This window comes from Cnephaeus nilssonii (genome assembly GCF_951640355.1).
Source record: "Cnephaeus nilssonii genome assembly, chromosome: 7".
Taxonomy (NCBI): Eukaryota; Metazoa; Chordata; class Mammalia; order Chiroptera; family Vespertilionidae; genus Cnephaeus; species Cnephaeus nilssonii.
This window is the reverse complement of record NC_137078.1, coordinates 80,153,500-80,362,884: the sequence shown is the minus strand read 5'-3', so window position 1 is coordinate 80,362,884 and position 209,385 is coordinate 80,153,500. Positions and strand designations below refer to the sequence as shown.

At 49.0% G+C, this 209,385-nt stretch overlaps 8 protein-coding genes and 1 pseudogene across 17 annotated transcripts; 2 read left to right on the top strand and 7 right to left on the bottom strand.

The window, feature by feature from the left end:
• The first annotated feature begins 2,060 nt into the window (after positions 1–2,060).
• On the top strand, positions 2,061–52,599 carry THRAP3 (thyroid hormone receptor associated protein 3). Of its 3 annotated transcripts, none has more exons than XM_079778114.1 (12): positions 2,062–2,193; positions 10,631–10,689; positions 32,418–32,589; positions 36,681–37,580; positions 39,036–39,743; positions 41,594–41,766; positions 42,514–42,625; positions 43,679–43,763; positions 45,750–45,937; positions 48,291–48,486; positions 49,142–49,285; positions 51,074–52,599. In XM_079778114.1, the coding sequence occupies exons 3-12, from the start codon at positions 32,453–32,455 to the stop codon at positions 51,293–51,295; spliced, it is 2,865 nt and encodes a 954-aa protein (XP_079634240.1). In that variant the 5' UTR covers positions 2,062–2,193; positions 10,631–10,689; positions 32,418–32,452; the 3' UTR covers positions 51,296–52,599. The 3 variants fall into 3 exon arrangements, with proteins under 3 accessions (XP_079634241.1, XP_079634240.1, XP_079634239.1); XM_079778113.1 differs by having other exon boundaries at positions 10,631–10,738; XM_079778115.1 differs by lacking the exon at positions 10,631–10,689 and having other exon boundaries at positions 2,061–2,193.
• On the bottom strand, positions 39,750–41,587 carry LOC307103662 (large ribosomal subunit protein uL22-like; annotated as a pseudogene). Its single transcript has one exon. The product of its transcript is annotated as a large ribosomal subunit protein uL22-like (transcript).
• A 218-nt stretch (positions 52,600–52,817) lies between the features above and the next one.
• Positions 52,818–62,934, top strand: SH3D21 (SH3 domain containing 21). 4 transcript variants are annotated; one of them, XM_079777504.1, is made up of 17 exons: positions 52,818–53,896; positions 54,056–54,213; positions 54,298–54,361; positions 54,548–54,666; positions 54,878–54,968; positions 55,148–55,203; positions 55,318–55,363; positions 55,512–55,612; positions 55,731–55,817; positions 56,007–56,043; positions 59,761–59,811; positions 61,033–61,126; positions 61,218–61,261; positions 61,365–61,459; positions 61,587–62,290; positions 62,373–62,436; positions 62,521–62,934. In XM_079777504.1, the coding sequence occupies exons 1-17, from the start codon at positions 53,893–53,895 to the stop codon at positions 62,584–62,586; spliced, it is 1,881 nt and encodes a 626-aa protein (XP_079633630.1). In that variant the 5' UTR covers positions 52,818–53,892; the 3' UTR covers positions 62,587–62,934. The 4 variants fall into 4 exon arrangements, with proteins under 4 accessions (XP_079633630.1, XP_079633629.1, XP_079633628.1 ...); XM_079777503.1 differs by having other exon boundaries at positions 59,764–59,811; positions 62,373–62,934; XM_079777502.1 differs by having other exon boundaries at positions 62,373–62,934.
• Positions 62,935–63,134: 200 nt separating this feature from the next.
• Positions 63,135–65,048, bottom strand: EVA1B (eva-1 homolog B). 2 transcript variants are annotated; one of them, XM_079777506.1, is made up of 3 exons: positions 64,857–65,048; positions 64,363–64,458; positions 63,376–64,093 (listed from the first exon to the last, which is right to left on the bottom strand). In XM_079777506.1, the coding sequence occupies exons 2-3, from the start codon at positions 64,427–64,429 to the stop codon at positions 63,666–63,668; spliced, it is 495 nt and encodes a 164-aa protein (XP_079633632.1). In that variant the 5' UTR covers positions 64,430–64,458; positions 64,857–65,048; the 3' UTR covers positions 63,376–63,665. The 2 variants fall into 2 exon arrangements, with proteins under 2 accessions (XP_079633633.1, XP_079633632.1); XM_079777507.1 differs by lacking the exon at positions 64,857–65,048 and having other exon boundaries at positions 63,135–64,093; positions 64,363–64,453.
• A 5,324-nt stretch (positions 65,049–70,372) lies between these two features.
• STK40 (serine/threonine kinase 40) lies at positions 70,373–109,807 on the bottom strand. Its single transcript, XM_079776881.1, has 11 exons — positions 109,619–109,807; positions 89,499–89,618; positions 87,757–87,842; positions 87,245–87,388; positions 84,668–84,895; positions 83,774–83,826; positions 79,939–80,054; positions 76,049–76,193; positions 75,783–75,902; positions 75,269–75,353; positions 70,373–73,711 (listed from the first exon to the last, which is right to left on the bottom strand). The coding sequence occupies exons 2-11, from the start codon at positions 89,608–89,610 to the stop codon at positions 73,493–73,495; spliced, it is 1,308 nt and encodes a 435-aa protein (XP_079633007.1). The 5' UTR covers positions 89,611–89,618; positions 109,619–109,807; the 3' UTR covers positions 70,373–73,492.
• A 6,220-nt stretch (positions 109,808–116,027) lies between these two features.
• On the bottom strand, positions 116,028–118,652 carry LSM10 (LSM10, U7 small nuclear RNA associated). 3 transcript variants are annotated; one of them, XM_079776151.1, is made up of 2 exons: positions 118,531–118,652; positions 116,028–116,761 (listed from the first exon to the last, which is right to left on the bottom strand). In XM_079776151.1, the coding sequence occupies exon 2, from the start codon at positions 116,743–116,745 to the stop codon at positions 116,374–116,376; it is 372 nt and encodes a 123-aa protein (XP_079632277.1). In that variant the 5' UTR covers positions 116,746–116,761; positions 118,531–118,652; the 3' UTR covers positions 116,028–116,373. The 3 variants fall into 3 exon arrangements, with proteins under 3 accessions (XP_079632277.1, XP_079632276.1, XP_079632275.1); XM_079776150.1 differs by lacking the exon at positions 118,531–118,652 and adding an exon at positions 118,387–118,474; XM_079776149.1 differs by lacking the exon at positions 118,531–118,652 and adding an exon at positions 118,387–118,473 and having other exon boundaries at positions 116,028–116,764.
• A 9,516-nt stretch (positions 118,653–128,168) lies between these two features.
• Positions 128,169–152,217, bottom strand: OSCP1 (organic solute carrier partner 1). The gene is made up of 10 exons (XM_079776331.1): positions 152,006–152,217; positions 142,634–142,788; positions 140,637–140,804; positions 140,035–140,115; positions 134,095–134,198; positions 133,519–133,647; positions 132,545–132,614; positions 130,868–131,007; positions 129,900–129,963; positions 128,169–129,734 (listed from the first exon to the last, which is right to left on the bottom strand). Exons 1-10 carry the CDS (start codon positions 152,115–152,117, stop codon positions 129,618–129,620), a joined length of 1,140 nt encoding a protein of 379 aa, XP_079632457.1. The 5' UTR covers positions 152,118–152,217; the 3' UTR covers positions 128,169–129,617.
• Positions 152,218–153,510: 1,293 nt separating this feature from the next.
• On the bottom strand, positions 153,511–159,697 carry MRPS15 (mitochondrial ribosomal protein S15). Its single transcript, XM_079778219.1, has 8 exons — positions 159,489–159,697; positions 159,193–159,234; positions 158,053–158,128; positions 157,182–157,230; positions 156,611–156,695; positions 155,511–155,569; positions 153,887–154,078; positions 153,511–153,661 (listed from the first exon to the last, which is right to left on the bottom strand). Exons 1-8 carry the CDS (start codon positions 159,610–159,612, stop codon positions 153,527–153,529), a joined length of 762 nt encoding a protein of 253 aa, XP_079634345.1. The 5' UTR covers positions 159,613–159,697; the 3' UTR covers positions 153,511–153,526.
• Positions 159,698–161,521: 1,824 nt separating this feature from the next.
• Positions 161,522–169,608, bottom strand: CSF3R (colony stimulating factor 3 receptor). The gene is made up of 14 exons (XM_079778030.1): positions 169,556–169,608; positions 168,524–168,647; positions 167,904–168,091; positions 166,961–167,130; positions 166,716–166,869; positions 166,538–166,617; positions 165,870–166,083; positions 164,824–165,012; positions 164,358–164,459; positions 163,588–163,734; positions 163,350–163,490; positions 163,044–163,137; positions 162,741–162,822; positions 161,522–162,314 (listed from the first exon to the last, which is right to left on the bottom strand). The coding sequence occupies exons 2-14, from the start codon at positions 168,610–168,612 to the stop codon at positions 161,835–161,837; spliced, it is 2,130 nt and encodes a 709-aa protein (XP_079634156.1). The 5' UTR covers positions 168,613–168,647; positions 169,556–169,608; the 3' UTR covers positions 161,522–161,834.
• Positions 169,609–209,385: the final 39,777 nt, after the last annotated feature.

Sequence of the window (209,385 nt, the reverse complement as noted above, 5' to 3'; positions counted from 1 at the left end):
TGAGAGGAGCTCAAAGGTTAGTGGAGAAGACAGACATGCAAACAACTCCACAGTGAACTCGGTAATGCTGTATTGGAGGAAGAAGAGTTTTGGGCAGGTTTAGTTTTGAGATACCAGTGGGAACTCAGGGTATGGTGATTCCCAAACACCTGGAACTGAGTGGAAGCTGAGATGTAGAGGGGGAGTAAAATGTATAGGAGAGGTGTAAAAACTACCTGAGTATGCCATATAATTCAGGGAGAAAGGCTGAATGAGGAGAGGAGAGGGAGGAAGCTGGAACTGTGGGGTAAGTTTCTGGGCCAGGGAAGGGGCAGAGGTGGGAGGTGTCAACGTAAGAAACATCCAAACCTGTAAGATTTTTTTTTTTTATTTGAGCCAAACTGATGACAATTGCTGGGAAGCAAAAATCTCAAGGGATTGAGAAAATGCTCTGGAGAATGATAGTTATACATCTTATTTTATACATTACAATCAAAAGAGGAGGCCTAAGGGGGTTACGAGAAATCCACTGCTGGGTACAGGATAGTTAACAATTACACAATAACAATAACAATAACAATGAGGGGATTTGTGGTCTCCTGCTCTCCTGCTCTGATGTGGTTGTGCTTTCAGGGGTCCTGCCTGGCTTTCCTTGAGCTTGTCAGGTTTAATATGCGGTCCCTTTTTCATCCACAGAGGTAAGAAGAGATCAAGCACAGAGTGTTTTAGAAACCAAGTGGAATGACTATGTATTTTTGTATCCATCTGGTTTACCTCTGTTGTTCCTAGTATTTTGTACTGGGGATGGCATATACTAGACACTCAGAAAAATCTGTGAATTTAAAATTAAATTCAATCAGAACCTTTCAAGAAGCACCACACAGAAAGCAGTCCACGGGAAGTGCTCAAAGAAGGAAGAGTAAGCAGCGTGGAAGGAATGTTGCTGAGGCCAGAAGGGCGAGGAGGATGTCGCAGGGTCTTGAGTCTTGAGTTGAGACTGGTGAGCTTTCCCCCCAAAAGAACAGTAGTTTCCTTCAATGTTTATTCATATTTACTTTGTTTACTCTGCCTTGGGGATGCAGAAATCTATCAAAACTGATCTCTGCTCTCAAAGAGCTCAGATCTGGTGGGGAAGACAAACACATGTGATAATATAGAATAATATAGGACCCCTAAAAGCACAGCCACACCAGAGCAGTGCAAAGGTACTGCAGGAGGACAGAGACGGGAAGGAGCTCGTAAACTTCTAAGGCTTCACAGAAGCGGTGACATCTGAGCTCAGTCTTTAACAGTTCGAGTTCACTAGGACAGGAATTCCAGCGCACATCAGCCTGTGCAAAACCCTGTTATTTCCGGAGAAGCCTCTTTATAATGTAGATTCCAAGGCTACACTCCCCGGGAAACTTCTGGCACCCATTTTGAGAAGCTTCACAGGACCCCACTTTATCGGAAAACCTCCTTCAGGGCTCCCATTGTTATTGGAGGCGGAGGTGGGGGAGGGCGCGGTGGCGGGAGATGAAGCCCATCCCAGCTCCCGGATCTCGGAAGGTCACTATCATAATAAAAACAACTCCATTTTGAATCGCGCTTTCAGGGTACTGGGCTGCTCTCACGTGCCTTACTTTGTGAGAGCCTCACAACAAGTCTGTGGGGTCGAAATTACGAGTCTGGTTTCCTGGGGAGGGACCTGAGGCTCAGAGCAGGCGGACTATTTGCTCAAGGTCACAAAGCGATAAGGAGCCCGTATGGAATGAAAGCTAGGAGACCGGATTCTCAGCTCTGAGACTTTCAACAGTGAAAGCAGGCCGCGGGTGGGTGGGGTCCGGCCCTCCCTCCAAGCTGCTTCCAAAATGGTGCGGGCTGTAGCGTCAGCAACACCTCCGCCCCTTCCGTCCACCTCCGCCCTTCTTCCCCAGGCCACCCAGGCGGGGGGAGGGGATGGAACGGGGCGACCCACGTGACCGACGACGACCTGGCGCGTGACGCAAACGGCGGGCCCAACGCTTGATCTGCCTTGTGGGAAACGTAGTTCAGCGCACCGTCAAGTGGGCGAGGAAAGGCGGGTCTACGACTACATTTCCCAGGAGGGAGCGAGGCGACGCTGCCGCTGCCGCCGTCGAGAGCGGGGACGCGGGCGCGCTGTCGGGCGGGGGCGAGGTTTGGGCCGGTTGTGCCGTTGCGAGGCTGCAGCTGCGATCGCTGCGGTGGGCCCAGGTGAGTGAGGGTCCCGGGTGGGATGTAGGGCCGTCTGACCGGTTCCAGTCATTTAATCTTTTATATTTTCACTGCGGTGGCTGGGTCATGGTCCCCAGGCTCGCCTGGCTCGGAGCCGCTCCCCCGCGCCTACCCCCTGGCCTCCGAGCGGGCCCTCGTCCTCCGGCTCCTCCCCCTCCCCGCCCTACTGGGCTCCCCTGCGCTCCGGCCTAGTTCCCGACGCTCAGGGCTGCCTTTTCTCCGGAGCAGTTTCTACCCTTCTTTCTCCTCCTCGCAAGCTGTGTGGGAGCGGCCTCCCCGCCTCCCCCCCAGTCGCATGAACCAGATTATTTGGGTTCCTTTTCCCGGAACTCTTGAGTGCCCTTCTCCCCCCCCCCCCCCAATCTCCATTGGCCTGGTTCTGTCTTCCCCTAGGGCGCATGTGGCTGGCACTCAGTAAATGTTAGTACCTTTTCCGTCCTTGTTGCCGCGTGGCCAGAGGAGGCATGGTCCAAATTTATCTGCCTCGGGAACATTGGTACGCCCACGTTTGTTTCAATCTCTTGAGCTGGAGATGAGGCCGACTTGACTTGCATTCCAGTGATAATCTGCGTGTGTTCTGCTTACATGAGGCAATTTTTTTTTTTTTTGGCCTTCCTTAGCATCTAACCAACTTTTATCAGCTGTTCTATTTGCCTTTGTGAATCTTAGGGGAGGAGCATGGCGGCAGAAGCTGGCGAGTAGCGCTGGCGCCCCGAAGTTGGAAGCCATGAGTGGTAGTACCGTGTTGACGGGGAGGTGGTTAATTGGGTAGAAAGGAAAGCCTCAGAGTGTGGAAAGCCTGGCGGGAGAGAGCCAGTGAAGCTTCTTGTGGCAGCATTAACAGAAATATCTTAGATTCAGCGTGCCTGCATTCAAAATTTGGCCCTGCTAGCTCTCGATTTTAGGTCAGGGGGCTTCACTTCCAAGCGCCCCAGTTTCCTTATCTGCAAAATAGCTGTGAGTAAGTAACGGTGGCCACTTTATAGGATTATTATGAAGGTTAAATAGATTAAATTGAAAACCGCTTAGCTCATTACCTAATATGTATTAAACCCTATTATTATTGTCACCATCATTTATAGGATTTCTAGATTGTGGGTCCAGAGTGGAAAGGCATGTATCACACCGTCATTTTCCTTCCCTTTCAGGTGGTCCTCTCTTTGTTTGTGAAAATACTGTCTGTAGTAAAAATACTGCCTGTAGTAGTCTGTCCTGTTATCTAGATTCTAGACAGCCTTATAAAGATTCAAAAACGGCTGCTGCCTTGAACAACTTGTGGAGCAAATTGGGCTTTTAGTTTGTTCTTCACTGGGAAATGTTTCATGACCTAGTGTACACACTATAGCAATATCAGAAACATTTTCGGCAGCTATTTAGGCTTGCTTGTATTTTGTACAAGAGGTGAGTTGGAGTTCCTATAAGAAACTAACAAAAAACCTTTATGTCCAGTACAATTCCATCTTTTTTTTTTAAAAAAAAAAACTTTCACAAGAGTGAAAGCTCTTCAGTTTTGGAGACTACAGTTCAATTTTAAAAAATATATTTCTGTTGATTTCAGGGAGGGAAGGAGAGAGAGAGAGAGAGAGAGAAATATCAGTGTTGAGAGGGAATCATTGATTGGCTGCCTCCTGCACGTCCTCCACTGGGTATCCAGCCTGAAACATGGGCATGTGCCCTGAGGAGGAATCGAACCTATCACCTCCTGGTTCATAGGTGCACACTCAACCACTGAGCCAGATGGGTGGGAGACTACAGTCCATTTAAAAAAAAAAATCTTTATTGATTTCAGAGAGGAAGGGAGAGGGAAAGAGATAGAAACATCCATGATGAGAGAGAATCATTGATTGGCTGCCTCCTGCACATCCCCTACTGGGGAGCAAGCCTGCAACCCAGATATGTGCCCTTGACCGGAATCAAGCCTGGGACCCTTCAGTTCGCAGGCTGGCGCTCTATCCACTGAGTCAAACCAGCTAGGGCTACAGCCCAATTTTTAAAACTTTATTTTAGCCCAGCCATCTTGCTCAGTGTTTGACCATCAACCCATGAACCAAGAGGCCTCTGGTTTGATTCCTAGTCAGGGCATATGCCCAGGTGGCAGCTGGATCTCCAGTAGGGGGCGTGCAGGAGGCAGCCAATTGATGTTCCTCTCATTGATGTTTCTATCTCTATTCCTCTCTCAAATAAATAAATAAATAAATAAATAAATAAATAAAACATTGTATTCACATATTTCTTTTAAAAAATGTATTTTAGAGAGGAAGGGAGAGAGAGAAACATCAATCAATTGCCTCCCACACGCACCCCAACTGGAGGATGGAACCCGAAACCTGGGTATGTGCTTTACCCAGAAGGAACTCACCACTGTTTGGTGTACAAGAGGATACTCCAACCAACTGAGCCACTGGGCCAGGACAGATTTATTCTTACTTAGCATTCCCTGTAGCTTGCAGTAGAGCACATTTTAGCCAAATAATAGATTACTTAGGAATGTTTATCACTGATTTCATAAGACATTAAAAACATTTTCCTTAGATTGTAACTGGCAAGAAAAGTCAGAAATCAGAGTTGACTGGATGGAGTTTGTGGCTTAAGGTTCTTTAACAGGTGAAAGGTAGCATGATGATGTGAAAGAACTGGGACACAGAGTCAGTACCTTTTTGGCAAATTCCTTTTTTTGTTCTAATGTTTTATTTTATTTAAAAATTTTGTTTATCAAACGTACTGATTTTTTAGAGAGAGTGGAAGGGAAAGAAACATTGATTTGTTGTTACACTTATTCTTCCCCCCCCCCCCCCCCCCGTCCTCCCCACCCACCCCCCTGTTCCACTTATTTATGCATTCATTGGTTGCTTCTTGTATGTGCCCTGACCAGGGATCCAACCTTGGTGTTTAGGCATGATGCTCTAACCAACTGAGCTACCCAGCCAGGAGCTCTCCCTTTTTTTTAAAAAAAAATATTTTGATTTCAGAGAGGAAGGGAGAGGGAGAGAGGGAGAGAAACATCAATGATGAGAGAGAATCACTGACCGGCTGCCTCCTGCATGTTCCCCACTGGGGATGGAGCCTGCAACCCAGGTCTGTGCCCATGACCGGAATCAAATCCGGGACCCTTCAGTCCGCAGGCTGACGCTCTATCCACTGAGCCAAACTGGCTAGGGCCCCCCCTTCCTTTTTGGGGGGCTGTTTTTCTCCTGCAAAACTAGGTTTGTGTGAAATATCCCTAGGAATGCTTTCATATAATTCTAGTCATATTTGTTCAAAACTTTGTTCTCCTGGTTCAGTGTGTTTGCATCTAGATTGGGTTGCATCATGGTCTCTCAATCACAGGGCTCTGGATCTTGGATTAAAGCCAGTTGTATACCCCTTAAAGCTATACACCCTATACATGATCTGAAGATAATGAACTTTCTCTTTATTCTTCTAGCACTTCAAGTCACAATTCTAATTTACAAATAACTATTTCAGTGAGATTAGAAATAGATTCATACAAGTTATAAGTGTAGACTAGAAGTTGTGTTAACCAGGTTCTCAGCAGAATATTACTGAGCAGAGATAAACTCCTCTGTTGCATTGTAAGTACCTGGGAGGTTTTCTGATTCATCTTTGTGCTTTCAACAGTGCCCAGTGAAGGAAATTAACAATTAGTTGTTATTATTTTAGTGCTTGCTATATTATTAGGAACTGTACTCAAATTTTGTTGTTCTCATTTAATCATTGCAACAGCTTGTGAGGTAGTGTTACTCCTTTTTTATAGATTGAAAAACATGCTTAAGAAAGTAAAAATGTGTTTTGTTTTTTAATATGTCTTTAAAAACTGATTTTAAAGAGAGGAAGGGAGAGAGAAACATCCATTGGCTGCCTCCTGCATGCTCCATACTGGGGAATGAGCCCGCAACTTGGGCATATGCCTGACTAGGAATCAAACTGATAATCTTTGGGTGCAGGGACAATACTCAACCAACTGAGCCACACTGCCAGGGCAAGAGTCAAAATGTTTTAAATTCGTTTTTCTGTGCCTCCACAGCCTGTAATCTTTCTTGCCTCGACATACTGTTTTACAAAGACATTTTTCAGAGTGCACTCAATGAATGTTAACTTAGTGAAATATTTGTAAGATGTTTAAAAATCTATGTATATTGTTTCAGGTTTTGATGTTAGCATTTTTAGAAGAGAGAATAGCCAGTCCTTACAGGCCAACTGAATATTAAGATGACATCTCAAGGCAACCAGTGGTTGGTAACTGTTCCAAAATAAAACATTAAAACCAGCGACAGGGACTAGAAATTGGGAATAGGGAGGGAAGAAAGAGATCTCTTTGTTATATGCTCTTGTACAGTTTGAAGTATTGGCTGTGTATATTTTTTTTCCTTTTTTAAAACTACATATGCAACAACATAGATGAGTCTTGACATTATTATGGTAGGTGACATAAGCTAGACATAAAAGGACAAATATTGTATGATATGATTAATATGAGGTAGTAGCGTAGTCACATAGAGAGAGACAGTAGAATGGTGGTTGTGGGCGATTACTGTTTAATGGGTATCTAGTTTCAGTTTGGGAATGTGAAAGTATTCTGGAGATGGATGATGGTGATGGCTGTGTAAGTGTGAATATACTTAATGCCACTGAACTAAACTATGCACTTAAAAATGGCTAAAATGGCCCTGGCCGGTGTGGCTCAGTTGGTTGAAGCATCGTCCCAGGCGCCCAAAGGTTTCCTGGTCAGGGCATATACCTAAGTTTCAGGTTCAGTCCCCATTTGGGGCACATGGGAGGCATCCAATTGATGTTTCTTTCCCTCTCTCCCTCCCCCTCTAAGCATGTCCTCGAGTGAGGGTTAAAATTATGTTTAAACTGGTAAATTTTGTGTTAGTTATACTTTATGATAGTAAAAAGAAACTAATTTATTTGTCATTCAATGAACATGTATCTAGACGCTGGGAATACAAAAAGGAATTTGATCTGGTAATTACTACCAATATTAGCATAGTAATATTGCAGGAACAATAGTTTTCTAGGAAGTAGAGGCTTAAGTTGTAGGGAAATGGCGGTAGCTTATAAAAGTTTTGTAATGTGATTAAAAATATAATACATTCTGGGAAGATAGCTGTTAGGGTTTCAGATAAGATAGTCTTATCCTCTTGTGGATGACTAGAAGGACTCAAATGAGTTGTTATTTGGTCCTGAGTGTCTCTGCATTGTGTGAGAGCATGATTTTAAAAGTCATCAGTCTAAGTAGAAACTGTCATATGCACAGATGGCATGTTGATCCTTCTCATGTAAACTGAGAACCTGTGGCACAGAATAATGGTATCTTTTAGGAGGCAGACTCATTCAGCCTGCAGTCAAGTATAGGCTTGTGTTTATTACCAGAGTGTATTGTTTAAGAGGTTTTGAAGATGTAATAAGCATCATATATTCTGATTCTGCCATAAAACCAAATTCTGAATTGTCAAGAGAAAGAAGGTAATTGTTTAAATGACCATATGACTGACTACCTTTACCAGCTGGTTGAAGTCTTTGTCCTTTTTTTTTTTTTTTTAATTGATTTCAGAGTGGAAGGGAAAGGGAGAGAGAGAAACATCAATGATGAGAGAGAATCACTGCTTCCTCCTGCAAGTCCCCCACTGGGGATGGAGCCCGCAACCAGGGCATGTGCCTTGACTGGGAATCGACCCATGACCTCCTGGTTCATAGGTCGATGCTCAAGCACTGAGCCATGCCAGCTGGGTGAAGTCTTTGTCTTTTAACTGTCATTTTGACATTGGCCTGATTGATAATATAATGTTTATGAAATACTTAATGTGCTAAGCTAGGTTTCAAGAACATTACATACATGTTAATTTATTCAATTTTCATAGCAATCCTGTGTAGTAGGAACCAGTTTTACATATGAGGAAACGGAGATAGTGAGATTTAATTAAGTACAGTCAAACCTGGGTTCTCAAACCTTTCCCATCTTTTTCTTTTTTTAAAAAGATATGTTTTTATTGATTTTTTTTTTTTACAGAGAGGAAGGGATAGGGATAGTTAGAAACATCTGATGAGAGAGAAACACCAATTAGCTGCCTCCTGCACACCCCCCACCGGGGGATGTGCCCACAACTTGACGAGAATCGAACCTGGTACCCTTCAGTCTGCAGGCCAACGCTCTATCCACTGAGCCAAACCGGTTAGGGCTCAATTTTTTAAAATATATGTATATTATTGATTTCAGAGAGGAAGGGGGAGAGAGAGAGATCAGTGGTGAGAATCTGCCTCCTGCACAGCCCTTACTGGGGATCGGGCCCACAACCCGGGCATATGCCATTGACCAGAATCAAACCCGGGACCTTTCAGTCCACAGGCTGATGCTCTATCCACTGAGCAAACCCGGCTAGGGCTCTCAACTTTGAAAAAATTCTTGCCTGTTGTTCCACACAGACTCTTCATAGAGGCTAATTATTCTGTCACCTCAAACTCAATATTAACGTCTCCAATAAATACCTGACCATTATAAAAAATGTCTTTCAAATCATCAAGAAGAGTCAGAACACCACTCAAAATCATTTGCCTTTTTTTCTTTTTAAGCAAATGTCTAATTTTGGAACAGTTTCAGATAATCAGAAAATAGTATATGTACACCACACGTGCATTTCCCCTGTTAACAGCAGGTAGAGGCCGCGAAGTATACTTATGACTGTCCAAATGACACAGGCAGGACAATTTGGGGTGGTGGTGAATAAACACTGTGGTGGCAGGGATGACTTGGGGCTTCAGGTGTCTCCTTTTACAGAATGAACTAAGGGCCAGAGCCTCATTTGTATCTCTACCCATTGGGACAATGGGAAATTGAAGACTTGTTGGGATGATAAAGTTCTTGCCAATGTCCAAAAAGAGGTTAATAAGAAACATGATGGGATACTAAAATGGAAGATTTGTGTGTGTTTGGTTAGAATTTTAAGGATGGGTGAATTGGAATAGTTCCTTAATTCAGTGAGTTGTAGAGTAAGCAGTTCTCAGTCCTATAATTGTCATCAGGCTTTCCCTCAAATTGATGTGAGTCCCTGTGCCTCTGCAGTTAGAAATAGGGAAAGAGGTTTTGGATGCTGTAACCTAGGATGAATTCTATGAATAAGCTGCAAGAATATATGCAAAAGAAAAAATATATATATGCTACAGTATTTTGAGTTTTTGAAAGTGCTATATTTTTACTGTTTATCAATTAAGTAAAATATATACCAACATTATCACTAATTTGGTAACAGGCTGACTGAGTAATAATTTCATCTGTATAGAACAGTTTTATCCTGTTAGTTTTAAGGGTAGGTTTTTGTTGCCTCTTTGTAATGTAAATGACCTGGTTACCTTTGGTATAGGTCAAGAGTTTATTGCTTGGGTTATCAGCAGATGTATCACTGTTAGGAAAATGGGCATATTAACAGATAGAATGAGATGAGTGTAAGGAGAGACATGTCTAGGATAACACAGAGAAGCAGTACCTAACCCAGCCTGGGTAAGCCAGGGACAGCTGGCTGGGGGAGGAGACCCTCATATGAATGGGTTTGGAAGAGGCTTTCTAAGCTGAGGGTTCCACATGTACCAAGAGACCATTCTTTAAGAAAATACATCACATTCTTCCTGGCTAAATAGGCAAGGATTCAGCTGTATGTAAGCTACAGGTTTCAGAAAAAGGCTAAGTTGGGTATCTGACTGAGTGAATACTAAGTGAAAAAAAAAAAAATTAATGTCAAGCCTGCATCTTTAGATGATTTGAATTGCGGTGCCTTCCTACTTTATAGTAACGTGAATGAATGATAAAGCTTTAATAAGCTAGGAGTGAGGACATTAACTACATACATGAGCTTGTTGATCTTGGATTTTTTGTTTTAGATAACTCCCTACATAGCTTTGATATGTATGTCCATGTTTGTAATGTTTAGGTCTGGGAATATTTAAACAACTGGATCAGAAGGGTCTTTTTTTGTGTTTGAGGGATGAGGATAGGGAGCTATTTTAATTTGAAATGTATTGATTAAATTTAGCATAACTCAGTTAAGTATTTTTGTTTCAAATATCTAATTATTCTGAAGTAATTTTCCAGGTTGAATTATGGAGTGTGTGAATTAATTAGTCTTGCATAATGCAAACTGTAACATCTGAAATGTTGCCAATGAAAATATCAAGTTATAGGAGGAAGGTTTTGGCTTTCCTTAGTGGAAGATGTTGAATATGTTAAAACCTGTATGAGAGACAGGCAGACAGAGACTCTCAGGCCAGTCAGTATACTTAGAGTGAGGTCCATGTTCACTTGGAGTGAAATTCAGGGCTACAGTAGAATTTTTGCTTATAGATTTCAAGTGTGTGAATTTCAAGATGCAATCTGCAAGGATTGTGTAGCTATTTTATCACTGCTTATTTCCTCTCATTCCAGAATTGTATCCTGACTTTGTACATTGGAGAAGCCAGCAGCATTGCCCGTGTTTGTTTGAGGTAGTGTCTGTGTGGGATCCATTGCAAGTCGAATTATTGTTCATATAAGGTAAATGCAAGGTGGTAAAAGGAGCTAATAACTTCACTGACTTCTAAAGCCGGTCTTACATTATTTAAGAGTTGTATGTTCGTAACAGTCCTTAATGGGACTTTATTAAGCAGTGTTTGTCAGTTTAACCAACTGAAGTAAGAGGGTAAAGTAGCCAGCTCTCTTTGATTCCTTTCTAAGTTGTAGAATCAGCATGTGCCCTGACAAGGGAATTGAATCTTGACTTTTCAGTGCATGGGAGGACGCTCAACCAGCAGCTTAGCAGTTACTTTTTTTTTTTAATATACATATATATTTTATTGATTTCAGAGAGGAAAAGAGAGGGAGAGAGAGACAGAAATATCAGTGATGAGAGAGAATCATCCATTGGCTGCCTCCTGCATGCCCCATACTGGGGATCTAGCCTGCAACCCCAGTATGTGCCCTGACTGGACAGTAGTTACTTTCTTTTTTTAAAAAAATTATTTATTGTTGAAAGTAATACACATGTCTCCTTTTTTCCCCCATTGACCTCTCCTAGCCCATGCAGTTACTTATTAATTTTAACTAACTTTTCAGTTCTTTACATATTTATTCATTTGGAAATATTGAAGAAAGGTCATCTATAAACTTGACATATGTAATTATGGTTAATGTTTTGGTGCATCCTCTCTTTTCATGCATATCGTATTTGGATATCTGTGTGTTTAATCAAGTTGGGATTGCACTGTCTAGGAATTGAACCTGCAACCTTTTTGGTGTATAAGATGATGCTCCAGCCACACAAGCAACCTGGCCAGGGCCAAGTTTTCATGTTTAAATGACTGATGGCATTTCATCATTGATGTGCTGTGTAATTTTAACTAGTTCTTGTTGGTAGACATTTAAGCTTCTCTCTCATTTTTCCCAGTCTTAGATAACTATGTGGTGGATATAAATAAATTCATGTATACAAGGAAGGCAAAAGTAGGTTTATAGTTTTGAGCAAGCATGTCAAACTCAAAGGTGAACACGGGCCAAATAAATAAGATTTAAGTTAATGTGGGCTGCAAAAAAACAAAAGCTTCAATTTTCATAGAAACGTAGGTTTATTTCAGTAGAGACATGCTGAATACAAAGGGCTGAAATAAAAGAGTAATCGTTAACATAAAATAATAGAACATTTTAATAAAAATATATTTAAAAATATATATATTTTATTGATCTTTTATAGAGAGTTAGAAACATCGATGAGAGAGAAACACCGATCAGCTGCCTCCCGCACCCCCCCCACTGGGGATGTGCCCACAACCAAGGCACATGCCCCTGATCGGAATCGAACCCGGGACCCTTCGGTCCGCAGGCCGACGCTCTATCCACTGAGCCAAACCAGTCAGGGCTAATATTCTTTTTTAAAAAAAATATATTTTATTGATATTTTTACAGAGAGGAAGGGAGAGGGATAGAGAGTTAGAAACATCAATGTGAGAGAAACATTGATCAGCTGCCTCCTCCACACCCCCTACTGGGGATGAGCCCGCAACCAAGGTACATGCCCTTGACCGGAGTTGAACCTGGGACCCTTCAGTCCGCAGGCCGACACTATTCACTGAGCCAAACCAGTTAGGGCTAATATTTTTTCTTGAACAATTTCTTACTGGACACTGACTAATACACAAATTAATATGCATAACGCAAATAAACCCATTTTTCTTGTTCTCTGAAAGCAAAATATTTCTTGTTGCCCACACCAAACAAGTCAGTCCAAGACTAATGATGTGGAAATCGGCTGCTAAAGTATTCGCTAGTAGTATTAGTGGAGAGAAATGATGTGCCTGCGCGTAAGGGAAATGAACGCAACACGATTATAGTACTCAGTCATTAGAAAACGTAGTTCGTTATTAATAACTAGAGGTCCGGTGCATGAATTTGTGCATGGGTGGGGTCCTGAAGGGGATGTGGGGGGTGGCCAGGATGTAATTGGCCCTCCAGGCAGGCAGTGGGATGCTGTTGCCGGCCTGGGATCTGGATCCATCCTACCGACATTTGCGCCAGTTGTCAGGAGCCACATGGTGGCCTCTTATTTATTGATTTATTTTTATTATTATTTTTAAAAATATATTTTTATTGATTTCAGATTGGAAGGGAGAGGGAGAGAGATAGAAACATCAATGATGAGAGAGAATCATTGATTGGCTGCCTCCTGCACATCCCCAACTGGGGATCAAGCTCGCAACCCAGTCATGTGCCCTTGACTGGAATTGAACCTGGGACCCTTCGGTTTGCAGTCGGATACTTTATCCACTGAGCCAAACCAGCTAGGGTTGGCGGCCACTTTTATATCCTTTCATCCTTGTAGAGCGTCTAGGGAGGGGAAGCCGTTGCGGTGCCCGAGGCCAGCGGTGCTGTCAGGGTGGTGCAGATGGGGTGGCGCTGGTCCATTGGTGCCTGGCTCGTTCTCCGGAGATTGGACCTGCAGGACTACTGAGGGACTGGCGGCCGCTGGGTCGGTGGGCCACCCGGACGGATCCTTAAGCTGAGTGGCACTCCCATTGTATGCCCCCTGGTGGTCAGTGTGCATCATAGTGACGGGTCATTGGGTTGCTGAGGCTTTTTAATATATATATAGACTAGAGGCCTGGTGCATGAAATTTGTGTACAGGGAGGGGGTGTGTCCCTCAGCCAAGCCTGCACCCTCTCCAATCTGGGACATCCCTTTTACAATCCAGGACTGCTGGCTCCCAACTGCTCGCCTGTCTGCTTGCCTGATTGCCCCTAACTGTTTCTGCCTGCCAGCCTGATCACCCCCTGACCATTCCCCTGTCAGCCTGATCGACATCTGACTGCTCCCCTGCCTGCTCGATTGCCCCCAACTGTTCTCCCCTGCAGGCCTGATTGCCCCCAACTGCCCTCCCTTGCTGGCTTGGTCACCCCCAACTGCCCTCCCCTGCAGGCCTAATTGCCCCCAACTGCCCTCGCTGCAGGCCTGGTCCCTCCCAACTGCCCTCCCTTGCTGGCCTGATTGCCCCCAACTGCCCTCCCCTGCCGGCCATCTTGTATCCACGTGGGGGCAGCCATCTTGTGTTGGAGTGATGGTCAATTTGCATATTACTCTTATTAGATAGGATTATATATATTATGTATAACAGGATATTGTAAAAATTAAGTTATGAATTTTGTTTAAAGCTTCAGTTTTCTTTTTTTATATATATTGATTTTTTTTTACAGAGAGGAAAGGAGAGTTAAAAACATCGATGAGAGAGAAACATCGATCAGCTGCCTCCTGTACACCCCCCACTGGGGGATGTGTCTGCAACCGAGGTACATGTGCCCTTGACTGGAATCGAATCAGATGCTTCTGTCTGCAGGCCGATGCTCTATCCACTGAGCCAAACCAGCCAGGGTTGTTCTTATATTTTTAATTTTAAGAGCTCCTTTTTGTTATCTGAACAAAGCAGAGAGGTGAAGTAGCATAGACTGTATGACTGTGGATAGTTTTATGTAAAATGGGGGTAATAGTAAGTAGTATCTACCTCAGGCGTCCTCAAACTATGGCCCTTGGGCCACATGCGGGTGTTTTTGCCGTTTTGTTTGTTTTTTTAAAAAAATATATTTTATTGATTTTTTTACAGAGAGGAAGGGAGAGGGATAGAGAGTTAGAAACATCGACGAGAGAGAAACATCGACCAGCTGCCTCCTGCACACCTCCTACTGGGGATGTGTCCGCAACCAAGGTACATGCCCTTGACCGGAATCGAACCTGGGACCTTTCAGTCCACAGGCGGACGCTCTATCCACTGAGCCAAACCAGTTAGGGCTCCGTTTTGTTTTTTTACTTCAAAATAAGATATGTGCAGTGTGCATAGAATTTGTTCATAGTTTTTTTTAAACTATAGTCCGGCCCTCCAGCGGTCTGAGGGACAGTGAACTGGCCCCCTGTTTAAAAAGTTTGAGGACCTCTGATCTACCTCATAGCAGCGTTGTAAGTTAAGTGAACATGAAAAGGACCTAGAGCCCTGGCCGATTTGGCTCGGTGGATGGAGTGTTGGCCTGTGGACTCAAGGGTCCCAGGTTTGATTCTGGTCAAGGGCATGTACCTTGGTTGCTGGCGCATCCCCAATAGGGAGGCGGCTGATTGATGTATCTCTGTTATCGATGTTTCTAACTCTCTGTTCTTCTCCCTTCCTCTCTGTAAAAAATCAATAAAATATATTTTAAAAAAAAGAAAAGGACCTAGAGAGGTGCCTGGCTGGTTAGTCTATTATTATTATTTTAATATGTAGTTTTTAATATAATAGACAGCATCAGATTGCTTTACTGAAATGATGAAATATTTTGGAGTTCTATTGGGCAAATGTCATCACTTTTTCACTTTTGCCATGACTATCATGAATTTGAGCATGTTTATCTATTTGCCTACCCGCTTGGTTTTATTTTTCTAGGAATTACCTGTTCATTTTTCCTATTGAGCGGTTTATATTGTGTTCCTGTTCTTTTGTGGTGGATACAATTACCTTTTATCGGTCAGGAAATTACTGATAAACTTTTTAATAGGCTTAGGCTCAACAAATAGACACTGATATTTTCCTTTTTTGAAGGCTTGCTTTTTTTACATTTCTTTACTATAACTGGTATTTTATTTTTGTTCATGGAAAGAAGACAATCTAACTTTTTGTATCATGTCGTTAATTAGTTATCCCAACTATTGATTTAATTTCTTTCCTAGTGGTTTGAAAACCACCTTTATAAGGGTATATTAGATAGTATATTTCTAAACTTTGTATTTTGTTTCACGTATTTGTCTAATCTTGTGCTAATACTTAATGTTTTTATTATTATAAACTTATTCATCTTTAAAGTGCTGCAAGCCTTTTTTTCCTCTTTAGCTAAGCAAACAAAATGTAATTTATTATTTTCATACTCATTTTTATCCATACAAAAATATAGCAGTTCTTCAAGAAACTTAAGTGTTGGAAATTTAAAAATAAAGATTAGGAAGACCATTACATAGGAAATCAGTTAGCATAATACTGGATTTTAACCACTTAAGGTTCTTATCTTTGTCTTTTAAGGCTGCTTTTGTTTTTTGATTCAATCAGTAGATACTTGAGCACTTGTTACTATGCTTGTTCTCTGTGCTAGGGATACCAGCAGTGAGCAAGACAGACAGTACCCCTGTTCTTAGGAGCTTGCTTTCTAGTTTGGGGAGGCAGGGAAGATACTTTCAGTTTTCCTAAATGCTAGGAAAGAAATAGGCCCACAAGATAACTTGGGGGTGGGGGAGCAGTGAGGTTTCACTAGATAACATATTAAAGGAAGACCTTTCAAGTAGGTGATGAGCTGAGATCTGAAGGCTGACAAAGGAGCCTCATGCTAGAGGCTTTAGAAAATGTTTATGTGGAGACAATGGTAAGTATAAAAGGTGCTGAGACTGTAAATGCCTAGCTCAGTGATGGGCAACCTTTTGAGCTTGGTGTGTCAAACTTCGCCAAAAAACTGAGCATAACTCGGGTAGTGTGTCACTTTGAGGAAAAAACATTATTTCACAAATGTTTCATCCTCAGGAGCAGCAAATGTTTCATCCCCAGCGGCCGCGTGTCATCAGAAATGGCTACGCGTGTCAGTGCTGACACGCGTGTCATAGGTTTGCCATCACTGGCCTAGCTTGTTGTAATTATAGGTAGAAAATTATCTTTTTTTAAAAAAAATATTTTATTGATTTTTACAGAGAGGAAGGGAGAGGGATAGAGAGCTCGAAACATCGATGAGAGAGAAACATCGATCAGCTGCCTCCTGCACACCCCCCACTGGGGATGTGCCTGCAACCAAGGTACATGCCCTTGACTGGAATCGAACCCGGGACCCTTGAGTCCGCAGGCCGACGCTCTATCCACTGAGCCAAACCGGCAAGGGCGAAAATTATTTATTTATTATCTCTTCAGGCTCATAATGTGACTTTGTAAGTTTTCTTTTGCTTTACAGAGAGTAAAGTCAGAAAGTAGTGAGAACCTTCTAAGTCACAGTCCCTCTTCGAACTGAAGTTTTCTTATGTGTTAAAAATAAGGTAATAATTTAGTTAATGATGTATTAATATTGAATCATTGTGTGCCATACAAATGTAAGATGTTAATAATAGGGGAAATCGGGCTAAGGAATATAGGAACTATTGTGGTTTAAACTGTGTTGCCCACTCCCAAAATTTATACGCTAAAGTCCTAACCCCAAGTACCTCAGACTGTGCTATCACTCGGAGATAGGGTCTTTTCACAGATAGGACTGATGCCCCTATAAAAAGGGAAATCTGGACATAGATATGTGGAGGGAAGACGATGTGAAGAGATGTAGGAAAAAGATGACTGTAAGCCAAAAAAGAAGCCTGGGACTCACAGGTCTCAGAAGGAACCAATTCTGACAACGCCTTGATTTTTTAAAATTTCTGTCCTCCAGATCAGTGGATCAATAGATTGCTATTGCCTAAGCCACCTAGTTTGTGGTACTTTGTTACAGCAGTTCTAGCAGACTAATATAGGAATTTTATACTACCCTTGCAATTTTTTGTAAATCTGACACTATTCTCACACAAAAAGTTCACTATTTGTTTTTTAAAATATATTTTTACTAATTTTATAGAGGGAGAGAGAGATAAACACATCAATGATGAGAGAGAATCATTGATCGGCTGCCTCCTGCATGTTCCCTACTAGGGATTGAGCCCAAAACCTGGGCATGTGCCCTGGCCGAGAATAGAACTGGTGACCTCCTGGTTCATAGGTCGACACTTAATCACGGAGCCACAGCACCAGGGCCAAAAAGTTTATTTTAAAAAAAGGAGTAATGGTGTCCATATCTTACAGATTTGAAGACCAAGGTAGACAGATAACTGGGAAATCCCTGCTTGCTGGAAGGGAACCCAAAATCCCAACACACAATAAGCAACCAAGCTAGGACTATAATTCAGTTTTCATTCAGAGTTTTCCATAGTATGTTACTTCAAGATGTGAGCATAAAAGTGAGTATAAGTGAAGGAGTATGCTGAAGCAAATACTCAACCTAAAATGCCTTGTTCCAAATAGACAGAACCCTTATTGAGTCACTTTATAATACTGGACCAGGTTCTGTAAGTAGTAGTGGCTTTGCCACCAAAAAAGAACTGGGTTCAAATCTTGGCTCTTCCATTCATTAACTGAATAAAATACTCTCCCAATCTTACAAAAAAGGGACCTTTACCTCACAAGACCAGCATGGGAATTAAATTAGTAAGTGTATGTAAACTGCCTGGCATACAGCAGGTGAGCTCCATAAGCTATGTTAGCTATAACAGCAGAGTGAGATTGAGCTCTGACAGCAAATAGATTTTACCACTGATTCCATTTTCCTAATATTAGTAATAAGTAATCAGATCTTCCTACACAGAATAAAGTGTTTTATACCTTTACTGGCTAAGTTGGCGTGTGCTACACTGAAGAGGTGTATAGAAGCAAGAGAAGGGCATATTCTGAGGTCATGACCTTTGGAGAACAAATCCCTTTGCTGCTGGATGTTAGCAGGGAAAATCAACAGCAACCTGAGGGGCCATTCATTTGGAAGTCATTCATCACAATATCCCCAGTGCAGGTAACTTGTATCTTCTGAGAATTTGCTCAATGGAGGTCTACTATGCTCAGGATCATCTATGCAATTAAACTCGCATCATTGGAGAAACAGAATGAACTGCATAGCATAGTCAGCAGTTTAAATCTAAGTTCATTCCAGACGCTTCTCTCCTGTATCTCTAGGGGAGGGTCTAATTATTTCCTAGGGTAACTTATGTGCATATATTTTTTAAAAGGAACAAAACTGAATCATTCATATACATTCCTACATGTTACATATTTAAAGCAAGTTCTACCAAATTCCATATAATTCAATATTTAATTATTTGTTATTATTTAAATTTTTTTTTTTTTTTTATTTTAGAGAGGAAGAGAGAAACATGGATTTGTTGTTCCACTTATTTATTCATTCATTTGTTGATTTTTGTATGTGCCCTTACTAGGGATCGAACCTGCTACCTTGGCATATCAGGATGACACTCTAACAAGCTGAACTACCTGACCAGGGCTAATTCAGTATTTAAAGTTTGAGGATTTTAGTACTAAGTTGCATAATTATTATTTTTTTTAATGCTAGAGATATGCACAGTTGTTGATTCTGTTTTCTCTTCCTCTTACACAGGACAGGGTAATCTGAGAAAAGCATAAAACAGTAAACATGTTTAATATTTCACCTGAGCTCCCCCCCCCACACCCCCCCCCTCCAACTACCCAGAGGCATACAGAGCACAAATGGGGCCCACAGCTTTGTCTATAATCCTTTATGAATAGTGAATTTCTTTCTTCGTTAATTTGTGCACCTAACTTTTTTAAATCTTAGTCATTTGTGTCTTCTTCACCAAAAGATTTCTAAGGGAACTAGGATAGCCAAAACTGTCTTGAAAAAGGAGGAAGTTGGAGAACCCACACTTTCTGGTTTAAAATGTATATAAACCTATAGTAATCAAGACTGTGCATGACAGATAGATCAATGGAATAAAATGAGAGTGCAGAAATACACCCTCACTTTTATAGTCAGCTGATTTTTGACAAAGATGTCAAGACATTTCAGTAGGGAAAGAGTAGTCTTTTCAACAAATGGTACTGGGACATATGGATATCCACATCCACATCCAAAACAATGAGGTTGACCCCGTACCTCACGTTATCATTATAACAAAATTTAAGTCAAAATGAATCATGGATCTAAATGTAAGAGCTAAAAGTGTAAAGCTCTTAGTTTTCAACTTAAGAGTAAATCCATGTGACTTTGTGCAAACCCTTCTTAGATATGACATCAAATACAAATGAAAAAATAAGATAAATTGGACTTCATAAAATGAAATTTAAAAACCCTTTTGTTTCAAAGGTCAACATCAAGAAAATGAAAAGACAGGCCTGGCTGGTTGTGCACTGAAAGGTTGCTGGTTCAGCTCTCTGTTAGGGCACACTTGCACTGGATCCCCAGTAGAGATGTGTGCAGGAGGCAGCCAATCAAATGTTTAACTCTCACATCGATGTTTTGCTTTCTCCCTCTCCCTTCCTCTCCTCTAAATAAATAAAAAATAAAGAAAATGATATCCTACAAGAATAGGAGAGACTTTGCAAAGCATGTATGTAATAAGGAACTTATGTCCGGAATTTATAAAGAACTTTATAGCTCAATAAAAGGACAAATAATCCAATAATTCAATTTAAAAATGAAGGATCCAAAAGTAGTTGCACAAATAACCAACACACATGAAAAGATGCTCAAAATCCCTAGTCATTAGAGAAGTAAAAATCAAAACATCAGTAAGATACCACTTTACACCTACTAAGATGGCTATAATAAAAAGACATAACAAGTGTTGGGAGATGTAGAGAATTGGGAACTTTCATACACTTCTGGTGGAAATGCAAAATTGTATAGCTGCTTGGAAATAATAGTCTGGCAGTTCCTCACAAAGTTAGGCATAGAGTTACCATATGACTGAGCAGTACCACACCCAGGTATGTACCCAAGAGAGAAAAACATCTCTGCACAAAAACATGTACATGAATGTTTATAGCAGCATTATGCATAATAGCAAAAAGTGGCAACAATCCCAGTGCCCATCAGCTGATGAATGAATAAATAAAGTGGGTTATATTGTGGTATGAAAATGGAATGTTCTAATAACATGGGTGATTCTTGAGAACATGCTAAATGAAAGAGGCCAGTCACAAAATCCCTGAAGTATCAGGCATAGGCAGATACGTAAAGACAACATGGATTAGTGGTTGCCTAGCACTGTTCGGGGAGGGGGTGTGCATGGAAACCAGGCTTACTATTTTAATTTTTCACACTATTTTTCTGCTCTTTTCTGATTTATCTTGAGAGCAATGCTGCACTGAAAAGTCTGGTGCCACAGGCAAGCAAGAACCATTTTATTACCCTTGGTTGTTAGGTTCATGTTTCTTGTTATTAGTCTTTTGTTACACAAAGCTTTGTTCTCTACAATTGGCTGTAGCATTCTTAGTTTAGGCTCTCTAAAATCTATAGCAGAAACATCCTTCTGTCTTTGGCAAGGAATGTGTTTTGCACTTAAAGTTCTCAAACATTTCAGGCAGAGCCTGTTTTCAATTTTTGCGTATGTTATGAGTTAAGAGTTAGGGGTTGGGGAAGAGAGCTGTTGGCTGCTTTAGTTAAGCCTCTGAACTCTCCTGGTTCAAGATAATTATGCTTCTGAGATTGATTGATTTTTATTTTTAACTGATCAAATTCACAGGAGATTGATGGGTGGGGTATACCATAGGGGTAGCCCATAAGGTAATGGCTACTCTGCCATAATGTCTATGTTTGAATTCTGAACTTAACCAGCTGTAGAACTTTGGGGCAAGTTACCAACTCTAAGTCCTCATTTCCTCTTTTGTAGAACAGGTACAGAACATAGTACTTAATGAAGTTTGTGTATATAAATGATATAATGCTGAAGGTTTGTAGCTCCTTGTCTGTCACATCTTAGTGTTAGCAATTGTTATTGATAAAGTGTCAGGGAATCAATTTCCAATGGATACAGATCTACCAGGAAAGCCAGTATTTGCCTAGGGTAGTCTTTTCTGGTAGACAGGTCCATCCAGAGTCCAGATTCCAAGCAAGAAGGTGTTTGAACATATTCAAGATACAGAGCAAGCGGAGCTAGATGTTCATTAGTAAGTCCATCAAATCAGGGTAGCTAAATTATCCTACTTGAGGAAATGATGTATCCTGGCTTTTCAGGAGAGTCCTAATTTAAAATCCTTTTCCCCATTGTCAGCATAAATGTTCTAAAAACTTTACGTTGGTAGATATTAATGTCACCCCCAGACCCCCGGCCTGTCTCAACCAGAAGCAGGTAAAAAATCTTGACTATGTTAGCATTTAGGTTGACGGTAGATATTTTTCTTTAGGTAATTATTATGGGTCATTAAACCATTGCATTCTTTTTCTCTGAATTGCAATTTCCCACTTTCAGTATTCAGTATTTTTTACTAAAACTGGTGTATTTATAAACTCATGTCATGGATGATAAACAGTTAGTGTATCTTATGGTATTGACATCATAATTAGAGACCCAAAAGGATTCTGTCTTATGTTGAGGTTTTTGTGTTTCTTTTTGTAGGGTTATTTCTTGGGAAGTTTTCCATAGGTGATTGTTCTTCTCCATTGTTTTGACCATTAGCTTCCCTTTTATTTATTATTTTAAAATATATTTTTATTGATTTCAGAGAGGAAGGGGGGTAGAGAGAGCGAGATAAAAACATCAGTGATAAGAGAATCATTCATCGGCTGCCTTCTGCACACCCCCACTGGGGATCAAACCCGCAACCCGGGCATGTGCCCTTGACCGGAATTGAACCAGGACCCTTCAGTCTGCAGGCCGATGCTCTAGCCACTGAACCAAACTGCCTAGGGTCATTACCTTCCTTTTAAAGGGTGATATTTATTTGTCCTGAAATTCTTTAGGCTTAGGTCTTATTTGGGTCTTGTAACTCAAATTAAATATTAAATATAACACTCCCGCTTCTTTGAATTAACATTTGGCTTTTCTGTCTTGATCCCTTGGAAGTTTCGTGATGTTATTGCAGTCTAATAACCTAAGACAATCAGATAACTTCTATGCTTCATTGCTACAGGGAATTAGATGTTGCTATAGAAAAAGAGGCTGGTGTTCATCAGAATACCTCGAACTTTGTTTGGTCTTAAATTGATTGTAATGTGGAGATTGAAATGAGAGTTAACACCGTGAGAAATGTTCTGAAAATGCCCTTTAAGGTACAGGAAATCTCTTGAAGAAATTGAATGTATCCTGTGAGATAATAAGTTTTGATATTAATGGGAATGAGAAAAGGAAATAAAGAGTGATTTGCCCAGCAAAGCCCTGTGCAGGCATTAACAGCAGTGAAGCTATTCAAAACATTTAGATGTAGGGAGGTGGGAGAGGGTAAGGAAAGGTAAATGGTGGAGATTTGGGTTGGTGAACACAATACAGGTGTGTTGTAGAACTGTGCACCTGAAACATAATTTTATTAACCAATGTTACCCCAATAATTCAGTCAAAACAAAACATTTAGGAGTTATCAAGATCTCAAAACTATACCATAGGCATTAGTTCCCTGGCCCAACTCAATTTTCCATGTCCTTCCATGGGCTGAGAGAGCTTTAAAAGACTTGGTTTTGTGTTTATTTTACATGTTAGGGTGGCTGTGGGTCTGTTTTATGTTATTTTATTTTCAGTTTATTTTTATTTGTCTTTATTTTTATTTTTGAGAGTACGTTCATTAAAGCTGGAGACAGTGAATAAGGAAGGGCTTAGGATAGAAGAAGCTACAGGAGAGAGATTAGGTGGGCTGCTTTGGCTTACTGAGAAGTTAAAGAAAAGGGGGCCTTGGAGAAAGGGTCAGGGGGTTGCTTCCCTGGTTACAAGTCTACTAGGGGACCCTTAGAGTTTAAGAGATGCAGGACTGTGAGGGAAGAGGAGGGGGAAGGGGGAAATGTGGGTGTGCTCCTGGGAGGCGGAGCCACCAAAGCATCCTATCTAATAAAGAGGGAATATGCTAATTGACCATTACTCCATCACAAAGATGGCTGCACCCACAACTGAGGCCAAGTTCCCATAAGGAGCCTTAACGAGCAATCAGCAGGAACCTGAGGTTACGCCCTCCCCCACCTGGCAGGGCTTGACAGGGGACCTCAAGGTGCACCCCCGGTGCTGGGTCGGGGGAACTCAGGTTGCGCCCCCCCTGCCGGTGGGACTTGACGGGGGACCTGAGGCTGCGCCCCCCTCCCGGTGCTGGGCCGGGGGACCTGAGGCTGCGCGCCCTCCCCCACCCCCGCCTGGCGGAGCTTGACAGGGGACCTCAGGCCATGCCCCCCACCCAGTGGGGCTTGACAGGGGATCTCAGGCCGTGTCCCCCACCTGGCGGGGCTTGATGGAGGACCTAAAGGCACGCCCCCCGCCCCGGTCTGGGCTGGGGGACCTCAGGCCACTCCCCCGTCCTGGCTCTGGGCTAGGGGACCTGAGGCTACGCCCCCTGCCTGGCAGGGCTTGACAAGGGTGAGACTGGCCGGGTCTGGATCTAGCCTAATGAGGGGGCACTGGCCAGGTCTGGGTCTCACATGATTTTGAGATGCATGTGGGTGGGCGGGGACTTGACTCTGGGTCCTGTGGTGAGCCCCAGACTCTTTAACAGGAGGAAGGTTTTCATATACATTTTACTAATTTTCTTTCATCTCTGACACTTCTATTCTAGAGAAAGGGCAAATAGCAATAGTAAATTATTTCCTTTAATCCCCATTTAAGGTGCACGAATTTCATGCACCGGGTCACTAGTCTATAGTAATAAAAGCATAGTATGCTAATTAGACCTGGCGTCCTTCTGGACGACTTTCCAGATGATGCCAGGGCTGCGAGGGAAGCCCAGGTCCCGGGTGCCAGAGGGAAGCCAGTGCCAGCAGCCGGGAGAAAGAAGGGCCTACTCTTGCATGAATTTCATGCATCGGGCCTCTAGTCTTTCTATAAAAATAAACAGGTAGCCCAGCCGGGTGTGGCTCAGCGGTTGAGCATCGACTCAGGAACCAAGAGGTCACCGGTTTGATTCCCGGTCAGGGCATATGCCTGGGTTGCAGGCTCGATCCCCAGTGTGGGGCATGCAGGAGGCAGCCAATCAATGATTCTCATCATTAATGTTTCTATCTCTCCCTCTCCCTTCCTCTCTGAAATCAATAAAAATATATTAAAAAAAAAATAAACAGGTAGGCCCGGCTGGTGGGGTTCAGTGGTTGAGCATTGACCCATGAACCAGGAGGTCACTGGTGTGATTCCTCGTCAGGGTACATGCCTGGGTGCGGGCTCAATCCCCTGTGGCATGCATGCATGCATGAGGCAGCCAATCAATGTTTTTCTCTCCTCAGTGTTTCTATCTCTATCCTTCCTCACTCTAGAGTCAATAAACACATTTTTAAAAAATACAGTTAAGTATTTTCTGAGAAGACCTTTTAGAATATGAGCCTAGTATTTAGGGATTGAAGGATACTTGTGTAGTTTCTATATAACCTGGCTATTTAGGCTGCCACAGTTGGAACCCCTGGGTGGTCAATTGAGAGGCTTTATTTGGCACTACTTAGTTTTACCCAATGTCCTACCAAGTATAACCCACAAGGTTCCAAACATGAGGCAAACTGTAGTAAATACTCCTAAAATGTTTGTTCTGGTGAATTCAACAGACCTCTACCATGTGCCAAGCACAATGCTGGCATAACACTAGGGACACTAAGAAGAAACTTAATCTGGAGTGAGAGGGGGAGAGGAGTAATTTAATTCTTTCTTATCTTTGAGGGTTTTGATTTAGAGAAACTTCTTTGGCTTTCTCTGCCAATATTTCTTTTTCTTGGAGTTGAAAAATAAGATCTGTGTTTTTAGTGATATTAAAGCCAAGTAATTATATATCTTAGTACCTTTGTTGTAAGTAAAATGCATCTGTTCTCCTAAGAGCTATGTTCTTTCAAGGACCGTTGATGTGCTTGGTAATTAGACAAGTGGTTTAGGTGGAGAGGGCTGGTCTTTGAAAGGGTGATGGGCTGGGAAACTCCTCTCAGGTGGCTCTGCAGAATGGTTTGAAAACGAGCCCTTGCTCCAAGTGACAAAATTGTATCTGAAATGATTTCAATAGCCTACACTTGGGTTTTAAATAAAGGTGAGGGATAAAACATCAATCCTACATAATAAAAGAGTAATATGCAAATTGACCCTAACTCCGCTACACTCACAAGCCATGCCCACCAGCCAATCAGGAACAAATATGCAAATAAACCCAACCAAGATGGCTATAGCCACAGAGAGCAGGAGGGAGGCTTGGGTTTCCCCGGTAACAAAGGAAGCCAAGCTTTCCGCCTGCCGTTGCCAGCCTAAGCCTTCACGCAAGGCTACAAAGTTTCGATTATAGAAGGTAAACAAATCCAAACAGAAATGGTGGCAGCCACTGAGCTGGAAAGAGCAGGAGGCAAGGGTTGCCCCTGGCAATGGAGGAAGCAAAGCAGATTGACCATCACTCCAACACACAAGATGGCTGCCCCATGTGGTCAAAGATCCTGCCCCCAGGTGGACACAAGATGGCCGACACAAGATGGCCAGCAGGGGATGGCAGTTGGGAGGGACCAGGCCTGCAAGGGAGGGCAGTTGGGGGCAATCAAGCCTGCAGGGGTGGGCAGTTAGGGATGACCAGGCCAGCAGAGGAGGGAAGTTGGGGGTGACCGGGCCTGCAGGGAAGGGCAGTTGGGTGGGACCCAGGCCTGCAGGGGAAAGCAGTTGCGGGGGACCAGGCCTAAAGGGGAGGGCAGTTAGGGGCAAACACGCTGGCAGGGGAGCAGTTAGGCATCAATCAGACTGGCAGGGGAGTGGTTAGGGGGTGATCAGGCTGGCAGGCAGAAGCGGTTAGGGTCAATCAGGAAGGCAGGCAGGTGATCAGTTGGGAGCCAGCAGTCCTGGATTGTGAGAGGGATGTCTGACTGCCCGTTTAGGCCTGATCCCACCAGGATTGGGCCTAAACGGGCAGTCAGACATCCCTTGAGGGGTTCCAGATTGGAGAGGGTGCAGGCTGGTCTGAGGGACAACTCCCCCCCCCCTGCACGAATTTTGTGCACCAGGCCTCTAGTTGTATAAATATAAGGTGGAGGAGGATATCTTGCAGCTGAAGAAGGGTTTATGAAAAAGGACTTCAGGGTTTAGTGCCTCAGCGCTCACTTTGAGTCAACATATAGTGTGGTTGCCAGAAAGAAAAATCATTTTTTAAAAAAAATATATTTTATTGATTTTTCACAGAGAGGAAGGGAGAGGGATAGAGAGCTAGAAACATCGATGAGAGAGAGACATCGACCAGCTGCCTCCTGCACCCCCCCCCCCCCCAAAGGGGGATGTGCCTGCAACCAATGTACATGCCCTTGACCGGAATCGAACCTGGGACGTTCCAGTCCACAGACCGACGCTCTATCCACTCAGCCAAACCGGTTTCGGCAGAAAGAAAAATCTTAAACACACTAATAGTGTCTACAGCCTATCTAATAAAGAGGGGAATATGTAAATTGACCATCACACTGTCACAAAGATGGTGGCACCCATAGCCACAAGATGGTGGCGCCCAGTCCTTTCAGCCCTGCCGCATGCGTGTGTGTGTGTGTGTGTGTGTGTGTGTGTGTGTGTGTGATGGGCAGGCGCACGGTGCGGCTGGACCCGCCCTCAGCCCCCCAGCTGCCCAGGTCCGGCCTGAGGCGCAGGTAACCAGGGCTGGCTGAGGCTTGCTCTGCTGGCAGTGGTAGCAGCAGAGGTGTGATGGGGGTGTTGCCTTCCCCTGATCACCGGATCGCCTCCCACCCCTGAGGGCTCCTGGACTGTGAGAGGGGGCAGGCTGGGCTGAGGGACACCCCCCCACCCCCGCATGAATTTTCATGCATCGGGTCTCTAGTAGTTCTATATTAGGCCACATTTTGAGAATCACATTAAGTGTATCCCAATGAAAGAGAACAAACAGAAATTGATTCCATGGCAAAGAGGGTAATAATGTGAGATATGAAACCATGACATTTGAAGAATGTTGGAAAGTTGAGGATATTTGGATCATACCAGGCTCTTAATTGTGAGTTCAGGAACTAGTTCTTAGTATATTTCTGCATTCTAACATAATAAATAGTAAGTATTGATTGTTACTATCAATAGATATTAAGTATTGATCATTCCTATCAAATAGATAGTATTGGTTACTAGGTGGATTCTTTCATAATGCTGATGTAGGAACATGCTATCTTACCTTAAGTGTGAGAATCTTTTTGTCCAAAATAGTGTTTGAGGAGACATGTTTTTACACCAGGCACATATCACAGCCATGAGCTGTCATATTATGCCATAGTTCTGTAGGGACTGCACTTTTTTATAATATTCGAAATGAAACAGCATGGTCAGTCAGGAAGAAGCAAACAGCATTGTTGAAGAAGCAAAACTTACTTTTAGGGAAATTACAGTTCGAACAGAAACTAAATAAATAACATGTACTTGTAACATGTAAGAGGTGCTAAATTGATTTCCAAGGTAGTATTTGTTTATCTCACTTCCCATTATATTTTTAGAGCACCAACAATGAAGAAATGTCAGAAATAGGAAAAGCTGTATGTATATGAAGTTTGTAGGTCTTCAAAATAGAATTGAGAGTTGTTTTGAATGAATTTTGGTAATTTGATCAGCTGGCTTTAGTTATGATCATCCCTACCTTATATATATTTGTTGAGAGAAGAAACTACATGTCTTGCCGAGACCGGTTTGGCTCAGTGGATAGAGCGTCAGCCTGCGGACTGAAAGGTCCCAGGTTCGATTCCGGTCAAGGGCATGTACCTTGGTTGTGGGCACATCCCCAGTAGGGGGTGTGCAGGAGGCAGCTGATCGATGTTTCTCTCTCATCGATGTTTCTAACTTTCTCTCCCTCTCCCTTCCTCTCTGTAAAAAATCAATAAAATATGTTTAAAAAAATAATAAATAAAAATAAAAAGTCTTCCACGCGTATTGTAAACATATTTAAAAAAAAAAAGAAAGAAACTACATGTCTTTTGGACACTTCTCTTTTCATGTGACTTGCTCTTCAGGTGACAGCTTAAATACCATCTCTTGACCATCCTATCTAAATAACTACCACGCTGCATATACACTGAGTGGCCAGATTATTATGATCTCTGAACGCATAATAAATCTGGCCACTCAGTGTAGACTGACCATATAGTTGGGATTTTAAAATAAGGTTTTTCCATGTATAAGAACTGCATTGTGGATAGTTAGAAAGAAGCAGAGGACTTACTAGCCAGAAGCTGGGGGCCACTATTTCCTGGTCCCTTGACATATCAAGATTTGCAAGCTTTCCCTTATACATAAGTACACTGAGTGGCCAGATTATTATGCGTTCAGAGATCATATGTATATGCCAACATAGTATTTTCTTTGTCTTCCTAGTACTTACCAGAATTTATAAGTATGATATTGCTTGCTTGCTTATTAGTCTTAAATGCGCCTAGATTATAAGCTCCATGAAGGCAAGGACCAAGTCTACTTTAGCTTACCTACTGTCTAGATAGAGTCCTCTTGAATGAGTTAAGTATTTCATTGATTTATTTCCAATTGTGGTTTGTATCATCCAAAGTTATTCCACGTAATTCTCAAGGTATAGTGATGTTTTTACTGTTAGTTTCAATTCACATTAAAGAAGTTCCAGGGGTAGGATTGGGGATGGTATCACAGTATTGCCACTCTTCAGTATACTTGTCAATTCTAGTAAGTTTAATATATGTAGACGTGTTAACTTTGGCTCTGTATGTATTTAATTGACAACTTTTTCTCTGAATGAAAATGAGCTTCTTAATTTTCCATTTTCTGGTGGTTGTAATGAGTGTTTTCCTTTTTCACTAACTGTTGTCTGTTCTTTTTCTTCTAAAGTCTGATATTGTCCACCTGTTGTGTAAATGATCTAAAAGGATTTTTATTTCTGGCCCAAGCTAAAATTGAAGATTGGACAGAGATGTTGCTAGGCAAGACTATCCCTAAACTTGTAACAGAAGAAAGCCATTCAGTAAGAGTGAACCCAGGGAGAAAAATCCCAAAATATGCTGAAGGCCAACTAGCAAAACAAAATGTATTTTCAATATTTAGTTTCTATAAATTGTTCATGTACATCTCCACTTCCTATCCCCGAGTAACTTATTCCTCTACCCTGGCTTTGTATAACGATACTGTTGCCAAAAGTCAGTTCCAAATAGAAGTATCTTTGACCTTGGTAGAGCACACAACAGTTTGATCCTTTGGCAGGATCTGGACTGTAGGTCTTTGGTGTCCTCATTACGCAATCTCTTACTCATCACCCTTTGTCTCTGGCTTCCTGGCACTTTGTCAGACCTCTAAATTATGTCTGTGAGATTATGGTTGTTTCCTATGAACTGGAGTTATAGTAGCTTCCTGGACTTTTGCCTTTCCAGAAGTAATTAAAATTATGAATGTAGTAATTAGAAACAAATATGATCTTTCAGTTTGCCTAACTCTTGCCCCTTTACCAGATCCTAAACTTGGTAAGAGTGGAGAAAAGACTTAGATCTATGAATGACTTCTGTGTGCAACATTGCTCTACAGAGGTGGAATAATAGTGGTTGAGAACACTGACTTTAAAACAAAAACAAAAAACCAACACTGGCTTGAAGCCTGGTTGGCTGGGTTTAAATCTGTAAAATGGGACATCATAATGCCCTCTTTGTCCCCTGGCTGGTGTTGTTCAATGGTTAGAGTGCCGGCCCATGAACCAAAGTATTCTCAGGTTCAATTCCCTGTCAAGGGCACCTGGTTTGCAGGGATGCAACTAGTCAATGTATCTCTTTCACATTGATGTTTTTCTCTCTCTCTCTTCCTCCCTTATACTCTCTCTAAAAATCAATGGGCCCTAGCTGGTTTGGCTTAGTGGATAGAGCATCAGCCTGTGGACTGAAGAGTCCTGGGTTCGATTCTGGTGAAGGGCACATGCCTGGATTGCAGGCTTGATCCCCAGTGGGGGGGCATGCAGGAGGCAGCCTATTCATGACTTTCATCATTGATGTTTCTCTCCCTCTCCCTGCCTCTCTGAAATCAATAACAATATAATAAATAAATAAATACATAATAAAAATCAATGGGAAAAATATCCTCTACTGAAGATAAAATAAGTACATAAAAACATTTTAAAGCATTTGTTAACAATCCTATATAATTCCTATATAATAAATAGCTAACATGCTAATTAGACCGAAGGGCAGAACAACCATCCGGACGACCTTCCAGACAAAGCCAGGGCTGCAAGGGCCTACACTTGCATGAATTTTGTGCATAGGGCCTCTAGTAGTTCATAAATAGCAGAAATAAAACCAATGAATTACCGAAGTAGTTATTAGTAAAAGTTTATTGTGCACACACCAAAAACACAGTTCATAAACTGGGAGAACTCAAACCAAAATATGGAAGGAGGCTCAGGTATATGTTGTTATAAAGCAGCTTATTATATAGTGAGAAAGCAGTGACTATGATTCACAGTGATTGATTATAATAGAATTTTCAGTGATTACTTCCTATTAACCTTGGGAAACAGTTCGTTTTGTTTATGATTTCCAGACTCATAAGCAAGAAATGCACCTGTCAAGATAGACTTGCAAAATAAGCTATATTAAGCTTCATTTGTTTGACTGAACTGGTTTTGTCTGCTTAGGGAAGTTTCAAAGCTGGTTTCCCCTTTGTTTTTTATTTTAACACTGTTCTGGGCATGAAGTAAATAAGAAAGATGAGATTTCTGCTGGTGGAAAGCTTACCTTCTAGTTGGGTAAAGATAGAAAGCAAAAAAGGAAGCAAGATATTTTTTAAGTACTGAATTGAGTTCTCAGAAGGAAAAAACAACAACAAGGTGTATGGGATTAAATCCTGTAGAATGACTGGTGGCTACTTTTGATTGGGTGGCCAGGGCAAACCTCTGAGCAGATAGCTTTTGAGCTGAGATCTGAATAACAAAACATGTGAGTAGGGGAGGGTGAAATATTTATTATTATTTTTCCCTTACACGCTGGGAGCAGCATCACTTAGAAGCTTTTGCTAAGCAGTGAGATGGCGAGGTGTGATGGAAAAAGCCCTGGCATTTTGGCCTGGTTTGGCTATTGACTAGCTTTGTGATCTTTGACAGATCCCTTATTCTTCCTGGTCTTTGGTAGACACATGCTTTAGCACTGCAATGTTTTGCTACTTGGAAGATGCCCAAAGTTCTAGTAGGATATAAAGAGAATAAGTGAGTTAGCTTGACAGTGCACCTTACTGATCAAACCCAGCAGTCAGGGCAACTTTGAGGTTCTCTATTCATTCCTGTAGAGGAGAAAGAAAAGGAAAAAGACAATTTTGGGGTGTGTGTGTGTGTTTTAATGGGAGAAAAATGACCCTAAAAGAAAGGTGATACTAACTAGAAGAAAGAATGGATCTTCACTTTATAAATTACTTTAGTCCCATGTTTATGGATTAATATCCTGTATTTTATAAGATATAGTACATATATGTTGTGGTATTAAAATATTTGAGAACACTCTTGCACTTTTAAAACCTTTTCCTTGGAAATAAATATTAAGGCTATGCCTCATGACTTCAAGGTCTGGGGATTAGAGAAATGGTCAGATGTGTACCATTTCCAAGATAGACCATAACCAAGATATCATTGCATATGGTTTCTTCTGTTAGAACTGGGAAGCCTGTCTCAGGTCATTTCAGGTTAGCTAACTTAGTTGGCAAAGCTTGTTTGCTTACTGCAAAAAGACTGTGCATTAAATATTGTTAGCTCTCCTCGTTTTTGCCAGTATTTTATAGTGTTACCCAGTTTGTATTATATGTCAGGTTTTCCATCTGCTGCTGTGGCTTGGGTCTGTTTGGATTGTTCTGCTTAGAACACAAATCTTGATGAAAGTGGGGGGGGGGGGGCAGGGGGAGAGAGAGAGAGAGAGAGAGAGATAGAGATAGATAGATATAACCAGTTATTTCATCTGCATTTAAAACAAACAAACCTGTTTCTAAGAGAAGTTCAGGTTTGCAAAGGGACTCATTTATTTGAATCTGTTTTTGTTACATTAGGTGTAATTGAAAAGTGACTGATCCTTTCTTCAGAGATGTCAAAAACAAACAAATCCAAGTCTGGATCTCGTTCTTCTCGCTCAAGATCTGCATCAAGATCTCGTTCTCGTTCATTTTCGAAGTCTCGATCCCGAAGTCGATCTGTCTCTCGTTCAAGGAAGCGAAGGCTGAGGTAAGCGGGTGTGTGATTGTCTATTGAGATAATCGTTGTATCGGGCCAGATGGGTTTTTGAAGATCTTTTGTTAGATTCTTTCTGTGAATGTCAGATGGTGGGGTCGGGGGGTCAGGGATTGGCTTGAGGTGGAGGGAGGTTGAGCTGTAAGTTATTCCAGGTTTCTTTAAATGCTACAAATCTAAATCGGCTCTTCTTGCCATATTGTTTGCCTAATTCCTTTTCTCCTCTGCCAGAGCACATTCTATTTCTCATCTACTTTGGAAGAAAGAACATTTTATATTTATTTGAGCTGCCTACTTTAAATCTCTACATCTGATGATTTTTCATTGAAGTGTTTTTGGAGTCTTGGACCAAAGTTTATTTTCATCAGGAAAGAAAAGATAGCTAAGAGGATTAATAGTATGATCAACTCTATGGTGGAAAGCTTGCCTTCTAGTTGGGTAAAGATAGAGGGAAAACCCACTAAAAGAAGCCTTAACTCACTAAATAAACCTTAAAAAACGTATCAGGAGTCATTTGTATACACCAGATGTGCCAATTACTAATAAACTGTATTTAGTAAACACATCTTAAAACTAATCTAAAAATAACTATGTAGACATCACCTGGTCGTCTTACTAAATGTGCAAGTAATTCTTTCGAATTTATTACCAGTGTTCTTTAATTCAGTCAGTTTCTACACCTTTGAGTGGGATTTCCCTATTTCTATTATGTCCTGAAATGGGATGCCAAACCTCCGGCATCTTTTCCTTTTAATGTGTTGTGAGTTGGGTTTTTCAGACTTTAAAACTGTTTTAGTTTTATTTTGTGAATAGATAAGAACCTTTCAGTAGATATTAGTTTCTGTATGTGCATTAGGAAAATACTGATGTATTTAAACCAAAAGGGGGATTTTTGCACAATTACATTTTTTTGTCAGAATTGCATTAGGCAAGGAGATAATTTCTCAATTTTTCCACTTGGGACCCTTGCTGTTTATTTCTGATAAGTCTTTATAATCCTTTTCTTTTAAATGAATTGATTATGAAATTTAAAATAAGCCTCAGGAAAAGGTGCTATTAAAAGCTTTAATTTTTGATGGTTTCATAGTACTTCTATAAGAGTCTTAAACAAATGGTTGGTGGGATTCCCCCCCACTCCCGCCCAAAGAACAAGTTAATTTCTTAAATGGAATCTGTGAGAAGCCTACCTAAAAATTAGTTTCAGACCAGAGGATGAACAAAAAGTAAGTGTGCGTAAGTATTGATGACTCCAATACAATATAGAACAGGAAGTTATAAAATCTGTAGTTTTTCCCTCAAACAAAATAAATACTAGATTTTTTTTTCTTCTTTTTAAAGATAACATTACACCTTGAGGGTAACAACTCTTAGCTTTTCTCCCTCTCATGTTTTTTGGGCATGCATTTCCCCCCCAAACTTTCTTCAAGCCCTAGACTAAATAGTGTCTATCTGTTGCCCAATCATGTCAGAGTCTATATGAATAAAATTCTATCCCACCTTCTCAACCCCTCCAAAAAAGAAGAGGGAAAACCCACTAAATAAATTTATATCTACCTTGGGAAGTTACCATCAAGGCCTTAGGACTGAGCAAAAGACTCTTTAGTAATTCCTACCTAGCACCCACAGTTTTTTATTTGGGCTGATTAAATCTGTTTTAGCCTATTTGGTTCTGAAAGGTAACATTTTAATTTAGAACTTTACTTAGTAAATAGAAACTAAGTAATTGGTTCAAAAATAAGAGGCTATACAACCAAAACTCAAAGACAAAATAGTACTTACACAAGTCAAATTGAAAAATGTTAACCACCTTTGTGATAAATAGAACTGAGAGGATCTGTCTGGATAGATCTCTTCTGCTTATTCTACAAATCATTGGCATGGTCATCACCTTGGCAAATGAGGAAAAAAATATAGGCAGGCAGTATGTGCTGGGGTAGGTCTAGAGCCCCTTCATGTGCTATCTTATACCTAGAAAATTGTTTTGGAGGGATTTCTCCACTAGAAAACAGGTTTTTAGACTTGATTCTAGTGTGACTTCTCTTTCAGAAACAGATAAATTTGCCATGGATATTCAGTTCTTCTGGCTTATCTGTTTCATGATTTTTTTTCCTTTTTGTTTTTCTTCTACAAGGAAATTATACTACCCATCCAGAGAGTTTGAGAAACCATGCCTTTAAATTAACTTAATTGCTGAGTTCTGTAGAATTGGAGAAAATTGTTTCCTTGTATTTCACAGACTGTATTCTTTTAAGTGACTTTTTGTAAATAACATTTGCAATCTGCAGAGACTCATGTTCCTGCATCTGTGCAGTGACTACGGGTTTTGGATGCAGTATGCCATAGGGCCCTCACTAGTAATTGGTGACCGAAGCAACAGTAGCCTCTGAGGATGGCAACATGAATTAAACCCTCCTTAGTTTGGTGGTACAGCACCTCCCTCAAGTGTAGCCACTTAATCCGATCACATTCAGTTGCATAGCCTGCATCTGCCTCTTCCTTCTTTTCTTATATTGTACTGTTTTCGAATGAAAAGTGTGGAAGGTAAGTTTGTTTTTTTTAAATTGTACTTAAATAGCAACCATTAATGACCAGCATTATCATGCATCTTGCCAGAAGCTCTTGTTCTTGGGGTAAAGAACCTGAGCACAGCAAGTAATAAGTAATAGAAAACCAAGCCCACTTTGTCTTTAGATTAAATTAAGTGTAAATTTCTTTTTTTTTTAAATGTCATTTTGTTGTTAAAACCTGTCACATTTGCTAAATGGAGTTATTTATAAAACAATCGGTTTCCAGTCAGACCTGCTATGAGGCCTGCTGAGTAACTGAAGGGTTTTTATTCTATATGTAAAGAAATATTTTTGGAAAGCATTTTTTAGCAATTTTACATATTTCTAGCTAACTACTTATGAGTAGTGGTTAATGATCTGTATTATAGTTGACAAGACAGGTGTTATCTAAGAACCCCAGTGGATTTTTACACCAACAAATACAGTTTTTAGCTTTTTGATCAATGACAGGGAGCTTTGTTTCAAAGCTCCCTGTCATTGATAAGCCTGGTATTCATGGATATAAAATTTTTACAAAGTTAGGTTACTATTGAATACCCATGATTCTAGAAGTGTACCTTTGCCAAGTTAGAGTTCTATATTTTTAAACAATAACACATCTTAGGCTTTAGGTTGACTTGAAAGATGTGCATGGTAAGGAAGGGTTGTTTTATAGTTTCTCTGCTAATCTCCGGTGCACTTGTGTGTCTTATAGTCAGTAGTGCCCTCTTGTGGCACACAGTTAATCTGTAGTTCAGCCACAGAAACTGACCTAAATAGTGAGACCATTTCCAGGTCCCCAGTAAAAAACTAATACTTGTATGCCTTGCTGATATAATTTCAGTAAAAAATCTTTTAAGCTTTGTGTTCAAAGCTTTTCTAAGTCCCTAGTTAAGTGGCTTTAATTTAGACCTGTTACTGTGTTTTTACAATTCCAGGTATTAGTGGAATCTAAGAAATTAGCCCTGCACAGACAGAGGTGAATAGGATGGGGAGTAGAGTGTTAAAACAGTATTGGGGCCAAAGGACCTGAACAGTTAACTGTCTGGATATCATAGCTTGTAGTTCTTCCTTGCTTCCAGTGATGTAGGCTCTTGTAAAATCCCCTGTGCTGTAGAACCCTAAGCAATTAGTACACTATATTAAAATAGCCTTTGTTTAGTTTACTGTATTAAGGACATTTTGCTATTCTTTCACTGCAGAAATATAGCTCTACTTAAATGTGCTATACCTGGAGTGAGGGCAGGGGCAGACTATAAGGGGTCAATGGGAGAAAAAAGGGGACGTATGTAATACTTTCAACAATAAAGATTTATAAAAATAAAATGTGCTATAATAAGCATTCTTGGCATCTCATTTGTTAAAATGATTCTTATTTGTCTTTTTGTACTTAATATGGTTCATAAGCAATGGGATTAAATATTTAAGTGTGCTCCCTATGAGCAGGAATTTCAAAATGTTACTTTTTTCTTGTCACGTTTTTCAAGAATAAATTTTGTCAAAATTCTAACATTTCTTCTCCCTTCATCCCCTTTTCAGTTCTAGGTCTCGTTCCAGATCATATTCTCCTGCTCATAACAGAGAGAGGAATCACCCAAGAGTATATCAGAATCGGGATTTCCGAGGTCACAACAGAGGCTATAGAAGGCCCTATTATTTCCGTGGGCGCAACAGAGGCTTTTATCCATGGGGCCAGTACAACCGAGGAGGCTATGGAAACTACCGCTCAAATTGGCAGAATTATCGGCAGGCATACAGTCCTCGACGGGGCCGGTCCCGATCCCGGTCCCCAAAGAGAAGGTCTCCTTCACCGAGATCCAGGAGCCATTCAAGAAACTCGGATAAGTCTTCCTCTGACAGGTCAAGGCGCTCCTCATCCTCTCGTTCTTCCTCCAACCACAGCCGAGTTGAATCTTCCAAGCGCAAGTCTGCAAAGGAGAAAAAGTCCTCTTCCAAGGATAGCCGTCCATCTCAGTCTGCTGGAGATAACCAAGAAGAGGCCAAGGAGCAGTCATTCTCTGGAGGCACCTCTCAAGATACAAAAGCATCTGAGAGCTCGAAGCCATGGGCAGATGCCAGCACATACAGTGCTGGTTCTGCATCACGGGCATCGGCAGTTTCTGAGCTAAGTCCCCGGGAGCGGAGCCCTGCTCTTAAAAGCCCCCTCCAGTCTGTGGTAGTGAGGCGGCGGTCTCCCCGTCCTAGCCCTGTGCCAAAGCCTAGTCCTCCACTTTCCAGCACATCCCAGATGGGCTCAGGTCTGCAGAGTGGTTCTGGGTACCAAGCTGGGACACACCAAGGTCAATTTGACCATGGCTCTGGGTCCTTGAGTCCATCCAAGAAGAGCCCTGTGGGTAAGAGTCCACCGGCCACTGGCTCCACATATGGCTCGTCTCAGAAGGAGGAGGCTGCTTCAGGAGGAGCAGCCTATACAAAGAGGCAAGTACCTTGTTTCCCTGGCCTGGTTGTGTTTTTATTTCACCAGCTGGCAGTTTGATTGTAATGTAATCTAAGTTAGAGCTGTGATTAATGGTAAAAAGATAATCCCCATTTCCTAAACTTTTCATTAGCAAAATTGAAAAGCATCACCTAAGGACATCTTAAGCTTAACTCTAGCTTTCCTACCTTCCTGAATTTGTATTGCAGCATAAAGTTTCTTTAAACTACTCTGAAATGATGTTTTCACATTTAAAAACTTGCCTTGGATTCTACCAATGTAAGCCAGAGAACAGTAGAGATTTGTGGGTCAGCTATCAAAAAAATATGATCTTTGCCAAAATGAATGGCCATTGGAGCTGTTAGACCCGCTAAGAACCACCATCTACTGTGATTGATCTACATCAGCCCATCATGGTGAAGAGCTGCACCCTCACACCCTCCAGTTGAGGAGACTGTGCAGAATGGGAAAGTCCAAGGCTTAGTCCAGGAAGGCCTGGTTTTAAAATCACAAGGTGGGTGTATTCCCAGTAGAAGCCAACTGGGCTGCATGTTAGGAGAGGATGGGACAATGCTTTCGTCTTTATACCCTGGGGGACATGGTGAGTTGGAACCTGAATCTTTGTGTGATTGGATGGATTGGGACAGCAGAGACATAACAGGGACGTTGGCTTGGGACCAGGTTGTCAAGAAGGATTTACCGAGCAAGGGGTAGTTCCCTTTTTCTTTTCTCTTACTATTCTTTGATATCCTGCTGTCCTTTGATTCTGTTTTACCATATTCTCCATTAATGGTACAAATGAGATGTTGAGAATCTACTTTCCAGCCTTAAGTAAGTCTACTTTAAAATGTAAGTTTGGTTCCTTGCCAGAACTGTGAATGTCTTTAGAAGACTTGGGTATGAGCACTGCTTTTCCATAAGAAAGAGTAGGATGATTCCCCCCACCCCCCTGCTCTCAATTAACACATGTTTTGTTTTTATTTGTGTTTGCAGTATATTTCATATTTAGATCTTCTAGGTGACTTGAAGCAAATTTGAGGTCTCTTTTGAGACTTGTATTTCCAAATGTGAGTTATATAAAAGCAAAACAGTCCAAGGTTGAACATTCTATGTTAATTTTGCTGAAAGCAGATTATAAGTGACTGAATGAAGGTTGGATAAGACCTTAATTTTTTTTTTCCTAGACCACTTACAGGTAAGTAGGTTTTTGTTTTTTAGTATCCTAAAAATTACCTTTGTTATTTTCTTTTTGGTTGCTTTTGTAAGACACAATTCCATGGACCATGTATTTTTCTCTGAAATTACTAGAAAGTAGCCAAGGAGAAAGTCCTTTGGTAACACTGGAATCCACGAGACATGTTTATTCAGAGATTCAAAAACCCAAGACCAGTGGTGCTGTTTTAGATCGGGTTGCTTAAGAAGCCTCTTGTGTGTCTCCCTTTTGTTTTTATAACCAGGTATCTAGATGAGCAGAAGACAGAGAATGGAAAAGATAAGGAACAGAAACAAACAAATACGGATAAAGAGAAAATGAAAGAGAAAGGGAGCTTCTCTGACACAGGATTGAGTGATTCGAAAATAAAATCTGATATGTTTGCTCCCAAAACTGATTCTGAGAAGCCTTTTCGGGGTAGCCAGTCTCCTAAAAGATATAAGCTCCGAGATGACTTTGAGAAGAAGATGGCTGATTTCCACAAGGAGGACATGGATGATCAAGATAAGGACAAAGCCAAAGGAAGGAAGGAATCTGAGTTTGATGATGAACCCAAATTTATGTCGAAAGTCATAGCTGGTGCAAACAAAAACCAGGAGGACGAGAAGTCAGGCAAATGGGAAGTGTATGCACCTCCAGGGAAGGAAAAGCAAAGGAAAACAGAGGAGCTGGAGGAGGAGTCTTTCTCGGAGAGATCCAAAAAGGAGGATCGGGGAGGACTCAAGAGAACCGAAAGTGGGCACAGGGGGTTTGTGCCTGAAAAGAATTTCCGAGTGACTGCTTACAAAGCGGTCCAGGAGAAAAGCTCATCACCTCCCCCAAGAAAGACCTCTGAGAGCCGGGAGAAGCTAGGAGCCAAAGGAGACTTTTCCACAGGGAAGTCTTCCTTCTCTATTACTCGAGAGGCCCAGGTCAATGTCCGGATGGACTCTTTTGATGAGGACCTTGCAAGGTGAGGTTTAGTCCTTGATCAGTGGCCTAAATGGTGCCTCCTAACCTCTCTTCCTGAGGACATAATGGAACCAAGACGGGCCCCTCTTGTATTTTCCATTGTCCAAGTTTCACAGCTGATACCCTCGGGTCCACACCTGTCAGTGGGGAGTGTGTGTCACTAAGCTATTATGTGTTGAAGTCAGTATCTCAGGGGTGGTGAAGGGTGTTTCTTCAGTGACTGGTTTTGGTGTTGGGTCCCCTCTGCTGTTTTCCGGCCCTCTATCCAGCCTCTAGCCCCTCCTCGCCTTCCCAGCCTTTATCCTGTTTTTGTTTTTTTGTTTTGTTTTGTGTCCCCCCCCCCCCCCCCCCCCGGAATTTGCTTAAGGTGCCTTTGGCCTATACAGCCATCCAGGATCCATTTTTCCATTTTTAGTAGGCTCCTAGAGCCTATTATTACAGACCTTCACCAAGAAATAATGTGGCAGTTTTTAGAGTTGGGGCTGTGGGTAAGAGGAGTACTTTAGAAATTCCTAAAATTTTTTTTTATTTGTGTTGGGTTTTTAGAGTGGTGATGGCAAGGCTGGTTTTGTTGTTTACTTTTATTAGTATTTATGTTGAATTTACTCCTGGGCCATAAGTTTTGTTTCTTCGGTTTCTTCTGGGATATCTTTTTCTTCTGTGCAACCTCCTCTTCTGGTTTAGAAACAATCTGCACATTTTCCCTAAGGATCCTCTCAATGAGGCAAGGAAGGCTCATGTATGGGTTAATATGCCCATGAGCTCTGTATGTTCCACAACACATCTTGGGAGCTTTGTTCACCTGGATGTGCTCAATGACCAGAGAATCTACATCTAAACCCTTAAACTCAGCATTAGAGGCTTTCTGCGTTTTTTAGCACATGCAGCAAAAATTCAGCACTCTTTGGGCCACCAACCTGAGTCCAGCCCCACTGTTTCACCTGGGCACACCTACCAACTCCACATTGTAACGACGGGATGACACACATTGCTTCTTTAAAGTGACGTCCTTCAGATACTTGGTGGCTTTTTGGACATGCATACTCTTGATGGCCTGGGCAGTTTCACAAGTGTTCTTAAAGTGAACACGAAGATTTGAACCTCTTGATTTGCATGATTTTGGCCGGGGGCGGGGGTTTCTGGGTCAAGTGAATAGCAACCATTTTCAGAGGTCACGTCTGGCTGCATTCTGGAGGAGGAAGAGGCCAGGTTATTTATTTTTTTAAATATATTTTTATTGATTTCAGAGAGGAAGGAAGAGGGAGAGAGAGATAGAAACATCCATGATGAGAGAGAATCATGCCCCATACTGGGGATTGAGCCCACAACCTGGGTATGTGCCCTTGACCGGAATTGAACCTGGGGCCTTACAGTTTGCAGGCCGACGTTGTACCCACTGAGCCAAACCAGCTAGGGCGAGGCCAGGCTATTTTTTATTTGGGGTAATGTAAAAACTCTGCAGCCTGTTGGAAGTCAGCGGGAGCCACATTTCACTCCTGCTTCATTGTGTTGACTCACTGAATGGCTCTGGCTCGCCAAGCTAGTTGATCTTTTAAATACGTTCTCATTTGTTGTGTGTGGTAAAGCCAGCAGTGACGCCAAAAACAGAACCACTGAGGTTTAACACTCGTCCTTTCTATTAAAGATTACCAGTGAAAAAAGGGAAGCGATAAATTTTGGATGCCTTTTTCCATAGTTGTGCATTGAGGTTACTTTGAATTTAAAAAAGAACTTTGTGGGTAAAATTAAAACTCTTTGAACAAATGCATTGCATTTTTAGGGTTTAAATGTTCTGACTTTCTGTATATCTTGTTAAATTGAGCCAGCCCCCTTGTGTTTTTTCCCCCCCAGACCCAGTGGATTACTGGCTCAGGAGCGCAAGCTTTGTCGGGATCTAGTTCATAGCAACAAAAAGGAGCAAGAATTTCGTTCCATTTTCCAGCACATACAGTCAGCTCAGTCTCAGCGGAGCCCCTCGGAACTGTTTGCCCAGCACATTGTGACCATTGTTCACCACGTTAAAGGTAAGTCCCAACCCCATTCTGCTCGGATCCCTTGCCACAGCTTAGCTTCCTTTATTACAAGCAGAAGGATGAACGGGTGAATAAGGGAGCCTTATCAGGCCCTTTATCTTATTGAAAGGGCCTTTGGAGCGAGGGACTGACTGGAAGGAAATCCATTTCAGCGATGAGTTTCCATTTTTTAATTACAGAGCTGAACATTTTGAATTATTAGTAGTGGTCTGTAATCATGAGAATAGGTAAAATCTTCCACATGAAGGCTTAAAATGCTTGAAAAAGGAAGTATGAAAAGTGGTTTTATCCACACCTCTGTCTTCTCTTGTTCAGTAAGTGGAAGCCTCTTGTTGACCTTACGCTGTGTGTGAATTTCTTCTCCACCATAAGGGCAGATGGGGGTGGGCGGGTTGGGGAATGGCAGAAAGGTGATGTAGAAGCTGGATTGTGCCAGTTATAGGTTCCATCTGAAATTTAAACTTAAGCAGGAGTTGGTGGTGTGATTCAAACGACAGTAAGCTCCAGGTTTCTTTGTATCCATGTCTTAAGGGAGCTACAGTGGTATTCTAGTGCCCAACATTGGATTGTGCAAATTCAGAATTTTACCTATTCTCATGATCACAGTATGTTTGTTATGTAGATTTGAGTATTTTTAGTCACATCTCTGTAGCTGCAGGTTCATATAAAAGAGTTGAATATTATGAATATTATGTCTGCCTTTGATGGCATAATGTGTTTTTCTTTGAATCCCCACAGAACATCACTTTGGGTCCTCAGGAATGACATTGCATGAACGCTTTACTAAATACCTAAAGAGAGGAACTGAGCAAGAGGCAGCTAAGAACAAGAAAAGCCCAGAGATACACAGGTGAGGACCTCAACCTTATATTGGAGGTGGTCATAAAAGACTGATCATCAGATATTAAACTATCTTTGCCACATTAGCAGTAGAATTTAAGGTAACACCCTGCAGATTCTAGGAAAGAAGTGGGTGTTTGTAGTTGTGAATGGAAAGGAATAGTCAACTCTTGAATGTGTTGTATAGTAGGTAGGACCACGTTTGTACAGTAGTCTTGCATTTAGGGTCATGCCGGGCAATTGTTTCTCCTCTAGACCTATCTCATTGGAGAATAATGGGCCAATACATTCTAATTTCCAAGGTGAAACTCGTTAGTAGAACATATAGATAGTCCTTCAAAAAAAACCCCAAAAAAACAACTTATTGATTGATTGACTGGTTTTAGAGAGGAAAGGCAGTGGGTGGGGAGAAACATTGATTTGTTTTTTCACTTATTTATGCATTCAGTTGGTAGCTTTCTTGTATATGCCCTGACCGGGGATCAAACTCACAACCTTAGCTTATCAGGATGATGTTCTAACTCAGTGGTGGGCAAACTCATTAGTCAACAGAGCCAAATATCAACAGTACAATGATTGAAATTTCTTTAAATTTCAATCAAAGAGTCAAATTTTTTTAAACTTAAACTTCTTCTAACGCCGCTTCTTCAAAATAGACTCACCCAGGCCGTGGTATTTTGTGGAAGAGCCACACTCAAGGGGCCAAAGAGCCGCATGTGGCTCGCGAGCCGCAGTTTGCCAACCTCGTCTCTAACTAATTGAGCTTCCGGGCCAGGGCTCTATAGATAATCTTGTATGAACTTGAAATCATAAGCTTGTCTGTGAGTCTGCCTTCCTGGATGTAACATTACTGTTTGAGTTTGAGAAGTTTTAGATTTTGTGTGCTTTGTTCACTCCTATGGGAGAGGGTAAGAATGCAAAGAATATAAGTAATATGTATGTAAGTAATGAAACATAATAAAAAGGAATGCCTATGACTCCATTACCAACTTACAAACTAAAATATTACCTGTATTATAGTCACACTGTGGATATTTAACATTTTTTGTGTTTTCAATTTTAGGAGGATAGACATTTCCCCCAGTACATTCAGGAAACATGGATTGGCTCATGATGAAATGAAAAGTCCCCGGGAACCTGGCTACAAGGTGAACTGTTGCTTTGATCAGTAATTCCGACAAAATGAGTGCGTTGGGCATGAACTTGACAGAAATGTGTTTGTTTAAATTACTCTCTACTTAAGTTTGTGTTTTTCTTTTAAGGATGGGCATAATTCTAAAAATGAACTACAAAGGGTTAATTTTTATTAAATGTATCAACAACCTTTGTGAAGTGGTTAGAATATGGTAAATGACCCCAAAGTCTATTGAGGTGAGCTTGAGAAAAAAAAAAGGAGTTTTGGAACAAGTGCCCATGATGAGAGAAGAAACTTTTTGTGATATTTTTCTGCTTGTAAGTATTATCAAATCAACTATATACATGCACTATTTCCAACCATGATTTAAAAAGACATGCATGTCAGAGGAGAGTGAAATATTCATATCTTAACTTAGTAGACTGTTTTAAACAGCTAGTCCAGTTTTTTCTAACATTGTACCATATCTATCATCTGTTGGTTACTGTTACTTTGAAGGTAAACATTACTTTGATAGCCCAGCTACATTTGCAATGATGTGCACGTAAAAACTCTTAAGAGATTAAAGCTTATATGCACTTTTTAAATGTGAAATACTAGGTTTGGTGCTTTAAAAGACCTTAGTATTTATTGACCTTCATTCACACATACAGTTGAAATTTAAAAATCAAAGATGGCTCTTCCAATGCTGCTGAAACCTTTCTAAAAATTTTAATTACTCTTCAAGTTTTCTAAACAATTTTGTCTTGTTGGTTGAATGTGATGAGAGGCACTCTTGCACAATCTCTCTTCTCTCCCATCCCCTTTTCTTTTTCTTGAAGTGTCCACCAGATTGACACTAACATGTGAAAAGCAAGGTTTTGAAACCCAGAAGACATCTCATCTATGCCTCACAAAGCCAGCTCATTAGAGATGTTGTGTGCACCGCCTGAGGGAGCAGCGCCTGCTTTTGTCTTGTTTTTCTTTAGTCTTTGGAGGGTGCAGAGACTCCCCCCCTCAAAAACAATGGAAATAAAATAAATTTAATACCTACCACTCCTGTTAAAATTAAACTTTTATTTCAACAAAAAGCTTAGTGTAAGTGAAATATTTATAATACAGAGTGAACTGCTCAGTATTTGCTCTTTTAGGGAGGTGTTAGTCCCAGGAGACAAGTCTTGGTGTATAATGTTCTTGAAATCACCTTGCATCTCTGCTCTCACTAAGTTTCCCGAGAACTGTGGGACCCCTGCAGTGCTGGTCATATTGTCTCTGCAGCTCCCCTGCCCTCCCTGGTGGTTACTCTTCCTAGAAGAAGATTTTTTCTTCTTTTTCCTTTTTAAAAACAAAACAAAACTTTGACCTGGTTTTGCCACTTTATGAAATTATGGTACTCCCTACATTATTGATACTTCTTCTCTAGAGAAATTCTCAGTATAACCAACCATTTAGGCAGGCTGTTTAAGGCTCCCACTGTCTGCCTTTGGACTCAGTACTCAGACATGATTCCAAGTCTAGGATAAGCTTGGGGTGGCTGCTACATTGTAGGTAGGAAAAGGGTAACACATGCCTTTCTACTCTTGCTGGTGAGTAAGCAGGAGCCAGCCTTAACCAACCACTTTCTAGAGCTGATTTGGCCTTCTCAACCTGTAGGCTCGCCAGATCATTACGGGGCTGCGGAGGAAACGAAGCAAGATCAATATAGAGCATATTTAGATTTATTTTTTAAAAATTTCTTTATTGATTAAGGTATTACCTATGTGTCCTTATCCCCCCAAGTATAGAGCATGTTAAGAAGGCTACCATTATTACTTTAGAGAACTGGTTTGGGATCTGAGGGAGGGATCCTTATGAAGTGACTTCTTGGGACATCTGCATCCCTCCCAAGCTGGGGTGAGGTGCCCCACACTCCCAGTTCTCCCTCTGCACCACTCCATTGGAGTAGTAACCACAGTTTATGGGGTGGTTGAGTTGGCAGCCGTGGACCCCAAAAACCTTCATTTTGATTTTCTTTTGCCAGGCTGAGGGAAAATACAAAGATGATCCTGTAGATCTCCGCCTTGATATTGAACGTCGTAAAAAACATAAGGAGAGAGATCTTAAACGAGGTAAATCAAGAGAATCAGTGGATTCCCGAGACTCAAGCCACTCGAGGGAAAGATCAGCCGAAAAAACAGAGAAAACCCATAAAGGATCAAAGAAGCAGAAGTACGTGAGCCCCTGCCACCTCATTCAGATTCCTGAGTGGAGTCTCATCTTCCCCCTTTTTAGGCTCTACACCAAACCTATCAAAGGGGTATGAACCTTCTCCAAAGAAGGCCTGCTGCTGGGAGATGGCCAGCTAATTTGGCTACGGGAGTGTGGGAAATCATTTGGGGATTCGTTTTTTGGCTGTTTTAGACATATTCTTTCTCATCACAAATCTTCATGAGGAGGTTATGTTTTAGAAATGGCTCAAAGTCATTATCAGGTAACAACACTGGTCAAACAAGCTATGGAACTAGATAGGACAAGATTGCTGATCTTAATGCTTTTTAAACTAAGCAGACATTTCCAAGAGAGGTTGTTTTCTTTCTTTTTTGAAAATGACAAGCTTTTATTTTATTTTTATTATTATTTAAAATATATTTTTATTGATTTCAGAGAGGAAGGGAGAGGGGGAGAGAGATAGAAACATCAATGATGAGAAAGAATCACTGATCAGCTGCCTCCTGCACGACCTTACTGGGGATCGAAGCTGGGACTCTTCAGTCCTCAGGCCAACACTCCATCCACTGAGCCAAAACAGTTAGGGCTTTTCTTTTTTAAAAAATACGTTTTTATTGATTTCAGAGAGGAAGGGAGAGGGAGAGAAAGATAGGAACATCAGTGATGAGAGAGAATCATCGATTGGCTGCCTCCTGCACGCCCTCCACTGGGGATCCAGCCCGAGGCCTGCTGCAGCCTGGGCATGTGCCCTGACCAGCAATCGAACTGTGACCTCCTGGCTCATAGGTCAATGCACAACCACTGAGACATGCCAGCCTGGCTGTTCCATGACTTATCAATCCTGTCTCATTAAATGAAGCTGAGTTGAAGCCCCAAACCTTCCCATAAGAAACAATGCCACCTTTGCTGTTTCTGAACTTCAGCTGGCCAGTATTTTTGTATCCATTTGATTATCAAGTCCTTTGAGAACAGTTGGATAGTTGGTGTGAAGTTAAAGAAGCTAAGCTCAGGACAATTTGTCCAAGATCATAGAAGTACCGGCTGACATCAAAACTCAAGATCTTCTGTTCTACTTTGTCTCTTTCCGGTGTGTTACTTGTGTATTAGGAGCCCCAGCAGTTTCAGGGCTGCCATAGATAAAGGACCTGCTACTCCTCAATAGGAAGTGGAAGTGGTAACAGTAGTTCTCAGGGCTGCCCTGGTAGAAAGGGAGCAGAACCTAAGTGTTTCGGGTTGGTTGGGATTACTGACATTCCTTCCCCTGGAACACGTGGAGAGGCAGTGCTAGGATTCAAATCTGGAGCTTTTGGAGTCTTTTGGAAACCTCTTGATTTCTAGAAGTCAGAGTTCTACCTCTGAGTTATATGAGTCCTATGACAATAACTTAGATTTCCCTTGTCATGAGTAAATGCTGGTAGGATTCAAATAGTTAAGTTCTTGAGTTTGTCACATGCAGAAGGTGGGGGCGGGGCAAGGTGCTTTTCTTAATGGAGGAGGATGAGGGAAGGGAGGACAGCGATAGGCCCCTGACACTTGGCTGGCTTCTCCCTGGAACTCCTTTTCCACCCCTGGGAGCCTGGCCTTTCTGCCACCTTAGAGGCAACCTCCCCTAGACGCAGGGCTGGCCCTGACCTTTAGTACATAGACAGTGACTCATCGCTGTAGTCTAATTTGCTGTAGTCTGTAATTTCCACCAGATGAAGGGAAGGCAGGGAAATCACTGGGAAGGGTTCTGCCAGATTTTGTGCTTAATAGCACAACCTGTTTGAGCTCAGTGTGAGGTGGCATGTGGAGCAGTAGTATAATTAGAAGTAGGTTTGAATCCAGGTGCTGCTCAGCTCTGTCACCTGGAAAATGAGGGAATACTACTGAATAATCAGAGTTGCCATTTACTGTGTGCTTGCTATGTCAGTGTAAAGTGTTCAATCTTTATAGCAACCCCGAGAGATAGGTAGTGTTCTTCCTATGAGAAATAAAGTCCTAGAAAGCACAGACAGATGCTAACATATGAAGCCTCTGTCCCAGTACCATATACTGTTACTAACAGGGTTAGTTTTCTTCTGCCTTTCTATTTCATGCATATGCATTAAACTGAGCTGCCAGAGGCCATGGACTGTTTTGTATGTATATGTCCCATGTTCATCACAGGCTCAGGCGTAGATGTGTTAGTGAACATGACTGACAGAATTGGGACCTCCCCAGGCACCCTGGGTGGGTAAGGTGGGATGAATTGAGGTTTTTAGGTTACTCATCTTCAATGCCTTCATCACACACATTCCTGATTGCCCTGTGCTTAGCCAGGAGGCCTAGCCAAGGGGTTTATTGCTTTTCCCTGGCTCTTCTGTTTTCATAGGAAGCACCGGAGAACACGAGACCGGTCCAGGTCATCATCCTCTTCCTCCCAGTCATCCCACTCCTACAAAGCGGAGGAGTACACTGAAGAAACGGAGGAGAGAGAGGAGAGCACCACCGGCTTTGACAAATCAAGACTGGGGACCAAAGACTTTGTGGGTCCAAATGAAAGAGGAGGCAGAGCTCGAGGGACCTTTGTAAGACCGTGCTGTCACCCCTTTTCTCTCACCTCCTGCTCCCACCAATTCTAATTATGTGTTTATCAGTACCAGTTTGGTTGTCCTTAATATAAGTAATCCAGTCTACAGACCTCAGAACCTGTGGTTCCCCATTACCCAGGCCAGTGGTTGGCAAACTCATTAGTCAACAGAGCCAAATATCAACAGTACAATGATTGAAATTTCTTTTGAGAGCCAGATTTTTTAAACTTCTAATGCCACTTCTTCAAAATAGACTCGCCCAGGCCGTGGTATTTTGTGGAAGAGCCGCATGTGGCTTGCGAGCCGCAGTTTGCCGACCACGGACCCAGGCTTTCTACTTGTAGTTATTTTACGGATCATAATTGCTGACCTAGACACTAGAAAGCCTCTTAGGACTTCTAGCCTCAGAACTTCCCAACTTATCTTATCTTGACTCCTGCTATGCCTGGAGGCCCTGGTGCCATATTGTCCTCTGTCTAGGCTATAGACCTTAGGTGAACAGAAAGGAATTGGCTAGAAACCAGTGGACCAGCATATTGACTGCAGGACAACAGTATTCTGTGCCAGAAATGTGCTTGAACAGAATGCAGGGCACTGGTTTTCTTCGTTCCTGACATGGTCCTTTGTTCCTTTTTCCCTCTTTATGCCACAGCAATTTCGAGCCAGAGGTAGAGGCTGGGGCAGAGGCAGCTACTCTGGTAACAACAACAATAGCAGCAACAATGATTTTCAAAAGAGAAGCCGGGAAGAGGAGTGGGACCCCGAGTACACGCCCAAGAGCAAGAAGTATTACCTGGTATGTGTCGGGATAACCAGGAAGGGCCAGGGCCTTTGGCACACAATAGCTGATACCAAGGCTTTGGTTGGTATGTTTGGTCTGTTCAGAACTGATTGAATGTGTGTAGAGGCATCTTGCACTGGGGGGATGTGTCCTTGGGGGGCAGTAGAGTGCTGGCAAGATGAGTATTCTCTGAGAGGCAGCCCTGGCCTCTCCAGGGTTTATCACCGGAGACATACATGGATTCTAGGGTAAACAAGAAGGGTTGCTCTTCCCTTTTTAGTTTGTGACTTGTTTTATTGCTCACCCACCCCAATCTCGGCCTCCCTTCAGTTTCTACTCAGGAATAAAGCTGTAACCCTTCCCTTAAGCCACAGTTCCACTCTGTCACTTGCCAGTGCAAGATTGACAGGGATGACAGCTCAGGATCTCTGTCTCCAAAATGAAATGCCACTGGGGCTTCTCTCATCTAAGCTGTTGGTCAGTGTCAGGTACCAGGCACCTTCTGGACCTTGCTTCCCTCCCTCAGGTTAGGGCTCTTCTAGGCCGAATTACTGGCTAGTGAGTCAACTCTCTTGGCCTTGCTATGTCAATAGTGGGCTTAGATCCAAGCAGAGAGATGTGCCTCCGAGTGTTGTGATCAAGGTAAACCTGGAGCTGAGTCTCCGTCGTCTAGGAGAAGGGCTGGCATGGGTCTGAGTTGTCATTTGCACAACTAGGAAATAGGCTATTGTGTAGATGGCTCTGCACAGCCACCTTCCCTTTTCTAGGGCTGCTGGGAGCTGCTTTGAGATTCCTCCAGGACCCTTGAGTCTGGATTTAGGGAAATGTTGACTGGTTCCAGGATAGGTCCTAGAGTGGGATTGCTATAGGGGGGAGCCCTTTTTCCTGCCCCTACTTGCCACCTAAGGGAACATCACCCACCTGATGCATTTAGCCGGGTAAACAAGCAACCCTGGTAGGAAGCAGCTGGCCCTTTCCCTGGCTGACCCCAGGAGTTCAGACTCTTTGAAGCCATGGGGCTGATGACTTAGCAACGACTCCTACTTTTCAAAATTCTCTCTCATTCATTTTTTCATTGGATGCCTCCTCTCTGGTGAAATGGTCAGAGTAGGATTGTTTGAGATGTGGGTTGTGTTTTTCCTACTCTGCCACACTGCCTCCTTACATAAAACTAAAGATGGGAGATACAAGACAGGAGACTGGGTTCTGGTCCTGACTTGGCCACTAAGTCTGAGACCATGAGCAACGAATTTACTCTTGGTCTTGCTGTCTGTTCTGGGCTGAGGGTGGGTGGGTGGGAAGAACTGTAGCGTAGCTATGTGTATTTGAGGGTTGCTTCTTCTGTGAGCTACCTGACAACCCAGATCAGACACAGTTTCATATTTTGGTGTGATTGGCATTCTCAAACTCATCCTTTGCGAGGTGGTGTACTAAATAATGAGTTAAAGTTCCTAAGCCTGTTTACTCATTTGCATAGTGGAGGGTGATAATGATAGGGTAAATGTAAGGGTTAAATGAGATAATGCATGTACAGGTCTTTCTGAAAGCTCAGTGAAGATTTTATCGTCATTATTATAAAGCCCAAGCTACTGCCTTAGCATTCCCAGCGTACCCAACTGAATATTCTGTTGGATCAGATCAGTAGTGTCTTTGGAGTGGGGAATAGGGAGGAGGACAGAAAAGGAGCAAAAGGGAGGTCTGGACATAAGTTCGTTTGAGAAAGTCACATTTGGGGGTAGGTACAGAGGAGGGTTCTGACTACTTGTTCACTCTGGCATTGATGGCAGTTTTCTTTCCTTTTAGCATGACGACCGTGAAGGCGAAGGCAGTGAGAAGTGGGGCGGCCGGGGCCGGGGCCGAGGAGCCTTTCCCCGAGGTCGAGGCAGGTTCATGTTCCGGAAATCCAGCACCAGCCCCAAATGGGCCCATGACAAGTTCAGTGGGGAAGAAGGGGAGATTGAAGACGACGAGAGTGGGACAGAGAACCGAGAAGAGAAGGACAATTTACAACCCACCACTGAGTAGGGGCCGATCTGATGGGAGCTCCTACCCAGGGGGGACAGGCGCTAGGAAATGGCTGGTGAAGAACTAAACAGAAGAGCCCCAAGAAGAGTCTGAAAATCCCCCCACCAGCCATGCAGAATGCTACTGTAGCTGAAAGCGTCCCTGGCGCAGTGTCCCACTGGACGGAGGCGGCTGGCCATGGAGCCTGGGTCAGGCCCAGTTTTTGAGCAGAACACAGCACATCGGGCTTTAGCTGTGTTTCTCATTTGTTGTTGGTGTGTGGGGTGGGGACTGGGGCAGGGAGGGGAGAGCGATACTTGGATTTTGGTTTGTTTCCTGTTAGAAACCAGTTTTGTTCTTAATTTCATTTCGTTTGGAGCTAAGAGGACTAATTGGATGATTTTTAATTTCTTTTCCTGATTTTTAAAGCCCTCTTTTTTTTTTTTTTTTAGGCATATAGTAACATTAGCAGAAAGATTTAATTTGGACAACTTTTGATTCTGATTCTTAAAAGAGAAAACAAAGCATGTGAATAAACATTGAAGTGTTCATCTCAGTTTGGGACCAACTGCTTGGATCTTTGTAAAAATTGGTTTTGTATGTAGAGGAGGAGTTCAAGGCCTTTCTGACCACCTTGTGTTCCCCTTTTCTGCGTAGCCATGTATCACATGGTATTGCTCCTAACCACACCCCACGTGCCCCCTCCCCCAATATTTTCTGATTTCTTCTGGGCTCGGCTTCCCATTCTCCACCAGCAGCTCCAGTGTCCCAATTTTCTAGCCCTGCTCTCAGCAACAGTGGTGGAAACTGGGTGACGGTTTCTGGTCTGTTTTCTAAGAAACTTCTGAATTCTATTATCTTTACAAATATAAGATGAGAAAATAATTTTTTCAATATTTTTTATTAATCTTTTTATAAAATGAAAAGAAACTCCTATGATTGATTAAGGAAGGTGGTATGGCTGGGTGATTTGTGGGGTTCTCTTTTTTTTTTTTTTTTCCTTTTTAACCTTAAGCTTTAAGTTGAAGCATTCTCAGATGTTTGGGGGGGAAACATCCTCTTAAAATGGGTCCTTGTGCTTGCCTTCTGGGGAGGCGGTCCTGAGCAGGTGAATCATATGGCACTTATGCATATGGTATATGCGGACTGCACCCACCTCTCCCCCTGCCCCCCCAACCTTTGCCTCTTGGGTTGTTGTGCTACTTTTACCCTTACTTTGCTACATTTCTATAGTTAAGTTGGTTTTACTTGATTCATGTTTAAGGGGAAACCCCCCTTAAAGATTTGTTTCAGCTCCTCCTGCAAATAAAAATAAATAAATGAAGTGGCAGATGTAAATGGACTCTGGTTATTAGGGGGGTGTGTGCGTGTGCGTGGGGGCGGATATCTCCTATAGGGAACCTGGAAGATCAAATGTCTGTTGGGGGCTGGAGTCAAACTGTTGCCCAGCCCGATCCTCACCAGTCTCACACTCACTTGTCCTGGGGAGGAGCTTATGACTGCATTCTCATCCCAATGGTCTTACTTTATCCTGTATCTTGGACACCCCAGGAGAACCAGATTTTTTCACTGGTGTGTCAGGCATGAGCAAGGACTTTGGCTTCCAAGGTGGTGGGGCGGGGGCCAAGGGGTGTGGATAACAGACTCGGCCTTGTGTGTTTTCCCCTGAGCAGCAAGGTTACCTGAAAGCACCTGGCTGGCGTGGCTCAGTGGTTGAGCGTTGACCTATGAACCAGGTGGTCACAGTTCGATTCTCAGAGCACATGCCAGGCTTGGCTCAATCCCCAGTGGGGTGCATGCAGGAGGCAGTCAATGATTCTTCTCTCATCATTGATGTTTATCCCTCTCCCTCTCTGAAATCAATAAAAATACATTAAAAATATTACCTGAAAGTGAGCCTAGCCCACATGGGATGGGCACTAGGTGGACCCTACCTTTCAGCCCTTGCCAGCTCTGGGCTGGCTGTAACTAGCAGCAGCACTGAAAGAATCTGGAGGTGTTTTCTGAAACCAAAGAAGAGTCTTTGCGCTCTTCCTCCTCTGCACTAGCCGGGTGCCCATACGCCTCCCAGGGAAAGCAGAGCATACCAGCCGTAGCTCTGTGGGCACTGGAACAACCACCCCTTCCACTCAGCTCCTGCCAAGGAGCGGTTCCTGCCTGCAGGGGGGACCCCACCCAGGTATGTGCCTCTCCCCACCTTTTCCCCTGCAGCTAAAGGCTTGCCAGCAGGGAGAGGATAGGCCAGGAAGGCTCTGCCAAAGGTGGGTGGGAGCCTCAGGGCTAAGGTTAGGGGAACCGGAGGCAGCTGGACTGAAAATTTAGGTGCGTGGGCAGGCAAGAGCAAATGGGAGAGCTGTGACCTGGGAGCTGTAACCTCAGCACTGGCCGGAGACCTTGGATTCCTCACCCCTGGGTTGGGGGCCAAACCTGCTGAGCCGGGCCGCCCCCTCTCCCACACCCACTCTCAGCACCTGGAGCGGGACCTATCCTATCCGCTTGTGTCTCCGCCTCTTTTGCTTCAGTCTCGCAGCTCGTCCCAGCCTACCCAGCCCAGTACTCAGCTGCCCGCGGGATCGCTCTATCCTCCCTGCCCGGCTCTGGAGGGCGTCCCGGAAGCGATGGGTATGTGCGGAAGGCTTGGGGTGGGTCCTCTACACAACCGTGTGGAAACGGCAACAAAAACCTCCACCACCACCCCGCTCTCCCCAACACGGAGCCCGGACTCGCGCCAGGGCCAGGCGGCCTTGACTGGGCCCTTCTGAGCCGCGCTTCCGCCCGCAGAGGTGCTGGTTCTGGCCGGATACCGTGCGCAGAAGGAGGGTGAGCTGAGTCTGGCGCCCGGGGACGTGGTCCGACAGGTGTGCAAGGGACCCGCACGGGGCTGGCTGCGCGGAGAGCTGGGGGGCCACTGTGGCTTCTTCCCGGAGCGCCTGGTGCAGGTGAGCCCTGGGGGTCTACTTGGCGGGCGTCTCAGCCCTCACCCTCGGGAGCTGAGAGCCCCCTCTCCCGGGCCTCATTTCCAGGAAATCCCGGAGACTTTGCGCGGCGCGGGAGAGGCGCCGAGACCACGCTGTGCGCGCAGCCGAGGTAAGAGCCTGCCGGGCTGGAGCGCGGAGCCATCGCTGTGCGGCCGGCCCACTCTGGCCCCTCGGGCGTCTCTGTGGGCGGAGCTGCTTGGCCGCTCTGTGGCCTGTGATTGGTTCTCAAGCACAATGCTCCGCCCTGAGGACTGGGCCACTCGGCCTAAGCGTTCTCATTCACGTCGCATCGCAGGTCGCCCTGCCAAATCTCGGAGCTCCCCAAAATGGTGCAAAGTGAACTTCAGCTACAGCCCGGAGCAGGCAGACGAGTTGAAGTTGCAAGTTGGGGAGATTGTGGAAGTGATAAAGGAGGTGAGAGGATAAGGTGATGAGAGGATTTGAGGGAGATGATGGAGCACACCACGGGTGAGGGGAGGTGGGTGAAGTGAGGTGAGGGTGATGGGAATGGTGCGGGAGCAAGGATGGAGGGGGTCATCGGGCAGAATCAGGGCAGAACCAAGAGTGATTTCTGGAAAGACTCCTGGGGCAGAACCGGAAACCTCTGCGTCCTCCCCGTCCGCAGATTGAGGACGGCTGGTGGCTGGGGAAGAAGAATGGGCAGCTGGGAGCCTTTCCATCCAACTTTGTGGAGTTGCTGGACAGCGGGCCCCCAAGTGAGACCTGGACCCGGTGACCCCGTGAAACCCTGCGACCAGACTGCAGTCTCCCATGACCCTCCCAGTGGCTGAAGCCTGTGATCCACCCATCTTGACCTTGTGACCCCTTTGACCTCTTCTATGACCTAACCTATGAATTAACACACACCCCCCCTAACCTCCCTTTCCTTCACCAGGCCTTGATAACCCAGGCATGCCTTCACTCTGCCTTGATCCCCAGCAACCGCCCAAGGTAAATTGGGTGGAGTGGGTAAAGAGGTGGGGAGTTCCTCATGGGGCCTTGTCGAGGGTTGGGGAGGGGGGATTGGAGGTTCAGCTTGTTCCTCCCGCTCCCTGCCCTCACCAGATGAACAGCCTGACCTGTGACAACCCTCCAGACTACCTGCGGCCAGGTGAGCACCCAGCCAAACAATCCCTTGGGTAGCCCTTCCCAAAGCACTTTCACTTCCGGAAGTGAGGATCCCGCTAGGCTGATGGAGGAGGGATCTGAAGACTGATTTGGGGAGGGGATTTGGCTTCAGAGGACTGACCTCCCCTCAGTCTTCTACCCTGAGACCTACAGGGTCCTGTTTGACTACCAGCCGGAGGCCCCAGATGAGTTGGCACTGCGGAGGGGGGACGAGGTGAAGGTGCTGAGGAAGGTATGAAAGGCACAGGCAGGGGAGGGTGTAGGGAAGGGCATGCTGAGAAGGGGTGGGACCTGGGGAGGAAGGAGCTTGAGGACCTGGCACACCTCTGCCCAGCATCTTTCTCTCCCAGATCACAGAGGATGAGGGCTGGTGGGAAGGAGAGTCTCAAGGCAGAAGAGGAGTTTTCCCAGACAACTTTGTGCTCCCACCACCCCCAGTGAGTACAGGGCTAGACACTCTGGTGTGTGTGTGTGTGTGGAGGGAGGCAGGGGGCAGGCAGGCTACTCTGGACAAAGTTGGGGGTCTTGATGCTCACTGGACACAGCTGTAGGGTCACCCCTAAATGAGGGTGGACCTAGAAATGTGGGGGCTTCGTTTCAGATTCTGATACTTCTTTTTTGCACAGATCAAGAAGCTGCTCCCACGAAAAATGCAAGATTCAGGTGGGTGCCCTGGCGGCGGAGGATTGGAGGGGCATTGTCTGGGAGACCCATCAGTCCATAAACACCCACAGCTCCCCAGTGGTCTAGTACACCCACTTAGGAGCTACATCCTCGTGAGTTAAGGATCTGATAGGAATGTCTGTAGACCAATGTTTGTATGTATCAATATGTTCATGTTTCTCTGTATGTCTTGAGAATGCAGCTATCAGTGTATTTAGATCTTTTTTAGTGTTTAATAACATGCTATTTAACCTCCATGTGTTTGAATGTTTTTGGATGTTTTTATTGTAGCTGATTTCTTTTTTTTGTTAATCCTTGCCCCAGGATATCCACCTCCCCAGCAACCCCCCCCCCCCATTGATTTTTAGGGAGAGTGGAAGAGAGAGGGAAAGATAGAGAGAAACATTGATGTGAGAGAAATACATCGATTGGTTGCCTCCTGCACAAGCCCTGACTAGGGCCTGGACTGGGGAGGAGCCTGCAACCAAGGTATGTGCCCTTGACCGGAATCAAACCCAGGACCCTTAGGTCCATAGGCCGATAGGTCCATAGGCTCTATCCACTGAGACAAACCAGCTAGGGCAACTGTAGTTGATATCTAATTTCATTCCACTGTGATCTGAGAAGATGCTTGATATGATTTCAATCTTCTTGAACTTGTAAGACTTGTTTTGTGTCCTAACATGTGGTCTATCTTTGTGAATGATCCATGTGCACTTGAGAAGAATGTATATTCTGCAGCTTTGGGGTGAAATGTTCTATAAAGGTCAATTAAATCCATCTGGTCCAGTGTGTCCTTTAGAGTCACTGTTTTCTTGTTAAGTTTTTGTCTGGAGGATCTATCCAGTGAAGTCAGCAGGGTATTCAAGTCCCCTACTATGACTGTATTGTTGTTGATCTCTCAGTTAAAATCCTCTAGAAGTTTTTTTGTATATTTAGGTGCTCCTATATTGGGTACATACAAGTTTACCAGGGTTCTATCCTCTTGTTGGATTGATCCCTTTAATATTATGTCGTGACCTTTGTTATCTCTTGTGATGGCCTTCATTTTGAAATTATTTTGTTGGATATGAGTATTGCTACTCCAGCTTTTTTTTCTTTTCCATTTGCATGAAAATTTTTTTTCCATCCCTTCATTCTCATCCTGTGTGTGTCTTCTGTTTTGAAGTGGGTCTCTTGTAGACAGCATATTGTTGGGTCATGTTTTCGTATCCATTTAGCTACCCTATCTATGCTTTTTGATTGGAACATTTAATCCATTTACATTTAGGGTTATTGTTGATAGGTACTTATTTTTATTGCCATTTTAATTCTGTATGCCTAGGTTTCTCTCTCTATTTCTTCTTCTCATTACAGCAGTCCCTTTAGCATTTTTATTTACTTATATTTTAATTGACTTGAGAGAGAGAGAGAGAAACATTAATATTGATCTATTGCCTCCTGTATGCGCTCTGACCAGTGATGGAACCTGCAACCTAGGTATGTGCCCTGACCAGGAATCAAATATGCAACCTTTTGGTACATGGGATGATGCTCCAATCAACTGAGCCACCCGGCCAGGGTAACTTTTTACTTTTCTGATGGCGTCCTTTAATGCACAAAAATTTTTAATTTTGATGAAGTCCCATTTATCTATTTTTTTCTTTGGTTGCTTGTGGTTTTGGTATCATATCTATATGATATCATATCTATATTTGGTATCTATGAAACCAATACCAAATCCAATGTTATACCTCAAATTGATTGAGTTCCCTTCAACCATGACAGTGAACCTTTGATCCTCAACCTGCCCCACACTCAAAAGTCAGTGTGGGCTGGGAATGGGGAGGAGTCTGGTGGAGGGGAGGAGTAGGCAAGAGCCCACCAACCATAAATGCTCCTCAGATTATTTCAGCCTGTGGTCAGTTTCCAGAGCACTGAAATGGTTACTTTGTCATTTTTGTCCAGTTTTATAGCTGTGTGGGCTGCAAATCTGTCCACTAACTCAGCCATATTACCCATTTTTTAAAACATTGCTTTCAAGTTTTTCACTTCTTGTCTCACTGTGCTTCTAGTTTAGTAATTCTCTCTCTAGCTTTTTGGCTATGTTTGATCGGCTGTGTAATTTGTACGTTGCATTTTATTTCAGGAGTGCTGTTTTCACCTCTAGTAGTTTAGCTTTCTTCTTCCTTTTTTTCCCCTTTCCTCACATCTGCCTGTTTACTCCTGATGGCTCCTTTGTTGCAGGCTCATCCTGTATTTCTTCCAATATGTTATACAGGGTTGTGCTGTATTTTCCACCTGGCAATTCCAGGTGTGTTGGGTGTCGTGTCTGCCGACTCTGCTCTCACTGGCCTGTCTTATGTGTTATGATCATTGTGTGGGAGCGCTTGACTTGATCTCAGTCTGTGGGAGTCTTTTTAATTTTTAAAAAAATACATTTTATTGATTTTTTTACAGAGAGGAAGGGAGAGGGATAGAGAGTTAGAAACATCGATGAGAGAGAAACATCGATCAGCTGCCTCTTGCACACCCCCTACTGGGGATGTGCCCGCAACCAAGGTACATGCCCTTGACCGGAATCGAACCCGGGACCTTTCAGTCCGCAGGCTGACGCTCTATCCACTGAGCCAAACCGATTTTGGCACGTGGGAGTCTTGCACGCCTTGGTTGGGGAAGACTTCTTTTAGAGAGGACTGCCTTCTACTTCTGGCCCCAATTTCTCCCTTTCTCTGCCCCTCTCCTACCTCTTTTAAGTCCAACAGTGCCCCAAAATCGTATCCTAAGCAGGGTATAGTAGCAATTATATCTAGTGGAAGAGCCCCAGAGGGCACCTCATCAGTCATTCTTCAGGAAGCAGAAGTCAAAGTTACCATTTTAACGGAAGGAGACTTGACTTGGGATGGTGAGCACACCGGATGATATACAGATGATGTATTATAGCATTGGACACCTGAAACTTATATAATTTTATTAACCAATGTCACCCTGATTTTAAAAACCCACATTTTTAATATATATATTTTAATATATTTTTATTGATTTCAGAGAGGAAGGGAGAGGGGGAGAGAGAGAGAAACATCAATGATGAGAGAGAATCATCAATTGGCTGCCTCCTGCATGCCCCCTACTGGGGATCGAGCCCGAAACCCAGGCATATGCCTTTGATTGGAATCAAACCCTTCAGTCCGCAGGCCAATGCTCTATCCACTGAGCCAAACCAGCTAGGGCTAAAAAAACACATTTTTACGAGCTTTGACTGTATGCCAAACACTCTTCTCTAAGTACTTCATATGGATTAAGCCCCTCAGACTTCACAATAACCCTACAAGATGTGTACTGTGGTCATCCGTGTTTTATGGATGAGGACATTGGGCCACAGGTTAACTTAACCTACTCAGGTTTTCTCATAACTGGCAAGTCATGGAGCAAGAATTCAAAGCCTGGTGTCTGGTTATAGAACCCATGCTCTTGCCCATTGCAACATGGTGTCTGGGGATTTGTGCATGTATCTGTGTGATAACGCATGCGTGGGGAAAATTTCAGGTGGCTGCTTGCGTGCCTATGGATGTGATGATCAATGTGTGTGACGGCCTCCAGGTGTTCACTCTGATGTCACCTCAGTGTGGCCTTTTCTGACCACCCCGTTTAAAATGATTCTCATCCTTCCTCAATAATATGTTCTACTCTCTAACACACTGCATGTTTTCCTTCTTTGGTTTATGCCTGCTTCCCCAGTAGAACATGAGCTCACTCACGCTGCTGGGGGAAGAATGTACCAGAGGCAGGGTGAGTACCGCCAAAGCCCAGGTTGGAGGCCATTGGAATAGTCCAGGTGAAGATGGTGGTGACTTGATTAGGAGTGCCTAGTGGCCGAGGTAGTGAAAAGAGGTGGATTTAGGACATGTTTTAAAGATAGAGCAGACAGGATTTACTGAAGGGTTGGATGTGTGCAGCATAAAGGTATAATAGAGGTCAAGGATCACTCCTCACTTTGTCGTATGAGCAAGTGGGCGATTGGGTGAGATGGGGAACTCTGGGAAAGGGGCAGATTCAGGGAACAAGGAGTTTGGGAAGCAAGAGATAGGTTTTGAACATGTTGAGTGTGTGAAGCCAGTTAGCTCTCCCAAGTGCAAATAACGGGAGGACAGTCGGATCTGAGTGTGGAGTTCAGGGAAGAGGGAGGAACTAGAAATGCATATGTTGGAGTCCTTGGCTTATTTTACCTAATAAAAGAGAAACATGCAAATTAGCCATCACTCCGCTACACCCACAGCCAATCAGAGTATGCAAATTAACCCAGCAAAGATGGAGGTTAATTTGCATATGCAGGCTCACAGAGTGGCGGGGAGGGGGTGACACCTGCTATGAGGGGAAGGGGGGCGGCGGAGGGAGCTATTGGAGCGGTGCTCTGGACAGAAGTGAGGGCTTGCGGGCTCCGGGCAGGCCGGGGAGCGGGGACGTGCTGGCTCCTGGGCGGGCCAGGAGCAGGGACTTGCCGGCTCCCAGGCTCCCGGGCGGGCGGCTGGGAGTGAAGCCAGGGGAAGGAAGGCCTATTCTTGCACGAATATCGTGCACCGGGCCTCTAGTTGCTGATAATTAAGCCCGTGAGACTGGGTGGGATTTCTTAGGGAGTAAATGAGATGGAAAGACGAAGAAGTTTAAGGGAGGGTGAACTAGAAGGTCTTGCCATGGTCCAGGACAGAAATGAAGTCTGAACCAGTCATGACACTAAGCAGGGACAGGTCTTAGAAAAACATGGGTTGAAAAACTGCCAGTATTTGGAGCCATCTCCCCCACGAAGCCGTCCCTGACCGCTCTTTGGGGTGCTCCCACAGTTCCCTATGCCCCTGTGGCATGAAGGTGGTCAGCTTCCCCAGAGCTCCCAAGAGGCGGAGTCACATGATTCACCACCTGTCCCTGACCCCTGTGCATAGCACAGGGCAGGGCCAGGGGCTCCTAGGTGGATGGATAAGTGAGAACATGCTGCACTCACCTCTTCCCTCCCAGCTCTTGTTAAGGAATCAAAAAAGATGATGCCCAAAACAGCCCTCCCTGCAGTCAAGAAGCTGACGACAGTCCACACTGGGCCCAGCAAAGCCAAGTAAGGAGCAGGGTGGGGTTGGGGGAAGGATGAGGGTGCAGAGGAAATGCTGCGCCCGTCACACCCTGGGTCTGATGGGGATCTGTTGCAGGCCCCCTGGTGGAGATGGTCAGAAGCGCCCCTCCCGAGACTTGGGTAAGTCTGGCTGCCTCTCTCAGTTGGGTGAGGACTGGGTGACGGATGGGGAAGAGACTCAGCGTCCGACTACGCCTGGACCCCTGACATTCTGCTCTCATAGGCTCCAGTGGCAGCTTCTTGGGTGGGGGTCCGGGCCACACTGGCAGAAAGCGATCCAGAACCCAGGCTACCCGGCAGCGACCTGCAAACACTCAGGTGAGAGGCCCGCAATATGGCAGAGTGGGAGGCTGAGCAGTCCGCTTCCCAGGGGCATGGCATGTGCGGGTGAAGGACCCCAGGCCGAGGAGAGCCCTCAGCTGAGACCTTATCCCCATCACCACAGGAGGAAGAGCGGAAAAGCCGAGCAAAGGCCCCTCCTGCGAATAAAACTGCTACTCCGGGCAAGACACTCACCGCAAAGAAGACCCTGCCTCCACGCAAGGCCCCCAGCCCAGAAGGGGTCTTTGCTGCGGATGAGGCTCCTTCTCTAGGCGTCACCCCTGAAGATGAAGCCCTTTACTCAAAGCTGGTTTCTTCTGGGGACGAGGCCTCGTCCCTGGAAAAGGCCTTGACCTTCGATCAGATGCTCTCTGAAGAGACCTCTTCTGGGGACAACACTCAGGTCCATCCCTCTCCGGAAGCAGCCCCGTCCAAGTCCAAGACCAAGGGCAAGTCTTCCTTGGTCCATAAGCCAGAGGAACACCCCCTTGAGAAGAGGGACAGCTCTGCCCTCCAATTGGAGGCCACGCCAGGGCCCCTTGAGAATCTGGTCCAGCCCTGGGAAGAGCCCCCCACCCTCCAGGAGAAGACTCCTGCGAAGGATGAAACGACCCCCAAAGAGGAGGCACCCCCCAAAAAGGTAGCCCCTGCTCAAAAGCATCCACATCCTACCAAGCCGGCTCCAGGCCCTCAAGGAACTCCCACCCTCCCTTCACGGGTCCCACAAAACCCCACGGTCAGCAGAAACGACAAAGAGGAGGTGACGAAGCTGCAGGAGGAGGTGGAGTCTTTAAGGAAGGCCCTGGAGCTGATGGGGGAGCAGCTGGAGTAAGTCGGGGAGGATTCGGAGAGTGTGGGAAGGAGAAGGGCAGGGCTGACCCACCCCTTCCCCTCATCCTCTCGTCTGCAGAAGTAAGCTAATGGACATCTGGGAGGAACTGAAGAGCGAGAGGGAGAGGCGCCGGCTGCTGGAGGTGGGTGCTGCGCGAATCCCTGAATCCCGGCAGGAAGGGGGCTGGCTGGTGGCGGGCCCTCCCCTGACGCCGTCTCCCCACCAGGCTCAGATGAACCTGAAGACCGAGGAATCCCTGACCCCAAGCTCCAGCCCCACGCAGCCGCAGTAAGGTGGAGCCTGGAGGGAAGACGTCCTCGCACACAACTTCGGGATAGCCAAGAAAGTAAACTTTGCTGTGTACGCTCACCGCGCCTGCCTGGTCCTTAAGGGGGCGGGGCCTTCGCGGCGGGGCGGGGCTGGTGCTCTGCATTCCTGGCAGTCTCTTCCTGGCACATCTGGCCAACATGTGGCTCTCATTACTGTTCCCAAGGCCTGTGCACGGCTATTTTTACCCACCGGATGGCGGGGGTTGGGTGGGCGTCTCCTTCGGACGCCAGCAAGCAGGAGGGGCCCAGGCCCAGGCCCAGGCCCAGGCGGGGTCAGGCTTTGCCTGCGGCCGGATTCCGGAATCCAGCTGTGCGCCAGCAACCCGGCTTTCCAATCCCAGACTCCTCCCAGGTGGCCCCACCGTCCGTTCCGAAGGACTCACAGGAACGCACCTCAGCTCAGACACCAACGCCACAGCCCAGCTCAGGCACGCGTGGTTACACTGGGGCACCTTGGCGTCAAGGTCGGGCTCCCAGGCCTGCTGTTTGTGTGACTGCAGTGATGCATGAAGCCTGGGCATGTGTAGGGACAGGGGTGACGTGTGCCCAGGAGCATGCGCGTAAGGAGTGCATTTGTGAGTAAGGAATTCGAGTGATACTTGTTCTGTGTGAGACTGGTGACGTGGTAGAGTGTGTTTTTGCCGTCCGTGAAGTGAATGCGAGCAAGTGTGCTGAGGACGGAGTGGTGGGGACGGCTCTCAGCCCTGGGCCCTCTGCAGGACCGAGCCTGCGGAACGCTGGAGGCTGGGGTAACAGAGGGAGACTGAGTCACTAAGAATGCAGCTTTCATTGGTCACTTCACCTCTTAACCGTCCCCTAGAGCGAGGGTGGGGACCCTGGGTCCTGCCCTTCCCCCAGGGTCTTCAGGCAGGACGGGGAAGGGCGCCTCCCAGAGGGTGGGGATTCACGCCCAGTAGCACCGTGGGAGCCGAGGGGGCGGGGCCGCCAGCACCGCGGGCCGGGCCGCCGGAAGGTCCTGCGTCAGCTATGAGCTCGTGTGCACGTCCAGTGCCCAGAGCGCCCGGCTGTGGACGAGGCCCGGTCAGTAATAGTGCATGCGGCCCAGCGTGCCCGTGGCCGTGGGGCTGGGCCCCAGCGTGCCGGTGCCCAGCAGGTCCGGCTGCCCGGTGCGCCAGATCTCCCGCAGGATCCGTTCCCGCTCCTCCAAACGCTGCGCGCGCTCCAGCTCCTCGGCCGAAGTGAAGACGTTAACGCTCATGGTCCCATCGGGCTCCGCGGACAGCTCCGGGCTGGGCAGGGTGTCATCGGGGCCCAGCCGCGTCACGGTGTCCTCCTCGTCTTCCTCGTCGTCGTCGTCCTCTAGGGCGCCCCGGGGGTCCCGGCGCCGCGCGAGGAGCCGCGGCCGCGGGCGGGGCGCGCAGGAGATGGTGATGACCAGCAGGCACAGGGTGAGCAGCAGCCCGAAGCAGACGCCCAGCACGAAGTAGAGGCCAAAGCTCTCCGGGTTAGCTGGAGGTCAGAGGGCAGAAGTCACGGAGGGGCCCCGGCGGATGGGAGTCACTCCATCTTGAAAAGACTCCAGGTTTAAAGTTTGGGGGGCGAGGACAGTGCCTCCTATTGGAAGGACATTAGGCCATCGGGCATCGGGGACAGTGAGGTTGGGTAACTGGTTGTAAGGGACTAGCTGGGGGGGGGGGGTGATTATAATGGAAAGGGGGGGAGGGGGCGTAGGGGGCCGCAGAGGGGCAGGGGGAGGTGCGCGCCTCGGGCGCCCTCACCGCGGATGTGTGCGTAGGCCGCCAGGCTATTGCTGAGCAGTTCCATGTCTCTTCGGGGGGCATCCATGCTGCTCCGGGGGCTGCTCCCTGGTCAGCCTGCGAGGTGAGTGTGATCAGATCCTACTCCCCGGCCGCCAGCTGGCCCTGACCCCGCTCTCCCCTCCGGCAGCTCCTCTCCCTGGAGGAGCGGCCCCGGGTTCCACCCTGGAAAGCGCGGCGTCCCGACTTCCTCGCAGACTTGGGCCCTGTCCGGGGATCCTCCCCCCGCGCACCGACACCCCTCCAACCTGGGGTCAGGGAGTGGGCCGCGGGAGGCTCCGCCCCTCGTGAGGTCCCCCAAAGAGGTCCGGTTCCGCTGTCCCGAGAGCGAGATGCAGGAGAAGCGCGGGTGCCTTCCGCCTCCTAGGGCGAGCTCCCGGGAGGGGAGGCCGCCTCCCGCTCCCATCCCGCCCGCCCCCGGGGGCCCGCCGGCCCGCAGGCCCGGGCTCACTCACCGTTAGGGCCCCGTTTCTCCGCGGACCGGCCCCTGCGCCTCCGGCGGCCGCACACACCCGGGGCCCGGCCGCTCCCGCCCCGTCCGGTCCGCTGGGCTCCAGGCCGCGGCAGCGCGGGCCGGACACGGGCCGATGGACCAGCCGGCGGAAAGTTTCCTCCGAGGAAAGAGGAGGGACGGGGCGGGGCGGGGCGGGGGAGGCGGGGAGGGAAAGGGCCGGCAGAGGAAGGGGAGAGGAGGGGGAGCGAGGCCTGCGGGGCGTCTTGTCCCCCCACCCCCGCAGGAAACTGCAGGGGAGGCGGGTTCCAGGGGCCCGCCCCCAGGCTACTACTAACAACAACAATAATAATAACGAGGAGGATGGAGTTCTGCCTAGGTGCCAGGCCATGGGCTAAATAAACCCTTTACAATATTATTTTATTTAATCCTTCTTAATAATCCTGTATTGCGGGGTCATCCCCACTTGGCAGATAAGTAAACTGAGTCACGGATTGAAAGACTACCAGACGGTCAGGATTTGAACCCACTGTTCTCTGACTTAGAGCCTGGCTGGGCTCCTAACCCTGTCCCTCTGCCTGCTCTTCCTCCCAGGAGGTTCCCTCCCCAGGCAAGACTGCCTGCTCTGTCAGCGCCCCCCGCCCCCCAGACCCTCAAGCCACACCCGAGGGAAGGGACCCTCCCCCTCCTCCCGGGGCCCAGCGGTGACTGTCCAGCTGGCTGAGGCTGGTCAGCAGGGTTAATGAGTGCTGGACTCAGGCTTCCAGCCAGGCTGCAAGGCCAGCCTCGCAGAACCCAGCCTGGGGCCTCAGGGCCCCTGTGTTCGGCACCAGAGTGTGTGGCGAAAATGCCTTTTCCTTCTGGCTAGACCTGCCCGTGCACATGCGTTTCCACATGGGCTCAGGGCTTGTGCATGCAATGTGTGGTGTGATCAGTGTGTGGGCCCAGGTCTTCTTCCTGCCCAGACTCCCAGCCCCCCCTTCTGGGCCCCCCTTCCTGTGCTGGGGCTGGGGTGAGGGGGAGGCCTTCTTGGCGGGAGCCTTAGAGAGGAGGAGGGAAGGAAGGGGGGAGAGGAAATTGCAGACATAGCTGAAGGCGCTGCCTGAGGCCTGTGGGCCAGTGACCCCCCCCCTCTCTGTCCAGGCTGAAGACCCCTCACTCCAAGTCCTGAGACTGGGTTCATGCAGAGGGCAGATCAAGTGGAGAAAGGACTAGGACTGGCTCCCCTGGGGGTGGGAGGGGTCTCCTGGGTATCTCTGTGACTGTAGTCTGTTTTGTGAGCATGTGGCACTATTTCTGCCTATATCTGTACATTGGTGTGTCTATTTTCATGTTGTGTCTGCTTGAGCATTTTTGTGGGGGTGGGCATGTCTGTGTAGAAATCCGTACAGCCTCTAGTCAACAAATGCCAACTGAGCGCCCTGTTAGCATCTCCTAGCAATGGGAGGTCAGCGGTGAACAGACAGACACAAATCTTTGTCTCATGGAGCTGACACTAAGGTGGACAGACAGACAGTGCGTGAAGGAGAGACGCCGGTGCTGCTGGGTGCTCAGAGGGTGATGGAACAGGGCGGTGTGATGGGGCACTCCTGGGCAGCCCTCCAGGCGGACATCTGAGGTGAGAGCTAGATCCTGCGGGGGCAGCCAGGCAGGATCTGGGGCGGAGTGTGGGGCAGGAAGGAGGGCGAGGGCCCTAAAGTAGAACGTCTTAGGGTCCCTGGACCCTGTGGAGGAGCTAGATGTGCGTGTCACGGGGAGCCCCTGGAGTTAGGAGAGTGTCATGGTTTGGTGACACGCTTTGGAGAGATCCCTGTAGGGGCTCAGCGTGGATGAGCCACACAGGCGGGAACGGAAGCAGAGCTGTGCGCAGGCTGGCAGCCCTCCAGGCCGCGGTGGCAGAGGGCTAGGACCGGGATGGGCTGTGGAGGAGGGAGACAGGACCCATTCAGGCAGCGTTTTGAAGGGAGTGTCAACAGGACGTCCTGCATGGGATGTGGACGCCACGGGAAGAGGAGTATGGGACAGCTGCTTGGCATTGGGCCCACACACCTGAGGAAAGTTCAGGCGGGAGCAGGTGTGGGGCAATCTGCGTTTCTTTTTAGATAGATTTGACATGTCCAGTAGCTACCGGGTGAGGCAGGGAGGTAAAGCCCTGTGTCTGGGCTGGAAATGTGTTTGCGAGCTTAACACCCAAGATGGACTGAACACCGTGGGAGTGGGTGAGAAGAGAAGGGGTCTGAAGCCTGAGCCCTGGAAGCTCCAGCCTTGAGGGGTTCCGGGGAGGAGGCGTCAGGCAGGAGAGACGAGTGACGGGGGAGGAAGACCTGGCCAGGACTAGGACGCCATCAGCCATGTTAAACTGGGCCGTGAGGCGAAGGCGAGGCCAGGATCTGACCCCTGGCTGGGATATCGGTGGGTGTCCATGGTTGTACCAACGTGCTGAATGCCTACCATCCATGTGAAGATTAATGTGTTTTGGCTGTGCTTGTGACCTACCCTGGGTGTTGGGGGTGTGTGCCTTTGCGTGGCACATACATGTGCCTGTCTCCATGTGTCTCTGCGCCTCTCTGGGAGTGGCAGCTGTGAGATCTGGGGTATGTTTGTGCTAAGCTGTTTCCGTGTATCCCTGTGCTATGCAGCTCTCTGGGAACCACTCTACAGACAAAGCTGTGTCTGGTTGGTGGTGGCATGTGTTTGGCGTTGTCAGGTCTGACTCAGCCCCGGTGAGGCGGGTGGCCATGCTGGAGCAGAGTGGGGGCTGAGATGGTGGCCGGTCCCTTCAGGGAGGGACACACGGCAGGGGGATGCATGTGGCCAAGCCAGGCCCGGGGAAGAAGTGACCGCCCTGCCCTGGAGGGTTGGAAGAAGCTGTGGGCTGCTCCTAGGACCCAGGGGGAGATGCCCACAGTTTCTGGCCCATGTGGCCATCTGCACAGTCCACGTGTCCTCCTGGCCACCTGCCTATCTGCTTTTCTGCCTGCCTCTCCCTGCCCGCTGGCCCGCCTGTAGGTCTGCCCAGCCACCTGTTTCCCCGGCGTGCTGACCGGGACCTCTCTGATCTCCCTGCATGTCTGTCACCTGCCTGCCTGGCTCGCATCCCCTCTGTCTGCCTGCTGGTTGTCCTGTCTGCTGGCCTATGGCGGACCTGCGGCTGCCCACCTGCCCACATGCTGGCCGCCTCTCTGCCCTCTTGTCGGTGTGAGAATAGAGATTGGTCACCTTGGGAGGCACAGAGAGTGATCCTCAGATGAACCAGGGGAAAGACAGGTCTTGGTGGGAGGTCAGGGGTTGAGAGAGCCGGAGTCTCTGGGTGGGGCCTCGGGGGGCCGGCATATTCAGGGCCTACTGCCAAGCCGACTGCTCCCTTCCCCAGCAGCCAAGCTGGGGCTGGCCCGGCTGCTCTGTTCCTGACATGGGGGCCTCACCCCACTGGGGGGTCAGAGGCTGCCTAGGTCTTGGATGGGGAGAGCAAGGGACTCATTCAAGGGCTCCTACGACCAGCCCATCCTCTGACTGCCGCCCCAGCACCCAGGACAGCTGCTGGGAGGAGGGCAGCCTGAGAGTTTACAAAATGAAGAATAGTAATGGCTACTGAGGAAACTCTTGGCACCTGCCACTCTGCTAACGGCTGCGCTGCCAACCCCTCACAACCTCCCAGGAACCAGGTAGTTTGTAGGGTGACTCCATTTTACAGATGAGGAAAGTGGGGTTCAGAGAGGTTGAGTCATATATGTGCGGTCACATGGGTGTAAGAGGTGGGGCCTTAATTCAAACCTCAGGGCCCTGTTCCCAACCATCTTCACAGGTCATGGTTCTCCCCCGTCAGCCCCGTGCTGCCTTGTCACGATCCTTTGTGCTGCCCCTTTTATGCTCCTGAATGAAACGTATGGCTGATATACCCACCTCCACATCTAATTTAAAATGCACACACACATGTATGTCATAAACATGAAATACAGGGCAACGATACGTATCTGCGAAGTGATCAATTGCGGGGAAGGCGGCATCTCTGAGTGCAGATTCACTCCTACCGGGATACTGTGGAGGTGGTAGTGTCTGAAACGGTGAAGCATTCTTGGTAAAATTCTGAACAACATAAAGTACAGACTTCTTCCACTCTGCACAGTAGTTGCATTCCTCGAGAATTCAGTGTACGTTATGTACACACGAGGCCTTTGTGTGTTTATGTGTAAAGTGGAGTTAGATTCTTGGCTCTGGAGATTATAAACAAGTTTTCACCCATGTCGTGCAGGAGGTAGAATCTGCCTTCCTTGTAGGGTTGTCTGGAGTCCCTGGTCCCCACTCTCTCAATGCCAGTGGCCCCCCCCCAAGTCACAGTGACAGCCAGCCCCCAAAACCCCCAGCCCCACATGGACACACAGAGGAGATTCCTGCCTGCCGGGAGCTCAGCATTCGAGCCCGGGGGACATGCAATCACTAGTCAAATAGATGATATAATGTTGGGCTGTGCTGAGCACAATGAAGAATAAAGGAGGGTAAAGGGCTACAGACCAGGTGGACGTGGCCAGGAAGGCCTCTCTGAGGAGCTGACGTTTTGAGCAGAGGGAAGTGAGGGAGGGAGCCATGCAAATCTCGGGGAAGAGCCTTCCAGAGAGAAGAGCCAGTGAAAGGCCTTGTGGTGGAAGCTGTGCTTGGCTTGGTCAGAATCAGCAAGGAGGCCCACGTGGCTGGGTCGCGGGTGAGGCGTGAGGGGCTGAGAAGAGAGGGAGGAGGCCAGGTTAGAGCCTGGTGGTGCAGAGCTTTCTAAGCCTCAGACAGGCCTCTGGGTGGCACGGGGCAGAGGCCATCAGGGGTGTGAGTAGAGGAGAGGGAAATAATCCGTTTACACTCTGACTGCTGGGTGGCTGGGCTGCCACAGGGAACAGGGAGGACAGGAAGTGAGAGAAGGGGCTCAGACCTCAGATGGGTGGTCGCAGGGAGGCCAGGGGGTGTGGGAGAGAGAGAGACCAGAGATCACAGCTGACTTGGCTCGGAAGCCTGAACAACTCAGCTGTGGAGAGAGACGCCATCTCCTGACTTCCTTTCCCAGGGCAGCCGGCTGGCTTCTCTCTGAAACTGCTTCCCCTGAGGGCAGGAGACCAGGCAGTGGCTTCAACTGGCGGAAGCTTCTCCTTTTGTTTGACTTCTCAGGAGCATGCGAGGCTGCTGACCACACGGTTCTGGCGTGCGAGCTGCGTGCCCTTCTAGGTGCTGGGATACAAGAGTGAGCAAGACAGTGCCTGCCCGCCCTAGCGGGTTTGGCTCAGTGGGTAGAGCGTCGGCCTGCAGACTGAAGGGTCCCAGGTTCGATTCTGGCCAAGAGCACATGCCCGGGTTGTGGGCTCCATCCCCAGTAGGGGGTATGCAGGAGGCAGCCGATCAATGACTCCCTCATCATTGATGTTTCTATCTCTCTCTCCCTCTCCCTTCTTCTCTGAAATCAATAAAGAAATATACATATAAAGACAGTCCCTGCCCTCATGCAGCCTGCCGTCTGGGTATTGCTGAAGGTAAGCCTGAGGCGTGGAGGAGCTTAGGAAATACCAGGTACAGAACGGAGGCTGATCAGGTGTGGACGGGATGGAGGCTGAAATGGAGCCAAGGCCAGGGTGGCCGCTGGCAGTGCTGGGCTGGGAGGGAGGTGCGGCCAGGGCAGCTCGGCAGGTAGATGTGGGCCAAGTTCCCATCCATGCGGGAGGGGACAGGAAGATGGGGAGCCACGTGGATGCTGGGGTGGGTGTGGGGCTGTGGGTGAAGGCATGGATGAGGCCTGGGGGTCTGCTCTGAAGCATTTGCAGGGCCTTCTCACATCTTGGAGATGTGCCCCCCTCTGGCTGTGTGGACATCGACTGGGAAGGGGCTTCTGCAAGGACCCCTGCTCCTGCTGTGACCTGTGCCTGTGCCTGAGCCTGAGCCTGTGTGGATCCTGGACACAAAGGTAAGTCTGCCTGGGCCAGTGGTGGCCTGGGGAGGGGCCAGACTACCTCTGGCTTCACTGTGCCAATGCTCCATCTGCAAAGTCTAAATTTAAGCAAAGGAAGGAAGGAAAGAAGAGAGGAAGGAAGCCCCTTGGCTCCCGAGGGAGGGGGAAGGAGCGGGTGGTTCAGGAAAGGGCCTGGCCTGGCCCTTATTACCCCAGCTGCCCTCGATGGGCATGTGGGCACATGGGTGGTCTGTCTGGCTATGTCCTCTCCATCCCAGATGGGGGTTTGGCAGGGAGAGAGGATCAATACTCTGCAAGCAGCAGCCACACCTCCTTCCTGCACGGGTCCCGGCTGAGCCAGGCCAAGCAGGGAGCTTCCCCTTGGGCACTTTGCGGGAGGCTGGACCAGCCTGTCGGGAGAATGCTGGGCAGTTCTGGCCCTTCCCCCATTCAAGCCAGTGATGGCCTGTGGCCAGGTGGCTGTCGTGGTGGTGGGGGGTTAGGGGGGGGCCTATCCAGTGTCCCTGGTGGCAGAGCCAAGAGCTGCAGGAATCCTGCCCCACCTGCTGGGATGGAGGGAGAACGGCTGGCGGGAGACAGACGCAGGTGAGGAGGGCAAGAACAGCAGACGGTACAGCCACGGTGGCTCCAGATCAGGAAGTTTTATTGCTGACATGCAGGAAGAGTCCCCATGTAGTACAAAAATATGTCTTTATACAAATTTTTTTGTGACTTTTTCTGTTTTGTTTCTTTACAATTGGACTTCTCTCAGCGTGTGACAGTCAGTGAGGGCAGACCCAACCTCCTCTTGTCTGCTTCGCTAGCAATGTAATCAGCCACGTGGCTGAACTCTGTCTGATAGGGCTTCGTAGACCTGGAGGATATTGCTTTGAAGAGGAGGAGAAAGACCACACGTGGCCAGCAGCCCAGAGGGTCTGGCCGGCTGCCGGGCAAGGGCACAGCTGAGCCCTCACAGGAGGGAGTCACAGGGGCAGGAGCCCTGGGCTGGACTGCATTTCTACTCCCTTAGGAGACTTCTTTGTGAAATAAATATAGAAAGAGGGCATCCCGATCCCACAGCAGGACACCCTGGCTCTCAGCAGCGACGGCTGAGAGAGCAGAGCTTGGTGCCCACGGGGAGTAAGTGCTGGGCTCAGGCGGGCTCCCGCAGACCCACTGAGGCAGAGGCACGAGACGCCCAAGTGCTGGGAGAGGGGTATGGGGAGGAAGGGGCATGGGTGGCCCTGCTACTGCTGGCAAGAGGTGGCCCCATTTTTTCCAGATGGGGAAACTGAGGCACGAGGAGGTTTGGGAACTTGCCCAAGTCACTCACAGTGAGTCAGCTTTTGGGAGAGGGCAGCTCACACTGGGAAACAAGGTCACACAGACCCTGCACTTCCCATTGGGGAGCAAGGACAGGCAGGAAGGGCCCAAGGGCCAGGGCTGCCCGGAGGGGAACACTTGGCCTTTCCAAGGGGGGTGGTGGGGAGGCCGGGGAAGGTCTTCGCTTGGCACTGGGCAGGGCCAAGTCCAGTGAGGGAGCATGGGACGGGGCATTCTGGTGAGAACAGCATTTCTGGCAAGACAGGCATCCACTTCAAAATGTCGGCTCAACAAGGGCAGCAGGGCTGTTCTCAAGCCAGACAGGGCCCCCAGTTCCCACAGTTCTCCCCAAGAGGCCTGCAGCCCCGTGGAGGACCCTGGCCGGAGTCTGCTGGGCGACACCACATCCGTTACGAGGCAAGGGCAGGAGGGGCGATGTCCCCACCATTCTCTGAACAGAGTGGGGTGTGGGGAGCGAGAGGGCGTGCCAGTGGCACCCGTCCATGGACAGCCCTGCGCACCCTCCCCAGCCCGCGCCCGGCACCTCGTTCACATCTATGTTGGCATTACCTCGGTACCGCGCTGAGGGTGGAGAAGGAAACCAGGGTTAATGCGAGTGTGCAGCACCTCAGAGAAGCTACTGAGATGGGAGAAAGAGAGCCAAGTGGAGAAAGGCCTCCCCATCACCAGAAGCGAGGAGGGACTGGTGGGCTGGAGGTGGAGCGGGGCCGGCAAGAAGGGGCTTCTGAGCCTAGGGGTGAGGAGGGCCCATCTGCGAGCTGTGGACGCCCTGCTGTTAGCCAGGCTGGGGCAGGGAGTAACCATGGTCCGAGCCACCTGACGATGGGAGAGAAGTTGGTTTCAGTATAAAAATAAATATATTTGAATTCCACTTAAGATGAGGTGAAGGTTTTCCAAGCTTGGACTGAGGGGCCGGGGGTCAGAGGGGAGGGAGGAGAAGTGACCGTGGGAGGGGCCGGGGAGAGCGGTGGGGAGTGGGCATTCTTTTGGAGAGCCAGCAGCGAGCTGCACTTCCAGCTTATTGGACTGTGGGGAGCAGCGGCCGGGGCGGCGGCTGGTGGGCTCCCTCCTCCTCCCTCTCACTCAGTCCAGAGACAGCATGGTTGGAGAGACAGAGGTAGATTAAAACGTCATGATTAAAAGCAGATTAGTTATCTAGGCTTCTCTGATTAAAAAACCAAACAATCAAGCAATCATTCCAAAAGGTAGCTTCGTGGTACCTCTGCTGACCCCATGTGTGACCTGGGCTGTCCCTGGCGGCCCTGAGCCAGCCCGAGAGAGTTCAGCACTCCGGGCCCCGCCCCGAAGCAGGGCCTGGCTGGGCTGGGGCCGGGAGGAGGTGTGGGTGGTGCCGGCGCCCCAGCCTGAGGCTGCTATTTCCGCAGGCAGCGCTGTGCCAGGATGGCCGCGTCCAAGGGGCTCACGGGCTGCGCGTCGTGGCCCAGCCGGCGCACCAGCGGGGCGCTGCCGAACTGCCGCTTGGGCACCCAGCTCCGGGCCTCGTGGGTGGAGCTCTTCTCCTCGGCCAGCAGCAGCTGCTGCCGCATGTAGTTCTCAAACTCGTACTGGGAGCACTCCTCTGTCACCTTCGCCTGCGAGGCACAGAGACAGGAGAGAGAGGAGTGGGGCGATGGACAGAGAAGAGCAGGGAGTCAGTGTTAGATCGCCTGGCTCCAGAGGTCCGTCCCAGGCCCCACACGCTTGGACCCCATCCAGCCAAGGCAGAGCGTGTGGGCCCCTGACGGCCCCCAGCCGACCTGGACCTCGCCTTGCTGGCCACCCTGGGTGTCACTCCAACTGAAGCAGACCTGGCATCTGAGCCAGATCCCCCTCACTGACTCCAAAACTTTGGCTTCCTCGCCTGTGAAGTGGACAATAATCTCCCCTCAGAGAGGTTGTCAAGAGCCTGGGAGGGGCCGGTGCAGGGCGAGTGTTAAAAAAGGGGCCTGGGGCTGGCCGGTGTGGCTCAGTGGCTGGAGCATCAGCCTGTGCACTGTAGGGTTGTGGGTCCGATTTCCGGTCAAGGGCACATATCTGGGTTGTAGGTTTGATCCCCAGCCCTGGTCCAGCCATGTGCAGGAGGCAACCAATCTGTGTGTCTCTCATATCAATGTTTCCCCCCCGCCCCCCGCCTTCTCCCTTCCACTCTCTCTAAAAAATACCCTCAATGAGGATTAACAAAGAAGAGGCCTGGGGCAGCTGTGCTTCTTTATCCTGCCCCACACCGAGCCCCCGGAGTGGCCCAGGCAGACGGGGACCGACTGAAGTGGAAGGTTCTGGTGTTAATCAGCTGAGGGGGAAAGCAGGGCTATGGAATCAACTTGGGTTCAAGGCTCAGCTCCACTACTTCCAAGCTGTGTGACTTTGGAAAACCTGTTTACCTCTCTGAACCTCAGTTCCCACTTGTGAAACTCGGATAAGAACGTGGCCACACAGGACGGAAGGAGACGCGCCGTGTGGGCATTCCTCATGTGCCACTGGTGATCACTCTCAGCTGCTGAACATCCTGGGGCCGGTGGGAGCTGGGGGGTAGCCTGGGGCTCTCTTCCCAGGGCCAGGAGGCTCTGGTGTGGCCCCAGGCTGGTGCCTCCTGGTGCTCCCTGCCCAGTGCGTCCCTCCCAAGGGCCTGGCCAAGCTCTGTCCTCCAGGGGGCACCCTAAGATCACCCAGTCGCTGCTGCCTTGTGCCCAGGTCTCTGCCCTCACTCTGGGCCCAGCACTTTCTCCAGTGTGGGGAACAGAGGAAGAGAGAAAATGGGGAGAAAATGAATCATTTGGAAAATGAAAAGCAGGAAGGCTGAGAGAGAACCATGTGAGTCAGAGGGGCAGAGAAATGTGACTGTTTAAAGGGCCAGCCCGTGGCAGGAAGAGGAAGCTGAGGGAGGGCCAGGCTGGGCCGCTGTGGGGCCTCCACCTCAGCTGCCCTTTCTCAGGCCACAGAACCACCAACTGAGCTGGACACGAGGCAGGCCCCGGGCAGCACAGGGCGAGGATTGAGGTCTCCCTTCCCCACTCTAAGAGCTGGGGACAAAGCTGAGAAGGCCCTGTAGCCTGCGGGGAGCTGCCACCTCTGTCCCTGCCTGGCCTGCCTTCCTTGCAGGCTGGTCCCCCAGGACTTGGGTAACAGCCTGTCTGCCCTTCCCAACTCACCTCCTGGGAGCTGTCCGCATTGCTCATTTGGTCGTCGATGTCAGGGACCACCTGCAGAGGCCCGCTCAGGGACGACAGGGACTGCCTGCAGGGGAGACAGTCACGTCACACGTCAGCTCGTCAGCTCGGCTCCAAGCAGCCCCCAGCCCCTGCTCCCCGGTCCTCACTGCTCTAAAACTTGGTTGGAGTCAAAAGACCTGGGTTGGGTCCCAACTCAGCCCCTTCCTGATGTGATCAACTCTGCTGCTCCAAGCCTCAGTTTTCTCATCCAATAATGGGGGACAATTTCTGCGTCACAGGCTGTGTGTGGTTAGAACTCAGTGAGATAACGCCCTCCATCCCTGGCATCGATGGCGGACAGGAGGTGCTAGAGCCAAGCGCTGCCAGGACCCTCCCAATCTTGCCCCCGGGGAAAATCTGGAAACTGGACTCTGCCTGGCAGAGAAACAGGCCCAACCTCAGGATTCTTTACTGGCAGGATGGGCAGGACCCAGCCCTGCACCAGCCCACTCACCACGAAGCGATGATGGCACTGAGGGCTTCCAAGACGTCGGCGGCAGCCAGGCGCTGCTGGGGGTCGAGGACCAGCAGTTTCCGGATGAGACACACGGTGCTCTCAGAAACCCGCCCGTCCCTGATGCAGGAGGGGAAGAGGGGGAGGCTCAGGTGGGTGAGCTGGGCTGGGTCTCGGACCCAGGACTCCAAGCCTCATTGTGTTGTCTCTGCCCCATGAGCCTCAGCAGCAGAGCCTCCCTCCCCTCCCCAGGGACCAGGACTCACTCAGGGATGGTGTACTCGGCGGCCTTGATCTTACGGAAGAGCTCCTGGGGGATGCTGTCGTAGAAGGGGAACTGGCCGTAGAGCATGGTGAACAGCACCACGCCCAGCGCCCACATGTCACTCGGCTTGCCCCGGTACGGCCGGCCTATGGGCACACAGATGCACCCACTTAGCACAAACCCCAGAAAGAGAGCCCTGGACCTCCCACCGCTTACCAGCTACCTGCTGAAATCTATCCAGGGACCCCTCTACCTTGCCACCTTCACTTCTGGTCACCCTGCCCCCCTTCCTCCCAGAGCGAGCTCTTACGCAGTCTCCACCTCCCCCCAACCCCCCCACCGCCCCGTCTCTTCAGTTCAGGCAGATTCAGCTCTTGCTCTGGAGACCCAGCTCGGCAGGGTGATACCCCACCCCGGGCGTGCCTCCTGCCTCTTCCTCAAAGCACCGGCCGGGCCACCAGCTCTCGGCCAGCTCCTAGCAGAGCGGCTCACAGAGCAGGCAGGCCATGTGCGTGTGGAACAAAGCTGCGCGGCTCTGGACAGTCGGCCACACCCATCACCATTCCCTCATAGCACTGAGCACTGTAAGGACCCCTTTCTTTGTCTGTTCCCCCGTCTCCCCATGGGAAGGCACGTTTTCACATGCAGGGGCCTCTGCTTCGCTCCCTGCTGAGCCCTGCACCCTGCACCCAGCACGGGCTCTCACTGGCTAAGGGAATGGCTGTCCAGTTGGGTCAACTCTCGGTGCGAACACTGGAAGAAACACTTCCATCTCATTACACCTCTACCACAGCTCTGTGAGTTAGATATTGTCTGTTTGTCCACAGAGTAAAACGAGGCCCAGGGATGTGATCTGTCCAGGGTCACATGGCTGATGGAAAAGCCCTGCTTCTCCCATTGCCAGGGCAGTCTGTCCATCCACCCTCAACAGCAGAGCTCCTCCCACGCGCAGCCGCTGCCTGACCTCCTCACCTAGGATGTGGGAACAACGCCAGCCTCGGGAAGCCCTTGCTGCCAGCGCCTGGGACACCAGCAGGCTCCGCGGCACCAGGTTCCCTGGACACAACTCAGCCCTCCCGTGTGGAGGAGCCACTGCTGGGCACCAGGACAACCTCCGCTGGGTCCCCAAGCCTGCTGGGTGGCTGGAGATGCCTTTGGGGTGGAGGACACTGGTTCCCAAGGGCCCCCCAGGCCCACTGAAGGTCAAGAAGCTTAAGGGGGTGGGACTGTGCACGGAGGCGCTGTCAGACCTCAGCCTGCGCTTCAGAAGGTACCACGGACCCCCTTCACCCAGCCTGTGACTTCTCTAAGTGGGGGAGAGAGACATCGACCCCATGAGGCCGCTGAGGCTGGCGCGGCAGGCAGTTGTGTGGAGATGAGCCTCTTGCCCAGCTCTCCCCCCGCCCCCACCAGGCAGCACGGCCCCGCCCTTTTCCAACCCTGGATGCTGACCTTTGCTCCCAGGCCCTGCTCCACCACGTGGGAAACCAACAGAGTCCAGTGGGCCACTGCGCTAGCTTAGCTCTGTGCGGCTCCACAGAAGGTACTGCCTCTCCTGCAGCAGCAGGAAGGTGGTCCCCACCAAGATGCCCCAGATGGAGCCTCAGCCAAGGAGGGAGGGGAACTGTGCCAGCCTGAGCTGCCCCGCAGGAAGAGCAGGAACTTCCGTCTGCCCTGGACAGAGATGCCAGCCGGGCGCCGCCTCCAGCAGACAAGCTCTGACCATCCGGCGACCTTTTCCTGCGCTTTGGCTTCTGGGGAAACACTAACCTTCAAGCTTTCCTTTAGTAACGATGATGCCAGCTAATGTTTACTGAGCCAGACACGAGGTTAAGGCCTCATCTAATCCCACAGGGACCCAATGAAGTAGGTGTTATTAGCTTCCCGACTTTACAGATGAGAAAGTTGAGGTCCAGAGAGATCAGTAACTCTCCCAAGGTCCCAATTATTAACCAGACCATAAACTCTACGAGGGCAAGGCCATGACTGCCTTCACTCAGCTCCACACCCAAGGCCCAGGCTGTGCTTGGCACACAGAATACACTGAGTGGCCAGATTATTATGATCTCTGAACGCGTAATAATCTGGCCACTCTGTGTGTGTGTGTGTGTGTGTGTGTGTGTGTGTGTGTGTACACACACACACACACTAGAGGCCCAGTGCATGAATTCGTGCATGGGTGGGGTCCGGCCAGCCTGGCCAGTGGGAGGGGACATGGGTGGTTGGCTGGCCTGCCTGCTGGTCGAACTCCTGGTCGAGGGGACAATTTGCATAATAGCCTTTTATTATATAGGATATACACGGAGTGGCCAGATTATTATGCGTTCAGAGATCATAATAATCTGGCCACTCAGTGTAAATGGAGCAGCAGACCTGAGACCAGAACCCACATGCAGGCTTGTACTTAAGCATCACATTTCATCCTCTGAACAATGTGGGAGGCAGGACCATTTCCGTGAGGAGACTGAGGCTCAGAGAGGGGGTGAAGGCCAATCACACAGCTGGTTAATTGGCAATGCCAGTGTCAGAGCCTGGGCCCTGGTCTCCCAGCCTGGGTCTCTTTCTGGTGCAATGGGGTCTCTGTTTCATCCTGCAAGATGGGGATGAGTCTGGAAGGACCAGAGAGAGAAGCCATGGGCAGCAGCCAGTGACTGCACATGGAGGCCACCTTAGCCTGGCATTGCTAAGGACAGTCCTGACCAGAGAGCCCTGCCACCCTCAGGCCTGCACACCCCACAGACCTGGTTCTCCCTCCTGGCTCCTTTCACCTACAGAGATGCTTTGGGGATTCTCATGGAGGGTGTCCAGCTGGACTGGGGGTTGCCCAGAGAGTCCTCCAGCAGAGGCCGAAGGGATTCCAAACCCCCCCAGGTCTGGGGAGTGGTACCACTACCCTCTACAGATGGGTAGCCCTGGCATTCCAGCAGAAGCCTGGGCTGGGGAGGCCTCCAAGGAGACTACAGATGCTTATGGTCAATTACAGCAGCCGGCTTCCCAGGAAGGCAAGGGCGACTCTGTGACTGTGAGGAGGGTACACCTGTGTGTGCTGGTGGTGACACACCCCAGGGACAACCCTGGACCTTCTTCACATGGGAGAGACTCCGCTGACATAAGCCCTTGGTCCCCTACGGGATCAGGAGGAGAGACCCAATTTGGTAAAGAATGAGCGGGAAAAGGAAAGAAAACCTCTGGTGAAACAGGAGCTTGGGTTTGGGCAGGAGGCAGCCCTGGGGTCCAGCCTCCGGGTTTACTATTAGCTCTGACTTTGGACAGAGATGGAATCTCTCTGAGCCTTGGTTTTCTCATCTGTAAAAAGGAATACCAGCAGGATGAGTGAGTGAATGACGGAACCAAGGGAGTGAAGTCTGAAATGCAAATCTCATCCTGGCACCCTCGTGAAGACCTGTTCAGTGGCTTCCTTTTGCACTTGAAATAAAGGGTGACGTTTGATTCTCAATAAGGCCTCCATCAGCCCTTTCATGGTCTGGCCCCTGCCCACCTCTTTGGCCTTGAGCCAGGCTCACTTTCTGAGCAACAGCCACAGGGGCTTTCAGTCGGTTCTCCTCCGACGTGCTGTGCTGCCTCCATCTAGTCACACTCCCCGGGATTCCCACTTGTCCTTCCCATCTCAGTTCAAACGTCACTTCCTTGAGGAAGTCCTTCAAGTGCCTTATTTACACGCACAGAAGTCTTCCCTGCCAAGCACTAATCTCGGAGAGTAACTAAACGTGCACTGGTGTGGCCACTGCTGTCTTCCTCCTCCATGAGGCCCAAGGACAGTACTGGCCGAAGCCATTAGGAAGCCCACAGGTAGGGTTTGCGGAAGGAGCGAATTGCTGCGGCGCCTGGCTGTGTGCTGGCCTGGGCCCACTGCCTGCGCACGGCACCTACCGCTGAGCACGTCGGGACTGATGTAGGCGGGGCTGCCCCTCTGGTCCTTCAGCAGGTCCCCCTCGCTCACGAGGTGCTTCCCAAGGCAGAAGTTGGTGATGGTTATCCGATGCGTCCTGGGAGCGGGAGGCAGAGAGTGAACACTCCTTGGTTCCCATGGCACCCCTGCTGCCCGCACCTCCTGTCCAGGGAGCAGAGGACTCATGCCCACATCCTCTCTGCTCCCCAGGCCCTCGCTGCCTTCCCGGGGCTGTGTGGAGAGTGCCCGTGGTGCTGACTCTGGCCATTCACTCTTGTTTGCTACCTGCTGAGCCGTCCAGGCAGGGATCTGAGTCATTCTGACCCGGTGAGTGTTTAAGGGGGGCTCCCCTGAACCTGCTGCCCTAGCTGAGTCTCGGGAGACAGCTTAGGGCTCGGAACAATTTGCAGGGAGTCCCCAAACAACCTCACATCACGTCTAGAGTGACCAGGGATAGTTCAATTCCCGCATTTCCACGTGAGGAAAAGCCAGCAGAGCTGTGGAGCCCACCCTTAGGTGCCACTTTTGTCTCCTTTTGCTGAGCCCTCTGGTTACCCCCAGGTCATTATCAATCCGCATCACTGGCCTCAGTGCCTGGTGATTACTGTTTTCATTCACACCCCTAGGAGGGATTTCACTCACACGCCTCGGAGGGATTTCAAAGACAATGCAACTAAGGCACAGAGAAGTGCAGGGACTTGTCCAGGTTCACACAGCTAGTGTGCAGTGAACAGGATCCAAACCCGGGTCTGTCTGACCCTAGGGCCTGCCCTGTAGACTAACATACCCAGGTGCCCACTGTGTCCTGGACAACCCCAGTCCCTAACTTTCTCACTCCCCGCCTTGCCTTCAGATTCTCCCCTGACCTAGAAAGCCAAGGATCCCCCCATTGGAGGTGTGGCTGAGCGCAGCTCTGGGCTCTGATCCTTTCTAGGAGCTTCACAGTGTGAGCAAAATGGCCCAGAGAGGACACCTCACATCACACGGGGGGCAGTCCCCTTCCAAGAGGCCAGGAAAGGCTTCTTTGCCCCAGCGGGGACGGCCAGTGAGGAAGGGTGCTGCTCTGCCCACAGACGAGCAGGGGCTACTGCCCGGCTCCGATGTCAGCCGCTGGCAGGGAAGCACACGAGGGGCTGCGGCCGCCTCTCGAGGATGGAGGGGAGTCGGCTCAGTGCAGGTCGTGTGGGGCTGAGGGCGGAATTCCCCAGAAGCTGCGTCCAAAAGGCTCCCGAGCCTTTCAGCTCTGGGGAATTCTGCTGGCACAGGGCTTGGTGCAAAACAAAGGCCAGTCTGTGCTCTGCATTCCGAATGGAAATGTCGACTCTCCTCTCCACACAGGCCCGCCCGTCAAATGCCACAGAAGTCGGACTGGTGGCCCTAGGGCAGCTGGAGCCCAAGAGAGCAGGCAAAGGGTCCAGGCAGGGATCACAGCACATCAAGCCATGGACCGCTCCCGCTCTGAACCGCCTTGTCACTGTCCTGAACGTGGGACTGCTCAGCCTCTCAAGTGCGCGGTCCCCAGAGCAGAGGCACTGGTTTCCTCTCCGCTCAGAGATGGCTCGGCAGCTGCAGCGCCTCCTGCGGCGCCCTCTGAGGCTTGGGACACTGGGGAAGGACAGCGCAGCGGGCAGTTTGGTGGGCTTGGGAGTCAGATCCTGGGTCCATTCCTGGCTTTGCCACTTCCTGGTTGTGTGGTCCTGGGCATGTTATTTAGTCTCTTGCTAAACCTCAATTTCCTCATCTGTGAAACAGGGAAGATATTAGCACCTAACTCCCAGGACTGTGTTAGTGTTTAACAAGATAAGAACTTAATCCCAGGGAAAGCACTGGGCCCAGGGCCTGGCGAACAGTCACTGATTACTAACTGCTGGCTCAGATGAGCATCTCATCCCCCGACAGTGGGCAGAAGCTGCCAAAGGAGAACCCTGGGAAAGGCACCGTGTCTGAGGGGGCAGGAGAGAGGTGCCACTTTGTGTCACAGGCCCTGGAGCCCACGTGCCTCTGACAGCCCTCTACCAGTATGTGTGGGCGGGGTGGGAGGGCTGGAGGAAACGCGCCAGAGACTCTGCAGGGCGGGCAGCAGGGTCCACTTGGCTTGCACTGCTCTGCCCGCTGAGGACCCTGGAGCCTCTCCCACAGGAAACCACATGGTCAGCTCCAAGACCTCCTGAAACTTGGCGACGCTCCCTGCCGGGCCACCACCTCCCAAGTTGGCTGGGTGGTGCACAGATCCCTGGGAGTCCAGACCCCCCAGGCTCGTCAGTCCTGGCAGAGGGGCGAGGGAAGTGAGGGATGAAGGGAGCTCTGTGTCAGCAGGATCCGCTCTGAGTGAGTCACTCTTTAGCTATGGCCCTTTGGGCTACCACAGTGTTATTCTCCTTTTCTAGGAACTTGGTGTGCAACTTGACTACCCAAAAAGAAAGGAGGAAGAGGAACCCACAGCAAACCTCACATAACCCCAAAAGGGGATTTCAGATTTCAACCCGTGCCTTTCATCCACAGCAGGGCGGACTTGCCACTGTGCTGCAGGCAAACACTTCTCCCGTGTCCTCCCCTGGGAGCACCCTCTGCTGTGAGGACCGGCAGGGCCTCCAGCTTGTCCGCCTGCCTCTCCAGCTGGAGTTAGGGCCTGGCCTGAGGGGCATGAAGGGGTGGAAGCGCCTCCAGGTTGACTCTGAAAGGATGAAAGCAACGTCTGGAGAGGAGAGGGGCGGGCCCTGGACTCTCAGTGCGGGTCTCTCGGCACCACACCACTCTGCCTCTTCCAGAACAGCTGGGAGTCAAGGGAGAGGTGGCCAGAACCTCTGTCTGCCCAGCACAGAAGGGATTGTCAGATTAAAGGACTGCAGCCAAGACGAAGGGTCTGAATGAGGTACTGGTGCTCTGCAATCGGAGGAAACACACACACACACACACACACACACACACACACACACACACACACACACAGGCATTACTCACGAGAGGTGTGACCTGCGGACTACCTTCCCTGACTGAAGGGGCCTAGAGAACTGAGAGGCGGAAGCAAATCCATCGCGGAGACTAAGAGGCTTGAGGCGCCGGGGTGGTCACAGTGCAGGAGCCCTGACTGTGCGTTGCTGCCACCCTCGGGGTGAGCCAGATCCCTTCCAAAATCAAGGCACTCTCTCCGGCTGCTGGGAGTGCTGGTTTCTGACTACTCGTAGCTGTGTCCTTCTCTGGGAAGTGCCCTTACCAAAGGAGACTGCCTAAGCTTACGCCCACCCCGGGCATGGGCCACATTCAGTGGCTGCCCCAGTAGGGGTGCAGGGCCCTGTGCCCCCTTGCCTTGATCTGGGACATCTGAAGGGCCACCTGGCTCTCAAGCTTTCCAGGCTGAGACCATGTCAGGACTGCACCAGAGTTCAGCATCTCCTCTGCCCGATCCCGCCCCCTCCTCCCTGAGAGCTCTCCCCAGTAAAACTGCACACACATCCTAGTCTGCTTCCTGGGACCTTGACCTATTTTGCTCATCTGTCATTCCTTCACCCATTTGTCCTTTTTTACAGTCACTTACTGAGCACCCACCAGGCATGGCCAATGAATGGACCAGGGAGGATCTCTGCACTCCTTCCCAGAGCTCTGTCTGTGGCCTTGAAGACTCCTTCCTCATATTCTATGCAGCAAGGAAATAGAAGCAGGCATCCCACCCCCACCACTGGGATTCCTGGGAGAAGTGGGCTGTTTTAAGCCAGAATCCCCACGGGAATCCTGAGGGCATGGGACAGCTGGTAGCTGCAGCATGTAGCCTGCTCCAACCCCTCGGTTACCCCCTGAAGGAAGAAAAGCAGGTCTCACCTTTTATTGAGCACCATGTTCCCGAGCTTCAGGTCTCTGTGCACAATGTTTTTCTGGAAGACGACAAAATGGTTTGCACCATGAAGGTGAGTGAGGGCTGGGGGCGGGCCCAGCCTGCAAGGTGTTTGGGAAGGTAGGATAAAACTCTGTGACATGCCTTTTAAGGCTCTGCCTTGATTTGTAAGCCACAGGCAGACCAGGACCATTCTAAGACCTCATCAGCCTTGTGTATGGATAGGGTAATAGGTAAGCCCAGGCAATCACTGCCCCACCCAGGGCGGGTTCCCAGCTTTCTCCCCTCAGGGCAGCAGCCAGTGGGAAAACCCAGTCCTCTCTCCACCTCCATCAAACATGTTATTGAAAAGCAACAACAAAAAACTAAGCATCTGCCTGGAGCCGGAGTCAGAGATGAACTCTCCTGACTCTGGAGACCAAGTCTGCAGGCTTGGCCCACAGAAGCTGTGAGCCTGCAAGAGGCTCTCCTAACCTGGGCATTGGGGTACCTGACACCCCCAATCCTAGGAAAAGCTCAGAGGTAAGCTGTGGCCCCAGTGGATATCTCACAGTCATCACCAAAGATGGGAGGCTCATGTTTAGTTCCTCGCCCGAGAGGGATCCCTGTTCTGAGTTCTGCTCCGTGCTCATTGCAGCACCCTGCCCCCCAAACCCCCGGATGGTGGGCTGAGGCCTGCAGCACCGTGCCTCCCAGGCATACATGCCATCTGGCCACTTTCCTTCCGCACACTTCCAGCTGTTCCAGCTGCAAAGCACACCTGGGTGAGGGCGGGACAGAGCTGCTTCCCTCACCAGCAGCAGGAAGGGTGGCTTTCTGTGGCTTGTGGGCCCAGGATGCTCTCGGGCCAGAGGAGAGGTTGCAGAGGGGCGCAGCCTCACCTGGTGCAGGGCTTCCACCACACGCACCACGTCGTAGAAGATGACCACGGTCTCCCGCTCGCTGAGCCTCTTCTCCTTGATGACGTAGTGCTGCAGGTTGATCAGGTCGGCGGTCTTGTCGCTGAAGTCGTGCGCACAGAGGCAGTCCAGAACGAGGCAGATGCGCTTCTTCGTCTTCTTAACCATTCGGCTGGATTCTGGGTCCTCAACGATTTCACAGGTACGGTCCTGGGAGGCAAGGGGGCTGATGGAGCTGGGGCCAGGGCTTTGGGACTCTCCTCTGGAGCCAAACACATAAAGCAATGAGGGAGCCTGGGAGAAGCCTGCATGTGTGCAGGCGATGAAGGCCTGAGGCCTGGGCAGCATGGACCATGGGGCAATGCCTGGCTTCCCATGTACCAGTGCCAGGCCGAGCAGGGGATGGGGTTACAGTAGCTCAGGTACAAGCTTTGTGCTTTGACTCTAATACTAAGGGCTTGGATCAGGGCTGAGCATTTAAAGCCAAACGGTCCCGAGTCCAGAGTACAGGCTGTAAACCCAGGACCCTGGACACCCTCGCCTCCGCGGCACTCCAGGGATCCCAGCAACGACCACAGCACACTTCCTTCCAATGTCCAAGTGGTGGCTGTGAAGAGTGTTGTGTGTCCCAGACAACTGATTCACATGGAAGAGGGACTCATGGGCAGCCACGGAACAGTGGGTAAGAGTATGGCTCTGGCCCCACCTTATCCAAGATGTGGACCTCGGGCAGTCTCTGGCTCCTCACCTGCAAATGGGAGCCGGTAACCCCTGCCTCACAGGTCCCTGGGAATAAGACAACCAGACTGAGTGCTAGTCCCCTCCTGCCCCCGCCAGGGCTCAGTAGATGGGCCCTGCTACCAGCACTGCACAACTTGCGGTTGCAAGTCTGGACCCACTCCCTTGCTGAAAAGGCATTTCAAGTAAGAAAAAAACAGGTACAACACGGGGACCTTTATCCTATCAGCTTGAGGAGGCCCTTGGTGTCATCCAGCCCCTGGGAGCTCCCGGGGACTGAACATCCACACCTCTTGTTCTCCCTTCCCCAGAGACCCAACAGGGTCTGGCACGCAGATGACTCTAGAAACACTAATCACCCAGGTTCTCTTGTCTACAATGATATGAGCCAAGGCCAAGCTTTGGAAGCTGGCAGAAATGAAGTACTAAGAAATCACAATCTTGCCCTAGCCGGCTTGGCTCAGTGGATAGAGCGTCAGCCTGTGGACTGAAGGGTCCCAGGTTCGATTCCGGCCAAGGGCACATGCCTGGGTTGTGGGCTCGATACCCAGTAGGGGGTGTGCAGGAGGCAGCCGATCAATGATTCTCTCTCATCATTGATGTTTCTATCTCTCTCTCCTTCTCCCTTCCTCTCTGAAATCAATAAAGAAATATATTTAAAAAAAAGAAAGAAATCACAATCTCCCTCAGTTCGACTTCATGCTTAAGGGAAACACTAGTTTTCAGAGTTGCCTAATGATACTGAGTTGCCTGTAATTGTGCACCTCAGAATGAAGACCTTAGTGGGGTGTATATGTGTGGGTGAGAGGCATTCTAATTTATTTTATTTCGGCAAATCAAGCCAACAAGGAGTTTTTATTGCCTGAAATAACAGCCACGATGAGAGTGCAAACGGGGCAGCTCAGTGCTTTGCACACTCATTCATCTTCCCACCACCGAACAAGGTGGGCATCATTGTCATTATCCCAGGTCAAAGATGAGGAATCTGAGGCTCGGGGACCTGAGTGACTTGCCCGAGGTCACACAACCGGACCCCAGGACTGCTGGCTCCAAAACTTGTGTTCACCACCCCCTGCCACCATGCTGCCTCTCCTGCACCAGGTCCATCGGAGCAAGAAGGGGCCTTGGCCAGTGCGTCTGGCTAAGGGTGCTGCAGGGGCCCTGCTGAGTCCTGAGTAGGCGGCCTCCTGGGCATCTGAGCCGCTTCTCTACTTGTGAAGACACAATTTCAGTTCCACCCCGAGGGCTCTTTTCAGGGTACACATTGCTAATTAGCACCTTTCCTGAGGGACCTGGGACATCGGAGCACGGGCTCAGGGACACTTGTTGAACAAACTGGAATGCCTGGGCGGACAGGACTGTTGGCACCAAAACAACTGAGGTGGCTCAAAGTGCCCGTTCTTCCTCACAGCCCTCCCTTCTACCCTGGCAGGGCCAAATCCTGAAAAAACAGTAGAAGGAGCCTGTGTCTTTAAATGACTTCCTGCTTTCTTCTTTTCTCAGAAAATCAGCTTTTCAAAGAAAGGCTGTAAGATGCGAACTGTGTGCCTTCCTGCTAGGCTATGATCATCACAGCAAGACTGTGGGGCTGACCCAGTCTGACCTCTAGCCCAGCGGTCACCAACCAGTGGTGGTGGCCCGTGAGGTCCGAAATGTTGGCGACTGCTGCGTTAGCCTGCCCAGCCCAGAAAGTCATAATGCACCCAGCATGCAGGGGTCACAAGGGTGATCTGCTCCAAGTACAGGTGTGGCCCTAGCAAGTGCCAGCCCAGGGTGGGGGGGGGGGGGGTCAGGGAAAGGAGGGGACAGGCAGCCACTCACCTGGAAGAGCCCGTGGTGGTGAACCACGCCATCCTGTGTGTGGAGGAGGGAGAGCAGGGAGTACTCGGTGTGTAACAGCATCTTGCCTTGCCTCTCCTCTTGGCTTTCTATTCCTTGGTCCCCCCTCTCCTCAAGGGTAAGGATCTTTAGGAAGGCACACAAACACAAAAAGGAAAAACAACCCCAAAAACCTTACTTTACAGAGCAGAGTGACCAGAACAGGAAAAGCAGGGGGTCACGTTCTCCCATGCAATACTTGCACACACACACTCACACACACAACTACGAAGTGCAACAGTTTTTCTTAATGTGATAGCAACGTAATTTATGCACAGATAAAGCTCGTTAAATCAAGAGTTGTTCAGAGAGAGGCTGTGAACTTGATTGCTTCTCAGGAAGAAATGGTGCCACTCTTGCTCACAAGTGGTGCAGGTGCGAAGGGAGAGAAAAGGGAGCCAGGATGGCAGGATGGCCCGAGTCCCCGGTACCCTGGCCCCCGGTGCCTCACTTACCTTCAGCTGATAGAAGTCATCTGTGCCATCTTTCCTCGCCAGACACTGCACAATGCTTGGCACCGGTGAGTTGCCCAGACGGGGACCTGCGGCACAGAGAGCAGCTGGCTTACTGCTCAAAAGCCTATCTATAGTGGCACCATCACCACGTGGTCTTTGGCTAGTTCTTCTCCTCAGTGGGCACCACTGAACTCACCCCACAACAGCTCTCCTGGGGGAGAGTTTTCATGGTCTTCCCTCAAAAGTAGAGGGTATGTGTGCATCTGCCTGAGGTACACTTGGCTTTTATAGTCCCATTCTAAAAAAGAGGGGTTTTCAACAGTGGGTGCAGGCTGGACTCTCTGAGGAGCATGTGTCAAAAAGAGCTCCCGGCTGCAACGTGCCCCTCCGAATCAGCAACTCCAGGGTGAGAATCCAGGAAACCACAGCTCTGACAGGTTCCCACGGTAGCCTGATATAGCCACCTGGCCCCGGTCCAAGGACCAGCTTTTGGGAACTTCGGATTTCTGGAGAGTATACCGCTTGTTGTCCTGTGACAGCACCCTGCCTGAGCTTTCAGGGCATAAAGCAGATGATGTCACCATGTCACTGCACTGCTAACAACTCGAAACAGTGCTCCACAGCTCTTACTATGCAATCAAACTCCTTTTTGGACATCCAAGGTCTTGCATGATTTGGTTCCTACCCATCTTTCTAACTGGTTGTATTTCCCCACTCCACTCACCACACTCTAGCTACACTGGCTTCTTAATCCCTAAGACATTAAGCCTTTTCCTGCCTCTGGGCTTCTGCATTTGCTGTTCCTTCTGTCTAGAATGCTTTACCCCTGCTTTTCACAAGGTTGGCTCCTTCTTATCCTCAGGTGTCAGCTCAATGTCATCTCCTCATACAGAACCTTTCTGGTCTATACTATCTCCCGGCCCTTCTTATTCTCACATCACCTTGTTTACTTCCTTAAAGGCACCTACCGGGCCTCCCAGTGATGATCTGATGTTGTGTGTTAAGTTCTGTGAGGGCAGGGACTGGTCTGTCACATTCACTGCTGCACCCCTGCAAACAGCACAGGTCTGGGCCAGAGTGAGCACCACTGACTCACTGAATGGCTGAGCTGGAACTCTCCTGTATCCATAAGTCCAGATGCTGTTCCCCCAGCAAAACTCACACCCAGCCTCTGGCTGCTAGGGAGTCAGGGTCCCCAGAGCCCACCCCACCTGCAACCCTGAGCATAAACAACCGGGACTTGCTGGACCTCTAACATCACGCAGAAGGCCCAGCTGCTCCTCTGGACCACTGGGAATACCCAATTCTACAGGATTTCTGTGCCAACTTTACAATAAGTTTTAGGGACTATATTGAACACTTTGTGGAATTAATCGCGCTCTCCAAGAGTGGCCCACAAAGTGCCTTGGATGGCCCTTGGGATTCAATGCAGCTGTGTGTTTCCCGTGGGTGACATTGTAGGGGAACATATAGTCTAGCTCTCAGCTAAAACTGATCTAAGGCTGGTGCCTCTACAACAAAGGTGACAACTCTTGGTACAGGGTGACCTAAAGCTCCGGATCTTCCACTGGCATAAACAGACTCTAGTTAAGGCGGTGAGGCTGGGCCAGACCCAGGGTTGGTCAGGATCCCACACTGTGGTGGGTGTGTCACTTCACTCTGCATGTCTCGGGTTAGACTGTGCATGCCAGTACGCCCTGCCCCTGCCCCAGCACCCGCTCACCCAGAGTGGAGAGGCTTACCCAGGATGAACGGTCCAGCTCTCTTCGCGTTATTTCCAGAAATCCCACTTCCTAGAGCCTTCGCCCTGGCCGACGTTTCCCCAGCCCCTCTGTCTGATGCTCTCCGCTTCATCCTCAGCTCTAGACAAGACAGAAAGAGCCCACTGAGCAAGCCAGCGCGTTTCCTTACGCTAACCCAGCCTCCAAGTCTCTGACTTGGGGATGCGTCACACAGCTGCTGCTGCTGCTGTCGCTGCCACCTCCTCCCCCTCCCAGAGGAGAACTGAAGGTTCCCGGTGACAAAGAACCAGGGCTCCTTTACTTGGGATTAATTAGGGGCTTGAGGGAGCGTGCTGGTTACAGAGGTGGGCAGCCAGCTTGCCTCAAAGGGGCTGGTAAGATGCAGAGAACACCGGGCTTTGTGCAGATGCAAATTGGGTTCCCCAAGAGATCACCACAGAGAGGAGAGCTGGCCGGGAATTTACTATTCCCAAAGTAAGGCCTTCCCCCCAATTTCCTATAGCCAGTGGCCTGAGGTGCTGATTCCTGGGTCCCACTCCACCCCCAATGTTATGACCTTTGCGGTGTGGTGGGGTGTGGGCCCCGGGAAATGGTGAACATGAGGCCCAGGGGTTCTTATGCCCACAAAGTATACAGGTTACTACTGAGAATCTCCTCTCTCCAACTCCCCTTGACCCTTAAGTCCTCTCAGATGGAAGAACATCCCAAAGTTGTCAATGGGGGGCGGGGGAGGGGGAGGAGCGGGAGAGGGTTAACCTTCCTTTCTTTTAAGAAAAATACTGTACATTCAGGAGCCAGATAAAGAACACCAATGGAGGTCACGATCACTATGATTTGCCTGGTAATCCCTATCTCCTCCAGGGTTAAAACAAAAGGTTGACACAGGAGCCAGATGCTAGAAGATGTACACCTCTAGACATGAATTTTTAATTTGTTTCTAAAATATATTTTTTATTGATTTCAGAAAGCAAGGGAGAGGGAGAGAGAAATAGAATCAATTATGAGAGAGAACCTCATTGATCGGCTGCCTCCTGCACGCCCCACACTGGGGATTGATCCCGCAACCTGGGCATGTGCCCTGACTGGGAATCAAACCGTGACCTCCTGGTTCATAGGTTGATGCTCATTGAGCCTCACTGGCCGGGCTAGAATGGATTTTAAAAAAGGAGTCACTCCTTCTAGCTCTCTATAGTTAACACCTTGGGAAGGCAGCGTCCTGGAGGTGGGGCGAGGAAACAGATGCACACAAGTAAGTCCCACAGAGTGGGCAGAGGGCCACAGGGATGCCCAGGGAAGGCCGGCTGCCCAATCCCGAGGAGAGGCTCTGGCCCGGGGTAGGTGAGGGGGCTCAGGGGAAACTTCTCTGAGGAGGTGGTACTGGAATGGGCCAGGCAGTGGAACCTGGGTGAGCAAACGTACGAAGGTAAGAAATGGCACATAAGCAGCCGACTCCAAGCAGTTTGTGTCACTGGAGTACAGTGTGCAGCAGGGAGTGGAGAGAGGTGACCAGAGGAGGGGCCAGGACCACATCTAGGGGACCTGATGGCCATGTCAGGAGTGAAAACTTTAGAGGTTTAACACTCAGCCTTAAACTTCTGTAATTTTTTCTTCATACAAAAGTAATTGGCATTCCCTGCAGAACACTAGAAAATACAGATATGCAAAAATAAGAAAGTAAGATACCCTTGACCTCACCACCCAGATGTAATCGCTGTTAACATTCAAGCAGACTTTCCTGGGTGTTTGTATAGGTGTGTGCTTACAGTGTTCATTACAAAAGTTTGGACCACTCTGCCATACCATTTGTAAGCTTCATTTCTCCTACCTAAAATACATTACAAGGGTGAATTTTATGGTATGTAAACTCATTAAAGCTGTAAACAAACTAAAATAAAATACCATATTAACATCCCGCATGACAACATTCTTCTGTAGCATCACTTGAAATAGCTGCACAGTCTCCTTGGTAAGAATATATCATGATTTATTGGACCACACCCCTATTCATGGACATCTACTCTTTCCATTTTTAAATATTTTTGTTAACAGCCATACACCTACATCTTGGCATACTTGTCTCTCCCCCTCAAGATGAACTCTAAGAAGCGGAATTGCAGGGTCAAAAGGGGAGCATGTTTTAAAGGTGTTTCACAGACACTGCCAGGCTGCTCTGAGGGAGGCTGAGCCAATTTATATCCCATCGGCGATGTGGGTGAGGAAGGCTCAGGAACTGCCCCAGGACTATGTCCTCATTTTAAAGACTGCCAATTTGATGGGCAATAAAATGCATATCATTAAATTAATAATTCCTTATTCATGAGGTTGAACTTATTTCACATGCTTACTGGTTGTATGTATTATTTTTTATGAATTTCCAGATCATATTTTTCTTTTTCTTTTTTTATTGCCATGTATTAGTTACACTGGTTTTTAGAAACTATACATTAAGACTATAACTGGGAAGAACAGGGGAGAGGTCAATGCGGGGAAAAGGAGACATATGTAATACTTTAAACAAATAAAGAATTTAAAAAAAGAATATAACTGGCACAGGATGTTTTTCTTAATCTTTTAACTTTTTAAAATGAAAAACAAAATGGTTAAATGTCTATGTAATTAAACAGTTCTCTTTTCCTTTAGCTTGTTTTTGCTGTTATTCCTAGAAGACAGTCTCTACTCTGAGAACAGGTGTGGATCCACTAGTCAGGTTACTTTAACTCTTTACACGCTGTCATTCTGGTCCTTCTTCTAAATCCCAGGAGACTGACTCCAGCAGTGAACTGGATGTAGGAGAGATGGCCTAATGTACTTCTAGCCCCTCTCAGGTTGGCTTCCCGTCAAGCCCGTTTGTTTCAGAGCTTTGTCACTGAGGAGCAGTCCCAGGGTTTCATGAGAAGCTGGGACCATGTAACTCAGTAGGCCCTGACAGTCCACAGATGGAGAAGCCACTAGGCTAGGCTCAGCCTTGACTTCTGCCAAAGCTCATGCTGGAAACAGATTCAAAATCATTCACACAAAAGCAGGGAAAAATAAAACAGCTTCTAGACTTCATAGCTGGGCACATGTGTCTAGAACAGTGATCCTGTTCTTTGCCTGGCTAACTTCTATGCATCTTTCTCAATTTAAGTATCACTTCCTCAGAGAAGCCTTCCTGGACAGCCCCACCACCAGTGGGTCCCAGCTAGTTTCACTTGGCATCCTGTAATTTTCACTTGTAGCACTTTCCATATATATTTTTTAATATATTTATTTGTGTGTTTATATGCTTAATGTCTTACCCCCACCACTAGACAAAAAATTCCATAATAAAAAAACACACCCTTGGACCCCAAGTGCCTGGCCCCACAGATACTCCACGATGGCTGGATGCCTTCCCTCCAGGTGAGGGTGGTTCTCCCAGGTCAGCAGCCCTGAGCTGGAGCTGCCCCTGTCCTGGTAGATAAGCTGGTTTCACGCCATTGTGGCCCTGTCCCCTTTCTAACGGAGCACTAAGCCTTCCTGCTTTCCCTGGTTCCCTGGAGAGCACCTCAGAGGCCTCATCATATCTGTATAGACGCTGCTGAGGCGCCTACGCACAGGCATGGTCTAGACTAGACAACAGTTTGCTGCGAGCAGCTGCAGCACAGACAATGAGTGGGCTCAGCCTGACCCCACCCACCCCACTCAAGATTCAACTCAAGCAAATGGCATGGGAACTGCTCCAGAATGTAGGCAGACGGAAGGCTGGGAGCAGACGGGCAGGGAGAGGAAAAAGATGCTGCTGGCAGGGGAGGGGTAGCAAGGCTGCTTCCCTTCCTGAGCAGCCCTTCTTGCCACGCAGAGCTGGCGGATGCAAAGGAAGCAGCGTGAGGAGGGGCGCCTGGAAAAGCGGAAGCTGCTGCAGGCTCACTAATGAGGTGAGCAAAGACTGAGGTCAGACCCTCGTGCCCCCCGAAACTGATGCACAGGGAGGGTGTGCCCCACTTTCAAATCCTCCTGACGTGTCCCCCTTCAGAGGCACACCTGCAAATGGTACCAATGCTCCCTGGGGGTATTCTGGCTTCACAGCAAGATCTGCAATGTGGAAGCTCTGGCTACTCTGGTCTCAGGGACTGGGGGCCAGGCTCCTCCAGAGACTGGTCCTCAGGTGGGGTGAAGAGCCCTGGCCCAGCCTGGCTAAGGGGTATCCGTTTGCTAGTGCTTCCTGGGTGCACTGCTCAGCTCCCCAGGAACTTAGCAATCTTGGCTTGGAAGTCTCTGGAGCTTTAAATCTGTCAACTATTCGTGTGATATCCTCCCACATCATGGCTGGTTCCCTTAGAACCTGGACTCAACAGGAAGCTCAGGGAGGCAGCAATGGGGCTGAGGGGTGGAGGCTGGGAAGGAGGCACTGAAAGAGAACCCAGCGTCACAGCCCTGCCTCCTGCAGGCTGCGCTCCTCAATCTGGATAGTGGGAGCTCGGGGGGGGGGGGGGGGGGGTTGTTTGCTTGGCCCAGCCTAGGGAGCAAATTGTGGGCCTTAGAATAGGGGCCAACTCTGTGACAGCCATCATGGCATGCCCAGAAGAGGGGAGGCCTGCCCTACCTTGTCAATTTGGGGTTAAGGTCATGTCACCCCAAAGCTGCTCCCATGTGCAGAAAGTTCTACACTCATCCTCATCCTAGGCTTCTTGCTCTGGGTTCCTGGAGAGATGTGTGACCTTGCAAACCAAACGGTAAAGGCGGAGTGCAAGGGCAGTCCTTGTGACCTCGGCCCAGTGCGGCCCTTGCTGTGTGTGCATGTGTGACAACGGCAGCTGGTATCCACAATTTGTCAGCAGCCTTTTTGTGCTCCTGCTAGGAGCCAAAGGGCTGTGCCTACACTGCAGGATCAGGCTGAGCCAAAGCTGTCAATGTTCAAGCCGTTCCTGTCAGCAGCCCCTATCCCTACTCCCATGTTTCCTGGGTCGGTCAAAATAAAACAAACAAACAAACAAAAAGCTCCTGAGCTGTACAGGCTTCTGTCCTTTGGACTGTACCTGGGGCAGTGCCTGGTGAAGCAGGGCCCCATACTTCTGTCCAGCCCACCTGGCACCTGGAAATGCACACAGAACTCCCACCCATCCCCAGCCTCAATCCTATTTGCCACGGGTAAAGGGGCTGCGTGTCCAAACCCACAGCAGCTCCCAGGAGGAGGCCAGAAAGAGTCCTGCTCACAGGACACCAGGGCAGCAGAACAAAGTGGTTAGAGCAACGTGTGTTGGTCTTTTACCTGTCAAACAAAGAGAAACTCGTATAGCAAGCACATGGGGGTGAAAGGACTGGGGGCACCAGCTGTCCTGTGGGTGGCCCCGTCCTATGCCTCAGGCTGAAGGGATCACCCTCTTGACCTACATAAGCCAACTAGATGGGAACCTCTGAGTCAGAGCAAGGGTTGGATGAGCCAAAACCTGGGTTCAAAGCCTAGCACCATTACTTAGTAGTGATGAGATCTTGGACAAATTATTTGTTCTGTATCTGCAAAATGGTGTGCAATATCTACCTTCCAAGGTTGGTCTAAGGATGGAGTGAGATAGTCCACACAACAGGCTCAGCAGAGTACCTACTGGCACATTGTAAGCATTTGACGAATTGTGCTGTTCGCTTAAAACACAGTAGCTTTGAATTTCTCCTGCCCAAAGAGAAGGGGATAGTTAAGTATTGAGTTAGGAAGGTGGGGAGCAGACGGAAGGTAACCAGATTAAAGGCTGAAGAGACCTTAAACCTGCTGTCTGCTGGCCTGAGACTACAGGCCGGGGGGTCTGATGGCCAGCCTGAGTGACATGCTCAACTGAGTGTGGGGGAAAGGAGAGGCCTGGGCATTAACTGCCCTGCGGAGGAGTAGAGCGCTGTGGGCAGGGCCAGTGCATTCTGTAGCAGAGGGCAGAATACAGTTGCCTTGTGGGCCAAGGGGAGCGCCTACTCTTTTGGGCAGAGGCACACCTCATCTCATCGTCTTGTTCTGTTCATTGGTCTATGGGGGACGCAAAGGCTGGAGCACCAGCTGGCAATTATCAACTTGGGCACAGAAAGGGACCCCAGGAGGATGAGGCCATCTCAAATGGGTCCTTCATTATAATCTGGTGATGGAATTAAGACCTAGTGCCTCTAGTCCAAGATCTCCTGGAGCAGGACTGGGGGAGCGGGACAGAGGACATATACTGGGCCGTAAAACTTATACTATCTAAGGACATAACTTTTGTCATTTTCTGCACTTGTCAAAATGACTGAATGGTACAATTAAAAGATCTGTCAAAGTCACTGTGTGTAAATAACTTAATAAAAAAGCAAGCTGCAACCTTAACCAAATGGTCAAAGTTAATACCACCAATAGCAGAACAAACTGACATCATGTCACTCCTAATATGATGCACTTAGAAAGATACATCATTTGTTACTTTTTTTAAACCAAAAATGCATAAACCACATCTGATCATGAGTCAAACCCAAATTGAAGGACATTCAACAAAACAGGCCTATATGCTTCAAAAACATCAATGTTGGGTAGGTTTTTAAAAGGCGGAAGAACTATTTGAGATTAAAGGAGACTAAAGACATATGACAAGTCAATATGATGGGTCATCCTGGGGTGGGAGTGGGGCAGAGGGAATTATAAATAATATGACTCAGTAGCCCAAGGTTGTGGGTTTGATCCCGGATCAGGAGACATAAGAATCAACCAATGAATGCATAAATAAGTAGAACAACAAATTGACGTTTCTCTCTCTCTCTCTCAAATTTTTAAAAATTTAAAAAAGAATATGACGGGGCAACTGGAGAAATGTGAATATGAACTGTGTATTAGGTAACAGTATTGTGTCAATGTTAAATTTCCTGAATTTGAAAACTGTATTGTGGAACAGCACAGGATATAGGAGATTGTCTTTGTTTTTTAGGCAACAGATGCTAGTGTATGGGGTGAAGGGTCATGATGTAATTTACTTTCATTTCAGGTGCCTGGACCCTGGAGGAATATGCTGTCCAGATTCACAGGTTCAAAGGGATTGCTGGTGGGTACACAGCCCACAGTGGCAGAACTTGGAATCTCATACTCGTTGGGCAGAGCCAGCCTGGCATGAACAGAAGTTCTGTCTTGACTGTTCCTCTTCCTTCCCCACCCCAAACACTGTGCTAAAGGGATGGGGATGGGGGTGGGGAGATGCCTTTGTGCAATCTCCAGGTCTGCCACCTGGTGGCGTCTTTCTGCAGCTCATCTTCAAAGGGTTTCTCTTGGCACCAGGATGGGGCACTGCTCTCCAGGATGCTGATCAGGAAAGATGCAGGAATGACTCCATGAGAAGGCCCCACCTCAGCTGCCTATGTAATTGGGGCTGGACAAACAGATTCCAGCAGGCTGCACTTGGTCCCCTGCTTGGGGACCTGGGGCTGCAGTATCTGTCTGTCTTTGCTGTGGGGGTCTTCCAATACTCCCGTGGTCTTCAGGAAGAAACAAATTCCTCAGTGAGCCTGGCTAGACCCAGGCTACCTCTCCAGTGTCACTGCCCTTATAAGCCTCCTACATCCAGCTGCACCAAATGACACAATTCCTTGAGTGTGCAATGAACAGGCTTGCCTACCCTCTTCTTTCTGTATGGTTTGTCTTTCTCCCTCAGTCCTCACTTGTCACCTTTTGTACCAAGTCCTCAACTCCTCCAGCTCCCAGGGCACCTGAGCATACCTGTCCCCTCCTGCTGTGCTGTACCACTGGCTTACCTTCCTGATTGCCCCTACCCCAGGTTGTGTGCAACCCTTTGGGAGCAACCCCAATTCATCTCTGCTTCTCTGCACCTCGCCCAGTGCCTGGAAAACTGCTGATGAGAAAACGAAGGGTGCAGAACTGTTTGTATACCCAGAAGGCACTAAAGCCCATATGGGGCAGAGGACAGAGCTTGAGATCACCCAACTAGAAGCAGGGGTTGGAGTGGGATCCAGAAGAAAGCATGGATGGTCTACCAGCTAATGGCAGGAGACAGAATCCAGGATCAGAGAGATGGGGGACATAGAGGTAGGCAACTGGGCCGTAGTGGTGCTGGGAAGAGTCTGTCCAGGAAAAGTCTCGTGTCAGAAATGTCTGGGTGCCTGAGGCAAGGCTTTCTAGGCTGGCTGATGGCCAGAGGCTGTGCTTAGACAGTGCTTGCTGCTGGAGAGCAGCCTCCACTGAGGAATGAAGCCCATTCACAGCATGCCTGCAGTTGGGCCCACCCCCTCACAGGCAGAAGGACAGACCAGCCCCCTTTTTGCTGAATTCAGCTAAAAGATCTGCTTTCCCACAGTAAGATGTGGAGCGGGAGAGTGACAGCCTGGCCTGCCCCTTCCACCAGTGACAGTCCTCTTGGCCACTCCAGGTTTGCAGTGTGAAGGCTCTTCTGCTGGTCAGAAAAATTCCTACCACTCCTACTTCCGCCAGAAAAGAGAACTTCAGGCCCAGCTTTGTTTTTAGCTGACTGTACCTGCAATGAATGATGAGACTTGAGGTGAGCAGGGTGAAACCTGAATACACAATCCAACTAAGATGATCTGTGGATCCATGCTTTATAGACCAGATCACACGAGAGGGAAAACAGTTCCCTCGAAAACTTCCTACGCCCCTTTCTGGATGGTGAATTTTGGGCTCAACCTACTAGGAAGCCCCACCTGACATTAACTAACTTTGTACAAGGCTTTAAAAGCTTACAAAGCACTTTCAGATACACTATTGTAACTGACTGGTCCCCGCCCCCAGAATATATGTTCTAGAAAAAGAAAATGAAGCTCAGAAATACTGAGAGACCTGCTTAGCCTCCTGGCTAGTTGTAGAAAGAGTTCACCTACGTGAACACAGGTTTTCCAACTCTGAATCCCACATATTTCTACGTGACCACACTGCTTCCTGAGCTGTTTTCTCCACCTGATGTCCGCTGTAGTTCTAGCATGCCAACCAGAGAGGAAGCACCCTCCGGACTTCCTTATAAGCAATTATTCTCCTGGAATCAGGGAGCTGTCAAGCCAGAAAGCTGCAGGTGAGCAGGGAGAGAGGGGTCATGCTTGTCCCCGGAGGAGGTGCATTTCAGGGCCCCCCTGGAGAAAAGGGCTGAGTCCAAGGCAGGGTTACTGACACATCCTCCCACCAGCCAACAGGGCAGTGTCCTACACCGCTCCCTGACTCACACACTGGGAGTCACCCCACCGCACCTCAATATTCACGCATAGGTGCTTCTACCAGCACCACCAACTTCCCTACAGGCCTATTCTCCGTCGACAAAGCCAACCCAGAGAATCAAGAGGAATTCACAGAACCAAGTGTTTCAGATGATGGACCAGTTACTCACATGCCAGATGGGAAAGCAAGGTGGATTTTGGGGTCAGGTAGGCCCGGTTTCAAATTTCAGTTTGCCTCATTCACATGCTTTGTGACCCTGAAATAGTCACCAATCCTCTGTGAGAGTCACCTCCACTCCGTGGGCCTCAGTTTCCTCATCTCTAAAGTGGGATGACTGAAGGCTCAGACAGGATGTTGTGGTTGGTGGTCTCGAGGGCTATGCTGGATGAAAGGTGAGCATTCCCTGTTCCATGCTGAGTAACCTTCCTGGTGACAAGTCTCTCCAAGCAAATACCTTTTAAACTGTCATTTAATGGGCGTCTACTGCTGGCCAAGAACTGTTGTTAGTGTTCCTGAGATTTTCTTCAATTCTCACAACTTTATGAGGGAAAGATTCCCCCCTTTTACTGCTGACAGTCAAAGCCCAGAGATCCTGGCCCAGCTCACCTGCCTGGAGGAGGCTGTCTGCGGTCTGTTCTCTACTCCCGCTAGCTGCCTGGAAGGGGGCTCTGTCTGAGGGCTTTTTGAGTTTGAGTGACAGCCATCTCTGAAGCAGGCATGAACCTTTTCCCAGGCAGCCTGAAGGCTATAAGCAATCTCCCTAGGAAGCCCCTGGAAGCCATTTGCTTCTGCGCTCAGGGTGGGTGCTGGGGGTGGGGAGGCGGATTAGTAGTCCCTAGGCTACAGCCAGGACTCCCTGATGACAAAGATTCATGCCTGTGCTGTCATCTTCACTGTTCCAAAACAGTGTGATGATTTTGTTCCTTTTTAAAATGCAGGATATGTATAGCTCCAATTTGTCAAGAATATATAACATCACATCATTCTTCAACGCCGTGCTTCACTGCCTCGGGGGTACGGAGTGCACTGCTGCGTTCAACTAGAGTTCCCTCTTGTTGCTCAGGGTGAACCCCACCCCCTGAAGCCCTGCTCTCGGGCCTGGGGGTGAGTACCTGCAGCAGCCAGAGAGGAAATGACTCAGCCAGTGGGAAGTGGGAGGGGCAGTCAGAAAGAGGGCTCTGTGCCCAGCTGCTCCCCCTCAGTCCTCGGTCACTGCCTTTCCTCATAGGACTACAGCATGCTGAGTTCAGCAGTCCTGGGGGCTGCAGGGGCCTGAAGACCCCGCCGCTCACAGGACGCCCAATGTCTGCCGCTCGCGGTCCAGCTCTAGTCTCCTCCAGGAGGCAAGGTTACACACACAAGGAGACACCGTAATCAGTGATGTCCATCTTTACCCCACTGCCCCGAGAAGTCCTCACTGGGCTCCTCTGTGAGTTCCATGAAGGCAGGGGGGACAGACTGGAGGCTCAGGGCCCCTGCCCAGGAGAACGTGTCTCAGAGTGATTCTGGGAGAAAGGGCTCCAGGGCTGTGCACACAGAGGCGGACCAGTAGACCCCTCTGGGGAAAAGATAAACAGTATAAGAAACCAGTTCCTGCGGATGGGTCACAGGACCTCACCAGCAGCCACTCAAAACGCCACCAGAGCAGAATCCAGGGCAGCATCACCAGCTCACCCCTCCCGAGGGCCTCCGGAAGCAGCTGATGTGACAACAAATAACCCGTCACCGTGAGTGGGTGTCAGAGGAGGAAGGAACAGACTTAATAGCTCTTTCTGAGCTGTGCTGCCCTGGTATCTCCCCCGCCAGCGAAGCAGCCCGGGGAAGCAGCGAAGAGCACTGTCTTGGGAGACATTCCTGGCGGCCTCTTGGCTCTGCAGGGGAGGGGGGCTTCTGCCATGAGCAGTGATGGCAGACTGAGTCACTGAGAGCCCTCACCAGCATGCCAGCCTCCCTACAACTAGGGGACCCTGGCATGAACAGATGACAGGGAGGTCCCTCAACTCCAACCATCATTTATTACTTTGTGCAGTGACTCAGCCCAGCAAGAAGGCCTGCCACAGGGTCCCATGTGGACTTCAGGTTCTTGCCACTCACAATGGTCCAAATCAGGCAGGAGAATGTAGCAAGCAACTAAAGGAGGGCTGGCTGAGTCTGAGGGCCACCTTTGTGTCCACTGTGTGACCTGGACACGTGTTTCTCTGCTCCTGTTTCCCACCTAGAGAGAGACAGTGATGCTTCACACAGGTTCCCTGAGGACTGCTGGGAGCCAGAGTGTGGGAGGCACTCGACAAATGCTAAGTTTCCTTCTACCCCAGATTTCCAGAGAGACATACGGGAGAGCCCAGGCCTGGCCTAGGTGCAACGATTCTCTCTTTTTCTACTGTTTTTAATAGCAGAAATCACTACAATCATCCGGTGAGAAAGGCAATTAGGACTGGGGCCAGCAAACTGCCTTTCCTTAACTGCCTCTATCAAAAATTAAATTCAATTAAACTCCACAATTTTGACAATGAACAATACAGTACACTTTCTGTGGTTTTACTGAATGCTGCTAGCAGTGACTGCTCAGAGGGCAAGATTACAGAGGCAGACGGCAGGCCTGGCCATCAGAGAGGCCCTCAGTGGGCTGTTCAGAGGGGTGGGCCGACACGAGGGCCTCACCTGTGCTGCCCCTGGGAGGCCAGCCATGGTCAATCCCAAGGGCCGCAAGCCTCCATGGACAGACACTGGCAAGCAAATGCTCCTTGTATGTCTGCTTGCCTGTGTCTCTCAAGGCCTGGGGCCTTGTCCACCTGAGAAACCTGCTCAGGCCCAATAGGTGTGCAGAAGACATGCATGAAATAACAGCCAACAAAGTAAAAGAAAATGCACACACCTGGGGCCCAGCACTGCCAGTTCTAGAGATTTATCCTACAAATATACTCATACCAACTCACAAAGATTAATTGCTCCAGGGTCTTCATTTGTAGCAGTAAAAAAAAAAATCACAAAAGACAAAACCACACACACACACACACACACACATACACACACACACACCCTCAGACAGGTCCACCAAGAAGGGACTGGTTCACTACATCGTGTTCCATCCAGACAATGGAATACTATGTAGTCTTTAAGACTAAAACCACACCTGCTGATAAAGATGTCTATGACACACCACATTTTTAAAAAGCAAAATACAGAACTATTTGTATAATACAATCTCATTTGATTAAAATAAAGATTATATACACCTCTGAATATACATAGGAAATTTCTAGAAGAAACTTAACAATGGATACTTCCACGCAGTACTAGGGGCTTAAGGAGAGGAGGGACAGTGTTGTTTTATATGCTTCCATAACTATTTTACCATAGACTACTATAACAGCAATAATTTTTAAAACTCTAAAAATTTTCTGAATCCGTTAAAATTGTTAAGAGCAATAATGGAATCAGGGGAGGCGGGGCCTCCGAGAAGGCACACAGAGGGAGTATGGCACTAGATCACCAGTGTGAGTGTAAGTGCCCTAAATGTACAGGTCTGTGTGCTGACCCCAGGCTACATCAGGAGAGCGGGGGGTGGGAGGGACAAAATCACCACTACTGGTACACTTAAGCTCTCCAAGGTAACTTGCAAACATAAGGAACTTCCTGCTTGCCACCTGGTATCCAAAAGGGCTGGGAGGACCACCAAACAGTTTAAACAGGATACCCGGAAGCCGGCTCATGACACGGCTTTTGGGACAGCTACAGACCCGCCAGTGAAGAGCTCATCTGGGCCTCTCACTAGAGCTAACCCCTGGGTGCTGACTGCAGGCCAGACACTAGCTGAACCTGCTACAGACAGTAACACTCGTGTCTAATCCTCATTACTACCTTCGCAGCAAGAAGCATTATGTCCATTTTATAGAGGAGGAAACTGAGGCTGGAGATAGGAAGTAACTTGTTCAAGGTCACTCAACTAGCAAGCGGCAGAACTGCTGGTTGACATGATTGAAAGTCTCCTCGCCGAAACCGGTTTGGCTCAGTGGATAGAGCGTCAGCCTGCAGACTGAAAGGTCCTGGGTTCGATTCCGGTCAAGGGCATGTACCTTAGTTGTGGGCACATCCCCAGTGGGGGGTGTGCAGGAGGCAGCTGATCAATGTTTCTCTCTCACCAATGTTTCTAGCTCTCTATCCCTCTCCCTTCCTCTCTGTAAAAAATCTATAAAATATATTAAAAAAAAAAAAAGTCTCCTAACCCAGTGGTCGTCGGCAAACTCATTACTCAACAGAGCCAAATATCAAAACAGTACAACGATTGAAATTTCTTTTGAGAGCCAAATTTTTTAAACTTAAATTTCTTCTAACGCCACTTCTTCAAAATAGACTCGCCCAGGCCGTGGTATTTTGTGGAAGAGCCACACTCAAGGGGCCAAAGAGCCGAAAGGTGGCTCGCGAGCCGCAGTTTGCCAACCGTGGTCCTAACCCACTAGTCAAAGGGCCGGACAGGTGTGTGTGTGTGTGGGGGGATTGTCTCCAGGCAATGGCGGTTTCCATTTTCTGAAAAAGAAGGGATTCCTTCAGCTTTGTCAAGGTCCCTTCCAGCTCTACGGCTCTATGAGTCCAGGTTCCATGTGGCTGGCTCCCTGGGGCCAGAATCTGGCTAGGATGGAGGAAAGGGGTGGCATGAGTTCCAGAGTCACACAAGTGTGGCTGGCTCTTCCTTGCTGGCTGTGTAACAATGTACAGGTTATTTATCCCCGTTGAGCCTGGGGGTTGTCCTCTGTAAGAGAAATAACTCCTTCTTCCTTAAATGTGAGAAGAATTCAATATGTACTGCAGAGTACTTAGCCAAGGGCCTGGAAGATGGTGGGGATCCTTTCTTTTTGGCTGTTTTCCTTTGTTCCTTCAGGAGAGACCACCTTGAGAGCAGAGTCAGAACAGAACACACCCTGTGGAACTTGCCCCAAACACAGTAATGCCAGGAGCTCATTATCAACTGCAAAACGGAGTAGGACTCTTGGCCCCAGAGTTGGCAGATGCCAGCAGTGGGGTTCCAAAAGCCCCACAGAATTTTGGGCTACAGCACTCCAAAGGTCTCCCAAGGGGATGAACCCGACCGAGCCTCTTCCCAAAGCACCTGCTGTTCCCTGATCACACTTCAAACCAGCTCTGCCCTGAACCCAAAGACAAATGACGGGCACACCAGTCCTGTTCTTGACACTTCCCATGGCAATGTCCAGGCCACTTTCTCTTCCATCTGGTACCTAGGGTCAGGGACTCCCCAAAGGCTAGAGATCCTCTATCTCTTTTGCCAAGAAGACAGCAGTGTATCAACATATTTAGCTTCATTCTGAATGATGAGAGACCTCAGTTTTGCTACCTCTATAGAGTTTCTTTGAATCATCAGGCCTGTATACTGCTATATTAGGAAGTCTAGACTCACCCAGGACAGACAGCCATTAGCCAAAAGAGAATGACTATCACTGGGCTGTAGCCCCCTTAGGAAGGAGGACCTCATCCCCGAAAGTTTACTTTTGCTTACTGGGGAAAAAGCAGGCTGTTTCAGCTTATTAAAAGGGGGCCAGGGAGCATTTTCTCAACTCATTGAGATTTTGCTTCCTGGCAATTGTTATTTTGGCTCAAATAAATTCTTAAAAATCCTTAAAAAATGGGGTGGGGGGGAGGTGACTAGAAATTCTATTAATAGCCTATATATATAAAAGCCTAAGTGACCAGCAGACCGGCTGACAGCCCAGTAGCTGTGATGCACACTGACCACCAGGGGGCAGACACTCAACGCAGGAGCGGAAACCACAGGCATGGAAACATAGAACAGACTGATGAATTTCAGAGGGAAGGGGGGCAGGGGAGAGGGCGGGAAGAGATTAACCAAAGATCTTATATGCATACTAGAGGTTCGGTGCATGGATTCGTGCACCAGTGAGGTCCCTTGGCCTGGCCTGTGGGGATCGGGCCCAAACTGGCTCTCCGACATTCCCTGAGGGGTCCCGTATTGCGAGACCTCTTTGAAGTAGCAACCCCTCTTCTAGAATTTATCCTGCAGATATCTAAGCTGGGCAAGATCACATGTATACAGATAGTTACTTCAGCTTTGTTTGGAGAGCAAAAGACAGAAAAGAACCTAAGTACATCAGCAGAGAGCCTGTTGAATAAATGACACACAGATGAAGACACGATGTAGCCTCAAATGATCCAGATGTGCATGTACCAAAGTGGCACCATCTCTAACATAGTAAGCAAATCAAAGCAAGCAATAGCATCCTTTCTCCTTTTGGGAATATATATATATATATATATATATATATATATATATATATATATATATATATATATTATTGATTTTTTACAGAGAGGAAGGGAGAGGGAGAGTTAGAAACATTGATATGAGAGAAACATCAATCAGCTGCCTCCTGCAAACCCCCTACTGGGGATGTGCCCGCAACCAAGGTACAGGCCCTTGACTGGAATTGAACCTGTGACCCTTGAGTCCGAAGGCCGACGCTCTATCCACTGAGCCAAATCAGTCAGGGCCCTTTTGGGGATATTGATTACAGATCCCAGAGGATATGCGGCGCTGCTGTGGGCCGGGTGACCTTCAAAGCCACAGTCTCACCTGAGCAGGTGCAGGAGAAAGATATGCTCCTATTTAGGCCACTTTCTTTTCCACGCCACAAATGCAAGGAGAAATTCTGTGGAGAGCTCCAGAATTCCAAAGGGCCTGTGTGAAGCCTTGCAGACCAGCACATCCTTCTCCAGAGCCCAATCCCATTCAAGTCTAGCTCTACACTCCCCTTGAGCTCAGGGGGATAAGGACACTTCCCTTATGGTTGAGTGAGTCCCAGGGAGCCTCTGGCTGATACCTCTCCTTCCTGAGAAGAGGGACTGAGTCTGCTGACCCAGCCTCTGGAGTAAATGCAATCTCAGGGTCTCTTTCTGGATAAGATCTCCAGGGAGCTGGGAAAGCCATCCCTCCCTGGGGGTAGCTGCTGTGCAAGACCTCATCAGTCTGTCCTTTGCTGAATTGTCTGGATGGCGTCAGACTGAAGGGCCATTTGAAAGCAGAAGAAATTATGGGAGCTTTTTAGACTCAGCCACTTGAGTTTCTGAAACAGCCACTTGAGTTCACCTCCCCAGGCAAATCGGCATGGAGGGAAGGTGAAAGAAGGGAAGCTGCCCTTCTCTCAGGCACTGACTCACGCCAAACCAGAGGGAAGCCTGGCCCAAAGCCAGACAGGGTGCCACAGACTTCACAACTGATCCTGTCCCGTGAGAGTGTGCGCAGGGCTTACTGAATAGAGCTGGCGGATTTCACTGGTCATTGTCTTCTCCCAGCCATCCTATCTCTACAGTATTATTCACTCTTGTCACCCAAGCCAGGAACCTCTGAGTCACCTGCCACCATTGCTCCTCCCTTAATCATCACTTCCAAATACTCCCAGAGTCTAGTTGATTTCCCCCCAAACAGCCCTCTTTGCCCTTCCTCTCCATCCCAACTGCCTCTGCCCTGATCCAGCCCCGCACTAATCCTTGCTTTGAATATTTCAACAGCCTCTTACGGGTACTCCAGACTTGCTTTCTCCCCAATCCATCCTCTACCCACAGCCAGGCAGCTTTTGGGAAGATGCAAGTCTAATGTTTCCTCCACTTAAAGCATCCCATCACCAAAAGAATAATTAGTTCAAGCAGTTTAGCTCTGGTGCCTACTCCTCCAGCATGTCCTACAGCCAGGTGCCTTCACACCCTGTGCTTGAACCTCTGTGGTTCCGAAAGTGCACACACACCAGCACACAGCCAGGCCTGTGCCCTGCTGCTCCCCTGCTTGGAGTGCTTCATGCACCCTCAGAAAACTCTGCTCACCCTTCAAGATCCAGTTTAAGCTCTAAGGGCTCTCCAAAGTTCTCCCCAATCTCCTCATCTTCCAGGGGAATCAATCTTTCCTCTGGGTTCCCACTATATGCTGCACAGACTTCTGTGAGAGACTTGCCAAGCTCTATGCAAGTGTTAATTGGTTAGGAGCTTGCCCTGTCCCTGCTGCCTACCGCTCTGCTCTCCTTCTGCCCCATTACCCCTCCACCCTATACCTAGCACATCCTCAGCAACACATGGAGCCTGTGTGTGTGGAACTCAAGTTCTGGATTTTGAGCCATCACACACAGCAATATGTTTCCTGTTGATACTAATTCAGACACCAGACTAGGTCACTAATAGGGACACACATGGAAGAAATTCTAAATACTTTTTCTCAGCATTCCTATTTCTATTTTAAAAAATGGTTCTTTTAAAGAGCCACGCTGAATCATTCGAATGGCTCCTATACAGACTGGGTAAACTCCCCACAGATTTTCTGTTCAGAAGGAACACAATAAAAGTCTGTGATTTTGTGATGCCTTAGGACACTTCTGACAGCTCAATGGGACACAGTTCTAGTTGCCACTAATTGGATTGACTAGTTCTTGGAAGTTCTTTTCTGCAGCCTGTAATAACAGCTAACACTCGGTGTGTGTTAAATGCGCAACCTGCCACATCTTACTAACCCTCACAACTGCCCTACTAGGGAGGGGCTTTGACTGTCGCTATTTCACAGATGAGAAAGCCAGGCATGGAGAGGATAAGTAACCCTCTAGAGACTGGCAGGGCTGGAATTAGAACCCAGATATGACTGCAGAGCCAAGTAGGCTCTTAACCACTACAAACTGCTGCCTTCCCAAAACATCAAATTAAAGGCACAATGGAGCAAATGCAGGACCCCCTACAACTGGCCTTCTGAGAGGGTAGCTTACCTCTCCAGCTGCTCAAGCAACCTGCAATCCCAGGAAGAGAGGGCCACATGTACCAGGCACCTCTGTATTAGCAGAGCAGTCCATGGCAGTGAAGGGAGCTTGTCAACTGCCACTGGTAGCATACAGTGCTTTCTCAGCAAAGACCCACCACCCTAGCACCAAGACTCCACTCTTAGAGGCCTGCAATGGCCTCTGAAGAGGTCTGCAGTCCTTTAGTCTCTCCTCCTCCTCCCTCTTCTGCTGGGACTCAAAGGAGACAGTTCTAAAACTAGATCCAATTATGACACTCCTTTGCTTAAAACTTTCTCTCAGGCTCCCCATGGCCCTTGGCACAAAGTCCCAAATTGTTAATGTGGTGTTCCCTTGTCAACCTATACTGCTTTACCTTGCACCATGTTGACTTTCATGCCACCATATGGAACAGTCTGAGGTTTCTGGAATAAACTATGAGTGTACTGGTCTCTCTCTAAGTAGAACACCTTGCTTCTTCACTCTCACCTGGCTAGGACTTCCCATCCTTCTAGATACAGCTCCCACATAATCACTTTGGCCAAACCTTCCCAAGACCCTCCCCCTACCCAGGCTGAGCTAGCAGCTTCCTCTGCTGGACTCCCACAAGCCTCTTGTTCCTGCTGCTATTAGCTTTTTCATACCACACTCCAACTATCTGTCTAAAGGACAGTCTCCCTTTACCAGACCATAGGCTTCTTCAAATAAGAATAATAGTTAAATGTACTGAACTCTTATTATGTGGTAGATGGTGGTTCTATGTGTTTTACATGTATTAACTTTTTAAATCTTCCTAACAACTCTATGTTATCACCTGTTTTAGAGATGAGGCACAGAGAGGTTAAACAACATGCCCAAGGTCGCACAGCTAGAAAGCTGCAGAGCCAGAATTTGAATTAAGGAAATCTGGCTCCAAAGGCATCTCTTAAAAAAAAAAAATGTATTGATTGATTTTTTTTTTTTTAAAGAGAGTAAGACAGAGAGAGAGAGAGAGAAACATCGATTTGTTGTCCCACTTATTTATTCATTCCTTAACCAAGGTAAAGCTCCTTGTATGTACCTGACTGGAGTTCGAACCCACAACCTTGGCATATAATGAGGACACTCTAATCAACTGAGCTACCTGGCCAGGGCTTCCAAAGCCCACTTTTAACCACTATAATATAGGTTACTTGCCTCTCCAGGCAAGGATACTGTTGTTGTCATGTGGGTAATGAATGAATGAATGAATGAATGAGGGCTATCTCCAGACTGTCTAGATCTAACCCACAAACAACTGGCACGGCAGGGCCATCAGAGCGCTGAAGCAGCTCACAAGCACTGTTTACAAACAATATTCTGCTCTTCCTTATCTCATGAAAGCTAAGCCAAGAGGGAAAGGAGCCCAGCCCAGAGTGACTACCCTCTTCTCCACGGCTCTTCAAAACCCAGCAAAGCCAACCGGTTTCCTCCCGTGACTTAAAACAGAGCAAAGTCTATCCTGCCACAGAAGGCGGCTGTCATCTCTTCCTTCCGCCAACAAACCGGCATCAAACCTACGGAGTGGGGGTGCGCAGAGAAACCCAACGCCCCCACCTACTGGCTGGAAGGTGAGGCCAAGTGGCGTGGGAATGGGCGGGCCTGACCCGGCAAGACAGGTGAAAGAGTGACCACAGCACTCTCCTTGAAAAAGGCCGACCAAAACACAGCACTAGCAAGCAGGTAGCTCTGACCCGCACCTGAACGCCGCCCGGGAAGCGAAAATCCCCCAGTAGTGATGGTGCCCGTGCCAACGGGCGAGGGCTGCCGGAGGAAGCCCTGGCTGGCTCACCCTGGGGACTCGTCCTAACTTTCAAGTCCCTCTCGGATCGGGAGCGAAGCATGGAGAGGCAGAGGGATCTCTTGGGGGAGACCTGGCTGGTTCAAACGCCGGTGCCTTCACTCACGGGCGGAGTGACTCCGGGCAAGGCTGGCAGTGCCCACCTCCCAGGGCTTCCGCAGGACTAGGGTCCCCGAGGCCCCCGGCCCCGGCGCGCAGCAGCTCCCGCCCCCGCAGCCCGGGAACGGCAGACCCCTGCAGAAGAGGGGGCATTCTCTGTTGCCATTTCTGTCACAGCCAGACGGCCTCGGGCTGTCACCACAGTCCCATCACCACAGCCGCTGAGGCCCGCCCAGAAAACCCGCACCCTCCGCCCGGCTCCCCGCTCCCGGACCCCCGCCCTCACCTTCCCCCGCTGCTCAGCGCTGCTCGCCCATAGTCCGTAGCCCGGAGCCGGGACTGCTCGGAGCTCCGTCGCGGGGGGCCGGGCCGGGGCCGGGCCGGGGGCGTGGGACCCGCTCACCGCCGCCTCCCAGCGCAGCAGCCCGAGCCGCCGCCGCCGCCGCCGCCGCCTCGCTCCATGGCTGCGGCGCCGCCACCTGACAACGGAAGTGACGCACAGCCCCCTCCTCCCTGCCCCAACCGCAGCCCCGCCCCCTCTCCGGGCCCCGCCCCTCGGCCGTGTCTTCGGCCTCACGGCATTGGGATTGGACACCGTCTTGACGATGGGCGGAAGCCTTCAGGCTAGAGGCCAGATTCCAAATGCGGATTGGTTCGGGGTGGGGTCCGGCCGAGACCTGTGAAACGATTGGAGGCTGAGATGCTAAAGGGGCGGTACTTACCGCTTATCTAAGTCTGCGGAGAGGCTCGGCCTGAGGCACCGCCCCCGCCCCGACTCCACCGCACCTCGCGTGCCCTACAGTCTCGCCCTGCCAGGTTTGGAGAAGTCTCCAGTAGTTGGAAGATCGGCCAGTTGTAGTGTATTTATCAGAAAAATGGTTCTTCCTAGATCCCCATTTCTCGGTTTCTGGAGTTCTGTGCGGAGAGCGCTGCGATTGGTTTCAATAAATGACAGGAATTCCTGTCGAAGCCCTCACAATTCCTTTTCCTCTGGGCCCCTCGCTTTTGTTGAAACCACGCTTCAACCTGAAGATGCCTGAAGTCTTGACCAGGGAGGTTTACAGTGAACAGTTCTATTAATGATTCCAGTCATCTAACCTCAGCCCCTCCTGTTGCAGTTTCGGTCCCTTTCTCCTCCTCCTACAGCAACCACGCCCTCCATGAATCAGCTTCTTACACCAGCAGATGAGCCCTTTAAAGGGATTGATTGCATCAGGCTGGTGACTCACTGGGGCCCTCTGAGAGCCTGGCTTCCCTCCCCTGGCATGCAGAAGCAACTAAAAGGGCTCAGTGGCAGCAGCACCCGCGACCATGGCCGTCACTTCTTTGTTTCAGAGGTGTGAGCTGGGGAGCTTGCTGCATATGACTGCCTGATTTCTGGGTGTCTTGCCAGCTGTCCCTTGGGTCACTCTGCATCCATGTGTGGGCACACATGTCCAAACCTGTGTGCACTGCTGGGTTTTACGAGGGCATGTGGCCAGGCACTTACCTGTATGTGCATTTGTCATCTCTATACAGGCAGTGCCAGGACATGAGAGTTGGTGTATGAATCTGACTGCCTCCTCCTGTGTCTATCTGACTGCCTGGTGTTCACTGAGCTGATGGGGCTGAATAACAACAGTCATCAAAACAGCTCCCGCTGGGGATCACAACCCGTGTGGAGCACTTTAGAGACATCAGGTTAGGAGTCTATTTACAGATGAAGAATCTAGATCTCTGAGATGGGAAATAACCTGTTCAAAGACACAGCTTATAATGGCAGGGCTGTGATCTGAACCAACTCTGGCAGATTGTGAAAAGATTGGATTTGAATCCTTACTTCACTCCTTACAAGCTGACTGATGAGTGTAAGTTCCTCAACCTTCTCCACCTGTCAAAATAGGGATAACACTTCACGGGATCACTGTGAGCATTCAGTGCGTGGAAACAGCTTCTCACAGGACCTGGCGAGTAAGGGTGCTTTACACGCACCTCAGTGACAGAGCTCCGATGAAGTGGATGACAGAAAGTCAGGCACAGAGAAGCCAGCCGCTGCCCCCAAAGCTCTCCTCTCTGACAAAGGGAAAAGCCTAGGGATTCCGGAAGCCCTGACTCTGACAGGAATGAGTCTTGGGTTTTCCAGAGCTCTAATTATCAGCTAGATGAATCACTAGGAGCTGACACCCCCCACCCCCAGGAGACTTTCAGCTGATTCAAAATATAGGATTTTAACAAAGGAGAGAAGGAGGAAGAGAAAGTGGGGAGGAGAAGAGGTAGTGAATAGAAACTAAAGGTGCCAGCCAGAGGAAATGAAAGGACACGAACATGAGACTGCTGTGTGTCACTCACACACACACACACACACACACACACACACACACACACACACGGTGACATACTCTCCAACTCTGGGCACACTGGTGGACAATGCTGCCAAAACAAAGTGATGCCTGTGACAACAGCATGAGATGGTTGCTTGATGAGGTATAGGCAGGTCTGCCTATCACAGAAGGAGAGGAGGAGACCTTCAACCCCGACGAGCTTACTCAGCCTCCTTAAACCCAGCAAATCCTTCCTACTGGCTGGCTTCTGGCTTCTCTTTGTGGCCAAGCCCCAAGGCCTGGGTATGGCAAGTTCTGAGTGACTGGGAACCAGCACTGAGATGAGCAGGGCACTGCTTATCTTACTCTGTCATCTGTGTGATGTCAGGGGTGCTGGGGAGCAGAATAATGTAGTGTAGTATCGTGGAGTTTGAGTCATACAGACCTGAGTTCAAATCCCCACTTTGCTGTTCACTAGCTCTTCGACTTTGAGCAAGTCACTTAACCTCTCTGGGTCTGTTTTCTCATCTGTAAAATGGGGCTATTAATATACACCTCCAGGGTTGTTATAATGATGTAATGAGATGATTCTTTCATTCCACAAAGATTTACAGAGGGCTGCTAGGTACAAAGCACTGAGCCAGATACTGGTGATCCAGTGGGACCAAACAGACTACACACAGCTCTGCTCTCCTGTAGCACGTAGGGCCCTGGCACAGGACCTGGCACACAGTGAGACTCAACAATCCATAGCTACTTATGATGGTCATCTTGGCATTCTGCCATTAACTTAATCATGGGAGCTGAGGAGAGTCCCTTCCCCCGAGGAAACTAGGCCTGTTTCTTCAACTATAAAATGACAGGGTTACCCACAGGAAATACAAAGGTGAGGTACCTACCTGCAACTGTGGGTAACAGGGTCAGCGTTAACACGGTGGAGTCTCAAGAATGTGAATGGCCCGGCTGGTGTGGCTCAGTGGTTGAGCATCAACCTATGAACCAGGAGGTCACAGTTTGATTCCCAGTCAGGGCACATGCCGGGGTTGCCGACTCGATCCCCAGTAGGGGGTGTGCAGGAGGCAGCTGATCGATGATTCTCATTATTGATGTTTCTATCCCTCTCCCCCTCTCCCTTCTTCTCTCTGAAATCAATTAAAATAACATAAAGCAAAATTAACTGCATTTGCTAGGTTCCAAGTACAACAACAGTCTCATTCTTTTAAAAAAATAAATATATATTTTATTGATTTCAGAGAGGAAAGGAGAGGAGAGATATTGATGGGCTGCCTCCTGCACACACTGGGGATCAAGCCCAAAACACAGGCATGTGCCCTAAGAATCAAACCGTGACCTCCTGGTTCATGGGTCGGCGCTTACTAGTAACTACTGAGCTATACCGGCTGGGCATGCAGTTAATCTTTTAAAGCTGTTTCCTTCTGTAGTACTTGCTCCTGGGTACTGTTAAAGTTTAGGTTGAGAAAATATGTAAAGTAAAGCTATATTGAGCATCTATCACACACATACACACAAATGACAGAGTCAGACAGGATCAGTGGTTTCCCACCTTCTCACTTCAAAGCTTCTTTTAGTATTTTCTCTCCACAAGAGCCTCACTTTTGGCAAGATTTCATCTCCTGTACAACCTGCAGCAAGCCATTTCTCCCTTTTCATTAATTAAAGCCTCGTATCACAGCCATGAGAGTTTGTGATCATGAGGAGCAAGCCAGGTGACCGCCATATTGTTGGTGGAATTCCAGCCCAAAGCAGAGACCGAGCTAGCTCGGTTACTTTTCACGTACTCTGTACTGTTTCTCTGGGTCCCTCTGGAACATTGATAAGAACTCCAGGGACCCCTACTGCCCTCCGGGATCCTTCAGCCAGGGATGCCAGACTGGAACTCACTGGACTGGATCTTCTCCTCCACGTCCCCTCCAGCTGAGAGCCGGAGCTGTTGTATCAGGGAGATGTGAATGTCAAGCTGCCTGCCCACCCAGCTCTCCTCTGAGCCATGGAAATTGTCCCCTCCCGCCAATGAGAGAGAGAGACCCCTGTACTCTTCTCTCCAGGAACAGGAGGAGCGTGAGGGGACATGCTGTACCACCCGAACGCTCCGAATTCCTGAGGACTGTCATCAATGAGGACCCCCACATTGATGTACATGCGGGCTTGCACAAAAGCTACATGAGTCGCACAAAACCCAAACTCTGATGGGGTGATGACATTTGAAACATGTCTTTTATCTTTTCCTTGGTGTCCCTGGGCCTTGCCTTTGTGCAGATAGTTAGGTTAATCTGCATTCCTTACGTCAGGAAACAACTGATACGACAGAATGCAGAGTTCATTTTTAGCTTCTGAATTCTAAAGGCCTAGCCTTCAGGGAGGAATGGGAAGAATTTCTGAGCAGATACAAATTTAGAAAACCGTGTAACAGGGGCTCTGGGAGACTGACTTGGGGACAGTAGTCCCTGAGAATAAAGATTCTCCTCAGCCTTGTAGCTGGAGGGGATCAGCTAGGTCTCAGGGCCGGGAAAGCAGGAGAAGTTGTGCCCCTTTTCCTGGTGGAGTGCCAAGAAGTAACAAAACCCTCTCAAGAAACAGCTGTATGTTGCATTTGGGCACACAGGGCCTAACTAACCCGAGACCTTAAGAATTTAGGCCTGGGGGAGGGGGAAGCAATGGGGAAATAAGGACACATAGGTAATACCTTAATCAATAAAGAAAGAAGAAAAGAATTTAGGTGAACATTGAGAGGGGGTTGGGTTACACTTGAAGGGGAAGTCAGGAGGTCTTTTGGTCAGGGAGGAGCAACTCAACAGCAACCTGAGTGGGCTGGTGACAAAACACCAGAACAGAACCCTCGTGGACCTACGCAACCTGAGTGCATCGAAAACAAAAGGCCAGAACAACACGGGCCTTCTCAGTGGATGCTAGTGTGACCGGGTGACCACCAGATCAGACTACCTCTCCCATGCTTTGGCATCTTGAAAGGAAGTGCCCTAGAATTCAACCAATTCCAAGAAAAGTGGCGGTAGTGGTATGTGTGTGTGTGGTCCTGATGAGGTAGTCCAAGGACAACACTTGGACCAAGACTGTGCTGGAATGGGATGCAGTGACCTTGGGCTGCTAGTGCCCAAATGAACACTCCTATCAAATCTCCCTCAAGAAATAACAGCATCTTAAGGTAAAGGGCCCTGCCTTACTCAACTCAGACTGGATTTCAGTTTTGTAGTTCTTGACCACCTCTTCCATATATCTATCTATATAAAAGGCTAATATGCAAAGTGTCCCCTCAGGAGTTTGGCTGGGAGACCAGGAGTTCGATCGCTTGCTATGATGTGCGCTACCACCAGGGGGCAGCGCGGAATGAAGCAAGGTCCCGGCCAGCTAGGGACCCTACCCGTGCACGAATTTCGTGCACTGGGCCTCTAGTATATATAAAAGCCTAAGTGACTGTTTGACCGGTAGCTATGACGCACACTGACTACCAGGGGGCAGACGCTCAACACACAGGCATGGAAACATGGAATAGACTGATGAATCTCAGATTTGTGCACCGGTGGGGTCCCTCGGCCTGGCCTGTAGGGATTGGGCCGAATCCGTGCAACGGGTCTCCAACATCCCCCGAAGGCATCCCAGATTGCGAGAAGGCACAGGTCAGGCCGAGGGACCCCACCCGTGCATGAATCCGTGCACAGGGCCTCTAGTTAGATTAGAGGTCTCCTGAAAGGACCACATCTGTCAATGTGTGCTCGGCATAAGGCCTGGCCCACAGCAGCTGTGCTGATGTTTGTTTGATGAAGACAAACCTGCTAGTGCCACAGGACAGAGCTGCTTTTACTGAGATGGTTGTTTGCCTGTGGGAGGGCTGGTATGGTTGCAAAGCAGTGACAACAAATACTTGAGTTCTAATTTCCAGAACCCCTTCTTCCCTGAAGACCCAAAGACTCTCAAAATTGGAGCCTGATTTCGTGCTGTTGTTGGATGAGTTGCCACACTGGAGGGGAGGGCTCAGGATTACTCCAACCACTCCACCTCAGGAAACAGCAATGAGACTAACAGCCCCCTCAGCAGGGAATCTGAACAGAAAAGCCACTTTCTATCTAAACCAGACTGAGGGACTCTCCTATCACAACTCTCAGACTTCGCTGACTATTAGTACTGTGTGAGAAACTTACAAAAATCCCATGCCCAGGCCATCCCCCATACCAATGAAATCCGAATAGATGAAGGTGGGACAGGTGATTCCAATGTGCAGCCAAGTTTGAGACCCAGCACCCTAGGACACAGGACCAACAGGGAGCCCATACTCATCAGGAAATGCATGAGGCACACACTTGTTTTTGTCTAAGTTTAATTTTATAAGAAAAAAGACACAATTGCAAGAAAAATGGGGACACTTAGGGTGGCTGAGCACATTTAATAATCCTCACTGGGAGAGGGTTGAAAACAATTGGACAGATTCCCTGAATCAGTAAATCATCGACTCAGATGCAAATGGTCAAAAGGGGGTATTGTCATCTACCCCAAGGCCACAGATAAATAGGATTGTGGATCCCAGGGTGAGTCTGGGAGGTGTAACCCTGTGAAAGGCAGCTGTGATAGGTGTTGTCTGCCAGATACCAGTTTCTGGGCTGGCCCAACTCCCTTCCCAGGTTCTGGGCAGGGATGGATGGCAGGCAGTTGGCTCAGTAGAACTCTGGAGGAACCTGAGTGGTGACTAGGGCTTGCCGAAGGGACAGGCTCATTTATGCTTCTTGGTGGGAAATTCCCGCCGGCCCTGCCCCAGGCTGCCAAAGTTGCGCACACGGTGGATGATCTGCAGCTGCCGCTCAATGGTCTCGGTGATGTTCACGTCATCTGGGATGTGGACATAGCGGACGTTACGGCCTGTTACAAAGAGGTCATCCAGCTCAGCCTGACGCCCCCAGCGGTCCGTGTAGGTGACGTTGGCTAGGCGGATGTTCATGAAAGCATCAACGTTGTCTACGCGTCCACGGGCCACGCTCTCATCCCGCAGGTCCACAGTGGTTACCTGGCCCTGGAGGCCCTGCAGCAGGATGATCAGGCTGTTCTCGGAGATTGTCCGTTCCTTCATCGAGTGGCTCACTGCCATTTTCCCACACCGCTGGCTGCTTGAGGGAGGAGCACACAGATGGGAGCTTTAGCAGGCTAGGGGGGTGCATGTGCCAACCGACCTCCATCAGGTTATAGTATGAAATCCCCAGCACAGATTTCCCCAAGTTTGCCCACCTTCCCAATTTTTGAGTCTAGAGCACCCTTATGAGCCAGGTGCTTCCTGTACACACCTCAGAGAATCCTCTCACCACCTTGCAAGCCAAGGATTACTTACATTCATTTTATAAACAAGGAAAATGTGGCCAGGAGAGGTTGAGTCACTTATCCAGGGTCAAACAGTTGATAAATGGAGGTGCTAAGATTCAAATCCATAGCTACCCTATTCCAAAACACACCAGGGGTTCTGAACACTCACCATAGTGTAGAATCACCCAGTGGGTTTTTACCTAGCCGCTACACCCAAGAGGTTCTGATTCATTTGGTCAGGGGTGGGACCCCGGTATCGTATCTTTTAAAAGCTCCCCAGGTAATTCTAATGTGCATCCAAGTTTAAAAACCACTGCTCTAAGATGTAGTTTATACTCTTGCTATTCAAAATACTGGTCCATGGACCAGCAGTTTCAGCATTACCCAGACATCTGTTAGAAATGCAGAATCTCCAGTCTCTCCCAAGACCTTTTGACTTGCATTTTAACATGAACCCTGGGTGAAATCACCAGTAGTCCTCAAACATCAGAATCACCTGGAGGACTTATCCAAACATATTGCTGGGCCCCACTCCCAATTTCTAGCTCAGAGGGTCTAAGGTGGGGCCCAAGAATGTGCATTTCTAAGAGGTCCTCAGGTCTACACAATGCAGCTGCCATATAAGTAGAAATTTAGCTCATTAATTTAAAAAAAGTGCATATAAAGCACAGGTTTTGAAGGCAGAGAAACCTAGGTTGGAATCTCCACTCCACCCACAAGCTCTGTAAACCTAGGACTGTTAATGTCTCTGAACACCTGTTTCCACATCTATTTTTTGTTGTTGTTGTTAATCCTCACCCAAGGCTATTTTTCCATTGATCTTTTAGAGAGAGTGTAAGAGAGAGGGAAAGAGAGAGAAACTTCGATAAGAGAGAAACACATTGATTGGTTGCCTCCTGCAAGCCCCTGACCCGGGAGGAGCAGGCAACCAAGGAAGTGCCCTTGACCAGAATCGAATCTGGGGCCCTTTGGTCTGCAGGCCGACGCTCTATCGACTGAGCCAAACCGGCTAGGGCTGCTCCCACATCTATTAAACCATAGGCTAAATGAGGCTAACAGAATCTCACCACATTGAATGTACTTGCCTTTGCTTTCAACATGCCCTGATATTTTACTAATGTAACTCTGCCTTACTTATCCTTACATTCACACTCTGAGTGGAAGGTGGTGGAACTTTAAGACCTCGTTCAGAACCCCGACAGGGCTGACAGGGTGGCACTGCGTGGCAAGCTAGCCCCCGCCGCAGATGAGGTAGGCTTGAAGCTGGGCGGGAAGGGTCTAGCATGCCACCAGCTTCGCCAGGAGCATGCGCCAAGCACACACGCCGGGGCTGCACAGTGACTGCAGTCAGGCATGGGCTCTAAGACGGGCTCAGCCGCTTTCTCAGAGTTAGCCCACTGATAAATGGGGATGGTGGAGAGCCTTTACTCACAGAGCCTTGGGAGTGGACTGGGGAGATGAGCTACGCTCCGCAAATCCGCTAGACGCTGCTTCCGCTGCTCCCCACGGCCCCCCGCGGTTCCGTATACCCTCCCCGCCCCTCCCCCGGCTCCGCCCCCGGGTTCCCCGGACGCACCGCGCGGGATTCTTTCCGTTTCCCGGTCCGCGTTGTAGCGGAAGCTAGCGGGCGCCTAGCTGGGCGGCCTTACTCCAGCTGCGGGGATTTAGAAACCATAGCAACAACCAGGCCGCTCTGGCTCCAGGGAGCATAGATAGCGCTCAGTGCGCAGGTCCGCGCCACCGCGGGCCGAGCCTGAACTACAATCCCCAGAATGCCCCGCGAGCGCCGCGCGACTCGCGCTTTTGCAACCCCTGGCCTACCTCATTGAAAGGTCTCCTTCATTGGATTCATTCATTCATTCATTCATTCATTCATTCATTCATTCATTCATTCATTCATTCATTCATCCATCCATCCATCCATCCATCCATCCATCCATCCATCCATCCATCTATCCATTCATCCATCCATCCAACTAATATTCATTGAGCCTTCACCCTGTGTAAGGCTCCTTCCAAGGCTGCGGACATAGCGGTGACAAAAGAGACAAGCTTTCTGATCTGTTGACGCTTAAATCTACTGGCGGGGGCAGGGAGGGATGTCAATTAGAAAACAAGAACATTATGATAAAAGTCCTTCAGCGCATTGAAATAGGGTAATGTGATAGAGATTAGGTGGCCTTTTATTGGATGGTCAGGGATGTCCTAATAAGGTGACATCTGAACTGAGATGAATGACATAAAGTCAACCTGGTGAAAACTAGCGGAGGAGCATTGCAGAGGAAACGGTTTGTGTGAAGACCTGGTGGAAATGAGCTTGCCAACTTGGAAAAACGGAAAGGCCAGTAAGACTGGGGAGAGCAGTGTGACAAGAGATCACAGAGGAAGACAAGAGCCAGGTATTCAGGATTTGTAAGCCAAGGTAAGGAGTTTGGCTTTCTTGGTTAGGCATGTAGGTTCTGGAGGCAGTGCCAGGGTTCAAATGTGCTCTTTGCAAATGGACTTCTGACAAGTTAATTATTCTCTCTGTGCCCCGCTTTCTTCATCTATTACTAGAAGTGCAATGATAGGCTATCAAAGGGGAGTGACATGACCTGATTTACATTTTTGAAAGGTCACTCTGTATAGCCTTGGAAATGTTTCTGTCTTCTCTCAGCCCCAACTTTCTCATTAGGAAAAAAAAAATGTTGATTTCAGAGAATGGTAAGGTTTGAGTGGCCTTCATTAATGTGTGACAGCACCTGGCACATAGGAGAAACTCAATGAGTTAGGCTTGTTTGATTCTTTCACTCTCATACAGAAGCTTCACCATAAGCATGGAAGCTGGCTGCTGCATAGAATGCTGAAAGCCAGCTTTGATCTACAAGAATTGCCTATCTTAACACTGGATGTTAATGAAGACGTTAAAGACAAACAGTCTGGTTGAAAAGGTAAAAGAATTTTTGAGCACTTTGTGATCTTTCTGAAGACTACAGGCAGCAAAATGATTCCAGATACTTCAGCTTTGTGTAGCTTCCCAGCTCTATATTCATACAAGTCTCTTTAGAAAACTCAAGTTTTTTCCAAGAAAAAAAATATTTTAAAAATGAATCTTATATATTCCTGGTCAGTGTGGCTCAGTGGTTGAACCTCAACCTAGGAACCAGGAGGTCATGGTTTGATTCCCAGTCAGGGCACATGCCCAGGTTGCGGGATCAATCCCCAGTGGGGGCATGCAGGAGGCAGACAATCAATGAATCTCTCTCATCATTGATGTTCCCATCTCTCTCTCCCTCTCCCTTACTCTTTGAAATCAATAAAATATATTTTTTAAAATAATAAAATCAATCCTATGTAAAAAAAGCCTAATATGCAAATCGAACAGCAGAACGACAGGCAGAAGGACCGGCAGAATGACCACTCGCTATGACATGCACTGACCACCAGGGGGCAGGTGCTCAACACAGGAGCTTCTCCCAGCCTGCAGGCTCCAGGCCAGTGAAGGTGGGTGCCAGTGGGGGCCCCCCCGATTGCCCCGCCAGTCGCCCCGCAGAGCGAGGTGACCAGTGGCGGGGGCAGGGCTGGCGAGTAGGCAGTGCCAGGCCGTCCAAGGCAGGTGCCAGCGGGGGCCTCCTGATCACCCTGCTGGTCACCCCACAGATTGGCCCTGATTGCTGGCCAGGCCTAGGGACCCTACCCGTGTACGAATTTCGTGCACCAGGCCCCTCTAGTCATCTAAAAGTTTATGACCTCCTCCTCCTCTTCCTCCCTTCTCCTCCTCCTCCTTCTCCTCCTCCTCCTCCTCCTCCTCCTCCTCCTCCTCCTCCTCCTCCTCCTCCTCCTCTCCTTCTTCTTCTTCCTCCTCCTCCTCCTCCTCTTCCTCCTCTTCCTCTTCTTCTCCTTCTCCTTCTCCTTCTCCTTCTCCTTCTCCTTCTCCTTCTCCTTCTCCTTCTCCTTCTCCTTCTCCTTCTCCTTCTCCTTCTCCTCCTTCTTCTTCTTCATTTTTGCTTACAAACAACACCAAACCAACCCAAAGGCATTTAATTGTCTCTCATGGTAAGGAGTCTGGAGGTAGATTGTTCCAGAATCAGTATAGTGCCTAAACTATATCATAAAGCAGTAATGGCGAACCTATGACATGCGTGTCAGCACTGACACGCATAGCCATTTCTGATGACACGCGGCCGCTAAGGCGGCCGCATGCCGAGGATGAAACATTTGCTGCTCCTGATGAAACATTTGTGAAATAATGTTTTTTCCTCAAAGTGACACACTGCCCGAGTTATGCTCAGTTTTTTGGCGAAGTTTGACACACCAAGCTCAAAAGGTTGCCCATCACTGTGACATAAAGGATCCTCCCTCCTGTCTTTCCCTTCAGTTATCCTCCTAAGCAGGTTGGCTTTCCCCCCTGCATCTCATCTCATTGGTGACTGTTTTCTTAACTGGAAATTTAATGTTACATAGTAAATGGTAATGTGCCCTGTGTAAATTAGTGCAAAATGCTGAAAGTGGTGTTTAAGGAATCTCTAGGAAAAAATAAGTTTTAAGTATTTTTTTAATTTCTTTTTAAAAAAATATATTTTATTGATTTTTTACAGAGAGGAAGAGAGAGGGATAGAGAGTTAGAAACATCAATGAGAGAGAAACATCGATCAGCTGCCTCTTGCACACCCCCTACTGGGGATGTGCCCGCAACCAAGGTACATGCCCTTGACCGGAATCGAACCTGGGACCCTTGAGTCCGCAGGCCGACGCTCTATCCACTGAGCCAAACCGGTTTCGGCTATTTTAAGTATTTTTGACCAGTGCCTCCCCTTCCATCTTAATTTATGTGGAAGATAAGACCAAAGTTAGCATTTTATCACTTTATTGACATTTATTAGTGTGTCTGTGACACATTTAATGAGGAACAAGTTAGACTTTGTTCCCAGTTTGTAGTGGCATAGATTTTAGAGAGAGAGGAAGAGAAAGGGATAGAGAGATAGAAACATCAATTCACTGCCTCCTGTGGGCTGCTTCCTGCGCACCCCTTTTTGGGGATGGAGCCTGAAACCCGGGCATGTTCCCTGACTGGGAATTGAATTGTAACCTCCTGATTCATAGATCGATGCTCAACCACTGAGCCATGCTGGCCGGCTGGGCCGCTGTTTTTAAGTCACACATTTCTACTTTGAGAACTTTGTGATTATTCTTTGCTTCATAGTTTATTTTGCTTCTCTGTAGGGTTATACCTTAAGATTTTTACCTCCCCCCAAGAGAAATTATTACTTTTTCTTTAATATATTTTTATTGATTTGAGAGAGGAAGGGTGAGGAAGATAGAAACATCAATTATGAGAGAGAATCATTGGTTGGCTGCCTCCTGCACATTCTCTACTGGGGATCAAATCCGCAACCCAGGCATGTGCCCTTGATCGGAATCGAACCTGGGAGCCTTCAGTCCACAGGCCAACACTCTATCCACTGAGCAAAACCAGCTAGGGCTAAGAGAAATTATTGATAAAAATGATCTTGCTTTATATGCTATATATCTTGAAGGCATTATCATTTAAAATATATATTAGAAAATATATTAATGAAAAAGACAAAAGGGTAAAATAGTTGTAATTTAAAAAAATCTGCATGGATGCATTTTAGTTCTATATATCATGAAATATTTATTTTCAAGTTTGTTTGGAAAAAAAAAGTGCTGAAGCACATATGAGACTTTAGCTGTCTTCTACCATATGACAGACATGAAAGAGATTTGCAAAATATATAAAACAATGTCACTTCTCACTCAATTTTTTTGGAGAAAACATAGTTATTTTTAGTATAAAATGTGAAAATGAGTTTCTTATTGTTATTTTAAACTGAATGAAGGCTTTTGGAGTTTCCAATATATTTTAAGATTACAAAGGGTTTCTGACACGGAAAAGTTTGAGAACTGCTGCTTTAGTCTGAGGATTTTCACATACTTTCTCAACTCACTGTAATCTGGCTTCTGTTCCCAAGATTCCACTAATTTCTCTGGCAAAGATTACTAATGATTCTGTGTTCATCAAACTGTTAGCTCTTTCTTAGATCTTATTTCCATGATCCTCCCCATTGCTTGACCATATTGCCCATTCTCCTCCTCCTTGATTTTTTTTTTTCTGGGGCATTGTATCATTCTGCGGCCCCCCCCCGCCCCCCCCCGCCTCCACCTGATGGTTTCTTCTCCATTTCTTTCTCTCTTTACCCCACCCCCCTCCACTTCATTCTCCTGCTCCCAAATGTGCTTTCTCTGTGCTGTATTCCCAGCCCAGATGTCTTCATGGTCACATCTATCTCCATGCCATTTATTACTACATGCTGAGTCCCTTGTCTAGGTCTCCAGCCCAGACTGCTCCGCAGAGCGCCATTTTCCATCTGTCTGTTACTTATTCCCATCTGTCTTACTGGAACTTGAAACTCAGCATGTCTACAGGCAAATTCACCAAGGCCTTCCCAAATCGCTTGCTGCTCTGGATTTTTTTAATCTTTATGGTTGCTACCACCATTTTTCAGCTACCCATGTTGGGCACCTTGAATAAACTTGGCAACTTCTATCAGTTCTTGATTCCCCCACACCTGTTATAGCCACTGAACCCTGCAGATTCTTTGAAGCCTGTCTCCCACTCTTCACCTGCCTTTTTATTCTGACTGCCACCATACTAGTTGAGATCTTTCCCCCCTTATTTTATCATTATAAAAACCATCTTACTGGCCTTTTTGTCTCATGAGCCTTTGCCAACAGATTCAAAGTACATAGGTATGATCTTATTTATCAGCCGGCAGAATAAAGCTTCTGATACGAACATGTAAGGCTTTCCATGATTTGATTCCACCCTACCTTGCAGCTGGATCTGCTTCAGGTTCTCTGCACAAACTCTCCAACCAGTGTTTTTCTTTCTTTTTTTTTAAATCATGTTTTTATTGATTTTAGAGAGAGGAAGGGAGAAGGAGTGAGAGCTATAGAAACATTGATAAGAAACATCAATTAACTGCCTCCTGCACGACCCCTACTGAGGATCCAGCCTGCAACCCGGGCATGTGCCCTGACCAGGAATCGAACTGTGACTTCCTGGTTCATAGGTCGACTCAACCACTGAGCCATACCAGCCGGGTTTAACCGATGTTTCTTAAAGTGTGGTCTGGGAACCAGTTGCCTCATTGTTACCTGGAAAACCTATTAAACCCAATGCCGGACCTACAGAATCAGAAGTGGAGGCCAGGGAATCCGCACATCTAACAACAGTACGCACAAAATCTGAGACTCACTGTCCTACTCTCTAGTCAGACTCAGCCACGCAGCAACCCCCAGACAGACCCTACACTCTTGTCTCTGCCTTTGCTGTCCTGCCTCCTCCATCTGCCTCGAGTCCTCATTTATCTTTGGATGTTAAGTCCAACCCCTCCTTCAAAGCCCGCCTATCTCAATTGCTATACTTTTCTGAAGTCTTCACTGCTTACTCCAGTTGGGAGTGATCTCTCTTCTATGCTCCCTAGAGTTTATTGCTTGCTATCTGTTTGCTTGTTGCATGCAGATTCTTGATAGTTACTTGCATAAATCTTACCTCCCCTATTGGTGTCCTGGGTGTTGGGGCAGAGAAGCCTAGGAGGCCCCACAGATGTGCTTCATACTACAAACCGCAGTTGCATGAGGAACCCTGGTTTTATGAATGTGGAGAGAAGATAGGGATCTGAATGAAGACAGCAGTTGGAATGGAAAAAAGGGATGAATGTTAAAGACCCTGAAAACAGCTAATCAGTGCGGGTGGTAAGAGAAGGGATCAATGATTTAAATGGTAACACTGGGTATCCAGGGAGATGGTGGCCCATTGATAGGAGTGAGAGGGCTGGGGTGGGATTGGGGTCATGCCTGTGGAGGAGACCTCATTTTTTTGGCTACTCAGCCACTGAATTCCTTTCCCCATGTTTGAGGAAATCAGACATTCTGTGAATTTCGGTGGCAGGTGAGAATCGGCTTCCCACTACAGATGATTTAAAGGTAAGATGTTGTCTCTGATTCTTGTGAACAAGGCCATGTGACCTAAACTCAGACGTTATCTGACTTTAAATCTGGAGCACATGGCACAAACCAGCAGGGACTGTTTAGCTCTGTCCTGTGTCTGAGTCATTCAGGGCCTCATCCCGGGAAGGGGGGCTGCTCGTGCCGGAGTCCTTCCCTACCTGCCTACCATCCCCTGGTTTCTGGCCATTTTCTCATGGCTCTCCAGTCTTCCCAACAACTCTGTGGGCTGCCTGATCCCTTTTCAGTAAACTCCTTCTCTACTTAAGTAGCCAGAATTGGTTTCAATTTTTTGTAACTGGCCACCCAGACCAGAACAAGGCCCACCTGAACTAAGTTCACTTTGGGAGACTGAATTTCTCATTCCCTTAATATGAACTCAGTGGTGCTTCCGTTTCCAATGGTCAGGATCCTGAATTAGGGAGGCTCCCAGGTCTCATGCTTCAACTTGCCACCCAGCGCCCAAATCCCCTCCATAGCACCCGTGATACCACTACCTGATCCACTCCAGCGACCAGCAACTCATTTCTTCGCTGGGTTATTGACTCCATTGTTAGGAAGTCTTTGGTATCCATCACTTTCAGTTCTTTTCAATGGAAAACTGTGATATTTCCTATTATATTTAGGTTCTTTCATGCCTTTTGAAAGTGAAGTAAATGTACTAAAGAAAGATGACACTGATGTGTGAGGTGATATGGCACATCCCAGGGAAAGTGAGCCTGCAGCCCAGGTGAGGGGGGTGCCGGGATTTGTGAGTCAATAGTGAGGGTTGAAAGTAATGGCCTCTCTGGGGGTGGGGGTGGGGTGGGGGATGTAAAACAATTTGCAGAAAAATGCAAACTAAGCACTGAGGGGCACATAAAACATCTGGGCAGTAATGGGGTCAGAGTGAGGGAGAGGGTGAGGGTGAGGGTGAGAAATGGAGAGTGAGAGATGAGATCAGGGTGAGGAACAGGAAGAAAGTCAGGGATGAAATAAAGGTCATCTGGCAAATGACCCGGCCTTTTGACAGGCTTTTAAAAATGGCTGCGTCAACATCTGTATCATACAGGGCAACCCTCACTCAGAAGCCACCGAGGAAGGGAAGGGAAGTGTATTCAGAAAGTGGTCTGATTAGAGCCACCAGGGCGGAAGGGTGAGAGGGTTTTAGGAAGACAAGGTGTTAGGCAGGGCCCAGGGCCTTAAAAGAGCCAAGGAGAACGGGAGGAGAAACGGCTGTGGGGTCTAGCAGAGCCAGGGCCTGGAGACAACAGAATTGGGGTCTGTGTGGTGACAGGAGCTCTGGGGTGTAGGAGGGAGGGAGGGAGGGGAAGCAAGGACGCCTGGAGTGCTGGTGAGCGGAGGGAGAGGAACACTGAGCAGCCAGAGTGCGGATGGAGAGGAGCAGAGGTTGAAGGTGCGGGTGAGGGCGGGGTGGGAGGAGGGGAGCCACTGGGTCAATATCTGAGGTGCAGAAAGAAGGCTGGTGCGACTGAGGAGGGGAAGAGTGTAAAAAAAATTATGCCGAGGCAGAGAGCTGAGGGAGATCACACAAAACAAGTGTTATCTTCTCAATGATAAATGGACCCGACAGGTCTTTGGGATATCTGGACACCAGGACTCCCCAGAGGGAAAACCTGAAACCTCGGAGGCCCAGCGCTTCAGAAGGAAGGGAGGGAGAGTTATAAAGAGGAGGCAGAGCCATCTGAGACAACCCCCCGCGTCCAGGGTTAGGAGCCCTGGGCTCTGCCCTGCTCTTCCGGGCTGTGCTCATGGTGCGGGTCCATGCAGTTTGGGGAACTAACCGAGAAGGTAATGTTATTTTTGTCAGCAGAGGCACCACCGCCCAGAAACAAAAAGATTGTAGTGTGTGTGTGTGTGTGGGGGGGGGGGGTGGTTAAGGTAATCAAATAACCCACAGTAATTAATTCCCTTGGTCCTTGGAATGCATCTTGACATTCTCATTTGAAAAGGGGCGAGTTAGGATCTGAGAAGTTACTTCTCACCAAATGCCGAAACTGTGCAGGGAAGCCTCAGCTGCGGAGGGGCTTCCTGGCCCGCCCGCTCCCTGTGAACTCTGTGAGCAGCCGTCCAGGAAGTTAGCACCTGAGGAGGCCTTATCCAGGGCATTATGTAAAGGGAGTTAGGGTAGGTAATGGTAGTATTCCTTTTCAGATTTTCACTTGGGTCTTTATGATTAGTTATGGTGATCAATCTTTTCTAAAATTTGCATTTCTCTTTCTGCTGTTTCCTGTGGCTCGAGTTGGTCTCACGGGATGCAAACCAGAGTGATAAACCAGATGAAGTGGGTGAGGGAGCCCGATCCTGGTTGGACGTGGGGTCTCCAGGCTCTGGTGACTGTGCTGAGGTTCGTTCCTTGCCCACCAGCATCTAGATCCATATAACGCAAAAAGCGAGTTCACTTTAAAAACTGTTAGATGCCTATGTGGGCTACATGGGGTGACTTGCCTCTTACAACTGAGGGCTACACACACTTTGCCCCTTTTTGTCTTCCCTCTTCAGTCTCCATTTTTATTACATCTTTCTTCTGGGAGTCATTAAAGAACTTTTATTCCCAAGGCTTTTTCTAGAGTTTTACCTGCTAATCTGTAGGGCATTCACAGAGTGAAACTTAGTTGAGAAGAGATTAGGCACAGAGGAGCTGAGAGAGCAGACAAACCCCCGAAGCATGGAGCTGGGGCCAGCACGGGTAAACATACCAATTCCCAGGCTCCACCTGGGCCAGGGCCTAGGAAACTAAAGTCAATGACTGACGTGGGTGAGCCTGCTTCAGCCTGCGAACTAGCTCTTTCTCATTCTTACGGATGGGGGCACTGAGGCTCGGGAGGGTCACTGCCTAGTGAATTAGGGGCAGGAATGGAACCTGAAGCCAGTGTCCTGCCTCTGACCACAGCATGCCTCCCCTTGAAGCGCACTGGGCACTGTGTGTGACACCCCTGTTCCCCGTGGCCTGGTTTTAAACCAACACTGATGTGTGGTTGGTCCTCAGTCCGAACACTTGCCAGTTTCCCCATCTCCTTTCTTCTTTGCCTCTTCCTGACTCCCCTGCTTTTTCTGGATGCCCTGAACCACCATGCCAATCAACTTGTTTGTCTCAATATTTGTGCAAGTCTAGAGACATGAAACTCAGATTGCCTCATCACTAGGCTGCCTTACCAGAGATCCGTATCTTGTTTATTTACCGAGAGGACAGATACATTTGAAACCCTCGGCATCGCTCTGCAGTAGGTGGAGGGAGGAGGCTGCTGCTTCTCAGCAGCTTGTGGCCAACCTCCAAGGTCCCGGGACATGCTCAGAGCAGACAGTGAAGTTCAGGTTTGTGGCAGCGCGGTGGAGCCAGACCCAGAACTGGACAGAAGCTTCCCTTCCATCCAGCACCCGGAGTGCTTGAAAGCGACTAAAGGAGAAGGCAGTTTGCAAGCCTGTAACAGGTGTTTTACAGTAAACGTCTCTCCTCCCCAAAGGACCTTTCGGGGCGTCTTTGTAGGCAAGGAAGTGTAACTTTCACGGGCAGGCAGCAAATTACATTTATTTGGTGATTTACCTGTCGGTGACCAAACACTAGGCAAGCTAAGGGACAGCTTCCCTGGCCCTCACATTCCAGAAGTGTATGCCTCCCCTCTTGCCAGGGTGCGAGGGCCCGAGTGCTCCCTGTGGTTGGTCCAATCTCAGGCGATGACCGTCGCAGCTCCGTTTCTCTCCTACCCTCTGCCATTCTGGATATTCCTTCCACAGGGCTGATGGACCTTGACCTCTGGACATTAGCTGGCCCTGAGCCCACCAGTTACTCAGTCCCAGGCCTTCCTGAAGGCAGCCCCGGTCTGATATTTTACGTGGATCCCAATTACACTTGGCATTGTGCCCAGGGAAGTAGCTCATCTGGGACACGGGAGGTAAAATGACTCACCACGTGCGCCTCCCATGAATCCAACTTAAGGCTCTGCTTGGCCACGGCGGAGAGGCAGAGGAGACGGTGTCCTGGCGCACCATGCTGGGTGTCTTTAGGAGGCAAGGACACTAAGTGGCCGAGGAAGGCTCTGGGGATGCAGCACTATTTCCTTGGTGCGCATCTCCATAAGGGAGAAGCCCCCACCACGTATGGGTGGAGAGCTGTGCAGAGAACTGCGGGTGCCCACGTGCTCTGTGTGGGACCCAGATGCGTGCTGCCGTCACATGGCCTTGCTTCCCCTGCCCCTGAGGTTACAGTTCCCAGGGTGCCAGGGAGAGGAGAGCTGTCTAAACTGGGCCCCAACTGCATGAGGCAACTGCCTTTTCCACTTATTTCAGACTCACAAGGCAGGATCCATCCTAGAAAGCTCTGAAGTTTGGTGACGATTCACAGGCATCGGTGAGCTGTAGGTCCCCACAGGAAAGCAGGAAGCGCCCCTTACCAACTCCGAGGCTTGAACCTGTGGCCCAGGATGCTTGCATGGTTGTCATTAAACCAGAAGGAAAATGGGAACAGATGTGTATGTGCGAGCCTTCCAGAGAGTGTGCTTCCTGAGAGACTTGAGCAGTCCATTCCAACATGAACAGGAACAAGAGGCTATGGCTTCTTCACTCAGCAGGGAACTAGCAGCATCCTTTTGCACCCCCCAGGGCCCGCATCAGGCAGCCTCTCCCGCAGCGGAGGGGTGTGCCTGGTCCGCACCGCTACAACTCGTCCATCATGGCCAGCAAGTCATCCCCCTTGCTGGCACTCCACCTTGGCTGGTCCATGACCTCAAACTCGCCCATGATCCGAGCCAGCTCTTGGTTCCTTTGCTGGTCCTGTTCGAGAAATGAGACATGCAGTTGGTATTTCATTTTTATCCCACCACTGTGATGCATTTCAGCTCATCATACTGATGAGACAGAAGGTATGGCCTTGGAAGGTCAAAGTTATTACAGGATGAGGAGGGGAATAAGATTTGGTGTGGAGTCCCCCGGACACACCTGAGTAGCTTGTATGTTGACAACTTCATGGGATAACTCTTCTGGCCTGGTTAGTGCTGCTTGTCTGTATGAGATGGTAGAGAAAAAGGTCAAAGGTTAGAGTTCTCTCCCTGCCAGCGTGACAAACTGGCACTTGATAATTTGGCAACCTATTTTTTTTCCTGCCTCATCTCCTGCCATTTCCCTTCAACTTTGTTACCTATATGCCCAACCAATGCCCCCCGCACTCCAGAAAGTCACATTCTTTTATGTCTCTGTGCCTTTGCACATACTAAACTCTGCCAAGAATGTTTCTCCCTTCCTCTACTTGGCAAATTCCAAGACCCAGCTCAGATGCCAACTCTTTCAATCACACTTATGACCCGGCACTGACATGACCTATGTACACATTCATTCTCCTACTACGCGGGGAGCTCCCGAGGACAGGCCCTAGGTCACATGCTCCATCTTTGTGTCCCCAGCACTTACCATAGTACCTGCCACACAGACATACAGCAAAGAAGTCAGTTCAATGGATAGGGGAATAGAAGGCACCCCCATGCCCACCCCCAAATATTTGGTTGTGAGGAGGATCACATGAGATAATGAATGCAAAAGTGCTCTGTGAACTGTAAAGTGCTATAAATCTCAGTGAGTTACTACTGCTACTGGTTTTGGGGAGGCCATCTAATCTCAAAGATATCATTCTTTGACCTCCCTCCTCTGGCTTCTAAACAGACGTTCCTTGACCTGATTATCTTGACTTCTAATACTTTTCAGCTGTGCTGTGAACGAATCCAGCAGGTTCCGGCTGTTTCACACTGGGGGGCTCTTCTTTAACCAGGTTATTAAATTTGCCGGCATGTCATCTGTGGTCTTTACACTTGTCTTTATAAGTGTCGCTGGTTTATGAGTGGCCACTTTTTTGGCTTAGCACACTCAGGATTTTTATATAAATAAGTCTTTAAAGAAACAGATTTAAAACATACTCTTCCTCTTCGTCAGTGGTAAAGAGATTCAACCGGAATCCTGGCTCAGGGCCACTGGGTTTCTTAATCTCCATTCCTCCCATCAGCTTGGCCAAGAAATTCAGCTCTTCTTTAGCAAGAGGGTTGGGAGCAATGCTTTGCTGCAGAAAAAAATGTCATGATTTTTAGCCACATGAAAGTGATCATGTTTCCTGCTGAGACCCAGAGACCCAGGGTGGTATTATAAACCAAGGCAAAGCAATAACTGTTTATATTATTTCTGGGAAGAACTGGGTCCAAATAAAGCATAGAAAACAGGCTTCACCAGCAGAGGAACAATCTGCGTCAGAAGCAGAGGGACTCTCGCAGGGCAGCAAACCAGACACTTTCACGCTTTCAGGACGAGTGGAAGGCCCCAGGGATCCCATTGTCCTCAAACTACCTCCCTCTTTGAAGAAGAACACTGCTTCCTCTCCAGTCAGTTTGGTTCCCTCAAACTGAGGGCCCCAGGTCCCAGGGCACTCATTGCCTAGGAGCTACCACACTGCCCTCTGGTGGTGACCATGGTGAACACACCCTGCATCCATTCCCTCCTCTCAGCCTTGCCCTCTTCCACCTTCCCCCTTCTAACATGGCTCTCTAACCCAGCCTTCCCCTGCTCTGCCTCTTCCGGCATCTGCCGCCAGTTATCTAAAACACAGTTCTCTTCTCACCTCTTCCTGGCTTGAAATAAAACCCTCCGTCTCTTGCCTAAATGACAAAGTCCAAAGTGTTTACGCTCCTTCCTAATTAGGCCCCGTACAGGTGTCCCTGTACAGCCGAACCTCTGGCCACCTGCCTCAATTAGGCCGTGATCTAGTCTTGTGGGAGAGATGCTGCCTCCCCGCTCCCCCAACACTATGCTCTCCTGCCCCTTGGTGCCTTTGCCCAAACTGTCACCTGGTCCGCACGCCCATTTCTCCTTCTGGCTGCTGAGTATCTTACCCTCTCTAGAGTTCCACTTGAATGTCACCCCTCTGAACAGCTTTCCTGATTCGGTCCCCTGCTCCCAGCCCATTGGACAGAACACACAGCACTTCGTTCAGAACCTCCACTGAGTGAAAGTTATTTGTTCTATCGCTATCTTCCCAGCAATATACGCCCCTTCAGGATGAGACCCCATCTAAGCCAGCTTTGTGTCCCTGGGTACCCAGCCCATGGAAGTAGTTCAACGAATGTTTTCCTGATAACGGAATATTCTATGATTTGTCCTGTAGCTAGCTGGTAGTTAGTTCAGTGAGAATTTGTAAAGATGGAATTCAGAGAACCTAAAATCCCATGTTGAACTTAGCTTTCACTATAAAGGGGAGCACTGAAAAGGGACGTTTTAATGATTGGGGTGCACACAGGTGCTGAAGTCAGCAGCCCTGGACCTGATGGCACTGGTTGGTGCTAATTTCACATGTCCTGCTGTGTGGTTCCACTTAATTATGGTGATTGAGCCAAGCCTAAAATTACCTAATTAGTCAGATCACTGGAGGTCTCCATGGGAAACTACAATTAAAAACCTGTGTACTTATAGGGCTGCATTGAGAAGATTGCAAACAATGAGGGAAATGTTGGCTAGCTTTGAAATCCAGAGTTCCCACCCTTCTCCCCATCCGGACTTTTGTATCTAGAAGTAAGCTCAGAAGATAAATACAAGAGGCGGAGGCTCACCGGTGTCTGTGAAGCTAAGTTCTTTGATGTTCCAGATGTATGGGTTTCCATAGGCCGGTTCACACTGTACCTGGTTGTCAACAGAAAACTGTGAAAATGTTGTTTAGCCCTTTAAACTGACTTCCTTCTAACCCCTAAATATAGCTCATGGCTTTTTTTTAAAAAAATAAAATTTTTATTGATTTCAGAGAGGAAGGGAGAGAGATAGAAACATCAATGATGAGAGAGAATCATTGATTGGCTGCCTCCTGCACGCCACACACTGGGGATTGAGCCTGCAACTCAGGTATGTGCCCTGACTGGGAATCGAACCGTGACCTCCTGGTTCAGAGGTGGATACTCAATCACTGAGCCATGCCAGCTGGGCTAGCTCTCGGCTTTTATTTTGAGATGTTTAAAAGCATCCAGAAAGGTGCTGGGAGTACAGAATACAAGTAAGTGCTTGTCGACTGCTCAAATTTTACTTTTTCCCCAAAGAAAAATACCTGGGAAGCTGTGTGGAAGTACCTCGCCTTTCTGAATCTCCAGGGCCACTTAAATTATTTATCTTTTTAAAAAATATTCTTTATTGATTTCAGAGAGGAAAAGAAAGAGAGAGAGAGAGAGAGAAACATCATTGATGAGAATCGTTGATCGGCTGCCTCCTGCATGCCCCCATTGGGGATGGAGCATGCAACCTGGGCATGTGCCCTTGACCAGAATCAAACCTGGGACCCTTCAGTCCACAGGCTGATGCTCTACCCACTGAGCCAAACCAGCTAGGGCTTAAAATTATTTATCTTTTCAACCTGTAGAGTGACCTGATGTCTGGAAATCTTAGGTGCCTGTGAAAGTGGGAGGGCGCGGCACGCATTGTGTCTGAGGGGAAATCACTGCGATTGTCAGCAGGATTTCACGGTAGAAGTCAGGTTGGCTTTCGAAACGAGGTGACTCCCTTGGACTTGAACTCATTCAGGGAGGGGGGATTTGCTTACATATTCGTTCCTAGTTTCAGGACTCTGTCTCCATAAACTTCAAAAGAACCTTCCTTTGGCGCGGTGACATAGTTTCCACCGTGCGGGAATTCCACCCTCCTCACTTCTTCGCCTTTGTTGTTGAACATCCTGCAATACAAAGTATGACATGATGGGATGTTCTCCGCGCCTGGGTAGTCCTGGAGGCATCTTTATTCTTTGTACTGTGGGACAAAAAGGAGTTCATGTGCTCTTTCAAGATAAAGGTGCCGGTTGTGGTAATAATATTGATGCAATAATATTTATTATGTGCCAGGTGCTATGTAAGCATGTGAGAGCATCATTATCTTATTCATCCTCGGGTCTGGGAAGACAAACGATGAGCCCATTTAACAGACGAGGAGATGAGTGCTGGAGGGTGGGGTGGTTTGCCGTGAGTGTCGCCAAGTGGCAGAGCTGGGACTAGAACCTGACCCCCTAACTCCCGTGCTTTACTGAGGAAGGAAGGGCCCAGCGAGCCGCATTCCGTGTGGAGGCCCACATACTGCTTTCACAGAACCCCAAACAATGGTCTGACAGTTACTGTGGAGAATTCACCTGATGAGTCCGGGAACTTCAGTCCCCCAGGGAACAGGCCCAGACACTGGCAACACAAAGCGACCATTAGAATTCTGAACTTTGTCCTTTAGGAATATGGACACCTGGAAAGAAAATACACTTATTGTCATTTTTCCTGGTATATTTTCATAGACATGAGCACCGTGAGGATGGAAAGTGTGCAGTGGGTTGGGAATGTTACCTAGTGAGTTGTAACAATAAGAGGAAAACTCACCATAGCTAACATCAGCAGAGTTATAGTGTTTTTACAAACAAAACTTCATTTGAGCCTCACAGAAAATCTAGGTGAGGTGCATTACTCCCTCTCCCCTTTTTTAGCAATTATTATTTAAAAATGTGTTTTCATTGATTTTTAGAGAGAGAAGGGAGAGATAGAGATAGAAACATCGATGAAACACCGATTGACTGCCTCTTACACGCGGACCCTCCCCCCTCCCCGGCGGATCGAGCCTACAACACACAACCTGGGCATGTGCTCTGACTGGGAATCGGCACTCTTGGTGCATGGGCCAATGCTCAACCACTGCGCCACACGGTCAGGGCTTACCCCCGTTTTAAAGATGAGAAAGCCGAGGGTCACAGAGTAAAGTGACTTGCCCAAAGAGAACAATAAGAGACAGGGCAAGGATTCAAAACCAAGGCTGACTCCAAATCCCACACCCATTCCTTGGTTCCCGTTAACTTTCCACATAGCTGCGAGGCTCGAGCTCTAAGAACCTCATTATCTCCATTTTACAGATGAGGAATCGCAGCTCAGAGATTAAGACACTTACTCAAGGTCAGCCAGCTCATAGGGGCAGAGCTGAGGATTCAAGCCGGCCCTGGGCATCTGACTCTGGAGCACAAACTCTTAGCCCGTGCTGGATTGGCGAGAAGAGGCTGGAGAGGGAGCATCCAGCTGGCCATGGTTGGAAGGTCTTTTATGTGCCTGAAAACACCATACATGCTTATTTCTGCTCCTGGGTTCGTGCACTCTGTATTGAGGTCTTGGTCAGACTAAATCCCATAAACATTTTGCAGTTAATCAATTTTGTTGGATCTTAGCTTCCTTATCTGTGAAATAAGATGAACTTGAAAGTCCTTTCACACTCTGAGACTATATTTGTAATATCATCAAGGATTTGTATGCCAGGCAGTGAAAATGCAAAGTGACAAGAATTTATAAGCTGCCAGTTTAGGCTCTGACAGTGGGCTGTCTAGGGTACATCTTAGCTGGGCCACCCCTCGGCTCTGGGTTTTCGGTAAGTTATACACCTTCCAGTTGGCCCCCAATCTCTGCAGCCATGCTCCTCTGTGACCCCATGCTCCAGCCGAGCTCAATTGCTTGCAGCACAACCAACTGCCTATTTGATATTGCTACTTGGATGCCTAATAGGCACGACAGTTGCTCAGGACAAAAACTTAGAATTCGTTCTTTATTCTTCTTTCTCTCATTCCCCACATCTGACCGATCTCTCTCTCTCTCTCTCTCTCTCTCTCTCTCTCTCTCTCTCTCAGCCTTTATTGAATTTATTGGGGTGGCATTGGTTAACAAAATTATATAGGTTTCAGGTGCACAATTCTACTACACATCATCTCTACACTGTATGGTGTGTTCACCACTCCAAATCAAGTCTCTATCACAATTTATCCCCCCTATACGCATCTGATCTCTTAGTAAGTCTTATTCATCTTGCTCTGAAGGTACTAGTGTATCCTAAGTGTGAACAGGTCTCACTGTCTTTACTGGTAGCACCCAATCCAAGAACTTCCATTTTTTACCTAATTTCCGCAACAGTTTTCCAACTGCTGTCTTAACTCTGCCCTGATCTCATACAGTTCGTCTTTCAGAACACGAATCAGATCACCCTAAAATGCTTCAAATCTTTTCTTCATTCTTAGAATAAACTCCTTACTAGGGTCTAAAGGTAAGTCAACTGTAGGGACCAGTTTGTATATGACTGGCATCTTCCATGACGAGTCAGTGCCCGTGCTGCACAGGTTGTGAACTTGGACCATCGTTCTGGCCTTGACACGCTTCGTTCACGCTGGCTTCCTCTTTGTCCAAGGCACATTGATGCTTTTTCCCATCCAAGGGCCTTCGTACTTGCTGCCACTTCCATTTAGATACCCTTTCCTGAGATCTCTGTTGTTAGTCACAGTCTCAATTAAAATGTTTGTTCTCAGCCCTAGTTGGTTTGGCTCAGTGGATAGAGCATCGGCCTATGGACTGAAGGGTCCTGGGTTCAATTCCACTCAAGGGCACATGCCAGGGTTGTGGGCTCCATCTCCAGTGCGGGGTGTGCAAGAGGGAGACGATCAATGATTCTCTCTCATCATTGATGTTTCTATCTCTCTCTCCCTCGCCTTTCCTCTCTGAAATCAATAAAAATATATTTAAAAAAAAGTCTGTTCTCAGAAAGGCTGTAATTGACTCTATCATCTAAGGATGTGCTATCCAGTATAGTAACTACTAGTCAAGTGTGGCTATTGAAATAAAAATTAAATGGAAAATTCAGTTTCTCAGCCACACCAGCCACGTGTGGCTAAAGGCAACCACACTGCACAACAGGGATATAGGACTTTTCCGTCACAACAGAAGGCTCTATTGCACAGTGCTGGTCTGACCAACATCCCAGCCCAGTTGCCTCTATAACGGTATCCTATGTTGCCGTCTTCCTAGAAGTGGTCAGAACCAGAATATTATTGACTTGTCCTCTCTGAATCTTCCCGCTAGCAGAGAACCCCCGTAAGGCAGCGCCTCCTTCTTGCTCACTTACTTATCTCCAACACTGAAAACAGTGCCTGGCACAGAGTAGGCACTTAGGAAATATTTGTTAGACTGGTTTTCCAGGCATGAAACATTTCCAAGTGGCGTGGATAGTGGAGTGGAGATATAAGGAACATTCCAGGACGAGGCGACGATGTTTTCCAACAACAGGAGCAATGGAAAGAACATAAGGAAAGTGCACAGTGGAAAGATGTGTGAATGGGAACGAGAGTGCGGGAGAGGGTGGGTGACCTGAGGGGCCCACCCTGCAGGAGGTAACTCTGGAGGAGTCCTGGAGGGCTGAGAGGGGTTGCTCAGGATTCCAAATGGAAGCGGTCGTTGGGCAGGCTCTCTGGCCAGGCCCGAGAGCAGGGCAGGGCAGGGCCGGGCCTGGGCTGCATTAGAGCACTCCAGTGACTCGTGATATTACAGAAAGCTTTGGTGATTCAGACTAGGAGTTTTGGTTAAACAATGAACAAGGAAATGTTAGATGAGAGCTGTGTTTTCTTCATTTAGTTAGTTGGTTTTGCTAGCAAATCTAGACTATCAAGACTGCTGAAAACAGAGAAAATCTGTATAGGCAATCACAAATTGCAGCCGAGCTGAATACCATTCAAGACCAGTCTTGGAAAACCAGCCAAATGCTACAGATCAGTGGCTGAATTCTGCCAGGAGGTGGGAATCCTATTTCTCTTGATGAATGTTCTGATGTTTCATTGCTTGCCCATTTTAGCAATTAAAGCTTAATATATTTTGTGGTTTAATATATTTTAATATTTTTGTTATAGTCTTATTATTAAGAGTGTCTTTCATTATAATTAATTTGATCTTGTCAGACTTGAGAAGTCATTGTGGCTGCTATGTTCCTACAGCACATAAAATAACATCCAAGCGTGCAGTCTTGATAACATGATGCAGAGTTTCCAATAGTTTAAAGCAGTGCAAAACTTAATCATATTTGTACTTTCCTATTTTTTATTTTAATCAATGACTATTAGAGACCTTAATTTATGTTGATGCTATTATTGCTCCATCCATAGCAAATATAATTTTTCATGAGGATTAGTAATAAAATTGGCCTCAGAGTTGAAATCTATTTGTCTTCCCCAGTCCATGGAAGGGAAATAACAATCAGGGGCTAGACATATTTTAGTTCTTCTTTTTCTTTGAATTCTGTTTTGTGGGCATGTTACACACGCATATGGACAAAATTCAAAGGTTCAGAGGGAATACAATGGAACCTAGGTCTCTCTTGTATCCCCAGGGCAACCACTGTGACCAGTTTCTTGCCCATCCTTCCAGAAGTACTCTATACTATACATATGTTGGCAAATACATATACATTACATGCGCTGCATCAGTTAATCCTCCCAACAAACGCTAAATGGTCACCATCATCATGTCATCAAGAGAAGTGATGTGCCCGAGGCCATGGAGCTGTGCAGACTCAAACACGAGAGCGCTGGACTCCAGAACCCGGGATCCTTTTGCCATATCAGCCATCTTTCCCACATCAGTGTGTTACAGGATGGGAAGGAACGGAGTCCTGTCCAAGAGAGACAGGCCCCACATTCAGAAGCTCAGAAATAGGTTTTTAAAAGTTAGGGTGTACAATTGTTTGGAGCAGACATGACAGGAGGAGGCAGCATCAACTTGGAGGCAGCAGCCGACAAGGAGGATGAGGGCCTGGCCAGGCTGGTGGCAACAGGAACGGAAAGAGGGCATGGACATTGAAAAGGCAGACTCTAGGGGCCTCAGAGGCAATTAGATGAAGACCAGAGAGGGGAACCCTGGCCGGTGCTGCTCAGTGGTCAGAGCGTCAGCCTGCACACCTAAGAGTCTCGGGTTCTATTCCCAGTCAAGGGCTCGGACCTGGGTTGCAGGTTGGATCCCAGCCCTGGTCGGGGTGTGTACCGGAGGCAACCAATTGATATCTGTCTGTCTCTTTCCATCCTTCCCTTCCTCCCTTCCACTCTCTCTAGAAATCAATGGGAAAAAATGTCCTTGGGTGAGGATTAACAAAAAAAAAAAAAAAAAAAGAAAACAGACTAGAGAAGGGGAACCACAGGCGGCGCTCTGGTTCTGAGAGAAGTGAGTGAAGGAATGACGTTGCTCTCAAAAGACATCAGGAAGTTGAGGCAGGACTTGAATTTTGGAGGTGAGTTTAGGTACAGACACGAAATTGTAGGCACCGGTGGGCATCCCTGTGGAGAGTTTCAGATGGAGATGCTGGTCTAGATGGCAGGGCAGGGGCAAGGTGGGCTGGAGGTTAGACTCTGGGTGAAAGGGCTGGAAAGTGAGGAGGGAAGCGATTCCGAAAGAGCAGGGGGAGGGTGGAGGGGAGAAGGTTTGGAGACAGGAAGAGGGAGAGGAAGGGGTGAGAGGCACAGAGATGGAAAGGGTGAGGGAAGGCCAGGATGGCATGGTGCCCGACACCAGGGAAGGCGAGAGCTTCCTGGAGGAGGGCAGCCTCTCACAGCCTCAGACACTGGAGTCACCGGGACGACAGGTCTGGGGGAGGCTGTGCAATTCAGATCAGGCTGGTGGCCCTGAGAGCACATGTCCTCTGGAGAAGGGAAGAAACCAAGGAACACAGGTAACTGGGAAGGAGTGGCAGTCTCATTGCCTTCCTTGGTCCATTTAAAAACTGCTGAGATTTGCATCAGAAAGTTGCTCATTTGAGACAGCATGGAGGGACCTGGAGAGTACCATGCTAAGTGAAATAAGTCAGTCAGAGAAAGACAAGTATCACATGATCTCACTCATATGTGGAATCTAAGTAACAAAATAAACTGATGAATGGAGTGGATCCAGACACTTGAAACATGGAACAGAGTGCAGAACCTCAGAGGGAAGGCGGGGCGGGTGGGAGGTAATCAACCAAGGTCCTTGTATGCATATATGCATGGCCCATGGACACAGAAAATGGGCGTGAGGTCCTGGGGTGGGGAAGGGCTGGAGGGGGTCAGTATATGTAATACTTTCAACAATTAAAAATTGTATTTAAAAAAAAAGAAAAAAAAGAAAAGAAAAGAAAGTTGCTCATTATGGAGCCAAACACTGAGGACACCACTAACTGGGCAAGCTCAGCCCTTGTCTGCCCGGCTGTGTGGCACCCCATTTCCCTAGGACAGCAGTGACAGGGTGCTCCTGGGCCTTCCGTCACTCACCCGGATGTGCAGGTCCTGGAAGAAGGTGAGGAGCGTCTGCCGGATCAGCTGGAACTCGCCCGCAGAGAGATGCCCGTATACCTGCAGAGGCAAAGCAGCAAGAAGCGGTTCACTTTCAGAAGGGGAAGTGCAGACAGGTGGGGGTAGGTAGGTGCTCAGGGATGGGAGCCATAGCAAGGCGAGGACTCGGCTGCTGGGGCGAGAAGGGCAGCAGGAGAGCCAGCACTGTCCCCTCACAGACCCCATCGTGCCACACCCAGCAGGGCACACCACCTCTCCTGTCCCCCACAGACCCTGAGAAGCCATTCCCCAAGATTTAGCAGAACATCCACCACCAACCCCCTTTCTGAAAAGTTAGGAGAAAATGCTAGGCTCTGGATCATTGCTTTCCCAATTTTGAAGGCAACTGTTAAGAGGTCCAAAGATGATAATGCCTCTTGTATGACCAAAATGGATACTTGGGAGATTTTTAGGGTTTTCTGGGAGAGTGGCAGGCTTTGCCATTCCTCATCCTGTTCTCTCTGCCATAGAATCTTTCTGTTCTTAACAGAGGAATGAGAGCAAGTATGGGGCTCCGAGGTGATAAACTGATGGTGTCTCACTTCAATCAGCTGCCGGAGAGTCTCATCCACTAGATGCAGGAGGGCTGGGTTGTCTTGGATTAATCCCTTGATGGTATCTAAATGGTTGAAAGTGACCAGCAACACATCCTTGGGACGGGGACACAGCAGTACTTGATATTTCAAAGCCATAGTCATCAGGTCATAGAGCTGCCGACCCATACACGGACAAAATAAATGGGATCATAAAAGCAGATGTCAGAGCCTTCACACAATGAAGCAGTCAAGCATTTACTGAAAACCAGTACTGGGTATATCATACAGCCAGGTGACGATCAGTTATCCCTCAAACCAAGATATTTCAAAAAAATATATGTTTTCATTAATTTTATAGAGAGAGGAAGGGAGAGGGAGAGACAGAAACATCGATGAGAGAGAATTACCGATTGGCTGCCTCCTGCACATCCCATACTGGGGATCGAGCCTGCAACCCAGGCATGTGCCCTGACTGAGAATCGAACTGGCGACCTCTCATTGTATGGGATGACGCTCAACCAACAGCCACACCAGCCGAGCAAACCAAGATACTTTTGCGAGGAAAAGGGGGGTGATATTAATAATTAAGCCAGAACAACAGGGTTAGACCAGGACATTCCTGGGCAAACCAGGATTTCTGGTCAGCTTATTGCCGGTGGAACGTGTTTAAAACAATATTGGCAGCTGTGGGGCCCTGCACTGGGTGCTGGAGAGCAAAATCCCGAAATCAAGCCCTCCATTGCCACTGACGAGGTGAATGGGCCTGGTGAAGTCCTCCCATCTCTCTGAGCCTGAGCTTTTGCATCCATAAAAAATAGTCTCGAATGCAGCTAAAGAAGTGCTCAGAGGGACATTTACAGCAGTAGATGCCTGCATTTCTCCAATCAACACCTAACCTCTCACCTTAAGAAACTAGAAAAAGAAGGTCAAACTAAATTCAAACCAAGGAGAAGGAAGGTAAAGAAAACTTGGAGCCAAAATAAGTGAAACGAAGAGTTGAAAAACAGTAGATAAAAATCAATGAAACCAAAAGTTGGTTCTTCGAAAAGATCAACAAACCTTTAGCTGGATAACTGACAATTATTTACTTAGACTGACCAAGAAAATAAGAGAGAACACTAAAATTACTAAAATCAGAAATGAAACAAAGGACATTACTACTGACTGATGGAAATGTTCTCTAATTAGATAGTGGTGATGGTTATACAACATTATGAGTATACTAAAAACCACTGAATTGTACACTATGAAAGGGTGAATTTTATGTCATATGAATTATGCCTTAATTTAAAAATGGCAAAAAGATATTACAAAACTAGCTGCGGAAAAGACATTAACGAATAAAGGGTTTTGGTCTTGGCTGGGTGGCTCAGTCAGTTTGAGCTTCGTCCATGCACCAAAGGATTGCTGGTTCGATTCCTGTTCAGGGCACATGTGCAGGTTGCCAACCCCAAGCTATGTAGGCTTGGCTCAATCCCGGGCTGGGGTTTGTGTGGGAGGCAGCCAATCAATGTTTCTCTCTCACATTGATATTTATCTCTCTCTCTCAAATCAATAAAAACATATTTTAAAAATGTATGGGCTTAACTTAAAAAAATCAGAATGCCCTAATAATTTGTTGCCCAAAAAGATATATATGTCCCTGTCATAAGTAAAGGCTGAGCAGTTTTGAATTTGCTTCAAATACTTCCTGGTTGTCAGAGCTGAGATTTGTCAAGAACAAAGCAGAACTGAAGTTTTTAGGGTTAGGTTAAGGTGTTCATAAATATGGGCATGAAGACCAGCACTCTCTTTGGGCAGGTGGAGTGATGTAAACAATAGAGGGACGGGTGTGGATGACATCTGAGGTCCTTTCCAACTCTGAAACTCAACAACTAATATTTACAAGGCCATTTTTTTATAAGGCACCATTGTGTACATCATCTCATTTGATTCCAGTCTACAATCATCCACCAAAGATACAAGACATGCAATCAAGGGGCTAGAGGCAACTGTTTGCTCACCTTATCCATGCTGGCCTGGTTCAGTCTCATAATGGAGGCATGAGCCAGGCGGTCATAGATGGTCCTGAGGGCCTTCTTGGAGTAGAGCTCTTGGGGTTTTAACAATTCCTCTATAAAGCTTTTGTTGAACATGGTTAAGACGATGTCATGAAGAACTGTAGCGACAAGAGAGAATATACAGCTAAGCAAGATACTGGAGGAAGCTTAATTCAGGAGATGCTCTCTGTGTACAAATGGGATGGAGGAGCCAGCCTACGCAGAGTGGGATGCTGATGTGCTTGGTGAGATCTGCTCCCTGGGGAGAAAGCACACAGATGTTCCAATAGAAGGCAGGGTCCAGAGTGCCTGATGAGGCCATCTCAGGGCAAACATAAGTGTGACAATGTAAAAACGTGTCGTGAGGGGTTACAAATCACTTTTACATACTTCTCTCACTTGGTGATAGGGGAAATGTTTCTTCTTTCTTTAAAAAATACTCCTATAAACATTTTAGGTTAGATCTCTTCCTTAACGTGAAAAACAACATCACTCTTGTTGTTTGTTTAGCAAATCTATAACATTTTTACTTAAAATTAAATTTTATAAAAATGGGACCAATAGCCGAAGCCGGTTTGGCTCAGTGGATAGAGCGTCGGCCTGCGGACTGAAGGGTCCCAGGTTCGATTCCGGTCAAGGGCATGTACATTGGTTGCGGGCACATCCCCGGTAGGGGGTGTGCAGGAGGCAGCTGGTCGATGTTTCTCTCTCATCGATGTTTCTAGCTCTCTATTCCCTCTCCCTTCCTCTCTGTAAAAAATCAATAAAATATATTTAAAAAAAAATGGGACCAATAATGGTAAGTTAACTATTTTTGGCAAAACATTTTATGAAAATCGACAAGTCTACCCACTGGTTAGGAATTAAAATGTTTCTAATGTTTCTACAAGACATGTACTTCTGATCAGTACCATTTTAGAATGTCTTAATTTTTACATTTGATTTATAATATTGATATTACACTGTAGTGCTATGTCTCAGACTATTGCTCAAATGGAAAACTTTCATCTAGTGAGAATAAAAGGTCCTAAGATGTGTGCAAACCAAAGTATCTATAAATCTAGTCCTTCATTCACTCATTCATTAAGACATTTTTTGCTACTCAAATATCATTAGTTGAGGGCTAGGAAAACCCTCTGGTACAAGAAATAGAAACAAGGATGGATGAACACAGATTATTCTTAATGAAACCATGTATATTCTTGCCTTAAAAATATACATTCATAGAAATTAAAATTTGAAAGAAAACTGGTTACTTAAAATAATTACACAAAATCAATTATTAATCATGAGTGATTATTACTGAAAGATACAAAAGCCTCTTTCTTTTGCCACAAAAGGACACACCAGGCATTGGCTGTGGCCATATATCTAAGAGCGAGAAGGCAAGGTAGGGCATCGAGGTTGTGATTTCAGGCACCCTCTCTACCTTTAAGTAATTGATAGGAGTGCCCTGAAGGCTCAGGCCAGCATTTTTCAGCATGTCAAGAGCATTTTTTGGGGGTAGGCAGGGGAAGCTCAGGGCTGGTTGTGTTTAAATCTTTATTTTTTTATTTTTGAATTTATTGGGGTAACATCGGTTAATAACATTATAAAGGTTTCAGGTATACAATTCTATGTATTTAAATCTTAAATGGAAGAACTACAGAGAGAGGAGGAAGGGGAAAGGGGGAAAGGACCTTGACACAAAAGAACTAACACTTCTTACTGACGTGTTGGACTCACACTTGCCCTTTGGACTTGATTCTGGACTCCTTCCATTCCAAAACAGGGTATCCCTCACTCTGACCAGTTCAACCCACCACAGCTTGCCCTTAATGCACACTAACATGTCCCCAGTGTGGACAGCTTGGAGACATAACTCTTCCGGACTTGCCTCATGCACAGCCTTTGACCTTTGACCTAAACAAGCAAGGACCTGCGGTAGCGTAAAAGGGATTTCCTAACCTCTTTCCTACTGCAGCCTATATGAAATACAGGATTTGCAAGGAAACAGGTGCAACTGAAAACCCACACATAAGGCCTCCAAGGAGAGAGTCTGAACTTTCCACAGATTTCTGTCGGCCAGGGAGGAGTGCCAAAGAGGAAGCACTCAAGGCAAAGAATCACACCGCTCTGGCTGTGTTAATGCTTAGACAGCTGCCATTCACCCCGGTGCTCAGTGTTTCTGTCTTTCAGCTCTTAGCAGGATCTAGGAAAATAGCTTACCCCCAAATAAGTCAGTGTAGAAGAAAGAAAGTTGCGAGGAGGTTGCTGGCCACTCTGGCAAAGTAAAAAGCAAAACGAGGCCTTTCCCTCTGGGAAGGGAATAAGCTGTATGTCACCACGGCTCTTTGCACAGGAATGTCCAGGAAGTTCACTGGCTGGAGAGGGTACAGCAGGCCCTCTCCCTGTGGGCAGAGCAGTGACCACAAATGTCCCCAAGGAGGAAACGGCAGTTCTATGGTTGGGCCCCAGAACCCAGGGTCCCCCTCTCATACAATTCATTGGGAAGAATGTGGGGGCCACAAAAGAATATGGGGGAACAAGCCTACATCTCACAACGTTTCACCTCGCACTTGGATGAGGCAGGCCTACTACGTACCAGACACTGAGATAAACACCAGGGCGCAGGGGAAGGACGTGTTGTCCGTCATCTGGAGAAGCAGTCCAGGTCATATTTCTGTTAAACCTGAGAAGTGGGTCTAACCACACCTGTCAGTCTATTCCAGTGTCAGTGTTTAGCAGTCACATGAGCTTTGCATCATTTCATGAGGCCGGAACGTTCTAGGAGCCAGGCTTCATCAGGAAAAGACTAAGGCCAGGGAGTGAAGTGACTTTTCACAGGTGCATCCTGAGTTTAGTTATGAAGTTCGTTTCTGCTCATTATTTTGGGATGCTTAAGTTAAAATAAGCTCCAGTGATTCAGTTATGTATGCAAAAAGCCCTCAAAATCCACACTTCTCATCTGAAATTCTGCCACACATCAAGGGGTGGGCAAAAACCTGCTCAAGAGAAGTGGCCAAAGCTGGTTGTGAAATATGATAAAAGCACATCAAGCACTCCTATTGGGCTTTTCTTTGAGCCTGGCCTGATGGAAGCACCTGAGTATTTAATAAACCTGTTAACTGAGACCTCTGTTGTTAATGGGAACGTGCAATTTGGAACCTAGGGTAAAAGAGAGGAGCTATTACTTCTGGATGGTTACGATGCTTCAAATCCTTACCCTGTTCCAGGCACTGGGCTTAGAACCTTCCATGCATTATCTCATTTAACCACCCCCCAAGACAACTCTGGATTATTATCCTTACTCTATCAAGGAGGAAAACTGCGTCTTATAGAGAGGTTAAAGTCCAAGGTCACACAGCTAGTGCTGGAGTTGAAATGAGAATGGGGCTGTTTGATTCTACTTCCCTTCCTCTTAAATCTTTTATGTTATCTCCTCAGCATACTCGGTGTGGTGAGAGCATTTAAACTACTGTGGACGATGGCTGATTGACATGCATAAATTGCACCCAAATGTCGAATGATGAGAGCTACTCATGACACTTAACGAGGAGAAAGGCTACGGCTTTGCTCTGAGGAACTGGCAACTTTTCCAGGTTTGCTGCTGGTTGTAGGTGAAGGGGAAACTGAAGATCTGGCATGATAGGGCCATACTGCATGCGTGATATCATGCCTTCTGCCCACAACCCTGGCAGCCATGCAGCCACATGCTTCCATTTTCCTCAGTTGCTCACCAGATCTCTCTGTGTGCTAAGGAGAATGGTTCAAGGAAGGTCACTCATGTTGAACCACAATTCTTTGGTAACATGATACTATCACAGAATTGCTTTAAGGACTACACTACAGGACAACCTACCCAGAAGTGTAACTACTGCCCCCACAAAGCTTAGAAGATGAAGAGAGAAAAAGGTACCTCAGGTGCAATATGGCCTTGTGCCTACGTTTGCTTGGTTTTTATCTTACATGCTGTCTTTACATAAAAGGTGCAAATATATAACCAATGTCTTAGCTAAAGAGAAACTCATGACTATTTTCTTTAAAATATTGAGAGTGGTCCCACTTAAAACCCCACTGATAAAGGACTGGCTGAACTGTGGATGCAGACTGAATACATGCAACCCAGAGATAGCATACCTCGTTTTCTGTCCACCTCTGTCCATTCATCTACATGAAGCATACAAAAAGAAAACACCAGTTCATGAAGCAAAAACATCAATTTCAAGGAGGCTTTAAAAATACCAATTCCAATGATCTATCTGGTCTATGAAACTTTGTCATGTTTGCATCAATGTCTAATGTGAATACTCTACCTCCCATGTGAAACTTTTAAAAGGATGATGGAGAAAGAAGTTCCAAAAAAGCCGTAGAGGCTCTATCTTACAGAGAGAGGCCTAGGAGGAGGGGAAACTCAGGTCGACTAGCTACCCTGGGGTTTGTCTTGAAAGGCTCAAGAAGACATCCTCTCTAATGCCACGGGAATACACATTATTCAAAATAAGGCTTTCAAAAAACACTGACTTACACGAGGAAGAGTAATTCCAAGAACAGGTAGACAAAGGAGTTCCTTTTTTGTTAAGTAAGATTTCCCTTTCTAGAGTACAGACGGAACTGCTCAAATTAGAAAACATGAGATGTGCATTAAAAAGAAAAAAATGTCTGTTTCTGACTTACTTTTTATACATAGACTAGAAGCCTGTTGCATGAAGTTTCGTGCAATAGACCTTCCTTCACCTGGCTGCCGGCACCAGTTATCCGCCAGCAGCAGTTTTCCTCTGGCCACCCGCCGATCAGAGCGCCTCCAGCCAGCGCGATCAGCCACCCCGAGAGGAACTCCGATCGGAGGGTGGCCAGAGGAAAACTGCTGCTGGCGGAAAACTGGTGCCGGCAGCCACGCAATTGGCCACCCTGAGTTCCGCCACCAGCGTCTTCCGCCGGCCCCATGGGTCCTTCCGCAGCGCCGAAGTCCCTGCCCCCCCCCCCCCCCCCGCTCCTACCGCCAGCCAATCGGCCACCCTGAGTCCCGCCCCCCCGCACCGCCAGCCGGCCCAATCGTGGGCGTAGCGGAGTGATGGTAATTTACATGTTACTCTATTATTAGATAGGATGTGTGACGTCCAGGTAAAAAGAGGGGATTAATGATGGGGCCACTGTAAAGAAAAGCCTTGAGGACAAAAGCAATCAGGGGACGTCAAAAGGAAAGCAAATAAGGAAAAATGTACTTGTCTAGAGAAATCTGTAAGAGCTAAGAACCTTTATGGGTTGAGACCTGGCTCTACCATTTACTAGCTATATAATTTCAAGCAACTTGTTTAACCTCAGTTTCTTCATCTGTAAAATGGGATCATAACGGAACCTACCTTATAGGATTGTTGTGGGAAACATCAAGCACTTAGCTGGCTTCTCTTTTAGTTCCTCTTTCTCTACTGAAGGACATTGAACACTACCCATAAAGAATGAAAGATGACTTTTTCCCCCCCTTTCTTTATATTCTGGGGAGATTTCAATCTAGAAAAACCACTGCTAGCTAAACAGAATTCTACACACACCCACATTTAAAAATCATTTTATAACTAATGGTCCCCCTTGAAAACCTCTGCTACTAGATTGTTTCAAAGGTAATTTCTGCAGTTATAATAAAAAAAATACATGTGTCTTCAATGCACAATGCCAATAGTTCCTGAGAGACCAGTCTGGAAGCATAGCCAGTACTGAGCCCTTATTGGCTGCAAAGGGCTCCCTTTGTAAGATCAGACTCCTCTGGGAAAATTCTCTGTCACAAGTGTTTGGAGAGAAAACACTGGGGAAGCAGCACCCAGGGTCAGGCCTTCTTAAAGCAGATACCAGCTTCTGCAGCATAATGCCCACATCTGCTATCCTGCTGTGGCATTTATTTTACAGGTGGTCTTGCCTAACAGGCTGGTGGGAATTCAGAAAGGTGGAGTTGCGACTCTTGTGAAGGTGTGTTTGGGAACAGTGATGCTGCAGGGGGCTCACCTACTCCCAGGGACAGTGACTATGGTTGCTGACAAAATGAAGCTGGCAAGTGCATGCCCAGGGGCAGGAGGCACTCCCACAGGCAATGAAGCTCAGCTCCAGCAGAGGTCTCTGCCGCGCTGTGTGCTCCCGGCTCCTGTCCACTTGAAGATCCAGGTTAAATAATGTCCCATTTTCCCATCATTTCTCCAGAAGACTTGCTTGTGACAATCTCATTTTAGTTATATTTTGAGTGGGAGGCATGCCCAAGGCTATCCAGAGCTGCCTGTTCAATCGGAACTAGAAGAATAAAAACAGAACCTCAACCATTTGGTTGCTCAGTACCACGCTGTGATCTTCACGTACTGGAAAAATCAATGAATGGCTCCATGCCTCAGTTTCCCCTTCTGTAAGATGAGGAATGTAAACAAAATGTAATTGGGTCTTATTTGTGAGAATTTTTAAGAGGATGGGAATGAGGCAAAGGCAGGTTTTATTATTCTCACTATTGCTTAAAATGTGGGACAACTTTCAATAGGCAACACTCAGAAGTTGCTCCATAGAGAGAGCACTTACTCTCTGTTGAATGCTGAGCCAGAGGCTGCGTTGTGGGGGAAAACGGCACCATCTGTACTGGCCTGTGGGAGCAGGATGGCCTCCAGGAGACCACTTAGTTGTGTAAGATAATGAAAACATCTAGAAGAAATATGGTTTCCATTCGAAGCTTCAACGAAGACTAGTTTACTGTGTCGGGTGTTTTATGGGTCTCCATGCACAGGCATCTGTCACAGCGGCTCCTGCTTCCTGTAGCTACACCAGCTCTATAGTGGCATGGATTAGTGTTTCTCAACTTTGAATCCCAAACTCTCCACCCTGCTTTTTCACTCTATCCTCTACAAGTCCCCATCAGCCAACCATGATACTCTTTATCATTTCTTTTAAAAAATCAGTTGGTATATTGGATATATATATATATTTTCCCAAACCTCTCCCTTTCCTCCTGACCTTCCAACCCCCACAAAGATTCTGGTACAGTAACCATCAGATAGGGAAGTATAGTTCAGTGCCTAAGAGTATGAGCTCTAGAACCCGATGGCCTCGGTTCAGATTCTTTGCTCTTCCTCTTACCAGCTATGTAACCCTGGGCAAATTAGCCTTAGTTTCCCCATCTGTAAAATGGGGATAGTAGTATTACCTACATGATAGGATAGTTGTGGGGATTAAAGTATTCAGTGAAGTCCTCGGTTCATGGTAAGTGCTTAATGTTTGTTGTTGTCGTCATGAAGCAGCTATGTCCTCTAGTTTTTAGAATCAATTACTGAACCAGACTGATCAAAAGCACTACCTCCAGTGAATGTGCAGAAGGGCTGGATCATGCTCCACTCAGCATCTCACGTGTATTCTGACACTCATCCCAATTGTGGAAGGAATTAGTCTGTGAATGTGAATGACCAAAGATGGCTGACACTCCGTTAAGCTATATCCAGCGAACCCCTAAGGACTACATCTCCTGAAGACAAAGAAGCCAGTCCCCTACTATTCACAAGGTCTTGCCCAGACCTCCCCTTGAAAGACAACATCTACTACTTCTTATGCTAAATATATTAAATACATACATTATCTCATTCAATCCTTATGACTTTGCTATATAGTATGTATTATGATTCCCATTTTATGGAAAAAGAAACAGACTTATAGAGGTTACATTCTAAGGTCGTACAACTAGTTAAATGGCAAAGCTGGAATTGGGGACCCATATCTGTATGACTCCAGAGAGCATGCTCTTAATTGCTAGTTTACATTGCCTTCCAAGATGTAGACTACCCATCTAAGAACTGACTGCCAGCTCACTAATGCCATTCGCCCAAATGAAATCACACAACACAGGCGCCAAGGAAAACAGAACCTTCTAGAGGAATAAGTGGCAATGAACTTAAATAATCAGTTCAACATTTACTGAGCACCAATTTATGCTGGTCTAGGTATACTAGGGGCTGGAGTACAAAGATGAGTAAGACAATCATGTGGGGGAGACACATACATAGACCAATACAGGGTAAAATGGTCAGTGATGAGGTAGAGAGACACGTACGGGTGCTATGGGAGTATGCGCAGGCTCTTTCCCATGTGGGAAAGGAAAGATATCTTAAGCAGACTAATGCAGGACAAAAGGAGAGTTACTAGCACAGAAGTGGGAGATTTGGGGTTAGAATGGAGATTACTAGCATGGAAACAGGGATGAACATGCTTTAAATGGAGACCCACAAGCAGTTTGGTATTAATATACAAAGTAGGAGGCAGGCATGCAGTGGTGGAAGGTGGGACTTCAGAGGTGGACAGAAATCAGATCAGGAAGGGTCCTGAAATGTCCTGCCAAGGACTTGGCCTCTGCTCAGACAGCAGGGGAAAGCTGACAAAGCGTTTTAAGTAGCAGGCACTATGGACAGATTTACATTTCAAAAAGCTCACTGGCAACAGGGTATGAGATGAATGGAGGGGGTGTGCTATAGGGAGCTCTTTTTATTTATTTATGAATGGACTGGGACTCAATTGCACAGACCCAACAGTGAATACCTGAATAAGTATGCTTAACGTCAACTGAGCATACAGATGCTGTTGAAGGGAATAAATGTTTTAATTGTGACCATGTCAATTACCTTTATATCAACTTTTCTTCCTCTACCTTGAAATATAATATGTAATCCTAGGAAAGTTGGTGAAAGCAATTGTTGGTTGAGAAGGGAGGAAAAGAGGGAGAGAAAAAGGATGGCAGAGAGTTCTGGGTGGCCATTTCTCTGGGAATTAGATGGAGTGTATATGGGAGACAGATTTTACATTTTAGAAACTGTCATATAATAATTTCCACAATTGTATTCTCTTCCAACAATTGGGATGGGAAAGAATTATACTTTTCTTATGTTTTCTAATTTACCTATGTTATCTCAGGACCTCACCTTTCTAGAAACAGCTTCTGAAATTAGTAAGACTGGCTTTCGATTTATAAAGGAGGATACCACACAGAGGAATGGAGAGTCAGAACCTGTCCCATGCAGGGAAAGAGGATGCTTGGACTAGCAAAGAGAATGACACCAGGTATTTGGGAGGGACCGGTTGTCAAGAGAGATTGGGAAATCACCTGGCCAATTTGAGGGGTGGAGGGTATTGGGGGATGGGGCATGAGGTACCGTAATAACATCCAATGAGGGTATTAAATCCCTCTGCTGTGAAAAGAACTTTTGGGGAATTTGACTCCTGAGGGGTCCTGACTGGATGGGCTTGTGGACGTAGTGAGAAGGGTCCCGGGTTATAAGAGTGCAGTGTGCAGGGGTGTTGGTCAGTCTATAATGGGGCTGGCTGTGCAGGCCGGGCATCTCTCACCTCTGCGGGCCTTGTCTCCCGGGATGTTCTGGGCCCGCAGCCGCTGGTCCAGGATGTACAGCATCTCCCCGCCCAAGTTCAAGAAGAGCAGCGGTAGCGTCCGCACCGACATGATGCCGAAAGCACGGAGAGCTGCCGAAGAGACCCAAAGCTGGGTAGCCAGAGACCTGGAGGCCCGACCACCGCGTCTTCGTAACCTGGTTGTTAGGGCAACGCAGCGGACGGCAAAACTAGCCAATCAGCAGGCCCTTTGTTGGGAGGCGCCCGGGGGAGGACGCTTATTGGGCTGGGTGCCCGAGACCTACGAGGTGGATTGGTCCGAGCCGGAGGCGGGCCCCGGCCGGGAGCGCTGGTTTTGACTTTCGGAAGCTGCGCTGAGGGGCGAGGGCCGGGCAAGGCTGTTGGGCGCCGAGGAACGTGACACCCCTCACCCAGCCCGGCCGCGTGCGCAGGTGCCCGAGAACGACAACCCAGGCGAATCTTGAGAGCAGTCTCCGAGCCGAGGGTGCGACCGCGCAGCCATTTAGAGGCGGGGCTTCCTTTTTCTTAAATTGGAAAGGACGCCCAGCTCACCGGGTTGCTGAAGAATCAGTGAGATCATGTCAAGTGCCATGAAAGCACTAATGGTAACCGACTCCTCTTTCAGATGGGGCAAGGATCACAAGTCCTTGAATTATTTGCATTTCCTCCCTAATGCCACTGGGAGTGGAGCTCCACTGGTCTATGTCCCCTGAAGCAAACCAGGCCGCTCCCGTCTGCTCCGCTCCTGGAGGTTGTGCTGGGGACTCCCAAGCGCCCCTCCTTCCAGCTGCTAAGCAGCTTCCCATCCTTCACCCCCATCTTGCGTTCCAGGATCACCTTTCCTTCATCTGCTGCACATTTTTAAGTTGATGAGCAACCATTTTTGTAAAATTTCATATTTGTAAGACCTAATCATTTTTCCCTCCAGCCATTCGGACTTGAAACCTGAGCCTTGGCTTCCAACTCTATCGCCCTGGGTCCTATTATCAGTCACCAAGTTCTGCTTTTTCCACCAAAACCTTTCTCCTATTTTCCTCTATTTCTTTCTCTGTCTGCATCGCCAAGTTCCTCCATATTACTGCTCTTTTCTCTCCTCCAGCCATACTGGCTGCTAGGCTAAATTTCAGAAGACACCACTTTCAACATGACATATCCCTTCAGCGGCTTCCTTCTATTTGATAAGATGGCCTTTAGGTAGTCTCCAACTACCTTTCTAGAGTCATTACACTTCCCTGGCCTTCTCACCCAGCAGCCAGCCAGCATGCTTCCTCTGTGCTGCTGTGGTCTCACCTCCACTGAAATACCACCTGGATGACAGGGAGTTGTGCATGTGTGAGGTGCTATGAGAATGTGTCCTGCCTGATGTGCGAGGGCAGGGATCTGCCTCAGACAACCCTCGGATCCTAGAGCTGAATGACAATGCATGAACTCCTCCTCAGGCCACAAAGAGTCCCACCTTCTATTATTTTTCAAGACAGAAAGATAAAACTTGAACAAAATTTATTGGTTTTCCTTGATTGCCTCTGGTTCAGCTTGGGAAGAGCTTATTGGGTTCATCAGGCGTTGTTTCCGGGCTGCTGCTGCTGCTTTTAAGGCCCTTTTTTGCTTCTTTAGCTTTTGAGCCTCCTGGTAAACCTGGAGATTACAAAGAAAAGACTTTGTAATTCTATGTAAAACCTCTGACTGGGAGCAAATGGGCTGGGAACTGACTCCCCCAGCTGGTCAACACAGCCTTTCTCCATGGGGTTAAGGCCTTGGCGCCAGTTCCATGCCTTTATCGAAAAGAGACAACCCCTCCTTTCTGCTTTTTCCACCACAGTCCCAGAACGGACCAACCAAAGCAGCAATTTGGACTCTTACCCGAAGGCACAACGCCTTCTTGGCCACCCAGCGGCGGTGGGCTTTTCGGTAGTACATAGGGGGGAAGATGTACTCAATCCCCAGGTCCTTGCACGTCTTCTCAAAGACTTTGTAGTTGGTCTTACGGAGGTTTTTGAGCATCTTTTGCCTCTGGTCAATGCTCATCATCAGATAGCGCTTGAGAGCTTTGTCCTGTAAGAAGGTTGGTATTATATAAGAGGTGTGCCACTTTATAGTAATAAAGGATAGTAATTTATCTAACTGAAGTCTCCCAACAATCTGCTGCAAATACTAGTGTAACTCTGAGGTAGGTATTGTTATTCCCATTTTACAGATGGGAAAATAAAGGCTCAACAATGTTATCAGGTCTTGAATATTGGTATACTCGTCTCACTCGAAATCTCATGCTCTTTCCCTACGTTACCCTACTCACTCAGCCTCTCCACAGCTCAGCAAACTTTCAGATGGAGTGGAGAGGAGGGAAGAACTTTCACTCTTCTTGGAGACCCCTACCCACAGCCAGGTACTGCTCCATGAGAAAATTTGGTGTTCCACACTCTAGAACAAAACTCTGACCTCCAAGGAACAGGCTCAACCAGCTTCCAGAGAACTGAGATGCCAGCCTGGAGCTGGACCGGTCTGTATTCACAAACTGTTTATTAAAAATACTAGCAACTGCCTAATTACAGCAACTCTGTGCCCGACAATGCGCTGAGGTATGGCATAATGGTTAAGAATATGGGCCCTGGAGTCAGACCACTTAGTTTCAAGTCCTAGCACTCATTTCCTAGTGCTGTGCCTTGAGAATAACTTAACCACTCCATGCCTAGATTATTCCTCTGTAAAGTGGGATAGAAAGATGGATATAAAGGTTAAATGAGCTAATGCATTTAAAATATTTAGGAAGAAGCCTAAATACTTTATTTGCATCATGTTGGCTGCTTTTATTTCATACTAGAGGCCCAATGCACAAAAATTCGTGCAAGAGTAGGCCTTCCTTCCTCCGGCTGCTGGCACCAGCTTCCCTCTGGCACCTGGGATCCAGGCTTCCCTTCTCTAGCCGCCGGCAGGCACCCGGGACCTGGGCTGGCTTCCCTCTGGCCCTGGCTTGGTCAGGAAGGATGTCTGGAATGACGTCCGGAAGACATCCGGTCTAATTAGCATATTACCCTTTTATTATTATAGATAGTCCTTGTAATCCTGTCAGTAGATATTATGATTCCCATTTTACAGACAGAACTGAGGTTCAGACATGTAAAATAACTTTCCCAGATTCACCTAACTAGTTAAGTGGAAGTGGCAGAGCTTGGATTTGAACCCAGAGCAATTTGACCCTATTCATGCATTCAACAAATATTTACTGAGCATCCACTAGGTGCCAGACACTGTGACCATGCTTTAAAGTTTGTGTTGTTGACCATTGGTGACATTCAGCACAGCCCTGAAGGGCTTCCATTTCTCTACTGAGGCAGAAAGGAAATGTTTTCCTCACTGAGGGGTGGGCACTCTGGTGCTATAGCCTCCTGGCATCTTAAGCTGACTCTTAGGACCCAGAGCCCTTGACCTCATAGACTCCTCTGGCCCAGTTGCTGGTGTTTAGCTGCGAGCGATGCTCAAGGCTTACCTTTCGATGTTTCTGCATGTGTTCTTCATAATTGCGGATCTTGACAGTCAAGGCAACAACTGAAACCACAAACCACAGAGGATGAGAGCTGGGCACAGAGGAAGGAACAGCCCGGGCCTGGGGCCTGGGTTATGTATTAAGACCTCAAGGAATAACAATCACCAAGGTTTTTGTACAGCTCTCTGTAATTCCCAAAGCACTCTGACTTTTAATATCTCAAAAGATTTTGGATTATTTTTGCTTTAGCAAGCAAAGCCTAAGGAAGAGAAGCTCCTTAATCTTATAAAGGTATATCTCCAAACCATAGCAAATAGCATTTTTACAGTAAAACCTTAGAGCATTCCTATTAAATCCAGGAATTTGTTTAGGATGCATGCTATCATGGCTAATGATTCGACATTGCACTGGAGGTCCTAGCCAATGCAATAAGATGAAATTCCCGAAATGCCAAGGGTCTACTCCTTGCCTCTCCCCTTCCAGCTACCACCCTTATCTATGTTTTTAACTAATGAGTTTTCAGAATTATCAACTCCCACTCATCTCCTAAAGCCCCAGAATATCCTTCCTCAGGTATCCTCTTGTTTGATTCCTGCAACGATGGGCAAAGGCAAAAGCAGAAGGTGGCCCCAAGGAGAGGCTGTAACTATGGTAGGCCCTTTCTGTGCACACACTGAGTTCTGGGAGCACTCAGACAGGCAGTGGGAACCTTGGCTCTGACCACATGGTCCCTTCACACCATCTTAGCTGCAGAATGGAGAGAGAGAGAGAAAAAGAGGGGGGGGGGGAGAGGGAGAGAGAGAGAGAGAGAGAGAGAGAGAGAGAGAGAGAGAGAGAGAGAGAGAGAGAGAAATTTGGGTTCCTGAGGAATCTTGCCTGAGCTCACATAGAGCTATGAGGCAGGACCTGGGCACTGACTCAAACATCACACAGCTCAGGATACACAGTCCAGTTTTCATTACCCATGGTTCTTCCTGTCTCTCCTTTAATAAGCCACATCTAATCCCTATGTACTTGCAGATGAGGGCCCTGGATCAAGTACCAGCTAGCAGCGCCCCCCCCCCCCCACTTTACCCCCACTCCCCAAGGGCCCCCTAACCAACTTCGAGCCTCCAGGGAGCTGGTGTCCTCGGGGTTTGCCACAACCTTGTTCATCAGTTGTTCTTTCTTGATTTTTAGCTTCTCCTTCTGTTGAAGACAGAGAGAATCTATGAAGCCTGCTACCCCATCATAAGAACTGGTCCTCACACCCCCAAGGCCATGGGCTTCGGTCATAGCAACGAGGCCATAAAGCTCAGGGCCTGACTTCACTTTGCTACCAGGGCCTGGCCTCTGGCCAACCACATGGCTATTCACATCTAGGTGAGCCCAAGGCCAAGGCTACTGACAGGAGAAATGGCTTGTTTGATGAATGTCCCTAAAGCTTGCTCATTCATTCAGACATCAGATCTTTATTGAGCACCTACTGTTTGTCAGGTGCGAGGGGTGTAATGGGGAACAAGACTGTCACTGCCCTTGAGACGCTCAGTCTCGAGGTATTAACAAGCAGACACAGAATGACATTGGTGTAAGTGCAGCTACTTGAAAAGCATGGGAGGGGAGGTGTTACCAGGACAGGAGGGAGTGCCAGAGGAGAGGACTGAGGGAGGCCAAGGTTTGGCACAGGCCACTCACCTGATTCCCCATTTCCAAAGACAAGAGTCTTTTCACGACATCATCAACCCTGTGGAAAAGTCATAGCAATGAGAGAAAGATGTTGGGGTAGAGGGGAAAAGGGAAGCAATGCTGTTTTCATTTTAGTTGGCAAAGAAGGATGATTAAAAACTTGTTTTATAACAAATGAGTCTCTCTGGAAGTCGGGAGCCATTTCCCACAGATTAGAAGTCAACACGCATCTGACCTGCTGGGCTGAGAACATGGAACGATGTAATAATTACAGAAAATCGAGGCTGTCAGCTCGAGTGTTCCAGGATCGTCATCGGGAGGGTAAAAGGAGGATTTCCATTTAGCTAGAATATGGTTCAATCTGTTTTGAGACACTTCAATTCTATAACCATTGTTTCTTTCTCAAGTCACACTGCACAGTGGGAGGGGCAAGAGGGACTGCCCAGCTACGACCGTACAACAGGGGCCGAGCAGAAGGATCCCGGCCTTGGTGTCGTTTGGCCCGGGATTCAAACCCTGGCTCTGTCCCATCAGAGCTGTATGACATTGGGCAGCTTGATAATCTGTAACATGACATTTTTGGGAGGATCAAGACATGAGAGATTTCTAAAAAAAACCTGAGGCATGTTGCCTCCTTGGTATCTAATAGTATAGGGTCTTCACCCCGAGCACAAAAAAAGTAATCAGTTAAGCCCCATGAGCTCCACCTGTCCCTGCTGCCCACTCACCCTCACCATGCTTGGGCTGCTACAGTTCTCAGCCCCATTCTATAATCAAGCTTCAGATATATCAGGCTGGGACTCGAAACCACTGTCTTCCCCCTCTCCTCGCCAATCCTCCCAGGGCCCCTGCTTCACCAAGAGATTTTTTTCCTGCTTACTTGTCAATTCCAGGGACTTTCTGGTAATCTTGGAGGAGCGTGGAAGGGGGCGGGTCATCTTCTTGGCTGGGCCGGACTGTCAAGTGGAGGGATGGAAAACCAGAGTTAACTCTCATTGCCCATCCTCCCAGACTCCACTTTTCTCACCAACTCTATCAGAGACACCCAGGGTCTCCAGCAAGGCATGGGTATCTGTGGGCTCGGTTTCTCCTCTGCAAACTCCCTGGGCACCTGCCCCGATATTTCACGCTGGGAGTAGATGGCCTTTCCCAGCACCCTGTATTGTCACCTCTCACACCTGTCTGGCTCTACAGTCATCACATCCCCAATAGGATGCGGCCTGAATGTGACTTCCTTTGAACCCCCTTCCCCCACCCCCAGTCTGATCCATAGCCCAGCACAGAACAGGCACTCAACAAAACAACTGCCCGCTGACTGCATGAATGAAGTAAGGGGCGTGAGGAGGAAACCCTAGCTTTAGGACACTTGTAAGCACCAAATACAGGAAACCCTCAGCCCTAGTGTTTGCAGCCCTGGTGTCTTCGCTTGGAGGTGAGGGAGAGCTATGGGGGAGAACAATCTGTCCCCTCCAGTCAGACCCTACTCTGCGCTATGCAAAGAATAGCAACAAACACAAGTACATACTACGGTTATTGCACACAGTACTAAGGATGCTTTTCATGTTTTATCATCGAGTCCTAACAACGATCCGCTCAAATAGATACTCCTACACTCATTTTAGAATGAGACTGAGAGAGGAAGTGATTGCCCAGTATCGTTAACCTAGTAAGAGAGCTCTTCCCCAATCCATGTGCAGACTGCCTCTGAGGGGAAACCATACCTTGCACCTCAGAAGGGCAAGGTGCTGTATCCTGGGTAGACCTGGGTAGGCTCCCCGTGCCTGGCTCACTTCCACTCTCACCCAGGCGGAAGGCTCCTGCTCCCGCGCCCCCGCCCCCGCCCCGCAGGCGGGCTTCAGGCTGAAGCTTTGTGACAAGGTGGACGCGGTCGTTTTAGGACCTCGGGCCCATCCCACCTCGTGGCTACCTAGCCGCCTCCGGCCTCTCCGCCACCCCAAACCTTCTGGGCACTCCCTCTTCCGCCCCAAGTTCTGCCCGAGTCCCATCCAAGAGCTCCTACCTGGTTTCTGGATGGCATATCCGCGGGCGGCCGGGAGGAGACCTGTGCAGAAGAGAGGGCTGAGGCCATCGCTTCCTTTGGAGCCTCAGCCTCGATTCCTTTCTATGGCCCTTCCTCCATGGTGCCTGCACCCCCGCGCCTAAACGCCGTCCCATTTCTCCTGCATCCCGCGGCCTGTGTCTCCCCCACCTTGTCTCAATCCTTCCCTACCCACCACCCTTTCTCTCTCCCCTACCCTCCTCCACCTCCGCCGAACCCTTTCCCTGCTCCTGCAGTCCCGTTTCTCAGCTCCTCACCGCGGGGAGGGGAGGGGAGGACCCGGGGGTCGGAAGGAAGCCGGGCGCACCCTCCCCCTGGCAGCCCGAGGACTGGGGCCTGGGTCCGGATGGCACTCAGTACCCTCCGCGCCGCCCTCAGCATGGTGGCTTTTGACCCCAGCGGGCGGCAGCGCCGTGGCCTTCGCGGTGCCGGGCGGGTTACATGGGCGCCGCCATGCTGGCTCAGGCTCGACCAATCGAGTGCAGCCGCGAGACCGGAGCAGAGGAGGACCGAGCGGCTGATTGCAGAGGCGGGACTCGGCGATGACGTGGGGCTGGCGCGAGCGGAGAGGTCCAGTTAGTGGTCGCTCGAGATGGGGGACTTGGTGGTTGCCTGACCGCACCGCGTTCGTGGTGTGCGGTGCCATATACACTCTAAGATGCCACTTATTCTCGGGCACGCACCCCGCCCTTAATCCCACTCTGCTTTCTGATCTCGGCCCCGATTATTTTGGGGGCTTCCGTGGGGTCTGTTGTAGCCTGCTCTCCTAGTATTCAACCCCCGCCCCCCACCCCCCAAGTCCAGGATGAGGCCCTGGGTTTCAGCCTCCTCTCTGGCAGCTTCGTAGCCTGGTGGTTAAGGTCGTTGACTTTGGAATCAGGCAGCTCTGGGCTGGAATCCTACCTCAGCCCTTTACTCACCACGTGATTCTGTGGACAAGTCACCCAGCCTTTCTGGGCCACGGTGTACTCATCCATCAAAGGAGGATGGCAATAGCAGTATCTGTCTTTTAGGATGTTAGAGGATTAATTGAGGCAGTTGTGTGCGAAGCACCTGGTATATAGTGAACATCCAATAAGTAGTAGCTGTGATAATATTTGTGAAATGTAAGGACAAATCCAAATGAAAAGTAGGGAAAATAAAACTTAATTCTCCCTGTTGCAAAAAAGAGAAAAGAATACTTGTTAATTGTGAATTCTTTCTGCCCTTTTGAAACGTGTGCACATTTTTTAAAAAGCTAAGTAAGCCTCTTGCCAGTGTTACAACCCAGGAATGCCTTTCTCTAGGACCTCGGAGCCATCTCTTTGAAATGCAGTCATTAAGGAGGATAGTGCTCCTGTCTCCCTCCCAGTTTCTGTGGGAGGCAGGCTAGGAGCCTAACTTCAGCTAGTACCTAGCTCCAAGTTGCAAACCTATGTCCTCTCATAAAGATATGAGAAATTTATTTTTCTTTTGGATAAATGCAGTTAGCAAATACAGGTGACTACCCCATTTATCAGGTGGCTTTAGAATGACCCCTGTGTGACAAATGGTGCTGTCAAGTCCTCTTGCTTAAGAACTAGTTATTGTTTATCTTGAGAAAATATATGCATTAAGTCAGATCCACTTGGCTATATAAAAGAGTACGATTTTTTAAAACGTTTTTTTATTTATTGATTGATTTCAGGGAGGAAGGGAGAGGGAGAGAAAGATAGAAACATCAATGATGAGAGAGAGTCATTGATCGGCTGACTCCTGCCCGCCCCACACTGAGGATGTGCCCTGACCGGGAATCAACTGTGACCTCCTGGTTCATGGGTCAATGCTCACACACTGAGCAACACCAGCCGGGCAAGAATATGATTTCTTCTTGTCTTTGCAAGCCCTTTAGCTAATTGCCCTGTGGTACACATCACATTCTGGTTTAATGCTCATTCAGTAAGAAAACTGGTTTCTTCATTTTCTGCCTTTGTAGAGAAGTTTTTCTAGGTTGGTGGGAGACTTTGTTTTGAATTATATTTCCCCAACAGAAGTTACTTTTTTCTGAGGTCTGTATCCCTATGTTGCACTCTGTGACTCCCTCCAGGTAACCCTGGCCACTATGTCCTAGTGGTCAGTTTTCAACTCTCCACTAAAATGGAGCTCTCTGAGAATGGACTAAGCCAAGGCATTTTTGAGTCCCTGCTGCCAGTAGGGTTCTGGTTGAATGAATGAAGGAAAAAAATCAACCAACCAACAATTCTGAGAGGTACAAACCCCCGGCCCCAACTGCCAGGGCCCTGAAAAGAAAAAGAACAGAGACTCAGGCACATACAAGAATTTCTTAAAATAAAACCAAATCAAACGGAACCATAAACCAGTTTAAGAGACTGAAATGACAGGAAAGAGGCACAAAAGGCACTACAGTGGACAGGCCGGGAGGGCTTTAAAGTGGGAGGCCCAGCCCGTGGGTACTGGGCAATAGGGGGGGGGTGCTGGGGGCCTCAGACAGCGGGAAACAGAGAGCCTTTATGCCTTTCCTGGAGCAGGGTGGTTTTTTAGTGACGGGCTTTCTGACCCTTGCCTCCTCTCTGATGGCCCAAGCCTTTCAAGAGGCAGACCCAGCTGGGGCATCCCAGGAAGCCCTAGAAGCCCCCCAGCCCTTCTACCCCATGGACCTGGAGCCCCTGCAGGAGGGGGAAGTCAATCAGTGGCCCAAAGACGCAGTCATCCTCCTGGTTGGGGACTAGAGGCTCTGGGGTTCTTAGTGGGCTGGTCTGGAACCAGAGATTCTCATAGGTCTTGGGGCTCGGGGTGAGGCCCCCCAAGAGGGGCTGAGTGGAGTCGCAGCGGATGTAGTCCGCCGGTCCCGAGCCGGCGGGGCTGCCCATCACTTGGCCGTAAAGGACCTGGTCACTGTTGCCTGACTGGGACTGGGGCTGGATAGTAGATGCTCTTGGGTCCCCCTGGAGCACATAGGCCTGGACCAGGGCGGGAAGGCCACAGGTTCCTGAGCTCTCATGGGCCTCCCAGGGCCCTGGCTTCTTCTCTTCCTCCTCCAGCACCGTGATCTTGGTGATGGGTGGCATGCTGGTGTCCCAAAGGCTGGGCAGCTGGAAGATCTCCTGGACACAGGACATGGGGTGAGGGCATGATTCCTTTCAGATGTCTGCCCCAGCCGCTGTCCCTTCCCGAGCTGGGTCAGTGTGGGGGCCTTCCTGCGGCTGTCTGTTGAAACTCAAAGATTTGCACCTGCAAAGCACCTCATAGGTTCGTGTTATGCGCTGTGTGCTGTTCAGACTCATCTTGGTGAATCTCTGCAGCAGTTCTGTGTGGGATTAGTCTCCTTTCACAGTGGGATGTCTGAGGTTCTGAAACGGGTAGGGCTGGGATAAACTGGGTAAACTCAGGTCTGCTTTACTCCAAAGGGAGGGGCTCTTGCTAGGAAGTGAAGGGAAGGCCTGAGTACTCATCCTCAGAGGGGCAGCCCTTCACTTTGAACCTGGGCCCACACCCCCAGTCCCATGTCCCTCCTCCTCCAGGGTTCTCACCTCCGCAGGGATGCTAGGCACCCAGGAGCCCAGGCTGCTGTGGGCTGGGTCTGGGACACTTGGCCAGAGGGAATTCTTCCTGCTGGAGAAGGGGGCAGGTAAAGGTAGGGCCAGGCATGCCCTCCCATCTTTCCAGCCGGTCTCCCACCCATCCCCCGCAGCTGAAGGCATGGCTGCTTAGTGCAGAGAGGAGAAGGTGGAGGGCCTGACTCCCAGACACGGGCCCTGAGGCCTGAGAAGGCTGGGGTGGGCCTGCAGTTCCTTGTGGGGAGGGGTATGTGGGTGTCAGATCTCTCGACTCACCTGGGTCTGCAGCAGAACCGGGTAGCCGCACAGAGGCAGATGAGCGAGAGCAGGAGGCCGAACAGGCCCAGGAAGATGTGCAGCTCGAACTCCCCTGGGGTGAGGGGAGAGCCAGGAGAGATTAGAGTGCATGCGAGTAAGGCGGGTCCTCCTCTCTCAGACTGGGATCCACGGGCAGGGCTTGGTCTCCTCCTCCCTCGGACTCGGAGGAGATCCAGGCAAGCCTCGTCTACTCTAAAAACGGAGAGCTTTTGTCTGAGGCACCCTCCCAACTGCCTTGTCTGGCCAGCCCCTTCCTCCCCTTACCTGGGGCCAAGGTCATCAAGGTGAGGCTTGTACTGTTGGTGGCCCCCACCCGACTGGCAGCCATGAGGTGGACGTGGTACAAGCTGGCAGGCTCCAGGCCGGGGAGGACAAACTCATGGGAGGAAGCATTAAGGATGGTGGCTGGGAACAGAGGGGAATGGTCAGCCTGGGCCCCGATGCCGAGGCTCCCTCCAAGGCTGCTCCCTCCCGGGCGTTCTGGGGCTGAGGACAGACTCACAGAAGGACTGGCCCTGAGCATTGGTCCAGAAGATGGTGTAGTGGGAAAGAGGGCTCCTCCCCAGCTCAGGGGCTGGGGGCACCCACTCCAGCTGGGCCCAGGTCTTGCCAATGTGCTTTAGATGCAGCTCTGGGGTGTAGGAGGGGGCTGCCGGAAGAGAGAGGTGCAGGTTGACAGGGGCAGGGTGGACTTCTCATGGCTCCTCAGACCCAAGAACTGGGACATACTGCGACGTGGGTGACACCAGAGTCCGAGGGGATGCCCATCCAAGCGCCATTTTCTCAGGAACTTGGGCCAAATCCCATCTACTGCTAATAAGTGGCCAAGTCAGATCTGAGCCTGGTTCTCTCTGACTCCAAAGCCTCACTCCCTGATTTCTACCAGGCCTGATTTTGTCCTACTCACTATTCGATTTCTGCCGCTCTCTCTCTGAATCCATGCCAGGCCCTCTCTCTATTTCTATCACATGTGACACCTTATTTCTGTCAGGACAATTGACTGAGTTTTGCCAGACTTGCTCCCTGAATTCCGCCAAACTCACTGCCTAATTTCTATCACCCCACCACCTGACTTCTTTGTAGCCGCAGGGGTCCAGTGTAAGCCAGGGGTGATCTTAGGACCGGGGCGGGGGGAGGCGGGGGGAAGGACCCTCCTTGGGCCAGAGGTGGGGGAAGAAGGAAATGCTTCCTCCTGCTCCTGGTGGGTGGGACCTAGGCAGGCCTTGAGACAGAGGAGAGGAGATTCTGAGAAGGGCCTGGTGGCTGACGCACCCATCTCTTGGGAGTAGGCGTAGATGCGCTGGGAGGGTCCCGTGGAGTCTTGGTACAGGGCGGTCACAGTGATCTCGTAGAGCTGAAAGGGCCGGATGTTCTCTGTGGAGAGAAAATGGGGAGGCACCCTGGTTAGGGGCAACCTCTGCTGATGATCAGGAGCTAACCTCAGACCTCTCGTCGGGGCTGACCTGGGCCTAGCCTCCTCTTCAGATCATTTGGTAGGGGTAAGGGGAAAAAAGTGGAAGAGAGAGCTAGAAAGGTGGCAGGGTCAGAGCTGTAGCAAGAGAGGATCCAGTTAGAGTATAAGAGGAACTTCCTGATTCGGAGGATATGAGGTGAGACCAGTGAAGGATCAAAAAGACTTGGGGATCTATTTGTCCAGGGTGGTTCAGGTCGCCCCTGGCCCACTGCCTCCCCGTCTCCCAGCCCTGCCCACCCGCCCGCTCCCCCAGGCCTGCCTCACCTTGTAGCAGGGTCCCTGCGATGCTTCCATTATGCTCCATTTTCCAAGTCATATGGCTGCCGCTGGGGCTGGGGGCACCCGGGCCCCATTCAATCACATAGCCCCGAGGCGGAGGGCTGGGGGGTTCCCAGCCCACCCAGAGGTTGTGAGGGTCTCGGGCCATGGTATGGAGTCTGCCCAGGGGTGGGCCTGGGGACAGAGTAGGAGAAGATGGGATGAAGGCCCTAGAGCCAGAAGCCTGGGTCCAAATCCTGGCTTTGCTACTTACAAGTCAATATCTGAGCCTCAGTTTCCTCATCTGTGAAATGGAAATGATGATAAAAGTTCCTCCCTTATAGTGTCTTGGGGCAGATGAGGTGAGATGAAGCGGAACTCGTGTAGAGTACCGCTTGATAGTGACAAAAGCTAACACTATGGCGTTCTTGGTATGTGCTAGGTAGAGTCCTTGGTGTGTGCTAACAGTCCCATGACGGGGCACTACTACTGTCCCCGTTTTATCAATGAGAAAGCAGACACAGAGAGGCGAAGTAACATCTGAGGTATGCAGCTAGACGGTGGGAATGTGAGCTATTGTTATTGTTAGTCACACCTGTGGGGACCCATGTTCAGGGGAACCTGGGGGTGGTGGTGGCTGGTCCCTGGAGAATGGCCAATTAATTCAGGGACCGTGTTCGAGTGGGAAAAACGTAGGGCTTTCTCTACCATCTTCCTTGGCAGAATGGACTCTGTGTGTGTGTGTGTGTGTGTGTGTGTGTGTGTGTGGGCACCACCATCGCTTAACCTGGTTCTGGCTCATGATAATAATAGCTAACACATACCGAACAGTTACTATAATGTTCTTAACTCATAATGTTCACAACAACCCTTTGAGGTAGGTGCTGTATCATCCCCTTTTGCTAGATGAGTAAACAGAGGCCAGGGAGGTTAAGTAACTTGCCCAGGTCACACCGTTAGCAAGTGACAGGACTAGATTTGAACCCAGGCAGTTGAGCCTTCAAATGTACACGCTTAACCACCATGCTGTACTAGCTGCCGGCCCCCTGTACCTGTGCTCTCCAAGAAGACCACTGGGGTGGGGTGGGAGGTCCCGGCGGTGTTATAGGCCACAAGGACCACCTCCCGCACTTCTGGAGGCAAGTGGAAGGTGCAGTTGAGCTCGGTGGTGTTGCAGAGGGGTGGGACTGCTCCAGCCTGGCCCGAGGGTCTCCAGGAGACCAGGTACCCTTGGATCTGCCCGCTGTCCTCCTCCAGGGGCATTGGCTGTGGTGGGCATAGGAGGAAAAGGATAGGGAGATGCACATCTCATCTTGAGTGGGAGAGAGCTTCTTGATGGGGTGGGTGGACCACAGGAGCTGAGCTCCCCCCCCCCCCCCCCCGCAAGAAGGCCAGCCTTCCTCCCTGCTTCCCTCTGTTGCCCTGTGCCAGGTCCTAGGAGGGAGAGGAGGAAGAAGCAAGTTGGTGTGTGAAGCAGGCACTTAACTCTCCACGGAGCCAACCCTTTGCCATAGGTGAGTCCTGCCTTAGTATGTGCCAGGCAGATTCTTCAGTGTCTGCTGACAGAGACTTCCTCAGAAGTCTCCAAGGCACATGCAAAGTGCATGCAAATCACACACAAATGCATCCAAGCCACCCAGAGCTGGTGGAGTCCTGAGCCCCAGCTCACAGGGGTTGGTGTGGGTTGAAGGAAGCCTCAGGGGTGGCTTCAGAGGGTCACCTTCCAGAATAGCTGCATGTCCACTGTCCTGCGGTCCAGCTGTCTCTGCCGCCACCACGTGTCCAGTCTGACATTGGGGGCTGTGGATGGAGTGAGAGGAGGGAGTGCTGGTCAGGGAGGGCTCTGGAGGTGGGACTGGGTCCTGACGGCTGCTCCCAGCCCCTCACCACCAGTTTACCCCGTTGCGCGCTGGTCAGCTCCAGGCTGGGGCTCCAGTCACTCCAGTGGCCAGGCAGGGGCCAGCGGGTGCAGCGCATCTGCAGGGTGTAGGCTGTGGATGGGAGGAGCCTGCAGAGCTCATGCTGAAGGGTCTTGGAGGGCAGGGAGCCCACCTGGGGGAGGAAGGCGTGGCTCTGAGCCTGGATTCCTGTGCCCTTCAGGGCCACCCCCGCCCAGGGCTCTTGAGGTTGCCCTCCACCTCACCAGGGTCCAGTTGGCTCCCCCAGGCTGGGGCTGGTGACGCAGCTCACACTTCTGGTCTATGTACAGGGTTGGCTTCCATGACTCCCACTGTAACTGTAGGCAGCCTGGCTGGGGTGGGGCCACCTCAGGGCTGGGGTCCAGGGCCCACAGGGTGGGGGGCTCCAGTTTTACTGCAGGGAGAGGGGTTGTCAGACCCTTTCCCTCCCCCATCTGAGAGGCCCTGCCTTAGCTCCCTCTTCTCCCTGTCTGTGGTTCCATTTTTCTCCCTGGGTCTCCATCCGTGGGGTCTTGTGTCTTTCTTTCTTGCTCTTGCTCTTCATCTCTATGTTACCGTGTTTCTGCGGGCCTGTCTCTGTGCATGTGTCTGTTTCTCTCTGGGTCCGTTTCACACTCTCACCCCAGGGTGCACTGGTTGTTCCCGGAACACTTGCCCTCCACAGACTCAGTGTCTTGCTCCTTCATTGCCTTCAAGGATCTTTTCAAATGTCACCTTCTCAGGGAGGCCTTCCTGACCACCTTACTGAAAGAGCAACTGCTCCCCACCCCCAGCTCTCACACCCTTCCCTGCCGCCTTGTCCCCATCACACGTATCATCAGCTGACAGCCTGTTTTATTTATTCTGCCCACTAGAAGGTAACGTTCCAGGGCAGGGTTTTTGCTCTTTTGTTCACTGCTGCATCCCCAGCACCCAGAGGGCACTTCAAGAAATCTGCCGAAGGAATGAATGTGTCTCCTTGTGTCTGTGTTTCTTCTATGTCTGTGTCTCCATAGCTCTGTCTCCAACTGCATCCCACTTGGTCTCCGTCTCTCTTCTCTTCCTCCATCCCTACGTCTTCCAGTGTCTGTCTGTCTGTCTCTGGGTCTGTGTTTCCCTCTCTGTGCCTCTCTGGGTCTACCCTTTGTGGGAGCCTTTTCCCTCCCCCGTACCCAGGGCATCACCCACCAACGTCCATGGGATCCAGGCACAGCTGCGGGGACACACTGGTCCCCAGCACGTTCTCTGCCTGCACCCAGATGCCCATGCTCTGGTAGAGCCGCAGGTGTCTGCGTGGGATGGAGCAGCGGCTCTGCCCGCCCTCAGGCACGCAGTCGGGGATGGCTTCCTCCGGGTCCTGGCAGTTGCCCCGGCTCCTGCCAATAGGCCAGGCTGGGCGTCAAGCAGAGGAAGAAAGCAAGGCTCCCTTCTCCCTCCCGTCTTTGTCTGTGTCTCCCCCACCCCACAGTCCTACCTATGCCCCACCCCACAGTCCTACCTATGCCCCACCCCACAGTCCTACCTATGCCCCACCCCACAGTCCTACCTAGGCCCCACCCCACAGTCCTACCTAGGCCCCACCCCACAGTCCTACCTATGCCCCACCCCACAGTCCTACCTATGCCCCACCCCACAGTCCTACCTAGGCCCCACCCCACAGTCCTACCTAGGCCCCACCCCACAGTCCTACCTAGGCCCCACCCCACAGTCCTACCTAGGCCCCACCCCACAGTCCTACCTAGGCCCCACCCCACAGTCCTACCTATGCCCCACCCCAGGAATGGGGCTGGAATAGAGACCCTACTCACTTGAAGCTTTTGAGGGTGAAGTTGGTAGTCAGGTGGGTGTCAGGTCCCGGCTCCCACTGGCAGGTGAGGCTCTCGGTGGTGAGGTTCATGACGCAGGACAGGTTGTGGGGTGCGGCGGGAGGGTCTGCGCACAGGGTGGGGAGAGTGAGGGCTTTGGGTAGGACACTCAGAAAGCTCCCACTGGGACCAACCGGCTTGTTTCCCTGCTCTGGGTCATTCCCTGCTCTGGGGCCGCTTTGTTTATTCGCCTGTCTCCGTGCAGCCCGGGGGAGGGGCGGGGAGAGGGTCGCACTGAGTTGCAGGCCTGCACAGGGACAGGCTTCACAGAGCCTCAAACCCCCTCAACGCCACCCCCTTTCACGGTGACAGGCAGTGTCTGGTTTCACTCTGGTTCGGCCACTCGTTAGCTGTGTGATCTTGAAGTCACTTAACGGCTCTGTGTCCTCATCTGTAAAATGGGGGTAATGTACCTGCCCCCTAGGTTACTGTGAAGGCGGAATGACTTATCTCTGTACAGTGCTCAGAGCACTATTATTGATTCTTACACAAGAACCTTGGTCTGTCTGTGTTTGCTTTTTCTTATGCACTGGCTTGGCACAAACTCCATTCTTTGCAGCGTGTGCAGAAGGCTGAGACTGGGGAGGGGGAGAAGCCGGGAGCAATTCCAGCTGGGAGAGCATGTCTTCTCTGGGCACACCCTCCTGTGGCTGGGGAGCTGGGCCTACTCGGCGGCCATATAGAGCAGCAGTTACTACACTGGTTCTCAGGCCACACTGCCTGGTATAAATCTTCGCTCCATCCTTATTAGTTTGTGATCTTCATTCAGCACGTTACTTACCCTCTCTGAACCTCAGTTTTCTCATCTGTAAAATGGGGCCAAACAGCACTTATCCACTGGTAGGGAAGATGACCTAATATCGAGCCCATAAAGTGCTATTGAGCAAGGGCTCCAGGAAGAGTAGTTCTTATTAGTATTCTCGGCGGTGGGGCGGGGGGGGGGGGGGGGAGTTAGAGGCAGAGCAGGAGACTTACAGCCTGCCCGCAGCTCAGCCTGGTCCAGGATCTGCAGGCTGTTGCCCCAGCGGAGACAGCAGGAGAGAATGGCCCGAGGGTTGTTGAGGTGGGGCAAGGTGATGGTGGATTCCTGGGTCCCATCCGGCAAGCGCTGCTGCCTCCCCCCGGGATGAAGCTCTGTTCCCAGTCTCCACACGATCTGTGACTCTGGATCCAGGTGGCTGCAGGTCCTGTTGATGATGCAGGAGGCCGTGATGGCATCTCCCAGGTGGACGATGGGGGCTGAGACGCTGATGCGCCCGCACTCCTCCAGGCCTGGGATGGAAGAGAATGGTGCCCTGAGTGATTCCTCTGCCTGGCAGAGCCAGGCTACACGCTAGGCCTTTGTACTCTTAGACTCAGGGCCTCCCCCACCCCGAGATGTGGGAGCTGGAGTGGGGGGCTGTGTTTGGGACTGTGAGAGGCTCTTGGGGAGGAGACAGAGACAGTGGTGTGTGCATAAAAGTTTATCAACCGGCTGCGCAGGGAAAAACCCATCCTGATTTGTAGTGCGGGCTGCTTTCCCTGGTGGAATATTCCCACCGTGGCTGATGGCAAGCTACCAGTGTGACATCCCTGAAAGCCCTGAATGGGAACTTGGGGAGAGTTGTGCAGTTAGCGCCCGCGGGCCTGCTGCGCACACCTCCCGCCCCAAGGGTGGCGAAAGCAGTGCTTAGAATGATGAGTCCTGCAGCCGCAGCCACAGCCTCTTCAGAATTCAGATCTGATTGTTTCCGCACCTCGATCTCAGCACTGCAGTGGCACGTTGTCGCTCCGAAAGGCAGTACGGTTGACAGGTAGGAGCAAGGCTGTGGGAACCAGACTGCCTAGGTTTAGAGCCTGGTCCTACTGCTTGTTAATGATGTGACCCTGGTATGGAAGCATTAGGCGTGATCACGTGTGTAAGGCACTTAGAACAGTGAGTGTTTGCTGCCAGGATAAAGACTCAGAGCCTCTCACAGCCCGCGAGGCCTGGCGCCTGCCTAATCCTCCCTCTTCCAGCTCAGACCTCCCTCTCTCAGCTCCAGTCACCCTGGCTTCTTGCAATTCCTTGAAGACGCCAGGCTCTCTCCAATCTCAGCACCTTTGTACCTGCGGTTGCTTTTTGAGGGGCTCTTTCCCTCCCACCTCTCTTTCCCCTGGTTAACATTTAGGCATCTTGGATGTAACCAGACCAGGCCAAGCCCCCTGAAGTTTCCCAAAGCTCTTATTATCCTTCATAATTATAGCCATGTGATTATTGGCTTGTCTGTCCCCCCAGCTAGACCAGCGGTTCCGTCAGGCCAGAGACCTCGCTGTTTTGCGAGTAGCCCGAGGTGAACATGTATAGAATAAAGCCCTGCGCTTTGCCCACCATGCCTTCCCTCCTCTCTCAGGTGTCCTCCGGCCCATTTTCCTGATGGGGATGTCGAGGCCCTAAGGGGAGGAACAATTTGTCCAGGGTCACAGAGCAAGTCTGTGGGACTCCTAGCACTTCACGGACTCAGGATTTCAGACTGGAAGGGGCCTTGCAAACCTGTTTACATCAAGGCACCACCCGAGGCTACGTCTTCTACAGCAGGGCCAGGGTCCCTGCTTGTGTATGGCCTGCCAGCTAAGAAGGGTTCTTACATTTTTAAAGGGTTAAAACAAACAAAACCAAAACCAAATAAGAACATGCAGCAGAGACTGCCCGTGGCCTGCAAAGCCTGAATGTTACTGTCGGATGAAGTTTGCCAAGCCCTGCTGAGCAGCATCCCTGTCGATCCTGGCCTCAACTTGGATGCCCCCAGAGATTGGAGGGTCTTCACCTCTCAAGACAGAGTTTCTATAGTAGGAGGGCTCTGCCTGGGCTTCCCTATTTCAGGATGAAACCTACCTCCTGTGGCTTCCGCCCTGATCCCTTTGTTGCCCGTGAAGACTGCACGGAAGCCAGAGGTTCCTCTGACAGCCTGGCAGAGATTAGCACAAAGATCTGCCACCCCTGACCCCCAGCCTTTTCCAGGCTGACCAGCTCAGGTCCCTCACCATTCCTCCTGGGCGGGGCGGGGGAGGGAGGCGGCTTGCAGAAGTCTGTGATGGGAGCCCAGCTACCCCACATCTGTGGCCCCGTCTCATTCTCTTGGGATTCTCTAGGATCCCCAGGGGCTGTGTGGCAGTGCAGGAACATGCTTCTCTCCTCCAACCCCGAAATCTCTCCCTGTAGCTCCCCTCTCACCACAGCACCCACCCCGGCCACACTCACTTCTGGGGAGCAGTAGGATGATCAGAGCCGCTCTGGCCAGGCTCCAGGTTCCCAGCCCCACCACCATCATGCCAACTTGCTGTTCACCTGGAAGCAGAGGGGCAGGGTTAAGGCCTTGGACTTGGGAGTCAGAGCGGAGCTTAATGCTTTTGTGCCACAGTGCGGCTTTGGCTAGGTTACTTGACCTCTGCGAGCCTCAGTTTCTTTGTAAAATGGAGGTAACAGCCTATACTACTCCACAGGGCTTTGAGAAGGAGCCCTGGCACACGGGAAATGACTGTAAGTGACAGGCACTGTTATTATTGTACTGCCTTCCAGAGAGCAGGGGAAGGAGCAGCAAGGAACAGCATTTCCCCCTTCCCTTCTTTCTTACCTGGGTTTCCCCCCTCCCCCCTCAAAGAGGAGCCTGAGATGAGGCTTGCATGTGGGCCGTTTATTTTAGGAAGATTCCCAGAAACAGAGCAAGGGAGTAGGGAGAATGAAACAGGTAAGAAGGGAAAGCCAACACAAGGACTGTAGAGAGCGCCTGGGAAGGCACATGGGCATTTCTTTAAATTGTCAGCTGAATCCAGGGCGGTCGGCAAAGCCACGCCCTGGAAACACATTCTGCCAAAAGGCAGAAGTGTAGTCAGCCTGACCTTCATTTCTGGCCAGGTGCCGGGGAATATGACCCGGGCCCACCCTAGAATGCGAATAATCTCCTTTGTCTTGGCTTTTAGTAAAACTTCCTGTTTTTCTCGCTGTATAAAATAAACACGCTGTATGGGCTCGGAGTCACTGTCTCTCCATCAGAAGAGGGCAGTGGTCCCACCCGGCCCCAGCTTTTTACTTCTATCTCTGTGTCTGTCTTTTTCTTTCATTTTCTCAATCCCCAGCCGCCCCTACTCAGGAACTGGACCGCTCTCTAGCTGCGCTGGACGTGGAAAAGAGAGAAATATTTACATCTGGCGCCCCGGAAACAGGGACTGAGTACAGGCGTACTCACAAAAGTCAGGTGAAGGGGTCGCTCCAAGAAGTGCGCCACGCAACAGATTAAACAAGTAAGGTAAGGAGCGGATTATTGTAAGTTGTATTAGCTGGGTATAAAATATGGGTAATGCAGGGTCTCAGAAAAGAGATATCTACTTTCAAATGCTTAAAACTATGCTCAAAGCTCAAGGATGCTCGGTTAAGCGTAGTCAGATTCTTGATTTCTTAAGTTTTGTTAATGAAACATGGGAAAAGGTCGGAAAGCAGTTGAATGACCGATACACAGCAGAAGGTCCAGAGAAGATTCCCATTTCTATATTCACATTATGGTCTTTAATTTGTGATTGCCTTGATCCAGCACAGGAGAGTTTAAGAATGTCTAAGCAGGGTGTAGCCACGGCTTTACGCCTACAATGGAGGGATGCGAATCTCTAAAAATACCACGTCCCCCCTCTGTGCCTCCTCCACCTCTATGTGTCGCTCCTGCAAACTCAGTCAAGAGCCCACCTGATAAAGATTTACCTGGTAATTATGAGCGGGAGCTAGAGTTTGAGGCAGAGCGGGACAAGTGTCACTGTGAGCGGGATGACTCAGATGATAAGAGAGGTTTTGCTCGCAGCTGCCCAGCATTTAAGGCTGGATGCAGGCGCTTGGCCGAAAGTGACTTCATATTTCATTTTGTTGGAGGCTCAAACTACTTGTACTAGGCTGAACCAAGTAGAAAGGATTAAAGGAATTTCTCAGCAACTGCCAATAATTCTTTATCTTAAAAAATCTTTTTCTTTCCCTAATAAATAAATAAATAAATAAATAAATAAATAAATAAATAAAATAAATAAAAATAAAAACAGTAGACGCCAGAACATTACTGAATTTTCCCCCAAAGCAAGAAGGAGGTGGGGGAAGGGAGACACGTGGAGATCCAATATGGACGCCCACTCCCTGAGAAAGCCATTTTAAATGGTCTCATCTTTGCCATGCTTTTTTTCTGGCTAGTGACTTAAAAGTTTTACAAAATTTAGAAATGTGTCTGGGATTTCTGTGCATGTGTAAAGAGAAAAGCTAGCTTAAAACAAATGCACGCAACTGTCCGAGTTTTGGACATTTAGATAGAGTTTTTGAGTTAAGCTTAACTCTTTGCGATGTACAGGATAAAACTTCAAAGACTGTTTTGTTTTGTTTTTTCTCCTCAGAAAGATGGCGAATTTGACCCAGGAAAAAATACAGGCTGGTTCTAGCAACAAGATTGGTATTTCCATGATAAAGAGTGGTTTTTAAAAATGCTAATGAACCATGTTCAAAAGTTGACTTTGGGGCCTCCAGGAAAATCAGTAAATTGTCTCTGTTACAAAAATTTGCCAAAGAAAATGCCTTACAATAGTTATAATTGACTTTAGAATCCAAAAATTGTTGAAACAGTTAAATAATATATTGGTTATAGAAATCTAAGTGGCCCAGGTGAAAACTGGCTACGCCCTTTGTTGATCGAGAAGGTTAGCTTCCTAAGGCAATCTCTAAGGAAAAAAAATGTGGCTCTTTTAAAATTTCCCGCTCGGAGGCAAGTAACCAGCAGGAAGTAGATAGCAATTTTGCATTTGAATAGCTACAGGTTTGCTTCTTGACTTCCCCAGCAGAAAAAATTATGGTGGTTTTAAAAGTGCCAACATGGGGTCAATCTGAAGAAGTTAACTCGGCCCCAGCTTTTTACTTCTATCTCTGTGTCTGTCTTTTTCTTTCATTTTCTCAATCCCCAGCCGCCCCTACTCAGGAACTGGACCGCTCTCTAGCTGCGCTGGACGCGGAAAAGAGAGAAATATTTACAAAGGACACGTCACCTCTATGGACAGCCAGGACTCAATCCTGCTGGAACTTTCCAAGGAGCCGTGTACATGCCTCAGAACCGTCCACCCAAGGGGCAGTTTACCTTTGAACGGGAGGGAGGTTGGGAACACTTAGGCACCGACTCCTGTCCCCATTGGCCTAGGGATGTCCCTTGGGGTGTGAACTGCCTGGCACATCCAGGTTGCACACGCATGAGTGTGAGGCAGGTTCTGCTGGGTGAGTCATGCCAGAAGTGTCCGAGATGTACCCCGGCAGAAAGGGACAGCTCCCCGGGGCAGCTGGGGCAAGGGGCTGTCAGGCTACACCTGTGGGAAGCTGGCTGCCATGGCAATGGCTGGAGGGAAAGGTGGGCTGAAAGGTGGGACACACAGGGCTGTCATACACCCCCAATTCTGGGCACAGACCTCTGGAGGCCTTCTGGGGCCAGGCGTCCTGTAGTCACGGCGACAGTGCCTGGGTAGAGGGAGCATTAGTTCCAGTCTCAGGAAGAGTGCCGGGGTGGGCTTCCAGCCTAACCCTCCACTTGATCCCGTTGGGACCTGGGGGCCAGACACCTGATTCTCCAGCACCAACTGACACCTGGTGGCAGGCCGGAGGGAATCACTGACCAGCCAGCACGTTCATTCACAAAAACATAGGTGGTGCCCCAGCAGACCCTCTGTGCTCATGAGGGCGAGAGCTTCTCTCCCTCCCACACAGAGGTGTGACTAACAACTGCCCAGATAGCCAAGGCTCTTTCCGCTTGTAGGGGCCTCAAGACCCCCCAGGCTCCCCACATGTATCACAGTAGCAGGATACCAGGTGGCCAGCCCGCACTAGGACCTGGTAACCGGAGAACAGCTGGACTTCAGCCTCCACCTGCCCCTCAGCCCTGTAGCTTTGCGGACAGCTGTTCAGAGTGCCTCAGTCTACCACTCAGTGATAGGCAATCTTCTTCCTAGACCACATCGGTCTGATTACCCCTCCCACCCCACACACTTGTTGGGGAAGATTTAGCCTCTTTGGCCCAGGTTTTGGGACACTGGTTTCCATCTCCATCTGCTACCCAGCCCTGCTGCCCCAGCAGGGTCAGCTTCAGGCCCAGCCTATGGCGATGAGGGACCACTTCCCCACTGGCTCATGCTCAGAGTGGGCAACCATCCCCCAACCCCCAAGAGGCCAGTCATCCTTCCCCCTGGGCTGCTGGGTCCTGGGACCCTGGCATCAGTCCCTGGTCCCCCACGGCAGCCCGGGGGCCTCCCAGCCCCGGTGAGTGAGAACTGGGGCCCGTGGGAACATGGGCTCCTTGCTTGGGGTCAGTGTGCCGAGAGGTTGGGAGCCCAGCTGTGAGTCAGACCAGCTGTGAGTCAGACCACAGCTCTGCCACTTACCGGCCTTGTGACCTTGGACAAGTTACTTTCTGACTTTCAGTTTCCCCATCTGTGAAGGAGGGATGAGAATAGCACCCTCTTCTCAGGGCTGTGGTGAGGATGAAACAAGACGACCCTGTTAAAAACACCAGGAGAAAGAACTCAATAACCAAGTTATTTGCACCACCTCACGGAACACAGGAGGGCTTAGCGCCCCTTCCCCGCCTGCAGGCTGCGTGGTCACCGCCTCCTGGGACGGCCACCTTGCTTTGTCTCTGTCATGCTGCATGGCTTCAAGGCCTCATTTCGGGGTCCCCTACTTCCAGCTCCTTGGCCCCCCAAGTCTCCCTGTCGCTCCAGCCATCTCCGCTGGGCCCTTTTGGCTCTCTCTGGGTCCCAGCACACCCGCTGCCCCCCGGAGCCCTGCATCACACCCCCTCTTTCCGCTTCCCCCTCCTCTCCCTCCACTCCACCTTCTCCCATTCCCACCCCCCTCGCCTGTCCTTTCTACTCTAGTTCACCGGGAGGTGTTTCTATGGCAGGAGGATGAGAGGGAGGAGGGAGCTGGGAAGCAACAGAGGGAGAGGCCTTCCCAGGTGTGGTTCGGAGAGAGACCGAGGCAGGAAGAGTAAGAAAGCGAAGTTACGCAGGGCAGACCCGCACGATGGAGATAAAGACAGGCAGGGGAGCGAGCCGCTGAGAGTCAGGGAGCGACGAGCCCAAGAGACAAGGATGTTGACACAGAGACTGAGGCACTTGGAGGCTGAGAAGCAGTCTGATCCCCACGAGAGTTTAAGATTTAAAGTCAGGGACATGTGAGAGACAGAGAGAGAGGCAGACAGAGAGAGGCTCGGAGCCCCGGCCAGCCAGAGAGGGGCTGCGGGGAGAGAAATGGAGAGTGAAATAGACGAGGTGGAGGCAGGGAGAGGTGGAGACACACCTCCGAGAGGCAGAGGCGTGAGAGGGCTAACAATGAGGCCCTTCCCTGAGCCCCGCTGTTGTGATGCCCACCCCCAAGCGGGGACATCTCTGGGAAGAGAGCCTCAGTGTTTAGGGTCCCCGGTCCAAGGGACAAACCTTAAAGGCAGGAGCTCTGGTCCCAGGCCTAGGGGCCCTGAATGCTGGCACTTGGCAGAGCTGGGGGGCGGGGATGGGCGGGAGGGGATGGCCAGGGCGCTCCAAGCCCCAATCAAGGCCAAGGCTCAGCTCTCCCTGAGGGTCCCCTACTCACGCTGGAGCCGCCACCTCTGCCGCCTGGCCTGGCCTCCCGGTCTCTGCTCTCTTCTGCAGGCAAGTTCCTGAAAACGGCGCCGTCTGACTTCTCTCCCCAGCCTGTCGTTAATGGCTCCTGGCCTCTGACAGACCCAGGGGCTGTGGATTGCAACACCTGCCCAGCCTCCTTCCCTCCCTTGCCCTGTTGCTGCGGCACAGGCAGCCCCTTCCTCCCAGGAAGGAGCCTGGGAGGGAAGCTGGTGAGGCTGGGCAGCCTTCCTGCCCTGGGGGTCTTAAAGGGGCTGGGGGATGTGGCAACCATGTCCCCCTCCTCTGGCTCCGGATTTCCTGACCTCAAAGCTTTGAGGCCCGGCCAGGCCCAGGCTCCAACCCCGCTGGGTGCCATTCCCATGTCCCTTGCCTTGGGGAGCATCGCTCAGAACAGACCCTGGCTGGAAGGTTCGCTCAGCTCTGAGCCTTTTATTTGGCACCAGCCTTGGGGCCCTGATCCTCACAATACTCAGGGGCAGCCTCCAGGTTACAGGGCAGTAATGCAGCACCTTCCTCACTGCTCCGCTCTTCATCGTGTATTCCCTACCATTGCCTGTGGCCAAGCAGAGGAGAAACGGGGACTCTGTGACCCCAGAGGGAAGACCTGTGAGGTTCAGGGTCTTCATAGGCTCGCCAGAAACTAGTCATGTGTACTCACAAGGATTCTGCTAAACGGACATTTTTTTGAGGGAGTGGAATAGACTACGTCTTATGTCTTTCATTGTCTATATCCATGATTTCTCTGCAATTGTTTATAATTTTCTGTTCATAGTTTATTGGATTTATGAGGCAGGAAGGTTAGGTCCCAACGGACTAGCAGAGTGTCTCTAACAGGATTCTTTTAGAAAAATGGGCTCTCTGAGTCTGGTGTGAGGGGGTAGACCTGGGCTACAGTTTTGGTTCCAGATAGAAATACCCAACTGTCTGCGGTTACTTCCCCGAGATGTCCCATAGGCCCCTGCAGGCTCAGCAAATCCCATTGATTCTTCTTTCAAAATAGAACCAGAATCCTGCCTAGACAGATACCCACTGTAAAGTTCAACGTGGCTCTGTTTGAATATTTTCATGATAAATAGTTGGAAGATATAAATATCACACAAACCTAGATTATTGCAATGGCCCCCTCCCAGGTCTCCTACCTCCATTCTTCTTCGCCCCTCCACCTGTTTATTAACCCTTTGCACTCGCTTGCTTTTTTCTCGATTCCTTTATTCTACTCGGGATTTAATTTTTTAAATACCCCAGATTTTACAAAGCGCGGCAGTAGAATAAAAAACTGGAGTTTCTTTTCATATAAACTTATTTATTTGGATTTTTTTATATTTCAAATTATTGATACATTCAAAGACTAATTTTAATCTCGACATCCGAGTGCAAAAGGTTCAAGTTCCATCAGCAGCCCGTGCGATGCTGATCAAATAGAAGCCAGTTCCCATCATCCACTGCCCAAACCCCCAGTTGGTCCCGTCTCACCACTCAGTGTCAAAGTCAAACCCCTGTCGATGATCTACAAGGCCCTATTCAACCTGGAGCACCTCATTTGCTCCCTGATCCTTCTCCTATAATTCTCTCCCTTTCTGCTCCGCTCAGCCATTCTGCTTTCCTTGTTGTTGCTTGAACTTGTTAGGCTCCCTCCTGCCTCGGGGCCTTTGCACTTGCTGTTTCTTCTGCCTGGACTCTTTCCCCCAAAATACAATGACATGTGTCACTCCCTCCCCATTTACAGGTCATTGCTCAAATATCACTGATGTAAATATTTCTCTCTTTTTCGCGTCCAGTGCGGCTAGAGAGCGGGTCCAGTTCCTGAGTAGAGGAGCTGGCGATTGAGAAATAAAAGAAAGAAAGAGACAAGACACAAAATGAAAGGGAAAAGCTGGGAACCGGGTGGGACCGCTGCCCTCTTCTGCTGAAGAGACAGTGACCCAGAGCCCATGCAGTGTGTTTATTTTATACCCCCAGATACCAGGAAGTTTCACCAAAAGTCAAGACAAAGGAGATTATTTGCATTCTTGAGTAGGCCCGAGTATTCCTGGTGCATAACTGGATTTTCATATCACAACCCACTACCCCACACCTGGGCTGAAATGAAGGTCAAGCTGATAACACCCTTGCCTTTTTGGCAAAGCATGTTCCCAGGGCGTGGCTTTGCCTGTCGCCTTGGGTTCAGCTGACAATTTAAAGAAATGCCCATGTGCCTTCCCAGGTGCTCTCTACATATCACTTTCTCATCAAGGATTTCTCCAACCACCCTTTCACAAAATTGCAAGACCCTACTCCTTACTTCTTCCCCCCATATTCCTTTTCACCATCTGACACCGGTTGCCCCTGTCCTCACCTCCCATTAGAATGGAAGCTCCATGAAGGCAAGGGTTTTAGTCTGTTTTGTTTAAAACATTATCTGTTGTGTATACAACACTGCCTGTCACACAGTGAGCCCTCAGTTCATATGTGTTGAATGAATGGATTGACTGGATGAATCTTCCTTTAATTCACCAAACCTATTCCCAACCCCCACGTTCTTCACCTTGGTAAATGAGTCCACCATCCCCATCCCCCCAAGACACCTGACCAGGGACCCAGGAGTCATTCCTCACACCTCTTCTCCATACTCCCACATCCAGTCTGTTCAGAATGAAGGAGAATGGGTGGGCCGTTTTGTTCATCATTCAGAAAACATGGCCTAAGCAGGTGCAGGGGTACAGTGGTTGCAAAAGCAGCTCCGGTTCCTGCCTTAGGGAGCTCTGTCTTGTCCACATCGCTGAGTCCATCTCCCCTCCTTGCCTTTGCCAGGCCTCCGCATCCTTCGCCTGGATGTGCCAGCCTCCCCGCTGGGCTCCTCCAGCCCTGCCTCCCTTTGCTGCCTCATCTGCCTCCGTTTCCCCAGGTGGACTCTTCATGCTCTAGTTATGCTTTCCATACAGAGTTTGCTTGTTTCCCTGCCTGCCTCCGGCTCTGGAACACTGTTTGTTCTGGCTGATCCCATCACCTCCGGCCAGGCTGGCCAGTCCTGCCTCTGACACAGCTCAGACATCCAGCCTGCTGAGCGTCCTTCCCGTGAGCCTGCGGTGGGCCGTGGGCTGCCTGCCTCCTCCATGAGACTGTGAAGTCCTGGAAGGCAGAAACCATATTCTCATCTCTGCCTCCAGCCTCCGCACAGGGCAGGCCACACAGGGCACTCTCAGTGCATGGCTACCGGGCTGCGGAATCTTGGAGAAGCTGGTTGCCCTCTCTAAGCCGTTTCCTCGTCCGCCACAGGGATAATAACTCCCCCTGTGGGGTTTGTGAGAATTCAATGAGCTACGGGAGCCTTGCACATTAACCAGCATATAATAGGTGTTCAATAAAAGCCCTTTCTCTTTTACCCCCTGCATAGATCATTCATTATTTCAGAACGAAATTTTACTGATCTCATCTGTGCTTCATTCTCCACTGCCAACCTGCACCAGGAAGTGGAGCTGCAGCAGCTCAAGTGAAAGTGAGATTTAAGGAATAACTTTTTAAAGGGAGAGTCATTAGTGTGCAGAGAGGTTAAGAGCAGAGGCTAAGGAGTCAGTCTGCTTGGGTTTGCCGCATGCTAGCTGTGTGACCCTGAGCAAGTTGTTCAACCTCTCTGAGCCTCAGTTTCATCATTTAAAATGACGATAATAATAAAATCTGTTTCATGGGATTCTTGCGAGAAATCGGGGACGTTATGCATGTGAGGCCCCATGGAGCAGAGCCAGGCACATAGTAAATGCTCAATAAATGTTTACTCTGGTGAGCTGAAAAGCAGGAGACGGATGTGGAGTCATCCCCTCCACACCCCTCCAGTGTCTGCTTTGTGGATACTTCCTCCTCCACCTCTTCTGCCCCACCCCCTCCTCCATTGGACAGGGTGTCCTCTGTGGGCTGGAAACCCCACAGAGAGCCCTGGGAGGGAACCCCATTCTCAGCAGCCCTGCTGAGGGTCAGATCGTTTCAGTTTCTGTTATTGCCCTGACGTGTGGGGCTGCTGGGTGGGTCAAGGGGCCGCCTGTTCTGGAGGGGGCCGGGCCGGGGCCGGGTGGGCCAGCCAGGGTGAGTACCCGGAAGTGGTGGCTGTGCTCATCCAGCAGGGGTTGGTCTGGCTGGGATTCTCTGTCGGCTGAGATTGTGCAAACAGGTCATTGTGCAAACACGTCCCTGTGTGTGACCTCGATTGTGTAAACAGGTGTTTACTGGAGGCTGCCTGGCTTGGGCTGCCAGCTTACAAAAAGCGGCCGAGCTGTGAGTCAGAAAGAAACCAGAATCTAGACATTCATTCTTCCTCGAACACACCCCGAACTTTCTGCCTCCCAGCACAGGCTGTTTTCTCTGCCTGGGGTGCTCTCCCCTGCCTCTATCTCTGCTGGTGGTAATGTTATCCATTCCTCAAGGCTCAGAAAAACAGCACTCAGTCTATCTCCATAGCTTCTTCTCAGGTGCAGAGTCAAGGCCTTTGATACACCCCTGAAGTCACTGGTCATATTTTACCTTATGGCCCTTTCTAGGCTGTGAGCTCCCTGGGGACAAGGGTCTTCCTTTATTCTCCTTTGAAGGGGTAGGCAACTGAGGCCCAGAGAGGGAAAGTGACCTATCCCATGTCACACAGCCAGCTTGCAGCAGCTTGGGCTGTAAATCAGATCTCTGCACTTGCTGTCACAATCACCACCTCTCTTTTATACCCCAGCCACCTCTGACCCTGGATCTTTACTCCAGGCACTGGGGTGAGCTGGGACTCCAGCTGGAACTTGAGGGATGGGCTGGATTTGTACAGAGGAAGGAAGGGTGTTTTGGGCAAAGGAACAGCAGGAGACAAGGCACGGAGGCCGGGATGGGAAGAGTATGCATGGAGGCCATTAAAGAGGCAGGAGGAGGAAGCACAGGCCTGGGAATGGGGTGGGGATAGGTAGGGGCAAGCCTGCATTCTAGACCCAGAGATGACATTGACCCTGCATGACCTTGGACAGCCCTGCCTCTCAGATTCTCATCTCCCCCTTGGTACTCGACAGATAACCCAACCCAAACAGACCCCCAACTGAACTCCTCCACATTTTCTCCTGAAAACCTGCTTTTCTGTCCTGGTGAGTGGGATCGGGAAACTTGGACTTGACCTGGATTTCTCCTGGCCCCTAGGCCCCACATCCGGCCTGTCGCCCTCCCTGCGGATTCTGCCCTCTTTCTCCCACCTCACTGCCACCGCAGCAGTCAGGCCGCCATTGGTGTTCTTCAGGGTGACCCAGGGCCCTCCTCCTGATCTCCCGGACTTTGTCCCTGGGATACCACCCTTGCTGTACTCAGCCGGAGAGCTTCTTCCAAAACACAAGTCCTAGCGTGTCAATGTCCGGCCGAAAAACCTCCATTGGTTCCTTGCTGCCATGGGATAAAGTTCTGGTCTTCCTCATGGCCTTGGGGCCCTTCAAAACCAGCCCCTAATCCTCCTTCATGCTGGGGCCTCATCTCTCCCTACTCCCTTTCCCAGCCTCCCCTTCCCCTTCATTCCAGCCATTCCATTCACCATCACTGTCCAATCATGTATGTGCTCTTTTTCACGGCTTCAGGTCTTTCCCACACCGTTCCCTCTGCTTGGAGTGCCCTTATTTCTGTGTCTTTCATCCTTTACAAACCCAGCTGAATGTCACCTCCTCTGTGAAGACTCCCTGGATTTCCCAGGGTGGGTTGGGTGCTGCTTGCTTGGGCTCCAAGGTGCTCTGTGAAGGCAGGGACTGGATCAGTGGCCCCAGTACCCTGTGGCCTGGCCTGGAGGAGGTCTCTGTGAAAGGGTGCTGGACAATTTGGATGTTGGACTTGGGGTCCCCAGTGGCCATCAGGTTACCTGCCAGGAGGTCTGGAGAAGTCTCTTCCAACCACTGGCAGCCAGCACCACACTCTCCTGCTTCCCTGGTGCACAGACTGGCAGGTTTTCTCTCTTTGATTGGTGCCCCCCCCCCCCCCCCCCCCAATGAGAGATGAGTCAATTAGGATGTAATCAATGCTGAATGCTGGAGGGTGAAAAGCAGGCCCCAGGCTGCCAAGAGGCTGGACTGGCTGCCCAGACGCTCCCTTGGGGCCTACCTCCAGGGAAGGAAGCAGAGCTCTAGCTTCGGTGGGCAAAAGGGAAGACCTCCCAACCCCCGTCTGTGGTCCGCTAGCCAGGAGGGCCTTATCTCTGCTCTCCGGGCCTGGCCTGCCAAGGGGTGGCTGGAGAGGGGGATGGTCCTGGCGGTGGTGGGATCAGAGGCTGAGGGGAGATAAAGCTCAGATGCTTATCTCGGCTTGGAGGAAGCCTCTCTCCTCTGCAGCCCTGTGGCTGGCAGATGGGGAGGGGGACAGCCGATGAAGCAGAGTCCCCAGGCCAGGCCAGCCTCTGCCCTGACCATGGGCTTCCTTTGGTGAGGGAGCCGGATCCAGGCAGCTGGTTCATGTCCCCATAGCACTGAGGTGGGCAGGGGGAGGGAGAAGACAGGGGCATTTTCCCTAAAAATCCTACCAGGAGTAGTGGCCAGAAGTCCAATGACCTGCTTAAGGCAAGAGGGGTGAAGGCAGGTCCATAACTTCTGTGATGACTGGGGTTTGCATTCTCCCCTGCTCCTCAGGGGTCCAGCCTGGATCTTGAGAGGGAAGAGGGGTCCCCAGAGGTAGCCAGTGCTCCCTCGGTCCCATGTCCCCTGCCCTCCAGTCTAGACCCAGGGACCACAGATAGGGGTTTCTGCCCACAGATAAGCCTTTGGGCTGAGGGGCACCGGGGAGCAGAGAGATGGTGGCTTTTGCAATTTCCTTGTGGTTATAGCTGTTCTTATGAGTGGCTTAGACTTCTGGGGCAAGGCCCGATATGTTATCTCTATCACCTCTCTGATGTCCCAGGCTGTTCTCCTACATTTCCTGGAATGTCCAGTTTATTAAATGTATTAATTTACTTATTCACCCACCCCATTGCCCACTTTCTCACTCTTCTTTCCATTCATCATTTCACTCACTCACTCATCCATCCATCCACCCACTCACGCATCCATCCACCTACTCACCCATCATCCATCTACTCATCTATCTATTCATCACACCCACCCACTCATTCATCCATCTGCCACCCATCCATCCAATGACCGACTCATCAAACCCAGCAAATAATTTTGAGCGCCTCCTATCAATCAGACCCTGCACTTGGGTATGAGGATAGTGTGTGAATAAGAAGCCAGGTTGTGATGGTTTCTCTCTCTCTTTTGTTAATTCTCACCCAAGGATATTTTCCCATTGATTTTAGATAGAGTAGAAGGGAGGGAGGGCGGGAAGAAGGGAGGGAAGGAAGGAGAGAGAGAGAGAAACATGATGTGAGAAAGACTCATCGATTGGTTGCATCCTGCACACACCTGGACCAGGGCTGGGGATCAAACCTGCAATCCAGGTACCTGCCCTTGACTGGGAATTGAACCCACGACCCTTTGGTGTGCAGGCCATGTTCTAACCACTGAACACACCAGCCAGGGCTGGCTTCATTCTCTTGACTTGGATGCCTGCCCCATAGTTTTCCTCTCCACTATCAGCCTGATACCAGCTGGGGGCCTTATCAGCCACATGGATAAGGCACCACACCCTGGTTGTCCACCCTGGTTGTCCAGCTCCTTGCCCAGTCATCTCCAGGGGCTTCTCCACTTCAGCCACCAATACCGTGGTAACAACATGGACCTCACCATCACCTCCCATCTCCCTAGCAATCTTCACCATCATTTCCCCCCTTGCTTTTGTACTAACGGTAACTATCATAACTTCCTCTACTGAGTGCTCCCTGAGTGTTAGGCACTGCTTTCAGCGCTTTGCATTCATGAACTTAATGCTGACGGCTGCTCGATGGGGTAGGGTCTGTTGTCATCCCATACCAAAGACGGGAAGCCTGAGAGAGCTGGAAAGCAGCACAGCCTGGCTCCGAACCCTGGCAGCTCGACGCCGCTTCTCTGTATGCAGAACCACGGGGTCTATCCCATGCTGCGCCGGCTTTCCTGCTTCACGGCTCTGCCAGCAGCATTTCGCCCCGATCCAGTTCTTCCATTCCTTCAGCACAATTTCCTTTTTGATACTACCCTATCTTTCTCCTCCCACTCAGCCAAATTACTGTAACGAATTGTCAGCATTTGCCATTTCCACGTCCTTGCCACCTAATCTGACCTGGCTTCCCCCACATCTCTCCATAGGAACGTTTCTCTCCAGATTACCCACCTTCTCTTCTGATGACCACCTCCTTCTCAGTCCTTACTCAGCTGGCTGCTGGATTTGCCAGTCAACCTCCAGTTCCTTTGGCCTGAATGGATTTCTAAAAGGAAACTTTGTATTGAAGTATATCATTAGAAAGTTGTAATTGGCCCGACAGGCGTGGCACAGTGGTTAAGCGTTGACCTATGAACCTGGTCAGGGCACATGCCTGGGTTGCAGGCTCTATCCCTGGGAATGGGGGTGGGGAGGAGCATGCAGGAGGCAGCTTGTCAATGATTCTCTCTCATCATTGATGTTTCTATCTCTCTACCTCTCCCTTCCTCTCTGAAATCAATAAAAATATATTAAAAAAGAAACTTGTAATTATAATTTTTAGCCTTAATATAAATGTATGGTAGCTATATACTAGTATGTATGTGTGTGTTTTTGTATGTATGTATTTTTAAAGCTCTTAATTTTGAGATCATTTTAGGTTTGTAGAAATCTTGCAATAGTTCAGAAAACTTCTGTCTACACTTCACCCAAATCCTTAATGTTTTACCAAATTTGCTTTTTATCATGTATGTATCTATCTATTATGGGCTGAATTGTGTTCCTCCCACAAAGTCCTATGTGAAGTCCCAACTTCCAGCAGAAAGGGACTGTATTTGGAGATAGGTGATTAAGATAATTTGAAGCAGTTAATATCAGTATCCAATATGACTGGTGTTCTTGTATTCTATCTATCTATCTATCTATCTATCTATCTATCTATCTATCTATCTATCATCATCTCCTTATTTATTTTAGAAAGAGAGAGGAAGGAAAAGAGAGGGAAACAGTTGCTGTTCCACTTATTCATGCATTCATTGGTTGCTTCTTGTATCTGCCCTGACCGGGGATTGAACCTGAAACATTGGTGTATTGGTCAATGCTCTAACCACCTGAGCTACCCAGCCAGGGCCCTTTCCTGATGCGTAAGTTCATGAGTTTCTTTAGAAGAATTGCTGGGCAGGTAGGATATGCAAATGTTCACACTTACATATGGCACCATCTTGTTTCCTAAAATGCTTGCACTAATTTACATTCCCACCAGCGGAGTGTAAAAATTCCTGTTGATGAGATCCTTACAAACCTCCAGTGTGTCCAACTTCTTCATTTTTTGCCGACATGGTGTAAAATTGTAGCTCCTGTTGTCTAAATTTGCATAAATGAGGTTGATCTTTTCATGTGTTGATTGGTCTTTCATGTTCCACTTCTGAGAAATGCCTGTTCAAGTCTTTAGCTCATGTTTTCAGCGGGGCTGTCAGTAGTGTATGCTGCAAATAACTTCCCCAGTCGGTGGCCTGTCTTTTTATTTCCTTTGTGAAGTCTTTATGGAGAAAAGCTTAATTTTAATGTAATTGAATTTATGAATATTTTGTCTTATGGTTGATGCTTTTTATTTTGTTGAAAAAAGACTGTCCTGTTCTGAGATCATAAAGATATTCTTTTGTATTTTTTCAAGTTTTACCTTTCATATTTAAGGTTTTCATCCATCTGGGACTGATATCATTTATGATTGGGGAAAGGATCTTATTTCATTTTTTCTATGTGGATGTGCAATTTATTACTTATTGAAAAGCTCTCCCTTTCCCTGGGGATCTGTAATATTATATGTAAAATTTCCACATATTTGTGGTTTGCTTCTCCATACTTTTCCATTGGTCCATTTGACCATCCCTGTGTCAATGCCACATTATCTCAATTGCTTTACCTTTGTAAGTCTTGATATTTGGTAGAGCAAGTCCCCTCACTTTATTATTATTGTTATTTTTTTGCCAGCAGTTTCTATTCTTGGGCTGTTGCTATTGTAGGATAAACCCAACTTGGTCATAAGACAGTCTAATTTTTCAGCACTGCTGGATTCAGTGCTGAAAAATGAGACAATATTTTTATAGTCTCTATGTTATTACCTTGTTTAGGATTTTTTTGCATCTATGCTCTTGAGTAAAATTGGCCTGTAATTTTCCTTTTTTCTACTCTCTTTGTTAGATACCAGAATCCAGGTTATACTGTCCTCATGGAATGGACTGCGGAGTGTGCTGTCTTTTTCTATTCTCTGAAAGACTTTGTATAAGTTGGAATGATCTGTTCCTTAACAGAGTCATTCATAGTGTTCACTTTCTGTCTTTCTAATTTTTAAATATATTCCTTAAAAAAATTTTTAATACAAAATTTTGGTGATTTCTCTTTTTATTTCTTATCAAGCTTGCCAAAGATTTGTCTTTTTATTAATTTTTTTGAGAAACCGATTTTTGACTTTGTTGATTTTTTTACTGTCTCTGCTTCAATTTAATGAATTTTTCTTCTTAGCTTTATTATTACTTTTTTGGATTTTCATTGGGTTTATTCTATGGTTCTTTTTATAACTTCTTAAGTTGGGTGTTTAGTTCATTTTTTTTTTCCATCTTTTCTAACAGAAATTTCATAGCTGTCCATTTTACTGAAAGTACTATTTTGGCTCTGTCCCATGATTTTGATAGGCACTATCTTCATTACCATTCTAAGTGTTTTTAAATTTCTATCATGATTTCTTCTTTGACTTACGAATTACTCAGAAGAAAACTTTAAAATTTCCAAAAGTATGGGAATTTAAAATACATCTGTTCCTTACTGAGTTTTAATTTAAATGCACTGTAGTCAGAGAACTTGTGTGGGTATGCTTGGTAATTAAGACTTACTTTATAACCTCATATGTGACCAGTTAAAATAACTTCTTAAATTGTGTGCTTGAGAAGTTAGGTCTCTGTTCTTGGATGCAGCGTTCCATACATTTCCATTAAACCCAGCTTGTTATCGTGTTCAAATCCTCTGGGGTAATTTTCTTCTACTTGACCGAATGGAGAGGTGAATATTCAAATCTACTCCCATGAGTGTGGGTTTTTCTATTTCCCCTGCTTTCTGATTTTTGAGACTATTTCATCAGGTATATGCAGATTTAGAATTGTGTCTCCTAGTGAACTTTTGATCTTTATGCACTGACCCTTCCTATACCAAATCATGTTTTTTGTCTTTTTTCCTTCCGACTTTAGTGGAGAGAGTTAGAAACAGCGATGAAAGAGAAACATCGATCAACTGCCTTCTGCACACCCCCTACTGGGAACGTGCCCACAACCAAGGTACATGCCCCTGACCAGAATCGAACCTGGGACCCTTGAGTCCACCGGCCGACGCTATATCCACTGAGCCAAACTGCTCAGGGCTCCTTTTGTTTTTCTAAAAAAAAAAAAAAGAAAAAGAAAAACCTTAATTTCACCCTAACCGTGAAAGACAGTTTTGCTAAGTTCACAATTCTAGGTTGGCAGTTATTTTCTCTCAGGGCTCTGAAGGTATTCTCTGTCTTCTGGCTTTCACAAATGCTTTGGCAAGGTGTGTTGTTGTCTAATTATCTTTTCTTTGTCTTTTCTATGCAGCTTTTAAGATCTTTGTCTTGGGTGTTAGTTAAGTTTCATCATACTGTGACTAGATGTGGACTTTTATTTTTTATTTATCTCATTAGATATATATTATGCTCCCAGTATCTGTGGAGTCATGCCTTTCATCAGTTCTGAAAAATTCTCAGCCATTATCTCTTCAAATATTGCCTCTTCCCATAAGGGAGATACATGTAATACTTTCAACAATAAAGAATTTAAATTACAAAAATTGCCTCTTACCATTCTTTCTCTATTCTCTTTCTAGGACTTTCATTCTGTCCACTATAGCTTTTCATTTCTCTCAGATTTTCCATTTGCTTACCTCTGTGCTGCAATCTATGTAATTTTTTCAGCTCAATCTTCTAACCTACTCATTGTCTCTTAGATTGTGTAGAATATGCTATTCAACAGTTTTCATTTCCAAAAGTTCTAATTTGTTCTAGTCCAGGTCTGACTAGTCTGTTTTTATTGTTTTGTATTACTTGATCACTTTTATAAAAGATCACTTTTATCTTTTAAAAAAATTCAATTAGTATTTTATATATTTTAACAATCACAATGTCTGATATTCTTAGGCATCTAAATCTACTGTTTGTTGTTTCTGTTCACTCTTACCTCCTTGTATATTTGATTTTTTTTAAAGTGTGTTTATATGTGTATTCTTTAGGAATTCTGAGTGCCTAATTTGGGGATACTGTCCTCCAGAGGATTTATTTGCTTTTGTTAGGGATCAAGGGATACCAGTAACCTGGGATCACTTTAGCCTCTCTCTCTCTCTCTCTCTCTCTCTCTCTCTCTCTCTCTCTATATATATATATATATATATATATATATATTCTGTTGAGGGTCCTGGGTTAATGTTAAGGTGACAGCCCAAACCTTGCTTCTAGCCCATCATTGATCTCCTGATAGTAGAATTTGCTCTCAGGGCAATATTCCCTTGTTTTCTTTGCAGTCCCCCTTCCCATTCACTTGTCAACTCTGTTTTCTCTATCTTTCTGCTGATGGTGTTGGCAGGCTTGGAGCAGTCCATTAATTTTTGTGTGCCTAGCAATGTTTTAAAAGGCAGTTTCTTTCAAGGAACTGGTTTATGTGTGGTGAGATTTGTACGTTACATAGCAGGTCTTATTTGTAGTGCTAGAAAAGGATTCCCCCTTTCCTTGCAACTCCCTGTGCTCTCTCTTGTGATTTGTATGTTCTTCCAGTCACCAGGCTACTAAACCATCCTCCATACTGATGCTAGAGAGAAGTTCCTGAAGCATAAATATGATCGAGTCTCTTCCCTGGTTAAAACCTTCCAGCATTTCCCACATCTCTCATGGTAAAGTCCATGCTCCTTAAGGCTTGGCTCTTGCTAATCTTTCTAGTCTCCTCCCAATGGCTCCTATCCTTAAACAAACTGTATGCTCCACCAATTCTTAACTTCTTTGTGGCTCCTACTCTCTCTTTCTGCTGAGTCTCGTTTTATGTTTTTTTATTTCCTTACCTTTGCCCAAACTCTTTCTACTGCCTGAAATACATCTTATTCATCGTATAAGACTCATCTTTTGTGCTACCTCCTCCAGGAAGTCTTCCCAGATCCTCCTCCAGATTGGAGAACCCCTCTGTCCCCTAGGGAAGATTCCTCTGTCTTCCCAAAGTCCCCTGGGCTTACCTCACTCTTAGCAGTCAACAAATCAGGTTGAAAGTTTTAATTTATGCATTTTCTCTTCACTAGAGAGGGGAGCTTCTTGAGGTCAGAGAGGGTATTTCACTTTTTGGGTATCCACACTGCCTGGCACAAGTCCTGGCACAGAGAAATTGCTCCATAGACATTTGTTGAACAGAAGCCCCTTTTCCCACCCTGAAGTTTCTCTTGCCTGAAATTATTTGTTGATTAGTAGAATTTTTATGTACTAGGACATCATTTCATGTTGTTGATGTGGGGTTCACACCAGGACTAGGGATACAAAAACTCCTTCAACCAGACGAAGCTATTGGATGGATACACAGAGGCTGATGGGTCTCTGGCCTTCTTGTTGGGTATGTGCCATTGTGGGGTTCAGCTTCTTTCTAGTCCTGTGCTGTTGTCAGCAATAATAATATTTATTGTTTAGGTTTATTATAAATATTAAATGAGATGCTAAATGCAAAGCCCCAGCTAGTGCTTGACACATAGTAGGTGCTTAAAAAAAAAAGTAAGTTATTTTTTCTGTTAATGATTGAATTCCTTGAGGTCACGGACCCTGTGCTATTTATTTAATTGGTTTTTCACTCCACCTAGTGCAAAATCTGGCACAAAAAAAGACACAATAAATATCTGATAAATGAATGTGCACTCAACTTTTAGAACAGAACTACACTTCATGGGACATCTTTAGTTTCCATATCCTGGGGCTCTGCCCCGCCCCACCACTTCACAGTACTTTGGCACCTGACAGAAAACCCAGTAAGAGCTGAGACACATGGCGAAAATTCTAGCTCTACGGAGCTCTAACTTACAGGCAATCCACATGAGTCTCTTGTGTCCAAGACTGCATGCTGCCCCCTTCGTTTATACAGAAAGTCCTTTACCTGGTTTTGACATCAAATCATATAGAAGATTGCTTTTTTATGATGTCATACCATGTCTGTGACATGAGGCCCCAGAGGAGAAGCCCATTTCAAAATTAGTTCCTGGAAATATTTGTCCCTGTGGTGGGAAATGATCTGCTTCCTCCTTTCTGATAGTAAGAGGGTCGGAACTTAGTGTTTCACTTTTTGCCCTGGCTGCCAGGAAGCTCAATACCAAATTTCAGGATCAATCACAGCAACCACGGCAACCTTTAAGATTGTTATTTTTTTTCTTGAGCAATATGAATCTGTTGAGTGAATTAATCTTGCCTGTTGTAAAGCTTTCTCATGTCCTCTTGGGAAAAAGATGAAGCACCCATGAGTTTCTAAATTATGACAGTAGCAGCAGGAACAACAACAACAACAACAACAACAACAACAATAGCAACAACAAGAGGATGTAGGGGGAGCAAGGGAAGATGCTTGTGAAGAGCTGGGGCTTTGGTGTCAGACTGCCTCTATGCATGCCCTAGCTCTGACTGTCACTTGCTCAGGGCTCTTGTGTAAATTATAAAAAATTTTTGAGTTTTCTCAGCTATAAATAGGGGTTCTCATTGTATCTACTTTTAAAAGGTCACCCTGGGGATAAATGAACGTAATTCCTGTAAACGACTGAGTAAGTGTTCAATACACGCGGACTGGTCTGAAGACGCACTGAGCATTGGCGTCTGGGGGGCTGGACCGAGCCTCCTCGGAAGAAGAATTATGGTTTGAGGGAATTGTGATGTTGGCAGAGGCTGGGCACAAGCACTTTGTCTAATTTCCCCCAAGACCTCACCAGCCTGGGAAAGGTACCAATGAGGTCACATTGACAGTCACGACCCGTCCTTGGCTGGCTTCTATCCCCATCTGTTCACCGGCACTTTCCGAAGCCTGCAGGTCTCGTCCAGTTATTTCTGGAAGCCTCCGGGGAGTTTTGACTGGTGTTTATGAAAGAGCCACCCAGCTTGAGTTACCGCGTGGCATCCACTCTGTTCTCTGGCTCCCGCCCCCTTGATGTCCACCGTCTGTGTGGTTGCTGAGCTCCTCACCACATCACAGCTGCCAGGGCCCTCCATGTGGCACCTGGGTCCCTCGTGCCATTGGTGCTTCCTCCGGACCCTCCCAAGAGCCTGAGTGGCATCCCAGTTCCACTGAGTTCCCTGGAGAAGTGGGGGCTGGCCCTGACTTCCAGTCTGGGACGCACTTCATTGCATGGGCACTGAAGCTAAACTGCTTCTGTCCCAGTGTCATACGGAAATCCTGGTGGAAGTTGCTCTGTTAGTGACCCGTGTGGCCCCTCTTAGCTCTGATGGGAGTCCGAGGATGGACCTGGGGACCAGCAGCCTCAGCACGACCCTCCTGAGGGCCCCTCTCTCTGGCAGCACAGATTCCTTCTGCTCCATGCCTGCCTCTCATGGTGGCATCTTGCCTGCCCTCCCTCCCCGCTCAGGTGCCCTCAGGTGTGTCTGTGCTCCAGGGGAGGACTGAGCTCAGGCTGGAGTTGGTTACTACTGACAATCCCAAGGTTAGGAACAGATGACCTTGGGAAGGTCCCAAGGTCAGGGAGAGGAAAGGGCTGGAGACGGTCTTTGGGGCACGTTGCCCAGAAGTGGGGCTGGAGGAGAGAAAGTGGATGAAATCTTTGAGGGAGAGAAGAGTGGAGGGTGAATCCATGATCCTTGGCGAGACCCCTAATTAGAGAAGGGAGAAGTTGTGGGAAAGGCAGGGGAGGAGCAGCCGGGAGGTAGCGGAAACCTGATGGAGTGGGGACTGGCCCAGGGCAAGGGAAGAGAGGATTTGGAGGGGCAGGAGGGTCACGTTGTCCCACTGAGAGGTCCCTGCAAACCAGGCTCAGTGCTGAGATGAAGGGTGGGGAACCCCAGGTATGGGCTTATTTGGAAGTGTTACTGGCACTTGGGAGGAGGAGTTGAGGGCTGATAGAGAGGGTCGGGCCCACATCTTTCTGTCTCTGCTTTAAAATTTTTTTTAAAAATTTAAATTTATTTCAGAGAGGAAGGGAGAGAGAGATAGAAACATCAACGATGAGAATCATTGATCGGCTGCCTCCTGCACGCCTCCTACTGGGGATGGAGCCTGCAACCTGGGCATGTGCCCTGACTTGGAATCGAACCATGACCTCCTGGTCATATGTTGATGCTCAACCACTGAGCCACACCAGCCGGGCTCTGGCTCTGCTTTGACAGCCCCCAGCCAAGGTCCTAGCAGCACTGGGACCACCAAGTGTTTACTACCACGCCCAGACCTTCAATGGCTCTCCATTGCTGCAAAGCTTTTCATGGTCTGATGGCTAGATGGGCTCCCGGAAAACCAGTGCCAGCACCGCTGAGACTGGCAGCACTGGCGCCTTGAGGAATCCAGCACAGGGTCGGGGGTGGGCCCAGCCCTGGTGCTCAGGAGGCAGAGTTCTCCAACAGGTGACATGTGGGAAACAAAGCAACCAGAGAGGTCCTCGATGGGGCAGAGACTGGGCGCTCCAGGGCCAGACACAAGGGGAGAAGAACAAGAGCTGGGTGTCAGAGTGGACCTGAGCAGGAAGGCCAGGATCAGCCACTACACTGCAGACAGGGAATGAAAGTGGGTGTGGGGAAGGGCGTGGGTGTAACAAGAGGGTGACTTCAGCCCCAGGACCTGCCCAGAGAAATGTGGAGGCGGGGATCACATAAGAGCTCAGAGCTCTCTGCTACCCTTCTGTTTGAAATTTTCCATAAGAAACAGCTTTTTGAAAAGAAGCACACAGCCATTTTGCTGCCGTCACTAAAGCATCATTGCTGTGGGCCCCGAGGCCTCCCGTCAGGCCCCGGGGCAGGCCCTGAAGCACCTGTCTTGCACTAGCAAACGGTTCAAGTGCCTCCTTTGGACTTGGAGTGACAAGTCTTGAAAAATGTCTCCTTGGGAGTGGGAAAGCCTTTCTAAGTGAGGCCCACAACTCAGAGCAATAAAGGAAAACACTGTCAGGTTTGAGCTCGTAAAAATAAAAATCTCCTGTAAGACAAATGACACCATAAACAAAGCCAAAAGATAAGCAACAGACTGAGATTTAAAGGGAGAAAAAAAGGACTCTCAACTTCCCCCAAAGCGGCTCAGGATTGGAAGGGAAAGGAGGAGGACCGGGTGGAGGGTGGATGTTGGTGCTCAGGTCTACCCACTGGGCAGACTCTGCATTAATCTGACAAAACTCTCTCAGCCGGAAATGAGATCCCCCTGGTGATGGAGAGAGCTTGTAGTTCACTCTTCATGGCTTCTCGTTAAACAGGCTCGGCTCAGGTTCCGACACATCTCACACGGAGCCCCATGCCACTCACTGCACAGCTCCCCCGGTGCTAGCTGAGGTTTTGAGCCATCTCTACCTTTCCCAGTGCGGATCCTGACCAGCCAATTCCCTGCCACCACCCAGCAGGAGCGTGGCAGCCCTGCTCTCTGCCCCAGCCTTCTAGCCTGCGGGAGGCGAGGGGGTGGGAGAGCTGTGGCTGGGTCTCTGTTGGGGATGCTGACACAGGAAAAGGGGTTGCAGCAAGACCTGCATGCTCATGGTCGTTTGGATGAGTCAGGTCAGTGGTCGGCAAACTCATTAGTCAACAGAGCCAAATATCAACAGTACAACAATGGAAATTTCTTTTGAGAGCCAAATTTTTTAAACTTAAACTTCTTCTAACGCCACTTCTTCAAAATAGACTCGCGCAGGCCGTGGTATTTTGTGGAAGAGCCACACTCAAGGGACCAAAGAGCCGCATGTGGCTCGTGAGCCGCAGTTTGCCGACCACGGGTCCAGGTAGCAGGCAACCAGCTTATCACCTGGCGCAGGTGCGCGAACAGCCCTAGTCTAGGATCTAGGGCAACTCCCCCATAACCACCCTGCTAAGTGGTTACTGCTGCCCTCAGGGGTATGAGTGCCCAGCGGGGACCACAGGGGTGTCCTCTAGGGAGGCCAAATAGCTAAGAAGCAGGGATGTGACAAATGAGGGGAGTGTGAATTCCATTCAGGTGAAGGGTAATGACAGGTGGGTGAGGTATCAAAACAGCATGGTGATGGACCACACACATGACGGGCAGCCCGGGACAGGGGCCAGTTCTGAGTCCAGTAACTTCTGGGCTTTCAAACGTGTCAAAACAGGCTCAGAAATGAACCTTCCTCCCACCCTCTAGTCTCCCACCAACGCCTCTTGCAGGATCTGGAACACAGCCCACGGGGCCAGCCCTGGGTGCAAGCAGCAAGGAAGGGCTCTGAAGGCAAACAGGAGTGGGACCAGCACAGGGAGAACTGGGGTTGGGCTGGACCCCGGGGCTGGGATCTGCCCGACTCCTGATAGTGGTTTGCTAGCTGTGCATTGCTCTCGGGCTGCTGGGGCGTCCTGCCAATGTCTGGACCTTAGAACCGAGCCCAGCACAGTATCTGGGGCACCTTGTTGGTGCTCTGCTCCCGGGGAAGGGGACGGTCACCCTACTGCCCCTGCGTCCTCCAGGTTGGCCTCCTTCCAGGGGGTAGAGGAGCTCCTGGAGCCGCCCTTTGTGGTTAGAGAGGGGCGCGTGGATTGGATGGTACTGCTCGCTGTAGGGGTGTGGATGAGGCAGGGGACGCCATGCAGAGGCTATTTTAGGTGGCCCAGGCCCTGGACTCGAGAATTTTCTAAGAGGGACAATCAGGAGGACTTGGATGTGACCAGGGGCACAATACACACACAAGAGACACATTTTCTCTCCAGTGGGAGGAGGAAATAATGATGATCCCAAGTGTGATGTGGTGGCCACACATGGGGGCTTTCCGAGGGCAAGTCCCTGCATTGCAATCCATGCCCTGGTCCAGAGAAGGCTTCCGGGAGAGGCAAGCAGTGAGCAGGCTGCTTGGGGGGGGGGGCTGTGGAGGCTGCCTCCTGCCCTTGTCCAGGCTGCCAGACCCTGCAGTCAGAGCGCAGTGGGGGTGTCCAGAGTAGAAGGGTGGGGGGTGTTCTAGATGCTCTGATAAGGGCAAGGCCTCCCTCGAGTCTGTGCCTGAGGACAAAGGCCTCAGCTGGCCATGAGCTTGTCTTTCAGGTGGACCCCCAAAACTCTCCAAGGCGTGAGCTTTTGCTTCCCTGCCTGAGGATGCGCTGGTCAGTTCCTCCGCCCCTGCTCTAACCCCACCTGGACATCAGCGCTCATCTTCCTGCCCAGGTTCTGCGCTCACGGCCAGGCTCGCTGCCATTCCTGGGAAAGAGGAATTAGCAGCAGGTCTCAGGCAGCAGGGCTTCCTCCTGGACGTGAGAAAGCAGAAATGAGAGGTGGCACCGTTGGGTGATGAGCCTGGGCCCAGGACACAGACCTAGCTCCATCTTCCACGGGCCATTTCACAGACGGGGAAACACAGAGGCCCAGAGAGGGGAAGGCATTTACCGTCACTGAATAGAGCTGGGAATATCCCCATCCACAGGCCTGGCCCTCGAAAAACAGTCTCACCGAGTTAATGACAGCCACGATGAGGTTCCTCTGACTTCTAGCGCCCCCAGCGGCCCCCTGCCCCCTAAAGCCCAGCTCTTTCTCATCTGCGGGCCTTGGCCGGCATGCCTCACACCTCCACCCCACTGCAGGGGCTGCTTTCAGCTCCCTCATCCCAACCAGACTGAGCTCCCCAGGCCAGGAAATGGGACCCCCTTCTCTGAGACCCCCCAGTCCACAGCACAGTCTTGCAGACTTGAGTTGAAGATTTTCTTTTTGTGGGGGAGGGGCAGACCCCGGGGCTTGTGAGAAAACATGTCATATATTTCAGAGAGGAAGGGAGAGGGAGAGAGAGAAACATTAATAACAAGTGAGAATCATTGACCGGTTTCCTCTTGCATACCCTCCACTGGAGATGGAGCCCGCAATCTGGGCATGAGCCCTGACCTGGAATGGAACCGTGACCTGGTTCATAGGTTGGAGCTCAACCACTGAGCCACACTGGCTGGGCAGAAAACATGCCATTTAGAAAATGGAGCTGCCTTTGTAGTCCTCAACTTGGAGAGCTGGGATCTGCCCCATCAGCCTGGTCACCACCTTCTCCTGGGCCTGCCCAGGAGATCTGTGCGGGCCCTGAGGCAGGGAGAAGGACTCAGGGACTCAGTCTGGTGCCTTCCTGGGCTAGGCCTCCCCAAACCTGGTCCTCCCTGCGGGCTGAGAAGCACCCCTCCTCTTCCAGCACCTCTCTTCTCATGCAGAGCTCTTGTATGTTTTCCCAACGGGCAACAGGTGGCGCTGTGTCCTCAGCTTTGCCGACCACAGGTATTGTCCGTGCAATTTGGCTCTTCCCATCCTGGTGGTTGCCACCCTATAGGGTCCCAGGAACCGAGCCAAGGCCCCTTTGTGGCTTTTTCCCTTGCAGTGCTGGTAGTTTCTGGTGGGGTGTGATGTTTGAGCACAGTTCAGGGCATGCTCCTTGCCATCCTTGGAGGCCTCTCAGCTGCCCAGGCTGTTTTCTGTGTCCTGGGTGTGTCATTTCCCACCTATTTCTATCTGCCATGCACTGCATTGCATGTGGCACACACATCAGCTCACATATTCATATACAACTATGTGAAGTAGGCACCCACTGAACAGATGAGCACACCAAGGTCAGGAAGGCCAGCAAGGCCACTCAGCCTGCGTGTGGCAGAGTCGGGCCGCAGCCTGGCATCTGTGTGACTCAGACCTGTGGTCTTACCCTCTGCACTGGACTGTAGCTGTGTCCTGGAGGAACTGCTGCTCTTAGGCAAAGGGCCCCAAATCCGGGACCCTCCTTTCATCCTCCTCCATCCACCCCAGTCCTGGAGCACTTTGACCAGCCACGCAAGGCCCTCAGCTGAGCCAGAGGGGTCAGCCCAGAGAACAGCCTGGGCCTGCCTGGTCAGGGGGTGTCTTATCCTGGCCAGTGCAGAGGGTGGGGGTGAGGACGGGAAGCAACAGTGGGAACCACAGAGCAGAAAGGGCTCTGCTCCATTCTGCTCCTCCCTCTTCCTCTTCCCCACCACGTTGCCCATCCTCAGCTATCCAGGTGCCTCTTCTTCCTGACTCTCTGCCCCTCGTTCTCCCTTTTACTCTGTCTCTGCCACCCTGTCAGCTTCTCTTTCTCTCTCTCCCTGTCTCTGTCTCTCCAACAGAATCGGAGTTAAGTGACAAAAGAAAAATGATCCCTCCTGCCAGGGTTATTAAAATCATGTTCTACAATTGAGCTGAGAGATGAGCCCGGCTAATGACGGATGATGAGGCCGCAGCTTTGCCACAGCTGGGAGGGAGGCGATAGGCTTGGCTGTGGGATTACCACCAATTACTCCGGGCAGAGAGCGAGCAGCTCCTCTTTCTCCTTCGAGTCACCCCCTCCTCCCCACCCCCTTCTGCTCTGGGGAGATAAAGTCTCACCTTTGGCAGGGAGGCTGGTGCTGGGGGATGTGAGAGGAGAGGCCAGCTCCTGAGCTGGGGGATGTGAGAGGAGAGGCCAGCTCCCGAGCCAGGAAGCCAGGCATCCTTCAAGTCTGCAGGGATCACCTTAGTTTACGCAGGCCTTCTGGCCTTCCAGCGGCTCTGGAAGCAAGCAAGGTAGGATTCTGAGCCCTATGGAGATGGGCGCTCAGAGAAGTTAAGTAACTTGTCCAAGGTCACACAGCCAAGTGTCGGAGCTGGTGCTTACACTCCAAACGCTGATGTCTTTGTTGTTGTTGTTTTGTTAATTCTCACCTGAGGACATTTTTCCCATTGACTTTTAGAGAGAGTGGAGGGGAGAGACAGAGAGAGAGAAACATCGATGTGAGAGAGAGAGAGACATCGGTTGGTTGCCTCCAGCACTCACCGGACCAGGGCCGGGATGGAGCCTACAACCGAGGAACATGCCCTTGACTGGAATCGAACCTGGAACCCTTCAGTCCGTGGGCCAAGGCTCTATCCACTGAGCCAAACAGGTTAGAGCAACTCTAATGTCTTTTAAATTTATTAGTCATCCTTATCTCAATGAAAGGAGCATTGGGAAAGAAATATTATTTTCTTTTTTGGCAGAAAATGAAACACCTTGGTCAACCAGGCTTTGATCCTATTGGGACCGCAATAAGAATAAGCAGATGCATTCCTTAGTGGATTTGAGTTAGATGCTGGGAAGGACTTCGTGGGCGCTAACGAATGAATTGCCTTCTTTGTTGATCTTGCAGAACAAAAGGGACCATCTTGGCAGTGTTTCACTGCTAGATAGGGTGCTGGAGCTATGGAAATCCATGCAGTGGACTTTGAGATCAGGGATTAGGATGTACCAGAGTCAGGGAGAATTGACGGGGCAAATGCAGCAGACACAGGAGGCCCCCTCATTAGGCCCATCCCTGAGCCCAGCGCCGGAGTGTGGGTGCGGGGAGCCAGGGCCCTTCAGCATACAGATGCTACCTGTGTGGTGGGGCCGCATCTCACAAAGCCCTCCCACGTGCAGCTCGTTTAAACCTCCCATCCACTCTTTGGGTAGACAACTGAGTGCTTATTACCTCCATTTTGCAGGTGAGGAAAATGAGTCTCCGAGAGAATTAAGGTCACATGGTGAGATAAGACTCTATTGTCCCGGCTCCAAACTCCAGCTCTTTCCCCACCACCAGGCTGTGAGGAGCCAGGAGGGGCCGCAAGTCCCCATCCTGCTCAGGTCTGGCCTCTCCTTCCCCACCAACCCCTCACCCCCCGGCCAAGAGTTGGGGGGTCTTGTGCCAGCATCGCAATCTATGCAGGACAAATGACTATCTCTTTCCCATCTGGATTCTATTATTTTTCCGTTTATCCTGGTCAAAAAGCACGAGATGAACGTCTAGAGGAAAAAAAATACATAGTTTTTGAGAAAATTGAAAATATATATCACTGTTTGGGGCTGGGGGCTCGGGGGCCCTGGAGGCAGGTTCTCCCTGGCTGATGGTGTGGGGCCTGGCTTAGCCCGTCTTGGCACACGTGGCTTCTCTGCCCCACGGGCTCCCAGGGGATCCCCTCACGCCCTTGGGCTCTGTCTAGGACCTGGTCTCCAGGGTGTGAGGGTTAAGAGGCTGGAGAGGGGAGCAGAGGTGGAACCAGAGGCCCTCAGCTTCCTTCCTTGGGGACATGGGCCTGTTCTGGATATTTCTGAGACCCCCAGATTGTTCCCTGTAGGAGAAAGCAGCCTCAGCATTGCTAGTGTGCCAGGCACTCCCCCAAGCACTCTTCACGTGTTCTAGGGACTCGTCCCCTTTATTTCTCACACCACCCTGTTTGTTGGGCACCATTGTCTCCATCTGACAGATGAGGAAACCTAGGCACAGAGAGCTTAAGGAACTTGTGCAAGGTCACATAGCTAGACCCCGGCAGAACTGCTCTAGTCTATGCAGTTGAACTTCAGAGCTCATGTCCCAACCACTAAGCTATCAATCCTCCATTCTTGGAAAGGGAAAGGGGAGAAGGGTGGGAGAGGGAGAGAGAATATGCACATATGTGAGGATGTAAGTGACGATAATGTATATCCTTGTGTAGGACTGTGTATAGTACATACTGTGTGTTCCTCATGTATGTGACTGTATGTAACTATATTTGTTCATCCGTCCATCTGTCTACCATTCACCTACCCACTCACATCTCTTCATACCTCTCTCTCTCTCTCTCTCTCTCTCTCTCTCTCTCTCTCTCTCCAATCTGTCTATTTTCTGTTTGTCCATTCATTATCTACACATCCACTCATCAGTTTGTTATTATCTCTCTAGTCAGATGTCTATTCATCCATCCATCCATCCATCCATCCATCCATCCATCCATCCATCATCCATCTATTATTTATCCACCCATTAGCTATCTTTCTATCCACTCATCTGTCTATCTGTCATCTACCATCTTCTAAAGTTTGGAGTCACATGTTTGCAGGGATGCTTCCATGTATGTCTGTGCACACACGTGCATACATCTGAATGTGTCAAATGGGTGTCAGTATATATCCAGGGGTCCAGACATGTGAACCGCTCACTGGAGACGCTTCCCCCACGCCTAAAAAGCCATGTGAGGGGGAGAGAGAGGCCCAGCCTCAGCAAGCCTGCCATGGCCCTGGCTCCCCTGGAGCCCCAGCGGAGTTAATGAAACCCTTTCCCAACAAGTGTGCTAATTACCGCTAATGGTTAGGTTTTAACGCTGCTGGCGGGAGAGGTTCCTGCGGTGTGTGTATGTTTGCACGTGTGTGTGGGTGTAGCAGGGTCTTCTCAGCATGGGAGACTCCTAGGATAAGGAGAGGGGGGCTTCAGGGAGCTCCCTGCTCTTTGCTCCCACGTGTCTCCTGATCTCAGGGCTCCGGGTTGGCAGTCCTTGGCCTGAGGACTGGCCCTCTGAGTGCCATTGTGACTGAGGCTGTGCTTCTGTGTGTGTGCGCGTGCGCCTGTGTGCACAGGGACACTGTGCCTTGCTGTGTGCACCTAGTGACCATGTACGAGAGTAACAGCAATACCCACGGTGCTCCCTGAGGTTGTGCAACCCGGTGGCCCTGATTCATGGACCCCAAGTCTGTGTGTCCACGACATGAGCATGGCTGTGTGTTTTTGGGTGTCCTCCGGGTGTCTCGAGGTGCACCTGAACGTGGGTTTCCGCCAGGGTGCGCCTCTGTGTGTGCGTGTGTAACAAAGAGCGAGGAGCAGCAGGGAAGCCGACTTCCGGGGCCTGACTGACACCCCTTGCAAATAAATGTGACAATGAAATATAGTCCTGGAATTGCTTTGGATGCTCCGTCAAGCAGGCGATGCAGAATAGGTGAAGTTGTAAATGTTCCCCGGGGAGCTGTGGCGGCTGAGTGACAGCTGCTCCCCTCCCGCCTCTGCCGGGCTCTCCCTGCCAGGCCCTGGGGCTCATGCCGCGCCTCCTGACCCACAGCTGGGTAAACTCGGGGTCCCCCTTGCCACGGCCTGCTTGAGGGGTGAAGGCAGGGTTGATCGGTCAGGGCTTCTTTGCTTCATGCTTGTCTTGTCACCCTTCTCAGAATGGAGAACCCCAAATAGGGGTATGTCCCCCATGACATGCTCTCGGCCTGGGCTCCCTGAGGACAAGGCCGGCTCCCTTGAGGGTAGGAATGTTTTCTCTGAGATTGGGAGACCCTTCAGGTGAGTGGCCGTGGCCCTGGGCACGCCCCAGGCACCCTGCAGCTGCCGCAGTGTGCATGCGAATGTGATGGTATGTGCATGGGTACCCATGCAGGACCTCGGCTTTGGAGTCCTGGGTTCAAATCCCACCCCTGGTAACTGACTACCTGTGCCCTCAGTGAGGGCCCTTCCACCTCCTCCCTCAGGGAAAGAGTGGCGAGAGGAACAGCTTCCACAAAGTCGGGGTGCTGCTGCCGCTCTGGCCGAAGGGCTGAATGAGATGCCCTTTTAGTATCCCCAACACGCCTCTGCCCACTAAGCCGTGTGCCCTCCCAGGCAGCACCGTTCTAATCCACCAGCCCAAGGGGGCGCCTTGTTAAAACTCACCCCAAACAGCAGCACCCCAAACAGCAGCACAGGCTGCAGTGGGCATGCACCGAGGGCGCAGAGAGGACTATGAGACCCCCGGGCTGCGGGAAGCGCTGCTCAGTGCCTGGCCCTTGGTGGGCACCGCGGGGGCCAAACACCACAATGAGGGTGGGGGCGTCTGTGGGTCTGAAAGCTGCGTGGGGGACCCTTTGGTGTCTTGGTCTCACCTATTTAGTTTGGGGGAGGCCATCTGTCCTTAGAGGCAGAGATGGTGTGTGTGTGTGTGTGTGTGTGTGTGTGTGTGTGTGAGTGTGAGAGAGAGAGAGAGAGAGACAGAGACAGAGACAGAGACAGAGACAGAGACAGGGTAGGGTGTGTGTGTGGGGGGGCCATGACAGACGGACTCTTCCTTTTCCCTCAAGCTGGGTCCTCTCCTCTGTCGGAGACATATTTGGGGTGTCCATGGCCTTTTCTGGGACTGTTCCTGCATCTCTCTCTGTGCACACGGGATTCCAGGCTGTGCGCGGAGGCCACAGCCCTGCCTCCCCACAGCAAGTCCTAAAGGGCCCGAGGCCTGGGACAGAGCCCATCTCTGCTGCTGAGCAGGCCATGGCCTGTCCCGGGGCAGGGGGTGCGCCCTGTTTAGAGCCCGTGAGACCATGCATCCTGTGGGGGCCTGGGCCATGGTCTCTTCACACGGACACCCTCAGCTCCCGGCACACACTAGCGGCTTAGTAAGTACTTGTTTCAGGTGTTTGTTGATACTGGGATCCATCCTCCCATAGCGGCGGCTTCCAGGATGGCGAATGGCATGGGAAAATCAAGGCCGAGATTGCTTGGCTGCCAGCATGTTCTGGAACGTTCACCAGCGGCGGCACGTTCCACAGGACGAACCGAAGCCTTGGGTCCAGCCTGGCTCAGGGAGAAAGGCTTTCACAGCCTTCTTAAGCCTTAAAGGGACAAAACCCCCCATAGCTCCTACCAATGTCCTTTCCGTCCAATCCCACATCCTGGCTCCACAGAGAGGCTGGTGGGGGCTGTGACTCTCCTTCTTCATCCTGGAGGCTCTAAGCCCAACCTTCAGTCTTTTCAATAGGCCGTGAGGTGACCTTCTCCGTGCCCTCAGCCAAACCTGAACATCTCCAATTTGAGTCTGCATGACAGACAGAGGGAGACTGGCCTTCCCACCTTTCCCCAGCCGCGTGCACAGGTGACGGTAGCTGGACCCCAGTCTGAGCCTCTGGGATTAAGGGTGTATCCTGGCCAGTGGAGTCGGGAGAAAAAGAACAAAAGAAAGCCATTATGTAGATGTATGGTCGTTTAAAACCACTCTGGCTCTCCGGAAGAGGATGGGGGAGGGAGCCAAGTTGGAAAGTGTCTGGGCACGGTCGCTGCTAATTTCATTTTAATATTAGGCCATTGTATGATGAATAATTCTATCCTTCCATCGAGCCAATGCAAGTGGAAGGTGTGCGCAGGAGGCGTAGTGCAGAGGGTCAAAAGTGAGGGGCGGGGGAGGATTTTGGATTTTCTGCTTAACAGCCGGGTGACCTCGGGTAAGTCACTTAGCCCTGCGTGCCGTGGTTTCCTTGTCTATGAGATAAGAATGGCACTTACTTTTCAGGGTTTTTGGGAGCAGGAAAGCAGATTACGCATACAGAGTACTGAGTCTGTTGTCCAGCAAAATGTTAGCTAATATTATGTTGTATGTTCAGGTATCTGCATGTCTGTGTGTGTGACAGATACCCACATATGTGTATAAGTGTGTACATGTGACAGATACCTGTGTATATGTGATGGCACCTGTGTATGAGTGTGTTGTGATGACACCTATGCGTGCTGAGATCTGGGCACCAAAGAGCAGCATATAAGGAGAAAACCCTTGGGTTGAAATTGGGTTCTCTGAGTTTGGTTTCTATTTCTACTCTATACTTACTATGGACTAGAGGCCTGGTGCACGACATTCGTGCACTGGGGTGGGATGTCCCTCAGCCTGGCCTGTGCCCTCTCGCAGTCCAGAACCCCTCGGGGGATGTCCCACTGCCGGGCTCCCTGTCATTGCTGCTGCGCTTGCCAGCTGTGAGCTGGGCTTCTGGCTGAGCAGGGCTCCCTCTGTGGGAGCGCACTGACCACTAGGGGGCAGCTCCTGCATTGAGCGCCTGCCCCCTGGTGGTCAGTGCGCATCATAGCGACCGGTTGTTCCGCCATTCGGTCAGTTTGCATATTAGGGTTTTATTATATAGAATGACACCGAGCAGGCCATTTCCCCTGTTTCCTCACCTGTAAAATTGTGATACAAATGATAATGAAGACCATAGCAATGCCTAATGAGTGTTTACTATGTGCCAGGATAATAAGTGTGGTCCTGACTGCCCCACAGGGTTGGCGCCAACCAAAATGTCCTGGCACTCAGGAGGGGAGGGCACTGGGGGGGGGGGGTACACACGTGCCTGCATGTGCACAGTGCAGTGGTTTTCTCAGAATCTGTTTCCAGGCTGGGCTGAATGAACACACACCTGTGTTCACACAGTTCACCCAGCTGGCGTACACACACACACACACACACACACACACACACACACACACACACCCATGTGGCCATACCTGTGGTTTCACACATGCACTCACACCTGCACACCTGAGTCAGTGCACGCTCACCTAGGTCCCGCACAAAGGTGTAGGCACACACTCGCACACACGTTCCGGCACTGGCCTGTTCCATCCATACCTTCACTCACAACCGCTCCCTAGCCCGGGCACACCCCCCGCAGCTGGCAGAAGTTAAGCAGCAGGCTATGCCCCGATGCCCATCTATAACTAATGGGTGTATTCTGCTAGGGCTGCTGTGATAACAGAGCACTACAGATGGGGGCGTCAACGCAGAAATCCACTGTCTCAGTTCTAGAGGCTGGAAGTCCGAGGTCCAGGTGTCGGCAGGGCTGGTTCTTCTGAGATGGCCGGCTTGTCCCTGTGTCCTCACCGAGTCTTCCCTCTGTGTGTGTCGGTGTCCTAATCTCCTCTTCTCATAAGGACACCAGTCAGATATATTGGGGGCCACACATATGACCTCATTTTACTTCCATCCCTCTTTAAAGACCCCATCTCCAAATGTAGTCACACTCTGAAGTACTGGGGGTTAGGACTTCAACATAGAAAAATTTGGAGACGTAATTCAGCCTGTAACACTGGGCTCTCTGTAGACAACACCTTGACCCAGCCCTGCTTTGTTTCCTCATCTGTGAAATGGGGTAATAACTGCACCTACCTCATAGAGTTGTCCTGAAAATTGACCTGTTAACCCATGGAAGTGCTTAGGGTGGTAACCGGCACACAGTAACTGTTCAATACACATTTGCTGTGTTGATGATCATTGATTATTATATGTTATTGAGTTTTACATTTGCTACATCAGTGGTCGGCAAACTCATTAGTCAACAGAGCCAAATATCAACAGTATAACAATTGAAATTTCTTTTGAGAGCCAAATTTTTAAAACTTAAACTTCACGCCACTTCTTCAAAATAGACTCGCCCAGGCCGTGGCATTTTGTGGAAGTGCCATAATCAAGGGGCCAAAGAGCCGCATGTGGCTCGCGAGCCGCAGTTTGCCGACCACAGTGCTACATTATAGGTGATGCTGCACCTGTAATGAATGGTAGGTCCAGGCAGCCAGGACTGTGAGCAAGATCCAAACCTCTGAGGTGGGCTTCCTGCTTAGTACTGATTGGCTTAGAAGACTGTATCTATACCTGTCCCCAAGGAGATGACCTTGAACTCAGAGCTCCTAGACTATACAACTCCTTTGCTGAGCAGGAATTTTCTCTGGAACCCCCTGACAAACGTTTCAGGGTTGTTTGCATACCGCCCGTGATGGGGAGCTCATTTCCTCTCAGAGCAACACTGATAGAAAGTTCTCTCTGGCTGCTGCCCTGAGTGGCAGTCATTCTGCCCGCGCTTCCTCCTTCTGCCTCTGTGGCCACGCAGCAAGCCCGCTCCCATTTCTAAAGAGTTTCCCTGGAACTGAAAGCCTCCTTTTTGTCACATGAGTTGTGGCCCGGCGAGATCCTTAGCCTATCCAAGCGAGGCAGACTTTTAAAGCAAATGTTAATAGCTCTATTATTTTTCTTGATTTAAAAATGTAATACATGGCCATTAAAAACTCAGACAATACAGGGAAATATGAAGGAGAAAGGCAAACCACCCATCACCCCAGCAACCAGAGATAACCAGTGTTAACATGTTTTAATTTAATTTTTGAATAGGCAATACATTCACAGGGTTCAACATTAAAAATTATAAAAGGGTAGTATTCAGGGAAAAACTTCCCTCCCACCCCCCTGTCCTCTAGCCTTAGTTTTCCTCCCCACAGACTAGGAAAAAAAGTTATTAATTTCTTATGTATATTTCCAGAGATGTTTTAAGATTTTAAGATATTTTAAAGACATTTTAAGGCTATTTTAAAGGACACACACACACACACACACACACTTCTTTCTCCCCACTCACCAGTTTACTTAGTGCTTTGTTTGCTAAACAGCACACAGTGGAATTCTTTTCCTATCAGCTTTCAGAGAAAAGATCTTTCACCTTTTCTTGTTGCGCTCTGTCTTCTTGGCCCGAATGCACTGTTTTGGTCTTTAGGGGTCACCTGACATTCCTCTGCTGGCCCTTCCAGCTTCCTGACACCGTGTCAGCTACACATGTATTTGCAACGACCCCCTCCAATGGCATGGCCTCCAGGGCATTTAATGGACCCTCAGCACGGCTCTGGTCACCACATGACAGCACCTGGGCCCACACTGCACACGAGTCCATGCGGCCCTCTACGGTTCAGCTCATCGGCTCAGAAACGCCATTCCATGTGGAGCCTAAGGGACATAACTTTTTAAAGGGAACCATTGTTAGCTCCTGGTGACTTCTCTATTCTTTCCCGTAATGGTAACAAATGCCCATGTCCCCAAAGCAGCTAACGTACTGAGAGCGCTGTCCACCTGCCAGCCATTCATATGTTATGTGGTTTACTCTGAACCCCAGGTAACCTTATAAGAAAGGTTCTATTGCCCTAGCTCAGTGGTCGGCAAACTCATTAGTCAACAGAGCCAAATATCAACAGTACAACAACTGAAATTTCTTTTGAGAGCCGAAAACCGACTTCTGCGCATGGGCCACGAAGTTTCAATCGCACTGTACGTGCGTGCCCGCACGTGGTATTTTGTGGAAGAGCCACACTCAAGGGGCCAAAGAGCCGCATGTGGCTCGCGAGCTGCAGTTTGCCAACCATTGCCCTAGCTGGTTTGGCTCAGTGGATAGAGTGTTGGCCTATGGACTAAAAGGTCCTGGGCTTGATTCCGGTCAAGGGCACAAGCCTGGGTTTCAGGCTCGATCCCCAGTAGGGGGCACGCAGGAGGCACCCAATCCATGATTCTCTCCTATCATTGATGTTTCTATCTATCTCTCTCCCTCTCCCTTCCTCTCGGAAATCAATAAAAATACATAAAAAAAAAGAAAAGTACTATTACCACCCCCAATTTCCAGGTAAGGGAACAGAGAGTGAAGTAACTTGCTTGAGGCCACACAGCTTGTAGAAAGCGGAGTAGTGCCTGGGGTCCTGGTCTGGAGGCTGCAGAGCCCACCCTCTCTGCTTCCCACTCTGCGTTCGGTGTTATCAGCTGGATAATGTGCCGTGGAGTTTTGCCAGGGATTGGCACCAAGATTCGGCCACCATTCTGTTGGGCCTGCTTGGCATAATGAGCCAGGCTTCCTCATGGCGTCTCCTCTTTACCAGGCTTCATGGCCCGCCCTTCTGAATTTCCTTAACGCAGTTTTGTGGGAAGAGTTTTAATTCACCGCGATGACAGCAGCAGGTGTGAGCCGGCCATCGCACGGGCCACCAGTACTAAAGGGGCTTGAGCGCAGGGCAGGAAAGGGTAGTGACGCAGACCACTTGAATTTCAGCGAGGTTTTAACCTCATTGCCATTGCTGTGTGACCTCAGACGAGTTACTTAACCTCTCTGGCCCTCAGTTTCCGCATCTGTGACGTGGGGAGAATAACTGAGAATATGTGTGGGAAACACTCGATATCAAGGAGGCACTCACCATCAGCACATTGTGGCCACCCCAGCTTCAGTTGTCAGACTTCACTTCCCTCAGTTTCCTCAAGGAGTCCTTCTCCAGTGATGTGGTTCAGGTCCCAGGCTGGGCAGGCGGGCAGCGGCTACAGAGACCAACAGTCCTGGCCCCTCCCCTTGGGGCTCCCAGTGTGGGGTGCGTGGGGCAGCTGGGCCTGGAGAGAGGGAACTTGCGATCAATCGGCTGTCTTTGTTCTCTACCCCCCTCTGCTAGTCCCTTCGCCAGCATGGGATTCCCCGGTCCCTCCTGTAGCTGCTCTTTCTGGGTTTCTCCTATGGCAGTGATGGGCAACCTTTTGAGCTTGGTGTGTCAAACTTCGCCAAAAAACTGAGCATAACTCGGGTAGTGTGTCACTTTGAGGAAAAAGCATCATTTCACAAATGTTTCATCCTCAGGAGCAGCAAAT

Coding starts and splice junctions, on each gene's coding strand:
- SH3D21 (XM_079777502.1), top strand. Junction 54,362..54,547: donor ACGCTGTGCGCGCAGCCGAG/GTAAGAGCCTGC, acceptor GTCGCATCGCAG/GTCGCCCTGCCAAATCTCGG. Junction 61,262..61,364: donor GCGCCCCTCCCGAGACTTGG/GTAAGTCTGGCT, acceptor CTGCTCTCATAG/GCTCCAGTGGCAGCTTCTTG.
- EVA1B (XM_079777506.1), bottom strand. CDS start 64,429: ATGGATGCCCCCCGAAGAGACATGGAACTGCTCAGCAATAGCCTGGCG. Junction 64,094..64,362: donor GGCCTACGCACACATCCGCG/GTGAGGGCGCCC, acceptor TCTGACCTCCAG/CTAACCCGGAGAGCTTTGGC.
- STK40 (XM_079776881.1), bottom strand. CDS start 89,610: ATGAAGCGGAGAGCATCAGACAGAGGGGCTGGGGAAACGTCGGCCAGG. Junction 84,896..87,244: donor ACCACCACGGGCTCTTCCAG/GTGAGTGGCTGC, acceptor CTTGCCTCCCAG/GACCGTACCTGTGAAATCGT. Junction 75,903..76,048: donor GCCGAGTACACCATCCCTGA/GTGAGTCCTGGT, acceptor CTCCTGCATCAG/GGACGGGCGGGTTTCTGAGA.
- CSF3R (XM_079778030.1), bottom strand. CDS start 168,612: ATGAACCTCACCACCGAGAGCCTCACCTGCCAGTGGGAGCCGGGACCT. Junction 166,084..166,537: donor ACATGCAGCTATTCTGGAAG/GTGACCCTCTGA, acceptor TGCCCACCACAG/CCAATGCCCCTGGAGGAGGA. Junction 164,460..164,823: donor CGCAGGGACCCTGCTACAAG/GTGAGGCAGGCC, acceptor TTCTCTCCACAG/AGAACATCCGGCCCTTTCAG.
- THRAP3 (XM_079778115.1), top strand. CDS start 32,453: ATGTCAAAAACAAACAAATCCAAGTCTGGATCTCGTTCTTCTCGCTCA. Junction 32,590..36,680: donor TCAAGGAAGCGAAGGCTGAG/GTAAGCGGGTGT, acceptor TCCCCTTTTCAG/TTCTAGGTCTCGTTCCAGAT. Junction 43,764..45,749: donor CCCGGGAACCTGGCTACAAG/GTGAACTGTTGC, acceptor TTCTTTTGCCAG/GCTGAGGGAAAATACAAAGA.
- LSM10 (XM_079776151.1), bottom strand. CDS start 116,745: ATGGCAGTGAGCCACTCGATGAAGGAACGGACAATCTCCGAGAACAGC.
- MRPS15 (XM_079778219.1), bottom strand. CDS start 159,612: ATGCTGAGGGCGGCGCGGAGGGTACTGAGTGCCATCCGGACCCAGGCC. Junction 158,129..159,192: donor ATATGCCATCCAGAAACCAG/GTAGGAGCTCTT, acceptor TCCACTTGACAG/TCCGGCCCAGCCAAGAAGAT. Junction 156,696..157,181: donor CTTTGGAAATGGGGAATCAG/GTGAGTGGCCTG, acceptor TGTCTTCAACAG/AAGGAGAAGCTAAAAATCAA.
- OSCP1 (XM_079776331.1), bottom strand. CDS start 152,117: ATGTCGGTGCGGACGCTACCGCTGCTCTTCTTGAACTTGGGCGGGGAG. Junction 134,199..140,034: donor TCCAGGACCTGCACATCCGG/GTGAGTGACGGA, acceptor TTTTCTTTCCAG/GTGTCCATATTCCTAAAGGA. Junction 132,615..133,518: donor CTGAAACTAGGAACGAATAT/GTAAGCAAATCC, acceptor GTTGACAACCAG/GTACAGTGTGAACCGGCCTA.